At 36.0% G+C, this 288,358-nt stretch overlaps 1 protein-coding gene and 1 long non-coding RNA gene across 3 annotated transcripts; one reads left to right on the top strand and one right to left on the bottom strand.

The window, feature by feature from the left end:
* Positions 1–52,921: 52,921 nt before the first annotated feature.
* LOC118968848 (uncharacterized) lies at positions 52,922–55,169 on the bottom strand. 2 transcript variants are annotated; one of them, XR_005056694.2, is made up of 2 exons: positions 54,981–55,169; positions 52,922–53,938 (listed from the first exon to the last, which is right to left on the bottom strand). It is a non-coding gene; the product is annotated as an uncharacterized lncRNA (long non-coding RNA). The 2 variants fall into 2 exon arrangements; XR_012131978.1 differs by having other exon boundaries at positions 55,031–55,169.
* An 87-nt stretch (positions 55,170–55,256) lies between these two features.
* On the top strand, positions 55,257–261,549 carry BLTP1 (bridge-like lipid transfer protein family member 1). Its single transcript, XM_073238071.1, is given in 89 exon segments — positions 55,257–55,450; positions 56,939–57,029; positions 71,650–71,779; positions 74,231–74,347; positions 75,308–75,386; positions 76,443–76,507; positions 84,552–84,738; positions 87,584–87,665; positions 88,046–88,239; positions 90,151–90,230; positions 92,134–92,284; positions 96,218–96,374; positions 96,766–96,844; positions 99,070–99,161; positions 101,692–101,809; positions 106,598–106,753; positions 107,014–107,111; positions 109,188–109,366; positions 109,531–109,637; positions 110,673–110,881; positions 118,582–118,809; positions 119,477–119,614; positions 129,854–130,033; positions 132,024–132,152; positions 134,187–134,306; positions 135,006–135,286; positions 140,213–140,463; positions 145,811–145,822; positions 146,154–146,382; positions 147,763–148,600; positions 150,873–150,943; positions 153,030–153,203; positions 153,686–153,806; positions 154,825–154,971; positions 155,374–155,501; positions 155,840–156,039; positions 158,300–158,497; positions 159,324–159,535; positions 161,499–161,650; positions 162,103–162,253; positions 162,428–162,580; positions 163,159–163,399; positions 163,531–163,673; positions 166,122–166,341; positions 166,763–166,921; positions 168,623–168,798; positions 170,424–170,599; positions 175,568–176,277; positions 176,713–176,958; positions 177,411–177,504; positions 180,288–180,338; positions 183,352–183,558; positions 184,978–185,216; positions 189,385–189,629; positions 192,936–193,041; positions 198,198–198,295; positions 200,187–200,372; positions 201,379–201,547; positions 204,489–204,700; positions 205,779–205,977; positions 208,703–208,762; positions 210,676–210,902; positions 211,483–211,683; positions 211,877–212,007; positions 213,264–213,387; positions 215,285–215,394; positions 216,223–216,313; positions 216,856–216,918; positions 218,944–219,197; positions 225,941–226,156; positions 229,964–230,144; positions 230,677–230,878; positions 232,562–232,723; positions 233,238–233,377; positions 234,471–234,672; positions 239,124–239,324; positions 239,838–240,017; positions 242,412–242,549; positions 243,259–243,516; positions 244,385–244,535; positions 244,919–245,076; positions 245,181–245,373; positions 245,581–245,798; positions 248,203–248,454; positions 249,094–249,297; positions 250,726–250,920; positions 251,680–251,814; positions 254,186–254,351; positions 260,809–261,549. Coding segments are annotated over 87 exon segments (15,267 nt in total). The 5' UTR covers positions 55,257–55,450; positions 56,939–57,029; positions 71,650–71,682; the 3' UTR covers positions 261,026–261,549.
* The last annotated feature ends 26,809 nt before the right edge of the window (positions 261,550–288,358 follow it).

Raw genomic sequence — 288,358 nt, 5'->3', positions numbered from 1 at the left:
GTATGGTTTCTGCTGAGAAGTCTGATGTTAGCCTGATGGGCTTTCCTTTGTATGTGATCTTATTTTTGTCTCTGGCTGCCTTTAATAATCTGTGCTTATTGTTGATCTTTCCCATTTTAATTACTATGTATCTTGGTGTTGTCTTCCTTAGGTCCCTTGTGTTGGGAGATCTGTGGATCTCCATGGCCTAATAGACTCTCTCCTTCCCCAGATTGGTGAAGTTTTCAGCAACTACCTCCTCAAAGACACTTTCTATCCCTTTCTCTCTCTCTTCTTCTTCTGGTATCCCTATAAGGCGAATATTGTTCTGCTTGGATTGGTCACACAGTTCTCTCAATATTATTTCATTCTTAGAGATCCTTTTTTCTCTCTGTGCCTCAGCTTCTTTGTATTCCTCTTCTCTACTTTCTATTTCATTTATTGTCTCCTCCACTGTATCCAACCTGCTTTTAATACCCTCCATCATGCTCTTCAATGATTGGATCTCTGACCTGAATTCATTCCTGAGTTCTTAGATGTCTTTCTGTACCTCTGTTAGAATATTCATGATTTTTATTTTGAGCTCCTTTTCGGGAAGATTCTCAAGGTCCATATCATTTAAATCTTTCTTGGGAGTTGTATTAATAATTTTACTCTGGACAAGGTTCCTTTGGTTTCATGTTTGTATATGGCACCCTCTAGTGTCCAGAAGCTGTAGTCTCTGGAGCTGCTCAGCCCCTGAAGCAATGTCAGGGGTCACAGGGGAGCGGTATTGGTGCCTGGGGGTAGGAAAGAGCTGTTCCCCGCCTCCTGGCTCCTGTGCCTGTCTCCACTGCCTGAGCCAGTGGGCTGGTCACACAGGTATAAGTTTTTGTCCCAGGGCAGCCAGATATGGATCCCTGCTTTCCACAAGCAGCTGGTATCCCAGTCTCCCTAGGAACTCTGCCTGTATTAACTTTCCAACCCATTAGTCATGCGAGTCTCATGAAAGCACCATAAAATGTAGGTTTGTGCTACTAGAGCAGATCTCCAGAGCTAGGTATTCAGCAGTCCCAGGCCTTCCACTCCCTCCCTGTTCCTTTTCTCTTCCTCCTGTCAGTGAGCTGGGGTGGGGGAGGGGGAGGGGTACCACAGAGCCACAGCTCTGGTACGTTACCCCGTTTGCTGAGGTTTGCTCTTTTCTCCAGGTGTGTGCAGTCTGTTGCCATCCTCTTTCCTGTTGCTCTCTCAGGATTAGTTGCGCCAATTATATTTTCTAATTGTATCCAGTTTTAGGAGGAAGCCTCTGTCTCTCCTCTCACGCTGCCATCTTTCTAGTTTGATTATTTTATAAAAATAGCTTGTATGATCAGAAGGCCGGGAAACTGGCTGAAAGGCAGAACCTATGGAGGGTAATGAAAATTCAGATGAGACCTTTCTGTGCATTATAATTCAGTCTGGATGCCATAAGCTTTGAAATAAAAAATTAGTGACAACAAAAATCAATTTAAAAGAATTCTTTAAATGTCTTAACAAGAAAAATATTACATCTTCTTTCTCTTGAGAAAGCTGTGCCAGCTCCTATGTTGCAATCCCCTTGTACCTCATGACACACTGCTTTCTGAGTCTGGCTCTGCTCCTAGAGCTTTCCAGCTTGTGGCTGAGACTACTTTAGCTCTCTGGGGTCCATGTCCCTTTTTCTTGGATGTTAGTATCTCATCTGATATCTCCTTGGTCTTCTTGATCAGGTGTCCTATTCCTACTACTTGCTTTTTCATCCACAGAAAATTTCGTAGAATAAAGGCAGAATCATGGCATGACACATTCACTTAGCCACTTGTTATGTTGCAATACAAGCTCTTGTTATGTTCTAGGATACAAATTAGGGATCATATAGTAACTAGTTAATTCCCCATATTAACTATTGAAAATGCTAAAGCCCTCAAGCTCATCTCCCATATCATTATACAGAGTTCTTAAGATTTTTTTATCTTGGTAAAATGCAGGTGAAGGGATCTAAAATACACCATTGTGGCATAAAAATTATTTTGTGCAGAAGGCATTTGAGAATTGGCTTCTTTTCCCCTCTGAACTCCTTTATCTGCCTAAAAGCAGGGTGTTCCAGAAGAACTCAGTTGTCTTAAATCCTTTCCCTGGAGTTTCCCGACTAGTGGAAACTGGCTCTTATAACTGGAGAGAAGTTACACACTACAACACCTCCTGAACAGACATTGTCTTAAAACTATCATTATCTCCCATCAATTCTCCTAAAGACCCGTTTATCTTTCCTAAAAGTCATTTGTTTCCACTTCTCCCCTCCCTTTCCTCTGTTAGGATGATATATAAGCTCCAGATTCTAACCATTCTCTGATTCACATTTTTCTGTGAACTCCCTTACTTAGGTGATTAAATTCTGTCTTTCCTTTTAGCAATCTGTCTAATTTTGCCAGCAAACTGACAAATCAGGTTAATCTGCAGACCTCCAGATATGAACCTAAGAAGGTAGAGGAAAGGTTTTTCCTCTCTGACACAGGGCATCCAGTATGAACTTTTTCATGTCCTACTACCATATGTCCTCAGACACTCCTGTGAGTTTGCCCACACACTTCTCCATTCCGCTCTGGCCTTTGCCCTCCTCCTGCCATTTCTATGGACCTCCCTTCTGCTGTCAGCCACTATTTAAGAAATATCTAAGATTCTTTTTGTTCCTTCCTGCAAATAGCAAATGCTAACAGTGAGAATAGCTAACATTTTACTGAGCACTTGCCATGAGCCAGGCTATGTTTCTAGTACCTTCCCTTAAAAGTTAAATTACTTGCCAGAGGTCCCACTGCTCCCAAGTGCCTAGATGGAGATTCCAGTGCAAGCATTCAGCTGGTTGAAAGCTCACAGCTCTTAACCACTGCACTTGACTATACTTCCTCCCTTGCTTTCAGGGGCCAATGGTTTAACAGAACCAGGCATAAAAGAGTAGGAAGTTATATGGCCTGGGACTTACTAGAGAGGTCATGCCCTGCAAAAAACGTTACAATTCAAAATTTAAACACAGTTTCTGCCAAGTAAAACATTGGACTCTGAATTAAGACTACTGGGCAAGCTGCTAGTTTGTGGCCTCTACCCCACAGTCAGCTACCACTTGCATAAATACCAAATCTACAGCTTCATACTCCATTTCTCTCCAGAGATCAAATACCAAAGAACAGTATTTCCACTGGCATTGCGAACTCCTAATGGTTAAAACTGAGCTGACCTCTCACACCACCTTTTCATAATGAGTTGTCTTTTTGGTGTTTCTGTTTCCATTATTCTGCAGTTAAACTATGTATAAATCATTAGCCAATTTTTTATTTTCTTTTTGTCATATCTCAAATCCCATCGCTGGTGAAATTAAGTTTGTTTTTCAGCATATCAAACCATTTCCTCTTTAAATTATAATATACAAAGACCTAGTTCAGGTCTTATTCCTTACACCTAAACTAACCTTTTAAATGTTATCTCTGCTTCCAATCTCTCTCCTCTATAATCCAACTCATTCAATTGGCTTTAGACTAATCTTCCACCAGCAATTCTTTGTGCCACTTCTCACTTTTAAACTTCAATTGTCCTTTTGCTAAATAATGTTCTAGAAGTTACTCTTTTGATAGCAATTAGTAAAGCCTGAAGGAAAATACTTGTGTAGGAACTCAGAGAAGACTACATGTGCAAGGACCATTAGAAGAAGCCAAGGCAACTCTCAGACTGAGCTGCTTTCTCCTGTCTCTCTCTCTCCCCCCTGCTCTCTATGCTTTTCCATATGCATCAGCCACATTGTTCCCATCTCTAACTGCTGGTTTACTTTGCTTATTCATAGTTTGGACCTGTACTGTGCCAGGATCAGCTCTACTTGACTTCCCAAGTTCAGGGGCCACCACCACTTGCAACACAGTCTTAGTAGCACAATTTCCAAGTTCCTTGAAAAGCAAGATGACTCACCTGTTCATCATTTGTCATTCACCTTTGGAAGGCAATCTATATTTCCCCTTCTTGTGTTGCTTTAGGATAGGTCACTATTTGTCTTCTGAGGTGGGAGAGTACTAGTTTTTCTCTATCCTTTAACTGTCTCTCATCACTGGGATGGAAAAGGGCTGCTACAGTCTTCTCCTTGGTGAGACTATAAGGAACCTGGCTTCTTTGGGCCGTTGTATCAGTAAGAAGGAACATTTGCCCCCAAACAGTCCACACCATGGCTCTCTGTCTCCCTTCCCTCCTCCTTCCCCCTCATCCATTCTCTTTTCTTCTTCTGTTTTCTCTTCCCCTCCCTTCTTCCTCCTCTTTCCCCACCTCCTCCTTTCCTTCCTGCCCTTCTTCCCCTCAGCTGTGTGTAAGGAGGTAGGCTTATCTTGTGTACACAATCTCCATGACGCAGATATAGGAGAGGAAAGTATCTTTCTCCTCTACCCTTCTAAGTTCTTGGCTGGGACCCCTGTAAGAGAAGACAGAGTCACAAGGGAAAAGCATATGAATTTATTTCATGTAAGTTTTATGTGACAAAGGAGCCTCCATAAAGAAATGAAGACCCAAAGAAGTGGTTAAACCTGAATGTTTCTATGCTGGGTTTGATCAAGAGTGGAAAGTTATGGATGGATATGATAGGACAAAGAGTATGAGTTAAGTGTAGTAAACTGGGGCAAATGGCAAGGCCTGTTTGTTCAGATTCCTCTCTGAGTCCCTGTGTCTTCAGAGATAAGGATGCCCCTTTCCTCTGGGTCTAGGGAGGGCACCTCTTGTGAGAGGGTTTTATGACCTGCTATGGGGGAAGTCATAAACTTCTTCCTGTGTATGCTTTTTCTCAAATTCTTACAGCTTTAAATATTTGATATGCTAAGGTGCTATATTTTGGGGTTTCATGTCCTGAACCCCCTGTTGTAGGCAAATCAGTGCCCATTGCTAGACCTCTACTATTTAATCCCAGTTTCCTGTTTGCATCTGAGTCCATCATGCCAACCCTTCCTAAGGAGTTGATAATCCTCAGATTAGGGGAAGGTCCATTTTGGCTTGAGATCCAAGGGGTTTTCTAATCCAGCTTTACCGGGGAGCCTTCTGCTTTGAGAGTTACTGAACCACCACAATCAAACTTGATCTCCATTGTATCTCTTCTAAATTAGTTAGAATCCAGAGCCCCCACACTGCCCCCCTACCCCATACACAAAAAAAAGGCATGATTTTTTTCCTTGACTTCCAACAGAGATCCCAAACCAGGAAATGCTTAGGATAGCCTTGAGTTAGGTATAGCCAGGGTCATGGGGCATGTAGTCTTATTTCTGGGGTAACCCTCCCACCCTGCCAGGGACAACCCAGTTTACAACTCATGATCCTACTGACTTATTACTAAGGCTTCTTTCTCTTAAAGCAGTGTGCCTGTCAGATGGAATAGTCACCTTGTCTGTTGTTCACCTAACAAGGCTATTCATCTGCAGATTCCTTCAGGAGGGGACACATGTTCAGCTATCATTGTAAAAACATATCTTGTACAAGCTACACATTTCTCGGTTGGACATTCAAGAACCTCCACAATCTTTCCCCTGACTGCAAGTTTATATGCTTCTTATACTTTAGCTAGTTTACCTGCTATTTTTTGTGGTCACACTATTTGATTTCCTACCTGTTTCACTTTTGTTTTACTATGAAATTGTCTCTCTTCTCTTTTCTGTTTTTCATTTTGTTCCATACAAATCCCTACTCATTGTTACAAGCCAGCCAAAGTGCTGCCTCACCATGAAATTTTTCATAAGAGTTTAGGAAGAAATAACATTATGTCTGAAGGTAAACAAGGATTTGAACCTCTGTTCCATTATTTATTAACTGGGTTGGCTGGAAAAGCTTAACTGTCCTCTGAATCCCAGTTTTCTCATATATCTAATGGGGATAACACCTACATAATAGGGTTGTTATAAAGATTAAATGAGGTAATTGCTTATGTAAAAACACTGAGCATACAGTAGTTGGTAAATAAACATGTTAATTTTCTTTTACATATATATTTATTTTCATATTATACATACAACATAAATACATATGTACACATGTATATGTGTGTATTATGTGTTTGTGTATTTATACATTTACATACATATTGTGTGTGTATGTATACATACACACACAATATGTATGTACAAAGAAAGTATTTTTGTACATATTCAATAACTATCCAAACTGATACCCGGAGAGGCTGTGATTTACACCCAGCTAATTAGCTGATTAAGGTTGCCCCTTTTCTTTCACCCAAATAAAGTTGCTATAGAAGGCAAGTGTGTATCCATGTATAAACCTACAACCCTAATGACATCTGTGTAAGTATTGATTGGACCTCAGGGCCTAGAGGTTGGCATCATACCAGCACACATATTAGCTTCAAGTATGTTTACCCACTGTCAAGGGCACCCTGCGATCTGCCTGTTGGCTACAGCTGGGCTGGCTCCACACCTTTGTTGATCTGAGTCCAGTTCAGTGATATGGACACTGGGGCAGCACTTCCCGGTTACCAGGAAAACTCAGCATGGGTAAACCTGGTTTGAATCCTGTATCTCCCAGTTCCCAGGTTAGGACCCCAGCAAAATTATTTAACTTCTCTGTGCATTGGTTTTGTTATCTGAAAATAGAGTAATGACAGTACTGTATCTACTCCACAGGGTTATTGTGAGTTTTAAATGAACCAGCACTTTAAAGAAACTTAACCTGGTATATAACCAGCACTTCGTGTTAGTTATCATTATCATCATCATCTAACAGGTGATTCTACTTTAGGATTTGAAAGTTTGCTCAGGGGTGAGGTTAATGTGTATTATTTTCCAGGGAGATATTCCTAATTTAGTTGATGAACTTATTTTAATTATCATCTGTCCTTTCATCCAAGACTAATGACATGCAATATGACATTTTCTCAGAGCAAATTTTGTTTCATCACGTTGACTGGCCAAATATTTACTTAATTCATTTAAGTATTTCCCCAAACCTCTGTTACATATGACATAACCTCTGAAAACAATGCTATTCAATCGTTGACCTCAATTCTATGAATATTTTTGTGTATTACGTAGAGCTATAAATATTCTGGACCCAGTAAGCAAAAGTAAAGATGTGACTTAAGAGTAAGAAAAAAATACCCTCAGTGGAAATACAGCATCCTGTTAGCATTGTAAACAGTGCTTAAGTGTTATAAATGGACTTGGGTACATACCTTTTCATTTGATCATCACATGAAGTAAAAGAAAAATATATTGAAATTTCCTTTTACAGATGACAGCTCAAGTTCTCAGACAGTGGTCAGCACCTCCAGCCCACCTCCAGTTTTTGTGTAGCCTATTACCTAAGAGTGGTTTCACATTTTTAAATGGTTGGGGGAATACAAGATTATTTCATGTGAAATATTACATAACATATGAAAATTATATGAAATTCAAATGTTATTCATTAGTAAAATTTTTTTGGAAGAAAACTACACTTATTTGTTAAATGTTGTCCATGGCTGCTTTCACATTACCACAGCACAGTTGAGTAGCCGCAACATAGATTCTGTGTCCTACAAAGCTGAAAATATTTACAGGTAGTACTTCACAGAAAAATTTTCTGACCTCTGCTCTAAAAGGCTAAGTGACCTCCGCTAAGTCACACAGCTTGGAGGGCAATGTGTTGCAATTTGAATCCAGATCTTTTGACTTTCTCAAAGAACTGGCTCACTGACTAGACATCTCTTTACTTTTTAGACCCCCCCAAAAAAATGTTTTTATGCTTTTGAACCATTTGGGAACTGCCAGGCTTCTTAGCTTCAATTTCAATTGTAAAAAGCTTCAATTATGGAAGCTTGATAAGTGCAAAATCCACAGATGCAACCTCTTGAGCACAGCTGCCCTGAGCATCTCCTCACCACTAATCAGACAGTGCCGCTTCTCTGTCCCAGGCTGTCCTCAGAGTTGAAGTGTGTCACCTGCAGGATACTTAATCTCTTCCAACAGCACCATGATGAGACTTATTCTTAGGCTGACCCCAGCTGTAATATTTATCAAGAGTATTACATCCCTTGGTGCTCTTATGACTAAGGGAAATAAAAATAACATCAGATGGAGAAAAGAACTATCACCCTCATGTCCTACCTTAATCGTGGCTTCTCCTTAAAAACTTGTTGAATGTTTTCTGACAGTATCTATCTGCCCTGCTCCCCATATATAAAGAGACCACTTTAGAAACTCAAATACCTCTTCTGCTTCAGACCAGGTTTATTAATGGTGAGCTTACAAGGACCTGGGAGGCAGCCAGCTGTTGTCAACAGGAAGTTGCCCAGGGTATGTAAACAGGAGCAAGATAGCCAACTTGCACAGCTTCCCAAACATTACTGTGTTGGCCTATGGTATCCATTATTTTCTCTTTCTGTAAGGATTCTCTGAAAATTAATCACATCCATATCCAAACATAAATATATATACATATTCCAAAACCCAGTTACTATTTGTAACATCCTAAATTTTGGCATAAGACCCATTCTCTCTTTCCTGTATTAGGGCTGATAGCCAAGAATTGAACTACTTCAGTGGTAGAAAATATGGTGTGTAATTTCTTTCCCAAATATTGTGTGTAGTACTGAGACCAATTATCCCTTAGGTTCTCATGTGCTACAGTTTCTCCTGTATATTATAGTTATTAATGAATTTGTCAAGAAAAAGAGCAAGAAATACATATATTACAATAAAATTTCTGATATATTGCTGTTAGCAGTTTATTTCACCATAATCTTCATCATCACTAACAATAGCCTACTGGGAATATACTGGGCTTGATTCTCTACTAAGCTATCAGGCAGGAAAGTGTCTGCCAAGGCAGTAATTGTTCGAGTAGAGAATGAATACAGCAAAGATTGCTTACCTGACTTTGTTAAAATTTGTACCAGGTCATGGAGCCCTCCTAATGCAATACAAAGCATTTTGTGACTTATCCTGCCACTGCAGGTTTTAAGTTTTTATTTTGAAGTGATTCCAGATTTACAAAATGTTGCAAAAACTACTGCAGGAATAAAATATTTCTGTATACCTTTCACCCAGATTCCTCAAAAGTTAACATTTTATATTTGCACAAAAAGCCATAGATAAATGGGTAGATATATTTTTGTACCACGTGAGAGTAAGTTACAGAAATGATGCTCCTTTATCACTAAATACTTCAGTGTGTATTCTCTAAAACCAAGGGCATTCCCTACAGAGCCACAGTACAGTTATCAAAATCAGGAAATTAACTTTGGTGCAATTAAGTCAGGAAATTAACTTTGAGTTACAGATCTCACTCAAATTTTACCAATTGTCTCACAGATATCCATTATAGGAAAAGAAAAATACATCTGGTTCAAGATTTAATCTAGGAATACAAATTGTTGTTTTTCTTGTCTTTAGTCTCCTTTAAACTGGTATTTCCAGTCTGATGTCTTTGACACTTTTGAAGAATCCATGTCATTTACTTTGATGAATATCAATTTGTAGATTCTGATATTTCCTCATAGTAGATTCATACTGTGTGTTTTGGGCAGAAATATCATTAAATTATCTTTGGTCATTTTTCAGTGCATTATAATCACGAGATAGATGATATATGTTCAGTTATAGGTAATACTAACCTTGAACACTTAGTAAAATGGGTTTTGCCACTGTAAATTTTCTACAATCCCTCTTCATTAATAAATAGCTTGTGTGGATTACATTGAGACGATGTAATATTCTCTTTCTCATCAAATTTTCAACCAGTGATTTCTTGTCTGAAACAGTTATTACTATGGAGGTCACCAAGTGGTGATTTTCTAATTTAATTCATTTGTTCCACATTTATGACTGTATGGAAGAGTTTTTCCTTCCTTGCACATTTGTCTATTATTTTAGAATAATCACAAACTCTTATTTTATTCACTGTGTTATAAACTATTAGTATCATTGTTTATTTTGGCAAATTTTTCCAGTTTTGGCTAGTGGAACCCACTGCAAATTTTTGAGGTGAGCAGTAAGGTCGTCTGAGCTGTTTATCATAATTTTGGTGGCACTGTAAAGAATGTTTTAGAAATATGAGCTAGAGTGGAGAAAACCGTAGAGATGAGGAGGACACTGGGTATGGAAAGGACAGAATAGATTTTAGTGTCTCTGGGGAGACAGAATCAATAGGATTTGGAAACTGGGGTAGCAGTAAAGGAAAAGGGGTTTTGGTCTAGGTAATTGGGAAGGTCATTGTGCCATAGGAAGAAGCAGAGGCAAGGTTGCAAATGACAGCAAGTTTAGTTTTGGGCTTGTTAAGCTCAAGTCTCCCAGAACGCTTCCATGTGGAAATGCCCAGCACTTGATGATAGAGACCTAGAGCTCAGAAGAGAAATAATGATAAAGGACAGACTTGGAATTCTCAAAAACTGAGGCTTTGTAAGTAAATGAGCTCTCTTAGCAAAAGTATAAAACCAAAATTGAAGATGGTTGATCAGGGAATGCCTACAATTAAAATGTCAGTGGTAAAGTAAGGAAAAGACCCTGCAGAAAGTAAGAATATCAAAGAGCATTTTGATATGACATCAAAACCTAAATAAAAATCAATTTCAAAAAGGAAGGAAGTAGTAAATGGTGCTAAATCCTGAGTTTGAATAGAAGGATGAGATACGGCTATAAACTTGACAACTAGAAAGTCAGTGTCATCTTTAAGAAAACTATCTCAATGATGAGTGTGATAGAAGCCAGTTTACTGGTGAGTAAGGTGAGGTGAGGAAGTGACAATAGTGAACATAATCTATACTCTCAGAACATCTGGCAGTGAAAGGAAGATAGAGTGCCTTGGATAAAGCAGGAGCAAGAGGATTTTTCTTAGGATGGAGAATCTAACCATTGCTTTAGTCTAAAGGACATAAATGGAACAAGATCAAGAATGCAAGGGGTTACCTTTGAAAAGCAGAAGACCTTACCCTATCTGGAATATAGGAGAGAGAAATGGATGAAATTACAGAAAAATGTTGGTGAAGAGGAAGAGTGATGGATCAAACTAAATAACCTGATTTCCTCAGTATAATCAGAGTGAAAGAGAAAAAAATGGATTCAGGGGTTTTTTTGAGGAGTGGAAATGACTGAACAATGGCCATAAAGAATGAAATGCACCCAAGGATAATGTAGTGGCATTATTTTATATGTGAAAATCTGATTGTATATATAGCATGTTAATGATGGTTGAGCATATTAATACCTTAAATCCTTTACAGAACTGACTAACAAAATACAACTGAAAGAGTACATTGTGAGTAAGTTAGGTTCCTTCAGAAAGCAGATATAAACTCAGGATTAAATTGTGCAAGAAGCAGTTTGGGATGAAATGCCTGTGAAGGATAGAAGGGAGTCGCAGAAGGTGGGGAGAGCTTCAGACTGTGATGCAGGTCTGTCCCCTTGAAGGAGAAAGGGAAGGAAGAAAGATTAACTAGGAAGAGTCTCAGACTTCAGTGCAGTTCTCAGAAGTCTGGCCAAGCCAATGGGAAATCCTTGAGCCAAAGTCCCCTGTAAAGGCAGTTTCCAGTCTTACAAGACATGGGCTGGCTTTAGTACTCCCGCCACCATCGGTTACTGGATGGGGGCAGCCTGCAAGAGGCATAGAGTGTGCCTGAGGGTTGATCCAGGGGGAAGCAGCTCAATTTTGTTCTGCAATGGGGAATTTGAGTGCCATCTTCCCATGGCTGCCTGTAACAAATATGTTTTTCAAGACTAATTCCTTGCAGAAAGAAAATCACGTGAAGGAGTTCCAGCAAAAGTTCCAAAGATAGGCCAAGATGAAAGAAAACCTTAGCCTGGGAGAACTTGTTGATCTCTAATCTGTTATGACATACAGCTGGAAACTGAACCTAAGTGGATGGCCTCGGGGCTGTGGAAGGTTTGAACTGCTGGGTCAAAGTGAGAGAAGTAGAACCTAGAAAACATCTTAGTAAATAATCTTATGGCAACTCTGAGGACTTGACATCACCAAAAGACAGAGTCAGGAAGGAAGCAAGCTGTGCAAAGGTGCTTGAACAGTTGTGCTAATTTATAGGAGTAAGAGGGGTGTTACATTAGGATGAGAATCTGGGGTTCAGTAAACGTCTTTGCTGCTTCCTTGGAAAGTTTAAAAGTCCTTTGCAGTGTCGTTTCTTGAGTTTCCATCAGGGCTGGAGTCAGGGTGAGGCGAGTGAGGCAGGGGTGTGTTAGCATAGGATCCTGTCTTCAAAATTTTGATACTTTGTTCATCATTTTTTTGCACTAATCTTTTTTTAGTATTGCATTACAATATTTATCTGGGTTACTGAGGTTTTGGCACCCCCTTCAAAATTATACCTAACAGGAGTGCCTCACTTGCCTTACCCTAATCTCAGCCCTGTTTCAATTTTGTATTTGTTTCTTTGTTGCTGGACCATCTCATGTGATGGCAAAAGGCATTACAGGAAGAAAACACCAGTGGAGATGCAAACACTTGGACTAAGGAACAAGGATCTCATTATTAATGCTTTGCTGATCAAACTTCAGACGGCTTTGTGCTCTATATTAAGAAAGACTGTTTCCTGATAGGTGAATAAAGAGATTGGCTAGAATGTTCAGGACTCAGCTGAGGTTGAGTAAACTGAATTCTTAATAACAAAGATTAGCATTATTATAGGAATATTAGCAGAAAGTTAAGCATTAGTGAGGGCTATGTAGAGGAATGGGGTCGGTGGGGAGGTAATCCAGGATATTGGTAACAGCCCCCATCCATCCCTCCCCTTCTGCTGTTCCATATAGTTCTTACTCATCCTTAATATAGGGTTAACTTTGTCAAAAACATTTCTTACTTACATGCTCTGAACAATCCTGGCCAATATGTATACCAGTGCCTAGAATATTGCCTGGGACATAGTAGGCACTCTAGAAGTATTTGTTGAATGAATGAAAGCAGGTTCACTGAGATTTTATGAGAGACATCAAAGGTCATTCTGGAAGACAAACAATAAAACCTGGAAGTCAGGACGTTTCTCCTGGTTACCTCAACTGAAGGAAGTCATCGGGCCATCTTCATTTGTTTATCACCTCTAGTACGGGTCTTTCTTACCTCCAAGTGTCCTGTTGCTTCTAGTATAGATAATACTTATTCAATTACCTATATAGTAAGATTCTCTACTTTGATAGTTGCTATATTAGTCTGGGTTCTCCAGAGAAATAGAACTAATAGCAGATAGATTGAGATAAAAGAAATTTACCATAAGCATTGGCTCACATGATAATGGAGGCTAAGATACCCAAGATCTGCACTTGACAAACTGTGAAGATGCAGGAGAGCCAATGGTATAAGTTCTAGTCTGAGTCCAGAGGCAGAAGACCAATGACCCAGCTCAAGGATAGTCAGGTAGAAAAAAGGAATTCTTTCTTACTTAGCCTTTTATTCTGTTGAAGCCTGCAAGGAATTAGATGAGGCCTGTCCACATAGGGGAGGGCAATGTGTTTTACTCAGTTTACCGATTCAAACGTTAATCTTATCCAGAAAGATCCTAACAGACACACCCAGAAATAATGTTTAACCAAATATCTGAGCATTCTGTGGCCCATTCAAGTCAACACATAAAATGAACCACCACAGTTGCCAAGTGAGTCTAAAAACATAAAGTTCTGTGAATAAAATATTCAAATAAGTGGCACATCCTTAGATGATTCCTATGGAGATACCCTCCTCTTGGGTTCCTTCAACACAGATGAAAATAAAATTAGATTTGACTAATTCCCAAATTTTCAGATTTACAGGATTTCCTAAAGACCATTAATAAAGGTGAGACTGTAAAAAAGGTAGCACTTCCCATTTTAATACTAAGTGTCCATAATGTACTGGAGGAATTAGAGTCAGTTAGCCACCTGAGTGACAGGCAGCAATCTCCTGGGTCAGGAGAACAATCTCAGTTCTTATTATGAGTTATCATCCTTCAAGGTATGAGCAAGGGGACAAAGTCAAGAAACTTCCATTTTTAGCTAATGGGTTATGTCATTTTAGAATAAATTCAGTTATTTTTCTAAGTCAGTGTTGAACTTTTAAACTCAGAGCTGACCTCAGTTCTTTTGCGCAATTTTTTTGTGCTCAACAACTTTTGAGTGGTAAATCAGTAGGACTATAGTACCGGTATCTTACGGCCTTGTCCGTACTGTGTGTGGGGTCATGGTCAAAAAGGCACAGTTCAGCCAGTCTGTCCTCAGATCACTTCCTTGGTTTTGGATTTTTATGTTTTTAAGAAGTGAGTAAAAAAAAAACTAATCTGAAACTCTTAATTTGGAAAACATTTAATCTTCATTTAGAAAAGTCATCTTTAAGTTTTTAACATGGGCATTTATAAGATTTTTTAATAGGAGACACACATATCATTTTTCATTATCAAGATAATAATATAACAATGGCCACATTTCTTCCTATCTGTTCTCAAAATGTTCTTTTGTCCAAAATGAGTTATTTTCTCATTCATTTTTTTAAAACATCATCTTTACTTTGATGGCTGAGATAAAAAAAAAACTTTTTAAGTAAATACTATCAAGTAAAATTAGATACAATTGTTACCTCTTGAAATGGCTCCAAAAGCTTTTGCTATTAGTAAAAGTTTTGTTTCTGCCATTTTCTTTTCATTTAGTTGTGCATGATGTATTTTTTTCTATCTTTCATCTGAGGTTTCTTTGAAGGAATATTTTTGAGGCCACCTATCCATTTTATGAAGACTAGTTAAAGCTATATGACACACTCTATAAAGGCTGTCGTCTGGGCACACACATAAACAACTTTGCATATGCTGGAAATTAGCATGCAAGTACCAAGTTAAGCACCTCTCAAATAACCCTCTCCTCTTCTCAGGCTCCATCCTGTACTAGCCCTGACATGTGACCATCTGATTGACAGATAAAATTAGAGTGTCAGAGCCAACCTGCATATTCAACAGTGGAATCAGTTACTATTTTCACCTTCTTCCCCCTGGAATCCAGTGCCATCTTGGAGTCATTTGTAGCTCCATCCCAGTGAGGCCAAGGAAATTCCAACTGTGAATCACCGCAGAGACATTTAGATCCTTTAAATTCTTCAGAATGAAGTAACGTCAGGGCAAACCTTTCTTTTCCTAATATTGATAATCTCTCCTAACATAACTTTGATGCATTATTTTGCTGTTACAGCCTATGTCTCTTTATTCTGCCTTACCCTCAGCACTCTCCCTATGTAGGAGTAGATGTAGGGAATGAGGACTCAGGAAAAAGGAAAAGAAAATCTGTCCTAGTACATTATCAGGATCTAGCATTTATCATATGCTTCATGTTAAGTTGTCTTAGAGATGTGCTATTGATCTTTTTTGTGATCTCACTGGATGTTAAGTCCTACTTAGTCTGTGTCATGCACAGAACCAAAATTAGCCTGTAAGACCTCCTCTAGGGCTGACATTCCCTGATTCTGTGAATCTGCACCCTTGGTGAAGGCCACATACTTTAGTTGGCAGTGCTGTTCCTGGGAGATGTGCACAGGTCTGTGTCCTCACTTGCCCCCGTCTCACTCCAACTTTGGTGGAATACAATGAGCTTCAAAAGATGAGCCTGAAAACAGATATTTGTGAGAATTAGAAACAAAGCACTTCAGGGAACTAACAACATAAAAATACTTCAAACTGTGAGGAATTGAAGCAACAGTTCTTGTTATGATGTACACAATGGACACAGCATGTGAGCAGCTATAAAAAACACTGGAGGAAAAAGTATGTCTATGAGAAACAACTTTAAAAAAAACCACAAAAAGCTCAAATGACTCAGTGCAGAGAGTGAAACTACCACAGAAAAGTCTCTGGGGTCAAAATGGCAAATCTGTGGGATAAGTTTAATGTTTGAATCCCAAAGTAAGTTTTGCCAAATCTTGCCCCACCTTGTGGTGCCCCACAAAGCCCATTCAGCGCAACTAAGAAGTGGGGGCTTCTGTGAACCCTCAAGATAACCCCCACGGTCAAGGCTATCACATCCACTTAAAAATCAGTTTACTTAGAACTGAGTGAGGAAGATGGGCAACCCAGACGCAGTCCTCAATCTAAAATAAGCCATTTATTTCTAGACTAGCATTCTAACAAAGATCAAAGTGATTTGTTACCTGTTATACATATGGATGATTAATAAATCATATTATACCATCACCATATTACTTTTCAAATGTAAACCTACTCTAGCATCTCAAGGCAAGATTACTCTGATTTGAATGAATGAAAATAAAAGTATAAGCCTGTAATCATCATTTAATATTACATATGCCAAAATTTTACATTAGTATCACATTCCTCTGGGAGAAGAAAAGAATTCTTAAAAAAACATACTTAACAGATAAATCTGCCTAACAGTGACCCAGAACTCCCTTTTGATATTGAAGGAACAACTTTTCCTAATTGGATACTAAGGGTCCCCCGAATCGTTCTTCTGGTCTCAGCTGGACTTCTGCACCTGCTGTCAGTGGGTGTGTCAGCCACAGATTAGATTTATTGGTGGTGAATGTGTTTCCTCATATGTCTAGAACCTCAGCTGGGACAAGTAAGCTGACTCAGATCTGTCCTACATTGTCTCTAAAACTGAAATAGACTAGTCAAGTCTTGTTCCCATGGCAGGGGCAAGGGTCGAGGAGAGCAAGCAGAAATATACAAAGCTTCCTATTACTGCATAATAAACTTCCCCAAAAACTTAATAATCTAAAACACCATTTGCGTATGAGTTTGTTCTGCAAATAGCAATTCAGGCTGGTCTCACCTGGATCCTTCATCTGTATGTATGAAACTGTGTTAAGGATAGTGTGGGTAAAATTGCAATATTTCCAAGGGGTGGAGAGAAGTAGTCCATCTCCATATCAATAGGTAATTACCTGAGCGAGCAAGGGCTTATCTGGACCAGAGAGGTTGGGTGGAGCCCTCTCCAGCAGCCAGGTTGAAAGATGCAGGATGCCACACAGGGAGTCTGAGAAATGCAGTCCTTATTTTAGGTGGCCAACGGCACTATTTAACTATGAATAGATAAATTCTATTCATATGGAAGAAGAGGATAGACATTATTGTAAAGTAACCATTGTCTGCCACCACACCCAAAACATATCAATCAAAGTAGAAGGGGATTAATGTAGAGATAATCCAAATAATAGGATCTGAGAGTGTTTCCCATAATGTTTTAAATTTATAGAAATCCTTTCAATCCAAAGTTTTTGTTTGCACAAACTACCATCATAATTAGAAAAAAAATCCACATTAATTTATGACTTCCATTTTCCTTTTTCTCTGGAAGTGGGTGCTGCTTTGACTAAACCAGGTATAATGAAGAATCCCTTTCCACCCTGTTCCCAGCTCAGTTAGCACCTGGATGTATTGTGAATGTCCCAGACATCACTTGTAGCCCATCTGGGAGAAGAGTTTTGTTACACTATTTCTTTCTTTTTTTTTTTTTTATTAAGGTATCATTAATATACACTCTTATGAAGGTTTCACATGAAAAACATTGTAGTTGCTACATTCCCCCATATTATCAAGTCCTCTCCATACCCCATTGAAGTCACTGCCCATCAGCATACTAAGATGCTACATTCACTACTTGTCTTCTCTGTGCTACACTGTCTTTCCTGTGACCCTTCACACACCATGTGCACCAATCATAATACTCCTCAATCCTCTTCTCCCTCTCTCCCCACCAGCCCTCCTCTACCCCTCCCCTTTGGTAACCACTTGTCCCTTCTTGGGGTCTGAGTCTGCTGCTGTTTTGTTCCTTCAGTTTTGCTTCATTGTTACACTCCACAAATGAGGGAAATCATTTGGTATTTGTCTTTCTCCTCCTGGCTTATTTCACTGAGCATAATACCCTCCAGCTCCATCCATGTTGTTGCAAATGGTAGGATCTGTTTCTTTCATATGGCTGAATAGTGTTTCATTGTGTATATGTACCACCTCTTCTTTACTCATCCATCTACTGATGGACACTTAGGTTGCTTCCATATCTTGGCTATTATAATTAGTGCTGCAATAAATATAGGGATGCATATGACTTTTTTAATCTGGGAAATTGTTTTCTCTGGGTGAATTCCTAGGAGTGGAATTCCTGGGTCAAATGGTATTTCTATTTTGAGCTTTTTGAGGAACCTCCATATTGCTTTCCACAATGGTTGAACTAGCTTACATTCCCACCAGCTGTGTAGGAGGGTTCCCCTTTCTCCATATCCTCACCAGCATTTGTAGTTCCTAGTCTTTTCTATGTTGGCCGTCCTAACTAGTGTGAGGTGATACCTCATTATGTTGTTACACTATTTCTAAACCAGTGAATACAACAGTGTGATAAAACTCTTGTCAAGAATCGTATCATCAGAATCTCTTCTTAATTCACTTATTCTTCCTAGACTACAATTGAATTTTTGGGATTGAGAGAAGCTCTGAACTACAATACGTCTTTTGGGATTGAGAGAAGCTCTGAAATTAAAACAATGTACTCATCATGGTATTTATTGCATCAGAAATCAACTACAGTTAATTTAAAGAGTAAAAGGGAATTATTGAAAGGGGCAAAAAGTGCTATAGAATTGAAGACAAAGCTGGAAAACAAGAACTGGGCAGGTGCCAAAGGTGATAAATCAAAGCCAGGCTCAGCCTCAATCATGGCTGCTCGGGATTTGGCCTTTGGCACTATTGTCTCTGAATGCTCTCCACCAGACACTGGTGTCTAGATTCTGCAGGAACCACCTGAAACTCTTAATGGCCCTGTGCATTCAAGTCAGTTCTTTAAGATCCAGAGTTCCAGGCAGAAGCATCCAATCAGCAACTTTTAGGTGAGATGTCCACCCTCTGGCTGCCAGGGTGATGGAGAGAGAAATATCTGCCCCTTCATCCATTTTTGTAAAAAGAAATCAGGCTGTTTCCCACCTGCCTTTGAATTTTTCCCAAATAAGAATGATATTAGGAAGCTGGTTAGCCAAAACAATAAATGTCAACTACACAGGCCATAGGTGGTGCTATAAAGGAACAGGTCACTTGACTTAGTTATACAGAACATTGAGATGAGGGGGTTGGAGGAGTAGTGAGCCAACATGAGGTAGGGAAATGAAGTTTATTCTGTATATTTGAACATATATTGCTTATCAGAATTCCATGGGGAGTACATGATTCAGCTCAAATTGTTTAACTTTCTTGTCTTTCAGTATTGAAAATAAACATTTAGTTAAATGAACAATGTGAACATAATAACATGTTCTCATGGAACAGAGCATCTTTATATTTAGAAATCTTATGTAAAGGTGGGGTGAAAAAAAAGAAATTTTAAATCAAGGAACACTCAATAGAAAACACTCAATAGAAAAAATTATGAAATTAAAATGGAAATTTTAAGGCATGTAAGATCTCAGAAAGTATTCATTTTTTATACCCTTTCCTGGAAGCTCCCAGGGCTGAACAAGAAAATAAACCAAGATAGCTAAAAGCATGAGGACTAGGGAACAGTGTATCCAGTATAGGAGAGAGCTGTGAGGAGTTCCTAGGATGAGAATGAAAGGAGATCCCAGGGCCCACTGAGTGACAGAACTAGACAGCCCCCGGCTCATCAAGGAGGAGGATGGAGGACTCCAACATGAGGGCTTCAAAGAGTGGGAAATACATATACATATGGACATATGCATGAAAATATTTGGGTGGAAACAGAAAAACCAAAGCAAGTGAAAAATAAGTTATTTATGAATTCTAGGTAAGATATAAAATTATACAAGAAATGAAATATAGTCAATATAAACTTCAATTGTAAATAGAACAGTTATAATAATGCAAACACTGAATATTGACTTAGTAAGAAATGGTGATAAAACATACTCTCATGGAATAGATTCTGGGATTTGCTTCAGAATAGTATGAGATGGTGGAGTACAGGGCATGGATTGGGCAGGACTAGTCACAAGTTAATGATTGTTGGGGCTGGCTCATGAGTACATGAGAGTTTGTCATATAATACCCTTTTAATGGATATGTTTAAAATTCTCCATAATAAAATGCTTTTTAAAATGTTGATATAACTGTATTGGAAGGATATATGGGAGATGGAGGAGTGGGGCAGGGATCTAAGGGAGCTAATCCCCACATAATGTTGAAAACTAAAAACTCAGGTAGTAGCTGAATAGACAAGTTAATTAGAATTATGGACATAAACACCAGATGGTATAACTAAGAGAGAAATTCAGGGCCCAGTGGAGAAAGAATCAAGGATGGAAGTAAGGCTGCTTCCATTTTTTGCCTTGTAGAACAACTTGACTTTTAAAGCCATGTGTCTGTAATTTTTTTAAATAACAATTAAAATCTTAACATTCCAATAAAATCACTTTTTAAAACAAAGTAAAATAAAGCAGAGGAAATAGTGTGAAAAAGTTATACCTTGTGCGTACCCCTGGAGAATCCTCTCTGGGCTGAATAACCAGGAATCCTGGTGGGTAGAGAGCAAGGGGGAAATCAGGCCATGAGTCAGAGCCAGCCCACAGGTGAATTTCCCAACGGCTACCCAAACTGTCCATTAAAGTTAAGAAGAAGAAAGGCAATTAGGTAATTATAAATATATCCTTGATGTACCTGTTAGCTAATATCTCATACTGGTCAGCTACCTACAAGCTAAATTTCTAGCTTTGAAAAGACAAGAGCCTCTAAGTACTCCCAAGGCCTCTTTCCTCCCAACTAGGACAATCAAAGGGAAGTGGCCATTCTTTCAGTACATCTTTGGGCTTTAGCCTGTCCTTTTCCTTGTGGCCTCCATTGGCAGATCATTTTAGTCAGAGGTGATATTAAATATATTTAATAACTCATATGGCATACACCTTAATTGATTAGAAGGGATCCCAGCTGTAATGCAGGAGTGGCAGCCTCAAGACTGCCTGCCAGACCAGGTATTAATAATTTGGTTATTGGACTGTGGGGAGGTCCTGAGGGCTCCAGGGGAGCCCAGGGAAAGGGTAGGTGGCTCAGGGCACTAACTACTTTCCATCTTTTACCAACACATTCAACATTTTTAAACAATCCTTCACTGTACCAGTACAAGGCAGCCAAATATCAGCCCTGTCTCAGGATTCTCAGCACTTAACAGCTGGGCCTAGATGGGGATTGACATATTTAGTGCAGATCTGAATCACCTAAGGTTTGGATTGCTTGAGACCAGGACCATGGATTTTCAACTTTTATCAGAATTTGGCCATGGGAGGCAGGGATAATGAACACTCTTCGCTTAACTGTATGTCACTGATGTCCACTAGTCTGTTGAATAAATCACAGTATCTTTTTGGTTTTCTTTCACTGATTTGCCTTTTTCCCCCATTATGCAATCTCCTTAATGCCTACCTTCCACCTGTTACCAAAGGTGTCTTTGGTTGTTCAATGCTGTAGCACCACTGCCTAGAATAACGCCAGGTGCATAGGAGGCACACAATGAATGAATCATTGTGGCTTCTAGGAAAGAGGTATCTTGTGTAGAGAAAAGATGTGAAGGAAATCACTGGAGTTCTGATACTTCCTTGAAGGAGGACATTCCTTAAATTATGTCTAGACCATGGTGGTGACAGCATTCTCTTCTCAAATGACAAGACTGTGCTAGTCAAAGGGAATCTTAGATAGCCAAGTATGTTAAGAAAAGGGCAATGGGTGATGAAACCTTTTGCATTCTCTTCAGTCCTATCTGCTAGTAACAATGAGTTCATTTTGACAGAGAAAGGAAATTACTTTGCTCTTAGATAAGCCTGCCTGCCTTATTTTCATGCTCAAATCCTTCCTCAAACCTGCCCACTCTGAAAGAGAACCTCTGTCCTACAACCCTAACATGCACTTGTCTTACACCATCCTCTTAATAGGCTCTTGTTCTTGGATTGACAAATTATTGAGTCATGTATTGATTTTGTGCGTTTATCCGGCTCTCTCTATGTCCACATCCAACTGTCTTAGACTCTAAATTCTAGAAAAGCAGGGAATGGTTCTATGTAACTGTCACATTAAACAGTCATGTAAAGCATTAGATATAATTACCCACTTTGCAGGTTCTTTTTAAGTGATGAAGAACTCTGAAATCTGAAGCATACAGTAACAATAAAAATAAGCTTTACAGACTGAGATTCTTAATCTGGGCTTCATAAATGTGCATGGAAAAATTATGTCCTTTTTTTTTACTATCTCTACTGAAATTTATTAATTTCTTCAATTAGTAATGCAAGCAAAAAGCCACAAAATTATCACTGTATGTATGACTTTGTTTCCAATAGAAATCACAGATACTTTCATATTACAGCTGCTGTAGATACCTCAAAATGTTTGCTTATTACTACTGCAAAATTACCATAGAACATATATTTTGCCATAAATATTACAGTAGCTGTTTGTGCCACTAATTCTTGCTATTTGATATCTTAATAAAGAAGCAATTATATATTACAAATTTGTCTTTCAAAATATATTTTGATAACTAGATTTAATATATTTCCTTGTATTTCTACATATTTTATGTTTTTCAAGACATTATGAGAAACAGTTTAAGACCTCGGATGAACAAAGGGCTTGGTGCACACACACAAAAAGGGAAGGATCCCTTGCTCTATGCAAAGCACTTAGGTAACTGTGTCATTGTTACAAAAACTCCTGGAATCCAATTTTATCATTCACCATAGTAGAGATCATGACACCAAGCCTTAGAGAAAATGGTAACCTGCCCAAAGTGGACAATGTCAGGATCAGTTCGTTTGACTACAAAGCCTGTGCCTTCATCATACACTACAGCACATCTTTTGGGTATTGAGAATTATGTGCAAATTATTATTTTGTGCACTATGATAGGTTAATTTCTTATATCCAATGAGAGTTTAAAAATATTTCTAGAGATTGGATTAAAAATGGCAGCGTGAGAGGAGAGACAGAGGCTTCCTCCTAAAACCGTATACAATTAGAAAATTCAGTTGGTGAAACTAATCCTGAGAGAGCAACAGGAAAGAGGACTGTACCAGACTGCACAGACCTGGAGAAAAGAATAGACCTCATGGAACAGGGTAACATACCAAAGCCATGGCCTGGCAGAACCCAAGCCCTTCCCCCACCCCAGCTCACTGGTGGGAGAAAGAGAAATGGAACAGGGAGGGAGTGGAAGGGCTGGGACTGCAGAATACCTAGCTCTGGAGATCTGCTCTGGAGCACAAACCTACATTTCATGGTGCTTTCATCATACTCATGTGATTATGGAGTTGGAAAGCTAATACAGGAAGAATTCCTGGAGAGACTGAGATTCCAGCCACTTGTGGAAAGCAGGGATCCATATCCAGCTGCTCTAGGACAAAAGCTTATACCTGAGTGCTTGGCCCACTGGTTCAGGCAGTGGAGACAGGCATAGCAGCCCGGAAGCAGGATACAGCTCTTTCCTCCCCACAGGCACCAATACCACTCCCCTGCAACACCTGACATTGCTTCAGGGGTTGAGCAGCTCCAAATTAGAGCTCCTGGACATAAGAGGCACCATATACAAATATGAAACCTGGTCCAGAGTAAAATTATTAATACAACTCCTGAGAAAGATTTAAAAGAGATGGATCTTGTGACTCTTCCTGAAAGGGAGTTCAAAATAAAAATCACCAACATGCTAATGGAGGTACGGAAAGATAGTCAAGAAGTCAGGAATGAATTCAGGTCAGAGATCCAATCATTGAAGAACACGATGGAGGGTATTAAAAACAGATTGGATATGGTGGAGAAGACAATAAATGAAATAGAAACTAGAGAAGAGGAATACAAAGAAGCTGAGGCACAGAGAGAAAAAAGGATCTCTAAAAATTAAAGAATATTGAGAGAACTGTGTGACCAATCCAAGTGGAACAATATTTGCATCATAGGGATACCAGAAGAAGAAGAGAGAGACAAAGGGATAGAAAGAATCTTTGAGGAGGTAGGTGCTAAAAACTTCCCCAATCTGGGGAAGGACATAGTCTCTCAGGCCATGGAGATGGAGATCCACAGATCTCCAACACCAAGACACATAATAATTAAAATGGGAAAGATCAAGGATAAAGACAGACTGTTAAAAGCAGCCAGAGGTAGAAATAAGATCACATACAAAGGAAAGCCCATCAGAGTAACATCAGACTACTCAGAAGAAACCTTACAGGCCAGAAGGGAGTGGCATGATGTATTTAATGCCATGAAGCAGAAGGGCCTAGAACCAAGATTACTTTATCCTGTGAGATTATCATTTAAATTTGAAGGAAGGATTAAACATTTTCAGATAAGCAAAAGCTGAGAGAGTTTACCTCCCACAAACCACCTCTGCAGTCTATTTTGGAGGGACTGCTAAAAATGAAAGTGTTCCTAGGGTTGGATAGCTGTCAACAGAGGTAGTAAAACCACAGTAGGGAGGATGGAGCAGCTGATTGTGAGGCAAATACAAAATTAAATTGATTATCCCCAAAGTCAATCAAGGGATAGATAAAAAGTACAGATTTTGATACCTAATATATAAAGAATGAAGGAGGAAGAAAAAGTAGGAGAAATAGAAAAGAACCTTTAGATTGTGTTTGTAACAGCATACTAAGTGAGTTAAGTAAGACTCTTAGATAGTAAGGAAAGTTACCTGGAACCTTTATTAACCACGAATCTAAACCCTGAAATGGCAATAACTACATACCTATTGATAATCACCCTAAATGTAAATGGATTGAATGCACCAATCAAAAGACACGAGTCACTTAATGGATTAAAAAAAACAAGACCCATCTATATGCTGCTTACAAGAGACTTACCTCAAACCTAACGACATGCACAGACTAAAATTCAAGGGATGGAAAAAGATATTTCATGCAAACAATAGGGAGAAAAAACCAAGTGTTGCAGTACTAGTATCAGACAAAATAGACTTCAAAATAAAGAAAATAATAAGAGATAAAGAAGGACATTACATAATGATAAAGGGCTCAGAACAACAAGAGGATATAACCATTATAAATATATATGCACCCAACACAGGAGCACCAGCATATGTGAAACAAATACTAACAGAACTAAAGGAGGAAATAGAATGCAATGCATTCATTTTGGGAGACGTTAACACACCACTCACCCCAAAGGATAGATCCACCAGACAGAAAATGAGTAAGGACACAGAGGCACAGAACAACATGCTAGAACAGATGGACCTAATAGACATCTATAGAACTCTACATCCAAAAGCAACAGGATACACATTCTTCTCAAGTGCACATGGAACATTCTCCAGAATAGACCACATACTATGCCACAAAAAGAACCTCGGTAAATTCCAAAAGATTGAAATCCTACCAACCAACTTTTCAGACCACAAAGGTATAAAACTAGAAATAAATTGTACAAAGAAAGCAAAAAGGCTCACAAACATGGAGGCTTAACAACATGCTCCTAAATAATTAATGGATCAAAGACCAAATTAAAATGGAGATCCAGCAATGTATTGAAACAAATGACAACAATAACATAAAGCCCCATCTTCTGTGGGACGCAGCGAAAACAGTCTCAAGAGGAAAGTATATAGCAATCCAGGCATATCTAAAGAAGGAAGAACAAACCCAAATGAATAGTCTGATGTCACAATTACTGAAATTGGAAACAGAAGAACAAATGAGGCCTAAAGTCAGCAGAAGGAGGGACATAATAAAGATCAGAGAAGAAATAAGTAAAATTGAGAGGAATAAAACAACAGAAAAAAAATCAATGAAACCAAGAACTGGTTCTTTGAGAAAATAAACAAAATAGGTAAGCCTCTAGCCAGACTTATTAAGAGATAAAGAGAGTCAACACACATCAACAGAATTAGAAATGAGAAAGGAAACGTCACAACAGACCCCACAGAAATACAAAGAATTATTAGAGAATACTTTGAAAACCTATATGCTAGCAAGCTGGAAAACCCAGGAGAAATGGACAACTTCTTAGAAAAATACAACCTTCCAAGACTGACCCAGAAAGAAATAGAAAATCTAAACAGACCAATTATGAGCAAAGAAATTGAAGCGGTAATCAAAAAATTACCCAAGAACAAAAGCCCCGGGCCAGATGGATTTACTTCGGAATTTTATCAGACATACGGGGAAGACATAACACCCATTCTCCTTAATGTTTTCCAAAATATAGAAGAGGAGGGAATACTCCCAAACTCATTCTATGAAACCAACATCACCCTAATATCAAAACGAGGCAAAGACCCCAACAAAAAAGAAAATTACAGACCAATATCCCTGATGAATGTAGATGCCAAAACACTCAACAAAATATTAGCAAACCGAATTCAAAAATACATCAAGAGGATCATACACCATGACCAAGTGGGATTCATCCCAGGGATGCAAGGATGGTACAACATTCGGAAATCCATCAACATCATCCACCACAACAACAAAAAGGTCAAAAACCACATGATTATCTCCATAGATGCTGAAAGAGCATTCAACAAAATTCAACATCCATTCATGATAAAAACTCTCAACAAAATGGGCATAGAGGGCAAGTACCTCAACATAATAAAGGCCATATATGATAAACCCACAGCTAACATCATACTGAACAGTGAGAGGCTGAAATCTTTTCCTCTGAGATCGGGAACAAGACAGGGATGCCCACTCTTCCCACTGTTATTCAACATGGTACTGGAGGTCCTAGCCACGCAATCAGAGAAAACAAAGAAATAGAAGGAATCCAGATTGGTAAAGAAGTCAAACTGTCACTATTTCTAGATGACATGATATTGTACATAAAGAACCCTAAAGACTCCACTCCAAAACTACTAGAACTGATATCGGAATATGGCAAAGTTGCAGGATAGAAAATTAACACACAGAAATCTGTAGCTTTCCTATACACTAACAATGAACTAATAGAAAGAGAAACCAGGAAAACAATTCCATTCACAGTTGCATCAAAAAGAATAAAATACCTAGGAATAAACCTAACCAAGGAAGTGAAAGACCTATACCCTGAAAACTACAAGACACTCTTAAGAGAAATTAAAGAGGACATTAACAAATGGAAACTCATCCCATGCTCCTGGCTAGGAAGACTTAATATAGTCAAAATGGCCACCCTGCCCAAAGCAATATACAGATTCGATGCAATCCCTATCAAATTACCAACAGCATTCTTCAATGAACTGGAACAAATAGTTCAAAAATTCATATGGAACCATCAAAGAACCCGAACAGCCAACGCAATCCTGAGAAGGAAGAATAAAGTGGGGGGGATCTCGCTCCCCAACTTCAAGCTCTACTAAAAAGCCACAGTAATCAAGACAATTTGGTACTGGCACAAGAACAGAGCCACAGACCAGTGGAACAGAATAGAGACTCCAGACATTAACCCAAACATTTATGGCCAATTAATATATGATAAAGGAGCCATGGACATACAATGGGGAAATGACAGTCTCTTCAACAGTTGATGATGGAAAAACTGGACAGCTACATGTAAGAGAATGAAACTGGATCACTGTCTAACCCCATACACAAAAGTAAACTCCAAATGGATCAAAGACCTGAATGTAAGTCATGAAACCATAAAACTCTTAGAAAAAAACATAGGCAAAAATCTCATGGACATAAACATGAATGACTTCTTCATGAACATATCTCCCCAGGCAAGGGAAACAAAGTAAAAATGAACAAGTGGGACTATATCAAGCTTAAAATCTTCTGTACAGCAAGGGACACCATCAATAGAACAAAAAGGTACCCTACAGTATGGGAGAACATATTTATAAATGACAGATCTGGTAAAGTATTGACATCCAGAATATATAAATAGCTCACACACCTCAACAAACAAAAAGGAAATAATCCAATTAAAAAATGGGCAGGGGAGCTGAATAGACAGTTCTCTAAAGAAGAAATCCAGATGGCCAACAGGCACATGAACAGATTCTCCACATCACAAATCATCAGAGAAATGCAAATTAAAACCACAATGAGATATCACCTCACAGCATCAAAAAGACAAACGACAAATGTTGGTGAGGTTGTGGAGAAAGGGGAACCATTCTACACTTCTGGTGGGAATGTAAACTAGTTCAACCATTGTGGAAAGCAGTGTGGAGGTTCCTCAGAATGCTCAAAATAGAAATACCATTTGACCCAGGAATTCCATTTCTAGGAATTTACCCTAAGAATGCAGCACTCCAGTTTGAAAAAGACAGATGTGCCCCTATGTTTATCACTGCACTATTTACAATAGCCAAGATATGTAAGCAACGTAAATGTCCATCAGTAGATAAATGGATAAAGAAGATGTGGTACATATACACAATGGAATATTACTCAGCCATAAGAAAAGAACAGATCCTACCATTTGCAACAACATGGATGGAGCTAGAGGGTATTATGCTCAGTGAAATAAGCCAAGCGAAGGAGGAAAAGTAACAAATGATTTCACTTATATGTGGAGTATAAGAACAAAGGGAAACTGAAGGAACCAAACAGCAGCAGAATCACAGAACCCAAGAATGGACTAATAGTTACCAAAGGGAAAGGGACTGGGGACAATGGGTGGGAAGGGAGGGATAAGGGCAAGGAAAAAGAAAGAGGGCATTACAATTAGCATGTGTAGTGTGTGTGGGGCACGGGGAGGGCTGTGCAACACAGAGAATACAAGTAGTGATTTTACAGCATCTTACTACATAGATGGACAGTGACTGTGAAGGGGTATGTGGGGGGGACTTGGTGAAGGCTGGAACCTAGTAAACATAATGTCCTTTCTGTAATTTTAATGATACCAAAATTTAAAAACAAAAGGTGGGGGGAGTGGACTGCAAGGTTGAGTAGACAGGTCTATTAAGTCCAAGAGAAGACCTCAATTTTAGCTCTTACATACCACCATAGTATGTCTGGCAGAACTAGCACCAGGGTTTGCCACTTTCCAGAGCACTGAAGATATTTGAGTTGGGAGATTCACTGCTTCATTCATTTGACAAATATTTTTAAAAAGACAGACCTGAATGATAAGAAGCAGCCACAAATTCTAGGAATAGAGAACAGAAATTTTAGGCTGCAGAAACAGGGATGAGAACAAATTTGGATGGTGTGATGATTGGTTTTATGTGTCAAGTTTTCTGGCCTGTAGTACCCAGTTATTAATCAAACACTAGTTTAGGTGTTACTGTGAAGGTATTTAGGAGATGTAATTAACATCTACAGTCTGTTGACTTTAAGTGAAGGAGATTACCCTGGATAATGTGGATGGACCTCATCCAATCATTGGAAGGCCTTAAGAGCAAAAACAAGATTTTCAGAGAAGAAATTCTGCCTCAAGACTGCAACATTAACTCCTGCTTAATTTCCAGTCTGCCTTATGGATTTCAGATTTGTCAGCTCCACAACTACATGAGCCAATTCCTTAAAATATATGTGCATTGAGAGAGAGAAAGAGAGGGTGAGAGATCTATCTATATATCTATGTCTATACCTATATATCTGTCTACACCACACACACACACACATATTCTCACACACTCACTGTCTCCATTTCAGCATCTGCTTCTGACAAATTCATCCTACAGCAGTTGCTGCCAAGATATATGTCATATTGATTCTGTTTCTTGGGAGAATGCTGACTGATACAGAGGTTTTGAGGAACAGAAAAAAAGCCAGTGTGACTGGAGTACAGTGAAAGGGGAATGGGCTATGGTTTGGTGAGAGTGTGATTGATGGGGACAGAGGTAGGGGGGGCCAGGTTACCTTAGTTCTTACAAATCCCACAAAATAAGAATCCATAGAAGAGACAATAAATTACAGGCTGAGTAAGGAAAGAAATAAAACTTTTACAGATCTAGAAATTAAATTAGGTTTCTTGCTTATCAGATTGGCATATAATCCAAGGATTGACAATTCATTTTGTTGGTGAAGCTGTGTGAGAATAAGAACCCTCAAATATCTCTGTTGGGAGGGTAATTGGACATAATCCCAATGCAAGGGAATTTGAAAATATCCAAGAAACTACATATACTATTATTATTTGATCAAGCATTCCCAATTCAAGGAATTTACACTAAAGATATACCTCCATAAATTTGGAAACCAGAGCAGGTTATTCTCTGCAGCATTATTTGTAATAGCAAAATATTGAAAGCAACCTAAATGCCTATTCATAGAAGATTGGTTAATAAACTCTAGTATCTGCATACAGTAGAGTTTCATGTAGCTGTTAAAAAAATGAAGATTTCTGTGTACTGATATGGAATGATTTCTAGGATATATTGTTAATTGGAAAACAAGGGGCAAATGAGTATTGATAGAATGCTAACTTTTAAGTAAGAAGGAAAGGGAAATAAGAATGTGTATGCATATTTGCCTATTTTTGCAAAAAATTCAAGCAAACAACAAAATAAAGCAGAAACTAAGAAAAATTTATTATGGAGCAGAAGGCATAGAGATGGGAATGAAATTTCCTTGATTATAGCTTTTTACATGTTTTGACTTTTATACTATGTAAATATTTTGAATAATCACAAACATAAAATTAAAACAATGTGGTAGATACTAATATATACTACCCGGATCCTCTTTTAAGGCAGCATAGGCTGCCCAGCTATGAAGGTTTGCCTCAGCTTCAAATGAACTGCCTAATGCAGTTATTAACCCTTCCTGGGACAACCACATCCTGTGCCTGAGTGAGGCACAGGCATCAAGGCCCAATGCTGGACGATATTCCAGAACTCCCCACCAGCTTGACTGAGCCTTTGTTTGGTCTGCATCCCAATTTGTGTTCTCCCTTTTCCTAAGTCCTGTCTCCTCACCTTTCTTTTCACAGACATTAATCACTAATAAACCCCTTGCACCCCAACCTCCATCTCAGCATCTGTTTACCAAACACCCAGCCTGCAATAGTTGCAGTCAAGAGCTGTATATCTCACCACCTGGCTGGCAATAGGACCCCTTCACGGTGGCAGGTGGAGAACTACAGCCATGGCACAAGGTGGTGGTCCAGTTGGTCATGGTGATGATGTAGAAGGGTGTGCCATGAAAGGAAGTGCACTAGCAGGTGCTCTGTACCTCTTGTCTGAGAAGTTTACTGGAAATAATAGCTCTGAGGATAACATGGAATTGGGTGGAATTGGCAAGCTCCACTGATGACTTACAGAAAGATAGTGAACAGCTGAGGACCAGTTAACAGGCAATTAAAAAGACATTTGGAAGCCAAAAGTCCTCTTTGTTTACATCCAAATAAGCTCACCTCCGTTAATGGGAGAGCCGAGATAGTTGAGAACCAAGTTAAAGTCCAACAGTGTCAGGTTGGTTCTGCTAAGGTCAGGACTCTGGTGGGAAAAACCTGAGCAGCTGACTCTGGGTCATAGACAGCTGGGCCAGTGCTTCTAAAGATGTTGACTCCCTAGACTCCCCTGAACCTTTCTGAGCATATAGCAATGTCTCACTCCTCCCTGTTGAAAGCTAGCACTCCAACCACTCTGGAGAATCATCACAGAGGCCCTTTCCCAACAATATCCCTCTCAGGACATGCACCCCCTCCCCTTCCAGACTTCAGGTCTATAATTATGGTTAAATCACGCGGTGGCATATCACATTTTATTGCCCACCAAAAAGCATCCACTATTGGAGACAACCAAATAGATAAAATGATTTGGCCAGTCAGTGTTGAAAGGAAAGGAGCGACACACAGCAGCAATTCACTGGAGAATTCCGCTTTATTAGGGAAAGGTGCTGGGTTATATGGGAAGGGGCATGAATTGATTGAGGTGTCACTTCTACAGGGCTGGTGGCTGTTGGCTAGGTGCTGGGATTGGGAGGGGGGTGAGAGATGATTGGGCTTCAGGTGGCGCTGGTGGGAACTGAGGACCCTGAAGAGAAGCCAGAAGTTTGCCATCTTACTGGTGGGGGCCCTTCATTCCCCCCTTTCTCCTCTATGGGGTTGTGGATGTTGCTTTCTCTCTGGCTGCTTCCTGCTGAACGGGGGCAGAGAAGGGAGTGAGGGCTTGAGGACCAGGAGGAAAGGGTTGATAGGACTCCCTACAATAAGGACGAGTAGATGTGGACTTCTTCAGGTTGGAAATCAATGAAGGTTCCCAGTAACCATAGGTCGAGAACCTGTTGATTCTAATGGTGCCAAGAGGATATGGGTGTCATGAACCAGGCGTCTGCGGCCATTGTTTCCAGGAACAGTTTCCAGTGGAGAGAGGGGTCCATCTCAGCGTGTGGTGAGGAGGTCACGTGAGGGTGAGGGATCTTCTGTGGCCAGAAGCTGGTAGTTCCTGAGTAAAAGCTGGTTGAAAGCTTGACTAGAGATTTTTCTGACTTGGGATTTGATGAACTTTATTATACAGGGTAAGAAGAGACAGGTGAGAAGAATGATTATTATGGGGCCTGCAATGGGCCAGAGCCAGGTGAGGAGGGGGTTTGTTAGTATTGAAGAGAATGGGTTGGAATTGGAAGCAGAGTGGAGGCTGGAGGCAAGGTGGGTGAGTTTGGTAATGTCAGTTTCTACAATGCCGGATTCATTGATGTAATAGCAGCACTCTTCTTGAAGGAAGACGCAGGTGCTGCCCTTCTTGACTGTAAGCAGATCTAAGGCCCGCCGGTTTTGAAGGGTGATTTTAGCTAGCGAAGTGACCTGTCTTTGGAGAGAGGCTAGAGAATCGGCAGTGGATGTCAGGGCTCCCTCAACTTTGGCATTGAGATCTCTAACTGCCCATAGAGAGTGACCCAAGGCATCTCCCAAAAACCCTGCCCCAATGGCTGAGGTGATCAAAGAGCTACTGACCATGATGGGAAGGAAAGCAGCTCTTTTTGTGCACGAGGACAAGGGAGGTTGGAGCTCAAGGAATTCTGCCATGCTGTAAAGTGTTAACTGTGGGATTAGGGTGATGAGAATGCAGGGTGTATAGGAGTTGAGAGGCAGTGAGTTGAAAAGACTGCCATTACACCAAAAGAAGTGTCCTGGTTGCGTAAAAGTCTTAGAGCCGGAGGTAGGGGTGTAGATAGAGAGGCAGTGAAGTGTACTGGAGGGGGGTGGAGTTGGGCCTACACAGTGGTGGATGGTGAGATTATCTGCGTATTCTGGTTCCCATAGGGGTATGTCTGCCAGGGGGCAGAGGGGTTGTCTTTCTGCATGGAAAGAGTAGTTGGAAATATTGAGGGGCACGGCGGCCAGCAGTGGGCGCTGTAGTGATACACACAAGAAACAATTGGCAGTGTTGAGGGTGTGGTTGAGAAAGATGGTGGTGTCTTGAATGAGCTGTAACCAAGGGTAGGAGGAATAAGAAGATGAAGAGGTGCCATCAAGAGTTTGGATAATGACTTTCTTGGAATGTCTGATATCTGATGCAACTTGAGATCTTGCACCTTGAGAGATCTGGGAGCGAGAGGAAACATACTCTCGAGAGATATAAAGGGTACCGTGGGGGGTCGAGGACCCCTTGTAGTAAACTGAGGCTGTTACTCCGGCAGCCCATCGAGAGTCCCAGGGATCTGGGATTGATAAGGAGAATGAGCCGTTGGGATATTTCATGAAATGGTTGGAGGAGTAATACTGTGGGTACTGGAAGTCACCCATGTAGTGAATGGCGCAAGACCAGTAGGGACATTCCCCCGTAGGTGTCTTGCCATCGCCTGCAATAGGCTTGTCTTTGGTCATAGAGGAAGCAGAGGTAGGGAGAATAAAGGTAGCTGTAAGTGAATACTTCGGTGGAGGGAGGAAAGTGGAGGTACAAAGGCTCAGAGCAGCCTTTCAGAGGGCAGTCTGATGTGGCAATGAGGGCAGTAACTTTTGTTTGATGCTGTGTGTAAGTCTGTCTGACTTTGAATCACCATACAAAGGAGGCTGGGGTGGCGGGGAAGACAATAGGAATGAGGAAAAAAAGTGAGAGAGCAGTAAAGGAGGAAAAAGTCATGATTCGGGTATGGATGGCAAAGGGGTGAATGGGATTTTGGAGGAAAGAGGACAGTAAGGTCAGGAGTCTGGAGGGAGGGAGAGTCTATAAACTTTTGTAGGTTAAGAGATCTTTTAGGTGATGTGGGGACAGAATGGTAAGGGGCACCCTGAATGTCAGTCTATGAGCTGCCTTCTGCAAGAGCTGTCTAGCGGCTAATGCTCATAGGCAGGGGGCCCATCTCCGAAATGTGGGGTCTAATTGCTTGGAGAGATAAGCTACTGGGGCAAAGGATGGGCCATAATATTGGCCTAGGACTCCTAGAGCTTGACTGGACCTCTCATGAATGTATAATGAGAAGGGCTTCAACAAATCAGGAAGATGGAGAGCTGGGGCTTCCACAAGGGCTTGATGGAGCTTAATGAAGGAGTGTCGGGGTGAGGAGGATAATGGTTTTTTTAGTGGGGGGCTCTTGCTGAGGTCGTATAGGGGTCTTGCCAACAGGGAGCAGGGAGAAGTTAGGGATCTGCGCTCTGAAATATCTAGCCAGGCCTAGAAAGGAAAGAATTTCTGTCTTGGTTTTGGGAATGGGCAGGTCAGAGAGGAGCCATTTTCTGTCTAAGGTAATGGACTTTCTTTGTTGAGATAGAAGGAATCTGAGGTAAGTGACAGGAGAGGAAGAGATTTGAGCTTTGACGGGGGATACTCGGTAACTTCTGGAAGCTAGAAGGTTAAGTAGGGAGGCAGTGTCAAGTTGAGACTGTTCCCACGAGAGACTGCAGAGTAGAAGATTGTCTATGTATTATAATAAGGTGGACTTGGAGTGATCATGATGAAACTGTTTGAGGTCCTGAGCTAGGACCTGTCTAAAAATATGGGGACTATCTCGGAAGCTTTGTGGCAAAACTGTCCAAGTGAGTTGTTCAGAATGTCTTGTGTATGGGTCCGTCCAGGTGAAGATGAAAAAATCTTGGGAGCAGGGGTCTAGAGGGATAGAAAAATGGGTCCTTGAGATCTAGGACTGAGAAGTGGGATGCTGAGGCTGTATGGATTTGGAACTAAGGGATGGATAGGGACAATGGCTATGTTGATGAGGCGAAGGTCTTGGACAAGGTGGAAAGATCCGTTGGTTTTTTTAACAGCTAATATGGGGGTATTAAATGGGGAGTGAGTGGGTCTGAGGTAATTTTTGTCTAAGAGATCTTGAATGATGGGTTGGAGGCCTATGAGGGCTGAAGTGGTTAGGGGGTATTGGGCCTGACAGATATACTGAGAGGGGTCACATAATTTGATAGAGGCAGGGGGACATAGGGCCACAGAGGAGCTTGTAATGTCCCAAACTTTGGGATTTACAGGGTGTATGAGGGCAGAACCGGAGCTTTCATTGGGTAGAGGGGGGTCGTCAGCTATGAGGGCCATCAGAAAGGGAGTACTGGGGTCTGTGGGAGTGGATATAGTTATGGAAACGTGGAGGAGGGAAAGGATGTCTCATCCTAGTAAAGGGATGGGACACTGGGGCATAACCAGGAAGGAGTGGGAGAAAGGTATGGGATTGTCTAGGATTGTGCATAAAAAAAGGGGGGGGGTTTGAATGGGAAAATCTGTTTACCTCCTACCCCGACTATAGGAGTAATGGTTGGCATGGTAGGGCCCCAGTATTCTCGCAAGACTGAGAAGGTGGCTCCTGTATCTAGGAGGAAGGAGATGGGGCGACCGTCTACTGTTAAAGTAACCCTGGGCTCCCATTTGTTGATGGAAATGGTTGGGCGAGAAGCCCCTGTGCCCCATCAATCTTCTTCTGCCAGCCCCACTACGGCGGGCTTAGGATGGGGGTTGTTCGTCCAGCTTCCCCTTTGGGTGGTTGGGCAATCAGACCCCAGTGGCCCTTTTTTGTGGCATCTGGGGCACGGGGTGGTAGGAGATCTGGGGGAGGGTCATGCCCTTAACCAATGTCCCTCTTTTCCGCACTTGAAACAAGCTCTTGGGGGGGGGGGGCTTGTTTGTAGAGGGGCGCCCATTTTGTGGTTTTATCAGCTGGGCCAACATTTGGAAATTGACCTGATCAGCCTTTTGTTTACGGCTCTCTTTCTCCTCCTCCTGGTTATGGAAGACTTTAAAGGCTACTGTTAGGATCTCAGTCTGTGGGGTAGCGGAGCTCTGTTCTAACTTTTTGAGTTTAGCTTTAATGTCGGGGTAGCTTTGAGCTAGGAAGTATGTCATAAGGACATGTCTTCCGTAAGGCGTTTCTGGGTCTAGGCTGGTATACTGTAATAGGGCTTGAGTGAGTCTGTCTAAGCTATGTCCTGGAGGGGGGGGCAATAATTTTGGGAGGCCCTCAGGACCGAGTCTGAGGGGGACTGAAGGGTTCTGGCTCAGTCTGTGGGAGAGTGACGCGGTCTAGCCGTGCCTAGTCGAGCAGGTCCTGAAGTGTGGAAAGGGGACAAAGAAAATAAAGAAAGATAGAATCAGACCCACGTGTTGCCAGCCAGCAGCCCAGCTGCTTGCCTCTGCCGCTCCAGTTGGGCTTGAACTCATGACTCTGAGGTTAAGAGTCCCATGCTCTACTAACTGAGCTACAGCAGGGCTCCAATTAATTGCTTATGGAATGTGTAAACAGAATGTTCTTTTTTCTCCATTCCTGCCACATTGGCAAGTGGGGGAAGGGCATAGCTAGAAGCAGGGGCGGTGTTTCTACACATCTTCAAGGTCTCCCTATTTTCAGAGTGAGGAGTCTTGGCTCATCTTTGAGGACAAGATATGTTTTTGTGGACAGATAACTTCTAAGGACTGCACCGGTTGTTCTCTAGCTTGTGCTTTCCCATGCTGCGTTCAGACATGGGGGGAGGTGCTTTCCCATTCTCTCTACAAACATGTGAGAAGACAAAGGCGGTCCCTAACAGGGGAGAAACAGGTGATGAGGGCAAAGACGGAGGAGGCCCCTGGGACCTAGTTAAAGGGGGTGCTGAAAGGCTCAGGCTTAATCTGTGGGGGACGAAGGCGGAGGAGGTGAGATGGGGGAAGAGATGGTGGGGGAGGAAGGGGGAAGGGCTGTTGTAGGAGAAGAAGGGGAAGGGAGTGAACAGGAGGCTTCTGCAGGGGCGGCGGCTTGCAGGCTAGGAGAACTTGGGAGGGGGCGGGGAGAGGAGGAGGCGGAAAGCTTCCATATAGGGAATCTCCTTACATTTTTTCAGGGCTGGCAGTAGTTAAAGAGATTGTGAGTGGTGTTAGGATCAAGAGTTCCCCCTGTGGGCCATTGGTTGTTATTGTCTAGGGGGTATGTCGGCCAATCTTGGGAGCAATATTTATGGAAAAGTTTTGGTTTTATATCAGGCGTCAGGGAGAGGGTAGCCAGATGCTTAAGCAGGCATTCAAGAGGTGAACTTTCAGGGAGGGATGAGGAGGCTCCCATGGCTAAAGGACAGAGAAGGAGACAAACAGGGGAAGACGAACAGAGATCCTCGGACTGGAAGCAGACCGCAAGGAGACAAAGGGCGTCCCTGATGATCCTTGGTGGTCTGCAGAAACTCGTGTACGAGTTGGAATTTCTTAGGAAGTGTGGGTCATCACCCAGACTTCCCTAAGAAGGCAGAGTGCCGGAGTCACGAGGTACCTAGCGCTAGGAATTTTTGGTAGACAGAACGGATTTTGGTCGACGGAACAGAAGTGGGGGGGGAAGGGAGTATTCTCATTCTCAAAGGAGTCACCTCGTTTATGGCTGTTGGAGAGGGGCCTGAGGGTCTGCCGCAGCCGTGAAGGCCTGAGGCGGGGAGCGTTCCCTCCTCGTCCCCGAGCGTCAGGGCCTTGCCGGACGATCACGGTCAATGGCACTGCGATAGCTCGGGGAAGAGTGGCCCACTCCGGGGGAAAACTTACCTAAAGGCCAGAGAGGAGTGGTGAGTGTGATGAGGCAGCGCCGGAAAAAGAGGACGAGGGCAAGCTGCTGCTGGTGTCGGGGGGGAGATGGGGCCCAGTTGGGGTGTCCCGTCTCCCGGGTTTCGGCACCAATGAAAGGAAAGGAGCGACACACAGCAGCAATTCACTGGAGAATTCCACTTTATTAGGGAAAGGTGCTGGGTTATATAGGAAGGGGCATGAATTGATTGAGGTGTCACTTCTACGGGGCTGTTGGCTGTTGGCTAGGTGCTGGGATTGGGAGGGGGGCGAGAGATGATTGGGCTTCAGGTGGCGCCGGCAGGAACTGAGGACCCTGAAGAGAAGCCAGACGTTTGCCATCTTACTGGTGGGGGCCCTTCAAATGTCAGCCCCCCTTTGTCATTGCCCACCCAAGTACTGGTATGATAGGTACTAGTATCAGTCTGATGTATTTCCTATTGCTCTCCATGGAAGTGACCTAGAAGCAAGAAAATTCCAGTAGCAATGAGTATACCCATTTCCTAGATCATGGGTTTTTAAAATATCAAATTCCATTTAAAAGAAGCAGGGTTCCTTGAAGAAATGTATTCCAGATATGAGACAGAAAAAGTACAAGGTGGGCCTGAGAGTAAAGGGGTTCCCTCCTGGGACAAATTACCTATGAATCCAGTGAAACCAAAGGAGTACAAGGGGAAGGGCAGGTTGGAAGAAAGAATTTTTATTGCTCACAGCTTGGGCAAGTTCTGTAGCCAGGCCCAGCTCCACCTGTCCCTTCCGGTTGTGGGGCATGCTCTACCCCCGCTGCTGCCGGCCCCTTCAGGCAAGAACTCCTTGGGTGGGTCCATGGTGACTGGCCAGCCCCAGACCAATTAGGTACCAGGAATGTGGGGGAGGAAAGAATAGCTGTTTTCTCTCCACACCTTGCCCTGCATTGATGGAAGACTCTGCTGTGGTAAACATCTATTGATATGTAAATGGACTAAGGCCAGGTGAGAAATTCTGGACATTCTAGGTGAAAACTTCTATTTACCCCACAACCTGGAACATATTTTCATGTCAAAAAAGCAAGAAATTACCAAAGATCATAAGCCAGCTTGAAAGAGTTCCCACTACCAAAGTTGGGACAATTTAAGCATCAAATTGAAGAGTGATGCTAATGAATTATAAACGTTGAATAAATACATAAATACAATTATAAATCCATAGCGTTCTTTGTAAAAAAGTGAGAGGAAGGAGAGAGAAGTAAAAACCCTTATCTACAAAAGAATACAAGCTAATGGATGCAGTGTGAATGATAAGTAGGAAAATCACCATTTTGATTGATATTGGTGGGGATCATTCATGGATGTTAAAACCAATAGGTAAAAAGACCTGGAGTCCAGTATATTCCTTCAGTTTTCAAGTATCATGCCATAGATTATCCATTACAAAGAAGAAAAAAGGATATAGTTTTATAATGGAGTGATGAGGTGGGATCCCATCATAACCAAGTAATGAAACTGCCATATCAACAATGGAATAGATGATAATTTTTGCTCTTGTGATGTACTGAAAAAGACACATTACCTATGATCTGCTCTTGCATAATGTTTAACCTGAATCTTAAACATGAGGAAACAATCATATGAAGAAGGATTACAGAACAACATATAATAAAACAACTTCCTAAAATGTCAAGCATTAACAGCAAAATCAAAGGTAGGGGAGCTCTTCTGCATTAAAGATAATTAAAGAGTTATGATGCAATATGTGACCTTTGATTGGGGACTGAATAAAAAAAGCAAATACAAAACAAAACAAAAAAACAAATACAGGGCACATTTTGGGGACATTGGAGAAACTGAGTATCAGACAGTGTATTAGATAAAAATATCGTGTTAGTGTTCAATTGCTTCAGTATAATAATGGTATTGTTATTATGTAGCAGAATGTGCTTATTTGTAGGAGATATTTGTTGAAGTATTTACAGATGAAGTGTCCTAAGAGAGAATGTGGCAAAATGTTAACAAAGGGTAAATCAAGTTGAAGGATAAATCAGTGTTAATTTTACTATTCATTACTATTCAACTTTTCTATGGGTTTGAAATGTTTTCAAAATAAGCAGCTGGGAGCCCAAAGTTTTCAAAAGTAAGTATTCAAACACATTGCAGAACTGATTTTGTGCTACCAATAGTCAAAATAAAACATTTTTAAAAGATAAAAAATAAATTAGGAACAGCAGTGTATAGTACAGACAAGGCTGAAGAATGAATGATTGACATGAAGGACAAGCTCAAGACAATCCCAGTAAATGCAGGGAAGAAAGATAGATCTAGACACGGAGAGGCTGCATTTGTGGTGCAGAAGGAAAATGGTGTGCAGAAATGATTTTAGCAGGACTCCTCCTAAAACTTAAAGTGTCTCCCCAGGCAAAGGAGGAAGCTGAGGGCAAGAAGGTGAGGCAAATGGAAGGAAAAGCAGAATGAAGAAGTATTATGTCATCATTACTGTCAGCTTCTCAGTGCTTCCTACTAGTTTGTGTGACTGCAGAGAAATGATACACAGACACTTTCAAACATATAAACTTTCTGTACATCCCTGAGAAAGAGGCCTGGTTCTGAGGTCACCTTGGAACCTCACTTTCTCTTTTGGCTTTTCTCTAAGTATCTCATAGTTCCAACCACCTTGCCATCAAAAGATTTTAGGATTATCCTTTTTTCTTAAAGTTGTAGCAAGGTCCTTTTTTCATGAGCCCTGAAAACAAGCTCTGAGATATGAGCAGTGTGTGAATTGAATATTGGAGGTAAGTTATTGAAAAGCCAGTATTTCCTAAGCCATTAAAACTATGGAATTAAGTTTTAGAAACACAAATAGCTTTCTCCAGATGGGAAAGAGAGTAAGATACATTTAATATCTATATTACTTTATTCCTGTTGCATAAACATTTCCTTACTCAAAAAGTCAAGGCAGAGTCAGTAATGTAAACCTCTGTTTTTACCTGTTCTGGGGAGTCATGTACTCCATTTTTGGTGTTCCATACTGAGGGCACTGACTTCTTTTTAAGATAATGAAAAACTTTCAGCCCAGCAATTGTCTCATTAATTTTCTGTGTTTTCCCTTGGGTGAAATATTTTTACCTATTTATACAGTGGCTCTGGTGATGTTGTGCCTAATAGCTTTCTTCAGCATTGCACAGAAAAACAGATTTATTGGTCAGGTTTTTGGGATACAAGTGGCAAATACTAACAGCTCAGCACTCTTTGGCCTCGATGTGTTTCATCTCCAGTTTTAGCTGGACTCCTATGCCTTGAAGCACTTTCTCTAAGGTTTCTGTTTATACCCATGATGTCAGACAAGACTGAACGTCTCACTGAAATGAGAAAAAGGGTCCACAGGTCTTTTATATGAGGTTGCAGGATTGTAACATCACATGACTCTTCCTCTTTTTCTCCTTCCGCTTCAATGTTTCCTTCTGCTTGCTCCCCCTTGCCCTCTCCGTCACCTCATTCTTGATGACAGATTAGTCAGATCTTGTGAGGCAGACTTTTCTAAAGTGTAAAAGTACAGTTTGTACTTTTTCAAACTGTATACTTATGGTTCTGGAGGTAACCACTTTTGAAATGCTTGGCTCTAAATGGAATCGTGCTTGAATGCTAATGAAGGTATTAAAATAAGAGTGATAAAACATTTCTTTTCAACAAAAATAAACAACAATTGGGCAGGAACAGATTTTGAAAATAAGGTCTCCTTTGGTTGTTTTCAGGATTGAAAAATAAATTCACCACTTTTGGTCTCCCACTCATGGGTATTACTGTTTTAGCAAAACATTTCATGGCTGTCTAGAGAATGCCTGACTTCAACAAAAATACATTTCATTTCATTCAGAAAAAAGTTTCCAATTGAGTTATTCCTTTTTAATTTATAATTTTTCTCACTGGTACATAGGGCAAGACTGTGCAGGCTGAAACCCAGAGGACGAAAAGCAAGAGCAGAAGATGTTAGAGTTACAAGGAACTTCAGAGGGCACTCAGTGTGATCCTTTTCTAGTACAGGACACCATACCTGATATCCTCAACCAGGTCAAGAACTGGATTTAAGATCCATCCAACAAAGGTGGTACTGCAGCTACTTGTTTTTCAGAGGTCGTGAGCAAGAAACTTGAGATTCTCTTTGAAAACTCTGAAATTTAGTCTAAGAAGAATGACCTGGGATCATACATACAAAACAGTACTAGGAAGCTAGCTTTCTTTTTTAAGGCAAAATAATTTTCTTGTGTGGTTAATGTAATCGGCCTGCTAGACATCACAGAACAGCCTGAAAGTATTTTATTCTATGAGCAGTGCAACTCTTATACATGAATGAAATACTCTGTCCACTTGTGCATTTGTAGTATTTATTTTCAGGTGCCTTGGGGGCAGACAGTTGAACTAAACTTCCTCCTCAGTTCTTAGCACATTATCAATAACTGTCCATATTCTTATTTATATTTATCTCTTCACTTAGTTCCCTTTCTAATTAAAGACAAATGAAGAATAAATGTTCTTAACTGTATATTTATTCTTGTAAAATATCTGATACTAGATGCAGTGCTCCGCCTTGTGCTATAAAGCTCATTCTTTCTTTAACTCTTTTTATTTTGATACCTGTCAAGTTGCCATACATAAATTAACTTCTATCTGCTGTATATGTCTATGGTATACAGCTATGACATTTTGCATGTCCATTCTTCCAGCCTTCAGCTCCCCATGATCATCTGAAATACTGCTATGAATATTTTCAAAAATAACACACCAAGGAGCCCATATAAAGCTATTTCTCTGAGGATAGGATCACTGGGTAACAGGAATGTACATAGACCTATTACTTTGAGCATCATCACTGCTTCCAGGATGAACCTCCCACCGAAAGTGCAACATTACTCATCAAACCTTGGATTAATTCATCTTTATAATTTAAATAACATGATACGTTAACATGACTTCTCAACTGTAACTTCACTTTGTTCTTATATGCTCATTTTGTTTTTGATATTGATGATTCCTTGGGTTTAAATATTGCAAATAGCTATTTCTCAATAACCATTATACTAACGTGGTATCTTATCCTGAAAAGAAATTGTTAATTTTTAATTTAATTTTGATGTAGTCAACATTCATATCTATTTTTCATCTTATTATTTGCTTTTAGGGTCTTGCTTAGGAAACCTATCCCCACCCATATATCACAAATACAGTCTTATATTTTCTCCATTAACTCAATTGTTTATGTATAAACTACCTCTGTATATGGGTAAGTTGGGGCTACAGTTCTATTTTTATCTATATAATTAATCTGTTATCCTAACACCCTGACAATAGGTGCTTTCATTGCTCTATTGTTTTGGGGTATGGATTTTACCTATCAATTTCCACATAAACACACACATACTATCAGTTCTGTTTTACTGGCTTATTTATTTGTTCATGCTCCCATAACATACTGTTTTTACTGATAAAGGTTTGGTTTAGTCTTAATATATAGTAAGACATGCCCTTGCTCTTTTCTCTTATTTATTAAAATTGATTTAGGTATTCGTGGGCTTTATTCATCCATATAAAATTTATAGTGAGTTTGTTGAGTTCCTCAATCTGTCTGCTGCATTTGTTAGGGGGATTGCATTGAATTTATATATCAAATATAATTTAAACTATGCTATATTGAAACTTTATGAGCATAGCTATCTCTCTACTTACTCAGATCTTTTATATCCCTTAAGATTTTCTCCATAAATGTTTAAGCATTTGTTGGTTAACTCCTAGTTCTTGTTGATTTTATTTTGTTTTCTATTATATTTCTAGTTGGAATTGGTTAATGAAGGTATATTATAGTATTTATATACTATAATAAATATATTATATTTATACAAAATGCAGAGACTTTAAAACCACTGTATGCATGTCTGTTTCCTTCCCTGAGAAATCCCATACCCAGATCTATGCTTCTATACCCTGCTCAGGATCACTGTTCTAGCTTTCTTTTCCCCAGTATTAAAAACATACCCTATAAAAAAACTGAAGTGTTATGAAGTCTTGTATAAGCCTCCATATTTACATACTTTTGAAGTTTTCCATTCCTTCAGATTCTTCTCAAGACATCCATTTCTTAACTCAAAAAGAGGGACTTTTAAGGTAATTTTGGACCCAAAAGCACGCAACCTCACTATCTACATATGTGTTAGCTACTAGAGAGACAATTAGTTATGAAACCTGAAATGAATCATGTGAAAATCTGTTGGTTTTCATAAGAATTACCATTACAGTTTAGGAAAAAAGTGGCAGTAGATAGCTTATGATAGCTTTATGAATGGGGAAATATTTCAATTACACAATATTGAAGTGGGAGTTTATGGAAGAAAAATATGATTAGAGTGTAATAAAAGTATTCATTAGAGAATTACATCCACTGTGTAGTAACAAACAAATTACAGTATTCTATTCTAATAAAAATGCTTACACAAACAATCCAATGAAAAAATGGTCAGAGGAGCTGAACAGACAGTTCTCCAAAGAAGAAATTCAGATGGCCAAGAGACACATGAAAAGATGCTCCAAATCGCTTGTCATCAGAGAAATGCAAATTAAAACCACAATGAGATATCACCTCACACCAGTAAGGTTCGTCATCATCCAAAAGACATTATGATTAGCAGGTACAATGTGTGTGGGGGCACAGGGAGGGCTGTACAACACAGAGAAGACAAGTAGTTATTCTGTAACATCTTACTAGGCTGATGGACAGTGACTGTAATGGGGTATGTGGGGGGAACTTGGCGATGAGGGGAGTCTAGTAAACATAATGTTCCTCATGTAATTGTAGATTAATGATACCAAAAAAAAAGGACAAAAAATAATGCTTACAATTTGTCTTGTGACCTAACATTACTTAATATGTGCTATAAAAATTGCTATTAAGAGTCATATCTATTGCTGGAAATTTTTAGTAATTTTAGAATAATAATTCAATGGTGGAATGTCCAACATTTAAACTTGATCAGAAAAGAGAAAAAAACTAATTCCAGAATAATAAAATCAGGCATATTTGCATTAACTGAAATATGGCATATGCTGGAGATATTTTGGGTTCTGTTCTGGACCACCGCAATAATGAGAGTATCACAATAGAGTGAATCAAATGAAATTTTTGGTTTCCTAGTGCATATGAAAGTTATTTTTACACTATGCTGTAATCTATAAAGTGTGCAATAGCATTATATCTAAAAAATACAACAAACATACCTTAAGTAAAAAATACTTTATTGCTAAAACATGCTGACCATCATCTGAGCTTTCAGTGAGTCAGTCATAGTCTTGTTGCTGGTGGAGGGTCTTGCCTCAGTGTTGATGGCTGCTGACTGATCAGAATGGTGGTTGCTGAAGGCTGAAGTAGCTGTGGCAACTTCTTAAAATAAGACAACAAAGAAGTTTGCCACATCTTAATTCTTTTCACAAAGTATTTCTCTGTGTGTGTGATGCTCTTTGATAGCATTGTACCCACAGTAGAATTTTTTTCAAAATTGATGTCAATCCTCTTAAACTCTTCTGCTGCTTTATCAACTCAGTTTATATGGTATTCTAAATTATCATTTCAACAATCTTCACAGCATCTTCACCAAGAATAAAGTCCTTCTCAAGAAACCACTTTCTTTGCTCATCCATAGGAAGCAGCTTCTCACCTTTTCAAGTTTTAACTCAGTCACATCTTCAGGCTCCACTTCTCATTCTAGTTCTCTTGCTGTTTCCACCACATATGCAGTTACTTCCTCCACTGAAGTCTTGAACCCCTCAAAGTCATCCATGAGGGTTGGAGTCAACTTCTTCCAAACTCCTGTTAATGTTGATATTTTGACCTCTTGTTGGTTCACCAGCTCCTCAGGAGCTTCCCAGGTGTAGTCAGAAACTAGTGCCATATGTGGAGGGCAGGAATAGACCAAAAAAAAAGAGGCAGGCACCTCCAGAATGGTTTGTGGCAGATTTAATAAGCAAGGGACCTTTCATAGGAGGCTTATTTTGGATGGTCACAAGACTCTGCCAAATCTGCTGAAGGAGACAGAAAATAGCTTGAATCAAGAACATAATGAGCCTTATGAAGTTGAAGAACAGTATAAAAACACAATGAAATATGTCTCTTTTTAAGGTCCTTCCATGGCTTTCCATTGAATTTAGTATAAATTCTAAACCCACCACAGTCTACAGCCTTGATACTCAAATCTATTGCATGGAACCACACCAGCAGTTATCACCTGGAAGTTCTTCAAAATGCAGAATCTGAGATCTCACCCACAACCTTGAATCAGAATCTGTATCTTAAAAAAAGATTCCCAGGTAATTTGTATGTGTATGCACAAGGGACATTGGTATACATGATGATAACTAATAATTTAGACAATATAGTGTAGTCTGGTATTTATTTTAGCTTATAAAAAGCCACCATATACTAGATTTGAGGCTTAAAATAAAAGAACAAAAGCCAGCCAGCACAATTCTTCAAGAACATCCAAGTGCTTTTTCTATATCAACTTTACCTTCTCATCCCAATCTCTCCCCTTGTTTGCTTGCTCCCAGCCAAACGGATCTTCTCTCCAAGCTGTATAGCCTCTACACATGCTGTAGGAATTCTGCCTGGAATGCTAATGCTTTCCTTTACACAACAGACTTATTCTCTGCCTGATTGTTCAGAAGTCACCTTCTCAGAGCTACCCTTCCTGATCACTCTCCCCAAAGTCTCCAATTCTCCCATTGTCCCCTCTTCCTTTCTTTCATAGGCTTTGGCACAAAGTGTAAGTAATTTGTTTTAAGCTTTTTATATTGAAATAATTTGACTCCTAAGAAGTTGTAAAAACTGTACAGAAAAAAAATGATACAGAATGGAGAATTCCCTGTACTTCTTACCCAGCTTTCCCTTTTGACAACATATTAACATTATTAAAACAGGAAATTGACATTGAAACAGTAACCCGTTTTTGTTTGCTTATTTCTTCTCTCTGATCAACATATTAAAAATTAAACCCAATCATTCTCTACTACATTCCCTTGTTTGATTTCCTTCTTTGTACCCAACTACTCACTAAGATTATCTGATTTGTTTAGTTGGATGTTGTCTGTTCTCAATCGTAGGATGTAAGTTCCCTGAAAGTAAGCAATTTGTTCAGCATTAGACACCAGCCAGCATCTATAGCAGTGATAGGATTGTTTTTTTTTAAAAGTAACTGCTTAATAAATATTGATTCAGTAAATGAATGGATATAGGTAGAGATCCAATTCCAGACATCATGGTTGATTTAACAGTTGAGGAACATGTTACGACAATTAGTTGCATGCAGTTAGTAGAAAAATATGTTCTGGAAATCTAATGCTCAGCATAGTGATTATAGTCAACAATACTGTATTATATACTTCCAGATTTCTCAGAGACTTGATCTTAAATATTCTCACTACAAAAAGGAAATGATAATTATATGATGCGAGAGGTGTTAATTAAAGCTACAGTAATAATCATATTGTAATTTATAAGTGCATCATATCAAAAACTTGTTTACCTCAAACTTACAGAATGACGATACCAAAAAAATTAACTGTTGACTTCAGTAGTTCTGATGATTGCATTTTGTTGCTGTCTTATGTTAGGTGGTACGGAGGGAATATATAACCTCAGTTTCCTTGTCTACAAGAAGATACTCAGGAAAGAGAGTAATTTGGACTTTGAAAGCTCCTTTCACAAGTTGATAGCATTATCCCTTGTTGGCTTATTTGATTACATTTGTGCAAAAGGTCTTTAGAATGATAATATATACCACACTTCTGTAAGATAATTTTTCCAAGCAGATAGTTTTCAGTCATCTTCTTTTCAATGGGACACAGGTAGCTACTTTTTGAAAGTGAATTAGAAAGTTGCTTTGTCCAGACAAGAGGAAGAAAAAGCATTTCAAAGAAAGTAAGTGGTAACTATTGTAGTTTGCTTTGAATTAGTCTCTTACTGCCTTTGAGTTTTATTGCTACCAATAGATTCCATTGTCTCTGAAAAGATGAATATTTTTGTTTCCATCTTCATTTACATAAACCTTGATCACTGTCTCTACTTTGGATTTCATAATAAATTTGACTGTATCACTAACATTTTCTACTTAAGGCTTCATTTGAAAACTTCTTGATTAAAACAGTTTTCAGCAGCTGAAAACTAAGGTATATTTAGGTATTAGTTTTGCACTGCTTTTTATGTTGTTTCTTTTTAGATTAGGAACATTTAATCTGACCCAAACAGATTAATGCATATTAAAAGGAAACTGCCTCCTAGTCACATGTTTGTTTGAAAGGCATCTGTTTTCATCTCTATGCTACCCTGATTTTTAGATTGCCATATCTTTTTGTAAAGAAAAAATGAATTAATATGTACAAAATGCCTAGTAAAAATACCCTGGAACATGCTAAGTGCTTAATATGTATAAACTAAAGCAATTATTATGATGAAGTCTTTCACCATATGTAGTGTTAGTAGAGAATATAAGTTCCTTTAAACAGAATAGATGCTGAATTATTTCATCACATTTCAAGTTAAGAAGTATAGCCAATAACTAAAAGCACTAGATAATGGCAACTTTATTTTTAAACTATTGTTCAGGAAATGGAAATTCCAATGTAAGGTGTGCAGAATTTTGTGTAGAAATGAAGAGTGTGGCACTTATTGTTTTTTAAACATTCTTTGACATGTTTTTATACAGATTTCCTGTTATCTGAAACTATCTGTCCTTCATCTATTTAATAACCACTTACTGAGTATTTACCATAAGCCAGACGCAGTGCTAGACTTGAATACCAAACTCTGTAAAACAGTTCTTTCCTCAGAGAAATCACAATCTACTAGGGCACAAAGGTATTTAGAAACAGAAATATTGGGAAACATTGTGCTATGTCTTGTTTGTTTGTTTTGGGGTACAGTGGCTTAAACAACAATTTATTTCTTACAATTCTGTAGGCTAAGAAGTCCGAAATCAAGATTCTGGCAGATCAGTGTCTGTTGAGGGCTCACTTCTGGGTTGGTGGTTGACTGTCTCCTCACTGTGTTTTATGATATATATTTATTAATGAAGTAGTGGTGTGTGAAGTTGGTACCTGCTCTGGTTCTGGAGATGGGGTGCACGTCCAAGGTCTGCACCCGTCAACACTACCACAGTGCCCATTGCCATTAAGAGTAAGTGTGGGACCCAGGAACAATCCATGAGACACAGGAGACTTTGGTTGTGATATCTGGAGAAGAGACTGTTGCTCTTTCCTACTGAATCAAAAAATAGGCAGGGTATAGGATGTGGAGTTCTGCCACTGTCTTATTACTATGGGAAACATGAGACTGAAGCCAAAGTAATGAATGGCTTTGCTAAGACACACCAAGCCTGGTCCTGATGACATGTAAAGCTTGTAGTCTCATGCCTGGCTAAAGCTTATGACCTTCAGTTCGTTATCTTAGGCCAACTTAAGTTAGTTTTCTATCACATACAATTGAAAGAATTTGAACTTAATTTGGGTTGGGGGAAGAAAAATAAAATCAGGAATCCTTAAACTGCAGGGGTAGATTGGAATGTAACTTTTGGGTTATTCTCTATCTTTACCACGGACTATAAGCTCCTAAAGGGCAAGGACCATGTCTATGTTGGTTATTTCTGCATATCTAGGGCCTAGTCCAGTGTCTGGCATACCAGATATTAAATATTTCTTGACTGAAGTGAAGAATAATAATAAGAGACATGAAAAATCAAAATAAAGGCTTCAAAATAGTTTTTTACATTGTGACCCATTGAACTGAGATACAGTGATAGATGATTAATTAACTGTATAAAGACTGTAGCTACAAAGGCAATAGAAAGAGTTTGTTAGAAAGATAAGATGCTGTCATTTAGAGGGCACACGTGCCAAGAGCAGGTTTGACCAATATTAGAAAAAATCCCTACCCTTCATCCTTTTCTCGAACACACACAGAGCCAATGATAATTTACAACAAGAAAAAAAGATTATACCTCTTCAAAAAGATGATAAGATAAATGAACAAGATAACAAAAATACAAAATAAGGATAGGAAGGTTTTTAAAACAAGGTACGTGTAGTGTTTATTTCAAAGAATTGTAGAAAAGTGAAAAAGAGACTAGTTTAGGAAAAGATCTATTTGTCAAGTGTTATGAGCCCACAATTTGGGTGTCACATGTTCTTACGTTGAAACCTTAAACCCTCGTACTTCAGAATGTGACTGTATTAGCAGATAGGGCCTTTAAAGAGGTAATTAAGTTAAATGATGCTGTTAGGGTGAGCTCCAGTTCAGTCTGACTGGTTTCCGTGTAAGAAGATATTAGGACCCATGGAGAGACAGTAGGGTCATGCTTGTACAGAGAAAGCATCATGTGAGGACACAGCAAGAATGTAGCCAGCTATAAGCCAGGGCGAGAGGTCTCAGAAGAAACTGAACCTACTGACATCTTGATCTAGGACTTCCAGACTCCGGAACTTAGAAAATAAATTCCCTTTGATTAAGCCACCCACTCTGTGGGATTTTGTTAGGGCAGACAAGTGAACTAATGTAACGAGTTTTGGAGAAAGTATAAATTGATGAAAGAACCAAAGAAAAAGATACTTTTATTTCATTAAAATATTTTATTTTACTATAGAGTAGGTAACACATGCACACATTACAAAACTCAGATGTTATATAAAGGATATATAGTGAAAGAAAAATCTCCAAACTCATCGGGGGCCAGGTCACCTGGTTAGTTCCCATTCCCAATACAGTCTATACCAGTTCCTTCAGCATTGTCCATATATGACTAAAAGTATATATATATATATATAAACACATGTATGTATATATGTTATCTTACACTATGTACCATTGAGGAAATTTTAACTTCTGTCCAAGTTAGTCTTTTGACCAGTTTGTTTTTAAATTTTTAATTTGTTGGGTTTGGCTTTTTTATTTAGTAATTATTTTGAATATGTACACATACATTTTTCCATCTTTACCCTTTTAATAATGTACATTGTAGATCATCTCTCATCAGTGTATTTATAGCTATCACATTTTTTCACTGCTCTAGAGATGTCCCATGATGTTTAAACTATCCTTCTAGAATTGAACATTTTTAGGTTGTTAACAGACTTTTATTTTTATGAAGAACATAGCAATGGATAGCCTGAACATTTTGGTTATATTTGAAGATATCTGTATGATTCATTTCTAGAAGCAAAATTGCTGGATGAAAAGATGATTACTTAAAATTTTTAAATGATATTGCTTTATTGCTCTCTGTGAGGCTAAATCAATTTATATGCCCACAAGTTTTCTGTGTTACCAAACTCTAATATTGAATTATCCATTTTTTTTTGGGTGTTGTCAATCGAAAATAAAAGAAATGGTACCTAAACTGTAGCTTTAACTGGCCTTTATCTTTTTATGAGAATAAAGAACATCTTTTCTAACATTTTAGGCCCACTTGTCCTTCTCTTTATGTGAGCCGTATGTTCATATTTTTTGCTTATCAGGTTGTTGGTTTTGCTTTTTGATTTGTAGGTCATTACATATTATTTTAAATTTCAAGTCATTATTAGAAAATGTCTAGTATAGCAGAAGATTGTACAAACTTTCTCTTTCAAAATACATGTTCAACTTCTCTCTCTTTTTTGTCAGTTTTAAAGTAGGTAATTGTGGTTTTCTGAAAACATATTTGACTTACATCTCATTGGTTTGTTTGTTTTAGCATTGGTGTCTCCTGGGACACTTGCGGCCTGACAGAAGCAGCTTGGGATGGGGCCCGCACTGGCCAGGGGTAAGTGAAATGAAAGAAATGATTCCCGTTGGCAGGTCTATTGGGAAATCATTTAGGAGTCTATTTAAAATTTTTTGTTTGTTTTTAGGGACTTACTGATGTTACTGATTATTTTTACTTTTTTTTTTTTTGGTGTGAGAATTGACCAAGAGTTGGTACCCTGGCATTAAAACAAGTATATAACAAATTGAGGAACACTCAAGTTTATACATAAAGTAGTTTTGATTTTAAGAAATTAATAAATGATGGTAAAATGAAAATCTGAATTAATCATTCAAAACAACTTTAAAAAATTGAAGTTGGTGGCATTAAATTCTTTTATGCATTAAAATACAGACAATATGCTGCTTTAACATCATTGTTTTTAAGTCACTGGTAAAGCAGTTATGGTTTTTACATTATTATCTGTTGCAGTACTACAATTTGAGAATTCTTTTTCTGCTTGGATCTAGTATGGAGCAGTGAAAAATAATGGGTGCTGGAGTTAGACTCACTTGGGTCCAAGTTCTGTTTCCACTTTCTAGCTTGTGTGACTTTGGGAAAGTTATTTAACTTTTCTAAACACCTCATTCACAAGTGGTACTTACATTAGGGGCTTGTGCAAATAAAATGAAATAATACATATAAGGCATTAGCCAAGGGCCTGGCACTTAATATGCATTTAATTTTAAAACTGTATTTTAGCACATATTTAATTTAATTTTTGACTACATTTAGTTTTACTCTAGTATAAAAGATTTTCATGGTGAAAATATCAATATAAATAGAAAGCAGTTTAATTTGGTGGCTTCCTCAGTGGATTACTTTGAAAGTAATCCTTCTCATCTTTAATCTTTTCACTGTGCCTAAAATTATACCATTAGAAATTTATTCTATTCAATCTCTCTGAACTTGAAGATTTTTACTGTCTTTAAGGTTTTCACATAAAAGTGAAATATTCCCCAAAAGGAGATGAGGAGGATAATTTCAGGGGCATAATGAGAGCCTGACTTTGTATGTGAGCCTGTGAGTGGCAAACAAGAGGAACAAGGGGGACAGAGAAAATTGAAAGAGATAAATTTCAGCTTTTTTACCTTGGGCCTGCTGTAAAAAAAGAAAAAAAAGTTCTTTTTAGCAGGCCAAAAGAAACAAAAACAAAGAAAATTTCACATTTTTTTTTTTAACCACTAGACCACAGAGAAAACCTGTACACAATTATTCACAGAAGCTTTATTTGTGAAAACCCCAAACACAAAACAACCAAAATATACCTCAGTAGGTGAATGGTTAAACAGACAGTGGAACATCCATACATGGAATACTACTCAGCAATAAAAAGAACAAACTATCGGCATATGCAACAACTTGGATAGATCTTGAGGACATTGTGCTAAGTAAAAAAAGGCAGCTTCTAAAGTTCACATACTGCATGGTTTTATTGGACCTATTAATATAACATTCTTGAAAGGAAGTAAGTACATGAAAGACAGATTTAGTGGTTGCCTAGATTCAGGGATGGCACAGAGAGGGAAGTGGATGTGACTATAATGGGTAGGGGTAGCATGAGGGTTCATCTTTGTGGTGATAAATAGTTATGTAGCTTGTTTGCAGTGATGTTACATGAAAGTACATATGATAAAAGACATATATATATATGTATATATATATATATATATATACATATATATATATACATACACACACACACATCATACCAATGTCAAATTCCTGGTTTCCATATTGTACTATAATCATGTAAGATAAAACCATTGGGAGAAACTGGATGAAGGGTATACAAGACCACTTTGTCCTGTCTTTGCAATTTTCTGTGATGTATCAATAATTTCAAAGTGTAGTTAGAATAAAAAAACATTTAAAAAATCACTAGAGGGCTTTAATTGTTAGTGCCCTCAATTCTTATTGAGGATTCTGGATGGAGATGGTTGCTTTTGTACCTTTATTTTACTGGCATACTGGTGAAAAGTGAAAGTGTGGGAGAATAAGCCTTGCCATGAAAATTAGTGAGTCAAATGAAACGTCAGAGACCTTAATGTTCTTCACATCATAAAACACCTTTAGAATAGAAAGGCTTCTAGAATAAATAATTCATTTTTATGATGTTGTTGAAAGCCTTTCTGTAGTTACAGGGTGATTCTTGTTCATTAAGGACGGAAAGGAAGTAGTCAGAAACTTTCATTTTCCAACAGTTCACTCAGTAGTTAGATGAAGACCACAGTGAATTTCACCTCCCTCTCACCTTTTCCCTCTTCCTGCTTTCCCTTAGCTCCAGAGAAATTTAGTTGCAGTTTAGTTTGATACCACATCTGCATAATTTCTAGTACAGAGAACTTGTACTGGGACAATTTCCCTCTTGGGCAAAGTAGGTGGTTTGGCTGTAGCAAACTTGAATCCCTGGGGAGGTCCTGGAGCCTTGCTGGGGAACAAAAAATAAGAATGATTGGAATTATTTCAGACTTTGAAAAAGACTTTTGAAATTAATTTTTTTGTATAAGTACAGAAATAAACTCTAAAAAGTTAATTCAAATAAGGGAGGTGGAGTGTCCTGGTGGCATGGGGAAGTAACTATGATAGGTGTATGCATTTCTCTTCTTGGCTTTCATTCAGTACGTTCATAATCCATTTCCACTTGGGCCTCCATTTCCTTATATACAATAAAGGTTAATGGTACTTCATGTATTAAACCTTTTCTGGCTTTCTTTTAAATTTGGTTCGTATCTGTTCATTTTGACATAAAAGTGACTCCCAGATGAAAATGTTAGGAGATATGGTACTTCAGCTCAGGAAGAAAGAACTAGAGATCTAGACATTTAGAATTTAAGAGGCAGTATACAATACTTAAGATCCTGAACTTTGGAGCCACACTTCTTGAATTCACACCCTAGCTCTCCAGTTTGGCAAGTTATTTGACCTCTCTATACCTTAGTTTTTAATTTGTGAAATGGAACTAAATAGGGATAAGAGCATTTACTTTGCAGGGTTTGCATAGGATTAAATGAGTAATGAACATAAAGTGCTTAGAACAGGGCCTGGCCCATGCTTAACACTGTTTGCTATTTCTAGTATATTACTGTTTTTCATTTCCAGTTGTTTTATGTGCATATTCCACATCTGCCCTAAGCAATCAGAAAGCTTCCACAGAGCTACGACTGTTTTCCACTTTTCTCTATTACAGTTTGTACCTAAGAAATGCACAAAATATCTGTGATAAGCCTTCCTCTACAGGAAGTCGTTTGCCTTGGTTCACCCGCTAAGTAATATGCTGTCTTTTTCTTTAAAAATGGTGACCATGAAACCACTCTATTAATATAACATAGTTGACAGATTAAGTGTGCCAGTATATCACGCAGTCAAGCTCCCCTTATTAATAGGGTCATGAAAGTATTGCTCTCTGAGAGGATGCATTTCACATCATCGCACCAGTCAGATTCTCTTTTTTGTCAGCAGTCTGTTGGTACCTGTGCCTGTCTGTTCGGTGGCCTGAGAAAGGCCGTTCATCAACATTCACCTGGAGTGGGCTGTAAACTTGATTTTTCAAATCCTCCGCTGATCGCTGCCTTACAGCCCAGGCTCCGCCCCTAGCCCTGGAAGCGGGTGGGAAGTGGGAGCGTGGGCTGAATGTCGGCCGACTGCTGGGCGGGGCTCGGGTGGCGTGCCCCGGGGCGCCGGCGTCGTAACGTGTGACGATACCGCTTGACGCAGCCGCAGTGCCGCCCTGCCGCAGCTTCAGCCCCTCCCATCCTCCTCCGCCCCCTCTGGGTCAGAGGCTGGGGACACGGGCCGGGGCTCGGCCGGCGGCGCTAGGGTGTGGGCGCGGGGTCGTGCCCGTATCGGCGCTCCTGCTGCCGCCGCCGCTGCGGCTGATCAAGGCCCTTGGCGTCCACGAGAGAGAAGCTGGAGCGATTCCGGGCCGCCCGGCGCTCGCCAGGTGAGGGAACGGATCGGGCTGGGCGAGGTCGAGGGGGGCAGTACTTCCCACAGCATCTCTACACCTCAGCCCGGTCGGAACCCGAGAGGCTTGGCTTCATCGCGGCCGCTTGCTGCGGCATCTACTCATCTGTCTTTTGCTACCCTTACCTGCAGCATGGGGACCAGTAACCCGACTGTGGGAGGTCAGTGGAAGGCCTCGGAGGGCCATGGCAGTCAGTTAGTAGGGTCGCGGATGCAGGAGGGGCCCCGTGGATGGTGATAAGGCCTGGGCGGCGTCCACTCGCTGGTGTGTGTGTGTGGACTGGCGGGAAGGACCTTGCACCTGATTTCCCAGGCTCAGCTTTGCTAGCAGCACCCGGCCGCGGGAGCCCCTGCTTAACATAGATGAGGTCGATTGACCAAAGGCGGTGGAGCCTTAGAACCCACCTTTCCAGCCCATATGCCCTGTGTTTGTATTCTGAATTGCTGCTTGCCGAGTCTACACTCTGGAAGTGTACATTTCAGCGGAAACGCTGTCTGTTGGTCAAAGGAAGGCGAAGCAAGTTGATTTTCCTTTTGCGGAGTCTTAGTTGTCTCTCGCCCTATTCCCCCACTCTCCACCCTCCATCCCCGTTGGCATTAGTTTTGGTAATAGAAAGTTAGAGAAGCTTTTAAACGTAAAGAGTTCTTGTAAATTTCCTTTGTAAGATGTAATGTTTTTGTAACTGTTCAAGCGTGTAAGTTTCACCTAGCTTCTTGTTGCTCCTTTCACTCAGTGCATGGCATTGAAGCTCGTTTATTCTGTTAACTAGACACATTAAATACAAAAATAGATGAGTTAACCGGAATATGTTATATAATTATTGAGTGGTACATACTTCCTGTGGGTATATTATCTAACAGTCCTATCATAGAAGGTCTATTATTATTCCCATTTTATAGATGAAACAACTAAAGCCCTGAAAAACAACTTGCCTAACTTGTCAGAGCTGTGATTTATACCAGGTAATCTGACTCCAGTATACAGTCCCTTAGTGAGTATGTTTTACCTTCTTCCAAGCATTTTGAGTTTGCAAGGTGATTTTCATTTGATAAAAAGTGTGCCAGGGAATTGGAAGAAACTGAAGCACCATTCTTGCCAGCAAGGACCTAACTGAAAGAACAACTTTTTCAAGGCCACACTTTGAATATGTTTTAAAGGTAGGATTTAACCTGTAGAACCCTCTGACTACCAAAATCATGCTCTTTGCATAAATACAGTGGTTGAAACCTTTGGAAGGCCATAGTTTGAAAATTGTGGTGTTTTTCTAGATTTAAGAGTATTTTCTTGTTTGGAAATGTGAAAGAAGGAAATGTACTATTGGACTAACATTAAAGACTGTGTGTGTGTGTGTGTGTGTGTGTGTGTGTGTGTGTGTGTGTGTGTACATCAGATCATTGAATCTGGTGAAATGGCTGATAAAGCCAGGCTATCTTGTATAATTGGCAAAAATGCTGTTCTTTTCAGGTTTGTTAAGATGAAACACTGCAGATGGACCTTCTTCTGAAGATAAGGGGAAGGAAAAACAGAACATTGCAGACTCTGGAAAAAAACTTGGGTAAATATTTTGGCTCACTTTTAAAGTCTAATTTCCAGTTAAACTCAGAAGAGATCTCTGCTTCAACTGAGTTTTAATTTGCTTAAATGGTGAAGGGATGGGGGTAGCATGCTGGCGGTGTATAATATGGCCTGACAATCATTTTACCTGACTTTTGAGTTATTGATATCTGACTGACAGTTGAGTCATATGCTTAGTTTGTGCATTGGCTAAAGAAAGCCAGGGGAAACTTTGGCTTGATTCTCTATTAAGTGTCATTCTTTTCTGTCTTCTGCTTGCTCAGTAATCGACTATGCTATAAAGAGTTTTAAAAAGAAATGAAGAAAATTAGTTGACTTTTCGTTTGTTCTTAATGGAATACTGTGTATGGTTGAACTCAAATACATTTTTGACTATTCTATGGAGAGTAATAGAAGAAATGGTTAAATATGATTAAGAAACATTTGATTCATTTCCTAAATATTTATTGGGTATTGTGTATGTCTGGCATTATTTCAGGCTTCTACTAGTAGTGTGGTGGTCGTCATGGCTCTGGAGAGTACTAGGGTAGTGAGTTGTTTTGTAGGAGGTAGTATTTTTGTGAACCCATACCTTTTCTTAATTTTAATATGCAAGGATGTTTTTTGGTTTATATAAAATACTGGGAAAACAGCACTACCCATGTGGTAAATGTTTGTATTTATGATAACTCTCCGTTATTTTAGTTAATAAAGGAGGATACTCTATAAGAGGTGCAGTGGAAAAATAGGATTCTTATAGACTTTATTATAGCATACTGTTTTATGTGTTAAAGATCATGGTATAATTTCAAAATTCCATGCGAGTCTAAGAAATTAACTATTTTGAGAAAATTTTGGGGTATTTATATATGACAAATAGAAGTGACATGCCATGATGAAACAGTCTACATGATGAATTGGAGAGAGATTAGCTTGGAAGCATGGTAATCAGTTAGCAGCTATTATAATCCAGGTGGCAAATGAGAATCAGAAATAAAGCAGTGAAAATGGGAGTTAAGGGATGGAAATGGATTGCTTAGATAGATGCAAAAGAGAGAATGGATAAGATGTAGTGAGTCTGAGGGAAAATGGAGTCAGGGTAATTTCTAACCACTGTCATGTTCAAGCACATAATGTTTAATAAATATTTGCAAGATAAATGAATTATCTGATATCTGGCTTGGGAAAATGAGTGGGTTTTGGGACCACTTACTGAGAGATTATAGAAAGAACAATAGATTGGGGAACATGGTCTGAAGAGGTAGGTTCAGTTCTGAGCTGTTGTATTTGAGGCACTTGTGACTTCCAAGAAATGTTGTTAGGCAGTTGTATATATGGATCTGAGTTAAGAAGAAGACCCAGTTTGAATTAAATTTTGGAGTCTTAGTTTATAACCGATGAGAATGAATGACATTACTCAGGAAATATAGAGTAAAAAGAGGTGAGGAAAGGGAATGCTAGTATTTAAGGGTCTGGTGGAAGAAAAACACACCTCAAAGGAGATGAAGGAGTGAGCAGAGGAGGAGAAAATCAGGAGAGTTAGACAGAAGTCAGTGGAAGAGTTGAGTTTGGAGAAAAGGAACAAGTAATAAGCCTCTTCGAGACATCAAATAAAATGAAGACAATGAAAATATTCATTGGACTAGTCAGTTAAGATGTTGTTGACATGAGCAAGAGCAATTATATAGGTGGAGCCAGTTCATACTGGGTAAGAGATAAGGAAGTTGAAATAATATCATTTACTCTTTCAGAAAGTTTGGTTTTAAATGGAATAGAGAGGGGATAGCTGGAAATCTGAATCTGAGAGGTTTTTTGTCTTTTAAAGATGTGAGTGATCTGAATACATTTACAGTCTTTATTTGCTTAAGGATAAAAAAAAACATCAGAAAGAACATTTGAGCATAGAGGGCTAAGGGAGAATCATTGGTGCAGCCAGAGTAACTGATAAGGCTGGAAGAGATGGAATTCAAGGATGCAGATCAAGGGTACTTTAGATAGACTTTCACCAAGACAGGAGGTTAAGGAAGTGCTTGTGATTATGGATACAGATAATTTGTAAGAGGTATGGTAGAAGTTGCTCCCCTGCAAGTCCATGCAGGAGACTTCTACCCATGTAGAAGGAGGAAATATTTTTGTGAACTTCTGTGATGGGTAGCCTTCTTGGTGTGGTGCTGCTGACTTCTGATCTTTTGGTAAGAAGGAGGAGAATAGAGTGAGGGTAATTTAGCTTAAGATGACAGATGTAAACCATCAGGGTGAGAGATATCCTGCAGATATCTTGCAAAATTACCTTTCTTATAGTTTGTATTAGTTATCTATTGTTGAGTAACAAATTATCTCTGAATTTAATGGCTTAAAACATTTATCATCTCAGAGTTTCTGTGGGTGGGGAATCTGGAAGTGACTGAACTGGTTGCTTCTGACTTCTGGTCTCTCATCAGGTTGTGGCAAAGATCTTCACTGGGCCTTCCATGATCTGGGTATACTCAAACAGGACTGGAGGATTTGCTTTCTTGATGGCTAATTCACTGGCTATGGGCTGGAGGCCTCAAATCCTTACCACATGGACCTCTCTGTAGGGCTTCTTAAGTGTTCTAATAAGGAAGCTGGCTTCCCCTGGAAGAGATGACCTGAGAGAGATGAAGGAGGAAGCTGTGATGCCATTCTTTTTTGTGTCTATGATGCCATTTTTTACTTAAACACACCACTGCTTCTGCCATACTCTTTTAGAACTGTATCACTAAGTCCAGCCCACACTTGGGAGAGGATTAAGCTCCATTTCATAAAGGGAGGAATATCAAGAATTTTTGGACAAATATTAAACTACCAGCATGCCTTCTATCAATTGTCAATTTCTTTAGGAGGAAATAAGCTCTTATACAGTCCTTTTGGCCAGGTGAGACAGAGGTACAGAAAAATGGTGAGGTGGTTCAGTTAGTTTGGGGGTATTTTATAATTTGGCCTTCTTTGCTGATACTCAGGCTCCATAACTTTATGTGTTAACAACTTGTGATTATTAGAAAAAAGTGATTGCTGACCTTTGATTTAATGGAGGGTACTTTTGGGTGGCGGGAGAAGGCATAGTGGGAAACATGAATTTTTTATACCAAAGTATGAATTTTTTAACATTCATATTAGCTCCTAGAATTTAGAGCTTGGCAGAAAGAACCCATTTTTCATAGTTTGGGTCCAAACCTTTCATAGTTCAAGGTCCAAAGAAACTTGAGGAGCAAGAGATGATTACTGACTGATTTCTGTAAGCATAAGTGATACGAGAGGCAACATTACACAGACTCTAAAGCCATACAGTCTAGGTTCAAGTCCCAGGTCAGCCATCTCTGAGCTCTTTGTGTTTAGTTTCTCACTGCCACAGTTTTCTCACCTGTAAAATGGAGAATTGTAAATAAGTAGTTATTTGTGACAATTAGAGTAAATACGTCTACAATGTTTAGACAGTGGCTGGCACATAGCAAGCAGTGAATACATTTTTATCATTTTTATGGTGGGTTACATTAACCTTAAAAATAAAACTGTCAGTTATTTTACCAACAAAAATGAGTTTATTTGGGAATAAGAATTGCAATTCAGGATGTGTGTGTAAAACCATAGGCAAGTCTGGAGAACAAAGGAGAGGAACATTGTTTTATACAGGAAAGGGGAGAATTTATTGGGAGGTGCTGTTATAGACAAAAGTCCCTTGTAGTAAATGCAGAGTTCCAAGTGTAGTAGCCTTTCATTGGTTAAATTATGACAGTCTCTCATTGGCTGGGTTGTTGTTGCACAGGAGACAATCTTTCTTCCTCCTGGTGAGAGGTGAATTCTGGGCTTCTTTTCTGTTGGGCGTGCAAGGTACCTTTCTTCCTGTTGGGGGTCTGCAGTGGAGGCAGTGGTAGGGTTTGAGAACTTCCCCGTCTGGCCTCCTAATTCCATTTTAAATGAGGATTCTGTTACTCAATTTCACAGTTAGTTGGATGGAATGAGCATTTCAGAGTAAGATGATGTTGACCAAAATGTTAATTCTAAACTTTAAGACAACTGACTTTTATTGTACTTGTCACTTTGTATGCATATATAAAGCTATGATTATATCCAACTCCATAACTATTTAAAACTACTGTGTCAAGTATCACTAGTAGTATTGTATCGGTCACATCTCCACAAAACTCCCTGAAGCAGCCCTTTTTTTGTTCTTGTAGTTCATTAAAAGTTCAGCTTACAGGAATAGGCTATTAAATGGATCTGTTGTGCTGTCTGTATAGCAGCATGCTAATAAAAAAATATTTTCTTTGAAATTGATATGAGGGGAGTGCCAGTTTCTTCCTTCTTCTCCTCCACATCCAAAGACCCTATTTTGATGGGTGGATAGATATAGAGGGTTTTCTGACTGAAGTGACTTAAGGTAGAAATAAGAGAAGCTTAGGAGCCAGATAGGAAAATGGAAGTAGTTTTATTACAAGAAACTGTCTTTAGAATTTTTCTTTGATAATGCTTTTTAGTGTTATGATTTCTGGTGTACGTTTAGTCAAAATGGAGGTGATATGTTGAATTCTCAATAAAATAATTAAAAGTAACAAGGACTGTGTTCAGTCAGTAGAAAAAGTTAAATCCCTCTAATCAATGTATGGGATATTGAAGTAGGGGGGATTAAACCCTTCACTCATGGCAAATTCTGTTGATCTCTTTGTATTACTGATTAAGGAATATGCTGAAGGTGAATTGTCAGTTGTATCTGAATATTTCTTCAGCAGTAGTTACCTAGTGACTAGTGCACTTTGGTATTGCCTAGTACGCTAGTGTAATTTGGCATCCAAGTTCTGTGTACTTTGATCTACTTCTAAAAATCATGCTCACTGGTATTTGTAAACTGTGAATTATTCATATTAGTAAAATATTTCCTTGATTGTTATTTATGTCAACTAATTTATTTTGGTTTTAAAATTCTGTTATTTAGTTAAATATATATCTTTCGTTTATATACTGTAAGGAATAAGGCACATTTTAGTTGTTTACTACTATGCATTTGATAGTTTTTTAGTTTTAAACTTTGTTGACTGATTTTTTTAAGAATAATAATAGTAGCTTAACTATCACTTATAATGTGTTTCATGTCAAACACTGTGCTATGAGTTTAATGTTTGCTTTGTGTTTTTCCTCATTTCAAGGAAAAGATGGCCATTTTACAACTTATTAACAGGCTTGAAGACATTCAGTGACTTGCTCAAGCTACCTCACAGCTAAGCAAAAGGGTAGAGGGGTAGAGTGAGCGTTTCGTTTCAATCTGGCTTTGAAGCCTACTCTACTTCCAGGATACCAGTTGATTTGTGTTATTTCTGATTGAACATTGTTTTACCACTTAATTATACTGGTTTAGAGTTAGTTAATACTGAAATTGTGTTTGTTGCATGTAGAATCCTGGGACTGAAAGGGAATTGGAATGACTCTTTTAGGTGCAGATGGTTATACCTAATCTGTTTGATTTAAGAAGATAATTGTCTATTTTGTTTGTTTAAATGAACAGAATAGGTCATGATTATAATTTTGCTTTATACACATAAAGCTGCTGACCCTGGCCAAAACTGCTAAGGAAATTAAGTTTGCTTTTGTTGCCTACTGTCTCCTTTTTAAGGTTTTCCCCATCTTCAGTAATCTTGAGCCTTTTGTGATATTCCTGGGTCCTGCTTATAAATGAGAAAAGTCATCTAATGAATTAATTTATGCTAATAACACAGGGTAATAATTAATGTTAACTATTTTTGAGATACTCTAAATACATCTTTGCATTTTAGAAGAATATTGGATTAGTACTCTGTTTAAAGGAATGGATGGTGGAATTTTAGGTACTGGTGGGTGAAAATTTTAAGGCAGAGAGGGCTTTTCAAATTGCTGTATGCTCAATGGGTAATACCAACATTTTTATACTATCTCAAATGTAAAAGTTTAAATATTTTACATGAAATATTCAATTGCAATAGGTACTTCTTTGTTTTGTATACTTTGAGTAGCATTATAGAGTTGGAAGGAGCATCACAAAGTCACTTGTTTCAGCTCACCTCTCTTTAGATTGGTTCATGGTCAGTCTACTTGAGCCATTGTAGAAATAGTTCAAATGAGTTAAACACCTTTGAAACTTCATTTGGATAAAATATTGTTGGGATCTGATTTGTGTTTTACTTCTGTTCTGGGATGGAATTATGCCAGAGGAAAGGTCAGCAGTCCGTTTAGACAGTTTCTTTGTGTTGGTATTTACTGAGATATTTGGTCGATTTCCTGGCTTCTTAATTGTGAAGGAGGACATAAATGACTTCTGAAACTGGGAATCCTACAAATGTATAGCAAGATAGTTTGTTACATGTGCAGAGAAACCAAACAGTAGTTGAAAAGTTTTCAAGTATGTATATATTCTGTAACAATGTAGTCAGTAGAGTTTGGCTTATGGGTAAGCAATGCCAAAATGTGTGTAGGGCATATACTTCACAGAATTTCTAGTATACAGAATGCTTGTTTGTCCTAATAGTTATTTAATCTAACTTGCTGATGAAGAGAATATGAATGTTGATGAAGTTCGAAGGAGAGCTTTATTTTTCAACTCTCAAAATCCATGTAGTTGCCTTTATGGAAAGTGAACTGTGATTAAGTCCAGAGAACTTAATATAAAAGTCTGAAGATCTGGCACACCTTTTATGCAAAGAATTGTGACTTCACTGTTAGATGAGGGATTTGAGAATGATTATTTTTTCTCTCATTTTTGTTATATTTGGAATTGGGTTATTAAAATATTAAATATCCTCTTCTTAAATGCAAGCAAATGAAAACTGAATTTTCTTGAGAGTGAAAAAGATCATTTAGACCCTGAATACATTGGAAATACTTGCTTATCTTTGGCCATAGCTCATAATTATCTACTTTTTATAATGATGCATTTATTTCATTCATTTATTAAACTGGTATTTATTGAAAGACTGTTGTATACCAGGAACTGTGTTGGATATTGCACTTAAATGGAGAGGGCAAACCCATCGTTAAAGAGCAGCTGTCTAGTGGGGGAGATGGACTTAAAAACTGATAATTACAGTATGATGTGGTAACTGCTAAGATGTAGGTAGTCATTCAAACAGCCTTTTTTTTTTTAGCATTTGCTTTATTGTCAGATATCCTAGTAAAGATTTTTAAGAATATTCCAAATGTTACACTTAATGTTCAAAATTCCTTAGCTGTATAGAATTTTTAAGCTCAATAAATATTTATTGAGTGAATAATCAAACAAACAAAAAAACTCTTTTATCATGCAGCTGTCTTACTGTGTTGCTACAAGTAATCAAAATCAAGTAGATACTTACCCATGACAATGCCAGGATAAGCTATGGCTCTTCACAGTAGGTCTTCTCAAGTCATAGATAATACATAGACATATTCCAGTTTAAGCCTGATACAGGAAAACCTTATTTCTGCAATCCTGTGTCAGATTATGGGATGATGAATATCTCTTTCAGAGGAGTGATGTAGCTTTGGAAGAGGATTAACCATTGCAATGAGGTTTTCTTAAATACCGGCAGGCAGGTGCACACAGATCATTCAGTTCCTCCCACTTCCCTTCCCTTAGATAATTATCACTGAAGTAAGGTAGAATTGTGGGACTTGGGGTCAGCTGTGGTGATGAAGGCCCTCTATCCATATTTCCTTTCAGCTATTACTCTGGGGTTGTCCTTCAGCCAGCTGTTATAAACACAAATGAAAAATACAAGAGGAAAAAGAACTGTAGCAGGGAATGGGATTAGAACCAAAACTGGGAGAGAAGAAAGGAATGAAGGAAGGAAAGAAATAGAAGAGGTTTTAAATAAATATGAGCTTGACTTCTTTAAAAATATACAGATGCCATCAGATTCTCTCATCTTTCCATCACCAAATCTCCCTTTACGTAAGGTCTGTCCTTTCCTCTGTTCTTCCTGTTTAGATAAATACCCTGAACATATCCTGTTCAAATATGTTCAGTTCCTGCACATATATATGCTCTGAATTGAAGCAAAAATTTTTTTAAAATCTTTAAATACTATATTAAATATTGTATATTTTAAATTTAAGGTTTCATAATCTCTTCTAAAATACAGATCCATTTTTCATGTAAAATAAGTGTCCTCTTTGATAGGACTAGTAAATGACAATAATAATAATAATAGTAATAGTAATAATAACAATAATAGTAATAATAATAATAAATGCCTTAGTTTGGGTTTCCTCAGAGGCAAAACCTGGATAAGGATGTAAGTGTAGGTAGTTTACTTGGTGAGTGATCATATGAAATGCTGGTAGGGAAGTGGGGAAGTGAGAAAGGAGGGGATGAAGCCAACAAAGGGCAGTATCCTAGTAGTTACCACCATGGGCATGTGGAGCTCACTACCATTGTGGAACTCTTGGAGACAAAGTATGCTTCAGAGTTATCCCAAGCCAAGAGCAAGGAATCTGCAGGGGTTTATTCATCAGCTTCCTAGCCATCATCAACATTAACACTGGTATTTGTGGCTTGCGTGTTCCTGCAGTCAGAAAGCCCTCAGTAGGGTGTTACTGGAGTACAGAATGAGCAGTCTTCCTGTGTAGCATTGAATGCCAACAGCATATGGACAAGATACCAATGCATTGGTTCCCAGTACTAAGCATTTATATAGTATGTTATCTACAATGTGCCTGGTGCTGTTCTAAATGTTTTGCAGACATGAACTCATCAATGCTCACTATACAACTCTCTGAGATAGATACTATTAGTGTCCTCATTTTACAGATGAGGAAATAGAGCACAGAATTTTAGGTAACTTGCCCAATGTTGCACAGCTGTAATGTTAGAACTGGTATTTTGAACCCAAATATTTTAAGTACAAGAGTCCATGCTCTTAATCCATATAATGATGTGCTTCTGGAACAGTGGAGTCTCAAGCAGGACCTTTTGATTCTACTGTTTTTTCCTGTTAACTGCCTCTTTCTCCCTTCCCCCAATCTCTTCCCTTTCAGTGTTCTTTACTTCCTTCCTTGTTTGTAGCTTCCCTGCCTCCCCTTTCTACAACAGTGTAGCTATTCTTCCTGTCATTCTTACCTCACGGCTTTCAATCAAATAATTCTTGTTAAGGTGTTGACTGATCTTTCTGATGTTGTGATGAAGTTTGAGTTTGATATTGCTCAGTATTTGCATTTTAATTTTTTAAAAGGATAGGTATTTAAGAGCTGTAGATAGAAAGACATGATGGTAGAACAACAGATAACCAAGTTGGTACTTGGTTGGAAGACTCCTAGTTCTTGGCCATAGTTATAAGGAGAGTCCAAGAGATTTGTGCTTGGGTAAGAAAATCCCCTTTCTTATGTATTTATTGTCTTCCAGCCACCACTCTCCCTTTCTCTTTTTAAATTATGGAAGTATTATATACTAATTGTAAAACATTTAAATAATACTTAAGTATCAAAAGTGAAGTCCTACTTCATTGATTATTCTCATTACTCCTAAATCTCTTACCAGTGCTCTCCCTAGAGGTAACCACTCATGGTTTTGCTAATATTTTTGTAAATTTAAAAAAGTATATACATATATACATACATATCACTTATGTGCATAAATATACATATATGATGTTTATATACGCACATAATGGAGTCTTTTTTTTTAACATAGGTAGAATACTATATATCCTGTTTCTTAACTTACTTTTTCTCTGCTAACTTCACATATATCCCTGACATTTCTCTGTACCAACCCATATAGAGCCATCCTCTTTTTTATAAAGGCTGCATATTATTTCACAATGAGTGTACCATAATTTATTTGACTATTTTCCTGTTAATTGACATTTTTTTAGAATTTCTTGATATATAATGCTGCAGTATTTGTTCTTGAAAAAACATCTTTGTGCATAAGTATTTCGAAGAAATAGAGCCCTAGAACTGAAATATCCAAGTCAAGCATGTAATATGTGATAAACTGTTCTTTTCAAACATAGTTTACTCTTATCTACTGTGTATGAGTCCCCATTTTCCCATACATTTGCCTATATGGTTCTTTGAAATCTTTCTAATTTTCACTTATATGACTAGTGGGCGATAAATGGTGATTGTCCCCAATTGCTAGTGATATTATCTTTGTGAATTGCCTGTTTATATATTGTATACATTTTTCTGTCATATTATTTGTATTTTTTGTACTGATTTAAAGGATGCCCTCCATTTTGAAGTACCAAATCAGGATTTGGAATTATATCTCTAAAAGCCTGCTGATGTGAATATTAGATGTTAATAATTGTATTTCCTTTATGCTAGTGGGAGAGAAATAAAATAGTTTGACAGTAGTATTTGAAAAGGTTTTTACATGTAATTCATTTTGAAAAGTAACCTTTTTTGGAAAGATATTTCATAAAATGGTGGTAGTATTTAAATTAGTATTTCAGTAGTTAGGAACTTTGATAAATCTGTTTTTTGCTGTGGTTAAACTTTCACATTTTCATGCTTTCTTTATACATCTTTGTAAAAATTGTCACAATTTCCTTTCTAATGTGGACAACAGTTTTGAAATGAATACCGTGGATTTCAGGAAGAATGGAATGAATATAGCTGAATCATGAAAATATTGAGAGCATGGCAAAACATGTAGATCAGTGTTTTTTTTATTGTAATAGATAAAACTACCCTTAAAATGATATAATACTTTAAAACAGTGGCTATGTTCAAGGCACTGTCACTGGCATTGATACAACGGTGAATTAAACAGTCCCTATTGGTTATAATCTGTTAAGAGAGAGAAGCAAGATAGATTAACTTCAGGTTATGCATCTTTGGCAGGAATATGATAAAAGTGAGACTGTGTTGGGCTATTAAGTGTACAATTTTGATTTATCCTAATATTGATGGTATTTACTTTGATCATTTAATTAACTGCCAGATAGATTCCCAGTGTTCCTCCTTTGTCATCAATAATTATTTTGGAGGGAGTTATTTTGAGATGACATGAGTTACCTGTTGCTCATCAAAATTTAATTGGTTCTTTATATTGGTAGGACTCATAGATTCCTTTTTATTAAATGGGCTGTAATTCATTGCTAGTATTTATTTTGATGCTTAAATTGTCCCAGATTTTGCCATTGGGAGCCTCCTCAAGTGGATTTCTGTGTCCTTTTGACATGTTCCCATCATTTTTTCAAGCACTTTTTTCCTTTCTAGAAAACAAGGCTCATCTTGACTTTGTCTGCCCTAGTTATAGAATCAGCTATTTCTTCAAGCAGTCTTGTTTTCTTTTAATAGAAAGTAGTTTTAAGAGCAGACTTCTCTGCTTATTTTTATTGGGGCATTGCTGCTCTTGGGATCTGTTAACATATGCATACCCATACATACACATTTATGGCTATATTTATTTCTATATCCATTCATATTGAAAATCATACCTCTAGTCCTTATCCAACAGCACAGGGTTAATTTTAATTTTCTTTCTTTTATATATTGTATACATTTTATTGTATTGTATTATATATTGTATACCCTCTAACAGCAAGTAACTTGGCTCTCATTATCTTTAATATATTTACTTACTTGATTAATACCCACCCCCATACCCCATATGGACTATGTCCCAGGTAGGAGCTTTCTTCATCCTTATACTGCATCAGCACACTACTCCAGATTGTCCTCTTGAATGGAAAACCTACTTACCTCTCTGGGGTCTAATGCCTTCCTCTTGGGTTCTGACACCCTGCACCATGCAACCTCCCTGTGCAGTTGCTCTTTTCACTCTGCCCAGGCTCTGACATCTTAAGCTGGATTGCTTCTCCTGCCTCTTTCCCCTTGCCAGGATGCCCTTTCCACTTAACGCTCCAGCATCCTATACCCGACCACTTTCCTGAAAGTGTGGCCTCCTCATACCAGTATGGCTTTGATCCCCTGAAATACTGCTGCTGTTCCTCAAGCCTCTTCATTGCACAAATGGATAGTTAATGTACCTTTATTGGGTTCTGATATCCCATTCCAGGCAACTGAGACTCCTGTCTTCCCCAACTGCAGATGTCTGCCTAGCTCTGCTTCACCTTAGCTTTTAGACTGAACTGTTTACAATGGTAGAAGAGGAACCAATGAATTAGTATTTTATTCCATCATTTGCTCCATACAGATTATGCAGTAAGATCCTTTCCATTAAGGATTAGTGGTGTGCAGTGTGGCTAAGCATATATCCCCAGTTCAGTCTGGAATGTCTGTGTCCATTGTGCTTTGACTCACTTCCTTTACACCAGAATGTCCACTTCATACCTTAGGGCCTTTAAATCTTAATTTTACTTCTCTACTTGTTAAAAATACATTCTTTTAACTGTTGAGCCTTTATCTGTTGATTTCTCTTAAAGGTTTTACATTAATTTACATTATCAATTTTTAATAATGGGAATAATGCTAGTTAAAGGTGTGTGTCTACTGCAGTTTTCTTTCCACCTTCTGTTTTGGCTGTGGTTCATTACAGTAGTGGGTGGTGGTGATTTTGGATGAAGATTCTAGATCCTTTTGGTGGATAGATCACTTCCCCTTGGATTTGATTCAAAACATGCACCCCTTTTTATGTGGAAATCTGAATGGTAGGGCACATCCCTCATGAAACATCACCAGGAGTCAGTAGGTAACCTTTTCATCTTCAGTGGTGTGCTGGTGATACATCTGTAAAATGATAAAAATAAGTATGAAATAGGTATGGGTGTTATTTTGTAATCTTTAAACATTATATGTGAATATTTAGTTTTAGATTATAGGTCTTTTGAAGTGTTTTCTCCCCTTAAAATTTTTCCTTTTTTTTTTTTTTTTTTTTAGTTTAAAAAACTCAAAAAGGAAGAAAGAAAAAGCTCATGTTGTAAAGTTAGCCTCCAATTTTAAGTTTTTAAAGCTTTAAAAAATGTGAGAACTTTTTTTTGTTTTATTGAGATATAATTGCCATGTAACATTGTATTAGTTTTAGGTACACAACATAATGATATATATATATATTGCAAAACGATTACCGCAATACATTTAAGTAACATCCATCACCTCACAGTTATGAATTTTTTTTTCTTCTGATGAGAACTTTTAAGATGTACTCTCTTAGCAATTTCAAATCTCCAAAACGTATTGTTACCTATAGTCACTGTGCTGTACATTACATCCCCAGGACCATCATTTTATAACTCGAAGTTTGTATCTTCTTACCACCTTACTCATTTCTTCCACTCCCCATCCCCTGCCTCTGACTACCATCAGTCTTGTTCAATATGAGAACATATTTTACTCGCTTTCTAACTCATGGATAAACAGGGTTATTGAAAAATGAAAACATTAAAAATTTTTTTCTAGCTATTTTGCTTTTAGGTTTTCATATCAGTATTAACAATATACCTTTTGTTATTGAGCTCTTCATTTTTAAAAAAAGATGTTTATGTTGCCTCTAAATTGCTAACATTTCAACTTGTAGAAATGAGAAACATTGTAATCTCTTGTAGATGGTGTCTGGCAATGTTGTCTCATCTGATTTTTAAATTTCTTTTATGATCTCTGAAGACAGGACTTGTAGTGAGTAAACAGAAAAACAATTTTAGGAAGTTATCAAGGCAACTGTACTGAATTTTAACTAGAAAGTTGTCCTCTTATACTCTTCCTGTTGTAAAATGTATTTTTTTAGTTTTCTGTAAAAATATGTTATGATGTTTTGTCTTAAAGGATTATTAGCTGTGTGGGTCTCTTTGTGATTAAGTCTAGCTTTTTTTTAGCCTTTTTTTGATTCATCTCAAAATAATTTTGTTATAGGTAGGTTAAGTTAATCATGTGGATACTGTATTGTCAGAGGGATAATTTTCTTGTCTCTAAGATCATAAAATAAGAACTATTATTTAAATCATTTTTTACTCATTCTTGGTACATCAAAATATTCATGCTCATCCTGCTAACATACATACATATGTACACACACACATACACATACACATGGATTCTTCAATGTCTAATCACACTTTGACAGTATCTTGTGATTTGTCCTGAGCGTATGATAGCAGATCTGTTTTCTGTCCAAGCTCCAGAATGAATCCAAACTAGCAAGATTGTTTCCCCATGGAATAGTGGGAAATACACAGCTGCTGTGGAAATTAAGAAGGATTACTATAATTTAATGTATACACACACACACACAAAACACACAATTATATATATATATATATGTGTATATATATAATACTAAGTGGCACAGCTTTGGGACACATCCAAATTAATTTGTCTAATGTAGACATGATTAAAACAACTTACTCTCTTCTTACTGTTAAGATGTGTATCTTTGGTTAGATTTAAGAATAATTATGTCCCTCTGATATGGAGCCAGTACATAGTAACTGAACCTGAGTCTCTGTTCATACTTAGAATGTAGAAGTCAGGTCATAAAAAATATGATACATTCTCTTTTATTTTGTGTAGAAATGTGGACATGTTTTATTGTTGTTTGTTGTGTATTGACACAATTATCATTGAAGGAAACAGAATGTGATTTAATAAACTTTCACGTTTATTAAATCCACCTTTTCTCCCCGTTACATGATTTCCCTTGCAGTTTAGTAATTCTCTGATTCTGTCTGTATTTAACCTTTGAACTCTTTTAGGTCTTCAGATGCTGTTCTGGAAAAACTTCAGTAATGGATCAAAGGAAGAATGAAAGTATTGTTCCTAGTATCACTCAATTAGAAGATTTTCTTACAGAACACAATTCTAATGTTGTTTGGCTCCTTGTTGGTAAGTAGAATATATTTTCTTGTACTTTATTTATTTGTTTGTTTGTTTAACAACTGCCAAATTTTAAGTAATAGTTGGCTGAAGTGGGAATGCTTACAACGACATATATTTATTTTTGGAAGAAGATTTTAATCTATGTGTCTATGAATACTTGCTCTGGAAACTGTTCTGGAAGGCTATTTTTTTAGACTCCCTCCTTGTCTGCCTTAGAGGGGGTGGGAGAAGAATGATAAATTCTAATGGTAAATAAAGTTTTACAGTAAAATAGAATGTTTATGGCTAATGAATCTCATCTCTTTTTCTCATTTCTTATGTACTAGGCAGTGGGCCCTGCCAATAATAATTTTTTTTGTCTAGTATTCCAGTTTCTAGGTAAATACAAATAATACAAAACTGTATAATTAAATGGCAGAGAGAGGAAGGGAATGTGAGTGAATGAATGAATATCAACAGAAGAGAGGGAGAAATACAAAAATAATATTAAGAGAGAGATTACTATAGGCTCTATTGCCCAGGAAGTTTTTGTGGAAAGATATTATTTAATTTGAATTTTAGTGTAAGAATTAGAAAGGTAGAGAGGAAAGTGTAGTAAGATGGTATGCAAGAGAGAGGGATGGTAATGCTATTTATTAAACATCTTCTGTGTGCCACATATCACAGGAATTTTGCATATGTTGTCTCACTTAATGTTCAAAGCAAACTTTTGAAGATAGGTGTTATTCTTTACCTTTAACATGCTGGAGAATTGAGGCCCTTAATAGTTAGATAGCTTATATAGGTTGTAGAGCTGTTTTTTTCTGAGTGCATGCTTGTGCTTCTTTCGTCACCCTGCAGGAGTGTATAGGGATAGAGGCAGAGGTGAAGTGTGTGTAGAAGGAATAATAGTGATTCATGATTTGTAGGTAGGATTGGATAACACTTTAAAATTTGAATTCTATTTTTTTTAGCTGACTGAGTGAATATTATAAATTATCAGTAATGAAAAAAAGAATAGTAAAATGAAATGCAAAGCATTAGTATGAAATAGAACTTCATAAAAGCAGCACTGACAATTACCTTGTAGTTTAGTTAGGGGCAGAATTCTTCTTTACTCTCTCTCTCCTACCACCTGGAAGTTCTCTGAGTCTTTTGCAGCATATACAACTCTTGTCTTCAAGGGGATGACAATGGCAGCAGTCAGGAAAACATGGAGTGCTTGCTGATCTTACTGTTTTATTAGAGGCCTTATGATACTGAAGTGGGTGGGGGGATATGATGCAATGAGAAGGTCACAATTCCTACACTGTTTAATATCAGAAGTATACTTTCTCAGCCAACACCTCTTCCCTTTCTGAATGGCCCACACGACCTGCTGTTGACACTTACAGTAAAAATTAATACAAAACAACCAAAAATTAAAACATAATGATATATTATCAAAATAATTTCAAAAGAATAATTCTAGAAATTATTTTTATGGACAAATCATAGCACTTGCTACATCAAAACTATTACTGTCAATCTAAGCTACTCTGAGGATTGTATTTTGACTCTCAATGACTTTGTTTTATCTACATTAAACAATATAAGAACTTAATGTGATATTGCTAAAAGTTACACATGTTAAATTGCTTTATTTTATCCTGTCCTTAGAAAATAGTTATACCTTTTAAATGGATAACTAAAATAAAGTTTTATTATCAAAAAATGTTTTCCTGTGTTTTACCTTTTGTATATTCATGAACTAGGTGTTTGAGGAATGGCATAAATTTTGTAAGGGTGGTCATGAAAAATGGCCAAATGTGGAATATTGTTTACCATAGTATATTCAATGGCATTCTTTAAAAGTAGATTATTGTATTATCAATTAGAGCAAAATAGTATAAGGTGGCCTATTTAATATAGATATGCCTTTAAATAGGCTAAAATTCCCACCTCTTTCCATTCCATTTTTAAAAGCATTCTGTTGATTTGAACAAAAATGACTTTTCTCTGATTTGAAGTCATCGGTTTTCTTTCTTTTTAAGTGACTGTAGTCTTTAGGACATAACTTAGGAATGAACTTCTAGGCTAATAAAGGTGAATGTTTTTCAGAATGTTCAGAAACATGGGCTTTCTTTTCTCAGAATAATTCTCATATGTTTAGTAACTAAAACAGTATAAGGCAATAGAAAAGGAAACAGAAAAAAGGAAAGCAGATGTACTCGAAACATTGTCTTAAGTGATCTGATTGGAATCTGCTTTTCTGGCAAATGACTAAAGAGACTGAGGAACATTGGATAAAGTACAATCAACCTCTGATTTTAAAAATCTAGGTATTAAATTGTAAAAAGGCCTGTTACCATATGGAAGTAAATCCTATCATTTCCGAATGTGGTAAAAGACCTTTTAGTAACAAATTTTTTAGTAAGACAGTAAGGTGATTGGAAGGACACATACAGTGTGATCCTTTGCCTTTTTTTCTCACAACAGCTACCATTTTGTCCTGTGGATGGATTATTTATCTCACATACTATAATTCTCGGAATGTTGGTCTTATTTTAACATTGGTTCTGAACAGATTGTACAAACATGGCTATATCCATATTGGTAAGTTTAAGTAACACTGAATTTTTTTCTTCTGTGTAATCTTGAGATGTACATTATAAGTTTATATTTTATAAATTGATAGTAGCTTTAGAAATTTACCTTTGTTTTAGGAAGTTTAATCTAATGGGAATTTCTCTCACCCACTATGACAGATGAATACCACTTGATTATGTTCTTTACCTCATCCTTATTTCTTAAAGTGTTTCTGTAGTAACTCTTAAACTTTTTTTTATTATAAAAGATGCTAATTAAAATAATTTGAAAAATATGGAAATAGAAATTTCTCAAGATTGTACTATCTGAAAGGTTTCTTCTAATGTTCAGTGAAGTTTTTGCTGTGTTTTTTTTCAAATAACTCATACTTCAAAATCTATGAGTTGGATTTCATTTTGTGGCCTGTTTTATTAATTTAGTTTTTGATTACTTATAAGTGGGAAGTTTGCCGATAATAGAAGGGTGTGTTAGGAACCTTTATGCTTTGGAAAGCCCTAAATCAGTGGGGGTGAGGGGTCATGAAACAGAACCTTTCCTTAGAATTGAATGGCTCTTAGTGGACATAAATAAAACTTCTCTCAAATATTAAGAAGTCTTCCATTAGTTTGAAGCAATGACTGGTTCCTTGAGTCATCCAAATTAGTGGAGAAAAATGATGAATTAGTCATTTTGCTTTGGGTTTATTTAATAGCTGTACATAATTAAGGGAATTAGTCTTATGAAGCAGCTACTTCATTTCCTCATGGCTTTTTAGTAGCTCAGTACATGGTTATGATACTTATGACATGTTTTGTTATATTTGAGGAAAGAATGATAGAAAATTAGTCTGTAAAGATGTCAGGAATGGAGTTAGGAGAGAACATTTAATTATTAAATAAATTGAATGTAAGATTATTTTAAGCTTTAAGAGTTCTACCATGTATCAAAACAATTACATTAATCACTGTTGTCTTTTTCCTGCAACAGGCTCCTTTTCTTTCTCTGTTCTTTCTGGAAAAGTCATGGTTCGTGAAATCTATTATATTACAGAAGACATGTCTATTAGGTAAAAAAAAAAAAACAACCAAACAAACCATCAGAACAAACTTGAAATATTGTAAAAAGTTTTCTGATTATACTATGATTGGCTTCAAATAAAACTATAAATTAAAAATCATTTTTATCAGTCAATCGTACCTGGTATTTTAAAGTGTTGCCATTAGTGGATTAATTTAGTCAAAGTTTAGACTGACAAAAGGTTGATTAAATGGTAGTTTATAGAAACAAATAATTTCATTCCTAGATGAAACACTGAGCCATTAAATTACTTGACTGTTCCATGGTGGTCATTTGTTACATAAAACAAGGATCAAGGATGCTGATAACTTATCTTTTAGCTCCTTATTATAGATTCTGAGTTTTTAGAATTGTTTAGCATGTGTTAATCACTCTACTTTTGCTTAAAAAAGGAAACACAAATCTGAATATAATAAGAAATAGAAATACATTTGATACAGTCTTCTGTAAACTTTAAAAGAAAAGCTTTGCTCTATTTTTGTGACTTAAAATTTGTTACTCAGGTAGAATTGAATGTTTTGAATTAGTTGAGAGGAACTAGGGTTTGGCAACATTCATACTTCACTTAAAACAGTCAAGTGAGCCTCTAAAATTACTTGTAAATTAAAAGTAAAGAGTAAAAGTTAAGAGCCTAAGTTCATTATTTTGGGGCATGAGATAATATATCATTACAGAAATGAAGGAATATTTTTAAAGTTTCCCTTAGTGCTAATGTTCCGCTTTCAAGATTTGGCATTTTGTTTTTATAATTTTTACACCTTTTAAGAAATATCATACACAAAAGAAAAAGGGGTTCTGTTAGCACTTCATTTTCCTGTGAAAGATAATCTGGTTTTACATTTTACCTAAATAGAAGGATCTAATTTAGAGCTATGAAAATCCTTTTTTTTTCTTTTTTAACTAGAAAATTATGAAACATTTAGTTGTGTCAATGTTCTGTTGAAAATTTTCTGTGTTTTCTTATTCATTATTAATTGTCTGCCTTTTATAATAACTAAGAAATGAGTAAGTAAATTGTTTCATTTTTATAATTTATCTTGCTTAGAATTCAGGATGGATTTATAATTTTTCGGTGGTGGAAAATGTATAACCCAAAGCAGAAGCAACATGGTGAGTTTTCATTTTTCACATGTTTGAAGTCTTCAATTATATAGTCAGAGTTTTCATTTTTGAAATGTTTCACATTTTATAATAGATAAAAATACTTTTTAAAAGTTTTGGTGTTTACAAATCTCTGATTTCATCACCCGTTGACTGACAGTCCTTCAGCTTTCTTCTTGCTTGGTTAAATTTAGTTACTTTACCTCTAACTTATTTTGGGTTTTCTTCAAATGACCTGTCCCCATTTTTCTAGCCTTACCTTATTATGTCTGTAGATCTAACCCATACTGTGGTTAAAACTGCCTTCTTAGCACCCTTTATTCATTCGACTAATGCAGTTTTCTTACTTTTCAGCTTCCTTGCCTCTATTCATATTTCTACCTGACTCATTTATCTACTATGGCAAGGATGAATAACAAAAAAGAAATGTAGGCTCTAGACTGTCTTCTGGTTCTGTTTTTATCATCACAGTCTTATTGTCTTAGAATTTTCTTCCCACATATTCATTTCACATGTCTCTAAATGTTTCTGTCTGTGCCCCTAACCCTCCTACCAACATTAACCATACCGGTGGCATTAAGGAGAGCAGACCTTGACTTTGCTCTCTAGAATAGTGATTCTCAAAACTTTTTGATCTCAGGAAGCTTTTATATTCTTCTACATTATTGAGGACCCCAAGGAGCTTTTATTCATGTAACATACTGATTTTTAACTGCATTCAAAATTAAGCCTGATAATTATAGAAACAGTTTTTATTTCATTAAAAATATCTGCGATAAATCCATTACATAGTAAAATAAATAATATACTTCATGAAAAATAACTTCTACAGAGCAAAACAAATTAAAAGAGTGGCATTGTTTTATATTTTGCCAATCTTTTAAATGTCCAGCTTAATAGAAGATAATTGGATTCTCACCTCTGCTTTTGTGTTCAGGATGTTGAAGTACCATACATCATCTAGCCTTTGAAAAACCTTTGCCGTTCACTTATGGGAGAGTGACTGAAAGAAAGTCAAACATTTTGGTATGATAATACTATTAAAATAGTTTTGACTTTTTGGTCCCCTGGAAAAGGTCTTAGGATCCTCATAAAGGTCCCAGGACCATACTTTGAAAACTACTGTTATAGAAGATTTTAGGTGGGTCATTGGAGAGTAGAGTCAGAAGAGGAGGAAACCCTTCTACCTTTTCCTTTTTTTTAAATTTTGGTATCATTACTATAAAATCACATGGGCAACAATGTGGTTGCTAGATTCGCCCCATTATCAAGTGCCCACCACATACCCCATTACAGTCACTGTCCCATCAGCCCTTCTGCCTTTTCTTATCTATCAAGACCATCTGTGTTTCTGGCCCTCCACACTGACATTCTGAAATGTGGTTAGTTTCTGTGTAATTATAGAATTTTTCAATTTAATTTGTTTTCTTTTGTTTTTGTTCATTTATCTAGGAATCTTACTGTCATTTATAGAGCTTGTTTTGTTTTGTTCTGTTTATTTTATTTTGGTATCATTAATCTACAATTACATGAGAAACATGTTTACTAGACTCCCCCCTTCACCAAGTCCCCCTCACAAACCCCATTACAGTCACTGTCCATCAGCATAGTAAGATGTTATAGAATCACTACTTGTCTTCTCTGTGTTGCACGGCCCTCCCCATGCCTTCCCCCACATTATACATGCTAATCTTAATGCCCCCTTTCTTTTTCCCCCCAACTTATCCCTCCCTTCCCACTCATCCTCCCCAGTCCCTTTTCCCTTTGGTAACTAACTGTTAGTCCATTCTTGGGTTCTGTGATTCTGCTGTGTAGACCTTTGTTTTTATGGAAAAATAGATTTAAAATTCCAAAAGTTTTTAAACTTATCATAAGTTGGAGCTAGCCTAATTGCTTTAGATTTCTCTGTTACTTCATTATTATTTAGTCTTTTTTCTTTGTATATCATTCCTTTGCTTCCATATAGCTTTTACCCCTTTTATAAAATATATGGCACACTCTTCCTTGAAAAGTCTGGCTAACAATTAGAGTTGTTTATTAGATAATTTTGAGCAGAGTGACTTTATATGATAAAGTATTCAGTGGGAGTTTGAAATAGGCCTTTTTCAGTCTCTCCTGTGATTTAGAATGGCTGTGTGTTAACAGTCTCTAGTCTATGGTTTTAGAATATTAGTTGTTTAACCAGCCTTTATGTCTCTTTTCTTAGTAATTGCTATAAGCTTTTTCATAGGAAAAAATTATGCTTTAGATAGTCAATATGTTATGTATTGGGAATCTTCTAAGTTTTGACTTTATGAAATATGAATTAATTCTAAATTTGAGTCATTTTCCTGTACTACTTATGCATGTTAAATTTTGTGGAAAGAATATTCTTGATTAGTTTTTATATTTTATTTGGCTGTAGGCTTAAAGGTGGCACTTACATAAAGATATCTTATACTTAAGAGATGGCTAGAGCTTATTTCTAAGAGCCAAATTATTATGAACTATGTCCCAGCTTTTGACACATTCACTTAACTTTGAACTGGCCCAGTACTTCTGCCTCTGATTCAGTTCATAAAGTCCATCTAGTTTGTTCCTTAGAGATAGATTTACTTTAGGAGCATATTTTCTCCTTCATGTCATCCTTCTATTAATCTTGCAGTCTGTTCCTTAGATGATTCACTCTTTTGACTTAATCTTTTTTTTAACATGTTTAGTTAACATAAGTGTTATTGTTAACAAGATTGAAGTGGAGCAGAAATAAAAAGTCTTTTTGTGTATATAGATGGTGTGTGATTAAAAAAAACTTTTTCTGTATTTGTATATTGGAAATTCATTCCAATTTTTTTTTGTGTTTTAAGATGTTCTTGTGAACCAATAAAGCTATGAGGAGAGAGGAGACAGGAGACAGTGGGTTGAGGAGGCTCATTTGTCCTAACATGTCTCCCCCTTCCCCACCCTATACTCTTTCCCTGGAATTCAGGGAACACAGGAAACAACCATGTGGGTAAAATTGCAGTATTTCCAGAATCTCTTGCATGGCTTTAGTGTATCTGCATATCAATAGGTGATTCCAAGGGGTGGGGAGGATTAGTCTTATCTCCATATCAATAGGTAATTAGATGGGCAAGTGAGGGTTTATCTGGACTGGAGAGGTTAGGTGGAACTCTCTTCTGCTGTAGCCTGGTCAAGAGAGAGATGTGACTTTGCCCCGGGATTTTCCTCGGGAGTTACTTCTGGTGGTAATTGGCAGGACCTCTGAACCTGAAATCTGTCTAAATGGTTGCGACCCTTGGGCAAACTGCCTCTAGGAATGATGGGGAGGGTCCAATGGCTGCAGTGGTAGAGGGTGCAGCTTCACTTGGGAACCCCTATATGTGGGGTTCCAAACCAATTCACTAATCGGTCTAGGATAAAGCACCTCCTAGACGGGTGGGGCCTTCCCCAGAACTAGGGAAGAGTGGAGACACCAGAAGCTGCAGAATTAGCCCTCCGTCAGAAGACCGCTTAGAGGCCCTGAGTGGCCATGTAGCAGCTGCATTGTAGGATCTCTTTTCATTTAGATAGTGGAAAGTGTTATGGAGAAACTCTTCGGCAGGAGAGAGACACACACTTCAGCATCACTTAGAGGAGCTAAGTGATGACCTATGGGTTGCCCTTAAGGAAGAGAGACAGTTATTGGGAGGATGGGTCACACTCCTGGAAAATTCCTTAGCAGTAGCGAGGTGGGAGGCAGCTGGAGAGTCCATGTTGCAGAAGGTCATGGTGGAGGGGGAGGAAAGAGCGGTGCCTTCAACTCCAGAGAAAGTAGAGGAGGTGTCAGGAGAGGATGAGGGGGTGGGGCTAAGGGCCAATCTGTTGCAGAGGCCACTGCCTGAGGCACCAGCCTCTCCCGTATTAAAGGCCCACCCAGTTATAATTAACAAAGTAAAAACAGAACACCTTGGGCTTCTTATATATTTCTTAGGAGGAGGAACCACCCCCACCCCCCACCCCAGGTTGTGGAGCACTCCATAAGAGCTGGTGGATGTGAGCCTGCGGTATCGGCACAAGCCATTGGAACATCTGCCTACATGGCATTTGCGTCTCTGGGATATGGTGGTGACATTGTTAAGTCAGGTTCTGAAAAGAGTCGACTGGCGTCCCTGATGACTTACCCTTCTCTTTGGCAGTGGTTGTAAAGTGCTCATCACACCTGAGGGAACTGGGTGCTTCTAGATTGGCTGACAGCAGCCTTCAGAGCAGTTTGGCCTAATCAGGGTGATTTACCATATTTACCCACTAGCTGGAAAACGTATACAGAGCTCCAACAGATGTGGCAATTGGGCATGAAATATATCATCTATGGACCTCCAGGGCCCCGATGAGGAGTTGTTCACTGTAGGAATGAGAAATCTGGTGCTGCATACAGCTCCCCCATCTCTCTTTGGGCCCCTAGTGGCTATTCTTGCCTCCACGTAGGGCAACCCATAAGTGAGGCTACTTGTACTTTAGCAGATCTGGGGGATGTTAAAACAATAAGAGCCTGGGAGGAAGTATGGGCTATGACTGAAAGGAGAGTTGCAAAAGGCCCCATGAAGGTCTCGAGAACCCAGATGTGGGTTGATTTGATAAAAGTTGGGGTAGTGAAAGAAAAATTTGAAGGGCAGTCCAATAGTATCTTATTAGAACTGTGACACCATTAAAAGCCAGAGCAGCAGTTCTAGCTGCTGAGGTCCAGGACATGGAAGCTGGAGGCAAAGCCCTGTATCCAGCCTGTGTCCCTGCAAGATTTCTTGGGGGACAGTACTCAGGCTCTGGGCCCTCACCCCCACAGGATGATGATTGGGTATTGTGGTTCGACAGAGGGGAGGGTCAAGGCCCCCACTTTGGGGGGACATGGTGGGGACTGGAGGCCATGTGTTGAATTTTATTTAATGGTCCCCTGTGAATGTACAATGTATCCTTGCCCTAGTGGACACAGGAGCTGAATACTGCATGATTTATTGTGACCCAAAGGGTTTTCCAGGGATCCCCCTTCCCCACTTGTTGCAGGATGGGTCTGAGTGGAACAAGCTGGAAGGAGATGGGCTACTTTCTCTCCACCCCTTGGAAACACCTAGTGATATGGAGATGAACTAAGGCCAGGCAAGAAATATTGCAGTTTTTATATAACTAGTACGAATTTGACCTGCAAACACAAGGGAATAGTATTGTATACAACAATTTTACAGGTAGGTAGAGATTTTCTCGTTTTATGGATGAGAAAAAAATGAGCTTAGTGTGGTTAAGGTACTTGGTTTATTGCCACATCGCTAGTAAATGATGTTACAGGGATCCAATCTTAAATCCTTTCTACTGTTTCTTTACTACCTTACTCTAGTTCCTGGAGAATCCAATGCAGGAGTCTCCAATTTTGTTTTTTTAAGTAGCTGTGTGTGTGTGTGCATGTTTGCACACATGCTTGCACCCATGTCTGCATGTGGGAGATACATGCTTTTGGAAGAGGTGTCCCCATCTGTTAGGGGAGGTATTTGTTTGTGAGGATGTGCCCTGTTGATTTGGGAGGGTATCCCAGGTCAACAGGGCACATAGTCTGTGTGTGGGATATCTCTGCGTGTGAGCTTTGTATGTAATTGCCTCTGTGTGGGTGATACTGTGAGTATACTAGTTAGTACTTTGCAACTGTGTGTGTATATTGGGCTAGGGGATAAGGGGATGATGGAGAGCAAATTGCTATTTAGAATACTCCTAGGAATTGCAGAAAACTGGGATTGTTGACAGAAAAGATACTGGGGAAAGACCTTAAAGAGAGTACAGGCCATATAAGCTTGGAGATCAGCCAGGCTTGGAGAACTGATTTACTGTTAATCCCATAGCTTGCTGGCTAAAATATTATTAATGCTTCTATTGGTGAAACAAATAGAAACAATAGACCACATTTTAAAAAGTATGTGAACTCAGCTAAATCTTTCATTTTTATAATGTGAAGCAAGTGCTTTTAAAATGCTTATATATTTACTATTATTTTTTCTGAAGTAATGATTTTAGGGAGGAAAAGAGTGGTCTAGCATTTTGTTCAATCTTATTATTTTTTTAAATAACATTAGTTCTCTTTAATGATTTAACATATTTATTGTTCACTTCTATATACCAGACCCCATTTTAGATAGCAGGGAGATCATAGTGAACACAACAAGAAAAACACTTCTCTAATGGAGTTTACATTCTTATAGGGAGAGGCAACATTAAATAAGAATGTGTGCAAAAAAAAGTTGGGAAATAGCAGTGTTTTAGTATTAAATGTTTAGTGTTTGTCAGTATTGTTAAAATACTTCCAGAGATTAATATCTTTATCTTTGTACCTTGGTATCCTTAGTAATGTAGCCATATTCTTATCATATCAATTATATTGAAAGAACAGAATCAGTTGTGCATGTCCAAGTTAGGGATGAAATTGAAAGTACTCTTGTTTCTACTTTTCTATAGTCACTATTTGTCTATTCATCACTGTTGATCTAGTCCAGACTTTCAATTTTTCCTAGCGATTTTGCTTGAAAGTTAACTTCTTTAGCATAGTCCTAATGAGCAGGGCATTTGTATTCAGGGATGCAGTAAACTGTTCTGTAAGCAAATTTGAAAACAAATGGCCTAAATGGGTAAAAACTGCGTATAATTGTGTAGGGGATAGTCTTAGCTTTTAGTAATGTGATAAATCTGAAGAAATAGTAGAGAACATACATAGGTCAAGAGCTTTTTTAAAATACTGGAAAAGTTAGAACTCCTAAACATTAGATTTTTGAAGGATTTCATTTATCTTCCTCAATTGTCTTAGGAAGGAATGAGGAAAAAAACCTAAATATGAGTAGAACTAAAAGTATTACTGTGTAAAAAAATGAATGTTTTTTATTCATTTTCCTTAGTTTATGTTTGAAATCTAAGTAGCAGTGTATTTTTTTATTTAGTTTAAACTAAATTTATATTTATTTAGGGTGTTTGACATTTCATATATTTTGCTAATCAAGAAATTAATTTTGGTGAAATTTTGTATTTACTAAAGGTAAATACTTCATGTTTATTTATTTTTACCTTATGTATTTTAAAAATCATTCAGTATATAGTTTGATGAATCTTAACATGTGCATATACGCATGTAATCATTGCCCAGATTAAGATATTAAGTATTCTAATTTTTTTCTTTTTCCTATACTTCATTTTTAAACCACAATTGAAGCTACTAAAATGAAAGTTACAATTTTCTGTACCATTTTTAGCAATTAAACTTTTTACTGGTTATATCTAATTTTATTTGCCTTTCAATTGAATTTATTTTATAAGGATAAAAATGGGCAAACGTTAAACAAGAATTCTCCAAAAACGCATGCATGATTCATAACAAAAGAAAGCACTGACAATGTATGGTAACTTTCTTCTGATTTTCTTTGGTTGACATGTGATGTACTGTTTTAGATGATTTCCTCAGTAGACACAAGTGCCCTGTCCCATCTATCATTACATAGTTGGATTTATTGCTATTGTTACTTATACTTAATGTAAGTATGTCTTTTATTTGAGAAGATTATTGTTTGAAGTCTATAGTTACAGTTCTTAAAATCTTGGTTTTAGCATTGTGTAGTTTTTAAAAACAAACTAGTATTTATGAAAAATACTATTTTTATGATGCAAATTTCAAATACTAATGTGATGTTTAATGCATCATACTTTGAATATATTACTATTTATATTTTAGTATGAATTTATAGCTATATTATGGTAAAATTTTACTTCTACTTTGTAAATGGCATTTTGCTGTTTTTAGCATAAAATCTTTAAATTCTATTATTACACAACCAGAATTAGAAATTCAGATTGTTTTTTTTGAGTGCCAAATTAAAATACTACAGTTACATCAACTTTTTTCTTTCTGTTATCAGTGTTTTATATATTTTTAACATGTGATTCTCTATCATAGACTTCTGTTTTAAGATAAATCATTTGAGTTGCTTTAGCTGGGAAAAATATTTGATTAAAAACTTTAAAGGTTTTAAAAAGTTGACTAAAAACTTTTTTTTTTTATAATTGGTGCCTTTAGATCCAAAAGCAGAAACCAGATTATACATCACGGTCAATGATTTTGAATTTCATGTCTACAATCGTTCGGATCTTTATGGACGTCTTCAAGAGTTGTTTGGTTTGGAGCCAACAATAATTCCACCAAAGAAAGAGGATGACAAAACACGGGAAAATGGAAGAACAAGAGCCCAGTCCAAAATTGAAAGGTTCATTGTCATATGAATTTTGTAATCTGCAACATTTAAGCATTTGTTTTTATTAGATTATCAATGATGCTCTTCACCTAAACACTCATCTTTCTTTGTAGATTTACTGAAACTTAATTTACATAGTTATATAATTCTTTTAAAAATTCAAGGAATACAGATTTATGTAATGTAAAAAAAATACTTTTCTACTACTCACCAGTCCTACTCACCTCCATATTGATAACCAGTGTTATCAATTTTTTATTCTTTTAACCAGTGTTACCAATTTTTTATTCTTTTGAATGTGTACACAGACACATACATACACATTTAAGGTGACTATACAAATATATGTTTTTGTTCTTTTCTGGGACCTCTAGTCTGTTCCATTGACCTGTTTTTCTATTCTTTCACCAATACCAAATTGTCTTGATTACTGTTGCTTTATAGTAAGTCTTGAAATTGGATAGTATCTGTCCTCCAACTTTGTTCTTCTTCAGTATTGTGTTGACTATTCGGGGTCTTTTGCCTCTTCACATAAACCTTAGGATCAGTTTTTCAATATCCATGAAATAACTTGCTGATTTAGATTGGGATTGCATTGAATCTATAGATCAAGTTGGGGAAAACTGACATCTTGACAATGCTGAGTTTTCCTATCCATTAATATGGTATACCTCTCCATTTATTTTGTTCTTTGATATATTTCATCAGAGTTTTATAGTTTTCCTCATGAAGATCATGTACATATTTTGCTAAATTTATACTTAAGTATTTCATTTTTGTGGTGCTAATGCAAATGGTATTGTGTTTTTAATTTTAAATTCCATTTGATCATTGTTGGTGTATAGGAAACTGATTGGCTTTTGTATATTATTAACTTTGTATCCTACAACCATGCTATAGTCACTTACTAGTTCTAAGAGGCTTTTTTTTTTAGTTCTTTCAGATTTTTCTGCATAGAAAATTGTGTCATCTACAAACAAAATCTTATTTCTTCCTTCCCCATTTCAAGTAATCCACTCCAGCCTCACTCCAGAAGAAACACTATGTGTAATGTAATGTTTCTTCTCTATGGAAGACCTTTCATCTCCTTTGACTAAGTCTTTCACTCTTCAGGTCCCAGTTTTCCATGATTCTTTTGTATGTTTATAAATAATTCTATTCTTGACCCTATGGTAACATTTCTTGCACTAAAATTGCATGTTAACTGTTGTAACTTCTGTACTAGGCCTTCCCTCAAGAGAACAGTCATCATAGTCCCAGTATCCCCAGTACCTCAGCTCAGACTCTAGGACATGATATCCCTTAAGTATTTAATTGAGAATAAATGTCCTCATTATCTACTTAAAAAAAAGAAAAAACCTCTTAGGTCTATAGCATCTTACTATGCTGTTGGACAGTGACTATAATGGGATATGTGGTGGGGACTTGATAATAGGGCAGAATGTAGTAACCACAATGATGATCATATGAAACCTTCATAAGATTGTATATCAGTGATACCTTCATAAAAAAAATAAGAAACAACACACACACACACACACACACACAAAAAAAAAAAAACTTAGGTATGCCAGGATGGTTCAGCATTCAAAAATCAATTAACATTAACAGGCTAAAAATGAAAAATCAAATCATCATATCAGTAGATGCAGAAAAATCCTATGACAAAATCCAATACCCATTCATGGTAAAAATCTCTCAGGAAACTAGGAATAGAGGGGAATTTCCTCAACTTGATAAAGAATATCTACAAGAAACTTACAGCTAACATCTTACTTAATCGTGAGAAACTAGAAACTTTCCCACTAAAACCAAGTACAAAGCAAGGATGTCCTCTCTCACCACTTCCTTCTCAGCTTCCTACTGGAAGTTCTAGCTGTTGCAATATGGTAAGAAAAGGAAATAAAAGGTATACATATTGGGAAGGAAGGAGGGCTTTGTGACAGTTCAGGAAAGAGATCACATAGGGGCTGGTAGCAAGAGGAAGGGTGAGAAATGGATGGATTCCAGATATACTTAGACAGATGAATCCCTAATATAGTGATAGATTAGATATAGATAATGAGTTAGAAGAATGAGTCAACAGTGAATCCAAATTTCTAAATTAAGCAGTGGTCATGTTTAGTTAGGGAACTTTAGAAAAAAGAGGTGGTTGGGGGAGGTAGTGAGGTCAGTTTTGAATTTAGTTTTAAGCACTGAGGGCCACCTTAGTGGAGATGGCCTCAGAAGTATGAAGGAGTTATCGGTTATTGAAGAGATATACCTTGAGTTCTCATTTGAAATCTTTAGTGAACTGCTGTGAAATTTTAATTTCTTAAGTTTTGTGTCCTTTGTATATGGCCAATGTCTTCTCTTCCTCTTGGCCTATTATTTTCATGTTATTGAGAGGAAATTGTTTTGACATAGGTGTGAGTAGGGAAGGAAAAGAACCAGCTGAGCTGTGAAAAGTGCTTAAAAAACTAGAAAACACTAAAGTGACTTGTACCTTGGTCATTTATTGTTTTAATAATAATTTTGGCTATCACAAAATGTATAATGGGCATAATGGTAGATGTAATGATAGCATGTAATAAATTTATACTTTGGTCATTAAAGCTCATCATTCTGAAAACATAGTTTTGTTATTAATAGCTTCCTAATCTGAAAGTTGATACATGATAGAGTTCATTTCAAGGTCCACCGTGGGGATATTAGTATTCCGTTAGATGGTAATTCTTTGTTTACTGGGGCAGTCATTAGCTATTAGATGTATTTGTAAAGGTACAGCTGGTATTGATAATGTGTATTGTAAGGAAGTCAACTGTATCCTCAGGTATTTAAGTTTTTCTTACATTTATCAATACTTTTTTCTTTTCAGAGTTAAAATAAAAACAGAATCTCAAGACCCCACGTCTTCATGGAGATCACTCATTCCAGTCATAAAAGTCAATGTGAGCACAGTAAGTAAATTCAGCTATAATTAATATTTGGTGTGTTAATAAAGAACCTTTTATTTTGTAAATACAATTTTCACTTAAGGAAAGAAAGTAATTTTGTAGAGTTTTTTTGGTTCCAAAGTTCATAAAGTGTGAAAGAATCATTTTAACACCAGTACTGTTTTAGCACAGATTTATTAGACCTTAAAAGCTATTTATTCACAAGTGCTTAAATTTCTTTAAATACTGGTCTAAATTGATCGGTGGAGTAATTTAAATAGTATATAGTGCTAAAATGTAATCGTTAAGTTGTTGCTATGAATAATATACTTGTAATTGTGTCAGCTAATGAAAAAAAAATGGCCTGAACAGTACAACATAATATCTCTTACCCATATTTTTAGGGACGTCTGGCATTTGGAAATCATTACCAACCTCAAACTCTGTGTATCAACTTTGATGATGCTTTCTTAACTTATACTACAAAACCACCTTCCAGTCATCTTGACCAATTCATGCATATTGTGAAAGGAAAGCTTGAAAATGTTCGAGTCATGCTTGTTCCTAGTCCAAGATATGTTGGTCTTCAAAATGATGAGTAAGAAAGTCTTAGAAAAATGATAATTTCTATATATCTAATACAGATACCAATTAAAATCTTTAGCATCTTTTTAATTTCTTTGCTACAAGTTGGGCAATAATTAGGTATATTTCTGTATTAAATCAATTAACAGTGAAATCCTGCATTATAAAGTAAATGGATATGCTATCCATTGACAAACTCTAAAATATTTTTCAATAAGATTATAATTTTCCACCCTTTTCTCCTTCTCACTGTATTTGAGAAACTCATTTTGGGCAGTTAAGCCCTGATGTTTGTATGTTAGAAAATGCACATTACAGGTAGGCTTTTTTTTCCTGAAGGGATGGATAAATAGTAAATTCAACAAATTCATTATAGTGGAGTATCATTTTGAGTTAATGAAATGTTGAAAATTGAATCAAAATTATTTTTGGAAAACTGGTGAATTTAGGATGGTACGGTTTTGGAACTCACTTGACATTTAAGTCTCAGTTTTCTATTTAACTTTACAGATTTGTTTTTCCTTCAGGAAGTAGCTGCTTGCATTTCGCAGACACAATGTATTAATGATACACACTAGACTCACCCACCTTATGGTAGAATGCTTCTGTATGAGTGGACTGGGATCCTGAGGGAACAGCAAACTAACTCCCATTTGCCTATTGGTGGGATGAGGCCTGTCATAATCTTTGTTATTCTCAATCTCTTATTTTTTGTGAAGGAGACTCTGGTTGAATTTGTATAATTTAAGTGTTCATGTAATAGGTTTCCACCATGTTTCAGATTTTATCTTTGTGTGTAGACATTATAAAATCTGTGAGGTTATGAGAAGCATTATTCCTTCTTAGTTTAAACTTTTGCTGGCTTGCTATTAGATTTTCTGGAGATTGGCTAAAATGATAGGTTTTCCCTACTTGAGTACAAGGAAGACATTGGGTACGCTTGGTCTCACTCTGCAGGGTCAAGGACTTTGCTAAGCATCTTCTGGAATGTGGGCTATGTGCACAATTCTGTACGGTAAAAGTTATAATACTGAATAAGTAAATCTGGATTTGGTGAAAATTACTAGAGAGTAAGATGAAAGTGTTTGGCTACTTATTTGTGTAAAAATATTTAAAATTGGATTTTTCATTCTTCAGAAGTGTGGAGATTAAATGAGATTAAACATTAACTTTTATGATTTAATATATATCCTAGAATAAGACTGCTGAATTTTATCTAATGATTGAGAAGCTAATTTTTATATGGAAGGAAGATACCATGGTGTATATGAATAACAGGAAAGCTGTTAGAGCAAGTAAAGATTAATAGTTTTGGGAAATTACTTGATTGTAGAAAAACATTCATTCCAGAATTTGAGGTGTTTGCTTTTTATTTTAAGTTAATTAAATATTCTTGGAAATAGGCTATGCATAAAGTTGTTAAAAATAAAGACTTAGCACTTTTTCCTATTTAATGTTTCTGAAAGATTATACATAATTTTACAGATATGTAATATATTTCTTATTCGGTTTTAAGTGTAATTTTAAATTGTTGCAAATGCAGAATGATTATTCCAATGATCATTGTTCTTCCATTGTATTAATTAAACTTTGCTTTAAAGTGATTTCACTCATTCAAAATTTAAAATAAAAAATGCAAGTATTTTCATTTTTTTCCTTCTTGAACTAATACACTTATTAAAAATTTTTATACTATTTTATTATTTAGTCAGAGACAGACTAAATATAGAGAAATTTTCTATGTGAAAGATTTTTCTTTTCAAAATGCTGTACTAGATTGCCTTTTCCTTTTTGTTTATACCTAATACCACCATTAAGTATTAGGTTTCTTTTCCCTTTTGGTTTATACCTATTACCACCATTGATTAGAATATTGAAGATTTTATATTCTGGCCTTAATTTGCCTCCCTGCCCTTTCTTATAGACCACCAAGATTAATGGGAGAAGGTTTTGTGGTGATGCAGTCAAATGATGTTGATATCTACTACTACATGGATGAGCCAGGTATTATTTTTTTAAAAACATGTTTTATAGCTACAATTCTGTTTCTTCTATGCAATGCTAACATCTACTAGTATTTTAAATCTCCTTAGTGTTAGGATATAAACAAGCATCAAAAAATGGTATTGGATTTAAGAGTACCTGTGTCATTTGTCAAAGTTGAATATTACTATAGAATTTCAGTTCAAAAGAAAACAGTATAGTAATCTTCCCTTCAAATTCCATTTTCACAAATATACCTCAAAAATTGTGAATGCAAATGACCATGAGTGAAAACCTTTAGAGAATGTGGTGATATTTAAGGTAGTTCATGCTAGCTTAGGAAAAACATCACACACTGTTAGATTTAAGGCTTAAAGTTTAAAGATTGAAATCCAGCTTCTTAAAATGCTTCAATAGTAGCTTCAATTTTATAAAAGTAGCTATACATTGGATTTTTTAGCCCCCTTTTCCTACTTCTGATCTTTTTATACCTTTCAAGGGATTTATGAAGTCTGAGTATTTTCAAAATAAAACTAGGATGTTATTTGCCTTTTTCACCATGTTGACACTTGGTGGGTAAAACTGCTGGTGTTTGGCACATATCAGGGCAGTGGTTCCAAACCATACTAGTAATCACAGTCTTTTTCACTGGCACTCATTCACAGTAAAACAACAAATGCCAGTATCAGTTTAAAATGTCTTTGAGCAGTAAAAATTATCTTTATCAAATCTTAACCCTTAAGTAAACTTTCTAATATTCAGTGTGATAAAATGTCATGTATACATATGCACTTCTGCTGCACACCAAAGTACACTGGTGTTTGGAGGAAAAGCACTTGTGTGATTGTGTTCCAACACTTGTGTGATTGTGTTCCAACCTTAACTATTTGCTCTTTTCATGGAACACCAGTTTTGCTTGAAAGACAACTAGAGACAAACTATAGTTTTGAGCTTTCCTGGGAAAATTAGAGTTTTGAAAATTGGGTCTTCCACTATGTGTATGATCACTCTTCTGATGAGACCACAGTGATATTAAAAAATGTGATTTTTAAAATATTTAATAATGAAAATTATCAATATTTGGAATTAATATGCATGTTTCACTGAACCAGTATTTTCCAAATGACCAATGCATGATATTATAAAATCATGCCATGAGTAAAAAAATTTATTTAAAGTGCAAGAGATCAGTAAATTATAATGTATCATGGTGTGTAAAGTTCAGTGATATGGTTTCAGATTCCATACTGCAGCTAACCTTTATGAAACTACCACTTGTTGAATTTTGGTGTACTGTCAAAGAAGAATTTCCAAAATTATTTGAAAACACTTAAAATACTCCTCCCTTTTCTATCTACACATTTGAATGAAGCTAAAGTTTTTTCAAATCTCTGAACAACAGATTAAATTGAGAAGCAGCTATGAGAGTTCACTTGTTTCCTATTAAGCTGGACATTAAAGAGATTTGCTAAAATAAAAATAGTGTCATTTTTATTTTAGCAATTCCAATTGCTATTTTATTTCCAATTAATTCACTTTGTAGTGAATTAATTTGTTTTAGAAAATATGGTTATTTTTCATTAAAAAATATTTTCATTAAAACTGAAATTAAAATTTCATTTAATTTTCACTAAAATATAGTTTTTTTCATATATTTTCATTAAATTTTTTTAAACGTTTTATTATGTTAACATGAGCTTATTGTTTTAAAAATAGGAACATTTAAAAAAATTGGCTTGATTTAAATTTTGAATACTCTTGAGTTTGATAGAGAGAATGCAACAAACCTACTTTGGGGTCCTCAGTAATTTTTAAGGAGGTAATGCATTCCTGAGGTCAAAAAGTTTTTATAACTGATGATCAAAGGAATCTTTTGATGGTAATTTTAAGTAATTGCCTTTATATTATATATTTTGCAATATAGGACTTGTTCCAGAAGAAACAGAAGAAAATATTGAAGGAGAAATGAGCAGTGAGGATTGCAAATTGCAAGATTTGCCTCCATGTTGGGGACTGGATATAGTTTGTGGTAAAGGAACAGATTTCAACTATGGGCCATGGGCCGACAGGCAGAGGTACCTGAGTAAATTATATTTCTATTAAGTCTTTCAAATATATTGAGATAATATAATTTTTATTATAAGCTAGCAAAATATTTTTATAAGCTCTTTTATTATAGCAGGGTAAGATATCATTAATCATTTTAATCCAAATAATAACTTGTGTGTAGAGAAACTGGCATAAGTAAATTGCTTCAAAGGAGGAGCTAATCCATTAGAAAAATGGGCAGTGAGCAGCATATTTATTGGTTCCTTTATTTCTTATTTTCTTTTGTAGTTAACCAATGAATATGCCAGGCATTTTTGGGGCTGTGGAAATTCAGAGATAAAAGACAAGTGTAGATCAGTTTTAGTGGAGGAAGAAAGAAAACTTTTATAAGTGCTATAACAGATTGTAAATAAAGTCTTGATGAAGAACTTAGAAAAGGCCCTGTATTAGTTTGCTAAGGATGCCATAACAAAGCACCACAGACTGTGCCTTAACCAACAGGATTTCTCACAGTTCTGGAGGTCAGAATTCTGAGTTCAGGGTGTTTGCAGGATTGCTTCCTTCTGAGATGGTAAAGTAGGGGTGTGGTTGAGGCCTGTCTCCTTAGTTTATAGATTGCCATCTTCTCTGTATCTTCTTTACATGGTCTTCCCTTTTGTAAGTCTTAGAGTTCTCTGTATCCAAATTTCCTGTTAAGAAGAATATCAGTCACATTAGTTTAGGGCCCACCCTAGTGACCTCATTTGAACTTAATTACCCCTCTAAAGACCCTGTCTCCAAATAAAGTCAAATTCTGAGGTACTGGGGGTTAGCACTTGAACATACGAACTTTTAGGGGACCATAATTCAGCCCATAACATGTACAAAATTAATATTAAAGATTAGAGAGGAGAAGAATTGGGGAAGGCTTTTTGATAGAGGTAACCTGTGAGTTGAGTTTTGAACATAAATAGGGAGTTAAGTAGAAAAGGAAGAGGAGAATAAATAATTGAGGCAAAGGAATAGTTCTGCAGATGTATGATGACAGTAAAGAATTGTCTTATAGGTTGTATAGGTTGTTAAAAGAAATTTGTAGGTAGTGAAGAAATACAGATTTTTATTGTAGGTAATAGAAATTGAGTGTCTGAAAAGTTTTTTATATTTTTAGTCATTCTATTTTGAAGTAATTATTATTTTTAATATATTAAGAATATCTTTATATTTATTGAAGAATTTTAAACAAAGGAGGGGTTCTTTACTACTAATTATGAATGAATATCTAAATTTATATGTAAATAGACATTTCTTAAGTTTAGTTTTTCCATTCATACACTAGCTTGTATGGAGAAAGACAAGCCAAATCATTCACTGAAGCGGATAATACTGGACCATTGATTGTTAATGAAAGGGTACTAAGACTGACTTGATACACTGACTTTCTTTATGCTTAATTTTGTTGAGTACTATGTTCTCTTAATCTTGGTATCTCCAGTATATAGGAATATCTGCACTATTAAGTAGCTATTTAACAATTGTATGGCAAATGAATAAGTAAGTTTGTTATTTGAAAACTTGTATTATACGATGCATTATAAAGTTCTAGGTTAGGTTTTTTTTTATTAGACTTGAAGGTAAACAGCTTGAAATTTCAGGTTAAAAAGCAAACACTTTTCAACTTACTAGATTTTGATTTTCCTTTTATGATAAATTCTTTCCTGGAGTAAACCATACTATATTTACTATGGAATAGTTGAAAATGAGGATTTTTACATTCCATTAATAGTTACATAAGAAAAAATTAAAACAGTGCTTTAACACAAACACACAAAATATTCTTGCATTTCTAGCACTCGAATAAAGTTGATTCTTCTTAAACATATTTAATTTTATTACATCAAAAATATTAGCATATATTTATATGAAAATCCAAACTACAATTCTTTTTATATATAGTCATAATCATTTTTGGAGTGTCTTTGTATTATTATGTAGAGAAATGATATTGAAGTTAACACGAAAGAAAAATATGCTTGACAAATTCTCCTCAAGTAAATCCTGCCACTGCCAGGAGAGATCAGTGATACATTTCTTAACCTGGACTTAACAAAACTGTTCAAGTTTCTTAAAAAAAGAAAGGAAGGAAGGAAGAAATGAAGGAAGGAAGGAAGGCAGGAAGGAGGGAAGGAAAAAAGGAGGGAGGGAGGAAGAGGAAAGGAAAAGTGGGGTAAAAGGAAGGGAGGAAGGACATTTCATATGGATTTAGTTTACTAACATAAATAATACTTATCTCCTCACATGTACAAATGGTGCATTTCCTCTTTTGTAAGCCATTTCCTTTTCTCCCTTCCCATGCTGAGTTTCTACACAAATATGTACTGTAATCAGATATGAATAGTAAAGTCATTTTATTAGCATTCCACCTATTAATGTAAAAAATATAGGAAGAAATCTCAGCTGTTTTGCAATAGATAGTTCATTCAGCCTTGTGAGAACTTTTGATCCCTGATGTAGCATGACTTTTTAGCTTGTAGAATTTAATGTTATATCACCTTTACATGATTTCCTGAAACTTTAAGATATTCAGCTTTTCCTTCATGGTTTTCCTTTTGTATTTTCATGATATTGTTGAAATACAAACTTTCAGATTACACTTACTTCTTAGATGATCATTACAATAATGCAGACATTCCTAACGTTGTTTCGTGTCATTGCTTTTACTTAAGTGTTTTCATTTATATTTTCACACTTGATCTTCATAACCCAGTAAGTTAACACAGGGCAGGTGAGGTAAGCTCATTGTATGTGTGAGAAAACAAGAGTTGTAGAAAGGTTCAGTGATTTGGACAAGATAGTGAAGCTATAACATGTAGAGCCAAACTTTCCATCAGCCCTTCAAGTCCACTGCTCTTTTCACCATATCCTGCTAGCCACCTTATAGTCCATGATCATCTAATGGTCATGTTCGAGCCTTTGTCTTTAATAGTCTTAGTTTTATACAATTGTGTCTTAGCCAAAAACTTTGCATAATGTTACTTTCCTTTTACACATATTAATGTAATGATGGCAAGTTATATTCTGTGATAAGTCAGTTTGCAAATTTTGTTCTGTTCATCTAATTTTTCCCAGTCTTATTTATTCTAAGCAGCATTTCCTGTGACTGGTGATTCCTTCCACAACCCTTCCTGTTTAAAATCCACAAACTAGCACCATCTCTGAATGTATGAGTGATATTATATTAATTTTTACTCACATAGGAGACTTTGAATTGAAAATTTCTTGGGTTCTTTAATTTTTGTCAAAATAATTAGGGACGGAAAATACATTAGATCCATGGCCTCCAGACCCTTGTTTGCTTTTTAGAAATCTTTTGTTCTAGATTCTTATTGGCATAATATTGACTAAAAATAATGATTATGAAAATAATATAAACAAGAGCCATTTTTCCCACATGCTACATACTGCTAGTTTTTTCCGTATATGTTGTCATTGAATCCTTGTATCTATTCTATGAGACTGGATACGTTCCTCCTATTTTACAGAAAAGAAAGCAGGTGAAGTATCCTCAGACAGGTTAAGCAACTTGTTCAAAATGGAATGATGATTCTAATTAAACAATCCTTCAGTTTTTTTTGACAATTAATATTCTTGTAGAAAGTCTTTAATTTCTCATGATATGCTTGAGTATCATGAGATACTCACAATTTTGGTCTTACCTATGTCTCATTTGATAGTATATTTATTAAATGCACAAAGCTCATTGATCTCTGGAAATATAGAAATATTGGAGAAAATGGTTTTTCATTTTACTGAAAGGAAATTAAGTAGGTGTTATTTTGTGACTTCTTTTTTTTTCTATTTCATTTCTAATTGTTAAATGAGATAGCAGTGATAATATAAAGTTAGAATACTGATTTCTGTCCCTCTTCAGAAGTAATTTTGTTTGAATAATATATCATTTTTCTGTCTACCTCTTTATATAGAGATTGTTTATGGAAGTTTTTCTTCCCACCTGATTATCAAGTTCTGAAAATTTCTGAAATTGCACAGCCTGGGCGACCAAGACAGATCCTTGCTTTTGAACTAAGGATGAATATTATTGCAGATGCTACAATTGACTTGCTGTTTACCAAAAATAGGGTAATTATTGAAATAATATGGTAGAAAATAGTGTTTAAAATTTGAACATTATTTTCCAGAGTATTTTTCTGGTCACTAGTTCTATCCTTCGATTCCTTTCTATGAGCTCTCCCTTTCCCCCAATAATTATATGTATGTTACTTTCATTAAGTGCCAAATAGTAGACAGAAGTTCATTATTAATAATAGAACTTCATGCTATAGTGTGGTTATATCTCGCCAAATTGTTCTAGTGTGTTTTTGGTGTAAATTTGAACTTTTTGTTCTTAGGAACTTTTAATACCTATTTAATACCATTGAGATTGTATTTTGTCTCTGTGATAATAACTGAAAAGTAAAGATGGGAGTATAATTAAAATAAATGTTTTATATAAATTATTTTCTTTTGGCAGGAAACAAATGCTGTACATGTAAATGTAGGAGCTGGCTCATATTTAGAAATTAATATTCCAATGACAGTTGAGGAAAATGGTAAGCTGTAATGAATATTCTTCTGTTTTAAATTATTCATAGGAAAATGATATATAAATAATAGCTTGTTAGTCTGTTTAGTCCAACGTTAATGGGGTTTTCTTTTTCCAGTTTTCTATTATATTTCAAAATACCTATAGTTAGGACACTAATTATTACATAATTAAATTATTTGTGTACCTAGAGAGAAGAGAAAATTTTTTAAATCAAGTTAGGTCTTATAATTCTATGCTTTCATTATACCCTATACTTTTCTTTTGTAAGAGTGAGTATAATGTGTGTAGCATATGTTTTTCCTGTTATTCTTTGGTTCTGTGAGAGCAGGTGCTATATTTTTATTTTTACCAATACAGACTTGGTGCTGAACATAGCTGGCATGTGGTATATGAGCAGTGATTGACTGAATGACTAATGGGCTTTGTTTTAGGTTGTATTATTAGTAGATTTTGCCAGGGAATAAGCAGGGTACTTTGAATACCATACCATTAAAAAAGTAAACATTTCCTGTTTAAAATATTAAATAATGCCCTGATAGCTATAGTTTCATCTAAGCTGAGATAATCTGGTTCATTATATATTTGAAATTTGGACTTTGAATCAAGTTAATCAAGAACGTGATTAAATACTTCTTGTTTGATTTATCAGAATGTTATATATCCTTCTTCATTTTCCTTCTTTCTATCCTCTTACTACATTTGTAACTGAGAACAATTAAAATTAAATTCTACTTTATTCATTTTCTTGGGAGTGCAGAGAATAGGAACTTAACCGTATTTTTTAATCACTAGCCAGCAATGTTACTATTGCTAACTATAATTAGAGTAATTTTTATATCATTCTTTGCTGTCTTTTCTTGTTTGTGTCACTTGTTTTATTGCTAGTGTAAGAATAAAGCAGGTAGATTTAACAGCTAGCATAAACAGGTAGCAGTCGGGTGTGTCTGCTTAGGTGATCAATGGAAACTGACTGAGAATGATATGGTGCACCTTTTCCCCCTGAGTCTTGAAGCAGATGCATGAGTTTCTCTAGGTCTGTTGGATTCAGAGTAGTCAGTTGTAAAGAGCATCTTTTAGGAAAGCCTTCATTAAAGAGATATAATAGTGGGGGAAGGTAACTGGGGCTTCCACAAAATTGAGAATGGTTTAGTTAAGTGAATGCTTCTGCCATTTTTAAACTGATCGTGTACATAGGAAATAATCTTTGTATAAAATGTTTTTGTATAGTTATTGGTACATTGGAAAAAAGGGGTTACCTGAGGGCTTAGGGGATCAATATCTTGAGCACACCTATTACAAATCCATGGGAAGTGCCCCAGCACACTGCTTATGGAACTCTGAGTGAGTCTAGAGGTCTAAGGAAAGCCCATTTGGATTCTTGGGACAGGTTAGGTATTTTCTAAGATGACTGAGGGGGAAAAATAGACTTAGGTCTTAGTCTTAGAAATTTTCTGCTTTTGTTCAGAATGGGGCTTTGTTGTTTGGTTATCTGTCATTACATAAGAATAGCTTGTGTTTAGAAACTGTCATTACATAAGGAAAAGGTTCAGAGTATTTCACTTCTTGATGGGATACCCTTCTATGAACACTAACTCTATGATCATTAGTATATGGCTAGTTCAGCATGCATCCTGTTCTGTTTTTTTTTTTTTTTTCAAACACCTGGATCTCTGAGAAAAGTTTTAAGTATATTTGAGTACATTTCTTATTGTCCCTTGGTTATAGTCTAAGACCTGAGTCTCTTTTCCCCCCTCAAACTGTCATCTTAAAAAATACCTACTCTTTCCCAAGAACCCAACTGGGCTTTCCTTGCATCCTTGGTCTCATTCAGAGTCTTCCTCAAGCAGTGTGCTGTGGCACTTCCCATGATGAGAATATGTCCTGTTGGGTTAGTGGAAGGATAGACATGAAAGCTATCTTAAATAGCTGAAAACTATCTTTTAGAGAATAGACTTGTATTTTGCATAGGAAAGCAAAATCAGGACAGACATTATATGAAGATGGAACTTTCTTCCTTCAGAGCTGTCCAAAATAAGAAAGGTTGCCTATTAGATAGCAACTCCCCATCGTTGGGGTGTATTTAAATAGCAACTGACCACTATTTTTTAGGGATTCCTTTTTTTTGGATTGTAGTGGGAGTTGTTTCCAGCCCAAAATTTTCAATTATATATGTGTGTGTGTGTGTGTGTGTGTATTTAGGTTTTTAATTTTTATGTCTTGACTTATTAGGTTATACACCTGCAATTAAAGGACAACTCTTACATGTTGACGCCACTACCAGCATGCAGTACCGGACCCTTTTAGAAGCAGAAATGTTAGCAGTAAGTGTAGAGTATGTGATGATATGTGTACATGCATAAAGTATGAATTTGGTTTTAATTTTTTAATATGAAACTTTAATGACTGGGAGGTCATCAAATGGTCCATCACCAGGTGCTCTTGGGCCTATTTTGGGGAAGAAGAGTAGATTCCAGTGTCATGGCCTCCCTTTGGCATCTCATCTGTCTGTTGCTGTACATCTCGTGTGGGGAAAGTGAATATAAGGCAATGTTATGTGAGTTTTTGACCATTCAAAATGTGGAAAGTTGTTAGAATATTGTTGGGTTTTTTTATTTAAGTATCACTGATATACAATTTTATGTTTGTTTCAAATATATAATACAGTGGTTCAACAGTTACCCATATTATTAAATCCTTACCCCATCTAGTACAGTTACTTTCTATCAACTTAGAAAGATGTTACAGAATCATTGACTATATTCTCCATGCTGTACTACTGTTCCCATGACCAACTTATATTCTGATTGCAAATTATTGTTTCCCTTTATCCCCTTCACCCTACCCCACCACCACCCACCCCAACCCCTCTCCCTTGGTAACCTCGTCTCTTCTTGGTGTCTATGATTCTACTGATACTTTGTTCCTTCCATTTTGCTTTGTTTGTATATTCTACAAATAAGTGAAATCATATGGTATTGTCTTTCTCTACCTGGTTTATTTCACTGAGCATAATGCCCTCTAGGTTTATCCATGTAGTTGCAAATGGCAGGATTATTTTTCTTTTTATGGCTGAATAGTATTCCATTGTGTGTAAGTACCACCTCTTTTTTATCCATTTATATCTTGATGGACACTTAGGTTGTTTCCATATCTTGGCTATTGTAAATAATGCGGTGATAAACACAGGGGTGCATGTATGTTTTTGAATCAGGGATTTTGTTTACCTTGGGTAAGTTCCTAGAAATAGAGTTACTGGGTCCTATGGTATTTCTGTAGTTTTTTAAAGAACCTCCATACTGCTTTTCCACAGTGGCTAGACCAATTTACATTCCCACCAACAGTATAGGAGAGTTCACATTTCTCTGTATCCTCACCAACATTTGTTATTTCTTGTCCTTTGGATAGTGGCCATTCTAACTGGTGTGAGGTGATATCTCATTGTGGTTTTAATTTGCATTTCCCTGATGATTAGTGATGTGGAGCATCTTTTCATGTGCCAGTTGGCCATCTGTGTTTCTTCTTTGGAGAAGTGTCTGTTTAGGTCCTCCACCCATTTTTTTAATCAGGTTGTTTTTTGGGTGTTGAGGCATATGAGTTCTTTATATATTTTGGATGTTAACCCTACCCCCATTATCAGATGAATCATTTACAAATATATTCTTCCATACTGCAGGATGCCTTTTTGTTCTGCTGAGGTGTTCTTTGCTGTACAGAAGCTTTTTAGTTTGATGTAGTGTCCCACTTGTTCATTTTTTATTTTGTTTCCCTGGCATGAGGAGATTTGTCCATGAAAAAATTGTTCATGCTTATATTCAAGGGATTAGAATTTATTTTTATACTTCATTGTATAGATAGACCAACTCTCTTCTATGCTGTAAATAAAACAATTTTTTACTATGTGTTTTCTGGCCCCTTTGGATTCTTTCTCAAGGTTTAATAAATCATTATGCTTGTTACTTGATGAATAAAGTAAAAAGGAAGACAATCTTATTGATACCTGGATTACTTCCTGTTAGACACAGAAAAAATGTAAATGCTCATTATTAAAACTGAAGATTGGCAACTAATTAATCAAGTAGATAATTATTTTATATCAGGGACAACAACAATAATAGCAGAAGCCTCTGTGGGATGACTAATGTCAGGAAGGGTTCCTCTATGTAAATGGGACCATTAGGTCCTTAATTGCTTGTCTAAACAAGCATATTTACACATTCATGTGTACATACATTAAGAAATTTTTACAATTACCAAGAATATATGAAATGCCATAAAAATATATTAAACTGGCATATTCAACATTTTAATGAATTTCTAAGCTATTGCTCATAAATAGTGCTGTGCAGTTCCTGGTCAGGCAGCCCTTGCCTTTGCAGAATTGCCAAGTGTTAGCAGGTGGACTGTAGCACAAAGCACCATGTCAGATGCATAACCACTGTGCTATCTAATTGGATTCCAGCAGCTATTTTTGGTCAAACTTCTTTGTGACAGTATGCATTGCATTACACACTCCCTTACCCTGAGCTTCTCACTTAACAAATTAGGCATAAGGAGGAATTAAGAACATTGGCTGTTACTGGTAGTTTAACTAGAGAATAGTAGCAAAACTGTGGCCTGATTTTTCTTAAAGTTTTTGATCATATCTTGGCTTAGTATTTCAAGGAGCTGGACGTAACCATGGATATTGACCTTTAGCCATATCAATATTAAAATCTTGAAGGAACCTTCTGTTCCGCTCAGTAGGAAAGTAAGTTTTAATTACTCACCAGTGTGTGTGAGTTCATTTCTAATGCTGTTCACACAATGTCACATTTTGAGCTCTAATATTTTTACTTAACATTTGATTTGCAGTTCCACATTAACGCCAGCTATCCCCGAATATGGAATATGCCACAGATGTGGCAGTGTGAATTAGAGGTTTATAAAGCCACCTACCACTTCATCTTTGCCCAGAAGAACTTCTTTACAGGTAATTTTCTGGTAATTATAAATACAATGAGATTTATCTCAGTGAACTTGTTTATATTCAGTAAGTTTGCTTTTAGATTTAACTTAAAGATATGATGATATATTTCATGCTTTCCTACTTTTACACTTCTTTTTGGGCCTGGAATATGAGAGGGAAAAACTTAAATGCAGATATTTTATGTTTCCTTCTAAGCCAAACATGGAAAATGTGAACCCCAAATTGAGCAGCTCAGGCTGCTGCTTGGTGTCAGTCTAGTGGGGGTTAAGATGGGGAAGCTCAATCAACTTCTTTCTCTTCCTGAATCAGACATCAGCATGGTTTCATTATTTTGTTTTAGTTACTGTAATCCACAAACAGTATATTCAAATAGTCACATATGTTATCTTCGTATTTGGAGGACCTGCCTAACCCTTTTCTGTTGGTATGTATAATTGAGGTAATGCTATCATTAGTTGGAAAAAATTCCTTTATTTCTTGTAGCATATTATGATAGCTATTCATATTTCAAAACAGGGGAACATGTACTCTTGGTTTCTGAATATTACTACATAAAAATAAATAGCATTTAAGGAGTCTTCTTGTAAAAAGTTTAGCCAAAGAAAGTGCGTCTGATTTGCCAGGTTCTAATATTTCCTTGACTGATTATTACATTTATCCATCCATCTACCAATTATTTACAGGCATCTGGTCTGTGCTGAGTACTATTACATATTTGAGGGAATAATGTCACTAAGGTATTCACAGGTAGTCCTGTCCTGACATTACTTTCTAGCCATATGATGTTGACCACATCACTTAATTGTTTAAATTTCAGTTTCCTTATTAGTGAAATAGTAATTACAGTTTCTACCCTAATTTTGCTATTGCTAGGTTTTTGGCCTTTTATAGTACCATTACTACAATATGCTCCATCCTAAGTCTTTTATATTTGTTTTCCAGTTGCTTGGGGACTAGATAGAGTGCTTCTGCATTCTTGAAGTTATATAATTCTCCAAGGCTTCAGTAGTAGAAATTTTGGCAAGTGAAACTTTTGTCACTGAAACAGAAGATTGAATGAGTACTGTTCAATTCAAATTTATGAAAAAATAATAGCTAAAACTTATAGTGTGTATAATGTGTCTGTCTCTGTTCTAAGTGATTTGCATATATTGCGGAATCCTCATAATTCTCTGAGATCATCTGTTATCGGTATTCTTATTTTACAGATGAGGAAAGTGAGTTAGAGTGGTCAGTCAATTTGTCCAAGGTCCCACGACTAGTGAGTTTGTCAAACTAGGATTCCAACCCAAGTAGTATGGCTCAGGAGTCTGTTAGATATAGCTTCTTCAACAATAATCTTTTCCCTCTCACTTAAGATTTTACAGTTTTAACTTTGAAATAGATTATTATTTTCAAGCATTTAATCCTTCACCATTATTTTTCCTTCAAACATTTCACATACTCGAACTCTGGCAGTTCTAAGAATAGTTGGAATAGAAGTATAAATTCCTCAGTATTTAATTTTTTTTTTTTTGTAGAAGCACCCTCATTTAGAAAGAGTATTATATTAGTTACTTTTAAACAGCCAAGTACTCTTTCCTAAATTATAACTATGTTCTCCCTAAAGTATTTTCTTTCTCTAAATCTAGTCTTCATGCTTATGCCTGTTGGAATTCACTGTGTATTTCCTAAAATTTATTTGAAGTAATTTAAAGCAATAAAGTACACTACTTAAGTTCTCACCTCCCAGATTTAACAGCTGTAACTTCCAGTCATAATTCTTGTGTTGCTTACTAGAATCCTTTAAAAAATTATTTATTCTTTAAAAAGTTTGATTACCAGAGGGTATAATTGTTTAGGAATGAATATACTTAGTCATAGTGTTTGAACTGCCTTTCTCTTTTCTCAGTTTCATATTTCTCTACTGATGGATTTCTGCAGAAAATCATTCTGTTTAGTGTGAGAGAATGCTAATATTCAACAGCCATTCTCATGCCAATTATTAGTGACATAAAATTCTTAGGAGATTTCATTGTGAGACAAAGAGTTTCGTGATAAATATAATATAGACTCTCAAGAATGGAAAATGTAAGAGAAAGACAGAAGTGAAATCTCTTCTGGGAGTAATGAAATTCAATGAGATTTATTCTGAAAAGGGGGAGAAGAAATAACTGTATTGCAAAGCTGCAGTACCAGTTGACTGACATTTTAGAGGGCATTTACCGAAGACCATAATTGTAAAGTGAGTTATAAGTTTTTTTCAGACTAACATTTAGATTACCAACCTAATAATTTTAAAAATTTGTTGTCTAAATGAGTAAGGCAGTCATCAAGAAAGTGCTTCCTTTTATCTAATCGTTATTTGATAAGACCATCTGGTAATGAGAGCAGCTTTTGGTTTTGAGAGAAATACATATTATAAATAGTTGTTAAGGTTCCTAGTAGAAATATTTTATTGTCATTTTTAATATGTATCAGCAAAGATAATACATAAGCTGGTATGGAAACTATATTGCAGAATATATTGAATTTCAAATAAAGAGAAACTAATAAGACTTGTGAAAATAGAAATTGGCTGATAATTTTATAAAATTCCATTGTTTCCTGAGATGATTAGTAGATTATTTGAATTTGTGTATATTTTAGTAGCAATTATATCTGAATCATTTAACTCACCAAAGTGTAAAGTAGATAAAGTAGATAAATAACTCACCAAAGATAAAGCAACCTGTATAAGTTGAAAGTCTCCTTTAAATAATGATTCAAAACAAATATGAACCATAATCTCAGTTCACACAGAACTTGTAGGCATATTGCTTAAAGTCATAAGTCTTGTTTTTGCACTAGACTTAGACAAGTGAAACAATACAAAAGAGCATATAGAGTACAACATGAATTGTGAAATTAACAAATGCATGTGACTAAGACATGAATACAGAGGAAATCACTATGTTGATAAAGTAAAACTGTATCTTTTTTGTTGATATATTAAGCTACATCTTATTAATATTAATATAAATTAGTATTGACATTGGTATTAACTGTATTTCCTTGCCATTTCATTAACAGAGGAATTGTTAATGTATGTGCACAACTTCTAATTTCTGTACATTGCAGCTAAATTTTTAATGAGTTTCATATATTAAGGTAAATTTGACTTCTGATTGCACAGCTGAATCTGTTATTTTTCAAATTAAAGGTCAAAAATTTAAAGAAAACTACTTTAAATATTTAATTGTTTACCTATTATTTTCTTAGAAATAATTTAATAAATGCTACCATTTATCGAGTGTTTACTCTGTGGCAATTACTCTGGTAAAATTTCACAGTTCATCATCTCAATTTCTACCATAAGTCTGTGAAGTTGTCCCCATTTTGTAAAAGAGAAAACTGATAGCACTTAAGTCATTTGTTCAAGATTACATTGCTAGTAAAATGGTAAAGCCAGAATTTAAGTGTAGGACTGTCTAGTGTCAAAGTCTGTGCTGTGACTATTCTGTTTCCATTGTTTTTCTCACATACACACATTTCTAATTTTATGTGCATAGCACTATATTATGTATGGTAAGTCTGCAAAGATGAGCTTGACACCTCTGGGAGGAGGCCATTTATTGAAAGATATTATTGCTACATGTATACAAGGCATGTAATGATGTGAATGCCAGAAGAAGTAGAGGAAACCACTGTGATAGATCAGGGCTAACATCTTTATATGAGGAGCTTTTGCCTACTGAGGTTAAAAAAAAATTAAGATACCAAGAATAAGCAGACTAAGTATATGAACATAATTTAAAAAGCAACAATTAAACCATAAAAATCAATACAATAACTCACAGTCAACAAAGGTGACTGTAAATTCTGAGAAGGCAAAGTCTGTTTTGTTCACCATTATATTCCCAGCGTCTAGAACAGAGTATGGCACACAATAAGACAGTCTATAGTATATGTTTAATGAATAAAACAACATGAAAAAAATGTTCAACCCTACTTGTAATTAAGAAATTCAACTGAAGTGAGTTGCCATTTTTCAAATAGCAGTTATTAAGCCATACCTTCAGAAAGAGAAAGGAGTAGAGAAAAATATAATGTAGAAGAGGATACAATGAAATAGATGATCAAGATTACATTTCTGGTAAGAGGATAGCTACTCTTGGAAAGCAATTCTGTAATTTATGATAACTTTGAGAAAATTCATAAACTTTGATCTAGTATTCCACTTCAGGAGCCTATATTGACAAAGTAATCCAGAATATATAAAATTTCTTGCGCAAAAATACACATAATGTTATATAACAAAAATTAGGAAGGAGTCTAAATATCCATATATAGTAAATTGTTAAGTATATCTTAAATCTCTCTAAGTAACTGTTATTAAACTCTTTGTTAATGCCTGTAAAATGACATGGAAAAGTTTTGGATTCAGTGACAAAAAGCAATATACAAAATGTACATCTATGATAGTATAAAATCTACACAGGGAAAAGAGCTAGAAGGAACATATCCACAATGTTGAATATGTGGACAGTGGACTAGCAGATGATTTTTTTCCTTTTTTATCCTCTAAAATTTCTTTATTAAATAATAGATATATGAAATGCATAATTGTTTTTAATTTAGAACAATGATTAGTAAGTAAACATCTATTTACTATTAAATAAGTCAGCTATATCTTAATTACCTTTTAATATTTCCGTATAAAAGTTCTTTTTAGTTGCAAAAGAAAAATTAATTTTGTATGGTGTTAGAATCTTTACATTTTGTTTCCTGAACTTGTTAATTTTACTTCTGTCTCTCACCCCAATAATTTAGATTTAATTCAAGACTGGTCCAGTGATAGTGCTCCAGATATTTTTTCATTTGTTCCTTATACATGGAATTTTAAAATCATGTTTCATCAATTTGAAATGATTTGGGCGGCTAATCAACACAATTGGATTGACTGTTCCACTAAACAACAGGAAAATGGTAAGAATTTTTACAAGTTAGGTTAAATATTCTGTTCATTAAAACAAATACTAACAAAAAAAATTGGTATTGATTTTGTAATTGTAGTAGATACTATAATTGATCTTTTTTCTATTGGGAGTCTCTCAGAGAGCTACTTCAGAGTTTGAATTGAACTAAGCATACTGTCTTTTGTTTAGGTGTGTATTTGAGGCAATTTTAATTATTTAAAATTTTAATTAAGTCAAAAATAAATTTCCTTTTCTTTTCCTTTTTTGTAGTGTATCTGTCAGCCTGTGGAGAAACACTAAACATTGATTTCTCTTTGCCTTTTATGGACTTTGTTCCAGCTACATGCAATACCAAGTTCTCTTTAAGAGTACGTATAATTGGATGCATTGTTTATTGCATCGACTTATCTTTACTATTGCCTGCCCATCCCATTGTCACCTGAAGTATTTTAGCTTTCCTCTTTTTACTAAATTTAGTGTCACAGAATTGCTGCTGTTTTTTTTGTAGTTAACTCTAATGTTCTTCCATTGTCCTCAGTTCCCCAACAGAAGTTGGAACAATGATTTAAAAAAAATTCCCTGAATTTATTATTTTCTTACAGCACATTTCTATCCTCTGTGGCTAATCTATATGTTCTTTTAAAAACCACTTCTAACTCCAGTGTTTACTTTGTGTAAATTGGATATTATGCTTTCCTATTTTTCATACCTAATTGTAATTGTTAATTCAAGAAATAACCATAAATACCTTTCTTCTTTTCATCCAGAAGTCAGCTCTTATGAATTCAGTTTTGTAGAACACCTAACTTAGCACATGGGCAAACAGTAGTAGTTGTAGTATTGATGGTGGCTATTGTGCTGAAAAGAGCAACAATAATAAGAGCAGCCAACACCTATTAAACAGTTTCTATGTGCCAGACAGTATTCTAAGTGCTTTTTATGTAGCAACTCATCTAATTCTCAGAACAGCCTTCTTGAGATAGTTGTTAACTCCATTTATGGGATAGGAAATTGGGGAGCCTAGTTTATGTAATTTTTCATGTAGCTAGTAAGTGGCTGACTTGGAATTTGACCACAAGCAATACAGTTTAAGGCTCTTTTAACCTCTCTATTATGCTGCCTGTTAAGAAACCGAGCATCAAGATTAATGATTAACAAGATTAACAAAGATTAAGGGCCCTGAAAAGAAAAAAGTGAAGCCAAATGAAAATCCTTTGAAACACCAATTCATAATTCTTAAAAGCCAGTTGAGGAAACAAGACTTACTAGAATCAAGACACATTCATATTTTAAAAGTTAATAAAAATACAGCACACATCCAAAAGGGGAACCCTCCTATACTGCTGGTGGGAATGTAAATTAGTTCAACCATTGTGGAAAGCAGTATGGAGGTTCCTCAAAAAGCTCAAAATAGAAATACCATTTGACCCAGGAATTCCACTTCTAGGAATTTACCCTAAGAATGCAGCAGCCCAGTTTGAAAAAGACATATGCACCCCTATATTTATCTCAGCACTATTTACAATAGCCAAGAAATGGAAGCAACCTAAGTGTCCATCAGTAGATGAATGGATAAAGAAGATGTGGTACATATACACAATGGAATATTATTCAGCCATAAGAAGAAAACAAATCCTACCATTTGCAACAACATGGATGGAGCTAGAGGGTATTATGCTCAATGAAATAAGCCAGGCGGAGAAAGATAAATACCAAATGATTTCACTTATATGGGAAGTATAAGAACAAAGAAAAACTGAAGGAACAAAACAGCAGCAGATTCCCAAAACCCAAGAATGGACTAACAGTTACCAAAGGGAAAGGGACTGGGGAGGATGGGTGGGAAGGGAGGGATAACGGTGGGGAAAAAGAAAGGGAGCATTACAATTAGCATGTATAATGTGGGGGGGTGGTGGTATAGGGAGGGCTGTGCAGCACAGAGAAGACAAGTAGTGATTCCATAACATCTTACTACACTGATGGACAGTGACTATAATGGGGTTTGTAGGGGAGACTTGGTGAAGGGGGGAGCCTAGTAAACATAATGTACTTCACATAATTGTAGATTAATGATAACAAAAAAAAATACAGAACACATTCTATCTGAGCTTAATATTAATGACAGAATTTTTTATTTTTATTTTTTACTGAGTTACTTGTGACATATCCACAGATACCCATGGATGATAATCTTTTTACTGTTTTGTGGAAACTGATGTTTATTTATATCTTGGTTTCTTTCTAATCAGAATTGCTTTAGTCAATATAAAACCTTATTCCAGTTATTAACCTGACTGTTCAATGAAAAATTTGCCTTTTGAAATTCATTATTTTCTTTCAAATTTATTATCAAGATTATTATAGATAGATTTAGTTGTAAATAGTAACCTAACATGTTTATGTACTTATTTTATTACTTTGGGTCATTATAAATTATTTTTTAGGGAGAAGATGTGGATCTTCATTTGTTTTTACCAGATTGCCACCCTAGTAAATATTCATTATTTATGTTGGTAAAGAATTGCCATCCAAATAAAACGACTCATGATACTGGTATTCCTGCTGAGTGCCAGAGTGGTCAGAAAACAGTTAAACCAAAATGGCGGAACATTACTCAAGAAAAGTGAGTACATAAAATTTGTCTTCTGAGTATTTTGTGTTAATATGTGGAGACCTCTACCCTTCTGATCTGTCAAAGAATAATAATAAAATTATTTGTAATTGCTATTCGTATACAATTAAAGGAATAAGCATTTGACTAGAAACTTTATTTTTTATTCTTCAAAGATCTGGTTGGGTTGAATGCTGGACTGTCCCAAGTGTCATGCTTACAATTGATTATACATGGCATCCAATTTACCCACAAAAAGCAGATGAACAGCTAAAACAATCACGTAAGAGCTTTTATATAATTAATTTGTACTTTGAAACATCTAATGTTATGATTGACAGTCATCAAATATACAAGAAAGGGATACAGATATTTTGGAAATGCATTATATTTTGGCATAATTATATACATTTAAAATGTTTTAAGGATTTGATATAATTATAGCAAACTTTAATTAAGCATTTACCATTTATCAAATACTAGGTGTAGTTTTTTCCTGGTTTACCTTACCTCATTTAATCCTTACAACAACTCTATGAGATGGATATTATTATTACAATTATTGTAGAATTGAGAAAATATGCTCAGAAAAAGTATGTAATTTTCTAAATGTCTGCCAACCTAGAAGCAGTGGAGCTGGAATAGCAAAGTGTATAAGAATCTGTGTATTTAAAGCAGTTGATCTTGTGAAATAATAGTTTCTTTAATGCAGTTTTGACACCTGTCATTTCATATCATAGTTTTCCTGAAACTTATGTGCCCTATTACTGGGATTCAAAATGGAATAAGAGTCAAGCAATATATAAATATTTAAATTTTTCCTTTTCAATTTTAAAGAATAGTTTTAATAATTGTTCTTATGTATAGAGCCTTGATACTGTCATGTTGTATTTGAATAGTTGTTACATGAAAACAACTTTGAATTTTAATGCCCAAGTATATATAGTTAGAGCCAAATTGTGACCCAAATTTATATTGTTAATGCCCAAGTATATATAGTTAGAGCCAAATTGTAACCCAAATTTATATTGCAGGGACCTGATGAAAATGTTGTCTTTGTTAATGGGAATTTTTCATTCGTTCTGTGCAGTCTGATTTGTGTATTTCTATGCATATTTTAATAAAGTCTGTCTTTTGAATTTTTCATTATTCTTTCAAGTCTATGTTCATTATGCACTAGAGATACTATATCAAAGTTAGCTGCTTTCACGAAAATCTGCAAAATAGAATTTTTCAGTAAATAGTTCCTTCAAGAACTTCTAAAAGGTACTTTCCTCCCTCTTCCAATCATTATTCTTTTTTTCTCAAATTTTTCTAGTGTCAGAAATGGAAGAAACAATGCTATCTGTATTAAGGCCATCCCAGAAAACATCAGACAGAGTTGTTTCTTCTCCCTCTACTTCTTCACGTCCACCTATTGATCCCTCAGAACTTCCACCTGATAAACTTCATGTGGAAATGGAGCTTTCCCCAGATTCTCAGATAACTCTCTACGGACCTCTGTTAAATGCCTTTTTATGTATAAAGGTATGATTTTTAAAAGAACTTAAATATTTGCAAATGTAGGTAAAGCAGTTAATATCTAATCGAAATTGAGTCAGTTGGATGATTTAAAGTTATTGAGGATATATTATATATGTTGACTAGACCTGTGGCACTAGACTCAATTACAAAATTATTTATCAAAAATAGTGTACTTCTCAGTTCAGGTTTTTTTTTTTGAGGATTTAGAATGTTCTAGAATCTGTTCTGAAAGAGATAAGATAGAGGAATATTTCAGGATAGGAATATATGTGAACAAATTTTAACACATTGTAATTAATGCAGCAGCGGAAGTACAAGAGAACCTTGTTATCTAAGGATAATTGGTACCAGGAAAATCTACTTCAAGTAAATGCATTAAAGACAGACAACTTTATTTCATGCTAAATAATAAGCAAAGATTTGTTTGGAGCTCTGTCTTAAAAACTCAAGCAAATATATGAAAATAAGTTTATTTCAGAGTATGACAAATTTAGATTCTGAAGAAATATGCACTACTTTGATCACAGACCAAATCAAGTGTTAATTCATTTTGGTATTATTTTTGCATTGAAATTGTATGATTGCTTAGTATGATAGCACATTGTATTTACTAAAGATTGATGCAGTCAATCTTTGACTTCATAGCATGTTTATGAAGTAAGGCTATTTTAAGAAAAACACTTTAGCACTTTGTGAATTTTCTAAATTCAGATTTCCATTGTACTGTTGGATGTTTACTGTATCTTATAATCAAAGAGAGATTAATTACCCAAGCATCCAGAGCAGTAGAGTTACTTGTGGGATGGACTTTTGTGTGAGTCTAGTTTTATCTGTGCTTCCTTATTCACTCCTTTTGCAATTTCAAACCTGCAATGCTTTGGATATTGAATGCTTAGCTAACAAGGAATTTCATAATCTACAATGACAGGAGTAATTAATTCTGGAAAGGTTTTAGGATAATCAAAGTTGGTCAGGGAAGGACAATCAAGGTTTGTCATTAATGACTCTGGAAGCAGTGCTAGCTGAACAGGTTTTGAAGGTACCTAAAATCTCACTATTTGACTTAATGTATTATATTTACTAAAAACTAACATAAAGCATCAGATGATGCAATTTAAGATAAAAAATGCAAGGGAAAGCATGTTCATGAAATCTAGCATTTTAAATAGGATTCTGCAAATTCACTTTTAGATTTTCATTGTACTCTCATACTTATGGAAATCTATGGTTTCTGTTTCATTTTATAAGATTCCTGAAGGAGTAATTTTTCAGATTCAAAGGGGGTGGGGGGAGGGCACAGGTATGTGTGCATGCACACACACACACACACACACACTTGTGACCATTGTTTGAACTAAAATATTTTTCATATATTTCTCTCAGTATCTTATTTTCTTGGGATTGCATGTGAATAACTATAAAGAAGAATCTAAAATGAAATTTTAAGTTATAGTTCTGTAGAGGCTGAGTTGAATTTTAACTTAATATAAGTAATGATTTGGCAAGTGAAGTTGGTTATACTATATAATAACAGTTTTGAATGCTATTAGAGGGATATTAACTCTGGTTTTTGCATTACTGTATGTATACTGAATCTCAATTTCTTTAAATTTAAGAAATTTGTAATAATATTCATAAATAATAAGAGGTCTATAGCAAAGAATATAGGGAAAGAAGTATATACCTTTATTTTATACTTCATAAATTCTATTCTGTAGATGTTAGTAGTTGATAAACAACCTCTGTTGATAGTTATGTTTTGATACAGACTTTTCTGGGCATTATGATTTTATAACCACTTTTTAGTAGTGTCAGAAGTTTGTTGTACTAAAGATTATATTAGTATTTGCATTCCTCAAATTAACTCAGAACTTGTATGAAGTGTCTACTAAAACAAATTAAAATGTTTTAAGTTCAGATGTATTATAAAATATATATCTAAAGCAGGGCAGGCAAGGGTTTTTAGGCCAGTGAACTCTGTGCTTCCTTTTATTAGAAATGTATGTTACTCTTTAATGTTTTTTTCTTTCTTTTTCTCTTCTCTTTCTCTCTTTTTTTTTTCCCCTCTACCAGAAGACTTAGTGTCATGCTGACATGGAGATGTCATCCTAGCTTAAATATCTCTGTTAATTTTTTAAAATTTGTGTTATTATATAACTTATGTTCTACTTAGGGTTAGAATATATGTGTGTATGTGTAAGAAAACAGTTTGAAAATTCATGTAACTGAGATTGTATTTTCCTTAGTTATCAAATTTAAACATCAAGAAATTCTTATATTTGCCTTATATTTGTTTGTACAAATCAAGAATTGCCTTGTATTTGTTTATATGTTAAAAACTGATTCACAAAATCCATGGAAGAAACTAGGCCTGCCATTATCATTACAAAGAATTAGAGAAGAGTATATACTTAAACATGCATTAGCATTTCTGAGGTCAGTTTATGGAAATGGGAGGTCTTCTGAAGATACAACATAACAGCTCTGTCAGCCCAAAGTCATTTCAGTCATACTAAAACAGGATATCATTTTTTATATGCACATAATAAGGTTGGATAACCATACCAGTATATTACTTTTCTGAATTGACTTCTCTCAGTCTTACTACATTTTTTTCTTAATGGGAGATGGAAATCTGAACTAAATAGCGATAGCGTGCAAGCGGTGGCAAATAGTAACTGTGGATTAAAGGTAGGTATATATGGCATATATGTTTTCCTTATTAAAAAAAGAGTTTCAGTAGTCTTGAACAGAAGCCTGGCTATCAAGTTTCCATTTGTAAAAAATAAAATATTGGAAACAGTGTTTGTAGGGTTTTTTCTCTGCCTCTCCAATTTTATTAGCTGTCTTTAATTGTTGATAATTCTTTTTTTTTGAGAAATGAGTATAATTTCTCATAAGATGAATATTAATTTTTAACTGGGAAAAAATGGTAGTCTCTTGTTACTTGAAGTAGTTACTTGATACTCATATGCTAAACTATCTCTAGGAAAGTGAAATACTGGAAGAATCTTAAGTAAATTGAAAATGTAGCTTATTTTTGTAAGATAAATTCTAGCCGAAATAAGCAGGCAAAGACCAGGTAGTTTATTTGAACGCAATTCCCGGGAAAGGTTCACTAGTCTATGGAAATGGAGGCTGGGGAAGTCGCACTCAGCAGGGCAGGCAGCAAGTTTTTAAAGAAGGTGGGAGGGAGAGCAAAGGTATACAGTGGTGCGGGAATTGGCTCGCTTAGGGTACATGGGGGTTTTTCATTGGCCTTTAGCCAGGTATTGGAAAGTTTCCACTATTCTTCTAGCTTGGGGGAGGGCTCTAGTTAGGAATGTTGTCTGATCAGACTCTGGAATTTTGTCAGACCAGAACCTGTTGGTCTCTTCGGCTTGTTTGGTAAGGCCTGAGCTTGTCCAGCAGGCTCACCCCTTCCTCTGGTGCCTCTAGCCTTACATTCCAGCCTTTTGGTCATAATGGGCCGACTCGATCTGACTACTTCTGGCTGACAAGGGGCATCGTGGTGGGGAGGGGTTTATCTGCTTTATCCAAAGTGCAGCACCTGTGGAACAAGATGGAGGTGTGACTGGAAGAGAAGGGGAACAAGATGGAGGAAAGACTGGAAGAGGAGGGGAACAAGCTGGTGGAGAGACCGGAAGAGGAGGGGAATGAGATGGTGGAGAGACTGGAAGAGAAGGGGAATGAGATGGAGGAGAGACCGGAAGAGAAGGGGAACCAGATGGAGGAGAGACTGGAAGAGAAGGGGAATGAGATGGAGGAGAGACCGGAGGAGAAAGGGAACGAGATGGAGGAGAGACCGGAAGAGAAGGGGAACGAGATGGAGGAGAGACCGGAAGAGAAGGGGAACGAGATGGAGGAGAGACCGGAAGAGAAGGGGAACGAGATGGAGGAGAGACCGGAAGAGAAGGGGAACGAGATGGAGGAGAGACCGGAAGAGAAGGGGAACGAGATGGAGGAGAGACCGGAAGAGAAGGGGAACGAGATGGAGGAGAGACCGGAAGAGAAGGGGAACGAGATGGAGGAGAGACCGGAAGAGAAGGGGAACGAGATGGAGGAGAGACCGGAAGAGAAGGGGAACGAGATGGAGGAGAGACCGGAAGAGAAGGGGAACGAGATGGAGGAGAGACCGGAAGAGAAGGGGAACGAGATGGAGGAGAGACTGGAAGAGAAGGGGAACGAGATGGAGGAGAAACCGGAAGAGAAGGGGAACGAGGTGGTGGAGAGGAACATTGAGGAAGGGAGCTGGCCCCCCGCAGTGGGCCTGGAGGAGCAGGAAGGGGGGGAGCCGAGATATCTGCCGAGTCCGTCAGAGAAGAGCCTCCCAGTTATAGGAGTGGTAGAGATAGGCGGTTGTTGGCGGAGGCCTGGGCTAACAAAACTTGGGAAGGAGTACACTTAACACACAAATCTGGGCGGGTGCTCAGAGTCCAAAAAGCCTGCACATATGGGATTTCACTCCACTTTCCACTCCAATGGCAATAATTAGTTAAGTCAGTGAGGACGCCAAAATCGAAAGTTCCCTCAGGGGGCCAGCGGGATTGATTGTCCAAGGGATACTGAGGCCAGGCCTGAGAGCAAAGGAAGACCAGCTTCCATTTGCGAACTTCCCAGGACAAATATAGAGTAGCCAAATTAGAAATGAGACACTGCAACAGGGTCTGGGCCTCCGCTTTTGAGGGCTGGTTCCCATGTCTGCATCACTCCCCAACTAATCCCGCTGAGAGGAGCGCCCAACATTCCAAGTGCGCCAAGTCGGGGGGGGGGGAGACGTCCTGGGAGCCTGGGTGAGGGACACCTCTCACACTGCAGGGCCAGGGGCAGGCCGGATGCCCTCAGAGGGTGGGCCGGACGCCCAGGGGCCAGATACCCCAACCTGGATGTAGCTACAATTTCGAACGGAGTAGGTGAAATGGAGTTAGGAAGAGAAACAGACCGGGGGACAGTGAGGGACTTACCGGAAAATAGTCCATGCAGCAGAGAGCAGGCTGAGGTCCCGGGTCGGGGAAGGAGTGGGCAGGGCCGCCAGTGCCCAGTCGGGGCCCAGCACTTATGCTCCTTCCCGGGTTTCAGCACCAAATGTAAGATAAATTCTAGCCGAAATAAACAGGCGAAGAGAGGCAACAAAGGGCCAGGTAGTTTATTTGAACGCAATTCCTGGGCGAGGTTTACTAGTCTACAGAAATGGAGGCTGGTGAAGTTGCGCTCAGCAGAGCAGGCAGCAAGTTTTTAAAGAAGGCAGGGGGAGGGAGAGCAAGGGTATACAGTGGGGTGGGGGTTGGCTCACCTAGAGTATGTGGGGGTCTTTTATTGGCCTTTAGCCAGGTATTGGAAAGTTACCACTACTCTTCTAGCTTTGGGGAGGGCTCTAGTTAGGAATGTTGTTGTTGTCTGATCAGACTCTGGAATGTTGTCAGACCGGAACCTGTTGGTCTCTTTGCCTTGTTTGGTGAGCCCTGAGCTTGTCCAGCAGGCTCACCCCTTCCCCTGGTGCCTCTAGCCTTACAATTTTATCATTCTTAAACTCATACATGCCACAGACTAACGAAAGAACATACTTTTTCCCAGTTCTACAAGCCAGGGCTTTTTTCTAGAGTTATTTGGAATTTATTTTAAAGATAACTTAATTTTGCATGTCACTTACAGTAAAATGGAAATGGAACTTTTATTTGCATTTGTAAATATTTGTGTATGTATTTTAATCTTAAAATACCATAAAAGTTTGCCATAATGTGTTACTAATTGCCTTATACATTGGTCAACCTTTGGTAATTTTTTCTAGTGAATCCTAAAGAAATTAACCTTTCCAGGTGGAATTCTTGGTGTTTTTAAAAGAGACAAAACACAAAACTTAAATTGGACACCCAGTATTAAACATTTAACATTAGGCTAGTTTTTAAAAGGCATTAAATAAATTTTAATGGTATTTTTTTTATATAATATTCAATAGGGTAAATGTGTTAACTCATAAAAGACTCCTAGCATTTTATAGCTCTTTAAAAACAATCATTGACACATTTAATAAAAATTAACAAATGTCCTCTGCTATATTGGGAAATCAGCGTTCCCTAAAGAATTTGTTATGTGTTATTTCTGTTTCAGATAATGAAGTGGAGATTGATTTAGTAACAGATTGAATGTTAGGCCCAAGAGAGTATTTTTCTTTTGATTGTAATCATCTACAGGAGTTTCTTTTTTTTTAAATTACAAGTTGTGAGAAACTACAAGGGAATCTTAAAAATAAGAGATTTATAGTTTAAGATTATTAAAAATTAGTTAAAATAAGTATGATTTATTTCTGATGATTTGTTGGTAGCTCCTAATATGTTTATAGCTAATAAAATGAACACTGTACACTGACTTTTTTGATCAGTTGTGTGGAGGGAGGGTAGGGCAGAAATTATTGGTTCTGGAGGCCATTTATAGATAAAATCACCAAAGGGAACCGTTCTACTTTCCTTCTTTGTCTGCACTCCATGCCCACTGCACACCTCCTGAACTGTCTCCGGGACTGGGATAGCATGTATTTTTTGAAAAGGCTTCTCAAATGATCTAAGGAAGAACTATTGCAAATACCACTAGGTTTTTGACATTGACCAAACCAATGAGACATTTCATTAGAATTTAGGTTAAAAACCAGTGTTTATTTACCTTAATATTTGTTCTTGAATTTGTCTGTATTTCAGAGTTACATAATAAGGAAAATTATCAAGATGTCAATCAGATTCTAAGTGTATTATTTCAAGGCAGATAAGAGTAAAGAATAGAGGAAAAAGCACTTGTTCTGTGAGTCAGTCAGTCTGGGATTTTAATTTTTGTCCTGCCACTAATTAATGGAATGACCTTAAGCCCTTTAACATCCTTTCCTATGAAAAGATACTAATTGACTTGATAACCAGATTTCTGGCTAGAAAATAAATGTGTCAATAATCAAAATGTAAAATTTACGAAAATACTGACTTGGTTCTAATACTGAACAAATATAGTTAAAAGTGATAACATATTTTAACAACTTTTGATGACTACTGACAGATCAAATAAGCAAAATTTAAATTTGGAATCAATAGGAAGAAAAAAATGTTAATTCTGATGTCAAACCAGAATATTAACAATTGAAACACTTCTGAATAAAAAGCTAGGATAAACTATGTGAAAAGAAGTTGGGTAACTATTTATAACATATATTTTTGTCATCAATAACCAAAATAGGACATTCTTATTAAAGCTGTTAAAACAATCCTGATAAATATTCCAAGCAGGATATATAAATTACAGTATTTTGCTAATTGGATTTGAACAAACAGATTTCAGTGAATTGATCTGCTTCTCCCAGAGGATTTCTCTGCATATTATAGCCTCAGAACTCTGAGAAGCCCAGATTGAAAATTATTGAACTTTACAAATCTTCAAAGGTTTTCTCTACAATTTTTTGGAGATAGTACTAACAGAAAGGAAGCTTTATTATAAACTTAAGTAACTTTTTGTGTTTGTTTTGTACAGAATATTTATTTGCTAAGCAGCCAAGTAAATGTATGTCTTAAATAAATGTATCTTTTTTCTTTTCATTTTAAAGAAATAGGCCTATGCTTTTAATTAAATAAAATAGGGAGCTGCTTAGTTTACAAAATTAGGACTCTAAGGTGAAAAATTATTGTTATATATCTCCTTTGATAGCAGTTTGTTTTTAATATTTATAGGAAAACTACTTTGGGGAGGATGACATGTATATGGATTTTGAAGAGGTTATTTCAAGTCCTGTTCTGTCACTGTCAACATCGTCCAGCTCTGGGTGGACAGCTGTTGGAATGGAAAATGACAAAAAGGAAAGTCAAAGTTCAGCCAAGTCAATTCATCCTCTTACCTTGCGTCCTTGGGACATTACTGTACTCGTTAATTTGTACAAAGTTCATGGGCGTCTTCCTGTTGTAAGTGTTCACATAAAAAAATACTCAGGGTTGTATTAAGAAATTCACCCAGCATAGGAAACTGTTTTTTTCTTTCACTATAGTTTGTTTTTTGCTGTTCTCTGTAACTTTAGAACATTTTCCCAGGGCTTTGAGTTGCTGGGTTTGTAATTAGCCTGATATATATTCTAGGATTTTACAGTTTTTTAGCCTTTATCTCCAACTCCTGACCAGTTAGGGGCTTTATTGTGAACTTAGCACAACATTAAGAGTCAGGCTTGACCCTCGAGGTTGAATTGTGTCAGAGGTTTGGGCCCAGCACAGAATCCTGGTTCGCTCTAAGGATGCGCCTTGGGCCTGTTGGGGCTGGGTTGGAAAGAGATTATGTCGTCAAAGAACCCAGGGCCGTTGGAGCCAGGCCAAGTAGAAAGCAGGGGGCCTAGGATATGGTGCCTCATACTGGCTCCATGTCTTCTGCCTAGAGGTGCACAGCAGAGAACTTACCTCTGGTGCTTAGTGAATCTAATGTTCTTCCTGTGGCACAGAATAGTTATTTTTGTCCATAAACACTATTTCTCTTTTTAAAAATCAATGTCTCTTAATTATATAAATACAAATTTAATTTTCCCCTACTACCTTGGTCTTTACTTTTCCTGTATCAGGGTTATGCTGTTCTGTTTGATTTTAGCATGGAACTACTGAAGGTCCTGAGTGCCCTACAGCTTTCTTGGAAAGACTGTGTTTTGAAATGAAAAAAGGATTTAGAGAGACCATGCTGCAGCTTGTCCTGTCACCCTTGAATGTGTTTGTCAGTGATAACTATCAGGTAATTGAAACTGTGTTATGGCAGAGACTTAGAAATTTATTATTACTCCTATGGGGTCTCTGTGCATGGAATATATAGCTCTTCAGATTCAAGAATTTTAATTTAACTGTATAAAGTTTTATAAGTATATATATGTATGAGAATTTTTCAGACATCTTTTTTCTTCTTTTTTTTCCTGCTGTTTCCTATTTACGTGATACCAAACAATTATATCTATTGTGTTTAGATATGGAAAGAAATACTTTATAGCTTACTGTATAACTTTATACTTTATAGAAGTACTTTATAACCTTCTCATACATTTATGGAAGTGAAAAATGTAAAATGTATCAGTGGATTCTGTTGAAAATCACAACCTAAGTAGTAATATTAACCAGTACCATAGATCTTCAAAACATGCATATCTACGTGGTCAGTGAATTATTCTTTCCATCTAATGTACTTACAAGATATCTCTGGGGCTTTTTTGGAAGAGAACCAATGATATTCATCAAATGGGATAATTTACATTCCTGGGTAGACTATCACTTTCTTCTTCTAATTATTATTTTTTTAATATACATTGTTTGCATCCAAGTTTAAAATAAGTGGATTTTTTACAAGAGTGAATGTTTTTTTTTACTTTTTTTATTCATTTCGTTATCATTAATCTACAATTACATGAAGAACATGTTTACTAGACTCCCCCTTCTCCAAGTCCCCCCCACAAACCCCATTACACTCACTGTCCATCAGTGTAGTAAGATGCTGCAGAATCCCTACTCATCTTCTCTGTGTTGTACAGCCCTCCCCATGCCCCTGCCCCAACTACACATGCTAATCGTAATGCTCCCTTTCTTTTCTACCGCCCTCATCCCTCCCTTCCCACCCATCCTCCTCAGTCCCTTTCTCTTTGGTAACTGTTAGTCCATTCTTGGGTTCTGTGATTGTGCTGCTGTTTTGTTCCTTCAGTTTTTCTTTGTTCTTATACTTCCCATATGAGTGAAATCATTTGGTAATTGTCTTTCTCCGCTTGGCTTATTTCACTGAGCGTAATACCCTCAACCTCCATCCATGTTGTTGCAAATGGTAGGGTTTGTTTTCTTCTTATGGCTGAATAATATTCCATTGTGTATATGTTCCACATCTTTATCCATTCATCTACTGATGGACATTTAGGTTGCTTCCATTTCTTGGCTATTGTAAATAGTGCTGCAATAAACATAGGGGTGCATCTGTCTTTTTCAAACTGGGTTGCTGCATTCTTAGGGTAAATTCCTAGAAGTGGAATTCCTGGGTCAAAGGGTATGTCTATTTTGAGCTTTTTGAGGAACCTCCATATTGCTTTCCACAATGGTTGAACTACTTTACATTCCCACCAGCAGTGTAGGAGCGTTTGCCATTCTCCACATCCTTGCCAACATTTGTTGTTGTTTGTCTTTTGGATGGTGGGATTTTCTTACTGATGTGAGGTGATATCTCATTGTGGTTTTAATTTGCATTTCTCTGATGACAAGCAATGTGGAGCATCTTTTCATATGTTTGTTGGCCATCTGAATTTCTTCTTTGGAGAACTGTCTGTTCAGCTCCTCTGCCCATTTTTTAATTGGATTATTTGCTTTTTGTTTGTTGAGGTGCGTGAGCTCTTTATATATTTTGGATGTCAACCCTTTATCGGATCTGTCATTTATGAATATATTCTCCCAAACTGTAGGGTACATTTTTGTTCTATTGATGGTGTCCTTTGCTGTACAGAAGCTTTTCAGCTTGATATAGTCCCACTTGTTCATTTTTTCTTTTGTTTCCCTTCCCCGGGGAGATATGTTCATGAAGAAGTCACCCATGTTTATGTCGAAGAGATTTTTGCCTATGTTTTTTTCTAAGAGTTTTATGATTGCATGACTTACATTCAGGTCTTTGATCCATTTTGAATTTACTTTTGTGTATGGAATTAGACAGTGATCCAGTTTCATTCTCTTACATGTAGCTGTCCTGTTTTGCCAGCACCACCTGTTGAAGAGACTGTCATTTCCTCATTGTATGTCCATGGCTCCTTTATCATATATTAATTGACCATGTATGTTTGGGTTAATGTCTGGAGTTTCTATTCTGTTCCACTGGTCTGTGGCTCTGTTCTTGTGCCAGTATCAAACTGTCTTGATTACTGTGGCTTTGTAGTAGAGCTTGAAGTTGTGAAGCAAAATCTCCCCCACTTTATTCTTCCTTCTCAGGATTGCTTCGGCTATTCGGGGTCTTTGGTGTTTCCATACAAATTTTAGAACTATTTGTTCCAGTTCGTTGAAGAATGCTTTTGGTAATTTGATAGGGATGGCATTGAATCTGTAGATTGCTTTTGGCAGGATGGCCATTTTGATGATATTAATTCTTCCTGGCCAAGAGCATGGGATGAGTTTCCATTTGTTAATGTCCTCTTTAATTTCTTTTAAGAGTATCTTAAAGTTTTCAGGGTATAGGTCTTTCACTTCCTTGGTTAGATTTATTCCTAAGTATTTTATTCTTTTTGATGCAATTGTGAATGGAATTGTTTTCCTGATTTCTCTTTCTGTTAGTTCATTGTTAGTGTAAAGGAAAGCCACAGATTTCTGTGTGTTAATTTTGTATCCTGCAACTTTGCTGTATTGTGATATCAGTTCTAGTAGTTTTGGAATGGAATCTTTAGGGTTTTTTATGTACAATATCATGTCATCTGCAAATAATGACAGTTTAACTTCTTCTTTACCAATTTGGATTCCTTGTATTTCTTTGTTTTGTCTAATTGCTATGGCCAGGACCTCCAGTACTATGTAGAATAATAGTGCAGAGAGTGGGCATCCCTGTCTTGTTCCCAATCTCAGAGGAAAAGCTTTCAGCTCACTCTTCAGTATGATGTTGGCTGTGGGTTTATCATATATGGCCTTTATTATGTTGAGGTACTTGCCCTCTATATGCATTTTGTTGAGAGTTTTTATCATGAATGGATGTTGCATTTTGTTGAATGCTTTTTCAGCATCTATGGAGATGATCATGTGGTTTTTGTCTTTGTTTTTGTTTATGTGGTGGATGATGTTGATGGATTTTTGAATGTTGTACCATCCTTGCATCCCTGGGATGAATCCCACTTGGTCATGGTGTATGATCCTTTTGATGTATTTTTGATGCATTTTGTTGAGAGTTTTTATCATGAATGGATGTTGCATTTTGTTGAATGCTTTTTCAGCATCTATGGAGATGATCATGTGGTTTTTGTCTTTGTTTTTGTTTATGTGGTGGATGATGTTGATGGATTTTTGAATGTTGTACCATCCTTGCATCCCTGGGATGAATCCCACTTGGTCATGGTGTATGATCCTTTTGATGTATTTTTGAATTCGGTTTGCTAATGTTTTGTTAAGTATTTTTGCATCTATGTTCATAAGGGTATTGGTCTGTAATTTTCTTTTTTGGTGGGGTCTTTGCCTGGTTTTGGTATTAGAGTGATGTTGACTTCATAGAATGAGTTTGGGAGTATTCTCTTCTGCTCTATTTTTTGTAAAACTTTAAGGAGAGTGGGTATTATGTCTTCTGTGTATGTCTGATAAAATTCTGAGGTAAATCCATCTGGCCCCGGGTTTTGTTCTTAGGTAGTTTTTTTATTACTGTTTCAATTTCTTTGCTAGTAATTGTTTTGTTTAGATTTTGTGTTTCTTCCTTGGTTAGTCTTGGAAGTTTGTATTTTTCTAGGAAGTTGTCCATTTCTTCTAGGTTTTCCAGCTTGTTAACATATAGATTTTCATAGTAGTCTCCAATAATTCTTGGTATTTCTGTGGGGGATGTTTCCTTTCTCATTTCTAATTCTGTTGATGTGTGTTGATTCTCTTTTTCTCTTTATAAGTCTGGCTATAGGCTTATCTATTTTGTTTATTTTCTCAAAGAACCAGCTCTTGGTTTCATTGATTTTTTTCTGTTGTTTTATTCTTCTCAATTTTATTTATTTCTTCTCTGATCTTTATTATGACCCTCCTTCTGCTGACTTTAGGCCTCAATTGTTCTTCTTTTAATTGTGACATCAGACTATTCATTTGGGTTTGTTCTTCTTTCTTTAGATATGCCTGGATTGCTATATACTTTCCTCTTAAGACTGCTTTTGCTGTATCCCACAGTAGTTGGGGCTTTGTGTTGTTGTTGTCATTTGTTTCCACATATTGCTTGATCTCTATTTTAATTTGGTCGTTGATCCATTGATTATTTAGGAGCATGTTGTTAAGCGTCCATGTGTTTGTGAGCCTTTTTGCTTTCTTTGTACAGTTTAGTTCTATTTTTATACCTTTGTGGTCTGAAAAGTTGGCTGGTAGAATTTCAATCTTTTTGAATTACTGAGGCTCTTTTTGTGGCCTAGTATATGGTCTATTCTGGAGAATGTTCTATGTATTCTTGAGATGAATGTATATCCTGTTGCTTTTGGATGTAGAGTACTATAGATGTCTATTAGGTCCATCTGTTCTAGTGTGTTGTTCAGTGCCTGTGTGTCCTTACTTATTCTCTGTCTAGTGGATCTGTCCTTTGGAGTGAATGGTGTGTTGAAGTCTTCTAAAATGAATGCATTGCTTTGTATTTCCTCCTTTAGTTCTTGTATTTCCTCCTTAGTATTTGTTTCACATATGGTGGTGCTCCAGTGTTGGGTGCATATATATTTATAATGGTTATATCCTCTTGTTGGACTGAGTCCTTTATCATTATGTAATGTCCTTCTTTATCTCTTGTTACTTTCTTTGTTTTGAAGTCTATTTTGTCTGATACTAGTACTGCAACACCTGCTTTTTTTTCCCCTGTTGTTTACATGAAATATCTTTTTCCATCCCTTGACTTGTAGTCTGTGCATGTCTTTGGGTTTGAGGTAAGTCTCTTGTAAGCAGCATATAGATGGGTCTTGTTTTTTTATCCATTCAGTGAGTCTGCGTCTTTTGGTTGGTGCATTCAGTCCATTTACATTTAGGGTGATTATTGATAGGTATGTACTTACTGCCAGTGCAGGCCTTAGGTTCGTGGTTACCAAAGGTTCAGGGTTAATTTCCTTACTATCCAAGAGTCTAACTTAACTCACTTAGAATTCTATTACAAACACAATCTAAATGTTCTTTTCTGTTTCTCCTCCTTTTTCTTCCTCCTCCATTCTTTATATATTAGGTATCAAATTCTGTACTTTTAATCTATCCCTTTATTGACTTTGGGGATAGTTAACTTAGTTTTGCATTTGCTTAGTAGTTAGCTCTTCTACTTTCTTTACTGTGGTTTTATTACCTCTGGTGACAGCTATCCAACCTTAGGAACACTTCCATCTATAGCAGTCCTTCCAAAATAGACTATAGAGATGGTTTGTGGGAGGTAAATTCTTTCAGTTTTTGCTTATCTGGAAATTGTTTAATCCCTCCTTCAAATTTAAATGATAATCTTGCCGGATAAAATAATTTGGTTCCAGGCCCTTCTGCTTCATGGCATTAAATACATCATGCCACTCTCTTCTGGCCTTTAAGGTTTCTGCTGAGAAGTCTGATCTTAGCCTGATAAGCTTTCCTTTGTTTGTGATTTCCTTTCTGTCTCTGGCTGCTGTTAACAGTCTGTCCTTATTCTTGATCTTTTCCATTTTAATTACTATGTGTCTTGGTGTTGTCTTCCTTGGTTCCCTTGTGTTGGGAGATCTGTGGATCTCCATGGCCTGAGAGACCCTCTCCTTCCCCAGATTAAGGAAGTTTTTAGCAACTACCTCCTCAAAGACACTTTCTATCCCTTTCTCTCTCTCTTCTTCTTCTGGTATCCCTATAATGTGAATATTGTTCTGTTTGGATTGGTCACACAGTTCTCTCAATATTCTTTCATTCTTAGAGATCCTTTTTTCTCTCTGTGCTTCAGCTTCTTTGTATTCCTCTTCTCTAGTTTCTATTTCATCTATCATCTCCTCCACCATATCCAACCTGCTTTTAATACCCTCCATCGTGCTCTTCAATGATTGAATCTCCAACGTGGATTCATTCCTCAGTTCTTGGATGTCTTTCCATATCTCCATTAGCATATTAACATGTTGATTATTTTTATTCTGAACTCCCTTTCAGGAAGAGTCACTAAGTCCATATCATTTAAATCTTTCTCTGGAGTTGTATTAGTAATTTTACTCTGGACCAGGTTTCTTTGGATTTCATATTTGTATATGGTGCCCTCTAGTGTCCAGAAGCTCTATTCTGGAGCTGCTCAGCCCCTGAAGCAATGTCGGGGGTCTCAGGGAATGTTATTGGTGCCTGGCGGGAGGAAAGGGCTGTTCCCCTCTTCCCGGCTGCTGTGCCTGTCTCCACTATCTGAACCAGTGGGCCGAGCAAACAGGTACAGGCTTTTGTCCCTAAGCAGCCAGATATGGATCCCTGTTTTCCACAAGCAGCCAGAATCCCATTCTCCCCAGGAACTCCACCTGTCCCAGCTTTCCAACCCCGTAATCAGAAGAGTATGATGAAAGCACCATGAAATGTGGGTTTGTGCTCCCAGAGCAGATCTCCAGAGCTAGGTATTCAGGAGTCCCAGGCCTTCCACTCCCTCCCTTCTCTGTTTCTCTTCCTCCCCCCAGTGAGCTGGGGTTGGGGAAGGGCCCGGGTCCTGCCGAGCCAGAGCTCTGGTACATTACCCTTTTCGGTGAGGTCTGCTCTTTTCTCCAGGTTCATGCATTCTGGCCCTATCCTCTTTCCTGTTTCTCTCTCAGAATTAGTTTTGCCAACTGTATTTTCTAATTGTATTCAGTTTTAGGAGGAAACCTGTGTCTCTCCTCTCATGCCGCCATCTTTAATCCTCCACTTTCTTATTATTTTTTTAATGCGAAATGGCTTCTTTTGAATCTACCACAGTTTCAGGACTTGCCCCTACTTTTATTCAAATTGTGTGCTTTAGAACTATTAGTGAATTTTAATACAAGGCAAAGTAAAATTATAAAATTATAAGCTGCCAAGATAGTACAAAGAGGTCCTGTGTATCCTACATCCAGTTTTCCACACATTCATCTTTTATATGATTAAAGTGCAGTTTCAAAAACAGGAAATTGACATTTCAAAATTATCAGCAGATGATAACTTACTATGGATTCTATATAACAACTGATCATCTTAAAATAACCTTTTTACTTTTTTTTGCCATGACTGCCTATATTTTTCTACTTAGAATTTTAATTTATCTTTCATATATACATATATTTGCCCTAGCTGAGATCTTAACCTAGCTGACTCAACACTTAAAATATGCTTATTTTTGCCACAGAAAGTTTCTTGTTTTAAACTTTTATTTTCAAATAATTACAGATTCACAGGAAGCTGCCAAGATAGTACAAAGAGGTCCTGTGTATCCTTCATGCAGTTTTCCCCACATTCATCTTTTATATGATTATAGTGTAGTATCAAAAACAGGAAATTGACATTAGTACAATGTGTATGCATAGTTTTTGTCATTATGGTGTGTAGGTTCATGTAATTGCTACTTAAGATATAAAACTATTCTACCATCACAAAGGTCTCACTTTCATAGCACTTCAATTTTAACTTGGTTTAGAAAAATAACTGTTGTACTCCTCTAATTAATGGGTCATTTTAAGTTGGTTCTTTTATATTCTGGGAAATAGGTTTGTGGAGAGGAATCCCATCTCCTTTTTCAGTCTAGTGAGGAAGCTAAGGTAAAAGGGAAATGTCTTCTTATGGCTGAGTTTTGATAATCTTAAATGAGTATCTCTGCTTTCCTCTGAGTACCTGGTGACACTTCAACTTTTATTTTAATAATGCTGCATTCTCAAATAAAAAGATTTTACCAACATGAAAGCATTTTATTGAGGTCATTATGAGAATTCACATTAAGCCTTTTTAGTGAGTCATTGGCCAACTTGTACAGAGACTTAAGCATAAAGTATTTATTTGTTGATTAGAAAAGGAGTTCATGAAGTGGAGATATCAAGATAGTAGTAGGAGTACTGGTGATATTTTGTTTCTTAGATAGTTAGTACTTCATAATTTACTCTGAAGACAAGGTTACTTTCTTGTTTATTCACTTGGAATTTGCTTATCTGCTTAACTGGCATGACTACTAAGGAGATTTTTTCTTTGTTTGTCTCTATACTATTTAATATTCTTTCATGGTGAGAAGCATCACACTGATTATACTCATAGCTCAGTCCTGTGTCACTCATCTGTTGCTGCTTATTCCTGTAGCATAGTTTTAGTGCAGGCTTCAAGGCTAAGGATCTATGGTAATGAGTGGACTTCTGTGTCTAACTTACAAAACCATCCCCTTTTAATTTATGATTATCTTATGGTATTAGATAGTTTTCTAGGACTGCCACAGTTAAACACCCCATACTGGGTGGTGTAAAACAACAGAAATTTATTGTCTTATAATTCTGGAGCCTAGAAGCCTGCAATCAAGGTGCAGGGCCATGCTCCCTCTGCAGGCTATAGGAGAGGGTCCTTCCTCTCCTCTTTCTAGCTTTAGGTGGTTGCTAGCAGTCCATGGCATTCTTTGTCTTACAGATAGATGCATTACTCAGATCTCTGCCTCCATCTTCACATGGTATTCTCTCCATGCCTCTGTGTGTCCCAACTTTTCTCTCATAAAGACCCACCCTAATGTAGTGTAACCTTATGAATACTTCTTACATCTGCCTAGACACTATTTCCAAATGAGGTGTCACATTCACAGATGCCTAGGCTTAGGACTTGAATGTTATATTTTTAGGGGACACAGGTCAACCCATAAATGATACTAGCTGTAATAAAATTTAGAATATAATCTTTATTACAGTGTGTTAGGTAGGTTCTGTCTTTAGGATAAGCCAAGATCTACATGTTTTTTGGGCTTAAAAAAATTACCAAAAATTTTATACTGAGAATTATGGAATCTCAGTGGCAGAAGTGATCTTCATTGACCATCCTCCCCAACTCCCTCAGGGAATTGATGCCTGGAAAAGCCAGATGACTTTATATACTGTTACACAAGTTACATGAAAATAAAAATTTTAAATGTATCAGAAGAGCTACCAAAGCTATTATAGTCATGATTTGGAATTCCCTTTAAGAATTCCTTATGAATTAGGTTTATCCATTATCCTTAAATTTTTTTTAAGAATACATTTTCTGAAATGTGTTGAAACAAGGAATACAACCCTGTAAGATGTCCTCACACTTGCTGTGAAGAATGCTGCACAGGCAGTACTTACTTTTTCTGCTCCCTCTGTTAGGTGCAGTGGGATACATTGTGAAGAAGAAAGAAGTGGTCTTTACTCTAATTTACCTGATGGAGAAGATAAATATTGAGGGAATTACAACTTAGATAAGTAATTTCAAGTGTAAAAAGTGGTGCCAGGATAGTTATGAGGTGCCTGGGTAGCATGTAATGGTCTTGAGACAAGACCATGGTAAAATTTGCCTTTTTAAAAGGTTCTGTGGTTGTTTGATAGAGTACAAAGCAGAGAGATGAAAGAGTGGATGCCAGGAGGCTTTGCAAAGGTCCTGCCAAGAGGTCGTACTATTTGGACCAGAATGGTAGCAGGGAAGATAGAAGAAAGTCAGTGAGTGTATTTGTGAGAGATTAGGAGGTAGACTCTGCAGAAATTTGTGACTAATTTTAAGGGCATTGCCAAACTTACTTGATTCTATATTGCAAACAATATTCTGTGGAGCTAGTATTCCATGAACACCCTCTTTTAAGACATATCCTTTAGCACTCTGAATAAGTCTTAGAAGTTTTCCTTTTTGAAATATTTGCTGCTTTTTCGAGTAAATATATAATTATTCTATGTAAGGGAAATCTATCCTTTTTATATTTACATACTTCTCAATATCTCTATGAAACATGGCTTTCTTCTCTAGTTCTTCATTCTGTGGTCTTAGTGTTCTTCCCTGTTGTTTTCTTCTTTTTTATTATTTTAATCTCATGATTCCGGCCTTTCCACCAAAGACTGGCCTCTTATGTTCTCTGTCAGCTAGAGTACTAGTTTCTTTTTGTTCTTTGAGGCAGGAACCAGAGATCCACATTCTTTTTAGAACTTCGCTATCTTGCTTTAGAGTTGGCCTGTAATTGACAATGTCACTAAAGAAGTTTAACTCAGACTACTTTGAGTAAAAGGTTGTTTTAGGAGCGTGTGGATCTTGAAATCTAATTATCAGGATAGCATGTTTTTATGTTTGTCTCTGGGGAAAAAAGCAACTAGAAATTACAATGCTGATTTTCATGTATTTCTTACAGTCTTACTATTATTGTTTTCAGCAGCGACCCCCTGTGGATGAAGTACTCAGGGAAGGTCACATCAATTTGTCAGGTCTCCAGCTGAGGGCACATGCTATGTTCTCAGCAGAAGGGCTTCCTTTGGGAAGTGATTCCTTAGAATATGCGTGGCTAATTGATGTGCAGGCTGGAAGTCTTACAGCCAAGGTCACAGCACCACAGGTATGATTCTCAGATTATTATCTCCTGTCTTACTTACTTTTTCCTTTGCTCACCCATCTGGCCAAGAGTAAATTGCTTGCCTGTTGGAATGTTCAATTTCCACTCATGGTGTTCTGATGGACAGATAACCACTTTTTGAATGGAAGTAATTCTTGTCATTCAGAATTTTCTTAGCAATAGATGAGTCACAAACAAGTTTCACTTTTCTGAGCCACATAAAATTATGTTTTATGGTTCTATGTAATCCTTTTAAGAATTTGAAAACTTTCTATAGGAAAAACTTAGGATGAGAACTGTTTGGGAATTAAATTATATACTATTAAGATTATATTAGTTGACTCTTCATTGTTGGAGCAATCTTTTCCCAGTATATGGAATAATTGTCTAAGAACTTTGTTTTCTTGTGTATTTCTTAAGCAGCACTTGAAAATAGTCTTTGAGGATTAGGTACCAGAGTGCTTTACTTATCATGACCTAAACAAGACAGTATGATTTGTACCTGCCATTAGTAATGTGGACACTGGTTTAGAAAAATAAAAACAAATTTATTGGTAAGTAAACCTGGTCTAGAGTGCTAATTGTGATCCTTTTGGGTAAATGCCCCCTCCCCTTGCCACTGACCCTTAGTCTTTGGAAGGTTCAGAGACATAAAGAATGTTTCAGTTCTAGAAATGGACCATTGATTTTTAGTTGAATAGTCATATTACTATAACATTTCATCTGTTAAGCTGCATATTTATGATAATATGCATGTTCCTATTGGCATATCAAAAAAAAAGACTGGAATGTGGTAGAAATATACATACTAAATTTTAGTAAGTTACAGAAAAGGAATGAAGCATTTAGAGGTAGGTAGTAACAACAAGAAAGTAAATAAAGAATCTAGGTACCTTGTGTATTTGAGAGAAATTGTTGAAAGGCAGCAAAAAACTCAGATTCCAGAAATAAGAGGAAAGTGAATGGAATTAGAAAGGGATCTTTCATATACAAGAGGATAGGAAGAAATACATAACAGAATGTATAAAAATGAGTGAAAAGTGTTCAGTGCTCACTGGCTTCCTTACAATCCTTTCCTTACTATCGATCATCAAGTATGCAAGGAAAAACTGAAGCATATAACAAAACAGCTTTTTTCCTAATACGCATGGAATAAAGCCATGCTGACCTTGCAAGACGGGACAGATTCCTTTAATCTAAGCATTGCTATGATCTCAGTTACTGTAAGTTGCCCCTACTAAGAGATGAAACATTTCTCTTTCTTCTGCACTAGAATCTTGGCATCACTGTTCCCCATAAGGCTTATGAATCCATAGGTGCTTCTAATGTTTCTTCTATTCTTTATATGCTTTAAAAATGAAATTATGTTTTCCATGGATTTAAATTGTGTACTTTTTTGATGGGGGGCCGGGGAGTAATATCAGAAATACTCATGTCTCAGTGTTTTATTGCTAACAATTCTAATCAATTATAAAATTAAAAGGTTTTTCAATTCAAGATTTGATGATAATTAATATATGCTTACTGAAGCTTCTGTTTATATTAGCAAAAATGCTTTAATATTAAACTACCTGATTTTCCAAAATCATAGCTCAATCTAATTAGGTACAAATTTCACATGAAAGCTTGGTTTATTATTAGGTAGAGAATTTTAGTTGTTTTTCTATGCAGTGGATTCCTGTTAGTCATATAAGAGGAAACATAAAACCTTTAAGAAAAGCACTTGCTTTAGGAGCTGTTGCAGTTGAATTTTTCAGTTGAAATGCATTTTCATTTTGGTAATGCATTTTGTCATTCACAAATGAAACATAACAAGCTCATAAATGATGTCAAGGTAGAAAAATGATATTGGCTAACAGTAGATTATGTAGTGATAGGTATAAGACAGCTTTTGTTTCTTTCAAGCGTATTAATATTTTTGGTAAGTTTTTGCTCTCTGAACACTTGGTTGGAAGGCTAACAGTATTGTCAACCTGTCACTGCTTATTTGTAGCTGGCTTGCCTCTTGGAGTGGGGACAGACATTTGTTTTTCATGTGGTGTGTCGGGAGTATGAACTGGAAAGACCAAAATCGATAATAATATGTCAGCATGGAATTGACCGTCGGTTCTGTGAATCCAAGGTACCTTAACAAATATGTTAGCAGTATTATAAATTACTTTATAGATATTTTTAAGTGAAAGATTGAAGTGATCAACTTTAAATCAAGTGCACAGATCCATGAAGTAAACATTGTAATTCGTTTTTCTTCAATTAATGAAATTATTTTGCAGATTTATAGCCCTTTGTTATTTAGTTGTATCTAAAATAGGTAATTATTAAAACATACATTCACAAATAAATGGAGATATAAAAATTATATCTTCTCTCTTACATTTTTACTGTTTACATTCATGTCTTACTGCATTTGTACACTAACTGTCTGGAACATCTATTTATATAGAGGATTTGGAAATTAAAACAAGAGGAAGGTTAAATTCCTTCCATGACATTATTCACAGACCCCTCTGGAACATAACTGTTCTCCTGTAATGTGAATAGCGATGTTGGGCATTTACCAAGTTTCCGGACTCCAAATCTCATGCTCTTTCCACAGCAATGCACTGCTTTGACTGAGGGTCATCACTGTACCTTCAAGACACTTGTAAAAAAGTAGATAATAATCCCTAAAGCTATGTGCAGGGACAGTGAAATGCAGCATGGCATTTTGCAATAAATACTGATTCTTATGAATTTGGGGATGGGGAACTTGGTTTTTTTTTTTGTAGTGTCTCATTTCAGAATCATGGAAAACATGGCAGTTTCAAAAAAAGAAAAGTAGCCCAATTGTAGAACACATTGTTAAACAATTTAGTGTTTCTTTCTAATTTCTTACCTATATGTTTCTTTTCTTTTTATTTTCTTTTGTTATACAGACTTTTAGCTGTTATATTTCTGTGAATTGAAAGTAATTCATCCTGCTTTTAATTTTATGTCAAAAAAAATCTGCAACCTGTGCTTATTTAATGACAAAAAAGGAAACAGCTATAGCTAGTGATAAGATTATTATTTTTTTTGTGATAAACACACCATGAGGCTCTAGGGAATTGGTTCTTCAGTCATGTCACTCAGTTAATTTCTTAGATCAAATTCATACATGCTGGTAGGCATTTCCTCCCTCTTATTTCAGACTCAAAACTTTTATGTTGTATTAAAATTTTTACAAATCAACTTTATTGAGACATGCTTGACATACAGTAAACTTCCCCTTTTTAAGCTGTACAGTTTGAATTTTGAGAAATGCTATATGTACAAGTGTAGCCATTACTGTCAGTGAAGATCTTGAACATTTCTATCGTCTTAGAAAATTCCTTTGTGTCTGTCCCTTTGCAGTCACTCACTATTCCATGAAACCACTGGTGTGTTTGCTTTCTGTCATTTTAGATCAGATTTGTTTAGGTCTCTTTTGTTTAGAGGAAATATGTTAGTATAGAGTGCTGACTGTAATGCAAGACAATTAATGTTTGTTCAAGTCCTGGCTGTGCCACTAATGAGCAGTTACATGCTTTTGGGCCAGTAATGTATTCAGGGCTGCCATTTCCCCAAGAACTTTACTGAAGTAGTAGGTGATGTGTATGTTTTCTCCCAACTCAAACACAACTAAATCTATGTTTTAGGAGTAAAACATGATAAAATTTGTGTGGATTGTCCTAGATATCATAAAATTTACAAGTGATATGTTTGTGGGACCTTGTAAAAAGAAATGTGTGTGTATGTATGTGTATGAATTATGGAGTACTCATAAAATCTTACAACTTTAAACTCCTGTAAACAATACAGTTCTTATAAACCTGTGACATTGTTTACTTATCAGTTTGACTATTCTTTGTGGGTTTCAATAACAAGTTATACCTTCTGTCAATTTAGGCTTACTACTTGTAGTCCCTATTGAATGAAAGTGAAACATGGTTACTTATTATTAGTTTTATAATTGGTAAGACTTTGATTGTTGATGATTTCCTTTATCATTATAAAAAAGTAAAATTTAATTGACTGACTGATTTTAAAAAAATATACAGATGTAACCAGAATTCTGTTTATTTAAATAAGCAGAATAAAGTACCAAAGTAATGAGTTGATGGTAAAGAATTAAATGTTCAACCCTTTTTCATTTTAGTTAAGTTGTATTCCTGGGCCTTGTCCAACTTCAGATGATTTGAAGTATACTATGACTCGTTTAGCAGTAGATGGAGCTGATATTTATATTGTAGAGCATGGCTGTGCAACAAATATAAAGGTACATGTTTGTCTATTTCTTCACCAGTATAGTTCTTTTTCCTTCTTAACAAGCCAAAACTCCATTTCTTGAAATACAAAACACATTTATAGTTTGCTATCTCACAGATTAAGACAAAATCCTAGAAGATACCTTTTTTTTTTTACTCATCCATGTCACTTCCAGTCTTATTTTTTTTAAGGCATGATTTTACTACTTTTTTACTCTAACTGAATTATTATAACCTTGCTTTATGGCAGTGATATAAACTAATAAGTTGCTTTTTTGGCAGGTATGTAAATTGGTAATGTTTTTAAAATATTTGGTTTTTGAATGCCTTTAGGTTTTACACATTTATATTTCCTACCTGGACCCTGAAAACATTTGTTTGCCATCTCTGCTTTCTGGGTCACTGTTTAAAATCAAGCCTTGTCAAGATCCTGTGATTTCATTAATTACCACTCTTCTACTTTTTCTTTCCTCCTTCTCTTTGTTTTCCTTTGGACTTACATTCTTTTGTTTTTATCCTCTTTTTTTAACTTGAATGTCTGTTTTTATTCTGTTGCGTTTACCTTTTCTATCTCCCTTTCTTCTTTATTTCTTTCCCTTTGCTTCTATCTTTCATGCAATTTGAAATAGTTACCTATTCTGTAGTTTATTCTTACTTACTTAAAAGTACAGAAACTACGGTTTTGTTTCACTTTCTTTATTCAACTTTAGATGGGTGCAGTTCGGGTTGCAAACTGTAACCTCCACAATCAGTCAGTTGGGGAAGGAATAAGTGCTGCAATTCAGGATTTTCAAGTGAGGCAGTATATTGAACAATTAAGTAACTCCAGAGTTGGACTTCAGCCCGCAGTACTCCGAAGGGCCTCATGGCTTGAAGCTGGGTCAGCCAACGTAGGACTTATTACCGTTGATATTGCATTAGCTGCTGATCATCATTCTAAACACGAGGCACAAAGACATTTCTTAGAAACTCATGATGCCAGAACTAAGAGGTAAGTAAAATATAAGAATGCTAATAATCTCATATTCAGATGGAAATTACTAGGTAATTTTAGAAGATATTCTGTTAGGAATGGAATAAGAATATTTGAAATAAAGACCTCATATGATCATGCTGGGTACACCTCAATGGATATATAAGGGCCTGATATTTAAGTAAATACATTGCATATCTCACCTTTGGTGATGGTGTGGTTGAAGACAAATATGAACAGCATGAAAAGAGGGTGGGGCCCACCAAGAACTCAGGGACTTAATCAGATAAAGCCAAAGAGCCAGAAAGGACTCACAGAGTTAATGCCCTCTACAGTGTGAGTTCATTCCACATGATTAAAATCTGGGCAGACCTTGCGACTTGCTCTAGCTAATGTGGATGAGATAGAGCAGAGACATGGGACAAGCATCGCGATTAATTTTCCTAAAAATGCTGGGATACAAAGAGCATAGTGAAAACAGGAAGAACTTATCTTAAGGCTATTCCATTTTAAAAGCAGAGAGTTGGGAAGTTACATTCCTAACATACTCTTTGGTAATCAGCCAATAGCCTATCTTAAGGCAAGGCAAGCAGTCTTAACTGCTATGTTCCTGGTGCTTGAGGGTAGCCACTATCTTGGAGAAGACCAAGAAGTTTATCCTACAGAATTATCTGGAGGACTGACTATGGATAATGACATATTATCTCTCACTGGAGATAGACATCATGAGACTGCATGAGAAGCCTACCCCCCACTAACCCTTTACCTTTATCCCATTCCTGAAAGCCTTAAAAGACAGAATCCTAAGCCCTTAAGCATGCCTCCTCTCTGAGTTTGCCCGCACTCCCTTTTCTTGGAGCGTGTATTTTTAAGAAGACTTCTTACTGCTTAACTTACTATGTTTTGTCCCTGTGCTCTCCTAGTGGCATCTCTGTCAGTTTGCTGTTTCATTCTGTTTTCCAGACTTTAAGCACAAGTCTTCACTCTCTCCTGCTTCAGATAAATAGAGAGGGGCTACTGAGAGCTCTGATTTGAGCTTGCAACTTCTTGTCAATGAGCTTCCCCTTCCTCTCTGCTTTATTCAAGTAAAACTGCCTTTGTCTACCTTGACTCAAGCCCATTCCTCCATTGGAATGTATTCAAATAAAACTTTCATTCTGTTTCAGTACTGTATTCTGCCCTTTCATTCTTTGTTGCATGGGGACAAGAACTGAGGAGAACAAACTCAACCCCCAACATTTCTAAGCCCATACTATGGGTGTCAACAGTGAAGCAAGTTTAAATTACTGGTCCCCAGATAATATTTTGTGAAACACTGCTCCCCTTTCTCACCTCAGCTCTCCACTTCTAGTTCATCATTTCTAGGGAACACCATACCATCACCGTATACTGTGTACAGCTCCTCCTTTTGTGGGCCTTCACAACTACATGGAAGACTGGGTAACTAAACGTTGAGAAATGGTCCTTAAGAAATAATTATAGCTGCCTTTAAAAAATTTGCTAGAGCCTCTAATTGAATCGCGTTTATTTACAATGACAATGTGACATTTTCTGCGTCCATTTCCATCATAAAGTTAATTCAAGCATATTTTTAAAATAGAGAAAACGATGAAGAAATAAAGGAAAAGAATTATCATAACCCTACCATACTGAATTTGTCATATTTTTTCCCAGTATTTTTAGTGTATTTTTCTTATACTTGAAATGAACCTGTATAGACATTTTTGAATTCTTCATGATTTTACTAGACTTTGAAATATCTCCCCACATGATTGAAAATTTCTATAAGCAAATTTGAAACAAACAATTCTTTGAAACAAATAATAATACATCATCAAAAAATATATCATGGTTTATTTAGCCATTGCCCTTATACTAAATATATAGATTGTTTCTAAACCTATCATGTGAATGATAGTAAGAGGAGCATTTTTTGCACATAAAATCTTTTCCTACCCTTTCTGGGTATTCCCTTTAAATAGTTTCCTTAGAAGGGGGTGTGACTGTGTTAGAAACTGAAATTTTGCTGTACATTCCCAAATTACTTCCCAGAAAGATGGCTTCAGTTTATATTCCCAGTGACTTTTTAAGAGCATCTCTGTCTCACTGCATCTTTGCTATCCTTAAAGTGTTTTATGATAACTGAAAAGCAATATCTCTTTGTCTTATTTTGCATTTCTTTTTTTCTGAGATTAATACTTTTTTCATATACTTATTGGCTGCTTTTACTTCTTGATTTGTGAATTGTCTGTTAGTATTCTATGTACATTTATTTATTGGGGTCTTGGTGTAGTTCTTACCAATTTTTCAAAAGCTTTTTTTATAGATTACCAACCTTTCTGTGATCTCTATTGCTAATATTTTTCACTCTGTTTCCTTTTTTAATTTTTTATATACAGACTTTAATTTTATGTACATATTCAGTTATATTAGTCTTTTCCTTTGTAATTGCTTATGCTAATTTGAGAAAACATTCCTTTCCTAGTAATCACATGGCATCTCTTTATGTTTTTCTATTTGTTTTTGTTTTTGTTTGTTAACATAAAACTCTGGTCCATCTGGATTTTGTATGGTGTGTACATATTAATCCAACCAAGGATGTAAAAAGATTTTTCTGCAAATATCTATTAAAATAAAGAAGAAGAAATGTATACCTAATACATATTCATTTCTCCATTTCACAAATGTGTAGATATTTTTGTGCATTAATTTTCCCCAAAGAAGTGTTTTTCTAATTTAAGAAAAATCCTGTTGATGTTTTTTTATTGAGATTATATTAATCTTTTAAGTTGATTTAAGATACTGACATCTTGTAAATCTGAGTATGAAAGCTTATATGTGGAGAATATTGTTTTAAAAAACTTTGGTTTCTTTGTTAATTATTGCTCAGGAAGCCAGTCAGTGTGAACAAAGTGCCTATGTCTGATTAGGTCAGGTGGTAGGGTAAGGTGCTGATGAAGCTAAGGAGGTGTCCCATGTGATTCAGTTTGTTTCAGGTGGCACATTTAGGTTGGTTTCAGTGTTCTGGTTTGTTAAGATTTGTGAAGAGTCGGGGATTTTATCCACAGTTTCATGGATGCTGGCAGAAGACAGGACTCTGGGTCAGAGACAGAGGGCTTTGTCACTCACAGCAAAGCACTAGGCAGGAATTTTGAAAAGTAGGTATATTCATTTCTGATATAACTGGAAGAGTTACTCAGATGGACACATAGACCATTAGTTTCATTAGATTAGTGTTTCTGAGAAGTATCTTCCTAAAGCAGAGGCACCAGCATCTCCTTGGAAGATGTTAGAAGTGTACATAATCAGGACTACCCAGACCTCAACCAGAAATTCTGGGGGTGGAGTCTCCTGTTGATTCTAATGCAAGCCCAAGTTTGAGAATTAGTGCACTGGGTTATATAAAGATAGGGAAGAGGAGCTTGATTTGTTGTGCAACTTCTGTATTCCAGATTTCATATCAGGTGCTTTACATGTTAAACCATTTAATCCTTAAAGCAATCTTGTTAGGTATATCAGATCATAATTTTGCAGATGAGGAAACTGAGGCTCAGAAGTGACAGCTAACTATTTCTAAGTCCTAGAGTTAGTAAGTGGCACAGTAGGAATTTGAACTCATGTCTAGATGACAGCAAAGCCATGCATTCTGCCAGCTTCTTGATGCACAAATGAAGTAAAAAAAAAAAAAAATCTGTGGAATATATAGGTCTTTTATTTTAATAGTGCTTTAAATAGTTTTGCTGAATGACTAAAATCTTAGTACTTTAAATAGAGAAGTGATTTGAAATTGATAATATTTAATTGAAGTAATACTTCAAGTCCTCCTTCACCCTAAGATTTTCTCATATATTTGTCTTTTCCTTCTCTAGATTCATGTTCCACTTCTAACTTGATATATTCATTCCATCTCACCTTTCACATCCCAAATACTAATTTTTGTAAGATTCTTCCCATTTCCTTTGTCACAGCACCCTATTTTAATCTCATAGCACTGATAATTTATGATTATATAATCTTGTTTGTGGCCTGTCTTTGCCTGTGTACTGTAAACTTCACATGGATAAGACTGTATCAGTTTTGTCTAGCATGATACTAGGAACATAGTAGATATGTTGAAGAAATATAAATGAATGAATGTAAAATGAAAATGATAATATCCATTCTGTCTTCCTGTGACAGCCCTGAGCATCCAATTAGATAAATGCATGTGAAAATGCTTAGAAAAATGGACAGTTGATATGGCTGAGGTGGTTTTATTATGTAAGGTAAAAAAAAAAGAAAAAGACTGACTAAAGATATATCTCTCAGATTTATATAATATTTAGTAGGGGTTTGGTACTGAGAGTTTTATGTGTGGGTCACTCATGGAGCCTAAGGAATTTTATGTTTTCTCTCATTGTCTTAATTAATAGTTCATTCAGAGTCTTATTACATAATTATTACATTTGCATTTGTAATAGTTATTACAAAATTATTACATTTTTGTCTTCTAAAATATAGAATGGTGCATTATTTTGATTTTATTAAGAAATTCTTACTTGCCTCATATAATATTTTGATGTATTTGCTATGTGAAATAGGCTCTGAAATGCTAAAGGTAATAAAAGCACAATCTATACTAAAACTTTTGTCCATATTTTAGATTATTTAAAATTTTTAGTCCTTCTGAGAGTATTTACTGCTATTTTTAACTGGATTTAAATTATTTATTTCTTTTAAGCCCGCATTTTTGTTAATGTAAGCTGCATCTCTCAATGTTGTTCCTAACTTCTTTTTATCCACTTACTGTGGTGAGACTATTTTTAAAAATAAACCTTTGTGTTGACCTTGTCTTTTAAAAATATTAACAGGTAAGTTACATGTAACTAATTATCTGCAAAACAGTTTTCATTTCTTAATGAGTTGTTATGTTGTTGCTTTTGTTTTGTTTTGGGTTCTGTTTAGGTTGTGGTTTTTGTGGCCAGACGATGCACTGAAGAAGAAGAGGTGCAGGAACAAGTGTGGCTGTCTTGGTGGCTGCAGATTCTTTGGTGGCACAATAACTGGCCTGGATTTCTTCAAACTTGAAGAATTGACACCTTCCAGTAGCTCTGCATTTTCAAGCACAAGTGCAGAGTCTGATATGTACTATGGACAGTCTCTGCTACAGCCTGGAGAATGGATTATTATGAAAGAAATTCCCAAAATTGTAGATGGTAATATGTTATTTTGTCACTTCTGCTAAACCTTTATTATCTTTATCCCTATGTCATTCTGAGAGAAGTTCAGTACTACTGAACTTCTCTTGTTTTACCAGTCTTACAGGTAAAGTTCATTATGATCTGTCTTTATTTTCAGGTGATTTAATGAAAGCTAGACAAGACTAGTGAGATTTTTAGAGTTACACGAGGAAAAAGTAGGTCTACAATTCAGATCCCTGGTTGTTGACATGGGTGGTTTTCTTAGCTATGCTTATTCTAAATACTTCTTATGTATCACCATTTTCCTAGAACACAGCTTCCAGAGATATACTTAGGAATAGATATGCTTCAAGGTAACAGTTGTTTTGCCAGTTTACTTTTTTTAAATTTTTTTGCTATCATTAATGTACAATCACATGAGCAACATTCTGGTTACTAGGTTCCCCCCATTATCAAGTCCCCACCACATATACCCCATTACAGTCACTGTCCATCAGCGTAGTAAAATGCTATAGAGTTACTACTTGTCTTCTCTGTGCTATACTGCCTTCCCCATACCACCCCCTACATTATGTGTGCTAATCGTAATGCCCCTTATTCCCCTTCTCCCTCCGTTCCCACCCTCCCTCCCCAGTCTCTTTCCCTTTGGTAATTGTTAGTCCGTTCTTGGGTTCTGGAAATCTGCTGCTGTTTTGTTTCTTCAGATTTTGCTTTGTTCTTATGCTCCACTGATGAGTGAAATCATTTGGTACTTCTCTTTCTCTGCCTGGCTTATTTCACTGAGCATAATACCCTCTAGCTCCATCCATTTGCAACAACATGGATTGTTTTCTTCTTATGGCTGAATAATATTCCATTGTATATATGTACCACATCTTCGTTATCCATTCATCTACTGATGGACACTTAGGTTGCTTCCATTTTTGGCTATTGTAAATAGTGCTCTGATAAATATAGGGGTTCATATGTCTTTTTCAAACTGGGCTCCTGCATTCTTAGGGTAAATTCCTAGGAGTGGAATTCCTGGGTCAAATGGTATTTCTATTTTTAATTTTTTAAGGAATCTCCACACTGCTTTCCACAATGGTTGAGCCCACCGGCATGTAGCTGTCCAGTTTTGCCATCACCAGTTGTTGAAGAGGCTGTCATTTGCCCATTGTATATCCATGGCTCCTTTATCATATATTAATTGAGCATATATGCTTGGGTTTATATCTGGGCTCTCTAGTCTTTTCCATTGGTCTATTGTTCTGTTCTTGCACCAGTATAAAATTGTCTTGATTACTGTGGCTTTGTAGTGGAGCTTGAAGTCAAGGAGCATAAACCCCCTTCTTTATTCCTCCTTCTCAGGATTGCTTTGGATAGTTGGGGTCTTTGTGGTTCCATATGAATTTTAGAACTATTTGCTCTAGTTTGTTGAGGATGCTATTGGTATTTTGATAGGGATTGCATTGAATCTGTAGATTGCTTTAGGCAGGATGGCCATTTTGACAATATTAATTCTTCCTATCCATGAGCATGGAATGTGTTTCCATTTATTGGTATCTTCTTTAATTTCTCTCATGCATGTCTTGTAGTTTTCAGAGTATAGGTCTTTACTTCTTTAGTTAGGTATATTCCTTGGTATTATATTCTCTTTGAAGCAATTGTGAATGGAATTGTTTTCCTGATTTCTCTCTCTGCTAGTTCAGCATTAGTGTATAGGAATGTAACAGATTTCTGTGTATTAATTTTGTATTCTGCAACTTTGCTGAATTCAAATATTAGATCTAGTAGTTTTGGAGTGGAGTCTTTAGGGTTTTTCATGTACAATATCATGTCATCTGCAAATAGTGACAGTTTAACTTCTTCTTTACCAATCTGGATTCCTTGGATTTCTTTGTTTTGTCTAATTGCCATGGCTGGGACCTCCAGTACTATGTTGAATAACAGTGGGAAGAGTGGGCATCCCTGTATTGTACCAATCTCAAATGAAAAGCTTTCAGCTTCTCGCTGTTCAGTATGATGTTGGCTGTGGGTTTATCATATATGGCCTTTATTATGTTGAGGTACTTGCCCTGTATTTTGTTCAGTTTTATCATGAATGGATGTTGAATTATGTGGAATGCTTTTTCAGCATCTATGGAGATGATTGTGTGTTTTTTGTCATTCTTTTTGTTGATGTGGTGGATGATGTTGATGGATTTTTTAATGTTGTACCATCCTTGCATCCCTGGAAGAAATCCTACTTGATCATGATGGATGATCTTTTTGATTTATTTTTGAATTAGGTTTGCTAATATTTTGTTAAGTATTTTTGCGTCTGTGTTCATCAGGGATATTGGTGTGTAATTTTCTTTTTTTGTGGTGTCTTTGCCTGGTTTTGGTATTAGAGTGATGCTGGCCTTATAGATTGAATTTGGGAGTATTCCCCCCTGTTTTACTTTTTGGAAAACTTTAAGGAGAATGGATATTAGGTCTTCACTAAATGTTTGATAAAATTCAGTGGTGAAACTATCTGGTCTACGGGTTCTGTTCTCAGTAGTTTTTTGATTACCAGTTCAATTTCAATGCTGGTAATTGGTCTGTTCGGATTTTCTGTTTCTTCCTGGGTCAGCCTTGGAAGGTTGTATTTTTCTAGAAAGTTGTCCATTTTTTCTATGTTATCCAGCTTGTTAGCATATAATTTTTCATAGTATTATCTCATAATTCTTTATGTTTCTGTGGTGTCTGTAGTAATTTTTTCTTTCTCATTTCTTATTCTGTTTATGTGTGTAGACTCTCTTTTTTTCTTGATCAGTCTGGCTAGGGGTTTATCTGTTTTGTTTATTTTCTTGGAGAACCAGCCCCCGCTTTCATTGATTCTTTATATTGTTTTAATCCTCTCAATTTTATTTATTCCTGCTCTAATCTTTGTTATGTCCCTCCTACTACTGACTTAGGGCCTTATTTGTTCTTTTTCTAGTTTTGTTAATTGTGAGTTTAAACTCTTCATTTCAGATTGTTCTTTTTCCCTGAAGTAGGCCTGTATTGCAGTATACTTTTCTCTTACCACGGCTTTTGCTGCATGCAACACATTTTACGGTGTTGTATTTACCAGTTTACTTTTATAGGAAAACTTATCAATAGTAATATTGTTATCATTGGCCCTTATGTCGGAAACTACTTTTGCAAAATATTCTTTTTATCACTAAAATTGAGCATGTTGAGAAGAGTAGTCTTTCCTTAAAACCTGTAGGATAATGTTGCAAATATATGAGTTTGTTATGAGCAGTGAGTAGTGACTTTAACCCTATTAGATTTAAATTTATCTAGTGTCTTTTCTCTAAAGAATCCAGAAATGGATTTTCCTTTGGGTTTCATAGTTATGTGTTCCTACAATTAAGTTCAGTATTTACTGCTTAAGTTGGCATGGTGTCAAGAAGTGAAATGTAGAAAAATCTTGATGTTCCACCAATATTTGGCTTTTTTCCCTGATCCATTCAGAAACATTAATTTAACACTACCTTTTGTCAGTAGACAAAGGTAGGAAAGTAGTAGTTTTAACTTCAAGTGTTTACTGGATTGATTTCCCATGTATAAGGAGCTCCTAGAGGAAAGAGCTGTACTATACATGCCAAATTCTTGTTTAAATGACTTTTCACTGAATATTAATACATGTGTGTATCATTTTAAGGTTATTTGACTTAAGCAATCTTGCTAGAATAAGAGCAGTTATCTTATATAATCAGCCAACACCAGAATTTCTTGACGTTTAATGGATAAGAAAGATGTTAAATCAAATTTAGCTTAGCTGTCTTATTTCTTTCTTATATTTGAATAATCTTTGTTTTTAAGATTTCTTACAGGCATTTTTGTTTTCATTTAATCCCCCTACTATGTGAGTTCTGTGTTTTGTTTATAGCAAAGAAACTGAGGCTCCTCACTGAAACTGAGTTGCATGAACTCATCCAGCCAAGTATATAGCTGAGCAGAAGCTGAAATCAGGGCCACTGAAGCCACTTGAGGGTTGTTTCTATCCTACTACAGCTGGCACTAATTATAAAGACTACTTGATTTTATAGTCTGCATGTCTAAGTGTCACTGTCATTCAAAGAAGAAAATCTACAGGGAGTTTGCAGATGGTGTAAAAGCGGAAAGATAGCAAATCTCTAGCAATGAACAAAGCAAAGCTCATTGTAATTCTTATAATATGTAATAGGGAGTGTCTGTATTTCCTAGTGATTTTCTTGAGAATGAGTTGTAATTCACAAATTACTGTGAGTTTCCTGTCCAGGGAAGGCTGGAATTAGCCCTACGTAAGTGTCTGACTTTGTGATTGTTGAGTTTTTCAGGAGCCAAGTATAGATGTACAGTTTCAGGGTAGAATCAAGGAGGCCACACTAGTAGAATGAAGGATTTCCTAGAAAGGTCAGTGAACACTAGTTTCTTATCACTTAGCAATAAGTTGAACCGATTTTTCTTTTGACTTTTGTTCTGAATTTTACATCTGTGGTGGTAGAATCAAATAATGTAAATTCTTAAGTCTTCTTATCCCTCAAATTCCATCTAGAACTTCATTCTGCTTTGGGGAGAGGGTTTCTCCCACTATCAGGTTTCCCTGTTTTGAGTAATTCAGGGCTGACAGGAGAAGGGGGGAAGTTGGCCAAGAGGTTTTTTTGTTTTTTTTTTTTTTGCATCTAAGCAGCTATAGAACCTTCCTTTATCCTCCCCTAATTTATATGGCATACAGGACTGAGGATATAAAAGGCTGAGGAAATGTTCCAGATTGAAAAAGGCATGACAACTAAATACAATAATATATGATCTTAGATTGGATCCTATACTAGAGTGGCAAAAGTACTTTAGAGAACATTTTGGGGTCATTTGAGAAAATTGGAACACACAAGGCAGATAACAGTATTGTATAATTACTAAATGTACCAAGTTGATAATTATACAGAGGCTATGTAGTCTTAGGAAATAAACATTTAAATATTTAGGGTAAAAAAGGTCATGACGTCTGCAAATTACTCTCAAATGGTTCAGAAAATGTTATGTATATTAGTTGTAAGTAGAGCAAATGGGTAAAATGTTTGAAACAGATAATTCTAGGTAAAAGATACATTAAGACTATTTTTTTCTTGAAAGTTTTCTGTAAGTTTGAAAATTTTCAAGTAAAAGTATTAAAACAAATTCACTGTTTACGTACTCGATCCATACTTAGGTAGAATATATTTCTATATGTGTTTAACATACTGCTATGTGAAATTAGATACTTGTGCTTTTTTAATGATTTTTTAATACTTATAAACAGGGAATTAGATTAAGTTGTTACATTTTTCCTAAATTTCTTTTGAAATTATGGTGTTCATGTAACTTACTCTTTTGTTTGTTTGTTTAGGTAATGTGAATGGCATGCCTAAAGTCTCCAATCTTCTGAAGCATAACGAACAAGGAAACTTTCGGTTTTGATCATGAATGGAATATTCATTTGATTTTTGTACTTGATTTATATGTTGATCCCACATTTCTCCTATTATTATTATTATTTTTATTTTTAATAAAAACATAGTTTAGTGCTGTAAGAAGGCAAATATAGATGATCAGATGATCAGGTGTGTGCCTATGGACTAAGTATTAAAATGCAGAAGATTTCTCTCAAAGCAGGTTGTTCCTCCCTTGAGGAATCTTACCCGTCTCTGGCTAACCAGTCATCTTCCGGGGCCATACAGGGAAATGTAAAGTTGGAATAGAAGTGGAGAGAAAAACTCAGCACCTTAGTCTTCAAGTACCATTACGCTCTCATAGCTCCTCCTCTTCCTCAGAAGAGAACAGTAGCTCTAGTGCTGCGCAGCCTTTATTGGCTGGTGAGAAGGAGAGTCCCTCTTCTGTTGCTGATGACCATCTGGTCCAGAAGGAATTCTTGCAGAACTCATTGCTTTAAGTGATCAACATTAAGGATATTTACACTATGTTTACTATGCTCTCCCCTATATCAGGTCCCCCCTAACAACCACATTACGGTTACTGTCCATCAGCTTAGCAAAATGTGTAGAGTCACTAAATGCTAATCTTAATACCCCCTTCTTCTTCCCCCCCCTTATCCCTCCCTGCCCACCCATCCTCCCCAGTTCCTTTCCCTTTGGTACCTGGTCCATGATGGCCATGTAAGTCTTTCTCAAACTTGATTGCTGCGTTCTTAGGGTAAATTCCTAGGAGTGGAATTCCTGGGTCAAATGGTAGGTCTGTTTTGAGCATTTTGATGTCAGTATTCATTTACGATTTAGAAATTGGCTTGAGAAGGAATCATAAGAGGATTGCTAGGGATGATGTTAAGGTTAAATTGTAAGAGGATTCAAGAAAAACTTCTTCGTCTCAACCCACCCATTGTAGAAGATTTTTTCTTGTCCTGAACATATTTTTAAATGAGTAGTTCTTTTCATTCCACCACTCAGAGTGAACTATGGTTAACATTTGGAGATTATCCTTTCAGCCTGGTGAATATTGTTTTAGTCCTTGGTCCCTTAATAGGCAGTTACTTGCATCTTGAAAAAAACTGTTCTCTTGATAGTGTATTTCAGATTTTCCTCTTAACTCCTTTTCTGTTCTTTCTCAGTTTCTATTTCCATGTCCTCACTTTTCCCCCCTTTCGTCTTTCTCTTCCTTTTCCAGCCTGCCGTTTGTGAAATGTTGTTACCCCTCAGGACTCCATTCTATACCCTTTTCCTCACTCACTCTGTACTGTTTCCCTGGACAGTCTCAATAACTGTTTGGCTTCAGTGGTCTGTAGCTAACATTTTTAAAATGTAAACCTCCAGCCAAAACTTTTGTCCCTATAAGCCCAGCTACCTTCTTGATATTTCTACTTGTATATTCCGTAGACCGCAAACTCAGCATATAAAAAATAACCATGTGCCTGTCATGCTCAACTTGCTCTGCCTCATTAAATGGCAGGACTACATCAGTTGCTGAAGTCAGAAATATTGAGGTTATCTGTGGCCTCTTCTCCTTTAATCCCTCTTATTTAATCAAAGGTACTGGTATATTTCATTGGACAAGCTTGTAAAGGGTGTGAAAAAAGTTTATAAATGCATTAGCTCTGTCCATGGATTATGGATAGAAAATTATACTCCGCATGTCTTTAAATTTTCATTGTGTTTTAAGCTGCTGAACACATATTGTGCTATTTTACCACTTTGTATGGATATTTGATTGTAAAATTTTAGATTTTCCTTTATTTGTAAAATAAATGATTAAATTACTCAAAGGATTTTATAAGTATACTTCTATTTATATTTAGAGTAAATTGCATGGTGTACAGTAAATGGTTAATAGCTTTGCTTTCTGTTTCAGTATCCCTACAGAAATTTCAGGAAATAGCCCTGTGTCTCCTAATACTCAGGATAAGTCAGTAGGTCAATCTCCTCTGAGATCTCCCTTGAAACGACAAGCCTCTGTATGTTCCACTCGACTTGGAAGTACCAAGAGCCTTACTGCTGCTTTATACGGGGACAAGCAGCCTGTTACAGTTGGAGTCCAGTTCAGTAGTGATGTCTCTCGAAGTGATGAGAACGTACTAGATTCACCAAAGCAGAGAAGAAGTTTTGGTTCATTCCCATACACACCATCAGCAGACTCTAATTCCTTTCATCAGTATCGATCAATGGATTCCAGCATGTCAATGGCTGATAGCGAAGCCTACTTTTCTGCAGCTGAAGAATTTGAACCCATAAGCAGTGATGAAGGCCCTGGAACTTACCCAGGTAGAAAGAAGAAGAAGAAACAAACCCAGCAGGTTGACTACAGCAGGGGTTCCATATATCACAGTGTTGAAGGACCACTTACTGGCCACGGAGAAAGCATTCAGGATCCCCGAACTCTGCCGTTCAAAACACATCCTTCCCAGGCTTCATTTGTTTCTGCGTTAGGTGGAGAAGATGATGTTACAGAACATCTGTATATCATAGAAGTTGAGAAAACAATAGAGAGTGAACAGATTACTTCTCAACAACCTGTGATGAATTGTTATCAGACTTACCTTACTCAGTTCCAGGTAATTAATTGGTCAGTGAAGCACCCAGCCAACAAAAGAACCTCCAAGTCCTCATTGCATCGTCCCCTTGATCTGGACACACCAACCAGTGAAGAAAGTTCATCATCATTTGAACAGCTTTCTGTTCCAACTTTTAAGGTATAAATTACATCATTAGTTTCCACTAATACTTCTTTAGAAAAATAGAATTTTAAGATACTTTAAAGTTACTTTGTCAGTCATTTTATCTACTTTTCTGAAAGAGAATTTCTGATATCATGACTTCATGTAGGACAGTAAGTCACAGGGTTATTGATGAATATTATAAGTTTAGGCATATCAAATTGAGAAATAGTTTCAGACTTGATTGTCACATGTTAATGTATAGCCTCTGTGAATATTATACTATAAGATTAGGATCAAGTCCTTGTGTGTTCATATTTTCTGTGTCTTAAAAATAAAATTTTGAGATTTTTTTTTTAATAGTTGGTGTTCTTCTTACTAATAAATAACTGCTTCTGTGCAAACCTAATTCTGGTGTTTGAGATATTATAATTTAGTATGAATTGGTTATTGTCCATTTCTGTAATGCGTTCTGTAAATAGCCTTTTTTAGAAAAGCTATAAATGTGTCAGAATAAATTTATTGATAAATTTTAGGAAAACTTTTTATAAAACTATAAATTTTATAAAGAGAAACTTCTTTGATTTGTAAAGACCAAAATTAAACATAAAATCTTATAGAACTGATTAACAGTGTTCAAGAATCTTGTGTGGTGTATACTTAACACATGCATATATACTTATTTAAACTGTCTTAAATGTTAATTTATTCATTCTTATCAGATAGTTATTTTCTAGTACTTAGTGCCAGGCATTTTATGTACAGTGATGAGGGAAATGAAGATAGGCTTACAGTTTAGGGTTAGGAGACAGACAGTTATTAACCACCTAAGTATATGATTTCAAATTAAGAAGAGTCTTATGAAGATAAACAAAGGATGCTGGGATAGAGAAGTGAGGGGTAGGGCTACCTACCTAGAATATATTGACATGAAAGGTCTATCTGAGGAGGCAGTAGTGAAACTGAAACTTAAAGGCTAAGAAGGAATTGAGGATGGGAAGACCTAGAGGCATTCAGGGCACAGGCATCAGCTTTGCTGAAATTCCGAAGTAGGGAAGAAGTCAGTGTGCATGAGACATAGCAAGTTAGCAGGGAGACTTGCTGATGATAAGGCTAGAGAACTGAACAGGTGCCAGATCATTAAGGACTTACAGACCAGAGTATGCGTATTTAGAATTTTATTTTAATTTCATTGAGAAACTCATGAGAGCTCTTAGGATATGTGACGTGATCTCATGCACTTTGGCTCCTAAGTGGAACTGAACTGTCATTAAACGAGAGGAAGCAGGGTGATTACTTAAGAGGTGTTGCAGCAGTCTGTGCAAAAAGATAACAGGCTTGAACTTAAGTAATGATAGAAAGGTGGTATATGGACTGGAGTATGTAAGGAAATTGTGTGCGTGCGTGCGTGTGTGTGTGTGTGTGTGTGTGTGTGTATTTAAGTACTATTGTGTTGAAAAAGAAAGATTAGTGGCAGTTACAAAGTTTCAGTTTTAAGGTTGTGCCCATTTTTAATCTTACCCAAGATAAACTGCCTATGCTAAGATTTCAAAATGTCTTGATTCCATGTGAGAACATGTTGGTAGGTGAATTTTCCAGTGTAAAAACTCAATGGTCCTTGCTTTGCATAATAGTACCAGAGAGGTTAAAAATAGTGTAGTATTTTCAACAAGTCCTTCTAGCTTGACTGGGCAGTCAAATCTCTGGAGAAAATTAAGCAAGGGATATGTATCTTTAGACAACTTCAAAAACAAAACATAGGCAATAAGAAAGTTTTTATTCTCCATTAAATCTAAATAATGTAGAATTTAAAAGGGTTCAGTTTGGTTATTCAAGGGCATATTTATGTATTCTCTTTAATGGATAAAAAATAAAATCTAGCTTTTACTATAATGTAATGTCTCCCTGGATTCTTTCCCACTTAATTATTGATTGCAGATTGCAGAGAAGACTCTAAAATTAGCTTTAAAAAAGCTTACTTTTTTTGGAACTCAGGAATCAAGCCTTGCTTTTAAAAGCCCTTTCTTTAAAAAAAGGGACTTGCTTTTAAGCTTTAGTTGTATATTTTTTTACTCTCATTGCTGAATCCTCACAGCCCTGTCCTGTCATTTGTCAAACTAATCAGTAGATTAAATTACTAAGTGATTGTTTTCTGTGATTTTTCTGGTTTTGTTAAATATTTATATCGTATATATCAAATCACATTAACAAGGTAATCTGGATATTCACAAATACTAGTCAATAGCTTAATATTAGACAATAATTAATACTAAAATTCTATACTATAAATTATTTTATATTATCATAGGTTATTAAACAGGGGCTCACAGCTAATTCTTTACTAGACAGAGGAATGCAACTTTCAGGATCAACTTCAAAGTAAGTAAAAATTACATACTTTTGAAATGTAAAGTCAGTTTTTTAAATTGAAGTATTGATATACAATCTTATATTGGTTTCAAGTATACAACACAGTAGTTCAGCAGTTACCCATATTATTAAATCTTCACCTCTTCTACTGCCGTTACTATCTGTCAACATAAAAAGATGTTACAGAGTCATGACTATATTCTCCACGCTGTACTACTGTTCCCATGACCGACTTATATTGTGATTGGAAATTATTGTGCCCCTTTATCCACCTCATCCTCCCCACCCATCCACCCCAACCCCTTCCCATTGGTAACCACTAGGAACTTCTCCATGTCATGAGCCTACTGCTGTTTTGTTCATTCTGTTTTGCTTTCTTTTTATATTCTACAAATAAGTGAAATCATGTGGAATTTGTCTTTTTCCACCTGATTTATTTCACTTAGCTCAATATCCTCTAGATCCATCCATGCAAATGGCAGGATTTCTTTCCATTTTATGGCTGAATAATATCCCATGTGTATATGTACCACATCTTTTTTATCTATTAATCTATTAATGGACACTTAGATTGCTTCCATATCTTGGCTAATATAAATAATGTGATGATAAACATAGGGATGCATATATCTTTTCGAATCAGGGATTTTGTTTACCTTGGGTAAATTCCTGGAAGTAGACTTACTGCATCTTACGGTATTTCTATTTGTAGTTTTTTGAAGAACTTCCATACTGCTTTCCACAGTGGCTGCACCAATTTACATTCCTACCAGCAGTGTAGTAGGGTTCCCATTTCTCCACATTCTCGCCAACACTTGTTATTTCTCGTCCTTTGGATAGTGGCCATCCTAACTGATGTGAGGTGCTGTTTCACTGTGGTTTTAATTTACATTTCTGTGATGATTAGCTATGTGGAGCATCTTTTCATGTGCCTGTTGGGCATCTGTATTTCTTCTTTGGAGAAGTGTCTGTTCAGATCCTCTGCCCATTTTTTAATTGGGTTCTTTGTTTTTTGGGTATTGAGGCATACAAGTTCTTTATTATATTTTGGATGTTAACCCTTTATCAGATAAATCATTTACAAATATATACTCCATATTCCAGGGTGCCTTTTTGTTCTGTTCATGGTGTCCTTTACTGTACAGAAGCTTTTTAGTTTGATTTAGTCCCACTTATTCATTTTTTATTTTGTTTCCCTTGCCTGAGGAAATGTGTCCAGGAAAATATTGCTCATACTTAATGTTCAAGAGATTTTTGCCTGTTTTCTTCAAAGAGTTTTACAATTTCATAACTTACATTCAAGTCTTTGATCCATTTTGAGATTACTTTTGTGTATGGGAATTAGACAATAATCCAGATTCATTCTCTTATATGTAGCTGTTCAGGTTTCCAGCATCATTTATTGAAGAGGCTGTCTTCCCCATTGTATATTCTTGACTCCTTTATCATTTATTAATTGACCATATAAGCATGGGTTTATATCTGGGCTCTCTATTCTGTTCCTTTGATCTATGGTTCTGTTTTTGTGCCAGTACCATACAGTTTTAATGACTGTAGCTTTGTAGTGGAGTTTAAAGTCAGGGAGCATAAACCCCCAAAGTCAGTCTTTCTTGATTTTGCAATATGTAGAGTTTATTCTGAGGAGTAACCATTCTTGACTATAGACTTAAAGAATAAATTACCCTAAATTATTCAACTCTGTTGTCTCTCAAGGCTTTGTCCACATTTTTAAGAAGTCCATAGCATTTCTATTAGACATACTAAGCAAACCATAACTTGGCATGTCAAAATTGGAAACTAACAAGAATTCAGCATTGTAATTTTCATATATTGGAAAAGCCCTATTCTATTTAAGTAAATATGTCAAAATTTTTTCTTATTTGATCTATTAACCATCTTTGATCAATTTATATTTTAGTACCTTATTTTCCCTGTTTTCAAAAGGTATATGGGACATAAAATATCTAGCGCAATTCCATGAAATTTTTAGTTGAAATAAATGTAGGTTTAGTGACTACTAATGTTAAGGAAGCTACAACCTCTATTTTTTTTTCATGATCTTTTTAATATATACTTTGCTTGTTAAATTGTATAGTACACCATATACTCCTCTGGAAAAGAAAGCTGTTGATAACACAGATGATGAAACAATAACAGAAGAGTGGACCCTTGATCAACCAGTCTCTCAGACCAGGACAACAGCCATAGTTGAAGTAAAAGGAACTGTTGACATTGTTCTGACTCCCCTGGTGGCTGAAGCTTTAGACAGGTATTAATTTTGTCTAAAAATGTAACTACTGTTTTACAAAATGATACAGGTATGTGATATGATTAGAATATATGATATGGTATGTTCATAAAGAATGTTGATGACTATTTTGACTGAACAAAAATGAAAATATGTTTTTAAAGGTCTGTGTTTCAGTATCATTTGTTACTTTTTAAGTCTAAACAGTTATGTTGCAATATTATAATAATTATATTGCATTACATCTTCCATTTTTTATTTTTGGGCTGATGATCATAAAATGATCAAATACCCAGGAACCAATTACTGAGTTTGATGTTCTTTCTACTATGTAGTCAGTAAGGAGTAAAGATTCTTTGTCCTGTAAGGAGCTTATAGTCTATCTAAGTAAATAAAACCAACATGAATAAAATCTAGAATAGAATATAATGGGACAGTTTAGAGAAATAAGATCATACTATTAAGTGATATTTAAGTTTCATTTACTGTTTTCCTTCCCTCAGATATATAGAAGCAATGGTTCATTTTGCTAGTACCCAACATCCGGCTGCAATTGTAGATGATCTCCATGCCAAAGTCCTCAGGGAGGCTGTCCAAAACAGCAAGACTACCTTCTCAGAAAATGTAAGCAATTTTTACTCATTGAGTAAAGCAAATTGAGTGTTCATTATACATAATACCCAAACTTGAACAAAATTGAATATATTAAGATTTTATTAGCCATTTCATATGTAATACATGGACATTTCTAAATAATCTTTGTGTATCATTGGCTCCATAAGAGAGAGCATACTTAATGATTCTGTGGATTAAATGGTAATATTTACTAAAATATAGCTTTATTTTATTTTGGAAGTAGCATAAGTCCAAACCTTTCCTAAAGAGCTTTTGCCCTAAGTGAATGAAGATTCTTTAGGACTGGTACATTCATTTTCTGAGGAAGCAAAGCTGCATATTGTTTTGACTTTCCTCTATGCTTAGCTAAATTATGTCTTGAATATTTTTTAGATTATTTTTGTTCATCTCAATTAATCAAGTCATTGCCTCCTGGTGTGTGATATTCTCTTTATGTGTAGTCCAAGCCACAAAACTGGTTTCTTACCAGTCATATCCTGGTGTTCTTCTGGTAATTTTGCATTTGACTTTCAAATTTATTGGGGTCATATTTGGACTAGAGAGCAGACGCAAGGTAAAAGTGAGGCTGATAATTTTTAATGGTCCAGTTATTCAAAATATATTGGCATTTCATGTGATATGTAGTTAGGGTAGAGAAATACACATTAAAAGAAATTTTTAAATATTCCTACCCAACAAGGAGCCAATGATCAGAATCAAACCTGCCCTCAAGTAGGTAGAATTTAGTTATCCTGAAAAAGGACCTGTTGTTATTACCTGGTATTTATTATCATTTTTTCTGTTTCCTTTGTAGGCTGATTTCACTTTGTTATGTATCACTTCTTTCAATCCTGAAGCTACCAATCTGTTTTTCAGCTTTTCTAAGTTTTGGACTGGGAGCAGCTAAGCCAGATGGCAGCTGGCTCATAGACAGGCCTACAGGGACACAGCGAATAAGGCATGCTGCTGTTGTGGGTGTTGTGGAAAAATGTCTGGGAAATAATAATTCCACTTTGAATCTTTTTAGTTATCTTCCAAACAAGATATTAGAGGAGCAAAAACTGAACACCCTCCCATAGGAACCACTAACCAAGGACAAGCACAAACAAATCTTACAATGAAGCAAGATAATGTAACTATTAAAGGTCTTCAGGCTAATGTCAGCATACCAAAGGTAACAAACAATATTTTTAAAAATTTTCTTAAAAAAGGACAACATTTTGTGGGTTTTATCCTTTGTGCTTACCAAACCGAATGGTGAAACAGATTGTAATATAAAAATATGTATTTTATTCTCTTGATGATCTAATGCAAGAATTAAATGAAAGTGGTTTACTTAAGCAGAATAGTGGGTAATTTTACTAAAATATTCCATATCTGTATTCCATACAGCCAGAAAGTATTCCATAAAGAGTTTAATTATGATTATTTTATAAGTCTTTAAGTTTTGTCTTCATCACTGTGAGATACATAATATACCATCTTAACAAAGTAATTTTTTCATTTTTTGTGTATTTTATTTTTAAGTGATTATATCACTTTTCAACTCTGAAATTTATGACATTTTGTGTGTTAGATAAACCTGTGTTTGTTACAAGCTTCAGTGGAAGAACCTCCAAGTACTGCTCCTAGTAGAAGTGTGACTCACGTTTCCCTAGTAGCATTGTGTTTTGACAGAATTGCTACACAAGTTCGAATGAACCGGTAAGAAAGATAAGATTTTGCTACGTTAAGCCATAATCGTCTTGCTCGACTTCAGAGCAAACCTAAGTCATCTTTTTAATACATTTCTGAAAATGTTAATGTTAAAACTCAAAACTGGCATTGAAATTTCAGATCTCACTTTGTAGATTAGCAAAGTAAGTAAAAGTTTTTACAGTTTTTACTCATATTATTTTTTATTAAGCACTGAAGAATTTGTTATTAATATTGGTTTAATTAAAATGGTGAATTAAAAAAAGCAACACTTACTAGTTAAATGGTTTTACTGAACTAAATTATTTAAATGTTAACCATCGTATTCTTTTTCTTTTAACATAAAGAGGTGTGGTTGAAGAAACTTCAAACAGTATGGAACCTGGCGGAAAATCACATTTTGATAGGTATGTCCATGCCTCTAAGATGCAGCCGCAGTCATCTGGATCTCTCAGATCAAATGCTGGTGCAGAAAAAGGCAAAGAAATTGCAGCCAAGTTAAACATCCATCGAGTTCACGGGCAACTTAGGGGTCTTGATACAACAGGTAGGACTCTACAGCAAATATTTTTTCTTTGACATTTTAAATGTAAGAGGATTTTGCAGAAGGAAACATGATAATTTTTCTTTGAATATTGCTACAGTTTGAATATTTTATAAGAAAAAGGTATTTCTGCATATGTTAAACACATGATGTTTAATTATCCATTACTCACATTCTAAACAGAATGTAAAGTAAACTTTGATAGGAAGATTAAGTGGCATGGCCCCAAATTGGAAACTGCTTTTATCTCCCATCTGTTATCTTCATGGTACTGGCTTGCTCACTGTAAAACAGAGAGACTGTGATATTTATAGTCTTTCTCACTTTTAAAAATTACTCTGTTGGCACAACTTTATTAAAAATTAATTTCAGTGTCAAAAGTAGATAGTCGAGTCTGTAAAATACAGTGGCAATAAGAGTTCTTGGTAGACATGGCTATGCCTTTTAAAGTCCCTGATGAGATAAAAGAGAAAATTAGGGATGTCACATACCTTTTCAATATTTTTGACTCAGCTGTGTGCATATGCTCATTTAGAGGATTAAGTGATATTAGATTGTCACATTCAATCCAAAAAAAAAGAAGTTTGTTAGTCTTATTTGAGATGATGTATGCTAGAATTTCCATGTGGGACAGGTTACCAGTCCTGAACAAATGATTTCCTTTAATTAGCTTAGCATATTCTGTAGGCTCTGAAGTTGCCATCATTCCTGCCTATATTCTTGGTCTATGTAACTGCTGTGACTTTCTCAAAGCTTATCTCACCATCCTTGTATTTCACCAAAGCATTTGACCTGAGGATTCCTAATAGAGAGACTTTCCATGACAACCTGAGACCTGCAGTCCTAAAGCTGCTGCAAAGTACAGTGGCTTGAGTATAAAAAAGGCATTTCTCAGCTCTGTAGTTTGCACTGGTAACCAGTTTATACTTGGGTGTTGTACAGTCCATAAGCAGTAACCAAATAGAATTTTAAAAGGTGCTTTATACAAAAATACTCACCAAAGAAAACACACCCAGTAAAATTCCAAGGTATACTCTGTGTTAAAAAGGCAGGGAGAAAAGAAATGTAAATGCCTTTGCTTGTATGTACGTAAAATACCTGTGAAATAATACTCAATAATCTAATGACATTTGTTACTTATAGGGAGAGGAAGTAGATATCTGGGTGTGGTGGTAGGGCTTTTCTTTGTATACCCTTTCATACTTTTTGGAACTTTGGTCTATGTTAGTATATTACCTAATCAAAAAAATTTAAATAAAATTCAAGTGAAATTCTCACCTTATACCATACACCAGAATAAGTTCATGAAATTAAGGGCAAATATAAGAAATCATAGAGAAATGTAGGTGAATATTCTCTCACATCAAGGAAGACTTTCTTATCATAAACAAAAAATATAGTATTTTCATGTGGTGGAATATTACATAGTTATTAAACAACATCTTTGAAGAATTTTTAATGACCTAAGGAAATTATGGTTTCCTGTTACATGAAACATGTGAACCAAAGCTGGGTTTGTAAAATGCTTTCTGAAAAGTTAGAAGGAACCTTACTTCAAATGTAAACAGGTTATCTCTGGGTGGTAAATCTACATGTGTGTTTTAAAAGCTTCTTTTTTGCTTTTCCATATTCATTATCTGTAATCAGAGAAAGAAATGAAAAAAATGGTAAGATAAATAAAAACCTCTGTCAGGCATTCAGGATGTCAGTTTCCATACTGCGTATTATAAGTGGTGGCATTACAGCCATGTCTAATGATGAATCTGTAGTTACATAAAATATGTTAGCATAAAGCAATCTTTTAGTAAAAGCTGTAATTTTCTTAGAAAATAATGGTTTTCCTAAGGCTGGGTAATTAATAAAAATTATTTTTTATTTTGTAAGATGATGGGAAAGTATTTAAAAAGTAGTTTACTCTGAAGCTAAATTATTCAGGAGCTTTCTTTTTCATTCAGGAGCTTTTTAACTTCACATTTTTGAGTACCCCCTAATCTTTCTGAAATGAATTCACCCTGCCTGTGAGCAATTATTTGTTAATTATGGTATCTTTTTTTTTCTCCCTCTTCAACATGATTCTAATACTTTTAAGTATGACATTGGACAGCATTATTTTAGAAGTTGGTTGGTTTGTCTGCTCTTTTTGACAGAATACAAAGATATCTTTTCAAGGTGACCACTCTGCCAAATGTTTACATTGTTTGTTTTTAAAAATACACAAACTTCTGTCTTTAAAAATGGTTGTTTTGTTCTCTTTTGATAACAGATATGGGTACCTGTGCCATCACTGCTATTCCCTTTGAGAAGTCCAAAGTTTTATTTACTCTTGAAGAATTGGATGAGTTTACTTTTGTAGATGAAACTGATCAGCAAGCTGTTCCAGATGTAACTCGAATAGGTCCCAGCCAAGAAAAATGGGGTTGGATAATGTTTGAATGTGGACTTGAAAACTTAACCATAAAGGGTAAGCATTTTTTTTTCTTTTTTTTTTTTTGAGAGGGCATCTCTCATATTTATTGATCAAATGGTTGTTAACAACAATAAAATTCTGTATAGGGGAGTCAGTGATCAATGCACAATCATTAATCCACCCCCAGCGTAATTCTCGTCAGTCTCCAATCTTCTGAAGCATAACAAACAAGTTCTTACATGGTGAACAAATTCTTACATAGTGAATAAGTTCGGTAAGCATTTTTTTTAATTCTGTTTAAGTGGTGGACAAATTTGCCCCACATTGCTGAGATGTTTTAAACAATTGTGACTTTCAGTAACACAAATCAGCATATTTAAGCAAAAACTGTGGTAGCTGGGATTATTACCATGTGACTAAAAACTAGTACAAAACCTCAATGCCTGAATGAAAAAAATTTGTGGTTCAGAAAAAATTCCCAAATAAAGTTTAAAGCCATTCAGGTTTTGAAAGTTTGTATCTTTGGAATCTGGATCTTTGATTTGTAGAGCTTTGCTATGTAGGATGAAAATACTGTAAATCCTTTTTTCAGTGAGACTGACTTATATTTGTTTTCTTTTAGATTATTGTAAAAATAGGAAGGCTGACTTGTCTATAAGACTTTTAGGTTTAGTCATATATAATAGTTGTGTATGCCTACAATTCCTTACCTGATAATCCAATCTTAACATTACTTTTATAGGTAAGGACAAAGTTTTGGTGAGGAAAATAAATGATCTTTATGAGATTTCTATTTTTTATTATCTTTATGGATGCTGTAGGTATACACAATAATTATTGATACACAACTATAATTAACTAAATTCTTCCATTTTTTTAGGAGGAAGACAGTCTGGTGCTGTTTTATATAATACTTTTGGAATTATGGGTAAAGCTAGTGTCACAGAAAGGGGTGGAGTGCTGACATCCAATAATTCTTCTGATTCTCCAACCGGCAGTGGCTATAATACTGATGTCTCTGACGATAATCTTCCTTGTGATCGAACAAGCCCTTCTTCAGACTTAAATGGAAATTCTGTTTCAGATGAACAGGTTGGTGAATTTCTAATAATAATAATAATAATACTTTGGAAATATAACAGGAAAACTACATACTCAATCCAAAATTAATTTCTGGAGTGTATTTGCTTGTCTTTCCATATTTTGGATTTTGCTGAAATGGTATTTTGATTTGATGCATAGTTCAAGAGTTTAATCATAGTTTTCTTGTGAAGTCTTTGGAAGTATTTGAAAGGTGGGTGGGAATTCGCACTTTAATTAGGGAAATTTAAAAATGTGGTAGCTGCTCCCTGGACAAAAGAGCTGGAAAGAGCCTAGCTACTAAAATACTAGACAAATTCAGACATCTTCTTGATGTCTCTGATTCTACTTGCCTTGCTGAAAGTTCTTGAATTTTGTCACATTGCTTTCTTTGAGCTCTCTGACTTTTCTTGGCCCATTCACTTATGTAGTTCTCTGTCCCTTAAATGTTGGTGTTTTCTCATGTTTTTTTTCTTGGCTGTTCTTCTGTTCTGCTGTTTGTCTACTCCCTGACTGACTTCATTTCCTAGTCCAGCTCCATAATTTGATGCCACTGTTCTTCCCAGTTGGCTATGTCTTTCAACCAGAATTACAGAATTGTTGTATTCAATGCCTTTTCTGATACCATCATTTATACCTGCTATAGGAACCAAAAATTCAATCTAAAATCAAGTTTATTATTACTTTTCTTCACATTTATGTAATTATAAATTATGTAATTCTTCGCTATTATAATTAGTTGCTCATTATCTACAAACCCTAGTCCCTTCTTAAAATTTCAAGTTCTTTAAGACTGTCTTCTATATCTTGGTATACCCAGTGTCTGGTTCACAGCCCTTGTCTGAAACCCATGGGCTGGATGAATTTGAGAAGCCAGATTTTTTCTTTTAAAAGAAAGGTAATATGCTGTGTGTACTACATGTCACCTAAACTGCTAATGGAATCTGAGATAGCACTCCATCTTGAAATATTTAAGTATTTCTGCAGCACAACTTTAATAAAAACCCCAAGTAGAATAAATAGTCTCTTATCAATTCAGATTACATTTTGATGCCACATTGACAAAAAAAAAATAGATTTTCAGAATATTGTGGATTTTAGAATTGCAGGTAAGGGAATGTGGACTTACATTTAGTGCCTCCTGACTTTGAAATTACTATGGTCTCTATTTCACATTGTCTTGTAATACTTAGTATTCAAAGCTGTTCTGTGGATGCTCTTCATTCCTTAATCATCCCACAAGAAAATGCTAATCTTTTCTTTATCTTGACCAATAACACATAAAAGTTAGAGGTCCTATAAGTATGTGTAGCAAACGCTACACTTTTTGTGTCTTTAATATCTTATTGCCGCCCTGCATTCTCAAGAATGGTAATTACACATTTAAAAAATATTATTCCTATTTCTCAATATAGATTTAGATTCCTAAATATAAGGTAACTGAGAGTTTTTTATTGTAGAGTGTTATTTATTTGGACACGGGCTGAAGTATATTTCTTATGACACTTTATTGTTTGAAATATTCTATTAAAATTGAATTGAAAATGGATTTCAATAGGAAGCAGAAGACCTTATTTCTGTTACTCGTTCTCCTCCTTAGTAGTTGTATGACCTCTGGCAAATTAAAAAACCTCTTTCTTGCTTTTTTCATCTGGAAAAAATAGCATTCAACTTCCCCAAACAAATGTGATTAAGTGAGGTGATCAAGAGAAACCTTGTAGTTCTAAGATCTTGGATTTGTGATTTGTTATAATGTAACAGTTTTTCAGACTATGTTTCTTGTAACTTCGAGGATCCACAGATTCTTCTCAGAGTCAGGGTTAGGATGCTCAGCAAGGTTTATGTTATCTTGTATATAAGGGTGCCCGGTGGAACTTGATTTGATGAAAGACTTTTGTGCTTAAAACATGAGTATCTGTACTAGTGATTTTAAGGGGCTATATGTTAATGAGGTTTGGTCATCTATTTTACATAGGATGAAGGAGTTGAATCTGATGATTTGAAAAAAGATCTACCTCTGATGCCTCCACCTCCAGATTCATGTAGCATGAAGCTAACCATCAAGGAAATTTGGTTTAGTTTTGCAGCTCCTACCAATGTGAGATCTCCTGCACATGCATTTTCTAGGTAAAAAATTGTAAAAATGTAATACTATCCCTTGATGTTTCTTTATTTTAAAAGACATAATATTGTTTCATTTACTTCTGAATTATTTTTCTGATTATCTGGTATTAGGGTTGCCTTTTTTTCATCTTTCCTACTTCATACTTTCTGTAAACATTATTCTCAGCTTTTTTGATGCCTTTTTTTTCTTAAGAGGGCTTTAGTTTTACTTTCATATGCACTCTGCCATGAACTTTTTACTCTTTTCGCCTCTAATAGGCTTTTATGTTTTTCTTTCTTTTCTCCTATAAACTCTTTGCATTTACTACTTCTGTGTTCGTAATTCACCTGGTGGTCAAAACAAAAAGTAATTTTGCCTAAGTAAAATAGCTACTAAGTCCATCATGGATGGAAGACTGTTTGAAATACAAATCTTAACACTCATTTTTATAACTTTTTTTTTTTTTTTTTTAAAGGCAGCTGAACCTTTTAAGTACTGCAACTCCAGCTGTTGGAGCATGGCTTGTTCCCATTGACCAACTCAAGTCATCCTTAAACAAATTAGAAACTGAGGGAACCTTGAGGATTTGTGCTGTTATGGGATGCATAATGACAGAAGCATTAGAGGTATATCTGTCAAGAATACAACATACTATATGTACACAGTTTACTATTGAAAATGACCCCCTATTGTTCATCATTTGAAAATATCAGACCTACAAGTTGTTAATTACTGGATGTTTTTTATTTGTAACATCTTTGAGATATCATTCTAAATCTGTTGTTTTTGCTTTATTTCAGAATAAAAGTGTACATTTTCCTCTAAGGAGTAAATACAATAGACTTACAAAAGTTGCCCGCTTTCTCCAAGAAAATCCTTCATGTTTACTGTGCAATATCTTACATCACTACCTGCACCAGGCAAATTACTCCATCATTGACGATGCTACAATGGTGAGATACTGAAGCCATATGTTATCTTTGAAGAAGCCTTTATTCTGTTGAGGAGCGAAACCGCAGGGTTTGAGATGCATATGGGAAATCCAGCAAAAAAATATGCCTAGAAATACAGTCATATAGACCACAGTCGGCTCAGATTAATTATTTGGGAATTGCCAGCATGAAGGTGTTAGAAGCTATGGCTATGGATGAAATTTATAGGGATGATGTGTTGAGTGAGAACCTGGTCAAGAATGGAACCCTGAAGAATACCAAAATTAAAGGAGGTTGGAGAGGGTGGGTAGAGTATAGAGTGCTAAGGAGGCAATGTCACAGGAGCCAAGGGTATAAAAGAATTTCAAGCAAGAAAGTAATCACCAGAGTCAAATTTCACAGAAATGTTTAATAAAATGAGGACTACTTAATGACTGAGGAGAGAATATATAATTGTACAAAATAAATATGGTATATCCCTGCCCCTAGACAAGCACAGTGGAGGTAATGTGTCCTATCTAGGGGTTTAGAGATTATGGATCTTCCTTCTCCTCTGGAAACTTCTCTTCAAGAGAGAATACATATCATTGTTGTTACAGAGTGATGGACTTCCTGCTTTGGTAACATTAAAGAAAGGTTTAGTTGCACTGGCAAGGCAGTGGATGAAGTTTATTGTGGTGACACCAGCCTTTAAAGGAGTTAGCCTACATCGACCAGCTCAGCCCCTGAAACCTCAATCTGCTGTGGACCATGAACATGAAGATGGACTTGGGCTAGACAATGGAGGTGGTCTTCAAAGTGATACCAGTGCAGATGGAGCAGAATTTGAATTTGATGCAGGTAATTTTATAAGTATTTTTAGCTAGATCTTGCACACTTGTAATATAGTACATGCGAAAATTTATCTGGAGTTGACATTCAAGAAAATGTCTGATGATCTGTAACACACTTACTCTTTTGAATTATTTTAGCCACTGTCAGTGAACACACAATGCTATTAGAAGGAACAGCCAACCGGCTTCCACCTGGTAGCTCTGGACCTGTAACCGGAGTTGAGATAATGAGGAAACTTTCTAAGACTCATACTCACAGTGACTCGGCGTTAAAAATAAAGGTACATTATTGTAATTTTTGATTAGTTATTTAGACTTACAGAAAAGACCTAAACTTTTGTTATCACAAGTTTAAATATTAGGTATCCACCCTAAATATTTAAATAGTATTTTTATGTTGAAATTATGTGATTAGTAACTTTCAGTCTACACATTTCTTTGAAAATTATGTCATCAGTAAGTAATTAATATCAAATAGGGACTACTTTAACTAACAAGCCTTAGGGCTGTCTTTTCAATTTTCAATTTGTTGAATATTGTATTCAACAAAAGACAGTATTGAGAATGCTGTTGATTTTCTAATTGTTTTAATGAGAAACCTTTTAGGTAATGCATGATCTATATACAGTTGGAGTTAGTTTATTTTATGTTTTTAATGACATTGTTTTGTTTTAAGAAATTTAACCAATCCTGGGTAAGACATATATAGCAAAGAGGTTGACTACCACCTTGGGAGCCAGACTGTCCTGGTTTCAATTGTGTCTGTGCCACTTAGTTGATTTGTGACTGAACAAGTTTTTAACGGTACTACTTCTCAGTTTTCTCACCTGTAAGGTGGAGATTACAATAGTAACTTCCTTCAGAATGTTGTTATAAGAGATAATTGAATTAGTACATGAAAAATGCTTAGAACGATGCCTGGCCATAGTAAGCACTTTAAAAGTAATTTGTTGTAGCTGTGGGTTACTTATTTATTTATTGGTAGTTTCCTTTTCTGAGCACTGAAAACAACAGAAAATTAATATTTTAACTTTCTTTGAAACTCTGGGCATAGACTTGCATTAATACCTAGAATTTGTATGGTAAATGATTGCTCATTTTGACTATATTAATTAAAATAAAAAGTTTCTGTACAGATTAAATAATAGAAACAAAATGGAAACACTTGACAAAGGGCTAATTTCCTAAATATAAAGATCTCTTCCTAATCACTAAGAATAGGAACACAACCAAGTAGAAAAATGGTTAAAGGCAATTTAGAAATATATACACACATATGAAAATGTAGTCTCTTATAATTAAATACATGTAAATTAAGTGAGGTTTCCATTTCTACCTATCAAACTGAAAAAGCTAAAACATTTGATAGTGAATGTTGTTGGTTAAGATGTGAGAATCTGGACACTCTCATACAGTATTGTTGGGAATGTACATTGGTGCAGTTTGTATCAAAATTTAAAATGTAAGGCCCATTCACCCAGTATGTCCATGTACAGGAACTCATTCTAAAGAAATGAGTGCTCAAGGACACATGTCCAAGAATATTCTTTACAACACTATTTATAATAGGAAAATAATGGAAACAACGTAAATGACTAACCATTTGAGGACTAATAAACTATGTACCTTGATACAGATACATTTTAGGAAGACTTCAAAGGATGAAGTAGAGCTCTACGTATACATGGAATGGTCACCAGAGTGCTTTGATTAATGTAAAAACAAAATATAGGGCAGTATGTATCTGTGTTTTTAAAAAGGATAAATATACATATGTATTTATATAATCATAAATTATTTTTAGAAGGATAGATGAAGAGAGGTTGATCAGACCTGTGTGGGCAGGGATCCCCACAGACTGGAGCTCAGGGGATGTTTTTCATTGACTAGTCTTGTGCTTTTAAAATTTTTGTTCTGTGAAGTTATTGCTCTTCTTTTTTTAAAGACATTCAGTGATAGTTTGATATACATTTTTTTAAAGTCTGGACTATCGGGCTTATTTCTGCAGTGTAGTTAGAAGGCAAGAACACTTAAATCCTCAACCCCTTAATCTGTCTCAAACTTTTTTTTCTGATTGAGTTTTTCTAAATCCTCTGATCATATTCAGGTGTTTTGCTATTAATGCTGTTTTCTTGCAGAAAAGCTTTTGACCATCCTTTTGTTTATGGATTACAGAAGTCCTCCAGAGAATTGAAATTGCAGATGCTGTGCTTCAGATCTCCTTTTCAGGAAGTTTCTGTCCTGGTAGCCTTTGTACTGTGTTTTAAACTGAACTCTAAGCTTAGATGGGACAGAACAGATAGACATTGGACATTTCTGTAATTTGTTTTTGTTTTTGTTTTTCCTTAGGGAATTTCTAGAAATTCCTTTTGGCATATTGCAGCTCTACAGAGAATCAATTCTTAACACAGAAATTCATTATCAGGGTACTAAAAAGGGTAGTTATAGTATTAAGAGTTTCAGTATAGAACTTTTGCCACCAGAAATTCCCTCTTCAGAATTCAAAGGGAGTTAATAATCCATTACTAAAATAAATGAATGATAATAAAGACTGTCCTTTATATTATTCTATAATGTCATAAAATGTTTTTTTGAGGTTCACCACAATTCTAGTTGACACAATCTGTTTTGGTGTTAATGTGAACAGTAGCCAGCAGTAATAGTGATTGTAGTAATCAGCAGGCATTTTCACATACATGGGAGCAAGCCCTGTGTTGGTCTTTATGTAGGGCATTCACCCATATCATTCTCTGAGCTATACCAGTGGAGATACTGCCACAGATTCTCCGGTGCATGTTGGACGTGCTGGGATGCCAGTTAAGGAGAGTCCAAGGAAAGAGAGCCTACTCAGCTACCTGACTGGAAGCTTCCCAAGCTTGCACAACCTCCTGGAAGGAACTCCCCAAAGAGGCAGTGCAACTGTGAAAAGTAGCTCGCTAACAAGAACAGGTATAGCCTCAATTTTGACAAGTACAAGTTTACTTGTATGGGGGAATTTTAAAAACAAAAAGAGGAATTAAGTTTATTTAAATATGTACTTCGTTGAACATATTTTGGGAAACTGTCCTGTGTGAAACTTGTTGGTGTTCATGCCCTTAGTTTGCATTTTTAAATTGCATCTTTGATGTTACTGTCAACGTAGGCATCGGATGGAATGCTGTCGAGGCAGCCAACAATGAGTTTCCCCCCATTATCATAAAAGTTATTTATTAATGCCATAAAAGCTAGATGCTAATAGTACCATGTACTGAGTTTGAAAACATCTGCAAAGACAGATAATCTAATCTGACTTTTCAAAAATAATTACATAAACCACATTTTCTCCTTAGTACGTAAGTACATACTATACTAAGTAAAACTTTATTTTCAGGAAATACAATGGCCACTGATATATTATCTGAACACCCTTTGCTGTCTGAGCCATCATCTGTGAGTTTCTATAATTGGATGTCAAACGCTGTGGGTAATCGAGGCAGTGTGATACAAGAATCTCCTGTTACAAAATCAGGACACAATAGTCTTCCGACAGGTATTGAGTTATCATGTTTTGCTTAAGTATCTAAGGGGCACATGTAAAGTTGTAGCAAAATTCTATTTTTCAGAGGATGGTCAAAAAATCTCAATCGCTTAAGTACTATTTAGTGGAAATTTGCTCATTTATGAAATGCCTTTGATAGTGTTGCAGTTGAGAGAACTGTAAGCAGTCACTTGGGTTCCTGTGAAAAGGCAACTATGTCAAATGTAAAATTATATGTAATTTAAAGATTATGAAACTGCCATTGAATGTGGCTGGTTTAATTTCAAAACACCAAAAAGAGGTAAAGGAAAAAAATGCAAAGTGTAATTGCAACATCATATACCTACAATGCAGAATATATTTTCAGTTTATCTAGAGTCCTCTGAGATGTGATAATCAGCATTCTTATACTTTCTATATTTACTGAAATATTTAAATCTAAAGGGTCTTAAGAGTAATAAAGTAAGATACTTGCCTTCAAGAGGGAAACAAATGAAGGCAATTTATTAATTTTAAAAGGATATGTATAAGATGCAATAAGACTAGCAGGGAATGCACAAAGAAGTTTTGGTAGCTATTTCCAGGAATGTTGAGTGGAGCCAGCCTTCATTTTCTTTTATTTTTTTATTTTTTATTTTTCAAATTTACTAGATGTGTGTATTATTTTCCTGTTAAAAAAATGTATTTTACTGATGGACAGTGACTGCAATGGCACATGGGGGGAGGACTCAGTAATAAAGGTGAATGTAATAACCACATTGTTTTTCTTGTGAAACCTTCATAACAGTGTATATCAATGATACCTTAATAAAAAATATGTGTATTTTTAAAAAGAGTATGTGAAGTAGACTTTGATCCTAGTTACCAAAGTCAGCTAAAATTGAACTGTGAAATAGCTATTTGAATTGCTAGTAAATTCTATTCAGACAGAAAATATGAAATTTATGAAATGTAGATGATATGCGACTACTCAGTCCTTTACTTTTTCCCTGGTGTGTGGGCCAGTTTTGAATCTGGAACTGATCCTAATTCTAATTGTGTGCTGGTTCTGACCACTGTCCTGTGGTGGAGGGACAGAAGGATGGTGCCTCCTCCAGCTCTTTGCACTTTCCTGATACTAGTCTCACTGCTACAAATAGTTTACAAATTTCAGGAGACCCGGAAGGAACATTTTCTCTGTGTCACAGGTCCTTTGCCTTGAAGTTAAAGGATAAAGGGAGTTCAGAGGAAGAAATAGTGCCATTTCATTTTTGCTGCACTTTGGGAAAGCATAGTTGGGAAGAAATGTATATGTGGGATTCTGTGACACCTGTGGCTTTTGGCCTGCTACCACTACTTTGTGCAGCCCTACTACTACCTGTGACTCTGGTCCTCTGTGCAGAGCAGGTGGGATATCAAATGCTTTTCAGAGATGTTCCAGCCGTAAAATTCTGTATTTCGGACTCACTGGCTCTAGTACAGACTTCATGTATGAGGATGATATGATATTTTCTGAAAATTTAGTTTGATTTCATTTTTTATTTATAAGCCATAAATATGTAAGTAACCTAAAATTGCTGGGGGTTTTCTTTGTTTGTTTGTTTATTTTTCAGTTTAAATGGTCTGGTAATACTACTACAATACAGGCTTCATAAATTTACTTTGCTCTACCCTTTAATGTTGTTTTTATTTCCTCATAATTTCTATCTTATTCTTGAACATTTACTCTGTTAGGTGTTGCACCCAATCTTCCCACAATACCTTCAGCCTCAGATTTCAACACCGTCTTGTCTAGTGACCAGAATACTTTGGACGGAACACATTCTCAGCATAGCACTAGTCAGGATGATGTGGTGGGTGTAGAAGAAGCCAACCAAGGGTTTCCTGCGGTGCAGCTTGCTGATGCACAGGTGAGCCAGCCTGTTTTCCCCTAGGTGGAGTGACCTCTCATTAAGCAGTACCTAGTTGGAATCATCACGTACTGTGCATCTTGGAATTATAGTGTAAGTCTTTTTTCTTTGCTTGTCTGCCCAAAGTCTATGTGCAAAAAAGGAAGAGCCTTTGAAAAGTACACTTGGTTAATTACAAATGCAAATTAGGCAGAAGAGTGGCATATAGTTAGATTGTCTGATATAGTAACTTCCTTGTTATTTGGAGGTACAGATTGGCTAAACATGACTAGAAAGTTAAATTTAATCATATCCTATTGTCTGTAGTCATACGTTCAGACATTGATCAATAGGAGGCACTGAAGATTTTAGAGTGGAAGAATAAAGTGACTAGAACCATACATGTAGAAATATTTATATGGGTAGCAATGGGCTAAATGGATTGAAATAGAGAAATTATAGGTGAAAAGATAAGTTATTGAGATAGTTCACACAAGTAGCAAGGAAGTGAGGCTCTGAGCTTAGATGGTTGTTGCTTTGATAAAAAAATACTGTGGAGGTCTCATTAATAGATAAAATTTAGAGAGCAAAATCCTTTGAAATGTACTTTTTAGTCTGAACAGAAGGCAAGTGGGAGAGTGGGACATGAGTATTAAGAGGTATTATTTTTTTCAGGATTAGAGAGACTCAAGCATATACAAACTTAAGAGGAATTAGGAAATTCCTGACTGAAAAAAGAGAAAAGAAGGGTAAACTGATAGGACAAGATTCAGAAAGGGATGAGAAGTGTTGGACTTTGGAGTCATTTACAGAGAGAGGTCCTTTAGACATAAAAACTCTGGAGAATTTTTAGGAGGCAGTAAGAACGGTTCAAACTATTCAGGTATGTTTGTAAATTGGTAGCTTCAGTTTTCTCTTACAGTAACAGGCAATCTGTGTTGAGAAATGTGTCTGGCACTTTAAATTTGCTTGAGATTTACTTCTCCAGTATACACTGGAATACTTTTTTAGGGACTTCTTTTTTTTTTTCAGGGAGAACGGGAAAAGAAATATTTTTTGTTTTGTTTTGGCCTATTATATTAATTGTATTAGCATTCAGGTCATATTTTCAGAGAAAACTGTACTATTTTACATATAAAACCCTAAAATCCACAATCACGAATATTAAGCAATACAGTAAAAAGCTGAGTAAGGTGATTTAGATATGTGTAAAGATTAGAGCAAACAGGAGTGGGAGAGCTCTCCACAGACTGCCAGAAAGATTGTCAAATAGTGCTGAGGTCCTAGTTAGAGTTTAGGTTACTGCTGGGGTACTAATGGATGCAATTATACCATTTCCTCTCACTGTCCTTAGTAGCTCAGCTATAGGAGTAGAAGACTATTGATCCAAAGCAAACGTAGTAAGAGAAATGAAGGATGAGATGTAATATACCATTTAGGAAGTTGTTGAAACAAACTTTAAGCCAAGATTACAGGTGCTCAAGAAGACTGTTAAATTTTAAGCAAATTAGAGCTATATGTATTATATGAGACCTTTTATCTTTTTTGCTTCACAGTACAGTAATAATACATACTGAGGTAGGATAAGAACCACAGTAAATGGTAAATTAAAAGTTGAGCTAATATGAATGTGTTACATCTTCCAGGTTGTTTTCAGACCTCTTCTGAGCCACACAGGGATCCAGTCCCAGGACACAGTGCCACTCTGCTATCGAATGTATTTTGGAGAACACCTTTCATTTTCAGGGACTCTAGACTGCCTCAGAGCAGATATCGTGGATTCAGACACAGCCAAAGAGAGAAAAGGCAAAAGAGCAAGAAGGTGTCTTGTATTGTTATCATATTTATGTAAAACTTTATACAAAGATTATAATACCTGTTTTTTAACATTGCTTTCTTCTATTACTGAGAAAGTAATTTGATATCTTAGTGAGAAGGTAATTTCCATCTAACAAAAATAGTAGCCACATTTTCGTAATACCCTTTGATTTTCTGATAGGTTATGAGGCCTATTTTTAGGCATATTTTTGTTCCCTGCTAGCCTCATGTAGAAGGGTCAGCCGAAGTAGTTATGTTGATATATATATATATATTTGGAATTTATTTACTACAAAAGTTGAATTTTTATGATCGTATAGATTATAGTTTTATGTATTATAATTTATTCCTAACCTCCTTTCTGAGTTACATCGACTTAGAGCAACAGGTAGTATTTTCTATTAGGAACAGAGTAGAAGTCATATTGAGAGTATAGCCCTCAGAAACAAATACACAGGAATGCTAAATGTAGTGTGGTGAAAGTTAGCCATCTTTTACGGGGATTCTTTGTTTTCACGGATAGTTCTTCAGTGTCTTCCCTGTTTGAATAGCAAATAATATGCCTACCAGTAAGATGTGACCCATCTTCTGTGAACTTGGAATCTTACTTTGGTGGGTAGATCTCGCTAAAGTATATAGGAATAGTGGAATATGGACACAGGTGGCATTTATGATTAGGTTTTGGCAACATTCTTGGTTTCATCCAATTTGTGGTTTTCCAGGGTGGTAAATTAAGAGTAAAGTGCACATGTATTCAAGTGAAATAGTTTTCATTTGAAATATTATATTTAAAATTTAAATCAGTTTTAAAAAATACAATGGCAATTATTTATAGAAAAATATATACCTTCCTCTTAATTTTGTTTCAAGTTTTATGTTTGAGGATTTCCTAATGACACAAGAACATGGAAATTGCATTGTGTGTTCCATGGACTATAAGACAGTTCTTGCTTTTCATAATTGAATTCAAAATGAAATTCAAATTTCATAATTTACATAACAATGATCATGTAAGCTGAAACACTACAAAGGGACCTTAATGATTATTAAGATTAATGGGGAAAATTACTTCTGTTTTGTGGTCTGAAAAAATGTTTTTCAAAACATTAAAAACTTTCTTACTGTTTATAAGTGTACAGGGAATAGGGAAATGAAAATACAGTAAAACTAATATTTAGTACATTGTAGTGAAAACATTAGAAACGTTGAGAATGAGTGTTTTATTTTTCTAAAAACTCATCAAAGGGTAGTTTGAATAGTGCTTGCCTTACCATCATGAAACTTAAAATACAGAAAAAGCATCTTTTCTGTGCCTTGACAAAATGTTATACTCTGTTCTAACTATTGATCAGTTTCCAACATTTTTCACTTTCAATGTCATGAAGTATCTTCATGAGTTCCTTTTACAGGGGTATGTGTTTTATTGCTGTTTTCCATGCTCTGCAGATACTGCATTTTTCACAAACTGAAGATCTGTGCAACCCTGTATTGTGCAAGTCAAGCAGTGTCATTTTTCCAACACCGTTTGCTCACTTCATGTCTTTGTGTCACATTTTGGTAATTCTTGCAACATTTCAAACTTTTTGTTATTACATTTGCTATAGTGATCTGTGATCATTGATTACAGCTTGCTGAAAGCTTAATGATGTTTAGCATTTTTTAGCAGTGAGGTATTTTTTTTTTTGAGAGGGCATCTCTCATATTTATTGATCAAATGGTTGTTAACAACAACAAAATTCTTTATAGGGGAGTCAATGCTCAATGCACAATCATTAATCCACCCCAAGCCTAATTTTCGTCAGTCTCCAATCTCCTGAAGCATAACGAACAAGTTCTTACATGGTGAACAAATTCTTACATAGTGAATAAGTTCTTAAATGGTGAACAGTACAAGGGCAGTCATCACAGAAACTTTCAGTTTTGATCACTCATTATGAACTATGAACAATCAGGTCAAATATGAATATTCGTTTGATTTTTATACTTGATTTATATGTGGATCCCACATTTCTCCCTTTATTATTATTATTATTTTTAATAAAATGTTGAAGTGGTAGGTAGACGCAAGATAAAGGTAGAAAACATAGTTTAGTGTTGTAAGAGAGCAAATGTAGATCATCAGGTGTGTGCCTGTAGACTAAGTGTTAATCCAAGCTAGACAAGGGCAATAAAACATCCACGGATGCAGACGATTTCTCTCAAAACAGGGGGGGTGAGGTTCTAAGCCTCACCTCTGTTGATCCCCAATTTCATCAGTGAGGTATTTAACTAAGGTCTGTCCATTTTCTTTTTAGACATAATGCTACTGCATACTTAACAGACTACAGTATTAGTATAAACACAACTTTTACATGCATTAGGGAACCAAAATTCATTTGGCTTTCCTGCGATACTTGTTTCATTGCCGTTGTCTGGAATCAAACCCATAGTATCTTTGAGATATGCCTGTACTCTGAAGTTTTTTACTGGCCTCACTTTCTTTGGAATATCTGCGACCTTTTTGTCACAACCATTTTCTTCTTTATGCCAGTAAGTTTGTCTTCACTGGGTTTCTCTGGTTGCTTATCTAGAGTTTCTAGAGCAGTGGAAGTGTCAACATTTCCCCAGTCAGCCATTTCTTATATAACTCTGTTTACTTAATTGAATTAACCACCAGCATTATCATTTTAGTTTTGTTGCTGAGTTTTTATCTTTGCTGTCCAGTTCCCTCTTTTGATTATCCACTTTTGGAAACTACCATGCAGGTTTATCACGAGGAGGCAACACAACTACCTACTTTATTGTCTGTGTGTGAAATGAATAATAAATGTGTATTAACCAATCCCTGGCAGACTCTGGCAGAAGGAATGTGATTAGTCAGTGATCATGATATACATCTGTTATTTAGTGATTTGTGGACTGAAAAGCTATCAGCAAGTTTGTACTTTAGGCAGTTATTCACAGTAAATTTTAGTTAAAAATTTAAACCATGTTGTTGGGGGACTGGTGTTACTAAACTAAATCATGTCAGCTGAAATCCATTCACACTGATATCATTGAATGTGGACACCAAAACATTAATACTTACTTATACTCCCTGATTAGAGTTAAAAGCTCTGAGTTTAACTTGTGTTTTTATTTGCAATAGCTAACCATATAAATATATATTTTAAAATGTAATAAGATGTTCGTATATATATATATATACATGCATATAGTATATGTATCATACATATAATGAGCTTAATACATAATTCGATTTTTATAGGTATGAGGTTACAGTCTACTCATTGACTTACTAAATGCTATATGGTAATGCCACAAAGCAGACCCTCCTCTGATGATACTTTTTATGTTCCCAGAGAGTTTCTTTGAGTGACTTTGAACTTACTGCCTTTGGTCTAGCCAAACTTAACACTCCTTTTAATTTTTCTACTATTACACAAACTGTGAGTTCTCTACAGTCTTATTTGTAGCCTACAGTTCAGTTTTCTCAGATCTCCTGTAATTCCACTTTAACTCATTTATTTGGAGTCCTTTGTCACATCACACTTTTCCTGGTACTGAATTTCAGTTGTGTCTGGGCATTTTTTGTAGCACATTGTTCATTCTGCTGATTATTGTACATTACTATTGGGTTACAGTTTCTTGTATAAACGTATACAACTCTCCTAGACTATGAGATAAAGCCATGAGAGTTATTTAATCATTTATCATAGCATCCTGCATGTAGTAAGTCCTCACAAATATTGCTTCCTTTCATCTTTCTTATCTCCAGTCAGGATAGCTGAATATATTAGGGACTTAATAGTTACTTAAAAATTTTAATTATAACTTTGGCTCCAGAGTGCCAATGTCTGTTCTTTACCTGTCAGGCCACTTTTGCTTTAAATGATTGCTTCATTATATATCCAGATATTTCCCCTCTTTTATTTGAATCTCCTCTTTTTAAGACTTTCTTGTCTCCCTTACATGTTTTCAATTCTTGTTTTTGCATGGACTATTTTAATCTCTTTTGAGTCTTCTCTCTCCTGTTAATTCTCAAAATCCAGTTTTTCCTTCTCCAACTGCATGCTTATCATTGATTATAGGCTTCCTTTGAGCTTACACATTTTCATGAATTATACTACAAAGTGGGATTTTCCTTATTAAATAAGAAATACTAGCATTCATTAAGGAATTAGTCCCTAATTAGAAATCTTTAAGATAAATTGAGAATACCAAAGTTGCTTCTTTTTTTTTTTCCTCAACAGAAAATAACCTGTTTTTAATTTGACCTGTATGGTACATATTCACATTTACATGGATGAAGGGGAAAAAATACTTTTCCATAATTTTGATGTTGAGGGTTATTACTGGTAATTGGTTTATGGAAATCTGAGGCATTTTTTGGCTTTCTAATATTAAATTCAGTATACTATTCATACATGAAAATTTGTAGATAAGCAGAAAGATTTACCAAAATTATTTTTACTAAGATTTTGGGTTTTCTATGCACTTTTAATTTTGTCTCAATTACCTTCCTCACCACTTTCAAATTATTCCAGCAGGCAATATTTATAGCAATTCGAATTATATAAAATGTAATGAAATTAACTATGTAATCCATATATTTAACAGAGGGGAGAGGATGGTTAACAGAGGTATCCTAATTGACCATAGTTGACTTTAAATTCTAGCACCATTGGAGTGTACCATCTGATGGCAAGAAAAGCCATTTTCTCACTTAACTGAAATCATTTATGTAAGTCCACTTAGTTTTTGACTAGTCAGTTATAGATTGAGATCAAAAAGGAAGACTTGAGGTCTAGTTTCCAACTTATAAAAGGTTGGTTTACTGAAAAAGCATATTCTAGTTCAATTTCTTAGAATTGTTTTAAATGGCTTATAGCATACTTCACCTTGGAGATTATTTCACTGATAAATTGCTAAAGATTATCTGGTTCTGGGGAAAAGGAAATAACCGTGACCTTTTTTTCCCCCACATTTTTAGGCAAGGCCATATGAATCTTCTTCCTCCACTTGAATTCAAACCAGCATTAATGTTGGAAACCTTCAGCCTCAGTGCTGTTGTAATGGAGAAGTCGGTGTGCACCCCTCAGAACTCTACCAGTGCTCTTTCTTTTCATGATCTCAATAAGCGTTACTATAATACCTTTCACTGCAACTTTACTATTTCCTGTCAGTCAATAAGCCAGCATGTAGATATGGCTTTGGTTCGTCTTATTCATCAGTTTAGTACAATGATAGATGACATCAAAGCAACTCAGACTGACATTAAACTTAGCAGGTACACAGCTGGATCAGCTTCCCCAACACCGACCTTCAAAACCAGAAAACATCGGGACTTTCGCTCCTCTGACTTCAGCCGCAGTTCTAGAGGAAGTCTTAATGGCGGCAACAGAGTAAATAATGCAAAGAACAAACGGACCAACAATGAGAATAACAAAAAGGAATCTCGAAACAAAAATTCATTAGGCAGATCTGAAAGAAGAACTTCAAAAGTGTCTAGGAAAGGTTCCAAAGATGTGGTAGATCATATGACTATTCACATGGATGACTCGGACTCAATTACAGTGTCGGAACAAAGTGAGCCTTCAGCTGAGTGCTGGCAGAACATGTATAAATTGCTTAACTTCTATTCACTCATCTCTGATCCAACAGGAATATTGGAAAAGTCTTCAGAAACATTTGGACCAGCAGGTAGTGGATATTTTTATATTTCTAAAGTTTCTCTTGAGAACAGTAGTAATACTAAAATAGACAGTAAGGTGTTCATCATGTTTTTGTAATCATATAAGTGGATAATTGAATGAAGAACAATTGGCAATCACCCAGGTTGGGAAATAGCAATGGCTATCAGATATTCTTCCACCCTATTCCCCATCCTTCCTAACCCTTATTCAGTATGGTGTTAGAGAATTCAGACAGACCTGCTTTCAAATACCTGACTGTTTACTTTCAGTGTGACCATGGGAAAATGTTAAGAATGTTTTTTAAAATGGCTTTGGTAGAGAAAAGAAGGAAGAGGGCTGTCTTAGGATGTGAAGGAAAGAAAGGTTCTTCCCTGATGTTTAGAGTGTCCTCATTTTTGCAGTTTTTATACCTAAACCCATATATTTCCATTTACTTACAAAGGAGTTAGGAGCCCAACAGAGCCAACATGTAAAGTTGTGTTTGAAAATGAGCAAGATAGTAACAGTCTGACTAAGACGCAGAGGAAACGGAGCTTGGTAACTTCTGAACCTCAGCACGTTACTCTAATAGTGTTTGGGATTGGCATGGTGAACCGCACACACCTGGAGGCCGACATTGGTGGCCTAACAATGGAATCAGAACTGAAGAGGATTCATGGCAGTTTTACACTTAAGGAAAAAATGAAAGGTATGATGGTGTTCTCATAGAGCAGTACTGCTTTTCTGAAGAAAGCCAATGCCATGGCTCCCAAATTCCTACTTTGCAGTTTTTCTTCAGAAAATGGAACTTCCTGTTTATATGGATCAAGAGGGCTAGTTTACAGTTTTTTTCCTATTTATTTTTTTAATTTTCCAAGTTTTCTTCACGAAGTATTCTGAGATTTAAAGTGTCATTAGGCTATTGAATGCCTTAGGCTTCATTCATGCATGAATGGCATGTTAAACTGTATATTTAGCATTCTTTCAATTTTGACACATAGTCTATATATATGAAATCGAAAGTAGCTCTGAATAGTTTAAATTTTATTATAACTTTAAAATTATCCTTTGTAGCTGAATGTAGGAATGAACTACGATTACAATACAAAATGCAATTTTTTCATCTCCTGAATTCATATAATTATTTTTTTTACACTTAAGATGTTTTACATCAAAAGATGACTGAGACATGTGCCACTGCTCATATTGGTGGTGTTAATATTGTGCTGCTTGAAGGGATTACACCAAATATACAGTAAGTGTGTCAACTTTTCTTTTTTTCTTAAGCTTGTTTGTTATAGTTTTGTAGGAAACTTAAAATTGATTGGATGAATCCTATACCTGCTGAGTTTTGAGGTTTATATACATAATGTTCTCAGATACTGTGATTTGTCATTAAGAATATCACCAAATGAAATTTTTCAGAAACATTTTTTTCCCTTCCTAAAATTGGTTGATTAACTCCCTTCCCCTGCTGAAAAACTGACTCCCAGTACATAGTAAGATTGTGAAACAAGAAAAATGATTACAGTGCATGTAAGTTAAACATAAAAGATAGAATAGATCACATAATTCAAATAGTTAAGTAACATAAATTTATAGTCAATATACACTCTTAATTTTATGTTAGGTAATCATTACCAGTATTCATGCTGGGTTTCAAAACTTTCTTGTGCCATTTTTTTCTTTTAACGATTTTAACAGTGCAGCCTGAGACCTCTCTAATAGTATAGGTAAACTTTTTACAGTAAAGATATACCATATCATTTTTCTTTTGACTTTCCTCTTACTTTTTCTTTATAAATTCTGCTCTTATTTCTGTTCAGGATTGTTCTGATAATGATTACCTTTAAACATGACATTCATATCACTAATCTATTATCAATACATTTAACCATTGAGTTTGTTCATTAATTTATAAGTATATGCCTTCATGTCTGATTTCGTTTAAGTGGAGCAGTATGTTTTTTCATTACAACAATAATAGTATACACAACAGTAATACAACTCCTTTTAAGTTCCCGGACCGATTCCAATGCGTGTGTGTGTGTGTGTGTGTGTGTGTAGAGGAGGGGGTCTTCCAATGCACAACACCGACCAATTCTCAAACACCAGCAGGGTATCCGAGAGCCCAACTCATTTCTGACGCTATCTGCCCAGAGACAGTACCAAATTCCCCACCATAAGCCCTCCATCCTACAAGATAGCCCTTCGTGCCCCACTTGACACCAGTCTCAAGCCCCAGGCAGTTCCCTGTGCTTCTGACCAACCAGCTACAGATTGGAGGTTCTGACAACCTCCCCCTCTGAGGTTCGTAAATTTGCTGGAGGGGCTCACAAAACTCAGGAAAACATGTTTACTAGTTTAATAAAGGGATACCATAAAGGATACAAGTTAACAGCCAGATGAAGAGATGCATAGGGCAAGGTCTCAAATAAAGGAGTGTCTATCCTTGTGGAGTTTGGGACCTGGCTCAGTGACATGTGGAAGCTTTCTGGTTCCTCAAGAACGAAAGCTCTCTCATACAGAGAAGCAGGATCCAGGAGAGTGATAAACTCTTCTCAGGGGTTTTGTGAGGGCTTCATTGCATGGTCATGATTGACTAAATCCTTGGCCATTGGCTGATTCAGCTTCCAGCCCCTGCCCTTGGGCTGGGGGATGGGGCAGTCCAAAGGTATCTCATTAACATCACAAGACACCCATTTCACCTTTAAGATTCTGCAGTGTTCTCAGGAACTGTGGATGAAGATCAACCTGGAAAATACATGTTTGGTCAATGACCAAATATGTATTCTTATGACTCATTATATCTCAAGCAGTTTTATGTTGTAACTACAAAGTGTGTTATGATAATTTGGGTCGGATCTTGATAATTTTCTGTTTATTATTATTAAAACTAGTTAATGGCCTACAATCATCCTATAAAACATCTATCATGCTAAATACCAACTGAATAGTGGATTGGTTCAGCCTTATGGGAGTTAAATATCAGTCATAGATTAACTTGACCCATTACATAACTATTCATATTTTAAGCATAGACGATATGATAGCTGTCTTGGGGAACATTTATTGAAATGGACATTTGTCTCACTGGATAGTTTGACCTATAATCTAGAACCAAAGAGTGTATTTCATTATAGCTGCCTGAATGGTGTATATCGCATTTCCTAGGCAGTCTTTTGAAGAAACAGGCAATTCCATCAGTTGTAAGAAACAAGATCTTTCCTTTTATTCAGTATGGGAGAAGTGGTATAATAATATCACAGTTGCAATCTTAACAAGTACATGATATGGACCAGGAGCCTCACTAGACTATTTTATTTAATCCTCACCGCAGTGCTATGAACTGGGGTGGTTTTACCCCCACCTTACAGAGCAATCTATTGAGATTAAGAAAGATCAAAGCTTAAATGTTTAAAATGCTTAAAATTGTACTTTTGGAAAGAATTGCCTGTACATTCCACCTGACCATGCTGCTTCTCAGACCTTGGGTTCCATCATCCCTTTGTTGACTTTAAATTTAAAGTACCATGGTTACTTTAACCTATTCAGAAAGCAAAACAAATTTCTTTAGATGTCCCATGTGTTTTATTTACTCTATCCTCTTGGACCTCTTATCTCTATTATCTACTCTCTCTCAAGAAAAGGGCTTCAAAGGTTTCTAAACTTGTAAAACCTAGTATTTGTAAAACAGATTTTTATATAAGTTTTATATAGTTAATATTTCTTGCCTTAAAAAAAAGAACCCAAGCCAAGATCCCCTAACTTTTTATTTGAAAAGTAAAAGTTATTAATTACTCACTGCCAAACTCCAGTGATATTAAGACTTTCTGGGTTTATTCTTTGGCTTTTCATTTCCAATTCAATTAAAAGGAAATGGAAGTCAAAATAATTGAAAACGTTCTTTGAGGGAAAACTTTAAAAGTGGGAAATAAAAGATTTCCAGATGATTTGTCATGTTGTGACTAATTTATGCATGAATGTTTACTTGCTTACTTTTTCTTTCCTTGCTTTCTCTTGAATCTTCACCTATAGACTGGAGGATTTTCCTACATCTCCTACAAGCACAGCCAAACAAGAGTTTCTGTATGTCATATTACTCTTTCATGGGCTTTATGATTAACATAGTATTGAATAGTTTTAAAGAAATATTTAGATTATCTGCATGGCTATGAATGTATGTAGTCATTATTTTGTAGCTTTTATATAGACCCTCTTATAGATTAAAGCTACTGGTATTCAAGGAAAGCACACAGGTAAGGGTCTCGTTTTTGACACTTCATACCTTGCTTTATTCTGAAAGAGTATGACACTATATAGTTGTTTTTTGCCTTTTTTTCCCCTTTCTGTGGTTGTCTAGCAACATTGATCATGTGGCATATGTACTTTTTTTGCTTGTGTTTTTTTTAACACCTGTTACCTTACAAAATTTATCACAAATCTTTGTTAATGTTTGATGTGATAATAGAAGCTAGAAAGTTTCACTTTGCAGAAGAACTTTTACTAATTGCCAAAATAATTATTAAAATACTAATAGATGAATATATCTATGTATCTCAACCTTACAATTCCATTTTTAAGATGGGGAGTGTTTATTGCTCTATTGGTAGATTTTATGTATGGCTTTTACTATATGAACTTTTTTATTTTGAGTGGCTTGATTTGACCCATGTACGTCTAATATTTCATGACAGTGAGCTATACTACTATAGTGCTATATTTAAATATCATAAGAGTTTTTACCACCATGACAAATTCATATGTTACTTAGCACTGGTTATTTCTTTGAAAATTTTCTATAAAATTTGAATATACTGAATAAGTAGATGAATTTACATTATATTCCATGCTGAAAAAATTATGATACTTGGTGAGATTTGTTTGTCTCTCAATAAAAAACCATAGACAAAATGTCATCAATTAATAGCCCTTTGTTGGGATTATCTATGAAATGTATCACTTCATCAGCCAACTAGAAGTACTAAAAAGAATAAATGCACTAATATTAAATTAGAGAATTAATTATTTTCTGGAAAACACCCTTCCATATTAGTGTCATCTTAACAGGTACAGAAGATAATACCTGGTTCTACTAATCATAGTAGCTAGAGAAGAATTAAAGTAAAATTATGGATAACTCATAATTGTATCTTATAAAATGTTTAATTCCTCATTCTGGGTCTCCTTATATCTTTAACATGTGCAATTTGACAAGAGTTAGTCAAATATCATCTACAGTTTCTGGCTCAGGGTAGGACTATCATGTTGTTCAACCCCAAGTAACACCACTCACAATGGTGAGCATCATTTACATAGACTCCTGTTGTGAATGGTGCCCTCTGAAGTTGGGCAACAGAGAGTCCCTGAGGTCCTTAACATTACAATTTCTGCTGGGAATACCACAGTAGTATTTGTAGTAGGAGAGCAATCAGCCCAATTAGCTTTTTCCATTTGGACTTTGGGTATATAACTGAAAATCCAGTGTTGGGTATGTGCTTTTGTAATCCAAAGTGGTGTGTAAGCAGATATATGTAGATTTTAAAGGTAAAACAATGAGGTAGGTGTAGAATTTCTTGACTGTCATAATGAGACAGACTTCCTTGTAAATGTATGTTTCATTTCATTCAATAGATGGATGCTCTTCACAAGTAGAAAGCCATTTGCATTTTAGTGCCATCTGAGTGTTCTGGCTCATGCTGAAATTGAATTTAAAATGAAATTCATTTATGACAAACAGTAGCTTTATTTATTATACTATTTAAGATAAGGTACAAAATTGAGTAACTAGTTATCATCCCAGAATCTACCCTCATGTTGGCTAGACCAAGTCCATAGATTGCTTTTTTTATTTCTTTTTCTAGTCAGTGGTAGTCTCTGAGAAATGGTTGCCTTTGTGGAAGAAAGCAATATAATTTTTTAGTAATCATTTTTTAATTTTATGTAATACCTGGATTTCACTGTCTATAAAGAATCAAGATCTCTGATAAAGCCACTGTCATACCTCTCAAGGTTAATTCTAATTGAAGTTAAATGTAATGAATTAATTCTTTAAGTCTCGGATTATAAATAAATTCTTCATGAATCCTACGCAACCTAAGTAGAGATAAATATATGTGAACTGACATGTAGTTAATATGAAATTTAAATTCTGTGTGTTGTTTTGCTAAATCTATTGAATCCTTTGCCCATTTGAAAGATAATTTATGTTAGAAGCTATCCTTTTACTATCTGGGCCTTTATTGATACAGTTTATTGACATGAACCTTTCCATTGTATCTCAAGACTGCTTCATCATGGCCTCTACATACATGACTTATCACATGCTATCTGTGGAATTTCACAGTTGTATCAAGAGTCATTATGCTATGCTTGTTTCTGCTCATTCATTTCACAAAGTTCAGTGAGTGCCTATCTCTGAATATGTCTATGTGTTCAAGGCCCTGTTCTAGGCATTGGAAAGAGAGGACGAGAAACCAAGAAATATAATATCTCTCTGCTTTATTGTCTGTACCTGTAAAGCTTACCAATTTTTAACTAAGTAGTAGTCATTATGAATTGGATTTTTATCATTCTTTGCCAGTTGTTGAAAATAAATAATGGAAAATGCAATTTAAATTTATTCCTTATGTTAGATGATTGTCAGGCTAATTTATTTGACTGATTAGATTTTAAGAAATACAGTATTTTTTTCTTTTCATAGTCTATGTCTGTGCTTTCTTAGTGGTTGTACAGAATTGTAAAATAAGTTGGAGAAGAAAAGAGGAGTTCTGAATGGGGAAAAGAATCAAAATGAAATTTTGTGTGTTGTATATGTGTAATATGTCGGTGTTCATTCTTTTACGTACATGTGAGCACATACTTTTTTTTTCTGAAAAGTCTTTATTAAAGAAATAGAATCATAGTATAAAGAGTATAAACTAAATGTATTTCAGTATTTTTGGAAAACATTATTTCTTTAACATATGATTTAAAGGGATGAGAAATTTTAAGTCATTTAGTTCATTGAATGATTTAAAGGCATTTGTCTTGTTCTCAAAACACTTTTTCAAAATTTCTCTTCATGTAGCTATATTTTAATGGTCCTTCTTTCTTTTAATAGAACTGTAGTGAAATGCAGTATTGCCAAGTCCCAAGCCCTCTACAGTGCCCAGAGAGGACTGAAGACTAACAATGCTGCTGTGTTCAAAGTAGGGGCTATCAGCATCAACATTCCCCAGCACCCTGCCACCTTACATAGCATGATGGTTCGAAGTTCTCATCAATTATCCAAACAGATCTCAGATCTCATCAGACAACCTTCTGCAGTGTAAGTTAATTCTTCAAGTTCTGTGATTCTGTATAATACTTCAGATCATTCTTTGCTATGTTAAAAATAGTTTGGAGGAAGACAGAGGGTTACATCTAAATATTGACCATTTTGGACTATGGGGCAGGTGGAAAGTAGCCAAACATGATCATCAAGACCCATGTTGTATATAAATACTATGTCACAGATACATTGTCACTGTTCCATATTGCATGAGTGAAGCCTAAGAGATCCTAGAGATTTGTGGACATCATAATAGGTACTAATAAAAAGCAAACTGACAAATTCTAGGACAATTATTGTTTACTTTGAACTCATCAAAATTTATTACTGCAGAGGTTTAAAAATTACAGTGACTGTTTATGTCCCATGTATGTTTTTGTGCATGAAATTATGTACATGGTTCAAAACAGGAAGTGATCATGCCACACAGACATTTTAAAGGGCAGTAAATTGAACCTTTGTACATTTATTCCATGTCTATAACCTTTGTTCATGGGTCTGCATGGCTCAGCTTTGTTCCTGGTCTCCAAAGCTATAACTACTGATTAATAAAAATCTGATAGGTAAAAGGTAAAAAGTTTGTTTTTTTATGTTTTATTTTTCTTGTCCTACAAGGTAAAAAAAAACTGTGTCTTTTGACAATGTCCTGAAACAGTGATTTTTCCCAATTACTCCATCTATATCTTAATTCTGATGTAATACTAATTAATGTCTGGTTCATTTAATAGTATCAATTTAAATATGTTTCTCCTATTGATGGAATATGGAATTGAGAATGTGTACATGAGCTTTAGTTTTAAGATACTCTAAGGAGTTTTTTCATATTATAATGTATTGGCATAGAGTATAGTAGCTGAAAAATAAGACTAGAGTCTGACTGAGTTCAAATCCTGGCTTCACCACTTTCTAGCTCTGCTTACTCTTTTGTAAAGTGGAGATAAGTAGTACCTACCCAAAGGGCTTGTGAAATAAATGAATAAATGATAACAAACACATGAAGCCCTAAGAACACTACCTGGCACATAGTATGCTCTCAAATTATTAGTGTTGGTGTTATTATTATTAATAGTGGTAGTAATAATCTTAAACAATAGAGTACATAATGGTTAAGTCATGGAATTTGGAATCAGGCAAACCTGAATTTAAACGTCAGTTTCACAATAATGATATGCATGGCCTTGGCAGTATAACATTCCAGTTTATATGATTATTATTATTATTTCTTGTTTACTTTTGTAGATCATCATTTTCTCAATGGCTGTGTTTAGGAAGCCTTAATATGATCTGGTATTGGAAAAGTAAACATCTGCTTACAGTTTATTTTTGCTAATTTTCATGATGAACTCCAGTGATTTTTATACAGTCAAATGGTAACTGTTCTAATTGTCTTTTTTAAATTACTTTTTTGCTTTATAGCCCACAGCCTGTAAAAGAAGACATTGCAACACCCCTCCCTTCTGAAAAAACCCCGACAAGTGTAAATCAAACTCCTATTGAAACAAATGAATTTCCTCAGCTACCGGAAGGTTTAGAGAAGAAGCCTATTGTTCTTAAATTCAGTGCCATGTTAGATGGTATTGCCATTGGAGCAGCACTTTTACCATCTCTGAAAGCAGAATACAAGATGGGAAGAATGAGAAGTCATGGAATGACAGGTAACATTGAATTTTGAATTCAGTCTCTTATTAAAGTTTATGATTGGTTTGAGAAATTAGTAATATTTTGATGACAAGGTAAACTTGGTTTTATAAGATGAAAATTTAAATAATTTTAATCAGGACACTTGTATTTCATTAATGATACTCTTCAATCAAGTGAAACACCATCTTGAATGACCAGCATGAAGCCTGCTCTTATTTGAATGCTCAAGAGTTACTCAACTATTGAGGCTGTTTCCCATTTAAACTTGAGGAGGTTTTATGTCTGTTAGGTTCTTAGAGCCTAAATAACTTGGTTAATTTTCACACTGAGTACATTTAGCTCAAATCAGAGGTAATTTGACTACTTCAAAATAGCTATTTCTGTAAGGTTTTATGATCCTTATATAGTCTTTCCAATAATTCTTTGCTGTTATATTTATATTCTGAAAAGTATTACTATACAAATGTGTGTACCCAGTTTAAAGAATGATAGGAACTGTGAACTCACCAACCCATTATACGATTAAGAATTAAAACATTACCAGTACTTTTAAGGCTCCTTCAAGGAATATTATCACTACCAGGTGATACTCCCCTTTACTGCTCAAGGAGTAATCACCCTCATAATTTTGTTGTGTACAGTCCTTTGCTTTTCTTATGGTTTTACTGCATGTGTATATATTTATAACTGACTTAAAGTTTGCCATTGCTTGTTTTGAACTTTATACGGAATCCCACTGATGTATTTTTTAAACTAGGAAATTTTGTGCTGTAGATTTTGTTTGAGATTCATCTGTATTCATTCATGTATCTGATTCATTCATTTTTCACTGAAATATAATAATCTCTTAAGTAATTTTATTACAATCTGTCCATTTTCCTATTGATGGAATTTCAGCTCATTTTACTTTTTTGCTATTACAGTTTTCCTATGTATCTCCTGATGCACACGTGTAAGAGTTTATCCAGGATATTTACTTAGGAATGATTCGACTAGACTATCTTCAGTTTCCCCAGGCAATGCAAAAACTGTTTTCCGAAGTGCTTGTGTCTACAAGCAATTACTCTTCCATTGTATTTGATATGAGTTCCCCTTGTTCCGCATCCTTGTCAACACTTGGTATTTTCTGACTGCTAAATTTTTGCTTATTTGGTAAATGTGGAATGGTATCTCATTGTGGTCGTATTAATGAAGCTAAATTTTTTTATGTGATTAAGGGACCTTATGTTTTCTTATTTGAAGTATGTGTTGATGGTTCTTATTGCCCATTCTAGCATTGAGTCATTCGTATTTTTTTTGGTTAACAGGAATTCTTTCTATGTTTTGTATATTAAACCTTTGATGTTACATGTTTAACCTATATTGTCATGGAGTCAGAGGCTTATTTCACTTTGTTGTCTTTTCATCAACAGAAATTCTTAATGTAATTGAATTTAGCAGTATTTTCCTGTATGATGTGTATTTTTATATCTTAAATCCTCTTCTCAGGATCATGAAGATATCTCTTATGTTTTCTGTTCCATGCTTTGCAGTTTTGCTTTTCATATTAAAGTACTTAATCTATGTGACATTGATTATTCTTTTTTCTTTAATACGGTGTGGAGTGGTATGACCAGTTATCTTAGAAAGACTTACTAACGAATCTGCTCTTTTTTCATTGATACATAATCCAGTTCTGTCACCTGTTAAGTGTTTATGTGGGATCTGTTTCAAAGTTCCCAATCATGTCTTCTGGTTCTATATGCACCAGTACCATAGTGCCACCTGACTTTTCCTTTTTTAGGAGTTGTCCTGGTCATTTGTGATTCTTTGTTCCTTCATACACATTTTAAAATCAACTTGTCAAGTTCCCTGAAAAACCCTGCATACATTTTATATGAATTTATTAAGTCATTAGATTTTCTTGAGGAGACTTGACACTATTGATTGATAATGAGAACTGATAAAAAATTTAACCTTCCTATTATTGAATATGTCTATTTCTCTGTCTCTTTAGGTCACCTTCAGTGTTTTTCTACCAAGTTTAAAATTTTTCCTCTGAAGAGTTTTGTGCACCTGTTGCAAGATAAATTTATTTACCCAGACAGCTTATGTTGCTGTAGTAGTAATTACAAATGATATATTTTATAAAACAGCACCTTTCTAAACTGGTATCTTATGTACAAATATGCTTGATCTTTTTAATGTTAATATTATTTTCAGCAACCATATTCAAGTATTTTATTATTGTTAATAAGATTCTTTGGTGTTTCCTAAGTAGATATTCATACCATGTGCAAATAATACTTTTGTTTCTTCCTCAGTCTTTATGCCTTTTTATTTTTTTTCTTGTCACAGTGTTCACTAAAACACATATTGTCACATCCTTGTCTTATTCTCATTTTTTAGAATCAGTATTTCACCAATGAATGTGATGTTTCTTGCTAGGTTCCCTTTTCAGATTAAGAAAACTTCTATGCTGAGTTTCCATGAAGAATAATTGAGGAATATCATCAATTACATTTTTATGCATCTGTTGAAATTGGAATGTTTTTTTCTCCTTTATTCTGTTAATGTGATAAATTATGTTAATTTAAAAATCACTCACATACGTATATGTATGAATATGTACATGTATCTATTCACATATATATGGGTATGTGTGTCTTATTCCTAGCATTTTCTTTATTGAGAGGGATTTTTCTGAACATCCAGATCTTTTTATTACCAGAAAGAGAAGCACTCTAAAGTGAGTTTCCAGAATTGGCAGAGCTAGAGTACTGGGCTTCAGATATTGAGCTGACATTAAGCTAGACTTATCTTGGCCATTTATTCAGGGCATCCATGGAACACAAGAGTCAACCGCAGCAGCAAGTAAAAAACCAACATGCATTTTAGAACTGGAAAGGTACAAATCTTTAGGAGCAAAGTTAATGTACTATCAAATTGCCAGACAGATAAGAACACATAATTCTTCTTGCAATTAAGGAAAGGGATAATAAAAATAGTGAAAGAATGACTGCATTAGTGATAAGAGATGACCTGAGGCCAAGGGTCACTTCAGTCTTGTGTTTTTATTTGTTGTTGCTGGAGTAGTAATAGTAGTGGTAGTTACTTTGGTGGCCAGTGCTCACTCCCTGCAGCCTGGAAACCTTAGTTAGTGAGTCCGCCTCGTTAAAGTACTGAGTGAGATGAGATCAGAGCAGTTGTGACCTATCTAGCCATTCACAGTTGCATCATTTGGTGAAAGAGCATTTTTCTGTTTATGGATAAGCCATTGCTGGTATATACATTAGTATGTACTGAGTGAATACAAAAATGGGGAATATAGGTGACCTTTAAATAGCATTTTGAAAAAAAGGAAAATTATTTCTGGCACAAGGGAGAACACTAGGAATACACAATAAATTATAATATATAGGCTGGCAAAATAAGCTATTTAATGATGTTTGGAGAGAATTGGTAATGTACAGAACAGTATCAGTAGATTTTCTTGGTTGGAAAGGAGCATGGCATATACATTACGCAGTATATGTAATGGGCAACAACAGACCTTGATTTTAATAAGATTTCTACCACTTCTTAGTGTTCTCATAAATAGCTGGAGAAACATGGCCTGAATAATAGTATATATTTTGTACTTATAACTGTTTGAACAGCTACATGGCATATTATTGATTTAAGTGTTTAAAACCAACAGTATATTTAGTAAGTAAACAAAAACTTACACCATCCTTATTTGGTATATGGTCCCATTAATAACTGTTGTTAAGGTCAAAGATACATGTGTTTGTATAATTTTTTACTTGATGAATGTTTTCAGTAAGTGCAATTTAATTGATTTTTAATTTCAGTATTTCCTCCCACACTGAATAAGAATCAGTTGTCAACTGCCAACCACTCTTTTTTTTTTTTTTTTGCACTTAACTAATTTCTCTTGTCATGTCTCTCTTATTTGTAGCTGATGTTAAGCACCTAATGGACTTTCTGGCTTAATAATACTGACTAACTAACTCTATAGTTATCATGAATATATTTAAAAATTAGATTTATTTTATAAGCAAATTTAAAATAACCTTTTTATATCTTTCAGGTTTGGGGATATGCATACAATTTTCTTAGATACCATTTTTTGAACAAATTAAGGAATAAATGAGTGAATGAGCACCTGAAAAAACAAATAACTTTTCTTATTTCTTACAGGTGCACAGACCAGGTTCACATTTGAGTTGCCAAATCACAGATTGCGTTTTACTTCAAAAGTTTCTGCCACAGATATGTCAACCATTCCTCCTTCTGCCAGTCTTAACCTTCCTCCTGTTACCATGTCAGGGAAATATATAATGGAAGAGCATGATAGTTACTCAGATCAGGTGTGGAGTATAGATGAACTGCCTTCTAAACAAGGGTACTATTTACAAGGAAATTATCTACGTTGTGTGGCAGAAGTAAGCTTACTTTTTAATTTTCTTACGCTTAGTTATTTAGGATTCTTCAAACTTCAGGTGTACCAAAATATGTAGTGATCCAAACTTTTAAGACAAAACATTAAATCATTTATTTTTATAGAATTCTATACCAAATATATTGTGTGCATGAATATGTGCATGTAGGTATCTGTTGCCCTATAGTTTTATTTAAACATGCCTTGTGTTTTTTTTAACCAGTTATCTTTTAGTTCATATTTCTTACATCAGGTTTCACATCCTTCTCTGCAGTAGTTTCATGATTCATTTGGTTATAAAAAGCTAATAGTGTTTAACATTTGAAATGTGCTTTATACACACCAATTCGTATAATCCTTAAAGCTATCCCAGGAGGTAGATATATTCACATTTTATAAGTGAAGAAACTGAGCCTTTAGGAGGTTATATGATTCAGCCAGGTACACATAATTATTAACTATCTAGAGGTCACATAGATAAAATAATTAGAGTCAGATTTACAGAATAACTTCTTTATGAAAGAAAGTTGAAAACCAGCACACCTGATTGCATTGTTTTCTCACTTTATATCTGTATAACTGTCACAAGTTTAAAAAGCATTTGGAGCTCTGTACAGCAGAGCACACCATCAGTACAACAAAAAGACATCTTACAGTATGGGAGAATATATTCATAAATGACAGATCTGATAAGGGGTTGACATACAAGTTATATAAAGAGCTCACAAACAAAAAGCAAATAAGCCAATTAAAAAACAAACAAACAAACAAAAAGCAAATAAGCCAATTAAAAAATGGGCAGAGGAGCTGAACAGACACTTCTCCAAAGAAGAAATTCAGATAGCCAACAGGCACATGAAAAGATGTTCCACATCCCTAATCATCAGAGAAATGCAAATTAAAACCGCAGTGAGATATCACCTCACACCAGTTAGGATGGCCAACATTCAAAAGACAAACAACAACAAATGTTGGCGAGGATGTGGAGAAAGGGGAGTCCTCCTACACTACTGGTGGGAATGTAAATTAGTTCAACCATTGTGGAAAGCAGTATGGAGGTTCCTCAAAATAGAAATACCATTTGACCCAGGAATTCCACTCCTAGGAATTTGCCCTAAGAATGCAGGAGCCCAGTTTGAAAAAGACATATGCACCCCTGTGTTTATCTCAGCACTATTCACAATAGCCAAGAAATGGAAGCAACCTAAGTGTCCATCAGTAGATGAATGGATAAAGAAGATGTGGTGCATATACACAATGGAATACTATTAAGCCATAAGAAGAAAACAGATCCTACCATTTACAACAACATGGATGGAGCTAGAGGATATTATGCTCAGTGAAATAAGCCAGGCAGAAAAAGACAAGTATCAAATGATTTCACTCATACGTAGAGTATAAGAACAAACCAAAAACTGAAGGAACAAAACAGCAGCAGATTCCCAGAACCCAAGAATGGACTAACAGTTACCAAAGGAAAAGGGACTGGGGAAGATGGGTGTGAAGGGAGGAATAAGGGGGCAAAAGGGACATCATGAGTAGCACGTATAATGTAGAGGGGGACACATGGGGAAGTTAGTATAACACAGAGAAGGCAAGTTGTGATTCTATAGCATCTTACTACGCTGATGGACAGTTGGCTGTAATGGGGTAGGGTATGTGGTGGGGACTTGATAATAGGGGGGGTTTAGTAACCATAATGTTGTTCATGTACATTAATGATAGGGAAAAAAAGCATTTGGATAAAAAGTTTGATTTGTGGCAATCAGGTCATCTGTTACTATATAGTAAATTTGATATAGTAAAAAACCAAAGCTGACAGAGATTCATGTTCCCTGAATATCCCAACTGTCAAGTGAGAGATGCAGGAGTCACACACTGCGCTGTCATTCAGTGTACTCTGACACTTTGTCAGAAATAATTGTAGTTTTATCAAAAAGCATTTTGCTAACTATTTGTTTTATAAGTTTTATTTTCTAGACTCTGAAGCATCTACAAGAACATTCTTTGGTTTCTTTGCTAGAAATGCTACAGCTATGGGAGCGTATTTACTTTAAGCCTTTTTATTTCTTTGTTAGACCCTGTTTGCCCTAGTTAGTACCTCTCCAAAGTTTGGGACTTCTGTATATAAAAAATGAGGATACAAAAATACAGTGTATAAGATTAGAGGTGAAATATTAATTTAAAAGATAGATTATAAAGCATATTTCATTTGTATTTTCTACTCTGAAAAATAAGTGCCCCAAAACTCTAGTTTAGCAATACTGTTATTAATGCTTCATTTGACAGAAAATAGAACAAATCTAATACAGTATATTGCATAATTTCTTACTAATATTGCTATTAGAAAGGTATGGAGTTTGTAATTGGGACAGAATACAATCCCAATTTCACTAAGAATGCAATTAATTACAAACAGTTGAAAGAATCTGAAGTTGCATCCCACTAAGAATTGCCTATTTTACTATGGCTTGAAATAGACACATGTGAAAGTCATCTGCACCCATTTTGTACTACATACAAAATCAAATTTTCCTAGTGCAATTTAGACTTGATGTGAATTCTCACTTAAAAAAAGGCTGCTATATTTATTTTGCTCTCAATTTTTTATCAAAATATGAATCTATCAAGGTGGCAAATGCTGAATCACTTGCCTTACTCATAAGGATGTTTCAACCTTTTACTGTAATACTCAAGTTCAACAAGGACTCACTTTCTATTTAACCTGCTTTTAGCTAATTCTTGTGAGGAATTTTATGCCTTATAGTAATCAAAGGGCATATGGACATTTATTATATTAAAACTGATTTGAATATACCTGATATGCTCTTTCATTCAAATGTAAGTCTTATGAGAACCATAATTTTGTTTTTATTCATAGTGGTATCTCACCTGATCATTAGTGGTATCCTTAGAGTAGGTGGTCAGTAAATATTTGAATGTGTAAATAAATTTACATTCATTTATAATGATACTTATCCATGGTCCTAACATTACAACAGTAGTCATTAAAAATAAACATTACTTAGAATATCAGTTTTGAAATTAGTAGTTACATAATTAATGTATAATTGTGATTCATTTTCAAAAGACTTCCTATACCTGATTGGCTACAAAACAAAACATTTGGTGAATGGTCAATAACAATGTCAGGCCAGTAAAGGGCAATTGGAATATTTTTAACCCTTCTTTAAGTGATACGTAGATTATTGTTTTCCTCAGAGTTTAGGATAATGTATGTAAGCAAAAGATGTTTTTAAAACTAATGTAGTCTGTAGTGTTAATCTAATGCTCTGATTTTGTTTGGCAGGTTGGTTCCTTTGAACATAATCTCACAACTGATCTTCTAAACCACTTAGTATTTGTACAGAAAGTGTTCATGAAGGAAGTTAATGAAGTAATACAAAAAGTTTCTGGTAAGATCATCTAGTAGCTTATAGAATATATAACAGGCTTTTGTTCTCATTGGCTAGATGATGTTTCATGTTCTATGGTATGAGTATTGATCCTGTCATTTAGATATAATTGTAGAGTAGCTCCCTAAAAATAATGTGTTCTTTTTCTGGCTTTCCCACCTACAGATTGTTTTGCTTATTGCTTTTGTTTTTGTGGGGGTTTTTTCTAGTCAAAAAAAGTAACTTTCAATTTCTTTATCATTTATACCTACTGATTACCTTTGTCATTTATAATATATACATTTACAATTTATAAACTTCACAAAGCTCCTTTATACTTCCTCTCCCCAAACCCCCACAAGAAAAAAGGAATAGTGTTTATGTATTATCTGGGAACAAAATTTCAATAAGTATTAAGATTTCAACTTTAATCTGTAGCATATGGTAACTGTGTGCTGTGTGGTAAATCGTAGTAGCTGCCCTTATATTTTTGCTATGCCTCAAGAGTAGATTAAAAATGAGCTTCTTAATCAGTTTTACATTTTAAAAGGAAAAATATGTTTGATTTAAAAAATGCTTAATTGACTTCTAATTCACAAGATAAAGTATAATACTCTATAAAATAATTCTTGAGGCTGAATGTTTCCAGTATGAATATAATCATGTCAAAATAATGGTCCACATCTATAAATTGCCACCAAGATTCTTCCATGTTGATAGATAATTTAATCCATTTAACAAATTTATTAAGTGTCCAAGTATTGAATTATAATTTTGTCATATTCTATGAGTGACAAGAATAGGGCATTATATCTACATCAAAGGAGAACTAATAATCTAAAGAATCAGAAAAAGCTTCACAGAAGTCATATCCAAAACTTTATAAATTAAGTCTAGTTTGGCAAGAAAGGAGAGGTAGATGCAGGCAGAGCTTATGGACCAGTATTTCATGAGGCTCTGAAGAGGGACAGAACTCACAGGGTTAGGGAGTTAAATTATGGAGCAACTGTGTGAGCAACAGATTTTCCTGGTTCTCATGGGCTGTATCTGAGATCAAGCAGCTACTTAATGATCATATTGAAGAGACCTAGCAGAAATTCCCAATCTTACAAAGTCACACAAAAAAATCAGATCATTTGGTAGCCTTGGAATTTTTCTAAAAATGGTTGAATACAAACCAATAAGGAAGAGATAAATATTTATCAGAAGCCCTTTCTGCCACTGAAGGTGCCTCTATTTGAGGAGCATACGAAAGTTTTTATATGGCCCATATCTGGTTAAAGTCACATTAGAATATTATTTATGATATGAAAGTTAAGACTATTTCAAGCTGGTAAATTTTTACGAATTCTAAAGAATATTTTCAAGACTGTTATTGCCGAATATGTATAATTAAAAAATAGACTCTTACATCAACTAATCTTATATCTCTCATGGTACAAAACTAGCATTGTAGATTTCTTAGTATCTGAATCTGTAAGTGTCCTTAAGGTGATTTGATGAAAGAGAAAGAAGTCTTCTTGACCTTTGGATTGCAGTTAGGAGTTACAAGTATATCCCTAGGTCTATGAAGAATGACCTGGAAAAGAAAACTGAAAATTAATATTCTAACCATGAAGACTTGCTTATCACTGTGAAGAATAGAGAGATACGATTGTGATGTCAAAGTCTTTTAGTGGTTAGGTCTGCTCCCTGAATCATTCCTTCCTGACAGTAGAAAAAGCTATGAACTCTAGGAAAATAGCTGAAATGTAAGTCACATATCATCTAGCTGGTCTCAGAGCCTCAGGGAGCACAGATGTTCCATCATTCTAACCAAACCAGAGAACATACAGGTTGAAGAGGAGCGCTTTGAACCATTATAGCCAAGTTTCTTAGTATTCTAATCTCTGTATTGCTTTCCTACTTTCCCTTAATTTTCAGAGTTATTTTCCTTATTTCTTTATTTCTTACACTTTTTCCTCATGCTTTGCCATTACATGTAGCTTTAGGATGTTTTATATTGTATAGGAATATTTATGTTCACAACAAATACCAAGTTCATTAAAAAAAATTGTTTAAGGAATCAATTCTGATCATTTTATTGCCCATGGACAGTCTGGGTTTTAGAAAGATATAAATAGGCACTGACCTAGTAAACAGAAGAGAGCTATTTTTGAATATGTACAGACATCTTAGAAACATGAGGTTACCTTCTTAGAATTGAGCCAGGCATATATTTAATTCATAACAAGATAAAAAACTGTGCAGTTAATGTGACTAATATAATATCTCTTGTATTTCTGTAAACTAAAATTATTGTGTAATACATTTTGTGATGTAGCATTTCTGCTTTTAAATTTTAAGGTTATTTTTTTCCATAACTAGGTAAAAGATATTCAAGGTAGTACTAGATCAACCAAAAAATAAACTTTATTTTTTAGAGCAGTTTTAGGTTCACAGCAAAACAGAGAGAGAGTAAGATGTAGACATTTCCCAAAGACCCCTGCCCTCAGTCACACCTCTTCCATTATCAACATCTCTCCCATCGTCCCCCTGAGTGGTACATGTTACAACTGATGAACTTATGTTGACACATCATTATCACCCAAAGTCCATCATTTACATTAGTGTTCATGCTGGCATTGTACATTCTGTAGGTTGAGACATGTATAATGTATAATGACATGTATCTGCCATTATAGTATCCTATAGAGTAGTTTTACTGTCCTAAATATTCTCTGTTCTGCCTATTCATCCCTCCCTTGCTTGCTTCCAGGTTTTGACAATTATGAATAAAGCTTTTATAAACATCCATGTGCAGGTTTTTGTGTGGACCTGTTTTCAACTCCTTTGGGAACTACCAAGGAGCATGATTGCTGGATCATACAATAAAAGTATGTTTAGTTTTGTAGGAAACTGACAAACTCTCTTCCAAGGTGGCTGTACTATTTTTCATTCCCACCAGGAATGAATGAGAGTCCTTGTTCCATAGTCTTGCTAGCATTTGGTGGTGTCGGTTTTCTAGATTTTTATCGTTTTAATGAGTGTGCAGTAGTATCTTAATGTTTTAATTTGCATTTCCCTGATGACATATGATGTGAAGCATCTTTTCATGTGCTTATTTACCATCTGTATGTCTTCTTTGGAAAGATGTCAGTTAAGGCCTTTGGCCTATCTTTTTAATCAGGTTGTTTGTTTTCTTACTGTTGAGTTTTAAGAGCTCTCTGCCTACATTGGATAAACAGTCCTTTATCAAATGTCTTTTGGAAATATTTTTTCCCAGTCATGACTTGTCTTCTCATTCTCTTGGCATTGTCTTTTTTTGGAGGAAAAGTTTTTAATTTTAATAAAGTCCAGATTATCAATTATTTGTTTCATGGCTCATGGCTTTGATGGTATGTCTAAAAAGTCATCACCATACTGAAGGTTACTTAGGTTTTCGCCTGTGTTTTCTTACAGAACTTTTGTAGTTTTGTGTTTTACACTTAGATCTGTAACCAATTTTGAGTTATTCTGTGAAAGGTTTAAAGTCTGTGTCTTGATTCATTTTTTTGCATGTGACTGTAATTATTATAGCACCATATGTTAGAAAGACTGTCTTTGCTCTATTGTATTGCCTTTGCTCCTTTGTCAAAGATGAGTTGACTATATTTATGTGGGTATTTCTGAGATCTCCATTCTGTTTCATTGATCTGTTTGTCCATTCTTTCACTAATACCAGCCTGTCTTGATTGCTATAGCTTAAAGTCAGATAGGGTCAATCTTTTAGCTTTCTTTTTCTCCTTCAATATTGTGTTGGCTATTTAGTGTCTTTTCTCTCCACATAAACTTGAGAATCAGTTTTGTCAACATCCAAAAAATAACTTGGTTGGGTTATGAATGGGATTACATTGAATCTCTAGATCAAATTGAAACATCTTAACAATATTGAGTTCCTACCCATGAATATGAACTATCTCTCTATTAAGTCCTTCTTTGATATGTGTCAACAGAGTTTTGTAATTTTCCTTATGTAGATCTTCTACATATATTGTCAATTTGTATCCCTAAGTCTTTCATTTTTCATGGTGCCTATGTAAATGGTATTGTTTTTCATTTCAGATTCCACTGTTCATTGCTGGTTATGTAGGAAAGTTACTCACCTTTGTAAATTATTAACCTGGTATTCTGCAACTTTGCTGTAATTGCTTATTGGTTCCAGGAGGTTTTTTGTTAGCTCTTTCAGATTTTCTCCATGGACTGTCCTGTCACTTATGAACAAAGGCAGTTTTATTTCTTCCTTCCCACTTTTCTTGTATTAGTGCATTAGCGAGGACTTTTCCTGTATGATGTTGAAAAAGAGCAGTGAGAAGGGACATCTTGTCTTGTATCTTATCTTAGCGGGACAATTTTGAGCTTTTCATCATTAAGCATATTAGCTGTAGGTTTTTTGTAGCCATTATCAAATTGAGGAAGTTCTCCTCTATTCCTAGTTTATTATGAATGGGTTTTGGATTTTGTCAACCTCCTTTTCTGCATCTCTTTATATGATCATGTGACTTTTCTTTTTTAACCTGTTGATGTGATGGATTACATTAATTGATTCCCTAATTGAATAAAATTTAACCATTTCACTTATATATGCTCCCTGGGATAATGCCAAACTCAACATACAAAAAAAAAATGAGTCATTTTAAGATAGAATATTTGAAAGATAAGCATGCAGAAAAAATTTTTCATCAAGGGAAAGAAAAGTAGAAATAGAAATTACATATTAAAATATTAGAAACCATTGCTGTCACACTATTATCGTGTATTATTTTTCATTTTTCCACCTTTATTTTTTCTTTCTTTTTTGTTTGCAGCACATCTAAATGTAGATAACAAAGTTCATATTTTTGATCGAGGAAATTAGTCCAGCTACATTTTTCCCTCAAATATATTTTCTGAGATGAATGATCACATTTAATTTAATTATATGTATAATATTTTAACTTAGTCCTTATGAAATGTTCTTAATGAATGTTTATATATGCAGTATTATCCCTATCTTATTTCCATCTGCCTCAGTGAAATGTGAAATGGTTGAAGTTCCCTGTTAAGGATTGGTCACTAAAAAGAAAATGACTTATGTTCTTGTTTTTAATGCACAAAATAATAATTATTTTCCTTTTAAGAAATTACCCCAAATCCTCAATTATTCAACCTTTTTTTAGGTGGGGAGCAGCCTATTCCTCTTTGGAATGAACATGATGGAACAGCAGATGGAGATAAGCCAAAAATTCTACTCTATTCCCTGAACCTGCAGTTTAAGGTAACATATAAATAATAATGATACTTTTAAAACTGTTTTTAAATTTTTTTATTGAAATGTAGTTGATATACAATATTATATTGGTTTCAAATTTATTACATGGTGATTCAGCAGTCATATCCATTATTAAATCCTCACCACAACTAGTGCAGTTACTATCTGTCAACATAGAAAGATGTTACCATCTGTATGTCTTCTTTGGAAAGATGTCAGTTAAGGCCTTTGGCCTATCTTTTTAATCAGGTTGTTTGTTTTCTTACTGTTGAGTTTTAAGAGCTCTCTGCCTACATTGGATAAACAGTCCTTTATCAAATGTCTTTTGGAAATATTTTTTCCCAGTCATGACTTGTCTTCTCATTCTCTTGGCATTGTCTTTTTTTGGAGGAAAAGGTTTTAATTTTAATAAAGTCCAGATTATCAATTATTTGTTTCATGGCTCATGGCTTTGATGGTATGTCTAAAAAGTCATCACCATACTGAAGGTTACTTAGGTTTTTGCCTGTGTTTTCTTACAGAACTTTTGTAGTTTTGTGTTTTACACTTAGATCTGTAACCAATTTTGAGTTATTCTGTGAAAGGTTTAAAGAACCACTGACTATATTCTCAATGCTGTACTTTCATCCTAGTGACGAATTTATAGTATGATTGAGATTTTGTGCCTGCTTATCCCCTTCACCTATTCTACCCCAAGCCCTCCCTCATGGTAACTACCAGTCACTTCTCAGTGTCTGTGAGTCTACTGCTATTTTGTCTACTTTGTTCTGTTTTGTTTTTAGATTCCATTTATAAGTGAAATCATATGGTATTTGTCTTTCTCTGCCTGACTTATTCTCTTAGCATAATACCCTGTAGGTCCATGAAGTTGCAAATGGTAGGATTTCTTTCCTTTTTATGGCTGAATAATATTCCATTGTATATATGTACCACATCTTCTTTATCTGTTTATCTATTGATGGACATTTTGGTTGCTTCCATATTTTGACCATTGTAAATAATGTAGCTATAAACATAGAGGTGCATATCTTTTTAAATTAGAGATTTTGTTTTTTTCAGATAAATTCCTACAAGTGGAATTATTGGGTTGTATGGTATTACTATTTCTAGTTTTTTGAGGAAACTCCATACTGCTTTCCATAGTGGCTGTACCAGTTTATGTCCCCACCAATAATTAAAACTATTTTCTAATTATTTAATATATGCTAGTTATTAAAAAAAACTGTGTGATATATAAATGTGCCAAATAGAAAATAAAAATGAAGTATATCCCCATCCACTCAGAGAAAAAGCTTTAACAACTGAATGTCCGTTAGGACTTTTTCTATTTGTATGTTCATGTATACATACATCTATGCATTTCAAAAAGCCTTGGATACTTTTCCATGTCAGAACATTTAGATCAGTGTTATCTTCTTGAATAGTTGTACTATGTATTATACAGTTGTAACAATTTATTTAATGACATTTCTGATGAACATTTTGATTTTTTCTGATTATTGCTGTTTATAAATTCCTCTGCAAGAAATATTATATACACTTTTCCAATTAATAATACTACCTTACTACAAGCCTCAATGTTTTCAATAAAGATATTACTGTTCTTAAAAATAAAAATCACTATTACCAAATAGTTATTTAGTTGTACCTAATGTATTTAACCCATGAACAGTTTAGATTTTAAATTAAAAAGTACTGAAGTGAAATTTAATAGCTAAAAAAGTCCCTTTAACATGAAAAATTAAAGAATGTAGCCAGTTTTATCAGTGCATTAGACATCCTATACTTTTTTTAAAACATGGGTATTTTATTTATCATGCATTCAAAGATTTCATTTGAGTGGTTGTACACTGTTGATTTGAAATTCTTCTTTTCCTCCTAACATATAATCTGGTAGGGTATTCAAGTAACAGCCACAACTCCATCAATGAGAGCTGTGAGATTTGAAACTGGATTGATTGAACTGGAACTTTCGAACCGACTTCAAACCAAAGCTTCACCAGGAAGTAGCAGCTATCTGAAACTATTTGGTAAATGCCAGGTGGATTTAAATCTGGCATTAGGACAAATTGTCAAACATCAGGTAAGTTCACAATCTGTTGATATTTGAACTGTGGCTTTTAAACTTAGCACATCAATTTCAACTACTTTAAGTATTAGTATACTTTCAAAAAACATTTAGTTTAAGTTCTTAAAATTTCTGATCATTAATTCTACTGAAAACTCGTTTAAAACCTTACGATTTACCACGCATTGAGTATTTTGGTATATTTTGTTGAATGGGTAGTTAGTGGGAATGAAATCACATGAAATTTAATCCAGTATGTTCATAAATATTCATTTGCAATTTCTCTTGATTTCTTAAAACATTTTGTACTTCAATGCTCTGCACTAACATTGGTCAGTTCTTAAGTGTTGCTAAGGTTCTTAGCTGCCCTATTTAATATTGGCAAGTTTTATTTGTGTACCGTAATGTTAAATAAATAAAGTTAAATATAAATAAACATATATGTACGTACAGCAGTAAATCAGATTCTAATTTATAAAAATTAACTTTCAGAGCTCCTCAAAGATTTTGTTGTTTTGGGGTTTTTTTGCTAAAAATTATTATGTAAATTTTAACTTTTTTCACTCCTTTGATTTGAAGAACTGATTAAAAGAATACTAATCACATTTTCAAAATTGAATAGCTATATTAAACATCATGTGGTGGAAATAAATAAAAATTCCTTATCTCTAGAAAACCAGTAATATTTTCAACTGGAAACACATTTTGAGAGGAGAGAGGATCTAATTATCTTGAAAAGGGTAATACATTGCCATTCAGAATATGGACTTATCCTAGCTTTTTTATGAACTTAATGCATGATTTTGTATTTACTTCTTATATGCCTATTCATGTTTTGTATATTAATTTAAACTATTTATGCTACAGAGTATAAGGAATATATCATTGACAAGTGATATTGAGAAAAATGTACTAATGTAGTTCTTTTGGTGAACAATACTATTAATGGTATTAACATTTTGTTTTTTTTAATAAAACATTTTCCATTTTTAATTTTATTGAGCTTTGAATTTTATTTTAGGTTTATGAAGAAGCTGGTTCAGATTTTCATCAAGTTGCCTATTTTAAAACTAGAATTGGATTACGAAATGCTCTCCGAGAAGAAATCAGTGGTTCTTCAGATAGGGAAGCTGTGCTTATTACTTTGAATAGACCAATTGTTTATGCACAGCCTGTGGCCTTCGATAGAGGTAAGATGAAGTCTATCAATACTATCTTTATGGATTTATAAATGTTTTAGTACTACTAGGTAAAAAGTCACTTGTAGTTTATCTTGCCAGATAAAGTAATCTTGGTTCCAGGCCCTTCTGCTTCATGGCATTAAATACATCATGCCACTTCCTTCTGGCCTGTAAGGTTTCTGCTGAGAAGTCTGATGTTAGCCTGATGGGCTTTCCTTTGTATGTGATCTTATTTCTCTCTCTGGCTGCTTTTAGCAGTCTGTCCTTATCCTTGATCTTTCCCATTTTAATTACTATGTGTCTTGGTGTTGTCTTCCTTGGGTCCCATGTGTTGGGAGATCTGCGGATCTCCATGGCCTGAGAGACTATCTCCTTCCCCTGATTGGGGAAGTTTTCATCAACTGCCTCCTCAAAGACACTTTCCATCTCTTTCTCTCTCTCTTCTTCTTCTGGTATCCCTATAATGTGAATATTGTTCCACTTGGATTGGTCACACAGTTCTCTCAATATTCTTTCATTCTTAGAGACCCTTTTTCTCTCTGTGCCTCAGCTGTTTGTATTCCTCTTCTCTAGTTTCTATTTCATTTATTGTCTCCTCCACTGTATCCAACCTGCTTTTAATACCCTCCATCGTGCTCTTCAACGATTGGATCTCTGACCTGAATTCATTCCTGAGTTCTTGGATGTCTTTCCATACCTCCATTAGAATGTTGATGATTTTTATTTTGAACTCCCTTTCAGGAAGAGTCACAAGGTCCATACATATCATTTAAATCTTTCTCGGTTGTATTAATAATTTTACTCTGGACAAGGTTCCTTTGGTGTTTCATGTTTGTATATGGCACCCTCTAGTGCCCAGAAGCTGTAGTCTCTGGAGCTGCTCAGCCCCTGAAGCAATGTCGGGGGTCACAGGGGAGCAGTACTGCTGCCTTGGGGGAAGAAAGAGGTGTTCCCTGCCTCCCGGCTGCTGTGCCTGTCTCCACTGCCTGAGCCAGTGGGCCGGGCACACAGGTATAAGTTTTTGTCCCAGAGCAGCTGGATATGAATCCCTGCTTTCCACAAGCAGCTGGAATCCCAGTCTCCCCAGGAACTCTGCCTGTATTAACTTCCCAACCCAATAGTCATGCGAGTCTCATGAAAGCACCATGAAATGTGGGTTTGTGCTCCCAGAGCAGATCTCTGGAGCTAGGTACTCAGCAGTCTCAAGCCTTCCACTCCCTCCCTACTCTGTTTCTCTTCCTCCCACTGGTGAGCTGGGGTAGGGGAAGGGCTCGGGTCCCATGGAGCCACAGCTCTGGTATGTTACCCCGTTCGGTGAGGTCTGCTCTTTTCTCCAGGTGTGTGCAGCCTGACGCATCCTCTTTCCTGTTGCTCTCTCAGGATTAGTTGTGCCAGCTATATTTTCTAATTGTATCCAGTTTTAGGAGGAAGCCTCTGTCTCTCCTCTCACGCCGCCATCTTTAATCCTTTCCACTTGTAGTTTATCCATGTACATGTTTTATAGCTAAATGTCTCCTAAATCTGAAATGTGAGCATCCAAAAAAAGTTTCTTACTTAGTCCCTTCAGTTTTTATTTTCCTACCTTTTTAAAGTTACTTGCTTTCTACATAGACATATAGGAAAGTCTGAATCAGAATTTTAATTGTAATGCTAAGGTTTTCAGTTTGAATAACCAATGCAGTCATTTGTTTTGCACTGTCTCCCATCATTAATTCTATAACCATTTATTGTGTACTGTCTAGAAACAGAATATGAATATGGAAAAAATAATTTCTACCCTTAAGGAACTCTCAGTCCAGTAGGAAAGAAAGCAAAGTAGACTGCCAAGTAGAGTTAGAGATACATGGTTAGTATCTGAGGGAGTCCTTATCCTTGCTTATGCTTCTTAGAAGAGAAACTAATTCTTGAGATTCAACTCAGAGTTAGAAGTTCACCAGTGAGACAAAGAAATGAAAGCTTATCTCATTTACCTTTGTTGTGAAAGCCTAGGACAGTCCCTGGCATATAGTAAGAACTAAATAAATATTTGCCGATGAGACAGAATATGAATGAATATATATGAGCACAAAGTCCAAGAAAATATAGCAGCAGCTTTCATAAAAGAAAATGATGGGAAATAAGGCTGAATAGATAGATAGGTCTAGTGTATATTGGGCAAATACACATTAGAATTCTATTTTAGAAGTAATGAAGAACCATTTATGGAGTTATTTAAGATTAAAATTGTCAATAGGAATTGGCTAGTGATAAGATCAGTTTGTTAGAAAGCTGCCCTTTTGACAGTGTAATGGATAACATTTTATTTTGCTAAATCCTATGCACATTTTTTTCTAGTCTCACCTTACATCTCATCAACTTTCAACAACTCCTTAAAGTACTTCCTACTCTTTGTGTTCATGACCTGGCACTTGCTTTTCCTACTACTTCTCTGGCCTCTCCAGCTTTATCTCCTCTTTAGGCTTCTCCTTCTATATACTGTATTAAATGAAGGTTTCCTTAAGGTTTCATTCTTGCTACAAATTCATATGTCTTTGACCTCCCTCTCTAGGTCACATCTTCTAAATGTATATTCCTAGTATGATGTACCTCTCCTTCAGGAATTTTTAGCATTAGTAACAAGAAGCTCTACAGGGTCAGGTCATGTCTGGTTTTGTTTTTTATTCCATCCCACTACCTAGCATGTGGCATCTCACAAATAATTTGTTGAATGAATCAATGGACCAGAACTTTCTTCTTCCTTCGCCATTATGTAGTTTCCTGGTTTCTGCTTCTTTTTTACATTTGTAAAGTTGACTGTATCCTCTTAGATCCTTTCTAATTTTAATGCTACAGTTTTCTGGGAGAAACTTTTATTAATCAACAGGATTTTGCAGCTGTTGAGGTTTATTTGCCATATAGGTTTACAGTTTTGATTTTAGTTTTCTTTCTGCCCTGTCTTAATTATCAAAAGCTGTGCTGTTCTGGCTGAATTATAAAGCTGCCTATGACAACTGGAATGAACAACGAATGGCTTTACATAAGGATATTCATATGGCTACGAAGGAAGTAGTAGATATGCTCCCCGGTATCCAGCAAACATCTGCCCAGGCCTTTGGGACTCTCTTCCTGCAGCTCACTGTGAATGACTTGGGGATCTGCCTGCCTATCACAAATACTGCACAGGTACAAAGAATTGAATCACAGTCCAAGATTGAAAACCAAACATTTCACTACATTTCTGTGCATTTCTGGAGTGTAACAATATTTTTTTCCTAAGAACTGTTTGTAACTTGAGTTTAGTAAAAAGTAGGATTGAACTTCTTCAACAGTTATTTCTTCCACAATGTGTTAAATGGGAATTGCATGAGACTTTTCCCTAAAGCATTTTGATGTGCCTCAGTACAGTGATGAATCTTAAAAATCTCATAAATATTAATTTTTATGTTGAAAAATAAGCAGCTGAGTTGCCAGAATCATTTTGTTGTCTTGACTTGTTGGCATACATTTGTTAATAAAATAGAAACAGAAGGACATTTAAGAACACTATTTAATAATGTTTACTATAGGGCAGGGGATTTTAAAGTTGCTTTTAAATTGTAATATTGAATGGTCATGAAACTTACAAGTTATGTGTACTGGATAAAGCAAGAATTTTCTCTCATAATATAGGATCAGTTCTCAGAAATACATATTTGCATGCTCATGTGTATGAAAGAGAAAAGGCTATGAACTTCTATCTGGCCAAGAAGTTACAATGATAGCAAATACAGAGGTCTCTGTTTAACTGTTGTAATTTACCTTAATCTGTAACCAGTTGTTGAATGAATTTACCTTTTAGTATTTTGTTTGGCCAGACAGTGAAGAAGAACGGTAGGTTAAGTGTTGGCAACATGTCGTGTATTTGTCTGAGTTCAAAATTGTATTTTTTTAATGGCATGACGGACAGAGCTCAGGAAGTCCATACATGCCAGGGATGGCTGTCAGAATGAGGATGTTCCCCACAACTAAAACTTGTTAGTGAAGCTTGAGATACAAAAATAGATAATTAGCTTTTTACAAGTTCAATTAAAAGAAAAGTGCACATGGCAAATGCCTTCCCTTTGAACAATTTAATTTTTAAAAGTAGGCGTCCTTCTAAGCTGCTTTTAATGAAGCTTCTAGGCTTGATCCTTTCTTGACACTTTTCTTCCTAGGAAACCTATAAGGATTTCCAAATTTAAAGTCAACTTTTGTCTCATTTCTTCATTAATACATTTTGCAGTCTAATCACACTGGAGACCTTGACACTGGTTCTGCTTTAGTACTGACCATTGAAAGTACTCTCATCACTGCTTGTTCTTCAGAATCTCTGGTTAGTAAAGGGCATTTCAAAAACTTTTGTATCCGTTTTGCTGATGGCTTTGAGACATCGTGGGATGACTGGAAACCAGAAATTCGTGGGGATCTAGTAATGAATGCCTGTGAGTATCTTTTATTTTCTGTATGAGGCTTAGAATTTAAAAAAATTTTTTTTAAGTCTTCATTTGTAAAATTAAGGATATTCAGATATAGGAATGTTAGAGTTTGTGAAATAAGGGCTAATCCTAGTTAAAAATAGAACATATTTGTGAAAAGCTACAGCTTTCAGTAGTTTGGGTAAGTAAACAAACTCATCATTCTTCTTGACGGTATACCATTTGAAGGTTTGCTTAGTCCCTCATTTTTCCTGTAATTGATTATTGAATGATCAGAAAAGGCATCTTTGTTCTTGGAATCAAAGGGGATCTTGGAAGACTATGATAAGTGTGTATGCAGTATATATACATACTGTATATATATGTAACAGATATATAACAGTATATAACAGGTTCACCATAGAACAGATTGTAGATAACCAGGAACAGGAATCCCAGTTGTAATTAATATTGACATGAATAAATAGTCCTTATCAGAAATCTTCACAAATAATCACTTTAGATGATTATTACAGATATTTTTAAAGGTTACTATAAAAGTCTTTTTTTCTTAAAGTGAATTTAAAATTTTTATAAAGATGAAATCTTTGCCATCATTATTTAATTATTCATTAAATTAGAAAGAATATATTTAGAAGCAAAGGAGAATACCCCTTTTTTAACAGTTTATTTTAAAGGGAAAATGCATAAGAACTATGTCTCTCACTCAAAATTAAAAACACATTAAAAAATAGGAAGAATAACTCAGCACCTCTGTTTATTATACTAACAAAGCAGAACACTAATATGCTGATAACTGTGATACTCATAATTTATTTTGGGCTTTGGAGGGTATTAAATGACTTGTTTTTATAACATGCTTATTGTTTGGTGTCTTAGGAGGGAGGTAAAGGAGGTGAAGTTGTTTTATTGACATAATAATTCCAAATTATAAAATGGGAAAATTAGTATACCACTTTGTAGTTTCAGTAGTAGTCAGTATATTGAGTAGAACTGACATTTAATTTTTTTGGAAAAAAGAGTTGAGTATAGGACAGAGAAATAAGGAACAGCAGAGCTTTGCTCTAGGATTTTTTTTTATAGATCATTTAAAAATCATACTCTATGTGACATTTCCTCTCTAGATGATAAAGTTTTTAGGGAAAAACAGTAAAAATTAGGAAGGACGATCTGTAGGAAGAGTTCAAAGGACCATGTAAATCAGATAGAAAACATTAGACCCTTTTCATCAACATGTATGTAGAAAAATTATATCAAGCATTAGAGGGTTGAAAGACTCCAAGCTCTCTGTTAAACACCTAGGTATACCACATTTGGTATTAAGAGCAGGAAAATTTCCATCCTGGCTTCAGACTGATGGTTGCTCCAGCTCAGCACTCTGTCTGACCCAGAGACCATGGGTCCTATGGGAAGGAGCCAAGTTGGTTCGTTTCTGCTCCTCCTTTCAGGATACAGATCTACTTCGAAAAGTCTTCGTGTTCCTAATTAATTTATGATGGCCCTAAAATCTATGAATTTATATTATCTTTTTTTCAAATGTTATTTTTAAAAGTTCTCTGACATTTCTTGGGATGGGAAGTCCCCAAAATTTTCTACCCCTTTTTATTTACTAGTTTTTCCTTTCACTTGGCCTCAGTCCTGTCACTCAAAATTCAAAATGTTTTTTTTTCATTCTACCATTCTTAGAGTTGAAAGGGTAACCTACATTTCTTTTGTTCTGATTTATAGCTATGGCTATAAAGATGAATTGGGTGATGATCTACCCTAAAACAAGATCTAGTTATTTCTTGCTTAAAATTTGCATGTGGGGCACAGGTGTCATCTGGTTCAAAATCTAATTTACATTTTAAAGTTGTTAGTACTATCTAAAAAAAAAACACACATATCAGAAGTAAGTTGTATTTCTATAATTCAGATTCTAGTAACATTTGAATACCAATTTAGGATACAGAGTGAATTGCAAAAGGACATTTTCTTTAAGATGTGTATCCTGTCAGAGTGAGACTGAAGTTTAGTTTCCACTAAGGATTAATGAGAAAGGGTCTTGTATCTTTAGTTTAAAACTAAAACTTAAAATTTTTGTTTAAAAGTTGTTTAAAGGATGATATGTGCCTTGTTTAAAATTGCTTATTTAATTAACCTCTTTTTTTGAAGCTGAAGTTATCACATGAAGGTAAAGTGGTAGTGAATGTTTCAAAGTTAAAAAGCCAGATATGTTCTGGGGATAGGTCCATGACCTTATGGGATTTACACCATGGCAGTCATGAAATGATTTTCTCACGAAATGATCCTGTCAAAGGAAGACAAGGCTGATAAATTATGTGTGTCACCTAATGTGGCAGTGGTTAGTTACGAAAAAGTCACTTTCAAATCATTTTCATTCTTGAAGTGCCGTTAATCATTCATGATGGCACAAATTGACACACCATCCAGAAACTAGAGTTCCAGAGTTGGCCAGGTGTTGCTACTCAGATAAGGAAGTTGCCTGCCGAATGTAAAGATAAAACTGCAGTTAAATTCTCCAAATCATAGAATAAAATTGTGCACTATGAAGTAGATACTACAAGTCATCTAAGACAGCCCTTTCATTCTGAAGATTAGAAACGGAACCCTAGGGAGGTGAGTGATCCTTTTTATATTTAGATAACAATCTCTGGGTGAAAATATGCAGTACAATATTTAATCATAAGTGTAATTTCATTGAAAACTTTTTGGGGGTATTTGTGTTCAGGTGTAGTTCCAGATGGCACCTATGAAGTATGTTCCAGGACTACAGGGCAAGCAGCTGCTGGTAAGTTCACATTTGGTAATACTTGTGCTACATTATTAGGTAGAATTCTGCCTTTATGTATATTATTTATGCCTTTATATTAATAGTGGCAGGATCTTTAAACTAATTCTGGTGTTCCTTAATTTTAAATAACTATTTTTCAATAATACCACATACTTATTTATTTAATAATTAATTAGACACCTGCTGTGTGCAAGATATACAGCAAAACTTTTTGGGAAAGACGAAGATAAATAAGGTATACTTTTTACTCTACATAAATTTAAGTTCTAATATATGGGGTATGGAGAGAGACTCAATAATAAGGGTAAATGTAAATAACCACATTGTTTTCCTTGTATATCAATGATATCTTAAGAGTGTATATCAATGATACCTTAATAAAAAAAAATTCTAATGTAGTTAAGGCTGTGCATCATAATTAAAATGTAATAAGTGATAAATTGAATAAAATACAAAATTCCAATTACTATTGAAAGTTATAGGAGGGAGAGAAAATTTCCAAATTTGAAAGGATACTACAATCAGAGAAAACTTAATGGATGAACAAGCATTTAAACAGGGACTTGAAAGATAAAATAATTTCTTAAGCAAAAACTGGAATGAGTCAGAAAAAAATCTCTGGGTCAGAAAAAACTTCAGGCAGAGAGAATAATACCAGTCCTGGTGTCAAAAGACAGACATTGTCGTTGTCCAAATTGGCTTCTGAACAGAGTTATGTGAAAAATAAGATGAGAAAAATGTTAAATCCAAAATTAAGGAGTTTGCACTTGACTTGGTAGACAGTGGGAAAGCAACTGAATACCTTTTTAGCAAGAAAGCAGATACTTTCAAGGATTCTCTCTAGAAACAGGTTAGGATATAACTATGGAAGGTGTAACTTGTCTTAACTAAGATTATAGCGTCATGTAAATTTTTATTATTTTGCTTGGCATAAAATTAGGGTACACTAAAGGGAGATACTTAAGAGCTTTTAAAGTGTTGAGAGGGTAGAAGCTGATTAAGGTTAGATATCCTCTCTCCTTTCTCTTTACCCTTTTTGTCCCCAAGCCTAGCCATAGTGGTCATAAATATATTGTCTTGGAAAGTACCAAAGCTGACAGTCTCCTCTGACAGAGAAGTGAAATGGTTAGGAAATTTCCAGCAGTGATGTTAGAAGGAAAGGGTGGTGACTGGGATGAACATATTGAGAGAAAGGTTACATAGAAGTTTTTGTCAGGACTCTTGTTTGTAAGTGACAGCCTGCTCACTGGCTTAACCAAAAGGAGGAACTTATTAAAAGGATATTTGCAGAGCACAATTAAACTTAGGAATAGCTATCTCAGTGAAGAAAAGGAACCAGGTCACGTCAGCAGCCCTTAGGAAGTGCTGGAACCAAGATCCCAACTGTCACCAGGACTCTTTCCAGCCCTTGTCTTTGCTGCTCTCTGGCTGCTTCATTTTTGCTTCCTGCTGACCTCCTTACACATGGCAGGAGACATATCTGCTAGCAGCTCTTGTGCCTCCTTTCTTTGCCCTTATTACTGGAGAGGGACCCATCTTTTCTCAAGTTCCGGGAAGACTCTTAGTTTTCCAACTTTGACACTCAGTCCAACCAATTATCTAAATAATTCTGGCTTAAGAGTGAAGGTCATGGCAGTCCCTAGTCTAGCCAGGGAGGGTAGACCAGTTGGGGGCAGGAAGAAGAGGGATTCCAGAGCCCATGGGAACAAGAAGGGTGGTACACAAAGGAAACTAGATGCACACTGTGCAGTAGGTAAATCAGTCCCATAGTCTGATGTATCTGACAGACCTAGCTGTGGGCGACATTAGTTACTACACAGGCCATTCTCCACTTTATTCCTTAAACGTGGAAGCAATTTAAATTTCAATACTCAATATCTACCAAAAATGCCATGTCTTTATTTAAACAGAAAGCAGTAGTGCAGGAACCTGGACACTCAATGTATTGTGGAAAATGTGTGGGATTGATGTCCACATGGATCCTAACATTGGCAAAAGACTTAATGCTCTGGGCCATACCCTTACTACACTGACGGGAGAGGAAGACATAGATGACATTGCTGATTTAAATTCGGTGAACATCGCTGACCTGTCAGATGAGGATGAAGTTGATACTATGTCTCCCACTATCCATACAGTAAGTAAACTCGCTATTAGACTTTTTCAGAACTGCCTTTTACACTAAGATAAGAATATTATTAAGTCAGTGTTATTTATCATATTGTAGTTGCTAATTGTGGAGGAAGAAAGGGAGTGGTGGTTCTGTGGGTCTGCATTTCAATATATTGTTTTCAAATTTCATAATGTCATTTAATTGAGTTCCTTGTTTCATAATGACTGTTGACCAACTTGTGCCTTAACCTACAGGTGATGTGCTAACATTAAAAGCAAAGTGCAAGCAAATCTGTAGAATAGAAAGTAGGTTAGTGGTTGCCTAGGGCTGAAGAGCCAGGGAGGCTTGAAGGGGGAATGGGGAAAGACTGCTGATAGTTAGGAGGTTGCATTTGGGAGATGATGGAAATGGTTCTAACAGATTGCGGTGATGGTTGCACAACTTTGTGAATATACTAAAAAATTTTTGATAGCTACAGTTGCTCTCTGCTTTCTTCCACTGATTTTTTAAAAATATTTAAGCATCTTTTAATTCTTGTATTATGAAATAGTTTTGTTCTAGGAAAGAATTTTTTAAAAAATTAATGTTGCTATTTATCATTTAGAGTTCAGATGGAAGTTCAGTAAGTGGAGATGGCCACAAGCTCACCTTTGGGCAGCGACTTGTAAATCACCTGCTAGGCCTGACGCCCCCAAATCAGCGCTATTCTGTTCCTGCAGAGTATCTATGTGACCCAGAGATGAGGGGCTCTCCACAGTATAGCCAATCCCATTTGAAAACATGCAGAGCTCACTCATGGGGAAACGTAGGTAGCAACTAAATAGATTCCTTATGAAAATGAAGGGATTTGAATCATTGGAGAATTCCAATCATCTTATTTCCTGTAGATGGCTTTGATTCTTGCATGCTTCCTTTGATTGAAGGTGTTATTTTGTAATAGTATAGATTAGCAATGTGACCTGCAGGTGCTAGCGACTGACATGCTTTTGATTTTTCAGGAAGCTGTAGATTATCGAAGACAAGGAGCATCTTGTAGCCAGCTGGGAGAATTTAGAGGAAGAAAAATTATGAAGCGTATAGTGGATATCAGAGAACTGAATGAACAGGCCAAAGTAATAGATGATCTTAAGTATGTATGATGAATTTAACTTAATATAGTATTCCCTAATAATAGAATCATAGAATTTAAATGTGAGAGAAACTGGACTTGGGTCATTACAACCCCTTACAACTCATTACGTGAGATTACCAGGTCCCAGAAAGTTTGGTAATTTGCCTGAGAGTATACATTTATTAGTGATGAAGTTAGGCCTGATATCCTTGTCTAGGGCTCTTCGCAATTCCCATTTCTAAGCAGTTAATAACCCACATTATATCACATACACCTATCTCTGTATGTCTATATGCAGTTACATGTATCTTCACATGCATATATATGGAATGGATTAGTCTTTTGCTAACATTAGTATTTCTGGAATGCACATTTTTAAGAGAAGAAACCAATTTATCATTTATTTAGTATCTATTGTAAATCTGACATCTCAATTTAATCCTCACCATATTTCTTTGAGATTAGATGGCATTATCCAAACTGTAGATAAGAAAACTAGCTTGGATTAGTTAAAGAACTGGAATTTGAATTTACCTGTCTATACTCAAAGTTCATGTTTTCTTTGCCTTCCTGTACTAGCAGTTCTCAAAACTGAGTTTGGGGTAAGGTGAGTCAAGAATAGGAAGTAATAGTATTAATTTCTTTATCTGTTGCATACTGAAAGGTAGTAACTAAGTAATATTTCCCCTGTAAGACTAAACACTCTTCTTGCCAAACTTCGAAACTTTTGTTTTACCCAAACGGTGAGCCGGGCCTCATCTTTTCTGATCTTCACACACCTGTGTACTTGTGGTTTTTTGAATCTAAGGACTTGACACAAATACATGCATTTTGTTCAATGAAAGGTATTGACTAAAAACTTGTCTGCAAATTATCATACCATGATTTGCATTAAAGTTTGAGTTTTGTTCTCAGGGATTAAAAATGACTTGAAGCAAAATATACTTCTTTCCCTAAAAATCTTAATTGAGACTTAAAATATGTAGAAATTTTCATACAGACAGTCTTCTGCAGAGTGGATCCATAGCTTTCATGAGATTGTCAGAGATTTTTGATGTAGTGGTGAGTAAGGTTCATCTCCTAGAATGTTTGAGTTTTGTTTTGTTTTTTTTTCAGTTTGCCAGATAGAAGTGATAACCTTATGGAAATTTTGACTTGTCTATACATAATCTTTGATTATTCTGCTAAGTGAAAGAATTAAAAAGGAGCAAAGTACAAATAGATCTTACTTTTTTATGTCTTTAAACTAATTGCCATATTTGTTTTGCCTACAGAAAATTAGGTGCAAGTGAAGGAACTATAAACCAGGAAATTCAGCGTTATCAACAATTAGAATCTGTTGCTGTGAATGACATTCGAAGAGATGTCCGTAAAAAATTAAGGAGATCCAGTATGCGAGTGAGTAAACATTTAAGAGGAATATTATTACTGTTGTTTACTTCATGTAACTTTATCATGGTGTTTATATTGCTCTTTCTGCACCTGTTGCTGGTGATAATACTACCTGATTTGTACATTTCATACCTACTCTGTATCAGGCACTGTTTAAAGCATTTTACATTTAACAACCCATTAAATCTTTAAAACAGTGCTATAAGGTAGCTTGTATTATTTTACCCATTTTAAAGATGAGGAGACTGAGACACAGAGAGGGCAAGTAGTTTGACCAAGATATACAGCCACTAATCCCAGTGGAGCCAAGAGTCAAATCCTACCAGTGAGACTCTACAGTCTATGCCCTTAGCCACTGTGTTATGTCTGCCTTTCATGACAGTCTCTAACTCAAAGGTGAAGTTTTCTGAGAAATCCATTCTACCCTGTCCCATTTTTCACAGCTGCCTTTGCCTCTCAGCTCCTGTATACTCTCAGCATTTTATTCTTATCTTTATTATTTGCATGTTTTGTTGCCCTTACTGGAGTTTGAGTCTCTTAAAGAACAAGTTGTTATCTTTGACACCACTACCTACCATGTTTTTTGGAATTTAGTCCAGTTGCTAAAAACTGAAATGATTATATAGATAGACTAAAAGCATATAGAAGAAAATAAGTCTAAAATTTATTCAAATGAAAGTAGGTTGCTTTGGGTCAAGGTGGTCTTGTTAGTAGGAAAAGTACTTTTTTAAATAAGATGAATGAGTTCTTAGTTTTCTTCTTTTTTTTTTTTTTTTTAGATAATCAGCAGACCTCTGCCCAACCCCCCATTAGTTACCAGAATACAGTTTTTGGGTAATTCCTCAAGACATAAGGAACACATTTAATCAGAGCTACTGGGTCAGAGGAAGGCAGGGGAAGTTGCAGAGATCCAGGGTTCATTGCCTTGAACTTTCTCTCCTTAATCACTCTCAAACTGTCAGACAACCTAGTTTGAATACTGTTTAGATTAAATATAAAACCCAACTTGAGTTATTCATCACTGGTTTCTGATAGTAATAAACGGACAGTGATGATCTGTGGTACATAATTCTGTGTTTAAGATTTTTTGCCTCTGTGTACCTAACAGTCATGCAGTGTGATTAAAATATTGGTTGTGATACTCTTTGTAAGGTAGTTTACACTTGGTAGGTAATTGTTACGAATAAAATTAGGTACAGAGGACTAGGAAAATTACTGAAATTACATTTGTGTTCTTAGCATTTGTTATTTCCCCCTCACTTCCCTTTCAGCCCTCTTATATTCCAAATTTCCATTGTATTAGAATGTTTTTAATATCTAGCTCCCAGCTACAAATTTGGAGAAGAGGGATTTGTAGACAGAGTGTTGAAGTCACCCCTTCCTTTCCTTTTCTGTAATAAAGAGTTCTGTCACAGGCCTGCCCTTGGGAGGTCCCAGAGATGACTGGTAGGCGCTTCCCCCAACCTTCTTTCCTTCTCTCCCCCTAGCCTTTCCTGATCTCCCATTTCCCCCCTCCTAACTTTCTCCTGGAATCCTTCCTTTTATTCTCATTTTCCTCTTTCCTTTTTGTTCCCTTTCTTCTCATCTTATTTCTTATAGTATTTCTACCCCTCCCTGCTACTCCCAATCTTTTTCTTTTATGTTCTCAGGCCAGCTTGATGGCTCATATTTTCATTCCTGACATTAGAACTGAAGAGTAGCTGATTCCTGCTCTACTTTGATTCATCTATATTGTTAAGTGACAATTTAAAGTAACTTGTAATTGGCCTACGGGAAACAGTCTACCTTGTTTAAAGTAGACTATTTTAACTCTAGTCAGAAATTACAGTAATAAACTTGTAGTCAGACATTACAACAATGAACAACTGCCTAAAGTCACCCTTTTTCTTTCCTGTTTCATTAGGCTGCTTCCCTAAAGGATAAGTGGGGTTTGGGTTACAAACCAAGTTACAGCAGATCAAAAAGCATTTCTGCTTCTGGAAGACCACCTCTGAAGCGAATGGAAAGGGCAAGGTAATACATATTTCAACCAATGAAACAAGTAATAAAGTAGTAAGATTAATTATATATATTATCTATTACTATGTTATATGTATTTATATAATTGTAATTTATTTTGTAATTACCTATATTGTTTATAATATATATTATATACATTTATATAACATAAATATATGATTATTTTATAATCATGTTGATTATAAAATAAGTAGTAAAATAACTGACTCCTTCACCACAGTCACTTAATATTGAGTTCTAATTGGGGAAATTGCAAAATTACAACAGCAAAAATGGATTTTATTGATAGTCAAATACCAGTAATTGTGGATACTGTCAAACTAAGAAGTTTGAGGATTTCTTCTATCACATTTATATTACAAACATTGTGTGCTTTTTAGTAATGAAGTACATTTCTAGACAAATTTATGTGTAAACTTAAAGACTACCCAAAGAAATGTATATGTGTATAGTAGTAACTGCTTAGTAGTGCTCTAAATTTTGTTATTTTAGAAAAGGTGTGATTACATATTTAGCATATGAAAAAATGGAAATTTTATCTATATGTGTAAAGAAAAATACTGTTTTAGTAGTAAATGAGCACTTTAAAATAGAAGTATAAATTCTTTTTAATATGGCTTAGTTTTAGAAAATATGTTAATCAAAACATTGAATATTATTTCATGAAATGTTAAAGATTAAGGATTGGAATACCAGAAATCCTTGGGTAAGGTAAATATTTAGAAATAGAATGTTTGTGTCATCAATCACACTTCTATAATGTCCAGGGATTTTTTTATTAAACAAAAATATTAATGTTTTCTATTTATAATTTACTTACAGTTCCCGTGTAGGAGAAACTGAGGAACTCCCAGAAATCCGTGTGGATGCAGCATCTCCTGGACCCAGAGTAACTTTCAATATCCAAGATACAGTAAGAAACTTATTGTTACAGATATACAGTGCCAAACAACTTTTAGTAATTACAAAATTATAGTGGTTAATCAGTTTCAAAATACAAATTCCTACAGACAATCAACGTGGGTTATGACTGGTAGAGTGTCTGCATTACCACATAGCAAGGCACGGTCCACATACCAACACTTCGGAGCCCTACCGCAGGGGGGTAGTGTTGTATATAGAATAAAGACTCCATACCTCTTCTTGCTCTTAGGTAAAAATGTTTGGTTGAATAATTTCTCTTTCAAGTGCAAATCCACATTAAATTAGGTCTTTTGCACAAATGTAGATGTGAAATGTTTATTATACCTTAGTATTTTATGTATTGCATTATTTCTGTATTGTAGTTCAGAATATATAGAGATAATAGTATCTAAAAGTAAATAGGTCAGCTTCAAAGTTGTATTTTAATTTTTGAGTATGTTAAAATTTATTTGTTTTCTGTATATTTGTTTAAACCATTGTTTTTAAAATTTGTTCTCATGAGTTTTTATAAATTTTCTTATTTTAATTAAGTTGAAAAAGACAGTGTGGGGAAGTACACCACAATCCAGCTGTCCTGGGGAAGGGTATTTTCAGGTACTTATTAAAAATAATGTAAATTTTGCTTTAAAACTAATTAACCATCCTGAAAAATCTTCTTTCAAACTGTCTTTTTCTTATTTTGTTCTAAATTTGGGCCTCAAAAATATTTTATATAAAGTTTTAGAATTGTTTGAATTCTTTTTTATCATGTATGTTTTATTTTTAAGCTCTCATATGAATGTTTTTGTTCTATATTTGGCATGGTTTAATATTATCTAATCTCCAAAATTTTAAAAAAAAGACTAAATCAGCTTACTCAACCAAATCAAAACCAAAATCTGCAGTGTATAAGTTATTTGCTAATCCGTAAGTGAATCTTTTTTCCTACACTCAACCACAAAGTAAATCTTTTATTTAAAAAAGTTAACTAAATCAAACTTAGAATCAAACCTACCTCAGAATAACAAATTAATCACTGAATATTATTTATTTTGAGCCAAGTGGTATAAAAAACCAAGTATAAGAATAATCTGAAAAATCATTCTCATGTTAAAAGTTGTGGGAAATGTGCTACACTTATCATTTATAATTTGAATTAACATTTTTACGAGTCAAATATTTTCCCTAAATATGTCTTAACAGTAAAATTGAATTTAAAAATTTATCCTTATATTAGCCATATAAATCTTTGTCTAGAAGTTTTCTGTCAAGTTACATTTAAAAACTGGCACTTATTCCACATATATTTTGTTTCCCTTTCCCCACTCTTTAAGTGAGATTCTCTCTATATATCACAGTTACACTAAATTTAGTAAAATTGAATTTTGTTTTAGACTATTAGATTATAATAGTGAGCTTGATAAAAATGTACTTTTTTTCTAAAACTGAACTTGGAAATAAATGAATTACTACGAGTTGAATGGATTTCACTAATTGACTTTTTTTTCTGTCCAACGTTTATGGTTATTGAGATATAATTGACATCTACCATTATATTAGTTTCAGGTATTCAGTGTAATGATTCAATGGATGTATATTTGAGAAACGATTAAGTAATCCTTCAACATCTGAATTGATTCAGTCCTATTTTTAAATAGCAGTGTATGCTATTTATAAAAAATAGTACATAAAAATAATAAATTACAAAAACAGAATAAAGCATAGTTAAACATAAATAAATATAAAACAAAGGGACACTTAAACTCTTACCCACAGTTTTAAAAATTGAAGATATTCTGATAAATAAAATCTGATTTACTTAATTACTAAATAACATATATATTATAAAAAAATGAAAAAAAAGCTAGATTCTCTACATGTTTGAAATATCAATTTTAGGATTTCACTATCTAACAGTAGCATCAGTAAATTGAATTACCTTGCCCATTACACTTTACAGAGAGGCTTATCGCATTCTCAAAGGGTATTCAAGCAAGTCTCAGAATTAGGAATCAAAATTAGGTCACAGGAAACTTTTTTGGTTTTTTTGGCCTACCTAAGTGCAATGGCCTGGTATAATTATCAGTTAATAATATCATGTTTATACAAACTACTCACCTTAAAATATAGCATTCTTAAGTTTGACTGATTGATACTTTTAGTTATATAATTATTTGCACATCTTTCTTCTGCCAGTTAGGGGCTCATTTTTAAAAGCTATATCCCCAAAAGCACCTAGAGGCATGAAGTGCATCTGTTCTCACACTGCATGCTGTCAGTCACTAATATGCTTTCTTGCTCTTCGGATTTACCATTGATCACATTGTTTCTTTGTCTCTACAGCATGATTAACTTATGCTTTAAAGAATTACATGTACTAATTAATATGATATATATTTATCCAAAGTGTAACCACTAATTTTTAGTGTGTCAGTGGTGTGGCTTTCTGTGGCCTGACCATCTGCTTCCCTCCTTGGTGTGCCATTTCATGTATCTGATCTTTCTTTCAATTCAGCGTGAGAAAATTCAACTCAGAGAATTTTTAAATGTTTAAACATTTATTTTTCCTTTTTATTAAATTTTTTTAATTAAGAAGAGATCTGTACTATCCTGATTCATGTTTCCTCTTTTTACAATCAGTTTCCAGAGGAGACAGAACTGGACCTTCTCTCAGTAACCATCGAAGGTCCATCCCATTACTCATCAAACAGTGAAGGCTCATGTTCTGTGTTCAGCTCCCCCAAAACTCCGGGAGGTTTCCCACCAGGCATTCCTCTCCAACCTGAAGAGGGCCGACGGGATGACAGTTTGTCTTCTACTAGTGAAGATTCTGAGAAGGATGAAAAGGATGAAGAGCACGAGAAAGAAAGATTTTATATATACAGGAAACCCTCGTGAGTAGCCTTTTGTTTTGAGATCCTCAGGTCGTCTCTAGAGCTGAGCTGCAAGCATTATATGTAACTTTTTTATTTTGTTTTGTTTTGTGTTGTTTTTTATTTTGTTATCACTAATCTACAATTACATGAACAACAGTATGTTTACTAGGCTCCCCCCTTCAGCAAATCCCACCCACAAACCCCATTACAGTCACTGTTCATCAGTGTAGTAAGATGCTGTAGAATCACTACTTGTCTTCTCTGTGTTGGACAGCCCTCCACATGCCCCCCCGACATTACACATGCTAATCATAATGCCCCCTTTCTTTTTCCCCGTGCTTATCACTCCCTTCCCACCCATCCAGCCCAGTCCCTTTCCCTTTGGTAAGTGTAAGTCCATTCTTGGGTTCTGTGATTCTGCTGCTGTTTTATTCCTTCAATTTTTCTTTGTTCTTATACTCCATATATGAGTGAACTAAGCTGGTACTTGTCTTTCTCCGCTTGGCTGATTTTACTGAGCATAATACCCTCCAGCTCCATTCATGGTATTGCAAATGGTGAGATTTGTTTTCTTCTTATGGCTGAATAATATTCCATTGTGTATATGTTCCACATCTTCTTTATCCATTCATCTACTGATGGACATTTAGGTTGCTTCCATTTCTTGGCTATTGTAAATAGTGCTGCGATAAACATAGGGGTGCATCTGTCTTTTTCAAACTAGGTTGCTGCATTCTTAGGGTAAATTCCTAGAAGTGGAATTCCTGGGTCAAAGGGTATGTCTATTTTGAGCTTTGTGAGGAACCTCCATATTGCTTTCCACAATGGTTGAACTACTTTACATCCCCACCAGCAGTGTAGGGGCGTTTGCCATTCTCCACATCCTCGCCAACATTTGTTGTTGTTTGTCTTTTGGATGGTGGGATTTTCTTACTGGTGTGAGGTGATATCTCATTGTGGTTTTAATTTGCATTTCTCTGATGACAAGCAATGTAGAGCATCTTTTCATATGTTTGTTGGCCATCTGAATTTCTTCTTTGGAGAACTATCTATTCAACTCCTCTGCCCATTTTTTAATTGGATTATTTGCTTTTTGTTTGTTGAGGTGCGTGAGCTCTTTATATATTTTGGATGTCAACCCTTTATCGCATCTGTCACTTATGAATATATTCTCCCATACTGCAGGGTACCTTTTTGTTCTATTGATGGTGTCCTTTGCTGAACAGAAGCTTTTCAGCTTGATATAGTCCCACTTGTTCATTTTTGCTTTTGTTTCTCTTGCTGGGGAGATATATTCATGAAGAAGTCGCTCATGCTTATGTCCAAGAGATTTTTGGCTATGTTTTTTTAAGAGTTTTATGGTTGCATGACTTACATTCAGGTCTTTGAGCCATTTCGAATTTACTTTTGTGTATGGGGTTAGACATTGGTCCGGTTTCATTCTCTTACACGTAGCTGTCCAGTTTTGCCAGCACCATCTGTTGAAGAGACTGTCATTTCCCCATTGTATGTTGGTGACTCCTTTATTGTATATTAATTGACCATATGTGTTTGGGTTAATGTCTGGAGTCTCTATTCTGTTCCCCTGTTCTGTGGGTCTGTTCTTGTGCCAGTACCAAATTGTCTTGATTACTGTGGCTTTTTAGTAGAGCTTGAAGTTGGTGAGCGAGATCCCCCCAACTTTAATCTTCCTTCTCAGGATTGCTTTGGCTGTTCAGGGTCTTTGGTGTTTCCTATATGAATTTTTGAACTGTTTGTTCCAGTTCGTTGAAGAATGCTGTTGGTAATTTGATAGGGATTGCATTGAATCTGTATATTGCTTTGGACAGGAAGGCCATTTTGACAATATTAATTCTTCCAAGCCAAGAGCATGGGATGAGTTTCCATTTGTTAGTGTCCTCTTTAATTTCTCTTAAGAGTGTCTTATAGTTTTCTGGGTATAGGTCTTTCACTTCTTTGGTTAGGTTTATTCCTAGGTATTTTATTCTTTTTGATGCATTTCTTACTGGTGTGAGGTGATATCTCATTGTGGTTTTAATTTGCATTTCTCTGATGACAAGCAATGTAGAGCATCTTTTCATATGTTTGTTGGCCATCTGAATTTCTTCTTTGGAGAAATTCAGAGTGAGTGGACTTGGTTTTCTGATTTCTCTTTCTATTAGTTCATTGTTAGTGTGTAGGAAAGCCACAGATTTCGGTGTGTTAATTTTGTATCCTGCAACTTTGCTGAATTCCGGTATTAGTTCTAGTAGTATTGGAATGGAGTCTTTAGGGTTTTTTATGTACAATATCATGTCATCTGGAAATAGTGACAGTTTGACTTCTTTACCAATCTGGATTCCTTGTATTTCTTTGTTTTGCCTAATTGCTGTGGCTAGGACCTCCAGTACTATGTTGAATAACAGTGGGGAGAGTGGGCATCACTGTCTTGTACCCGATCTCAGAGGAAAAGCTTTCAGCTTCTCGCTGTTCAGTATGGTGCTGGCTGTGGGTTTGTCATATATGGCCTTTATTATGTCGAGGTACTTGCCCTCTTTGCCCATTTTGTTGAGAGTTTTTGTCATGAATGGATGTTGAATTTTGTTGAATGCTTTTTCAGCATCTATGGACATGATCATGTGGTTTTTGTCCTTTTTTTTAATGTGGTGCATGAATTCGATTTGCTAATACTTTGTTGAGTATTTTGTTGAGTACATTAATCAGAGATATTGGTCTGTAATTTTCTTTTTTGGTGGGTTTCTTTTTTGCCTGGTTTTGGTATTAGGATGATGTTGGCTTCATAGAATAAGTTTGAGAGTATTACCTCCTCTTCTATTTTTTGGAAAACTTTAAGGAGAATGGGTATTATATCTTCTCTGTGTGTCTGATAAAATTCCAAGGTAAATCCATCTGGCCCAGGGGTTTTGCTCTTGTTTAGTTTTTTGATCACCGATTCAATTTCTTTGCTGGTAATTGGTTCATTTCAATTCTCTGTTTCTTCCTTGGTCAGTCTTGGAAGGTTGTATTTTTCTAGGAAGTTATCCATTTCTTCTAGGTTTTCCAGCTTGTTAGCATATAGGTTTTCATAGTGTTCTCTGATAATTCTTTGTATTTTTATGGGGTCCGTCGTGATTTTTCCTTTCTCGTTTCTCATTCTGTTCATGTGTGTTGATTCTCTTTTTCTCTTACTCAGTCTGGCTAGAGGCTTGTCTATTTTGTTTATTTTTTCAAAGAACAAGCTCTTGGTTTCATTGATTTTTTCTATTGTTTTATTCTTATCAATTTTATTTGTTTCTTCTCTGATCTTTATTATGTCCCTCCTTCTGCTGACTTTAGGCCTCATTTGTTCTTCTTTTTCCAATTTCGATAATTTTGACATTAGACTATTCATTTGCGATTGTTCTTCCTTCTTTAAATATGCCTGGATTGCTATATACTTTCCTTTTAAGACTGCTTTCTCTGTGTCCCACAGAAGTTGGGGCTTTGTGTTATTGTTGTTTGTTTCCATATATTACTTGATCTCTATTTTAATTTGGTCTTTGATCCATTAATTATTTAGGAGCATGTTGTTAAGCCTCCATGTGTTTTTGAGTCTTTTTACCTTCTTTGTACAATTTATTTCTAGTTTTATACCTTTGTGGTCTGAAAAGTTGGTTGGTAGAATTTCAATCTTCTTGAATTTACTGAGGTTCTTTTTGTGGCCTAGTATGTGGTCTATTCTGGAGAATGTTCCATGTGCAATTGAGAAGAATGTGTATCCTGTTGCTTTTGGATGTAGAGTTCTATAGATGTCTATTAGGTCCATCTGTTCTAGTGTGTTGTTCAGTGCCTCTGTGTCCTTACTTATTTTCTGTCTGGTGGATCTATCCTTTGGAGTGAATGGTGTGCTGAAGTCTCCTAAAGTCAGTGCATTGCATTCTGTTTCCTCATTTAATTCTGTTAGTATTTGTTTCACATATGGTGGTGCTCCAGTGTTGGGTGCATATATATTTATAAGGGTTATATCCTCTTGTTGGACTGAGCCCTTATCATCCTTCTTTATCTCTTGTTACTTTCTTTGTTTTGAAGTCTATTTTGTCTGTTACTAGTACTGCAACACCTGCTTTTTTCTCCTTGTTGTTTGCATGAAATATCTTTTTCTATCCCTTGACTTTTAGTCTATGCATGTCTTTGGGTTTAAGGTGGGTCTCTTGTAAGCAGCATATAGATAGGTCTTGCTTTTTTGTCCATTGTGTTACTCTGTGTCTTTTGATTGGTTCATTCAGTCCGTTTACATTTAGGGTGATTAGTGAACGATATGTACTTATTGCCATTGCAGGCTTTAGATTCGTGGTTACCAAAGGTTCAAGGTTAGCTTCTTTAGTATCTTATTGTCTAACTTAACTCACTTATTGAGCTGTTAGAAACACTGTCTGGTGATTCTTTATTTCTCTCCCTTCTTATTCCTCCTCCTCCATTCTTTATATGTTGGGTGTTTTATTCTGTGCTCTTTTGTGTTTCCTTTAACTGCTTTTGTGGGTAGTTGATTTTATTTTTGCCTTTAGTTGGTATTTGGTTGGTCTGCTTTCTTTGCTGTGATTTTATTTTCTCTGGTGACATCTGTTTAGTTTTAGGAGTGCTTCCTTCTAGAACAGTCCCTCTAAAATACCCTGTAGAGGTGGTTTGTGGGAGGCAAATTCCCTCAACTTTTGCTTGTCTGGGTATTGTTTAATCCCTCCTTCATATTTAAATGATAATTGTGCTGGATACAATATCCTTGGTTCAAGGCCCTTCTGTTTCATTGCATTAAATATATCATGCCATTCTCTTCTGGCCTGTAAGGTTTCTGTTGAGAAGTCTGATGATAGCCTGATATGTTTTCCTTTGTAGGTGACCTTTTTCCTCTCTCTAGCTGCCTTTAAAACTGTCCTTGTCCTTGATCTTTGCCACTTTAATTATTATGTGTCTTGGTATTGTCCTCCTTGGGTTCCTTCTGTTGGGAGTTATGTGTATTTCTGTGGTCTGAGCGACTATTTCCTCCCCCTTTTTGGGGAAGTTTTCAGCAATTATTTCTTCAAATACACTTTCTATCCCTTTTTCTCTCTCTTCTTCTTCTGGTACCCCTATAATGCGAATATTGTTCCATTTGAGTTGGTCACACAGTTCTCTTAATATTGATTCTTCCCTGGAGATCCTTTTATCTCACTCTGCGTCAGCTTCTATGCATTCCTGTTCTCTGGTTTCTATTCCATCAATGGCCTCTTGCATCTCATCCATTCTACTTATAAATTCTTCCTCAGATTGTTTCATTTCTATAATCTCCTTCCAGATGTCATCCCTGAGCTCTTGCATATTTCTCTGCAGCTCCATCAGCATGGTTATGACGTTTATTTTGAATTCTTTTTCAGGGAGATTGGTTAGGTCTATCTGTCCAAGCTCCTTCTCAGGGGTTGTCTCTGTGATTTTGGTCTGGATCAAATTCCTCTGCCTTTTCATGGCAATAGATGTAGTTGTGGGGAGCTGGCGTGTGTGTCTGCTGGGAGAACGTCCCTTCTTGCTAGTTTGTGGCCTTCCTCTCCTGGGAGAACGGCGACCCCTAGCGGTTTGTGCTGGGCAGCTGCACGCAAATGGGGTGTCTAATTCTTGCCCGGCCGCTGTGGAGTTAAGCTCCAAGGTTACTTTGGGTATGGCCGACCTCAGGCTGCTGCTCCACTCTGGTGGAGCTGCGTTGGCAGGGGAATGGGCAGGAGTCTGTTTATCGCTGTCAGGGGCCTCAGAGCTGTGCTGTCACCCAGGGGGTTAGGGTGCCCGGAGTTCCCCGGGATTCCCAGCTCCTGGGCTAAGTGCCCTGGGATGCTTCTGTACAGCTGTTGGGTCTCTGTCCCTTTAGGACTTTCAAAAAGCACTCGCTTTTCTTTGTTCCAGGGGCACCAGCTGCGGGGACCTGCTCACAGGTTTTACTGTTCCATTTCCCTAGTATTCAGCACACCACGCAGTGTGTGTCTGCATCCCAGTGTGGATGGCTAGGGCTGGGTATTTAGCAGTCCTGGGCTCCCTCTCCCTCCCCACTCTGACTCCTCTCCTCCTGCCCGGGAGCTGCAGTGAGGGCTGCTTAGGTTCCACCAGGCCGCAGCTTGTATCTTACCCCCTTCGTGAGGCACTGGGTTCTCGCAGGTGTAGATGTAGCCTGGCTGTTGTCCTGTATCTTCTGGTCTCTCTTTTAGGGATAATTGTATTTGTTGTATTTTCAAAAATATATGTGGTTCTGGGAGGAAATTTCCGCTGCTCTACTCATGCCGCCATCTTGCTCCTGGATCAACTGTTTGTTTTTATAGAGAAAAATCTTAATATGCCTAGCCAGAGTGGGACTAAGAGACATACCCATGGTTTACACAAGTTAAGTTAGCTCCATATTTTTTTTCTTCCCCTCTTCTCTCTTTTAATAAAATCTGGAAAGTAGTATTTACATATTATAATGTGAAAAAATGAAATCTTCAGAATGTAGAACATAGTTCAATCACTGATATTCAGACTTTTTAATAGCAGTGATTGTGCCTGCATCCTCAGCATCCAGTACATTGCCTGGCACTTAACACTTACTCGGTACATAGTTGTTGACTAAAAATATGACTCCATTAAACTTAGGAAAAAATTCAGTTAGTATGAGAAAGTTGAGTAATTTGTGTGAATCTATAAAACAGTAAAATATATGTACAGACCATTGCTCATGTAACACATTGGAAAATAGTTCATTGGAAACTTCCCATTTCACTACAATGGAATTCTACCCGTTCTTTCTGTAGACACACATCTCGTAAAAAAGCAACAGGCTTTGCTGCTGTTCATCAGCTGTTTACAGAACGCTGGCCGACAACACCAGTCAACCGAAGTCTTAGTGGCACAGCAACAGAGAGAAATATTGATTTTGAACTTGATATACGGGTTGAAATTGATAGTGGAAAATGTGTGCTTCACCCAACCACCCTTCTACAAGAACACGATGATACAAGCTTGAGAAGGTAAGAAATTGGTCAGAAAAGGTAGTGTAACTTTCTTAATAATAGAAATAATATTTACATATCACTGAGTTACAACAAATTTCCCCTGCCATGTCTCCAAATGCAAATTTAAAGAGTAGATTTAATCATAGTTGTGATGTTTGAGTAGTTGTTTGCATAACATACTATTTCCTCATTCAGGTGTGTAATATTTTCTGGCAACTAGAAATGAATGTATGATTTTAGACTCTAGAAAATTTGTTGAATAGTTTCGTCTTTGGAATTCTCATTTAAATAAGCATTGATTTCTCAGTTGGTCTCTGTTCTTGTATTGTGCACATTTCTATTTTAAAGAATGGTGCAATATTCAGCGCTTATCTTGGTTATTGAAAGTTTTGATTAATTCATGAGGAAATAAGTAAGTTTGGGAAAGTTGCACAAAGAGGTCTCAGTATACTGGAATGTTATTCAGAATATGACTGAAGCTTTCCTGTTTATTTCCACCATTTAAAAAAATGGTAGTATATGGGAGAATATATTCATAAATGACATATCCAATAAGGGATTAACATCCAAAATATATGGAGACCTCACACACCTCCATTCCCAAAAAACAAATAACCCAATTAAAAAATGGTCAGAGGATCTGAACAGACACTTCTCCAAAGAAGAGATTCAGGTGGCCAACAGGCACATGAAAAGATGTTCCACATCACTAATCATCAGGGAAATGCAAGCCTAAACCACAGTGAGATACCACCTCACACCAGTTAGGATGGCCAACATCCAGAAAGCAAGCAACAACAAATGCTGACCAACATGTGGAGAAAGGGGAACCCTCCTACACTGTTGGAGGGAATGTAAATTAGTTCAACCATTGTGGAAAGCAGTATGGAGGTTCCTCAAAAAACTAAAAATAGAAACACCATTTGACCCAGGAATTCCACTCCTAGGAATTTACCCTAAGAATGCAGGATCCCAGATTCAAAAAGACGTATGCATGCCTATGTTTATCACAGCACTATTTACAATAGCCAAGAAATGGAAGCAACCTAAGTGTTCATGAGTAGATGAATGGATAAAGAAGATGTGGTCCATATACACAATGGAATACTATTCAGCCATAAGAAGAAAACAGATCCTACCATTTGCAACAACATGGATGGAGCTAGAGTATTTGCTCACTGAAATAAGCCAGGCAGACAAAGACAAGTACCAAATGATTTCACTCATTTGTGGAGTATAAGAACAAAGCAAAAACTGAAGGAACTAAACAGCAGCAGACTCACAGAACCCAAGAATGGACTAGCAGTCACCAAAGGGATGGGGTAGGGGAGAGCCAGTGGGGAGGGAGGGAGATTAAGGGGTATTATGATTAGCACACATAATATAGGGGAGCCATGGGGAAGGCAGTATAATACAGAGAAGACAAGTAGTGTCTCTATAGCATCTTACTATGCTAATGGACAGTGACTGTAATGGGGTATGTGGTGGGGACTTGATAATAGGGGGGAATATAGTAACCATAATGTTGCTCATGTGAAACCTTCATAAGATTGTATATCAATGATACCCTAATAATAAAAAAAATGTGGCGAGAGGGGCCACAAAGCATCAAGAGAATCAGCAGCCAGTCACACGGGAAAACCAGGAGGCATGCTATGAAAACTGTAAGAGAAGAAATGTCCTAAGGAGGGAGTAACCAGCTTTGTGGAATGCTGCCATAACCAGGAGCTCTGGAAAATGAGAAAAGAGAAGTATCCGTGGGAGTGGATAACATGAAGGCTTGGTGATCTTGGCAATAGGGATTTCAGAAGAATATCAGGGAAGGGGAGCTTAAAAAAAGATGAAAAAAAACATATATATATACAGCTGTAATTTATCAGGTTGACTCAAGGGTGATAAGTCTTACTTAAGACATTGGATTAATCACAGTGCTTCTTATATTTATCTAGCAGTTTGGAAAAGTTAAATGTAAAATAAAGTTGGTTTAGATTCTCAAGATGCTATTAATAGGGTCTACTATTGAGAGTAAATATACAGGAAATGAAAATAGACTTGTATTCAATTTCTTTTAAAGTAAAACTATATTTAAATCAAAAATCCTATTAAATATCTACAAATCTGACATCAACTTTCATAATTCATGCATGGTATAATCAATCCAAGAAGTTGAAAAAAGTAGATGTGTATAATCTTTACTACAAAGAGATAACCTGCTTCCTCTCTCCATTATTATTCTAACATCTCCATTTGATCAGAAAGTTGTGTTTGTAACCACTGGTCCAAGATGGCAATTTTGAACCATTTGATACTATAACTTTAAGCAAACACTGAGAAAAAGAGTTTTAAACTCTTTTCCAATATGGATAACAGACTTCTCTATAACCCTACAATATAAGAGATGCTTCATGGAATTTATTCTATATGGAAGAATAAAAGGCAGTGGAAACAGGGGTTGTCATCCATAGCTGCAATTGCATTTGCATTTTCAAGGACTCAGAAGAGCCACAGGCTTCAAAGATCAATAACATTACTCCCGAACTAAAATGTAGCAGACACATACATTAATATTTTATCAGTCTTTGTAGAAAATGTATAAGGTAGATCATATTATTTAGATTTCATATGAGGAAACTGAGGCTCACCATTGTCTAATACTATGCTTAGAGTCCAAAAGCTACTAAATTGCACAATTTGGATTCAAACCCAGGTTTCCTGACCTCCAGACTAGTGTTCTTTCTACTTGAAGTAAGATGTGGTAGGAAGAACATAGGCTTTGAGATTGTGGGGTCAGGTGATCCCATGTTGGAAAGACTTCTGCACTTACCAGCTGTGGACCGAAAGCTAGTAACTTAACCCCTCTGATCTCATCTTCCTCCTCATCTAAGGAGTGAAAAGAGCACTACACCTCTTGCTGATGTGCTAGAAGGTCTTCAAGTAATAAATGCAAGTAGTAAAAGGCAGCATCAACATTTAGGTGCTTTTGATAGAATAGTAGGAAGTTAATATTTTATATCTTAAAAATCACACCACCTGTACTATGTAAACACTGTTGAATTTCATTGTTAATATATTGAATGTCCTTGTTAGTATGTAATCATTAAACTCATATTGTCTTCTTTAAAAAAAATGGTAGTATAAATAGGCTTAAGGTTATGTTACTTTTTCTTTGAATCTTGTTTTGATTTTCCTTCCTAATCTAAAAAAAAGTATAAGAAAATACTACTGATAATAGTAATAAAAATAACTGAATGGATAGGTAGGGAGTGGGTGGAAATGTAGATAAAACAAGTAGGACAGAAATCTGAAGCTGGGAAATGGATCTGTTTACTTTTGATATGTTTGAAATTTTTCATGATAAAAGATTTTTAAATGGTCTGTCTAATGAGGCTTGTATACAAAGAGAAGATAAAAAGGTACTCTAAACATTAGGTTCTTACAAATGTAATAGTAATGATAAAAAGAGTGTTATTTTATTTTTGGTTAGACCATAATCCATAATAAATTGCTGATATGATATTCGGCTGTTTTTACTTACATAAAGGACAGTTTCATTTGCTTCAATCTGATATGTTCATGTGAAAGAACTGGAAATGGGAAAGAAGGAAGGTAGCCGCCCTATGGAATTATGGGGCATATGGCATGAACATTACCCATGCAAGGCATCAACCACGTTAGCTAGAGACACGGATGAGCTTTACTTTTTCAATTTTATTAATGAAGGATTACGTTCTGTTTACTGCATAAATAAAAGCTTGACTTTAAGCAGAAGAAAGGAAGATAAATGTCCTTTTTTAAAAAGATAAAATCTTTTTCTATTTATAGGAGTTATGATAGAAGTTCCAGGAGTTTAGATCAAGATTCTCCTTCAAAAAAGAAGAAGTTTCAAACTAATTATGCTTCTACCACCCATTTAATGACTGGCAAGAAAGTGCCATCATCTCTACAGACAAAGCCCAGTGACTTAGAAACAACAGTATTTTACATCCCCGGAGTTGATGTAAAGGTAAAAACCTAATGTCTAGGACAAGAGATTTGATTACTAGTAGTAATGTTTCTTTTCTGTAGTACATGTTCTACCTTTGCTGATTATGTTAAAAGGAAACTTTCCAACATTCTTCTCCAATATAACTACATTGTGAACATAGAAACATCTAAATTGCAGGTTGCCACTTCTTTTATATAGCTTTGCCACAAAATTTTGGCAGAAGTTAATTTTCTTTTTTTAATACATTGATAAAACATATTTGCTAAAACTTGCCTACTGCAACTTTATGAAACAAGTATCATTTAGATTGTATAATTATAGATTTCTACAATGTTAAGCTAGAAAGCACTTTAAATATTACCTGGGATGACTTTTTAGCTTTAAAAATGAAAAAAAATGATAAATTTGCTACAATCTCAGTGCTAAGTTGTAAAAACTGGAACTGGGTTCTGACTCTTGGACCAGTGTTTTTTCTAGTACATTTTCTATATTTCTGGATTTTCCTCTCCTGCATAATTGTAATTTTGAAAGTTCATTTGTTTCAATACAGTTGCACTACAATTCCAAGACTCTAAAGACTGAATCACCTCATGCCTCCAGGGGCTCTTCCTTGCCAAGAACACTCTCTAAAGAATCCAAGCTGTATGGTATGAAAGACAGCGCAGCGTCTCCTCCTTCTCCTCCTTTACCTTGCACTGTCCAGAGCAAGACTAACACCTTACTTCCTCCCCAACCCCCACCTATTCCCTCAGGTATTTAAGGATATACTTTATTTTTAATTTTTCCATAACTTAATTTTTAGTCATCACCTACTTGCTCTATTGAGACTTTCAAATTTACATAATTAAGGAAAAAAGGACATAGACTCATCAATGATGACTACATAATATTAGTATATGGAAGTGTGGGCCAACTACTTTTGGCTGTTTTTCAAACTGATAATACCTTAGAATATCAGTTGTTAAAATAAACTGAATATATTAAGTAGTTAAGTTTTTTAGATCTATGTATATTTAGAAAAAGTTTTACATAGTTCACATTGGGGAATTTATAATCTAGATGGAAGCATCAAACTTACACATTTAAGACAGCACACCTTGGGCTTAGGCAGAGTTACTATCTATCTGTTACTACATAGCTAACTATCCTTCACTTGGTGGCATATACCTCAAAGAGTTTCTGTGGATCAGAAATTCAGGAGCAGTTTGGCAGGTGGATCTAACTTCACAGTCTTGAATCAAGTTGCAGTCAAGATGTTGGCTAGGACTGCAGTCATTTGAATGCTTGATGGGATCTGGAAAATCTGCTGCTGTCACGTCCCATTCACGTGGCTAGCAAGCTGGTGCTTTAGCTCCTCCCTGCATGGGCCTCTCCACTGAGCTGCTTAGTGTCTTCACGACATGGCATCTGATTCCCCTTAAAAGGAGTGATCCGAAAGATAACATAGCAGAAGCTGCTATGTCTTTTGTGACTCAGCCTCAGAAGTCACGTACACATTCACAATATCTTCCTGATTATATAGGTCAGCCCTATTCAGTGTGGAAGGAAACTCCACAAGGCATGAATGCCAGGAGGCAAGAGCCACTGGAAGCTATTTTGGAATCTGGCTTCTATACCACACACATACCTTACTAATATAGTAGAATTTCCAAAAAAGGGAATATCAAACTGGATGACAATTATTTGAGAAAATTTCATTTGGGAAATGGAGCTTGATACATAAATCTTCAAAACAGCCAGGAATCATAATTAATAACACCTAATACTTCTATGTCACTTTTCAATTGGCAAGGCACATCTTTGTCCATATTATCCCTGTTTTACAAATGAGGAAAGTTAAGGCTCATAGAAGTTCAACTTATTTTCTGAGTTTATAGAACTAATATATGTTGGAGTTGGCAACCTAAGCTAACCTTAGCAACCTAAGAAGGTAGCTAAGTCTTAACTATTATCCTCATTCTACTGATATGGAAATATTTAGTTGTGTAGAGGGAAAGAGAGATGGCAACCTATGTAGGGAAGCATTATAAATATATGCAAGCTAAAAACATGTAAGAACATAGGAAAGTCTGAAAACAGTGATGTTTTTCCTCACTTGCCACAAAATATTGTCAAAGTTCTATCTTCTTGAGTGGATAAAATAATGCTAAATGAGACTAAGCAAAATATAAACTTGGAAAATTGAACTAAAATTTGTGAGCTAGAGCAAGTAGGGATAACTGTACTATTGTATTATATACATCATTAATCATCTTTGTGTTCTAACATTAATAGAACATTTCTGTCAACTTGCTATTTTTATTGCATTCTTGTATGGTTTTAAGTGTAATGTGCTTCAGCTGATCAAATGTTATGTAATTCTAATTTCTTATAAAATTATCATATGTTGATGGGAACTGTTTATTAAATTCACCTCACGTTTGTAAATGTTCTAGCCAAAGGAAAAGGGAGTGGAGGAGTGAAAACAGCCAAGTTATATGCCTGGGTAGCACTTCAGTCATTGCCAGAAGAAATGGTTATAAGTCCCTGCCTATTAGACTTTCTGGAAAAGGCCCTGGAAACTATCCCAATTACACCAATTGAAAGGAATTATACAAGTAAGTATTGCCCTTATTTGCTTACTTCCCACTCATATATTTTGGGGTCCTATTACTTAGAAGGGTTTCTTAATGCTATTATGTATTATATGATATATTCTATGATAAATATAAAAGAGTTATAGAACTGAAAAACAACTTGAGAGTTTATCTAGTTCTCATTTACAAACAGAAACTAAGGCTTAGTGAGGTCATATAATTTTTCGACGGCCTCAACTCATTAATGACAAAATTAAAATCGTCAAGTCCTACATTAGCCCGTCTCCTAGACTAGAAACTTCTTCAGGACAAAAAGCTTAAAAACTGTTTCCTTTGTACAGCATTTGGTGTAGCAGCAGGGGAATTGGAGTTTGGAGAAATGAGGAAGAGGTTTGAATAGGGAAAGATGTGTAGAACAGTGGGCTACAGAAGCAGATGTTTCTGTGTGTTCACAACCCCGATCTCAGTACTAGCATAAAAGAAAAGGACCTTTTAATAAATGCCCTAAAAATAAAACTTAAAACTATTTTAACAGCTGTCAGCTCACAAGATGAAGACATGGGACATTTTGAAATACCAGATCCTATGGAAGAATCAACAACATCATTAGTATCATCTTCAACATCTGCGTACTCTTCCTTCCCTGTAGATGTTGTGGTTTATGTACGAGTTCAGGTGATGGACTTCATTTATTCCTCTGTGTTTTAAAGAAAAATGTTTTCCTTAGGTTTATTTGAACATATCCAACATTATTTCCCTGAAAGGTTAAGTCTGGTTTATGCATCTTTAGTACATCCACGATGGCTTAGAGGTTGCCTGAACCTCTGGAAGTATTTTTACAACTTTATGTATTTGCTTTTCACTGAGAAAGTTCATACATCTTTTGCCTTTCAAAGTTTGGATCTTTCACTTTTGTAGCTTAAGTAAAAATATGTTATAACCCTCTTTTTTTTTTTTTATTATTTCATGCCTTTTTTATCATGGCACCTGTATTTCTTGCCATTACAGTCCTCTTTGGGAAGATATGAAATATAATTGAGATATAAAACCACTGTAGTGCCTTTGTTAGGTTTTTACTAAGAGTTATGCAGTTTTTATTTAACATTTTATTCTAAAATGCAGTCCTGTCAATGACCTTTTGGAGTATATAATGGCATTTGGTTGAGTTTGTTCGTTAAGGAGGATTTGAAAACTACTTGTATGCAAACTTCAGGGTTTAATTTACCCTCAATTAAAATCTCATAATCTCAGGAATAAAAGGAGTGCTAATGGTCATCTGTTCAAACTATTTTCTACAATAGCGCTGTGGCCAAAACAGCTTCAGTTTCATCTTCCGGAATTTTGCACTAGCTTTTTTGAAGATCTGAGGAAAACAATGGAGTGAGTGAGGGCTTGAGAGTTCATCAGACTTTATACAATAGCCTTTTTAAAATATAGGATAATGGAAGTTACTTCCTTTAAAAGACTTGATTATGAACATGTGTAATATGAACATTTTTAACAGTCTGAATTATGTAAATGTCTTAAGTATCACTCAGAGGTAACTCCTCAAATATTCACAATTTTTTTTTAAATACCATTTTGTTAATTCATTTTGGTTAGTGTTAATCATATCTGAAAAACTAGAACATTAAACACAATCCTTTTAAATATCAAATAATTTGATATATGCTGTCTGAAATGGAAATTAAATGTAATTTTTGGAATCCAATATGAAATTTAACCATCTAGTTCCTAGAAATGTTTTTTGGCTTTCTGTACTTTTTAGCCCTCACAGATCAAGTTTAGCTGTTTACCAGTATCCAGAGTAGAATGCATGCTAAAGCTGCCATCCCTGGACTTGGTGTTTTCTTCAAACCGAGGAGAACTGGAGACTTTAGGAACTACTTATCCTGCAGAGACTTTATCCCCTGGAGGTAGTGCTACTCAAAGTGGAACAAAGACCTCTGCGAGCAAAACTGGAATGCCAGGTGCAGAAACATTCTTTTATTCCACTGGTATAAAGCCAAATACTATTTTGAATTTATAACAGCAGTTAGTATGTATTTCTAAATAAATAAGTTTTAGAAAAGGAGAATACTTGAGAATTAGAGTATAGAAAAACAAGGTAGATCAAAGTTTTGAGTATATTTTGTTACAAGTAAATGGCAGTTGGGTAGCATTTATTTTTTATTTTGGTATCAATATATAATCACATGAGCAAGATTGTGGTTATTAGATTCCCCCCATTATCAAGTCCCCACCACATACCCCGTTACAGTCACTGTCCATCATAGTAAGATGCTATAGAGTCACTACTTGTCTTCTCTGTGCTATACTGTCTTCCCTGTGTGCACCCCCCTACGTTATGTGTGCTAATCATAATGCCCCTTATTCCCCTTCTCCGTCACCCCCAACCTGCCCAAGTCCCTTTCCCTTTGGCAACTGTTAGTCCATTCTTGGGTTCTGGGAGTCTGCTGCTGTTTAGTTCCTTCAGTTTTTGCTTTGTTCTTATACTCCACAAATGAGTGAAATCATTTGGTACTTGTCTTTCTCTGCCTGGCTTATTTCACTGAGCATAATACCCTCGAGCTCCATCCATTTTGTTGCAAATGGTAGGATCTGTTTTCTTATGGCTGAATAGTATTCTGTTGTGTATATGGACCACATCTTCTTTATCCGTTCATCTACTGATGGACACTTTGGTTGCTTCCTTTTCTTGGCTATTGTAAATAGTGCTGTGATAAACATAGGGGTACATATGTCTTTTTCAAACTGGGCTCCTTAATTCTTAGGGTAAATTCCTAGGAGTGGAATTTCTGGGTCAAATGGTGTTTCTATTTTGAGTTTTTTGAGGAACTTCCATACTGCTTTCCACAGTGGTTGAACTAGTTTACATTCCCACCAGCAGTGTAGGAGGGTTCCCCTTTTCCCACATCCTCACCAGCATTTGTTGTTCTTATTCTTTCTGTGTTGGCCATCCTAACTGGTGTGAGGTGGTATCTCATTGTGGTTTAATTTGCATTTCCCTGATAATTAGCGATGTGGAGCATCTTTTCATGTGCCTGTTGGCCATCTGAATTTCTTCTTTGTTTGGAGAATTGTCTGTTCATATCCTCCACCCATATTTTAATCAGGTTATTTGCTTTTTGGGTATTGAGGCATGTGAGTTCTGTGTTATATTTTGGATGTTAACCCCTTGTCGGATATGTCATTTACAAATATATTCTTCCATACTGTAGGATGCCTTTCTGTTCTGCTGATGGTGTCCTTTGCTGTACAGAAGCTTTTTAGCATGATGTAGTCCCATTTGTTTATTTTTTATTTTGTTTCCCTTGCCCAAGGAGATGCATTCAGGAAAAAGGTGCTCATGTTAATATTCAAGAGATCTTTGCCTATGTTATCTCCAAGAGTTTTATGGTTTCATGATTTACATTCAGGTCTTTGATCCATTTTGAGTTTACTTTTGTGTATGGGGTTAGACAATAATCCAGTTTCATTCTCTTGCATGTAGCTGTCCAGTTTTGCCAACACCAGTTCATAGCATTTTTTTTGTTGGCTTGAATGTATACACTACAAACACTGTGAAGTAACTGTTATACAATATGTTCACATACTTTTGAATGTTTTATGCTGGTGTTTTTTACATTTGTGGGTAATCTATAAATTAAATGTAATGTTGCAAGGACTTTTTTTTATCACATTGAATTAAAATTGTATCAAGTAGTGTGTGTATATATATATATATATGTTTTTATAATGGTAAAACTTGTTTCCTAACTCAAATGTCCTTTCTAGGAAAGGTTTTGTTTTTGAAACAGAACTGATGATTTCCTGATGGAATTGTCACTGTTCACCCTATTAGGCTCAGGGTCATTTCTGCCCTAAAGATAAGAGATTACAAATACAAATGATAAAGATTTTATTTGAACACTTTTAAAGGAAGAGACTAGAATGCATGGAAATTGATAGGAGAATTGACAAGAGAACTATCATTAAAACAGTGGTTCTTAATGGGGATGGGGGTTGCCCCCAGGGGACATTTGGCATATGGGGAGACACTGGAGAAATGGTTAAAGCAAAACATTTGCTTTGTTCTGTGGATCCTTGAAAGTTTTCACAACAGATTAGGAAAACAGAAAGTTGGTATTTTGGAAATAAAACTTTTGCTAATGTGGTTGCCCACTGTCTTGCACTTAGCTCCAAAATGTTGCTGCTAGAATTGTATTGTAGTCAACAAAATATTGGAGTGGTAATGTTGGTTTTTGAAAACATTAAAACATATTTTTCTGATTATAAAATTAATACATTGTTCATTATAGAAAATATAGAAAACAGAAAAGTACTAAAAAATGAAAACAGTGGTGTCCCTACTCTACAGCATTTCTGTAGATACAGTCCTTTTCTCAGGCAGAATTGAAATATGACCTTTTCTGCTATGTAACTTCAAAAAATTTTTTAAATATGTTTTCCCAATTCTTAAATAATTCATCTCTAAAACTGCATGATATTTTATCATTTTGATAATATGTTTGAGACTCCCTGGGCTTTTATTTGTTTTGTAAATAATATTGAGATGAATATCTTTGTATATACATCCTCTTAAACATCCTTAGGATAAATTCTTAGATGTGGAATTCCTGATTCAGAGAGTGTGAACATTTTTAAGGTGTTTGGTATGTTTTACCATCTAGGTTTCTGCATCTTCATCAGTGTTTGTGGACACAAGTTCACTGTACTCTTTCCAATGTTGTGCTTTAAGTTTATTTTTAATCGTTAATGTGGTGGACTAAGATGGGATTTTATTTATTTCTAGTGTATCACTTTATTGGCCATTTGAGGGAGGGAGATAAATATGTCCATGCCCATTTTTCTGTTGGGATGTTCACTTTTCTCTTAATGACAAAATGTCACGAATTATTAACACAAATTATTATAGCGGTACACAGGTACTATGCTAAGTTTATGTAGTGTAAAGAATATAAAATGAGCACTATTTTTTATGCCCACATTTTGATTCGTTAGAAAATAAAAATAATGAAACAGCATCCCTCATTTTATCATCATAAAGCATGCAAGAAGGAATGATAGTGAAATAAATGTGTAGTAAGTATAGGTCATGACAATATCTATTCTTTCATTTAAACTTTCCTGAGGTCTAGGTCAGTGCTAGGGCTTGAGTATACAGTAGTGAATTTAGCTAACAGACATGGTCTCTGCTAATGTGGAACTTAAACTGAGTTTGGAGAAACAGATAATAAGCAAACAAGCATATTTTAAGTGGAAACATGAAGTATGTGAGTATGAGTTAGCCAAGCAGATAGTTGGAAGAAGGGACGCTCCAGGTAGAGAATACAAAATCCATGAAGCAGCAAAGAGTTGGCAACTATGAAAAACAAAAAGAAAAATCTAGTGTAATGTGAGCACAGTGAACAAAGGTTAGACTGGCATGACAAAGATAGGGAAGAGCCAGATAATGTGGGGAAACCACTGAAAGGTTAAGTAAGGAAGTGGATGTGATTCTCAACACTAGTCTAGCAGCAATGTGGCATCGATTGGAACACAAGAGTGGAAAGTGCTTAAGCAGGTCAAGAAGTTGGCCATTTCAGCAGTCCAGAATCAGTATCTCCTCAGACTAGAATAGCAATAGAGAGATGGGAAATGGACAGACTTTGATATATGTTGTTAGAAATAGAAATAAAACAGTCTTAAGTGGCATGGCTGAGCTTTTGCTTGTATCACTTACTGAGATGGGAAACACTGGAAGAAAAGCAAATTAGGGGAAAATATCAAGAGTTCAGTTTTGTACAGGGTACACTTTAAAGGCCTGTGACCCATTCTAGTATGATGTCAAGTGCCCCGTTGCAATGTGAATACAAAGGTCTGGTCTGGACATATCTAGTTTGGAATCATCAGTAAAATCATACAATGCTCTATCCAGATGGTCTCATGTTTTTTATGTTTAAAGCCTGTTTGGAATTTCCCTATCTACCCATGGCAAACGTTGCCTATGAAGATACTTGGCTCTACAAAAGAAAGACATCTTTAACTCCACATTTGTGTACCTTGATCCATTTCCACTCTTGCCTCCTGAAATGTGAACATCAGCTGTATGATCTGGTTTTTTAACAGTGTGTGTATTCTCCCCCTTTGCTAAAAGTAGAGCAAAGGAGAATTGAAACAGGACATCATGGAGTTGGCCAATTGTGTGTATAAATAATTGTTTCAAAGATGAACAGAGTATTCAACCTTGGTTTACAGAATACGTTAATTGGAAAGTACTTCTTTTTTCCTCATTTTGATTTCAAGGATTTAAATCTATTGATCAGTTATTTGCATTTTATCTTCAAGCCACTTTTGATTCTTTGAGAATGTATTAGTGACAGGCTTTTAAATTTTTTTGTGGCTTACAAATATTTTGGATTTCTTGTGTTCACTGTAGGTTCATCAGGATTAGGCAGCCCTCTGGGAAGAAGTCGACATAGTAGTAGTCAGTCCGATCTGACCAGTTCCAGCAGCAGTTCATCTGGTCTGAGCTTCACTGCATGCATGTCAGACTTTTCCCTTTACGTATTTCATCCATATGGAGCAGGGAAACAAAAAACTGCTGTTTCTGGCCTCACGCCTGGATCAGGAGGATTAGGTATACTTAGCATGTTTGCATCTCCCAAATTTATATCATCTTTTCAAGGCTTGATCTTTTCAGAAATCATGATACCTTTAATAATGGATATGAAGCAAGATCAGAAACTTTTAAATTTTTTCCTCTTAATATGTATTCTGTCTCTACATAGTAAGTAGAAAAACAAAATAAATATTTAGTAATTAACTATACAAGAATTTAAAAACTTATAATATTTTGTAAGTGATATACACAGCACAATAATCTTTTTGGATGTGAAAGAATACTTATGATACTTACCTGTTCAAATATTTTACTAAATCACTGTCTATTTGTATAAGAAATTATATGCCACAAATAGCAAATTTTTTAAGTGTGTGCATGTTTGTTAATTTAAAATGAAACTTACTAGTTAGTGAACTTAAATTTCACTGGTATTTTAAAGTACCTATTTATTGGATAATTTCACTTAACAAGATTGTGTGTGTGTATACATGTATATACATACATATGTGTCTGTTTGTCTTTTGAAAGGGAATGTGGATGAAGAACCCACTTCAGTCACTGGTCGAAAAGACTCACTTAGTATAAACCTTGAGTTTGTAAAAGTGAGTTTGTCTCGGATACGGCGGTCAGGAGGTGCATCATTTTTTGAAAGTCAGTCTGTAAGCAAGTCTGCAAGCAAAATGGACACTACACTAATAAATATATCTGGTATTCAATTTTATAGCTCTTTAATTACAGTGTTTTCCAGAATTAAATAAGGGGCTCCTTTTTAATGGCAGTTAAATATTAAATACATTTAATATTAAATACATTTTACTGATAAATTGATATAAGGGAGAATAAACATCCAGCGTAGTGTACTATCTCAGTCTAAGCAGTCAATGTTAGAAATACGATTTCTAGATAAATACATAAAATGTTGTCCAAAGGCCAAAATATGTCTAATAAGTCACTGAAAATTTTTCTTTACTTCTCTAACGTGAATTGGTAGAATTTCTAACTTTTTGATTTTCTAATTGTAAATTCTTAAAACACCAAAGAGGGATGAGTGTTAAAAATTTTTACTTAGTATCAGAAGATCTTGAGGTGTGTGCATGTGTATCACTGTTTATACGTAGCTATATAACTGGGCAGTTCATTTGCACATTTTCTTTACATTGTGGTACAAGCATTTAAAATTAAATGCATGTGGAATATTTTGAAAAATTCAGAGTACTATGTGCATGAAACTTTAAAAATTATTAGTTGAACAAATACAGTAAGACACTTAACCCCATTCATTCAGCATAAATATGTTGAGCCTGTATTTTATGGCAAACTTGTGCCAGGCACTCTGCTAGGTGACTGAGGGTATAGGTATGAATGAGGCAAGGTTTTGTAAGTAGACAAAAAAATGGCAATACAATGTGATAAATGCTATAATGAAGGTTTATATAAAGAGGAAGAAACAAATTCTGTTTTATATGAGAAATCAGACTTCACAAAGGAAATTATATTTGGACCAGATCTTCAAAATTATGTAGGAATATTCTTGGTCATAGCAACATGGTATTTAATGTCACAGAAACATCAAAAAGTATGCTTTTGGATCGTACTTTGGTTCACTGAGGTTGAAGCATAGGTATAACTTAACATTTCATTGGTTGTACAAAGTAGGTAGGGCCAGTAGGAGAGTAGAGTTGGCTAGGGGTAAAGCTTATAAAACAGACTGGAATGAGCTCGTGAGAGCACTGGTACATCAGGCTAAAGAATAGGGTTCTGACCCTTCGGGCAGTGAGAAGCCACAAGAGGTTTCCAAGAAACAGTATGAGAATATGGTCCCTAACAATGACAATACTATATTATACACTTAAAAATCTATTAAGAAAGAGGGTAGAGCTCATGTTAGGTATTCTTACCACAAAAAGATTAAACAACATTGTATGTGTGATAAATACTTCCTTTGTGAAGACTTCTCTGATCTCTCATATAAAACAATTTTTTTGCTCCTCTTTCTATAAACCTCCATTATAGCATTCATCACATTGCACTGTCATTTATTTGTCTACTGATAAAATCTTGCCTCATTCATGCCTGCACTCTCCATCACCTAGCAGAGTGCCTGGCATGAGTTCCCAATTAAACTAAACAAAATAAGATAAACATCTGTTTACTTTTTTAAAAAAAGAAACAGTGATGCTTCAGATTGGTGTTTTCTAAAGAATGTTGATGGTAGCGTGAAAGATACTTGAGGTACTTGAGGGGACTATTGAAATGACCTAGCAATAGGGGATGAAGGCCTGAATTGTGATAGTAAAACAGGAGAAAAGGGAATGGTTTCAAGAGAAATGTAAGAGGATACAGAAGTTTGAGGACAAGTTATATGAGGAACAGCAATGGAGACAAGGATGCCTCAAATTTTCAGCTTAGGTGACTGAGAGACAGTGAGGTTATAAACTTAAAAAATAGACAAGTGCATATAGAAACAATTAGGTGGAAGGATCTGGTAGGCAATGGGCTTATGGGCTGTTGGATATGGCTTCAGGCAAAGCAGAACTTTAGATTCGGGAGACACTAGGTGTAAATCCTCTGGGAGCTGTGGTGGACAAGAGAGCCCGTGAAGCAGGAGCGGCAGGGCACGGAGAGGAGCTCTAGAAGGTGGCCAGCAGGGAGCTTTCAGATTCACAAGTCAGTGCTCCTTGTCTGAAAGGAAGACTGTAGCTCTTGCCACACTGCTGTTCGGTTTGCAGACACTTTTGAGAAAGTTTGTATCCCAACTGACTCTGATAATTCATTTGCTGTCTTTGAGAAGAGCCCTGTATTAAAGTTGAAAGCTATCTGTAAGACTGTTCTTTAGAACCTCTCTGAGAATTTCATGATAAAGTGGTCACAGAAACCCAGCTTGTCTTTACCTCAAAAAGGAAATGGAACTAATAGTGTTAGAATGTGCTATTTTTACCATTGTGGAAGGACCATGTTATCACTTACTGATCATACTATGTAACTTATTTTGATATTTAGTGAATTGCAACATAATTCAGTTGTGTAATATGTTATACCTACCATGTGAAACTTATTAAAGGTTTTAGACATCAAACAAACTTCATTTATCTATGTTATCAGCTGTTTGTGACATAGGATCTGCTTCCTTTAAATATGATATGCGCCGACTCAGTGAAATTCTGGCATTTCCAAGAGCCTGGTATAGAAGAAGTATTGCAAGACGCCTATTCCTTGGAGACCAAACTATAAATTTGCCAAGTAAGCTTGTTATTATAAGCTAATTATATTTAGGTTGCTTTAAATTTTGGTTACAATAGTAACTAGAATCTATGATTCATAACACAAACTTCATCTTACTTGATTAAGTTATACCATGCAATTCACTCACTCATTCAACAAGTGCCCACTGATCCCCTCTAATGCGCTAACCACTGGAGGATGGGAGGGTTACGTTAGCATGAAGAATCACAAAAACCTGTCCTCTCAGGATTACATTCGTCTGATTTTATTCTGTAATATACAATCTGGAAATACAGAAATACATTTAGCCATCCAAGTGAATAATGCTTAGTTAAACATAGAAAACAAAATATTGGGGACCATATTGCCTGTATTTTTTTTCTTGGACTTAGGTATTGTTGTAGTATCATACTGTGTAAGTGAAAGATAGCATGAGCATCATACAGTAGAAGATATTAGAAATCTAGGGTCTGGGTCTATTCCCTCATCTGTAAAATGGGAACAAAGTACCTGTCCTGCCTTTCTCATGGAGTTTCTGTGAGAATTAAGTAAAATAACATGCCAGAATATATTTTCCAAAATGTCAATTGCTGTACAGTTGTCAAACAGAGAACTAGAAGGAATGTATAGTGTGATTAGAAACGGTGGAGTGGTGAAGTTTATTATTTTATAACACTGTAATTGTACCATGTTAATTTTGTTTTTTGTTTTCTACTTTCCTAATTAGCATCTGGTCCAGGGACACCTGATTCCATTGAAGGGGTAAGCCAACACCTTTCCCCCGAATCATCAAGAAAAGCTTACTGCAGGACCTGGGAGCAACCTAGTCAGTCAGCCTCCTTCACCCACATGCCACAGTCACCTAATGTGTTCAATGAGCATATGACAAACAGCACCATGTCACCAGGGACAGCAGCACAGAGCCTAAAATCCCCAGCTTCCGTAAGATCAAGGAGTGTTTCTGATTCTTCAGTTCCCCGAAGAGGTAACACCGCTCTCTTTGTTATCAGTAGCCCTCTGATGACTCCCAAGATAAACAAATCTTAGTTATACCAGAGCTCTGCCCCAAGTTCAGGGAGGCATACTCCTGCAGGTTTTTAGGGACAATAGGGTAAAATATCCCCCAAAAGAAATAAACATTTCAAGTTATTTGCCAGCAGAAGAGACAGCTGGATGGCTAGTAGCTTGAAAAAGGGAAAGGGAGAGAGGCATGTTGTTAGTGTACTTCACATGGTACAGTTAGTTTTAGAAGTAAAACAAACCTACAATGTTATAAAAGGTCTTTGATATGAAAAAATTAATCTTTGTATTTATTCATTCTTTTATTCAGTGTTTTTGAACTCTTTTATGTGCTCAGCACTTACTTGTGACTGAACATATAAAAATGAATGATGTAGTTCATGTCACAGGTAAGATTAGAATATACTGAGTAAATGAGTATTCAATATATACACTGAGTCCATAAGAATATAAGGATGTGAACCCCAACTGGCATCTGCATTTCAGGAAAGGTCCCTGCCTTCAAGTCCTCTATTTGGCAGCAGCAACTCAAGACTCTCTCCTTTGTTTAAGAAAATCCCAGGGTAATGAATGATCTGTATCCCATGCACATCAGAGTTTCCTCATATAAAATGGAGGTGATATAGGAATTTATAATCTTTCAAGAAGTAAGGCTGCCAGCACTCACTAAAGATTTGACAGATGGTAATTATTATTTTAGAGGCATTATGACAGCTATAAAATGTTAGGTTTTAATATAAGAATATCACGGATCATAGTGATAAGAGTGGTTTTTGCTTTGAACTTGGCTGAGCCATCTATGTGAATGTGCATTTGATTTTTCTATTTTTTAGATTCACTCTCAAAAACATCAACTCCTTTTAACAAATCAAACAAAGCAGCAAGCCAACAAGGGACCCCATGGGAAACACTTGTCGTGTTTGCTATCAACCTGAAGCAGTTAAACGTTCAAATGAACATGAGTAATGTAATGGGAAATACAACGTAAGCTGTTCAGATACAAAGAGAATATATTTAGTCATTACTTGTGACATATTCAAAACATTATTTTATGCTGAAATGTTTGAAACAGTGAAGACAGTAGATAAAAGATATAAATTCCTTTATCCTGAAAATAGCTTAATCCTAGAGATACTGTAATATAAAGTAATGTAACATATGTTCTAAAAAGAGAAAAGTACAAGGAAAATAATGTAATTTTCTTGCTAAGAAGAAAGCTTCATCATCAGTGTTAATATTAAATATTTACCACAGTTTTTATAAGAAATTGTTTCATTGTCAAACTTTTTTGAACTCGAATTACTCCCATTTTAGTTCATGACATTAGAAGCCATATGTCTAATTAATAACACTTTTTTTTATTTTAGTTGGACAACTAGTGGTTTGAAGAGCCAGGGCCGTTTGTCAGTAGGAAGTAATAGAGATCGAGAGATAAGCATGTCTGTTGGCCTGGGAAGATCACAGTTAGATTCTAAAGGAGGAGTAGTTGGAGGGACCATAGATGTCAATGCTCTGGAGATGGTTGGTATGTTGAAATTTTACAATTGAAAAAATGTTTTTGAAAATTGACTTGGATGAGTTTTTCCCATTATGCATTTCTATGAAAAGTAATGATTGTTTCTATTTTAGCTCATATTTCTGAACATCCAAGTCAGCAACCCAGTCACAAAATTCAGATTACGATGGGTTCTACAGAAGCTCGTGTGGATTACATGGGCTCAAGCATCCTCATGGGTATCTTCAGTAATGCTGACCTCAAGCTTCAGGATGAATGGAAAGTAAATCTATATAACACACTGGATTCAAGCATGACTGACAAAAGGTATTTAGTAAAATACTACTTTTTATACATTTCACACAACTGCCCTTAATATATTTTCTATCACTCAGAAAATACAATTCATTTTTCTTATAAAATCATGCTATTATGCAGTTAATCTGAGATGAAAAGCTAGGTGGGGGACATAATTTTTCGTGTACTTTTTAACTGTCTTCTATAAAATATATGATACTCTGTTTTATGCTTTAGTGAAATTTTTGTCCATGGAGATTTGAAATGGGATATTTTCCAAGTAATGATATCAAGATCAACCACACCAGACCTGATAAAAATAGGAATGAAACTCCAGGAATTTTTCACACAACAGTTTGATACCAGCAAACGAGCTCTGTCTACATGGGGACCAGTTCCTTATCTTCCACCTAAGACAATGACTAATAACCTAGAGAGAAGTTCACAAGAACAATGTAAGAATTAGAACTAAGTCTTTATATATGCTTTATCTTTCAACAGCTATCATCTGTTACAGTCTTAATTCAAAATAATATCTGTATGCCATATTACAAAGTGGTCCATATACTCTTCCTGATTTCCTTCTCTCTGGTGGAATTGGAAGCCATCATTTGGAAAGTTATCATCTATTTTATTTTCTCCTCCCCCTGCCACAACTGATCTATAACCATACCTGCTCCATGCTTTTGCATACTAATTCATGTCCTTATTTAGAGCACGTGCTATGGAATCAGAATGGATTTGGATTTATTAGCTATGTTATATTAGGCAGATTATTATTTTCACTTAGTAATTCAATCAGCAAAATTTATTAGGTATCAATCATATTTTTACACACTGTTTCAGACAGAAGAGATCTACTAAGACAAAGTTTCTACCCACATGAAGCTTACATTCTGTTGGGGGAGACAGCTCATCATTAATTTACTCAATTTCTAGTAGAAAGAGGTACGGGGAAAAGGCACAGAGCAGGGGAAGGAGCTAAAGATAGATGGCACGTGATGGTAGCTGTGTTAGAAAGGGTGGTCAGGGAAGTCTTTTCTCAAGTGACAGATCTAGGCCAAGCTCTTGGGGAAGAGAGCTCTGGCCATAGGGGCCACTGAAGGGTTCAAGGCTCCTACTGTAGGAAAAAACTTGGCTTGTCTGGGGATCATTAAGATGGGCACTGTAGTGAAAGAGTGAGCAAGCCAGAAAAGGCTGGATGTAAATTCAGAGAGAGAGGCCACAGACAAGATTTTTAATAAGATCAGTAGCTGTTGGAGTTGTGAACAGATTTCATATTGATTTACTTTTTCAAGCATCACTTTGGCTGCTGTATGGAGACTAGATCATAGGTGTTAAGATTGGAAGTAAGGAGACCATGGTATTAATAACCATTATTACTATTGTAAGCAAGCCATTGTAAAAGTCCAGGTAACAAGTGATGGTGGCTTTAAGTAGAGTAACAGAGGAAAAGTGGTCAAAAGTAGTCAGAATGAGGATAATTTTAAGTGACTTTTTATAATCGCAGAAGTACTGTGCATAAAAAAAACCACTAGAAAATGCATGCAAGCAAAAAATAAAACAGTACATTACACCCAAAAATCATGACTACAAACACCACAAAGCATGTACTTTCAGGTACTTTTCTATACACCTATATACTTTTATGTACTTTTAACCAAAACATTGTTCATGCTGTTTTGTAACCTTTCCCAGTCAACAATATCCAACTTTCCATTTTGCTAATTATGTACTTCCTCTAGCCTTCTGACCACATTCCACAACTGACCCAATTATTCTTACAACTGGTTTGTCCAAACCAGTATATCCACTTTAAGAACACAGGTAAAATCTGGTTTTGTTTTTTTTTTACTCTCTTTTAATTCAGCATAGTGCTTTTTTGAAGACCTGACTTGCTGAAGAGACGTGGCCCACTGTCCTGCAGAACTGCCCTACCTTCTCTAATTGTTTTCAGCTGCTTCTTTGTGGTTTCATTTATCTTGTTCCTCTAGTCTGTGTTTCCTTTAAATAAGAATTGGGAGCAGGGATATACAAATGAGAAATGTTCCCAAAAATGCATGGCCTGGAGTCTTCAGAAAAGCCCTTACCCTAGAAAACAAACTGGCTTAGGGAATTGTTTTAGATTAAAGGGAACTAAAGAGACATGCCAGCTAAAGTCAGTGGATGATCTTGGTTGGGTTTGGAATGAGTTCTGTAAAACAGCTAAAAAAATGGGAAATATAAATTAGTGGACTGAGTGAGAAATATAAATATGAATTGTATTTTTGATTAGTGCTTCTTGAACTTTGATATGCATCTGACACACCTGGAGATCTTATGAAATAGACATTCTGATTCAGCAGGTATGAGGGTGGACTTAAGAGTCTATTTCCAATAAGCTCCTAGGGGATGTGGATGCTGCGGGTCCTCAGACCTCACTTTTGAGTAGCAAGGCATAAAGGAAAAAAACAGTACTTAAAATCAGGAAATCTGCATTTGATTTCTGAGTCGTCTAGTCATTGGTTCACTTAACCCCGTTTTTGCTTCATTGAAAAGAGTCTAGATGAAATATCTAATTTACAGAGTTATTATGAGAATAGTATAAAATTTCATGTAAGCACTTTGTAAATCATTAATCCTTACAGAAATGTATGTATAATTATTAACAAATTACAATTTTCCATAGTTTATCCATCCTTACGCAGCATCTTTTCCCAGACTGTCTCTTCATTAGCTTCTGATTGACGTTAACCATGTGTTTGTTTTCAGCCCTTGCCTGAGTCACGTCCTACAGAAAGTAGCCAGCTGCTGCCTTCCCCCTGCCATTCAGGATGTTTTGAGGCACTGCGGGATAAGAGGTTTTTGGTTTTCTTGCAGTGCTTGACGCAGCTCACCATCGACACTGGCCTGGAGTACTGAAGGTGGTATCAGGATGCCACATATCCTTATTCCAGATTCCATTACCAGAAGACGGAATGCAGTTTGGAGGATCAATGAGCTTACATGGAAATCATATGACCTTAGCTTGTTTTCATGGCCCAAATTTCCGTTCAAAATCCTGGGCTCTTTTTCACTTAGAAGAACCAAATATTGCTTTTTGGACTGAAGCTCAGAAAATCTGGGAAGATGGTAAAATGACACATTTCCAGCTTTTACTCTTTCTTATCTTCTGATATGATTATAAATGACAAAGTAATTTTCCTTTTTCCTATCATTTGTCTGTTTTTCTTATGTGTGAAGTCCATCACTATTTGTTAACATGTATCTGCCATGTCAAGGAGCTCACTGCCAATGAGTCAGTATCTGTAAAGTCTGGGACATGTTAAGGGACTTGTTTCTGAACTTGCCATCTTACTCTGTTTCTTACTTAGGCAGTTAAAGTTTACAGCTGTGGCTGGCAGAAGTCATCATAATAGTTACTGTGAATATTTCTTGTAAAAACATTAAGAGAGGAAACATAATGGTAGTGTAAGGAGATTATTTGCCAGTCAAGACTGTGATTAACCAGTTCCTTTTACCTTTAATTTTCTACTCAGTGATTTCAGCGTAATAATAAAGGAAAAAATGGTTGATACTCTTCATCTGACTGGAGATAAACCCAATTATAACTAGAAGAAAAATTATATTTTATGTTTTCTTACTTATGTACTCAATCTTAAAACCTTCCCTATCTGTGTATGACTTAGCTAAATCTGTTGCTCTAAGGCCACAACCATTTTCTTGCATCTAAATATAGCTTGTTACATTAACATATTTTTTTCCTTCTAGGCTCCAGTGATCATTCTACATATATTGTACAAACTTTGGATTTTCATCTAGGCCATAATACTATGGTTACCAAACCATGTGGTGCTTTGGAAAGTCCTATGGCAACAATAACCAAGATAACGAGGCGTCGCCATGAAAATCCACCCCATGGAGTAGCAAGTGTGAAAGAATGGTTCAATTATGTTACAGCCACAAGGAACGAAGGTGATTCCTTGGAGAGATTTGCTTTGTTTTCTGTATTTGGGGCTCTTATCACTGTGCTTAGAATTTAAATGGAGAAGGAATTTTCATTTCTTTAGTTAAACAAAATTTCATTTTACTCCTGCTGACATAAGTAACAATACTAGTACCTCACCACCCTGATATTGCAACATTTCATTGACTAAAATTATTTTAGGTCTAACTGGAAACATTCAAAGTAGATTTGTTTTAAAAAATGAAATTACATGTACTTTATTATAATTGGAAAAATACTTTTATAGCAATACTAAACACTGGAGGTTTTATACAACTAAGTAAAACAATGCCACAAACTTAAGGTTCAGACTGGAATAAAATAAAATATATAATATTCCTATTAAGTCATAAGTTTAAGGAAAGCACTTTTGATGAGCTTTTTCATTTGATTAGATTCATCAGTCTTATAATAATGTCATAAAAATTCTTATTTTGTGTTAGAGTTCGTAGTACTGCTTTTACCAATCATGCCATCTGTATTGGAAGGTGACTAGATTAAGATATGTTAACACTTGAATGTTTTACTTAAAAATGACCTTTAAAAAATGGGAAAGATGATGACATGGGCCACATGGGAAATATTTACTATGGAATCGGCAATGCTAGAGATTAGGGAGTGTTAAAAAGGTTCTGAGAACAAAGAAGAGTATGCGTGTATTAACTTATTTTATCTTCTAGATACAAATTTTGGGGGATGGAGTTCTTGGCTGGAATACTATGGAAGAGCTATTAGCATTTTTCTAAGGCAAACATAGTATAACCATAGTACATATGTTGGGGAAAACCAGGACTTTTACCTGATTTCAAGGTCAGGTTCATATTTAATCATAAATTCTATAAGAGTGAAGCAAGTTGTCTATGGAGAACTTTGAGCTTAATGAAACAAAAAACAAAATGTGTTGGATTTATCCAAACTCATGTTATAAAGCTTTGGTCTTAAGAATAGTGATATATGTCACTATTTATATTACATATATATAAAAATATGTGTGTATATGTATTATATATATAAGTGGAGTCTAAATAATTTTAGCCTATGAGAAATTGTACTACCAGGTCAGGGATTCGTGTACTGCCATTGTTACTTGTGTCAACTTAAGTATAATAAGGAATTATTATAAATAAAACTGAAATAAAACTGGAACATAAGGAATAAAATAGAACTGTTTAAAAAAATGAATATTTTCCCTCCAATTAAACATACAGATAGACATACATTGATAGTTACATAACTATTTCTAAGACCAAAGCTTTATATGGCTCTATTTTTTTAGTGTGTCTTTACTTTCCAAATTTAGAAAAAGTTCTTTGTATCATAGAGACATTAAAGTTATAAAATTATCAATGCTTATTTGTTTACATTGATTCTTACTGTCTTTATTATTATTCACATAGAGCTAAACCTACTTCGTAATGTTGATGCTAATAACACTGAGAATAGCACTACAGTAAAGAATTCTAGTTTGTTGAGTGGATTCAGGGGAGGTTCTAGCTACAATCATGAAACAGAGACTATCTTTGCATTACCGAGGATGCAGCTTGAATTTAAATCCATTCATGTTCAAGAACCACAAGAACCTTCATTACAGGGTATGTGAAAAAACAATCTTAAGTTTCTAAAGTTCTAAGAAAATTCTAAAGGAACTTCAAACTACTGTTCTCTCTCAGGCTGTTTTTGTAATGATAACATACAGTTGACCTTTGAACATAGCAGGGGTTAGAGATCCTTTCACCAACCCTCTCTCTTCCTGCAGTCAGAAATCCACATGTAACTTTTGACTCCCCCAAAATGTAACTACTAATAGCTTACAGTTGACTGGAAACCTTACCAGTAACACAAACAGTCAATTAGTACACATTGTCATCAACAATAAAGCTGGAAAAAAGAAAAAAAGAATGTTTTTTCAAATTGCCACAGATCTCCAAAATATTTTCCAATGTATTTATTGAAAAAAACCTGCATGTAAGTAGACTTGTAGAGTTCAAACTTATGTTGTTCAAGGGTCAAGTGTAATGTAAAGCAATTGATTTTCTACGTCAAATTGATTGATTTTCTTACCAAGTATATGATTTCTGGTGATTTAATCACTTTGTGCCTTGTACTCGTCAGTAAAATAAATATTTGGACTTTATTCATAGCATTTTTATGAGTAACAAATGGCATATACTTGGAAAATGTTTGGTAATCATCATTATTCTGTAAATCACATACAGAAACTACTTATTTCCCTATAGCTGCATTTAAACAGTGGATGTTTTACACAGACCTACATATGTCCCTTATTAGTGCCAAGAGAAAGGAACTTACTTCTTTAAATCTTTTCCTGTAAAACAACTTTGCCATTGCAGATGCCAACCTGAAGCCAAAGGTAGAATGTAGTGTGGTGACAGAGTTCACTGACCACATTTGTGTGACTATGGATGCTGAGCTTATCATGTTTCTTCATGATTTAGTGTCGGCTTATCTTAAAGAAAAAGAAAAAGGTGGGTAGCATATCCTTGTTTTTGCTTTGTTTTGTTTTTCTTTCAAGCTTCAGTAAAGGCAGCCAGCTGTCAATCCCACTTTTATGGATTTTTATTGGTCTCATGACAAAATGAGTGGAATGTGTCTCCTCTATGAGTTACAAATATCAATAAATGAAATAAATATAAATAATATCAGTAAGACTGTATGACAGACTTTCTGAGTGACTGCCAGGTACTACACAGCACTCTATCCCTCACACTGAATCATGTTATATATGGAAATATTTTGTAAAATGCAGTTATGTACATTATCAGGCTTGTAGATTGTCCTAAATATTACTAGTCAAAGTGAAATGACTAAAGAATACATAATAAAGTAGCATGAGTTATATCCATAATTGAGAAAACTAAAATAAATATCTTTGAAATGCAGAAGGCATTTTCTTTTTACAAACAAATTATTTAGACCTCAGTGGGTGGTGGTTTGTTTTTAGGAGCTAGTTAACAAATGGTTTGCTCACTGGAAACTTAAATGTTTGCCCATACAGTGAAATGAAAAATTCTGTGGCTGTTAAAAAGAGTAAGGTAGTATGAAATATAATAATATGGAATGTTCTCCAAATATATGATCTTTAGTCATTCAACAATTACTGTAAAACTATATGAATATACAGTGGTAAAATGGGATAAGATTTTTTTTAGGTTGCTTGAAATAGATATAATTTGTTCAAGTCATCATAATATTTCAAAATAGCCTCATGATAAATGTGTAAGTAAAGAAAACAGAAAGATTATCAAAAGAACATGTTGAAAGTACAAAGGTACTGTATAGCATAAATTGAGTCTCTCTTCCATTACTATTCCACCTAGATGTACCAAAAATTCAGTAAGAGTAAAACCAATACTGATGGCTGAGAGAAGTCTATGAGACATTAGTTGAAACTTAAAGTAAAATTATTGAAGTCATACAATAGGAAATAAATATTATAAGTAGTTATAGTCTTACATATTGTACTAACATATATTAGTCACTGGTCATCCTCTTGTTTTTATCTCTGCCTTCACATTTAAACTTAAATGTGGAGGAAAACAGATGCTAGATAAACCTGTGAATGTAGAATTCTTTTCTAGTCTACCTAGTTATGAAAGCCTGCTGGATTTCTTTCTCTCAGGTATTATATGAAACCTCTGTAATTTTATGAAGTATTGTGTTGATCTTGGTTTGCCATTAGTTGTATGTATTTCTTAAAAAAGAAAGATCTCTTTAATGTAAACTGTTATAAAACATTATTTCAATAAAAAAGAGGGACCAGGGACTTGAATTAAGAGACCTACAGTAACAAAGTATTGCTTTTCAAGGGAATTTCAATTATAGAAATCTTTTTAATAGCTGTAAGTATATTTGCTATTGAAAATGAAAAGCAGTTAAGTTTTGGCCAAAATAAGTGTAAACATCCCTGAGAGAATTCTTAGCAGCATGTGAGACTAGACCAGAATCAGCATCTTTCTAGAACATCAAGATAATTATAACACTGAAACCAACACCAATTATAAACAAAATCAGACCAACTGAGCAGGCCGTAACTGAAGACATCTGTTTTCTTATGTAGTGTCATAATATAGCTTTATTCTTAGGCTCATTCCCTATCAATACACATATTACCCCTACTGCTATTCACAATAAAGTTATACCCAGAGCTACATATGCATTTTACCTAATTAATCAATTATTTTATGTCCAAATTGTGTCTTAAATCTATCCCCAGGAGAAATGCTGTATTTATTAAAGATCCTATCAAAGCTATTTTCATCTCAGATTATATTTTAAATATATTACTTATGATTGCCAATTTCAAGACTGTCTTTCATAAAACATTTATTTGATTATTCACTATGAAGAGTGAAAGGGCTGCTTACATTAAAAAGCTCCTAAGTTAGTACTACCATTCAAATCTATATACAGCCATCAACATTTTAAAGCCACTGAGTTGTACCAACTTCAAAATAAGTGAATTGTGTTTCATTAAAGCTGTTAATAAAAAACAAGTCATCCACCTATAGCCTTTCTTATGGAAACCCTCAATCATCAAATAAATCTAATCATTCTTTACCATTAGTTTTAGGCACCAAAATGTGTGTAAAGCATATGCTATTTACATGTAATTTTACTTGTAAGAGAATAACTTTGATATTGTCTTTCTCTAAGAAATACCAACAGTTGGCACTTACAGCTTTATTTTAAAACACTACTTTTTAAGAAATTAATTAAATGAGGCTTTGGTCAGTTCATAAATAAAATGATAAATGGAGCCAATTAGTGTTATATAGTGATTTAAAATAAATTTATAAGCTATATATCTGTAATATTAATGTATTATTTTCATCACAGCCATTTTTCCACCTCGGATTTTATCTACTCGACCAGGACAGAAAAGTCCAATTATTATACATGAGGATAATTCCTCTGACAAAGACAGAGAAGATAGCATCACTTATACTACTGTGGACTGGAGAGATTTTATGTGCAACACATGGCATCTAGAACCCACTCTTAGGTAACTATGGGTGTAGATAACTACCTATATCCTACAGGATTATTATAAGTAAAAGGTCATAAATAACATACAGGTTAAATGTTTTACCAAAAATCATTTTTAGAAGTTAGCTACTTTTAACCTCTACAACTTCTTACTGCCATTTTTGCTGCTTCCTTCTGATTTTGCAAGTGCTTCAAGGCAAGGCAAAAGCCACACACACTCTAAGAAGAGCTCATTGATTAGCTGTCCACTCTGTGGTATTCTGTTAGTTAAGTACTGAAGTATGAGAATAACCTCACTTCTACGGTTACTTTTTTTTTTTTTAACCATCTCACCAGGATGTATTTTCATGTAGTTCAGGTAGCTATAGTAAGTAGACTGTTCTGTTACTTAGTTTGAGAAGATGCAGTGGGTGTCATAAACCATCATTAAGGAACCATTACAGTTTCTCACATATGTCATAATAATGTAATAGAGCCTACAATGTCATAGTGTCTTTCTATCTTTCAATATAAAATCATTGCTGAAATGCTGAATTTAATGCTGTCAGATTCAAGTTCCTTTACTGAGTGATATTGTACTACAGTCATGGTCCCAATTACATCAACTTGTTTTCATATCAAAATTTTTAAAGTATTTTCTAGTTTTAGTTGTATTTATCATTGCTGCTATAACCAGTGGTACTTACAATGTATGTCCATGTTGGTGATTAGCATTCAACAACCTTCATGTTATTTTTCCTTTTCTCTCATCTGCTTTTTTTAATCAAATTATAACTGTACTATATATGCAAAACATCATATATAAATCACATGGTAAACACAAACCAAAAACCTATACTAGAAACACAAAAAATAAAGAGAAAAGTATCCAACTTCAATAACAAAGAATGTTATAAAACACAAAGGAGAGAGCAAGGTAAGAAAGGACCAGACATTAACAAAAACAACCAGAAAACATTTAACAAAAGAATGGCAATAAGTACATCCCTCACAAAAATTACTTTAAATGTAAATGGACTAAATGTTCCAATCAAAAGACATAGTGTGACTGAATAGATTAAAAAAACAAGACCTATCTATATGCTGCCTATAAAACACTCATCTGATAAAATGGACTTTAAAACAAAGACTATAAAAAGAGACAAAGCAGGAAATTATATAATGATTAAGAGCTCAGTCCAGCAAGAAGATGTAACAGCTGAACATATTTACACATGCAACTCTGGGGCACCTAAATACATAGAAGAAATATTAACAGACACGAAAAGAGAAATTGACAATAATATAATAATAGTAGAGGACTTTTTTGCATCATTTACTCTTTTACATCATTGAGGAAGTAAGGAACTCATTTACATCAATAGGTAGACCATCCAGATAGGAAATAAGGAAACAATGGCTTTGAATGACACATTAGACCAAATGGACCTCATAGATACAGAACATTATACCTCAAAACATTGGAATACTCATTGTTTTCAAGTACAGATGAAACATTCTCCAGGAGAGAACATCTTAGGACACAAAACAAGTATTAATGAATTTAGGAAGATCGAAATCATACAAACATCTTTTCTAACCACAATAGTATCAAATGGATGTTACAGGAAAAATAATTGGAAAAAACATAACAATAGGAAACTAAATGGTACGCTACTAAACATCTAATGGGTCAGTGAAGAAATTAAAGAGGAAATAAAAAAATACTTGGAGAACAGTGAAGACAGAAACACAAAAATGCAAACTCTTTGGGATGTAGTCTTAAGAGGGAAGTAAAGCATTACAGACTTACCTCAAAAACAAGAAAAATCTCAATGTAAATCTACACCTAAAGGAACTAGAAAAAGTAGAACAAAGCCCAAAGTTAGTAGAAGGAAGGAAATAATAAAGACCAGAGCTGAAATAAATGAAATAGAGACTATAAAACAAGACAAATGATCAGTGAAACTAAGAGCTGGTTCTTTGAAAAAATAAGAGACAAACCTCTGGCTAGACACATCAAGAAAAATGAGAACTCAAATGAAGAAAATCAGAAGTGAAAAGTTACAACTAGCACCACAAAAATATAAACAACTATAAGAGATTACTATCATTAAGAATATACCAAAAAATTGGACAACCTAGAAGGAATGGATGCATTCCTAGAAACACACAGTCTTCCAAGACTGAACCAGGAAGAAATACAAAATCCGAAAAGACCAACTACTACCAATGAAACTGAAGCAGTAATAAAAAAAAAAAAAACTAGCAAATGGAAACACATCCCGTGCTCATGGACAGGAAGAATTAATATTGTCAAAATGGCCATCCTGCCTAAAGCAATCTACAAATTCAATGCAATCCCTACCGAAATACCAACAGCATTCTTCAACGAACTAGAGCAAATAGTTCTAAAATTTATATGGAACCACAAAAGACCCCAAATATCCAAAGCAATCCTGAGAAGGAAGAATAAAACAGAGGGAATTATGCTCCCTGACTGTAAGCTCTACTACAAAGCCACAGTAACCAAGAGAATTTGGTACTGGCACAAGAACAGAACCATAGACCAATGGAACAGAATAGAGAGCCCAGATATAAACCCAAGCATGTATGGTCAATTAATATACGATAAAGGAGCCATGGATATACAGAGGAGGAAATGACAGCCTCTTCAACAACTGGTGTTGTTGGACAGCTACATGCAAGAGAGTGAAACTGGATTATTGTCTATCTCCATATATAAAAGTAAACTCGAAATGGGTCAAAGACCTGAATGTAAGTCATGAATCCATAAAACTCTTAGAAGCAACACAGGCAAAAATTTCTTGAATATTAACATGAGCAACTTTTTCCTGAACACATCTCCTTGGGCAAGGGAAACAAAATAAAAAATAAACAAATGGGCCTACATCATGCTAAAAAGCTTCTGTACAGCAAAGGACACCATCAGCAAAACAAAAAGGCATCCTACAGTATGGGAAAATATATTTGTAAATAACATATCCAACAAGGGGTTAACATCCAAAATATATAAAGAACTCACATGCTTCAATACCCAAAAAGCAAATAACCTGATTAAAAAATGGGTGAAGGATATGAAAAGACTTCTCCAAAGAAGAAATTCAGATGGCCAACAGGCACATGAAAAGATGCTCCACATTGCTAATTATCAGGGAAATGCAAATTAAAACCACAGTGAGATATCACCTCACACCAGTAAGGATGGCCAACATAGAAAAGAATAGGAACAACAAATGCTGGCAAGAATGCGGAGAAAGGGGAACCCTCCTACACTGCTGGTGGGAATGTAAACTAGTTCAACCATTGTGGAAAGCAGTATGGAAGTTCCTCAAAAAACTCAAAATAGAAACACCATTTGACCCAGGAATTTCACTTCTAGGAATTTACCCTAAGAATGCAGGAGCCAAGTTTCAAAAAGACATATGCATCCCTATGTTTACTGCAACACTATTTACAATAGCCAAGACATGGAAGCAACCTAAGTGTCCATCAGTAGATGAATGGATAAAGAAGATGTGGTACATATACACTGTTCATCCCTAAGAAGAAAACAGATCCTATCATTTGCAACAACATGGATGGAGCTAGAGGGTATTATGTTCAGTGAAATAAGCCAGGCGGAGAAAGACAAGTACCAAATGATTTCACTCATCTGTAGAGCATAAGAACAAAGCAAATACCAAAGGAACAAAACAGCAGCAGACTCACAGAACCCAAGAATGGACTAACAGTTACCAAAGGGAAAGGGACTTGGCGGGGAGGGGGGCAGAGGGAGGGAGAAGGGGAATAAAGGGCATTGCGATTAGCACACATAATGTAGGAGGGGGGCACAAGGAAGGCTGTATAGCATAGAGAACACAAGTAGTGACTCTATAGCATCTTATTACGCTGATGGACAGTGACTGTAACAGGGTATGTGGTGGGGACTTGATAATCGAGGCATCTAGTGACCACAATGTTGCTCATATAATTGTATATTAATGATACAAAAAAATATATATATAAGCAGTGGATCTGAATATACATTTTTCCAAAGAAGACACACAGATGATCAACAGACTCATATCAACATTATTTAGCATCATGCAAATACAACTCAGCACCACAATGAGATACCACCTCATGCTGGTCAGAATGGCTAACACCACCAAGACAAAGCATATTAAGTGTTTGCAAGGATGTGAGGGAAAGGAAACCCTCACATACGGCTGGTGGGATTGCAAATTGGTGCAGCCAGTATGGAAAGCACTATGAAGGTTTCTCAAAAAACTAAAAATCAAAATACCGTATGACCCAGCAATCTACTTCTTGGAATTTACTCAAAGGAAACAAAATCAGTAATTTGAAAAGACATGTGCACTCCTGTGTTTATCACAGTATTGTTTACAATAGCCAAAATATGGAAACAACTGAATGTTCATCGAGAAATGAATGGATAAAGAAGTGTTATATATGTAAAATGAAGTATTACTTAGGCATAAAAAGAAAGATCCTGCCATTTGCAAGAACATGGGTAGACCTACAGAGTATTATGCTAAGTGAAATAGGTTAAAGGCAAATACTGAATGATTTCACTAAAAAAACAAATGAAGAAAACTGTATAGGGTCATAAACACAGAGAATAGACTGGTGGTTACCATAGGGGCATGGGTGAAAAAGGTGAACAGAAAAAAATTAATGAGAGTGTTTGATATCTTGATCTGGGCAATGGTTAGATAACTGTGTACATATGTCAAAATTCATCAAGCTGTACACTAAGATTTGTGCATTTTATTGTATGTACCTCAATGTAGATTTTTAATTTAAAAATAAAAAATATATGTACTTGTCTGAATCATCGAATAATAGTAGCCAAAAAGTCTCTCTCACTTCAGCACAATATTCTCCAGAATGATACAGATTTAGATAAAGTTATTATTCAGACATATTTATGCCACAAAATAATTCCAAACTAAATCTACATTATACAGTGGATTCCTATATATGCAGAAAGGTAGTGATGACTTTGCATAAATTTGTGTTGAATTTGTTGTAACCAACACACTGTTATTAATTTGTACATATACTCATGATAAATATTAACAGTGTCAGTATTCAGGAACAGTTTTAAAATATTGCAAATGTCCCAATGCTGAAACTGTTTATAAGATTGTTTTGTATTTGTCAATCTAATGAAATTAACTATCTTTTAATTTATAATCATAAAAGTAGTTAAACCATAAATACATTCCTTATTTTAACATACTACCAGGAGAGTAAGAAATATGACTTAGTGGTAGGGAGCATGGTAAAGCACTCTGGCTCTAAGCATAGCTTTATAGCCTAGCTGAGTGACCTTTGCCAAAGGACCTAAATTCTCTCTATCTCAGTTGCCTCATATGAAAAAATTTGAATAGTATTACCTACCTTGTAGGGTCATTACAATGGTCAAATTAACTAACTAATGGAAAGTGTGTGTAACTATTAATATCCCTTTTCCTTACCCAAATTCAGGACCAACTGAAATAGTGGGCTAGAGGCAGCTGAAAATCAAAAAGATTATTTTAATACTGATAAAGCTGATAACAGAGAATGTGGTTTGGATATCTGGCAACAGTGGTCTTCTACTACAAAGTCCAGGTTTGGACTTACTTACAGGGTCTCAGTAATGCAGAGCTCAAAGGGCAGTGAAGAGGGTGAGGCTGGAGTTGTGCAATCAGCAGCCCTGTGTACTCAGCCTAGCCATGAACAGTCTTGAGCTAACCTATTTAGGAGCCTGTCCTTGAAAACCCTGTGGTACAGAGGAACAGACCAAAATGAGAGAAGACAGGGAGGAGGATACTGAACTACACTACTCAGTTACTCTGTTCATTTTGCTATCAGATAAATCATCAGTAAGAGGGCAGTAAAAGGCTTACAGTGTTTTACTAATGGCTATTACTCTAAATGGAAGGAAATACCAGGAGGAGGGAGAAAATGATTCTTCAAACATGTTTTGCACATAGAAAGCAATCAGTAAATATTAGCCTTTTTTCCCCACCATTATGCCCCATGCTTGTTGAACTCTCTCTTTTCAGCTTTATTGAGGTACAACTGGCAAAAAATAAGATATTTTAAGTGTAGGATATCATGATTTGATATACATTGTGAAAGGATTCTCCGCATCAAGTTAGTTAACATCTTTAGAATGAACCAGCTGTCCTTTAAATGTTTAAGAAGGCTGCATAATTTAAGAGACCTAAATTAAAATAATCAGAATGAAATTGACTAAATGCCATTGCTGTTTGGGCTCTCAAGGATACTTATAATCACAACTTTTTTAATGTTATTAGAGTGATTCCAGGAATTTTAGGTTATATTATTCAATGTAACTACTGAAAATATGTTGTCTTGAGCATATTATGGAGGTTTGGTGATGTTCTTAAACCTTACCTTCAGAACTGTGCTAGGGCACTGAACTACTTAATAATTATTATGTATAATTATTTTAGATTAATTTCTTGGACTGGAAGAAAGATTGATCCAGTAGGCGTTGATTATATCCTTCAAAAATTGGGCTTCCATCATGCCAGGACCACTATTCCTAAATGGCTTCAGAGAGGAGTCATGGATCCACTGGACAAAGTTCTGTCAGTTCTTATCAAAAAACTTGGTACTGCACTGCAAGATGAAAAGGAAAAGAAAGGGAAAGACAAAGAAGAACACTAAAAAACTAACTTGATCTGTGAACAAATTATTACTGTGTCCGTTAAGTTTTATTACACTGGAGTGTTATTTTTTTTGTATAGTAGTAGTATTTTAAACATAACTTTCAATAATTCTAATTTTGTGGCCATTATATTAAAAGTTTGTAAAATAACCTGTTTATTGTAGTTACACCATCTGTGTACAGTGAAATATTGCATGATAATGTAAATTTTGTGAAAAACTAGATGAAAATATATAAATCTGCTCATTAGGGTTCATAATTGTATTAGGTGCAATATGATTCCTACATCTTTAAAATTTTTTCAGAATAACTGTGAATTTCCTTTGTTATTGGCCATAACTTTTAGGAAAAATATTGTTGATAATGTGATTTTCCTTTTGGTCATTAATTGCCTTTTCTTTTTAAAAAATGTAGTCTTATATAGATATTTGTATATAGTCTGAGTAATTGTGATATGATTAAGTGCCACTAAAATATTGTTTGTAACTATTGTAATAAAGTCTATAATTGGTTTCAGTCTGTATGTAGTTGTTTTTGAATCTTTTCTTCCTTTGATAGCCATAGCTTATTTTGTAATTAACAGATGCCCATCCTGTTCAGTTATTGTATTTCTTTTGAAGTATCATCGATATACAATCTTATATTGGGTACAAGTATACAACACAATGGTTCAGCAGTTATCCATATTACTAAATCCTCACCTCCACTAGTGCAGTTACTGTCTGTCAACATAGATGTTACAGAATCATTGGCTGTATTCTCCATGCTGTACTACTATCCCTGTGACCAACCTACATTATGATTGATAATTTTTGTGTCCCTAGATCACCTACCCTCACCCTCCCCACCTATCCCCACCCCTTCCCAATGATAACCACCAGTCACTTCACAGTATCTATGAGTTTACTGCCATTTTGTTGATTTTGTTCTTATATTCCACAAATAAGTGAAATTATATAGTATTTGTCTTTCTCTGCCTGGCTTATTTCACTTAGCATAATGCCCTCCAGGTCCATCCATGTTGTTGCAAATGACAGGATTTCTTACTTATTTATGGCTGAATAATATTCCATTGTATATATGTGCCACATCTTCTTTATCCATCTATTGATGCACACTTAGGTTGCTTCCTGGCTATTGTAAATAATGTGGCAGTAGACATAAAGGTACACATAGCTTTTCAAATCAGGGATTTTGTTTTCTTTGGGTAAATTCCTAGAAGTGGAATTACTGGGTCATATGGTATTTATATTTTTAATTTTTTGAGGGACCTCCATACTGCTTTCCACAGTGGCTACACCAATTTACTTTCCCACCAACAGTATAGGAGGGTTCCCATTTCTCTACAGCCCTGCCAACACTTGTTTCTTGTCTTTTGGATAGGGGCCATTCAAACGTGTGAAGATTTACAAAAATTAGTTAAGGGAGGATGTAATCAGGGAGAGGTACAGCAGAGACTTCATACATATTAGGTATTGTTCTATTGCTTAAGCTAGTGGTAAGTACCCAGTTTTTTGTTTTTATATACTATATTCTTTATATCTTTATATGCATTCTTTTGGGCATATGAAGGCAAATTTATAATGTGTGTATGTATAATACATACTATACATACATGTATAATTTATATGTATTAAGTATAAACAAGATTTTAAAAGAATAGAAAAATCTAAAACAATATTCAAAAGTAGCTATAATACTGTTAATCACAACTCTGGCTTGAAATCTAACCAAGTCAGTACAGTCAGTTTAAAGGTTGGGTGAAGAGTAGAACTGAAGAACCTGGAGGTAGAAGACAGCTCAAGAATGCATTTGGTGCCAACTCTTGCACGTGGGTAGGTAAGGCAGTATTATCTCTGACTGATTAAAAAAAAAAAAAAGAGCCAAGATACTTAGCCGAGCATGTATTTATACAGTATATGTTGGTAGAAGAATTAAGACTTGCAATCAACGTCAAACAGCATCTTAGTAACACAACTAAAATTAAAATCCTAGTGTCTAGAGTCATGATCTGTATACTTTCTGCTAGACCCTCTTATCTGTGACCTGTCTGATCTCTGTATCCCCTCTAACCATCCCTACGGTTGAGGGCTACAGGTACATTACTTCTGTTGAACAGGCTTACCAGAGAAGCAAATACTATGCCTACTTTGAATCTAATGTCTAAGATGATACTGTCAGGAAGTTATTTCATAAAACAAAGTAACCAAAAATTAAAGAAATTGGTTCCTTGAGTCCTACTTCAGGTATTAATTCTCCACTTCAAAGAAATAGTACACCAGTACTGTTGTAAATGTTAAAAGTTGCTCATGGCTTTAATCAATTATGAGATTACAAAAATGATGTAAGTATAAACTTACTGTATTTCTGGCACTTACTGTGATAATGCTATAGAAAGAAAAGGGCAGTTTAAATCTAACTGTTCCATATTTCTGTGGCTTTGTTAGATAAAGCTACTAGAAAACATTTATGCATTGCTGGTAGGAATGTAATTTGGTACAAACCCATGGAGGACAATTGGGCAAAAGCTATTAAAATTACAAAAGCATAACTCCTATGTTTATTGTCATGTTATTTTAAATAGTGCAGATATGGATGCAACCAAAGTGTCCACCAACAGATATATAGATAAAGAAGACTGAGGTAAATGTACAGTGGAATATTACACAGCCATAAAAAAGAAAGAAATCTTGCCATTTGCAGCAACATGGATGGACCTACAGGGTACTATTTGTAGTGAAATAAGCCAGGCAGAGAGAAACAAATATATGATCTCACATGTGGAATCTAAAAAACAACAAATGAACAAAACAGATATAGAACTCATAAACACAGAGAAGACTGGTAGTTACCATGGGAGAGGGGTTGGGGGTGGTGAGAGAAGTAGGTGAAAGGGATGAAGAGGCACAACATCTCAAACATAATATAAATCAGTCATGGGAATGGAAAGTACAGCATAGAGAATAAAGTTAATACTGTAACATCTTTCTATGTTGATATTGATATTAACTACACTTAGTGGAGTTTGTTGAATCACTATACTTGAGAACAATATAATACTGTATACCAACTGTACTTCAATTTAAATTACAAAAGCATAATCTCTTACTGAACAATGTCATTACTGGAAATACCTGCACATGTGTGAAATTATTATATTAAAATATTTGTTGCAGTATTATTTGTAAGATGGTTGGGAACAATTCAAATGTCCATCAGCAGAAGAAGGTTAAATAAAATATGACAGACTCATTTAGGGGGATACTTTGAAACTGTAAAAAAATGAACAAGGATGATCTCTAATGTCCTTAAATGAAAAAAGCAAGATTCAGCCAACTGTGTAGACAACAAGGTTTCTAGGTGGTCTATCAAAATTGTATTTTGAGTATCACATACCTTGATCTATTCTAGTAAATCATGTATGATACATACAGGTTTTCTGTAAAATTCCAGTAAAATGTAACAACACTTAAAAGGATTTTTTCCTATAAAATTATAATTTTAGGCCCACGTTAAGAGCTGTGATTTGCAAACTTTCTTGAGTGAAGAACCATTTTTAACCATTGCCCATCTGAAACACCAAATTTAAATCTGAAGTATCTAAACTACCAAAACAATGCTTTGTAACATACAATAAGAATAAATTATTCAAAATGAAAAAATACTCAGACATACAAAATACAAGTTCAAGTTTTTAATTATTAAACTTTATTACTAGATTCAAGTGTTTAGGTTCTATCAATTGCTATAAGAATTTCTTAAATACTCTCAATTTCCATACTTACTGCTGAATAGTAACAATTCATGGAGTGGCCTCGCTTTGTGGACTATAAATAGAATTACTCTAGAACCTTCATCCTCCCCATGGAATAGTGTCTTCTAAAGTTCAATGGAATACCTCTGATTACCTGTGTGGACTGGTCATTCTCTATGACAGTTGATAAGTGCCATACCCAGAATACTTGTGCCCTTTCCACAGTGAGAACTGGATACCCATCTCCCTGTGTCACTAGTACATATTCTAAAGTCAGTTCAGTATTTTTTTTTTCATTTTCTATTTTAAACAGATTGTCCTTACCTACATATGTTAGATGGCTTAATAATCCTCAATTTAGCAATACTCAGTAAGTTCTGATTATGTGAATTTTGCTTTACCTGTGTAGGTCAGAAAGTCAAGCAATTCAAGACCAGGGAAGGCCCCAAATACAAGGTCAAAGTGCTTGTTCAGACAATGACATGTGGCACACCCTTAGGAAGCTCTCAAAAGAACTATCAGATGTTGGGAGGCATTTCTGGAGTAAGGTGCTGTTAAAAGCACAAAAAGCTCAAATGCTGTAAAGAGCAGGGCCAAGTAGACCCTGGTTGTTGCAATGTATGTATACCCAGTGGTCTGGATTTGGGGATGTAATGCAGGTAATGACAAAGCTTGGGCTTTCAGAATAAATACAGGCTGGTCAGGTCATCAAGTCAGCTGCCAAGTAAAATGGTACAGAATGGACCAAAAAGTTGCTAAACTAATTCTCTTTGATAAGCTCCTTTCCCCTGGCTTCATGTTTCCATTATGAAGAACTTCCACCAGAATAATAACCCAGTGTTTCTCCCAGCCTGTATTCACTTCCCTCAAAAGTAACTTAATCTGTTTGGTGATCTACAGACAAGCAAATGAGTTCAGCCTCTTTTACCTTTTGAAGCCAGCCAGCCTGCAAGGAGAGTGCAATTCTGATTTTTTCTGTTGTGAATGTTGTAAGGGGCAAGTTGGACTTATCCAGCCTGCAATGATAGAATGAGAATGAGTAAGTTTGTGTATTTAGAGAGTATCAGAAACTCCATTCAGCCACACCTCTGAGCCACGGTTTACAATGTAAATTCTTTAAACAATAAAGTTTTTTTCTTTAACCTTCATATCTCTACCATCTGTGTCCCTCAATGAATTTCAACCTTTGGAGAAGAGGAAGCAGGTGTTTTTGACCTTATGCATCAAACATGAATACTAAATTTTCTATTTAAATACTTTACTATCATGGTTTCCTGTTAACAGTTTTATTAATTTAACACAGTAAAAATAAGTGATTCCTCAATCTGGAAAGATATAGCACTGGGGTGCTGCCCTATTAAAATGTAGAAAATGTTCTAAATTAGTGATCAGTATCTTGTATATCTCCCATTGACAGAATACATGGTCCAATAACTAAGTGGCACCTCTCACTATTACACCTAGCAAGCTCCTTGATAATGTATACTTTCTGTCTAGTTCTGTTGACAGTTTTTAGTATCCAAAGGCTTTTAATCCAACCACGTTAATAATCGCTTTAAATGTGAATTGACTAAACATACCAGTGAAAAGAAAAAGATTATTGGATTGGATTTAAAAAAGCATGACCCAATTATATGCTATCTATAATAAATTCATTTTATATATGAAGGCATAGCTAGGTTGAAATAGGAAGTAAGAGAAGTGCATACTATGAAAACACTAATCAAAAGAAAGCTGGAGTAGCTACACTAGTTTCAGAAAAGTAATATTATCAGCACCACAAGAACTATTATCAGGACAAAGAGGGAAATAACATTTCCAAGATGATCAATTGATCAGGTCAGTTTTCCAAGAAGATCCTAAATGTGTATATATACCTCACAACAGAACTTCAAAACTTCTGAGGAAAATCTGATAGATATGAAAACAGATACGTGCACAGTTATAGCTAGATATGAAAACAGATACGTGCACAGTTATAGCTAGAAACATCAACATGCCTCTCTAGGTACTTGATTAACAAGTAGGCAAAAAATTGGTAATACATAAGTATAAACAATTAGATGTCCTCAATTTTAAAAAAGAAAAAGCTTGATACAATCTCCACACCTTACATAAAAATTAACTCAAAATGGAAAAATAAATCATATGGCTAATGTAAAACTTATAATTATGGAGGGAGCCAAGATGGCGGCGTGAGTAGAGCAGTGGAAATCTCCTCCCAAAAACACATAGAGCTATGAAAATATAACAAAGAAAAATCTTCCTAAAATAGAGACCACAGGACACAGGACAACATCCAGACCACATCCACACCTGCAAGAACCCAGCGCCTTGTGAAGGGGGTAAGATACAAGCCCCAGCCCGGCGGGACCCGAGCGCCCCTCCCCCCGGCTCCCGGCGGGTGGAGAGAAACCAGAGCGGTTTTTTTTTTTTTTTTTTTTGGCGAGCGCTTTTTGGAAGCCTTAGAGGGACGGGACCGGTGAGGAGGTGCCTGGGAACGGCGCCGGAGGACAAAGAATATCCCGTGTTTCTCCCTGCGAGACCTGGGGGCGGGTGCCTGAGACCGGTGCCTGAGGACGGAGGAGGTCGCGCGTTTTTCCCCTTTTTTTTTTTTCTCTTTTTGGCGAGCGCTTTTTGGAAGCCTTGAAGGGACGGGGACCCCAGTGCTAGGGAGGCACGGTGGCGGGACTGGTGAGCGGGTGGCTGGGACCGGCGCCTGAGGACAAAGAATATCCCCCGTTTTTCCCTGCGGGACCGGTGGGCGGGTGCCTGAGACCGGCACTTGAGAACAGAGGAAATCGCGCGTTTTTCCCCCTTTTTTTTTCTCTTTTCTGCGAGTGCTTTTTGGAAGCCTAAAAGGGACAGGGACCCCGGTGCTAGGGAGGCAGGGCGGCGGGACTGGTGAGCGGGTGCCTGGGACCGGCACCTGAGGATAAAGAATATCCCGCATTTTTCCCTGTGGGACCGGTGGGTGGGTGCCTGAGACCAGCACCTGAGGACGGAAGAAATCGCGCGTTTTTCCCCTTTTTTTTCTCTCTTTTTGCTGAGTGCTTTTTGGAAGCCTTGAAGGGACAGGGACCCCGGTGCTAGGGAGGCAGGGCGGCGGGACTGGTGAGCGGGTGCGTGGGACCAGTGCCTGAGGACAAAGAATATTGAGCATTCCTTCCCTGCGGGACCGGTGGGTGGGTGCTTTTTGGAAGCCTTGAAAGGACAGGGACCCTGGTGCTAGGGAGACAGGGCAGCAGGACCAGTGAGCGGGTGCCTGGGACCGGCACCTGAGGACAAAAAAAAAATCGCTTGTTTTTTCCTTTTTTTTCCTTTTTTTTTTCTCTTTGTTTCTGTTCCCTCTCTCATTGTTGCTGCTGTTGTTTTGGTTTGGAGAGTGCTTTTTGGAAATCTTAAAGGGGCAGGACAGGTCACTTAGACCAGAAGCAGGGAATCTGGGGATCTCTGGGCACTCTAACCCCCTGGGCAGCAGGGAGCACAGAGGCCCCTTACGGAGATAAATAGTCTCCTGGCTGCTCCCCCTCCAACGGGGCTCCACCATTTTGGAGGAACAGCCCCAGCCAGGCCAAGCCCACAGCAACAGCGGAGATAAACCCCAAAGCAACTGGGCAGGAAGCAGAAGCCCTGTCTGCGCACAGCTGCCCAGCACAAGCCACTAGAGGTCGCTATTCTCCCAGGAAAAGGCTACAAACCAACAAGAAGGGAAGCTCTTCCAGCGGTCACTTGTACCAGCTCTGCAAACTATCTCTATCACCATGAAAAGGCAAAACTACAGGCAGACAAAGATCACAGAGACAACACCTGAGAAGGAGACAGACCTAACTAGTCTTCCTGAAAAAGAATTCAAAATAAAAATCATGAACATGCTGACAGAGATGCAGAAAAAAATGCAAGAGCAATGGGATGAGATGCAGAGAAAAATGCAAGAGCAGTGGGATGAAGTCCGGAAGGAGATCACAGATGTCAGGGAAGAGATCACTGAAGTGAAACAATCCCTGGAAGGATTTATAAGCAGAATGGATAAGATGCAAGAGGCCATTGAAGGAATAGAAGCCAGAGAACAGGAACGTATAGAAGCTGACATAGAGAGAGATAAAAGGATCTCCAGGAATGAAACAACACTAAGAGAAATATGTGACCAATACAAAAGGAAAAACATTCGTATTATAGGGATACCAGAAGAGGAAGAAAGAGGAAAAGGGATAGAAAGTGTCTTTGAAGAAATAATTGCTGAAAACTTCCCCAAACTGGGGGAGGAAATAATCGAACAGACCATGGAATTATACAGAACCCCCAACAGAAAGGATCCAAGGAGGACAACACCAAGACACATAATAATTAAAATGGCAAGGATCAAGGACAAGGAAAGAGTTTTAAAGGCAGCTAGAGAGAAAAAGGTCACCTATAAAGGAAAACCAATCAGGCTAACATCAGACTTCTCAACAGAAACCCTACAGGCCAGAAGAGAATGGCATGATATACTTAATGCAATGAAACAGAAGGGCCTTGAACCAAGGATACTGTATCCAGCACGACTATCATTTAAATATGATGGTGGGATCAAACAATTCCCAGACAAGCAAAAGCTGAGGGAATTTGCTTCCCACAAACCACCTCTACAGGGCATCCTACAGGGACTGCTCTAGATGGGAGCACCCCTAAAAAGAGCACAGAACAAAACACACAACATATGAAGAATGGAGGAGGAGGAATAAGAAGGGAGAAAAGAAAAGACTCTCCAGACAGTGTATATAACAGCTCAATAAGCGAGCTAAGTTAGGCAGTAAGATACTAAAGAAGCTAACCTTGAACCTTTGGTAACCACGAATCTAAAGCCTGCAATGGCAATAAGTACATATCTTTCAATAGTCACCCTAAATGTAAATGGACTTAATGCACCAATCAAAAGACATAGAGTAATAGAATGGATAAAAAAGCAAGACCCATCTATATGCTGCTTACAAGAAACTCACCTTAAACCCAAAGATAAGCATAGACTAAAAGTCAAGGGATGGAAAAACATATTTCAGGCAAACAACAGTGAGAAGAAAGCAGGGGTTGCAGTACTAATATCAGACAAAATAGACTTCAAAACAAAGAAAGTAACAAGAGATAAAGAAGGCCACTACATAATGATAAAGGGCTTAGTCCAACAAGAGGATATAACCATTCTAAATATATATGCACCCAATACAGGAGCACCAGCATATGTGAAGCAAATACTAACAGAACTAAAGAGGGAAATAGACTGCAATGCATTCATTGTAGGAGACTTCAACACACCACTCACCCCAAAGGATAGATCCACCGGGCAGAAAATAAGTAAAGACACACAGGCACTGAACAACACACTAGAACAGATGGACCTAATAGACATCTATAGAACTTTACATCCAAAAGCAACAGGATATACATTCTTCTCAAGTGCACATGGAACATTCTCCAGAATAGACCACATACTAGCTCACAAAAAGAGCCTCAGTAAATTCCACAATATTGAAATTCTACCAACCAATTTTTCAGACCACAAAGGTATGAAAGTAGAAATAAATTCTACAAAGAAAACAAAAAGGCTCACAAACAGGAGGCGGGAGCCAAGATGGCGGCGTGAGTAGAGCAGTGGAAATCTCCTCCCAAAAACACATAGAGCTATGAAAATATAACAAAGAAAAATCTTCCTAAAATAGAGACCACAGGACACAGGACAACATCCAGACCACATCCACACCTGCAAGAACCCAGCGCCTTGTGAAGGGGGTAAGATACAAGCCCCAGCCCGGCGGGACCCGAGCGCCCCTCCCCCCGGCTCCCGGCGGGTGGAGAGAAACCGGAGCAGTTTTTTTTTTTTTGGCGAGCGCTTTTTGGAAGCCTTAGAGGGACGGGCCCCCGTTGCTGGGGAGGCAGGGTGGCGGGACCGGTGAGGAGGTGCCTGGGAACAGCGCCGGAGGACAAAGAATATCCCGCGTTTCTCCCTGCGAGACCTGGGGGCGGGTGCCTGAGACCGGTGCCTGAGGACGGAGGAGGTCGCGCGTTTTTCCCCTTTTTTTTTTTCTCTTTATGGCAAGCGCTTTTTGGAAGCCTTGAAGGGACGGGGACCCCAGTGCTAGGGAGGCACGGTGGCGGGACTGGTGAGCGGGTGGCTGGGACCGGCGCCTGAGGACAAAGAATATCCCCCGTTTTTCCCTGCGGGACCGGTGGGCGGGTGCCTGAGACCGGCACTTGAGGACAGAGGAAATCGCGCGTTTTTCCCCTTTTTTTTTTCTCTTTTCTGCGAGTGCTTTTTGGAAGCCTAAAAGGGACAGGGACCCCGGTGCTAGGGAGGCAGGGCGGCGGGACTGGTGAGCGGGTGCCTGGGACCGGCACCTGAGGACAAAGAATATCCCGCATTTTTCCCTGTGGGACCGGTGGGTGGGTGCCTGAGACCAGCACCTGAGGACGGAAGAAATCGCGCGTTTTTCCCCTTTTTTTTCTCTCTTTTTGCCAAGTGCTTTTTGGAAGCCTTGAAGGGACAGGGACCCCGGTGCTAGGGAGGCAGGGCGGCAGGACTGGTGAGCGGGTGCGTGGGACCAGTGCCTGAGGACAAAGAATATTGAGCGTTCCTTCCCTGCGGGACCGGTGGGTGGGTGCTTTTTGGAAGCCTTGAAAGGACAGGGACCCTGGTGCTAGGGAGACAGGGCAGCAGGACCAGTGCGCGGGTGCCTGGGACCGGCACCTGAGGAAAAAAAAAAAATCGCGTGTTTTTTCTTTTTTTTTTCCTTTCTGTTCCCTCTCTCATTGTTGCTGTTGTTGTTTTGGTTTGGAGAGTGCTTTTTGGAAATCTTAAAGGGGCAGGACAGGTCACTTAGACCAGAAGCAGGGAATCTGGGGATCTCTGGGCACTCTAACCCCCTGGGCAGCAGGGAGCACAGAGGCCCCTTACGGAGATAAATAGTCTCCTGGCTGCTCCCCCTCTAACGGGGCTCCACCATTTTGGAGGAACAGCCCCAGCCAGGCCAAGCCCACAGCAACAGTGGAGATAAACCCCAAAGCAACTGGGCAGGAAGCAGAAGCCCTGTCTGCGCACAGCTGCCCAGCACAAGCCACTAGAGGTCGCTATTCTCCCAGGAAAAGGCTACAAACCAACAAGAAGGGAAGCTCTTCCAGCGGTCACTTGTACCAGCTCTGCAGACTATCTCTATCACCATGAAAAGGCAAAACTACAGGCAGACAAAGATCACAGAGACAACACCTGAGAAGGAGACAGACCTAACTAGTCCTCCTGAAAAAGAATTCAAAATAAAAATCATGAACATGCTGACAGAGATGCAGAAAAAAATGCAAGAGCAATGGGATGAGATGCAGAGAAAAATGCAAGAGCAGTGGGATGAGATGCAGAGAAAAATGCAAGAGCAGTGGGATGAAGTCCGGAAGGAGATCACAGATGTCAGGAAAGAGATCACAGAAGTGAAACAATCCCTGGAAGGATTTATAAGCAGAATGGATAAGATGCAAGAGGCCATTGAAGGAATAGAAGCCAGAGAACAGGAACGTATAGATGCTGACATAGAGAGAGATAAAAGGATCTCCAGGAATGAAACAACACTAAGAGAAATATGTGACCAATACAAAAGGAAAAACATTCGTATTATAGGGATACCAGAAGAGGAAGAAAGAGGAAAAGGGATAGAAAGTGTCTTTGAAGAAATAATTGCTGAAAACTTCCCCAAACTGGGGGAGGAAATAATCGAACAGACCATGGAATTATACAGAACCCCCAACAGAAAGGATCCAAGGAGGACAACACCAAGACACATAATAATTAAAATGGCAAGGATCAAGAACAAGGAAAGAGTTTTAAAGGCAGCTAGAGAGAAAAAGGTCACCTATAAAGGAAAACCAATCAGGCTAACATCAGACTTCTCAACAGAAACCCTACAGGCCAGAAGAGAATGGCATGATATACTTAATGCAATGAAACAGAAGGGCCTTGAACCAAGGATACTGTATCCAGCACGACTATCATTTAAATATGATGGTGGGATCAAACAATTCCCAGACAAGCAAAAGCTGAGGGAATTTGCTTCCCACAAACCACCTCTACAGGGCATCCTACAGGGACTGCTCTAGATGGGAGCACCCCTAAAAAGAGCACAGAACAAAACACACAACATATGAAGAAGGGAGGAGGAGGAATAAGAAGGGAGAGAAGAAAAGACTCTCCAGACAGTGTATATAACAGCTCAATAAGCGAGCTAAGTTAGGCAGTAAGATACTAAAGAAGCTAACCTTGAACCTTTGGTAACCACGAATCTAAAGCCTGCAATGGCAATAAGTACATATCTTTCAATAGTCACCCTAAATGTAAATGGACTTAATGCACCAATCAAAAGACATAGAGTAATAGAATGGATAAAAAAGCAAGACCCATCTATATGCTGCTTACAAGAAACTCACCTTAAACCCAAAGATAAGCATAGACTAAAAGTCAAGGGATGGAAAAACATATTTCAGGCAAACAACAGTGAGAAGAAAGCAGGGGTTGCAGTACTAATATCAGACAAAATAGACTTCAAAACAAAGAAAGTAACAAGAGATAAAGAAGGCCACTACATAATGATAAAGGGCTTAGTCCAACAAGAGGATATAACCATTCTAAATATATATGCACCCAATACAGGAGCACCAGCATATGTGAAGCAAATACTAACAGAACTAAAGAGGGAAATAGACTGCAATGCATTCATTGTAGGAGACTTCAACACACCACTCACCCCAAAGGATAGATCCACCGGGCAGAAAATAAGTAAAGACACACAGGCACTGAACAACACACTAGAACAGATGGACCTAATAGACATCTATAGAACTTTACATCCAAAAGCAACAGGATATACATTCTTCTCAAGTGCACATGGAACATTCTCTAGAATAGACCACATACTAGCTCACAAAAAGAGCCTCAGTAAATTCCACAATATTGAAATTCTACCAACCAATTTTTCAGACCACAAAGGTATGAAAGTAGAAATAAATTCTACAAAGAAAACAAAAAGGCTCACAAACACATGGAGGCTTAACAACATGCTACTAAATAATCAATGGATCAATGAACAAATCAAAATAGAGATCAAGGAATATATAGAAACAAATGACAACAACAACACTAAGCCCCAACTTCTGTGGGATGCAGCGAAAGCAGTCTTAAGAGGAAAGTATATAGCAATCCAGGCACACTTGAAGAAGGAAGAACAATCCCAAATGAATAGTCTAACATCACAATTATTAAAACTGGAAAAAGAAGAACAAATGAGGCCTAAAGTCAGCAGAAGGAGGGACATAATAAAGATCAGAGAAGAAATAAACAAAATTGAGAAGAATAAAACAATAGCAAAAATCAACGAAACCAAGAGCTGGTTCTTTGAGAAAATAAACAAAATAGATAAGCCTCTAGCCCAACTTATTAAGAGAAAAAGAGAGTCAACACAAATCAACATAATCAGAAATGAGAATGGAAAAATCACGACAGACTCCACAGAAATACAAAGAATTATTAAAGACTACTATGAAAACCTATATGCCAACAAGCTGGAAAACCTAGAAGAAATGGACAACTTCCTAGAAAAATACAACCTCCCAAGACTGACCAAGGAAGAAACACAAAAGTTAAACAAACCAATTACAAGCAAAGAAATTGAAACAGTAATCAAAAAACTACCCAAGAACAAAACCCCGGGGCCGGACGGATTTACCTCGGAATTTTATCAGACACACAGAGAAGACATAATACCCATTCTCCTTAAAGTGTTCCACAAAATAGAAGAAGAGGGAATACTCCCAAACTCATTCTATGAAGCCAACATCACCCTAATACCAAAACCAGGCAAAGACCCCACCAAAAAAGAAAATTACAGACCAATATCCCTGATGAACGTAGATGCAAAAATACTCAATAAAATATTAGCAAACAGAATTCAACAGTATATCAAAAGGATCATACACCATGACCAAGTGGGGTTCATCCCAGGGATGCAAGGATGGTACAACATTCGAAAATCCATCAACATCATCCACCACATCAACAAAAAGAAAGACAAAAACCACATGATCATCTCCATAGATGCTGAAAAAGCATTTGACAAAATTCAACATCCATTCATGATAAAAACTCTCAGCAAAATGGGAATAGAGGGCAAGTACCTCAACATAATAAAGGCCATATATGATAAACCCACAGCCAGCATTATACTGAACAGCGAGAAGCTGAAAGCATTTCCACTGAGATCGGGAACCAGACAGGGATGCCCACTCTCCCCACTGTTATTTAACATAGTACTGGAGGTCCTAGCCACGGCAATCAGACAAAACAAAGAAATACAAGGAATCCAGATTGGTAAAGAAGAAGTTAAACTGTCACTATTTGCAGATGATATGATACTGTACATAAAAAACCCTAAAGACTCCACTCCAAAACTACTAGAACTGATATCGGAATACAGCAAAGTTGCAGGATACAAAATCAACACACAGAAATCTGTAGCTTTCCTATACACTAACAACGAATCAATAGAAAGAGAAATCAGGAAAACAATTCCATTCACCATTGCATCAAAAAGAATAAAATACCTAGGAATAAACCTAACCAAGGAAGTGAAAGACTTATACTCTGAAAACTACAAGTCACTCTTAAGAGAAATTAAAGGGGACACTAATAAATGGAAACTCATCCCATGCTCATGGCTAGGAAGAATTAATATCGTCAAAATGGCCATCCTGCCAAAAGCAATATACAAATTTGATGCAATCCCTCTCAAATTACCAGCAACATTCTTCAATGAATTGGAACAAATAATTCAAAAATTCATATGGAAACACCAAAGACCCCGAATAGCCAAAGCAATCCTGAAAAAGAAGAATAAAGTAGGGGGTATCTCACTCCCCAACTTCAAGCTCTACTACAAAGCCATAGTAATCAAGACAATTTGGTACTGGCACAAGAACAGAGCCACAGACCAGTGGAACAGATTAGAGACCCCAGAAATTAACCCAAACATATATGGTCAATTAATATTTGATAAAGGAGCCATGGACATACAATGGCAAAATGACAGTCTCTTCAACAGATGGTGCTGGCAAAACTGGACAGCTACATGTAGGAGAATGAAACTGGACCATTGTCTAACCCCATATACAAAGGTAAACTCAAAATGGATCAAAGACCTGAATGTAAGTCACGAAACCATTAAACTCTTGGAAAAAAACATAGGCAAAAACCTCTTAGACATAAACATGAGTGATCTCTTCTTGAACATATCTCCCCGGGCAAGGAAAACAACAGCAAAAATGAGCAAGTGGGACTACATTAAGCTGAAAAGCTTCTGTACAGCGAAAGACACCATCAATAGAACAAAAAGGAACCCTACAGTATGGGAGAATATATTTGAAAATGACAGATCTGATAAAGGCTTGACGTCCAGAATATATAAAGAGCTCACACGCCTCAACAAACAAAAAACAAATAACCCAATTAAAAAATGGGCAGAGGAACTGAACAGACAGTTCTCCAAAAAAGAAATACAGATGGCCAAGAGACACATGAAAAGATGCTCCACATCGCTAATTATCAGAGAAATGCAAATTAAAACTACAATGAGGTATCACCTCACACCAGTAAGGATAGCTGCCATCCAAAAGACAAACAACAACAAATGTTGGCGAGGCTGTGGAGAAAGGGGAACCCTCCTACACTGCTGGTGGGAATGTAAATTAGTTCAACCATTGTGGAAAGCAGTATGGAGGTGCATCAAAATGCTCAAAACAGACCTACCATTTGACCCAGGAATTCCACTCCTAGGAATTTACCCTAAGAACGCAGCAATCAAGTTTGAGAAAGACAGATGCACTCCTATGTTTATCGCAGCACTATTTACAATAGCCAAGAATTGGAAGCAACCTAAATGTCCATCTGTAGATGAATGGATAAAGAAGATGTGGTACATATACACAATGGAATACTACTCAGCCATAAGAAGTGGAAAAATCCAACCATTTGCAGCAACATGGATGGAGCTGGAGAGTATTATGCTCAGTGAAATAAGCCAAGCGGAGAAAGAGAAATACCAAATGATTTCACTCATCTGAGGAGTATAGGAACAAAGGAAAAACTGAAGGAACAAAACAGCAGCAGAATTACAGAACCCAAAAATGGACTAACAGGTACCAAAGGGAAAGGAACTGGGGAGGATGGGTGGGCAGGGAGGGATAAGGGGGGGGAAGAAGAAGGGGGGTATTAAGATTAGCATGCATGGGGGGGAGGGAGAAAGGGGAGGGTGGGCTGCACAACACAGAGAGGACAAGTAGTGACTCTACAACATTTTGCTAAGCTGATGGACAGTAACCGTAATGTGGTTGTTAGGGGGGACCTGATATAGGGGAGAGCATAGTAAACATAGTATTCTTCAGGTAAGTGTAGATTAAAAATTTAAAAAAAAAAAAAAAGAAAGAAAGAAAGAAAGAAAAGGGGGATTACTCCTTAACAGGATAAAACTATTGGTAAATCAAAGATCAACGCATGCTTTAAATATCCTTAATGTTGATCACTTAAAGGGTGTCAGATGATCAGCTATGGAGGTACTCTTTTCTGATAATATTCCTTTCTCTTAATTAAAAAAAAAAAAAAAAAGCAGTTACTGTGTGCTGACCTCCAATGAGTTCTGCACAGTGGTATAGAGGGCATGTCAAAGTGTGGGCAAAGGGTCTGTTTGTTTCTACGCAGAAGATCAAGGCCTAGCTTGGATACCCAGAAAATGAACTAAGATACGATATGAGGAGGAGCTTCCGGCATCAGCACTCTCTGGAGGACTCGTGCCGGGGGATGATCATCAAAAAGCCTCCACAGGGATCCGGACGATGCTGCGGTTGTGGCTGCATCCAGCCCACCATCTCCTGGACTTGCCATGAGAAGGAGGAGGGAGATGTCTAGGCTGGCATGTGCATACAGTGAGACAACGAATTTGACTGGATCTGTACTGTTGGAACTCAACCAGGAGTTGGGAGGGGTGCAAGTTGTAGCACCCCAAAATCTCATGACTATAGACTATCTATGGTTAAAAGAACATATGGGATGTGAACAGATCCCAGAAATGGGCTGCTTTAATTTGTCTGATGGTTCAAGTACAGTTCGAAAATATCCATCATATCATAGATAAATTTTCACAAATGCCTAGGGTGCCTAAATGGTTTTCTTGGCTTCACTGGAGATGGCTGGTAATTATAGATTTGCTTTGTTTATGTCACCGTATTCCTATTATGTCAATATGTGTGTGCAAATTAGTTAGTAGTTTAAAACCTATACATACTTAAGGTACTATACAAGAAGATATGTCAAAGAAATAATCAATCCTCCCAAGTTTCCTTCATATGCTACATCTATAGCTTTTCTTCTTCCTTCCTAATTACAAACCTTAAATAGAATTCGTGCCTCATATCGAATTTACCGAGTATCATAATTCCTCCAGGTGGTAAAGATACCTCGAGACAAGTGCTGGGCATAGAAGCCACAGGGCATAAATCTGCAAAGAAGTTAAAAGCTAACCTTTGCAAACAATATGGCTTCTCTCTCACTTACCAACTTTACATTTCCCTGTATGGCCCCGGAAGATGACTGGTTAGCCAGAGACGGGTAAGATTCCTCAAGGGAGGAACAACCTAAGACAGGCACAGTCGCAGGGGGGCCATCAGGTGAGAATTTGGGGATCAACAGAGGTGAGGCTCAGAACCTCACCCCCCCTGCTTTGAGAGAAATCTTCTGCATCCGTGGATGTCTTGCTGCCCTTGTCTAGCCTGGATTAATACTTAGTCCATAGGCACACACCTGATCATCTGATCATCTACATTTGCCTTCTTACAGCACTAAACTATGTTTTCTACCTTTATCTTGCATCTACCTACCACTTCAGCATTTTATTAAAAATAAAAATAATAATAATAATAGGAGAAATGTGGGATCAACATATAAATCAAGTACAAAAATCAAATGAATATTCATATTTGACCTGATGGTTTATAGGTCATATTGCATGATCAAAACCGAAAGTTTCTGTGATGAATGCCCTTGTACTGTTCACCATGTAAGAATTTATTCACTCTGTAAGAATTCGTTCACCATGTAAGAACTTGTTCGTTATGCTTCAGAAGATTGGAGACTGACGAGAATTAGGCTTGAGATGGATTAATGATTGTACATTGAGCATTGACCCCCCTATACTGAATTTTATTGTTGTTAACAACCATTTGATCAATAAATATGAGAGATGCCCTCTCAAAAAAAAAAAAAAAAAAAAAAAAAAAAAGATATATGTAAGAACTTATTCACTAGGTAAGAACTTGTTCACCATGTAAGAACTTGTTTGTTATGCTTCAGAAGATTGGAGACTGACGAGAATTAGGCTTGGGGTGGATTAATGATTGTACATTGAGCATTGAGTCCCCTATACAGAATTTTATTGTTGTTAACAACCATTTGATCAATAAATATAAGAGATGACCTCTAAAAAAAAAAAAAAAAAAAAAAAAAAAAAAAAAAAGGCTCACAAACACATGGAGGCTTAACAACATACTACTAAATAATCAATGGATCAATGAACAAATCAAAATAGAGATCAAGGAATATATAGAAACAAATGACAACAACAACACTAAGCCCCAACTTCTGTGGGATGCAGCGAAAGCAGTCTTAAGAGGAAAGTATATAGCAATCCAGGCACACTTGAAGAAGGAAGAACAATCCCAAATGAATAGTCTAACATCACAACTATTAAAACTGGAAAAAGAAGAACAAATGAGGCCTAAAGTCAGCAGAAGGAGGGACATAATAAAGATCAGAGAAGAAATAAACAAAATTGAGAAGAATAAAACAATAGCAAAAATCAACGAAACCAAGAGCTGGTTCTTTGAGAAAATAAACAAAATAGATAAGCCTCTAGCCCAACTTATTAAGAGAAAAAGAGAGTCAACACAAATCAACATAATCAGAAATGAGAATGGAAAAATCACGACAGACTCCACAGAAATACAAAGAATTATTAAAGACTACTATGAAAACCTATATGCCAACAAGCTGGAAAACCTAGAAGAAATGGACAACTTCCTAGAAAAATACAACCTCCCAAGACTGACCAAGGAAGAAACACAAAAGTTAAACAAACCAATTACAAGCAAAGAAATTGAAACAGTAATCAAAAAACTACCCAAGAACAAAACCCCGGGGCCGGACGGATTTACCTCGGAATTTTATCAGACACACAGAGAAGACATAATACCCATTCTCCTTAAAGTGTTCCACAAAATAGAAGAAGAGGGAATACTCCCAAACTCATTCTATGAAGCCAACATCACCCTAATACCAAAACCAGGAAAAGACCCCACCAAAAAAGAAAATTACAGACCAATATCCCTGATGAATGTAGATGCAAAAATACTCAATAAAATATTAGCAAACAGAATTCAACAGTATATCAAAAGGATCATACACCATGACCAAGTGGGGTTCATCCCAGGGATGCAAGGATGGTACAACATTCGAAAATCCATCAACATCATCCACCACATCAACAAAAAGAAAGACAAAAACCACATGATCATCTCCATAGATGCTGAAAAAGCATTTGACAAAATTCAACATCCATTCATGATAAAAACTCTCAGCAAAATGGGAATAGAGGGCAAGTACCTCAACATAATAAAGGCCATATATGATAAACCCACAGCCAGCATTATACTGAACAGCGAGAAGCTGAAAGCATTTCCACTGAGATCGGGAACCAGACAGGGATGCCCACTCTCCCCACTGTTATTTAACATAGTACTGGAGGTCCTAGCCACGGCAATCAGACAAAACAAAGAAATACAAGGAATCCAGATTGGTAAAGAAGAAGTTAAACTGTCACTATTTGCAGATGATATGATACTGTACATAAAAAACCCTAAAGACTCCACTCCAAAACTACTAGAACTGATATCGGAATACAGCAAAGTTGCAGGATACAAAATCAACACACAGAAATCTGTAGCTTTCCTATACACTAACAACGAATCAATAGAAAGAGAAATCAGGAAAACAATTCCATTCACCATTGCATCAAAAAGAATAAAATACCTAGGAATAAACCTAACCAAGGAAGTAAAGACTTATACTCTGAAAACTACAAGTCACTCTTAAGAGAAATTAAAGGGGACACTAATAAATGGAAACTCATCCCATGCTCATGGCTAGGAAGAATTAATATCGTCAAAATGGCCATCCTGCCGAAAACAATATACAAATTTGATGCAATCCCTCTCAAATTACCAGCAACATTCTTCAATGAATTGGAACAAATAATTCAAAAATTCATATGGAAACACCAAAGACCCCGAATAGCCAAAGCAATCCTGAAAAAGAAGAATAAAGTAGGGGGGATCTCACTCCCCAACTTCAAGCTCTACTACAAAGCCATAGTAATCAAGACAATTTGGTACTGGCACAAGAACAGAGCCACAGACCAGTGGAACAGATTAGAGACCCCAGAAATTAACCCAAACATATATGGTCAATTAATATTTGATAAAGGAGCCATGGACATACAATGGCAAAATGACAGTCTCTTCAACAGATGGTGCTGGCAAAACTGGACAGCTACATGTAGGAGAATGAAACTGGACCATTGTCTAACCCCATATACAAAGGTAAACTCAAAATGGATCAAAGACCTGAATGTAAGTCACGAAACCATTAAACTCTTGGAAAAAAACATAGGCAAAAACCTCTTAGATGTAAACATGAGTGATCTCTTCTTGAACATATCTCCCCGGGCAAGGAAAACAACAGCAAAAATGAGCAAGTGGGACTACATTAAGCTGAAAAGCTTCTGTACAGCGAAAGACACCATCAATAGAACAAAAAGGAACCCTACAGTATGGGAGAATATATTTGAAAATGACAGATCTGATAAAGGCTTGACGTCCAGCATATATAAAGAGCTCACACGCCTCAACAAACAAAAAACAAATAACCCAATTAAAAAATGGGCAGAGGAACTGAACAGACAGTTCTCCAAAAAAGAAATACAGATGGCCAAGAGACACATGAAAAGATGCTCCACATCGCTAATTATCAGAGAAATGCAAATTAAAACTACAATGAGGTATCACCTCACACCAGTAAGGATAGCTGCCATCCAAAAGACAAACAACAACAAATGTTGGCGAGGCTGTGGAGAAAGGGGAACCCTCCTACACTGCTGGTGGGAATGTAAATTAGTTCAACCATTGTGGAAAGCAGTATGGAGGTGCATCAAAATGCTCAAAACAGACCTACCATTTGACCCAGGAATTCCACTCCTAGGAATTTACCCTAAGAACGCAGCAATCAAGTTTGAGAAAGACAGATGCACTCCTATGTTTATCGCAGCACTATTTACAATAGCCAAGAATTGGAAGCAACCTAAATGTCCATCTGTAGATGAATGGATAAAGAAGATGTGGTACATATACACAATGGAATACTACTCAGCCATAAGAAGTGGAAAAATCCAACCATTTGCAGCAACATGGATGGAGCTGGAGAGTATTATGCTCAGTGAAATAAGCCAAGCGGAGAAAGAGAAATACCAAATGATTTCACTCATCTGAGGAGTATAGGAACAAAGGAAAAACTGAAGGAACAAAACAGCAGCAGAATTACAGAACCCAAAAATGGACTAACAGGTACCAAAGGGAAAGGAACTGGGGAGGATGGGTGGGCAGGGAGGGATAAGGGGGGGGGGAGAAGAAGGGGGGTATTAAGATTAGCATGCATGGGGGGGAGGGAGAAAGGGGAGGGTGGGCTGCACAACACAGAGAGGACAAGTAGTGACTCTACCACATTTTGCTAAGCTGATGGACAGTAACCGTAATGTGGTTGTTAGGGGGGACCTGATATAGGGGAGAGCATAGTAAACATAGTATTCTTCAGGTAAGTGTAGATTAAAAATTTAAAAAAAAAAAGAAAGAAAGAAAGAAAAGGGGGATTACTCCTTAACAGGATAAAACTATTGGTAAATCAAAGATCAACGCATGCTTTAAATATCCTTAATGTTGATCACTTAAAGGGTGTCAGATGATCAGCTATGGAGGTACTCTTTTCTGATAATATTCCTTTCTCTTAATTAAAAAAAAAAAAAAAAAAAGCAGTTACTGTGTGCTGACCTCCAATGAGTTCTGCACAGTGGTATAGAGGGCATGTCAAAGTGTGGGCAAAGGGTCTGTTTGTTTCTACGCAGAAGATCAAGGCCTAGCTTGGATACCCAGAAAATGAACTAAGATACGATATGAGGAGGAGCTTCCGGCATCAGCACTCTCTGGAGGACTCGTGCCGGGGGATGATCATCAAAAAGCCTCCACAGGGATCCGGACGATGCTGCGGTTGTGGCTGCATCCAGCCCACCGTCTCCTGGACTTGCCATAAGAAGGAGGAGGGAGATGTCTAGGCTGGCATGTGCATACAGTGAGACAACGAATTTGACTGGATCTGTACTGTTGGAACTCAACCAGGAGTTGGGAGGGGTGCAAGTTGTAGCACCCCAAAATCTCATGACTATAGACTATCTATGGTTAAAAGAACATATGGGATGTGAACAGATCCCAGAAATGGGCTGCTTTAATTTGTCTGATGGTTCAAGTACAGTTGGACAATATCCATCATATCATAGATAAATTTTCACAAATGCCTAGGGTGCCTAAATGGTTTTCTTGGCTTCACTGGAGATGGCTGGTAATTATAGATTTGCTTTGTTTATGTCACCGTATTCCTATTATGTTAATATGTGTGTGCAAATTAGTTAGTAGTTTAAAACCTATACATACTTAAGGTACTATACAAGAAGATATGTCAAAGAAATAATCAATCCTCCCAAGTTTCCTTCATATGCTACATCTATAGCTTTTCTTCTTCCTTCCTAATTACAAACCTTAAATAGAATTCGTGCCTCATATCGAATTTACCGAGTATCATAATTCCTCCAGGTGGTAAAGATACCTCGAGACAAGTGCTGGGCATAGAAGCCACAGGGCATAAATCTGCAAAGAAGTAAAAAGCTAACCTTTGCAAACAATATGGCTTCTCTCTCACTTACCAACTTTACATTTCCCTGTATGGCCCCGGAAGATGACTGGTTAGCCAGAGACGGGTAAGATTCCTCAAGGGAGGAACAACCTAAGACAGGCACAGTCGCAGGGGGGCCATCAGGTGAGAATTTGGGGATCAACAGAGGTGAGGCTCAGAACCTCACCCCCCCTGCTTTGAGAGAAATCTTCTGCATCCGTGGATGTCTTGCTGCCCTTGTCTAGCCTGGATTAATACTTAGTCCATAGGCACACACCTGATCATCTGATCATCTATATTTGCCTTCTTACAGCACTAAACTATGTTTTCTACCTTTATCTTGCATCTACCTACCACTTCAGCATTTTATTAAAAATAAAAATAATAATAATAATAGGAGAAATGTGGGATCAACATATAAATCAAGTACAAAAATCAAATGAATATTCATATTTGACCTGATGGTTTATAGGTCATATTGCATGATCAAAACCGAAAGTTTCTGTGATGAATGCCCTTGTACTGTTCACCATGTAAGAATTTATTCACTCTGTAAGAATTCGTTCACCATGTAAGAACTTGTTCGTTATGCTTCAGAAGATTGGAGACTGACGAGAATTAGGCTTGAGATGGATTAATGATTGTACATTGAGCATTGACCCCCCTATACTGAATTTTATTGTTGTTAACAACCATTTGATCAATAAATATGAGAGATGCCCTCTCAAAAAAAAAAAAAAAAAAAAAAAAAAACTTATAATTATGAAGTATCTGGAAGAAAACAAGGGGAACTGTGACCCTGGGTTTGTTAATTAATTTTTAGGTATGATAGCAAAAGCATGATCAAAAAAAAAAGGTAAATTGGATTTTATCAAAATTAAAAACTACAAAGACATCAAGAGAATAAATACTTGAACCACAGACTAGGAGAACATACTTGCAAATCACATAAACAATGAAGGGTCTGTATTAAAATATATAAGTATTTTTGAAACTTAATAAGCAAAGAAAATGTCTAATTTAATTAAAAAATAGGTAAAAGACTTGAACTGACATTTAATCAAGAAAATGATGTTGTTGGCAAAGATACATGACAAGAGTCAAGACTCAACACCATTTGTCATTAGGGAAATGCATATTAAAACCATAATTAGATACCACTACACACCTATTGTAATGGCTAAAAGATAAAACTAACAATACGAAGTGGGAACAAGAATGTAGAACAATAGGGATTCTCATTTTTTGCTACTGGGAATGCAAAAGTGATAGCTACTTGGAAAATTTGGGCAGTTTCTTAAGTTAAAAATATATCAAAGAAAGTCCAAGATAGCAACATAGAATAAACTTGAATTCACATCCTCCCCCAACCAAATCTACACCTCCTACAGAGCAGTCCCTCCTGAGGAAGAACTGAGGACTGAGTGAACACCTTCCACACAATAGTAGAGAGACCACATAAAAAAAAAAACAGCAGAGTCAGAGAATGGTAACAGGAAACCCCACCCCCAGCACGGTGACCTTCAGCAGGCAAGGATATCACTAAGGGACATGAGTGCAGTGTTCACTGCCTGGAGAAAAGGAAAGAGTGCTGGTTAAAGGGCAGCTAGACTATAAGTGAAGGTAGCTGATTTTCAGAACTAAAGCACCCATCAAATGGTAAAGGAACTCTCTTCAGGATCATTACACTCCGCCCACACACTGACTGCGCAGATGGGAGCAGGGCCTGAGAACACACACCAGTTCCATGGTACTCTGGTTGCCAGCTGCTGCCAGTGCACCCACTGGGTGTCCAGCAGTCTACCATGGAGGCACCAGCATGGTGCTCACTCATGTCCACCCTGCCTATGCTCCTCTCTGTGGATGCCCCCCAGTGCAGCCCTGAACCAGCACCCACCCCAGACATGGCTGCCTAACAGCTCAGACCCTGGCCTGAAGCCTATCTGGAAGCCCACTAGACACCTCCCTGGGCACCTGTCACTATGACAACACAGCTCTGACCCAGTGTCAACCTTTGTGTTTCCCTTGCCTGAGATATGTTCAGGGAAAAATTGCTCAAGTCCTGTTGCCACTCGGAATTAGACCTCTCTCCTGTCTGTTAGAACGCTTTGTGTAGATCTCTTTATTTTTTTCGTGTATTTCATGTAGTGTAACTGTATGTCTTCCTACTCCACTGTGCAAGGAAATCCATGTAGACAGAGACTCTGTATTACCAATCTTATAATTTCAGTCTTATTATTATTTCATTTTTTTGTAAAGATCAGGGAACAGTTGATGTGCACTATCTTTTTAGTGAATATTTTTAAACTGTAGAAGTCTAGATTATAAGACAAAACCTTTTCTCCTGAAACATAATAGCTATTTTACTAATGCTAGTTACTCACTTATACAGGGTTATCAAAAAATTGAAATATAACCCACACAATGTAAAATTTACTCTTTTAAAGTGTAAGATTTAGTGGTTTTTAATATATTCATAAAGTTGTGAACCATCACCACTCTTCGATTCCAGAACACTTCTAATGCCAGAAATTGTTTGTATCCTCAAAAGAAACTCTGACTCCATTAGCAGCACTTCCCATCACCACCCAGTCTCTAGACCAACTTATCTCCTTTCTGCCTCAAAAGGTTTACCTATTCTGTACACTGAATATACATGGAACTATATAATATGTGGCCTTTTATGTCTGGTTTATTTCACGTAATGTTTTCAAGGTTCATCCGAGTTGTAGTATTGTTTCATTCCACAGAGCTGAATAATATTCTGCTCTATGGATATACCATCTTTCATTTATCCATTTTTCAACTGATGGATATTTGGGTTTTCCACTTTCTGGTTATTATGATTAATGCTCCTATAGACATTCATGCACAAGATTTTGTGTGGACACATGTCTTCAATTCTCTTAAGTATATGTTAAGAATGGAATTACTGGGTCATCTGATAATCCTACTTTTAACTTTTTGAGGGACTGCCAAACTGTGTTCCAAAGTGACTGTACTATTTTACATTCCCACGAGCTCCAATTTTCTTTACATCTTCATCAAGACTTGTTATTGTTCATCTTTTTGATTATAGCCCTCTTAGTGGATGTGAAGTGGTATCTCACTGTGGTTATTCAGGGCTTGATATCACCTTCCCATAAAAGGGTTATAAAGAGTTCCCTGCTTTCTAAAGTCAGGCAATGAACATCTCATTTTATACTACTCTGAAATAAATGGGAGGCAAACCTCTCAGAAGACAAAATTATTCTTTTTTGTTATTTAAACATCTTTGATTTTTCATAGGATTCAGCATATTTTAAGTTATATCTTATTATTCCTAAGATTCTTCCAAGATTATCTCCTCTTACCCAATTTTTTGACAATATGAGGCCCCCAAATGTAAAGTTCTTACTTAATATTTGACCCATGTTTATTTTGAGGGAGAAATACTTCCTAGCTCCCATATTCCTATCTATCCTACATGTAAGCGTTACAAAAATATTTAGGTCTTAAGGGAAGGGATAACACGTCAGTCTGTCAACTCTTACGACTGTTGAACCTTTTCTTCTTATTTGCTCTTTACCAGCCTTTCCTGGTAACTAGCTACTACCTTGACTTTGTCTGCACTTCACTAACCCAACTTAGTGTTGTTTGAAAACTTTAATAAACATACTATAATTTCCTTTCTGCTGCCCAAACAACACTGCAACTTGGATGAACATGGCCTTCAGTGGAGATGGTGGGTTTCAGCAGCTGGAAGACTTATCTGAACATGTGGGAGGGTGGAGAGACATTTGTTATAGTGGCTGTTTGTGCCCTTACACACACATTCCTTTGGCTGAGTCACACCAATGAGGTGACTGTGCCTGTGGCCAGTGCTCAGGCTTAGCTGAGGAGAGGAGTATTTTAGTTCATACAAAAAATGATGACAATGATTTGCCCAGATGGATTTGCCAAACTGATAAGATATGGCCCCATGTTGCAGGCCATTTTCTGCACTGTTTGGGATTTTGAGGGACTTCCATTGAAAAGTCCAGATACATTCTGATGGAATGGTTGCTCTGTTTTTCTGTGCTTATGTAAATATTCCTCCAATGACCTTGTGTTCATACACTTTAAATATTTCTCAGGTTTGTTTGGAGGCCTTTATCTTAGCCACTGACTAAATATTTTATTCATTCATTCACAGTTCTTTCACCCCAGACTCATAATTGTGTACCTGTGATTTTTATTACTATTATTATTATTATTAAAATATTATCTTCTCAAAGGCTTTCTGACTTTTTCTTCAAAATACTATGTCTTTATATAGTTGTGTATAACCTAATTGACCCATTCTATCCAACCCTATTTCAGATATCCTAGTTTGATATGCACAACTGAACATTAATCATTATATAATAATCTTACAATTATCCACAATTATTTTATTTTATCCTAGAAGTCAAGAGTAATAAGCATTCATATTTTTGCCTCTTAATACACAGT

This window comes from Manis javanica, chromosome 5 (genome assembly GCF_040802235.1).
Source record: "Manis javanica isolate MJ-LG chromosome 5, MJ_LKY, whole genome shotgun sequence".
NCBI classification, from domain to species: domain Eukaryota; kingdom Metazoa; phylum Chordata; class Mammalia; order Pholidota; family Manidae; genus Manis; species Manis javanica.
Note: the sequence above shows the minus strand (reverse complement) of the source record. Positions and strands in the feature narration are given on the sequence as shown.